The sequence below is a fragment of the Labrus mixtus genome, chromosome 15 (assembly GCF_963584025.1).
Source record: "Labrus mixtus chromosome 15, fLabMix1.1, whole genome shotgun sequence".
NCBI lineage: Eukaryota > Metazoa > Chordata > Actinopteri > Labriformes > Labridae > Labrus > Labrus mixtus.
Genome location: NC_083626.1, coordinates 17,641,931 through 17,930,288, shown reverse-complemented (window position 1 = coordinate 17,930,288; position 288,358 = coordinate 17,641,931). Strand labels below are relative to the sequence as shown.

Genomic DNA, 288,358 nt, shown 5'->3' with positions numbered 1-288,358 from the left:
AAATACATGAAAGAGAAAAGTACTAACAGTGTCAAGGACAGGCTGCAAACACAGAGGACTGACAAACCTTCAACACATAATTCTTTCAGTTTTCTGATGCTTGTGTGTGTAACAGCTTCCAAAAGACTTAGACAGGAAACATCTATCAAAGTACAACAACTCAATGACGGACTAAAAAAGTAGCAGTGTGTGTGTGTGTGTTTTCAAGAGAGCCAAAAGGAATGAGAAATGATGTTGAGGGGAAGCGAAAGCTGTGTTTTGGTCCTTGAGGAAGTGTGTGTATGTGAGAAAAGAGAGCTGCCGAGTGGAAAAACACACAGACGAACTTGAGAAAGTGTTGAAATGTTTTATGTCTTGAAGCACGGGAGGTTTAAACCTCTAGAGGTGAGGGCCAGAGCTGGAGGTTGGAGACTAAACATTGCAGAGCACCGCTGGGACAGTATGATAACAAACTAATTAAAAGTGTGAGGCCGGCGCTGATAATCAATACTGTTGGTCTAAGGAGGGTAGGGAGGGGAATCTGGTGTCAGATTGTGGGGCGTGCGGGACGGATTGTCAGACAGGGCCAGACATGGTGGTAGAGTTCGAGGTGAGGGGGACTTGTTTCACTCTGGAAGGATAAAGTTTCTCTGCACAGCTGCTTTGGGAGGAAAACATCTGTATTAGCCTTAGCACCATGAGCCCACTGTGTAGAGGAATGCAAGGAGGAATGAAGAGATAGATGGGGGGAGAGGGTATAAGAGATATGAGTATGTTTTAAGAAAAATAAAGAGAGATACTGGAGCCTAGATAATACAAATGTGGACCTCTGGGCTTCTCTTCTATCAGCTGTAAAACTAGCTCCGCGTGCCTCGAGCCTGACTGTAGACACAACTGCAGCGGTGAGCAGTGACACAATAATGTCCAAAAGCCAAACTGTCTTATAAATCCAAACTAATTGACCAGTTAGACATTTCTTCCCCTCTCTGCTCTCCATTACCTTCATATTAACACGGTCTATAAAGCAGAGAGAGCTGGCAGACAACTGTGTGGCGGGCAGCTCCTGTGGGAGCACGGGGAGGGCTGTGAATGGTGGGGGGCCAGGTGGTGCTCTGTCAGGTCACCACAGTAACACAAAGGATAATTACCTGCTAGCGCACTGACTCACCGTGCCAATTTTGCCAATCCCTCCTCTGATCACAGCCTCAACTCACCACTTCGATATGACTCAATAAAAACTGCTCACCGTTTGGCTTTGAGTTGGGTCAGACTATTCAAATGTTGTAAAAAAAAAAAAAAGAAAAAAAAGAAATGAGAGAGAGGAAAGGATTTTTGTTTGTTTACTGCATTTCAACTGTGTTTAGTGAAATGCTTCACATCTGGTGCAGATTAACAGCAGCAGAGCTCTGAGCTATTAAAGAAGCACTCGTAGCACTTTTGTTTTAAAGGCTTGGTATATTTGTGCACCTTTTAAATGCTTTCACTTTACAACAGTGTCCGCTCCACGTGTGCAGACAGAGAGGCGGACTTACAACATCAACGTTGCACAGGCACGGACCTGTGAACCAGGGTTTAGAAAAAGTCAAACGTTTAGGAACGTCTACAAAGAACAACATGTGAGCTAAGAAGTAAAATTATATTTTGATACTGATTTATATATGGCACATGTATGCACAATCACATGTAAATAATCCTAAACTTAATGCTAAAATGAGTAATGTCAAACACCTGACCAGCCGTAATTTGGGGAAAAAAGAAAAAAGGCTTGAAAAACCCATTGAGCATCTTTTGAGTATTTCAAGGAGGAGTCTGGTGCTATTCTTTCACTTCAAATGTATGTTTTCCTCTTCTCCTCACATTCACCTGAGGCTATGTTATTCCGAGCAGGCTTGAATGAGAAAAAAGGAAATGAGGAAGCCGTGACTAACACACCTCATGATAACGTTTTACAGTAACAGACTATAAACTCAAACAAACACAGGGGATGGTGTTGCTACTGTATCAGTCATCCAGGGTGAAAAATAGCGGACGGCAAAGTCACAGTCGCTTCCTGTTGGTCTGCAAGGTGTCGACTGGCATTTAACACTTGGGCATTATGAATGTTTGGGTTTGTGCATTGAGTGTCATCAAACCTGTGTGAATGTCTGACATGAACTGAATGAAATCTAAGCTGAGGAAAGGGATTAAGAAGTGGCTGAAAGTCCTGGAAGCTGTGGTTAGCTGGAGGGGAAATGCTTTAATTTGTGGTGGCTAAGGGCTAATGCTGCTAGAGACCGCTGGGACTACATAATTATTACAACAGTCTGTGTATGAGTTTACTTTGCATGTGGTTGCAGATGGACAACCAGATAGAGTTTTTATATCAATGTTGGCAGGTAATTAAAAAAAAAAACAGGTTGTTTTTTTTGCCACCTTCAAAACAGGGAATGTGAGTGTTGTTGAGTTCACTTGCTGGCGTGTTATCATGGCACGTCCGGCACACACCCAGTGCCTGGGTGACGTGTGTTACGTGTACATTCTGAATGTATGCTGTAAGCCATTTACACAGCTGGGCTTTTAAAGTGACTCAATGAGAGGACGTCCCTGACCTGGGGTCTGTCCCAAAGCCGACACCCGCCCGCGCTGGCTGGCTGACTGCACTCGAGCCTGCTACACTCACACCGGCTGACAAAAAAAAAGAGAGTGTGAGCTCCCCTGAGTGGCAATCAGGAAGGAAACTGAGAAAGAGCTGGTCAAATGTTGTCTACTGTGCATTTATTCACAGCTTTGTGGTGTAAATAATAGAATCGGATATGTTCTTGTCATGCCGTTAAGCTTTAAGCACATACCGGGAAAACAGGCCTCTCAGGAAGCAGCGACCAGTCGACAGAGTCTGACTAATGTACCTTGGCACGGTAGTTCTGGAGACATGCAGAGTTTTGACAGGGACCGTTTTGAAATAAAAGCCACACTCATACTGCTTGCAGACAACCTAAATAGGAAAACAAACCCACAATGAGCAAAATATGGAAAGGAAGGAATTTGAAGAGGAAATGGTCGATCCATTTGTTAGCCATCACTTAGTTCTCTGTTTCTCTGTCACTCTGTCTCACGTGAAGGGTAAGGAAGCAGCACATTATCTTCTGTTTTGAATTGCACTGCCTGGACACATATTCAATGGTTTAACATGAGACTGAGGGAGAAACCTACATGCAACATGTGGCAGATAGAAGACAAATGCAAATGTTGCTCTGTTATAAAACTGAAAGACAAACATGGAAACTCTGAACATGAGCCATGCGAGGAAGACTCAACCTGGTTAGATGCCATCAGTAATTTTATTATCCACAAGGCTGCAGGAAAGCAGTGTGACTTTCTTTTCCATGATCCGCCTAATGCATTACAAAACAATGTTCTCTCAGCTAATGTGACCCATCTTTGTTTAGATGCTGTCCCTTCTTTAGAAATCATCCTTGCAAAAATGGAGAGAGTCCCTATAATCAGTCATCTTTCTTTCCCCCTTTACAGCTCACTGCTTTCTTGTCAACCTACTTCATGCAGCCTTGGCCCTCGACTTCACGAGGCCCTCGACTTTGCAAGTCTCTGCGGTCAAATCCATCTGTGTCACACAGCCTGTCAGAAATAGTCACAATGCAGCAGCTTCCACAGTAATTACACAGTGCAGTGGAGGAGCCAGTGTCACCTCCCTCTCTCCTGCCAAGTCGTTCCGACAATGATCTTTCCAGGATTCAATGTAAACGTCCAACTTCTTGCAGAAATTCTCCAAATGATGTGGTGTCTTGCAAACACTATACAACTGCGATGCCAAATGATGTCAAAGGTTGATAAACCCAAATCGCACCACGTGAATATAAGCAGGGAAGTTGCTGTGACTGCATAACTTGTTAAACAAATGGAATTATAATGATGGTTTTATCGGCTATATGCACCGCCTGCAAGTGTTATGATTATTTGCACAACAACCTCTTAATGTCCCTGATGGCAATAAAATATTCCGGGACTGTTTGAATTCAGAAAACAGTCAGATAAGATAAAGCACAGCAGTCCGGAAACAACATTCAACAAGCACAGTAAAACTTTTCTATTGGAGGTAAGTAAAACCAAAAGCATACTGAATCACGATCAGCTGGAACTAACTAGGTTTTGGTCATCGTCGTTAGTGTGTACAGGGATGTCTCCAGATTAGAGTGAAGGGAGGACCCAGTGTACTTTGAACCCAGTCTGCTGTTGACTTACTCATTCTTTAGATAACACATGGCTGACATATTATCTGCTGGCTGCCTTCATCATCCACAGCGCAGCACCTGAACATTAGCTGGTTGCACAGCTGTTTAACAGAGAGGGACACAGGAATGTGACACTCATAGTGAGAACTGGACAACTGCACCGTTTTTTATGTTAACACGGGCTCAAAACAAACAGATACACATGCTGAAGTCCTCATGATAAAACATCACCACAACAGACCTATCACTTTCAAATAAAAAAAACCAGCAGTTAGTTGCATCAAATGTGGAGCAACATTTTTAAGAAACTTGTCAAATCTCTCCAAATCTCTAACAAAGCAAAGTTAGTGAATAACAACATATACAGTGTAAGAGTGTGCAAAGGATCACTTGTGAGTAAAGCTCCAGAAACGTATAAACAATAATGTCTGAAAACAATGAGTCATTTAAAGAAAAAAAACTTTTTCACGGGATCTCCAGTGTCTCTGTGACAACATTATCACTTTATATGAGGGTAAGCTAATTTCCCCACTACAAAGCAGATTAATAAAAGTTTGCCTCACTGAAATGTGACTGACTTAAGGTGCATGCTACACTTCAATTTTGACAGTAAATCTCTATGGGCTTTGCTGTGAAGAGTAGCTTGTAAACCAGTGTTTTCACTAGTGTCACCAGTGGTGAGAGAAGAGGCAGCTTACCTAAATTGACAAAGCTCATGACCATGTCTGCATCGTTCAAGAAGTTGTTGTCTTGCAGGCTGGCTATTGGAGGCCCCTGGGTGGTAAAGATGGGCTTGTACGGATAGGAGTATCTGTCCTCGTCTCCCTCGGTGGACATGGCGTTGTACAAGTCCAACATAAACATCGGCGCAGCGTTGTGCTTGCCGTGGAGGTGAGGTCGCGGCCGGTGCGGCAGCCCCAGGATCGACAGGATCTCTCGCTGCATCTCTCTGCGCTCCTGGCTCTTCAGACGACGGTGGATGAAGCTCGAGTGGAACTCGTTGTCCAAAGTAAAGTTCGTAAAAGCAGTATCAGCTAGTACACAGTAGCTCCAAACCAAGAGCAAAGCTGGAGTCCGTCTATCCAACATTGGTGCCATGATGCTCGCCGTGCGTAATTGCGCCCAGAAGATCTGATCGACGAAACTCTTGTGAAGGGATATTGCACTTTTTAGCAACAGCAAGCCTTGTTTCGTTAACCAAAGTCAAATGCGGACCCTCATTTTGAGGGAAGTGCTCCTAACCGAAACATCAACTTCCCTTCAGAGTCCTTAAAATGATGTGGAGTTTTTTTTTCTGGGAAGGTTGTGTTCGCGCGGACCTCCGTCCTCATCCACAACCTGTAGCCAACAACTTACAAGTGTAATGCAGCTTGTGTGGAGGCTGCGAGCAGAGCGGGAGGGACTCGAACAAGTTGTGAGGAGGCGCTGTATGCTGGGAGGAGCAGGAGGGAGGGAGGGAGGGAGAGAGAGAGAGAGAGAGAGAGAGAGAGGTAGGTAGGGCGAGAGAGAGAGAGAGAGAGAGAGAGAGAGAGAGAGAGTATGTTGTGGTTGTTCTAATGTAGATAGGGCAAAGTTGGCTTTTGTTAGCAGCTGGAGAAGGCTGAGTTTTGTATCTTGATGCTTCTTTAACTTTACAATAAAGTACATTTCGTCATTGCTTTGCTGTGTGCTTTTGGGGACTCAACTGTCAATGACATGTACAGATGGTGGCAATAGGCCTTCCAGCGTTCTCATGAAAATAAAATACTTAATATCAGATTAAGTATTTGCTTGTGTGAGTGAACACTTCAAGACTGTAGAAGTTGAAACATGCAGTTGCAATGTTCTTATAATTGCCACTGCTCTGCAGGTGCACCCTCCCAATACTTTTCTGCACATGGTTTTCAGACTTTAAAGCCAGTTGTCTTTTGATGTGGAGGAGGCAGCTTTACAGCCGCACAACGGCCATTTCATGCTGCATTTTTTGCAGATTTCCAAGCATTTTTATCCCCAAGGCTGCGGAGCAGGAAGTTTGTGACAAAGGCAGCAGTGCACACAGACAGAGCGCAGACTGCGAAGGAGGGGTGCAGATGTTTGGCAGCTGCTTCATCCCGCCATCTGCCCCCCTGGCCCCAGCACCTCTTAAACACCACACTTTAATGGAACGCCCGTAACCCTCTGGTGCGCTTTGCTCTCGTTGACGCGGGCAGATGGAGGGACCAGAAAACAGCCACTTTATCTCCACAGTCCTCCTAAAAGCAGAGAGAGGAGTTTTAAAGGCTCTGCAGTGGAGATGTTTTAGGGCTGCAGCTTGCCAGGTGATTTCTATGACAATAAAATTAGACTTCAATGGCACAGCAAGACAGGCTGCCAGACAACTTAAGCAATGATTGCAAACAGAAGACGGGAGGAAAGGAGGAGGCAGAGCATGTCTCGGGGTCTTCTACACTTAGCTCACCTTCCTGCCAATTTAATGTGGTTGTTCTTGTCTTCAAAGGCGTTCCACTCCTCTTTTTCCAATGACAATTCAACATGTCTTGAAGCCTGAGAGCCTACATAGCCCTGCCACTACTCATTCTGTATATCTAATCCTGTATTTGCTTTTATCTGGCCCTTCAGTAGTAGCCTGTACCATATAAACATTTCTATCCGGGGCCTCAGATAGAATCAGCTAATGGCCGCAGGTGTTTACATTACAGCAGTTTCCGACAGGGGACTTGAAAGGGTCTTGGTTCCAGCAGGAACTATACATCTTCCTCTCTTTATGTCCCTCACTTTCTACTCTCTCTCTCTCTCTCTCTCTCTCATTGACTTAGATTGGTTCTCTTGCTCTCTCACTCCTGCTGTAAAGGTTGGCAAGGTCAAACCCCCCTGTTGCTCCTGCATCCACCCCCCGGCCCTTGGCTCGGTTTGTGTCCAGAGAGGGGCTGACAATCCTGGGCAGGACAATAGGAACAGACCCCCCTTTGTTTGGGCCTCCATGGGCCTGATGACAGTCTCGGTAAACAGCGGGCACAGGCTGAGGCCCGGCTGGGTGAGCTGCACTGAGGGGCCTTTGACGAGGACAACTAAAGCAGAAAGCAGAACAAATAAGAGTTTCAACTTTCCGACACACAGAAAAGAAACTGCTGAAAGAATCAACACATCATTTCTCTAAAATATTTCACACTTAACTCAATTATTTTTCCCACAGGGATATTAAGCCACTTACAAATTTAGTGATGCACACTGTCAAGACAAATACTTAAACACATTGAAAAGAATGAACAATCAGAAGATCATTACACACACCAGTTATGTTCAACTTATTTTCTGTTTTATTTCTAAGACCTTTTGTGTGTTAAATTTTACATAGCTCATTTTCAGCTTCTGCATTGACAATTTCAGTGTGCGCACACACATGGACAAGCACTCCACTCAATACGCACATACACACCTCCCCACATTGTCATCTTGGAGCATGACACTAAGCTCCTAAGAAGACCACACAGCAGTGCGGTGAACCTTCCTGGAAATTCTTTTACACCCACATGAGACACACACAAAGAAAATAGATCTCTGCACAAAATATTTCTCCCTTTCTTTTCATTTTCATCTTCAGTAAGAGTCTGTGGTTTTTCAGTCGGCCTGCTTATCTCGGTTAAGGAGCTCAAAGTGTGAGGTCAGAGGTCAGATTAATATTTATTTCATGTGTTGCCTTAGAGAGCAGCAGGGAGCGAGCCTTTCAAGGCCTGTGCATGCAGGAAAGCGGATGAGGACGGCTAGAGGGGGGTCCGCCCGAGCCGACAGTAAGACTATACAGTAAAACTTTATTCAGGGTAAGCTGACCCTCAAATGAAGCAGTGTGGGGTCGGGGTGGAGGAACAGGAGAGGGTGGAGGCACACTTTTTTCCTCTCCCACCCTCTTCATCTGCCTGTCCTGTCCGCCCATGTCTACGTTTTTGGCGTAACCCCACTGTGTGCACTGCACAAACCGACGGCCTGTTAACACAGCCTAACCAGGTGGAGCTGAGCTATTGCAAATGTTCCCTTTCTGGTGTCTCACACTTCCAGGGGCCTCATGAACATATGAGACACAGCTGTGAGACAGACAGAAGAAAGAGAGGGGGCGGGTATGTGAAACAGCTTCAACATAGTTCACTTTGTACATCCGACTTTGGTTTTCAGTTTGTTGGCGTTAAAAAAAAAAATATCTGGATCCAGTTCTGAATTATTATAATGAAGTGCTTTCATACAGAAGACAAGAATAGCTTTAACATCATACACGTTTTACTGTGTAGCTAAACATATGTAGCTTAAGTTTATTGAATATATTAGTCAGGTCCTGCTTGTGTTTTTATCACAACTTTACCAAAAGCACAAGCAACAAGCCTCTTTTTCACGCAGCAGCGCAAGAAAACTGGTAACAAAGAAAAGTAAGTGGTACAAGCTCAAAGCAACTCGATCCAATACTCAGCTGTATCCAGAGAAGGGGCATCTAGTTTTGATTCCTACTGGGCGCTCTTCAATCTGCACATTTTTAGCATTACTAAAGTTGCTGTTGACGAGAAGCCATCTTTGCACTCTGACATAGCATGCCTGATCTCTTTGAAACACAACATAATTAGGTTAGAAAAACCTTTTCTGCATGTAAAAATGGGTTGATTATCTTGTTTCCCTGAGATGCAGATTGTTTTCTGAATAACCATTGAGAGATCGAGGCTACGACAGAAAAAAATAACTAGAACAGCAGATTTCTGCTTAAATAAAAAGGGACAACTTATTCTGTAATTGCTACAAAAAATGTCAAGAATTGTATTTAGAATTTGTTGGCGAAGGACAAGATCTAAAGTTTTGGATGCCTCTGTGGTTTCCATATGGACCTCCATGTAGTTTCGTCCAATGACATTTCAAAATTTGGTTGTCTTCAGGAAAAGAGTTGCAGGTGTTGAGAGCAAAACAAGGGAGAATGCATGGGCAGAAATGCAACCCAGTAACCTTTTAGCTAATTGTCTGACCATGATTTAGCATTTTTTAATTATTTGTTAACAAACATTAAGTAAGTCGGGGGAAAAGTCCAGTCTCAGACATTACCTTCAACTCTTCTCTCGCTTCTCAGGTTGCTAGTCAGATTGCATGATTAGTTGCAGTTACATCTCCAAATAATATGCAGATGTTCTGCTAAAGAATGCGTGGTTATCTTGTGTGAAATGCTGCACCTTGCAGTCCTCCCAGCCATCACTCATTGCCTTTTTTCACATTTATCTGGTAGGTCATGTCACTAATGAGTCTGTCTGCAGCCAGCTTTGCCACTCGGGAACACCAGAGAAGCTCCGATCTGATTTATAGCTCTCAGCAGTCCAGACAGACCCATCAGTTATAGCTGTTGTCATTGAGTCAGAGATACCGTTCTAGTTAAGCTTTCTGTAATGCCTGGCTTAGTGAGACTTATCCATTGCAGGATGTTATTACTCAAGAACTCTGTCACTTGTGTCATCGACGGAGTCCTTGCTCGACACTAAGCTGGTACCTTCACCCCGCCGCATACTTATCAGCATCCATTACTGGGGTGTGAGGGCCTGATAAAGGTCTATCCAGTTCCGTGCAGCTCTAGACGGAGGTCCAATTTAGATTGTTGTCTGTGTAGCGAGAGGCCTCGGCGCCTTTGACTCTTGCTCTCGTCACTCTGTGAAGCTGTGCTGGCCTGTCAATCACAGAGGACCCTGGGTGATCAGTCAGCTCCTCTTTAGGGGATGCTGGTCTGAGAAGCCATTAGAGAGCCAGACTGGCCCCGGCCACAAAAAGCTGATGAGAAACAGAGAAGAAGGAGAGCCTGAGGTAGAAAGTTAATGGGGGGCAGGAGGGGATGTGTTGAACTATGTGGATTGTGAAGGGAGGGCAGCTCTGTTTTCTATTTGTGAGGATTAGGTTGACAGATCTGTATTTAGTTTCTCTGGGCCTCTAGCTGCAGCTAATCCCCCTCACCTGCAGCGAGTGCCCTTGCTTTCTTTCCTTTGACCCTGCAGCCCCCTACTTCCCCAGTGTACCCCCCCCCCCTCCCCCCGCCCAGCACAAACACTCATCCCGAGACAAGCACATGACTCGTTGCACTCTGTCTCCTCAGGTTAGGGCCTCACACTCGACACAAATCTCTCCTGGGCCAAAGGAACAGCAGGGGTCTCAGCTTTTCTGGAACAGAGGAAAAAAAGGGCCCCCACAACCTGCCGTCTTCCACATGTTCAGATTTTTTTCAGCCTTGGTGAAGGGTTGTCCCTCATCACTTAGAGATAGCAATTACTCAGAAATTAAGAACCATTACTACGGAAGCAGCTTGTCAAAGCCACTCAGGGGAAAAGTGGGACCTTCGGTAAAGCTGCACATTAGGAAATATTCAGGGTCAGGTCAGGGTCTCAGACCTTTTCTCTTTAGATCCTGCTCCCACACACTCTGACCAGGCCTTCACACCGTGAAAGGAAGACCGTACTGCCTCCACAAACACACACAGCATGCCTGCCAGCAGTTCTTCTTGAAGGTGGGGACTCTGGATGACCTAATAGTTTTAGAATTTAAGCAAAGTCCTCTGTTTTAACAACAAACTGCAAGATGATGCAACAAGAAAACAAAGCCATTATCATTACCTTCACGTGATGGCTGACAGACATAATAAAGATATGGTGTCTCTGAGGCTCTAACCACAGCTTATTACCCCCCACCACCACCCTACTGATATCATCCACACAAACACACAAGACAGTATGCACACCTTAGGACAAGTAGCTGCAAGAAAGGGTCTCATTAAGTACTACAGAGGTTGCTAATGTTTGTTTGTTTTTAAAACCATATTAGGCCTCCTCTCTTTACACCAATAAGGTGCAAACTGGACCACACACATTCCTGGGTCTTATTTATGGGCCAAACTTGGAAATAGGCACTGACCTTAAAAGTGAAGATGGAGACTTCTTGCATTCATTTCAAAGCTGCTTTATTTTCAGATTGTGATTCCACAACGGTGTGACATAAGGAAGCTACGCCATTACGTCGTTTTACTTCCACATTGGTCGGTCAACATGACGCCGTTGGCTCCGATGAAGCAATTTTAAAGTACACAAGAGTAAATACGCTTTAAAATATCTTCAGCGCGAATGGTAAATAATTCTGTAAAGATCTGTAAAGTGTGAATCATAACATATCTACTTGAAATAAGTGACTTGGCTTCCTGTTGAGTTACATTTGACGTCTTAATTCAAAATAGGCATAACCAAAACGCGGTGATTAAATGTAATTAAATGTAGTCGCGTTAATCGCCAATCTCGCGCGATTTCCACAAAATCAATACGCGGGAACACCGGGATGTAATTTCTCAGCAGTCTATCGATTATTATTTACACGATGGGATCCCGAGTGGCAGAGCTGTTTTCCGAAATTGACAAGCTCCAAGCCAAACTGTTGGACAACGTCGAATTGATGAGAGACTGTCAACGTGTTGAAGAAGAAATAAAACAGTAAGCTCATTATCACCTGCTGAGAGATAAGTGGAGTTAAACAAGGTTAGCTTTCGCTCAAGATAGCGACGACTGCTCCAACCAGTATTTAGTTAATCCGGGTACTTTGCGATCATTTTAACTTTTCAAGCAGCTTTGCCAATTAAAAATGTAGCTGGTAACTCCCCAGTTATAGTGTCTGACACTATTAATACTACTATTACAGCCCCCCCATAGTATGTATTAAGTAAGGAAATAAAGAGGGGTCTTCAAATAATATAATAATAATAATACATTTAATTTGTAACGCACTTTACATTTTTGCAAAAGAATCTCAAAGTGCTACAGGAAGAAAAAAATAGAAATAAAAACAAATTTAATCAACTAAGCAACTAACGAAACTAAAAGCACAAGCAGAAGGCTTTGTTAAAAAGGTGGGTTTTTAGGGCCCTTTGAACCCACCACAGGCAGTAGATGAGTTACTGGATGATACATATGCATACACATATTTGTCTAAAATATGTCATAGATGTATTGTGTATTTGTATTTATTTGTAGTGCACACAAATGTCCCAGAAAACGATGGTGAATAAGAATATTTCTCTTGATTTTTTCATTCTAACCGTATATTCTTATCCAGCAGGGACATTTTGACACGCATTGAAAATGTAGTTCTTGGAATAGTGACAAGTCTGTCCAAAGATGAGGCCCCTGTCCTGGCTCTGCCAAACAGATCCAGCTGGGCCAATGTCAGGTAACTTGGCTTTAAACACGCTCTAACATGAAAGTTGTTTCTTTTGTACCCTGAAGACTGCAGTGGTTTCAAACACTGATTGTGTGTGTGTGTGTGTGTGTGTGTGTGTGTGTGTGTGTGTGTGTGTGTGTGTGTGTGTGTGTGTGTGTGTGTGTGTGTGTGTGTGTGTACCTATAAAAGAGAAACACAAGAAATAAATAAACCTTTATCTTTTTGGTGGTAGGTGAGGCCACACAAAATGATCAGCTTGCTGTTTAATTTTACATTTTAAAGAGGACATTCACGCTTCAACTTAAATATGTGAAGGGGGGTGGTTTAAAGCAGGCTGCAGCCAGCGACCAGGTGGTAGGAAAAATAATTATACTTCCAGATTTTGGGTCTGTGGGATTGAAGATGAAATAGCTTCCTCCTGCTTAAAGATGACAGAGTGATAAGGAATTGAAAAGACCTGGCCTGCAAACACACACACACACACACACACACACACACACACATGCACAGTTCCATAAACAAAAATGTCCAAAAGTCTTTAATGTGACTAGGCTGCAGAGACCAAATGCTCAGAACAAAGTCAACTGTCTGGTCTTGTTTGGCTCAAACCTTGCCGCAGCTTAAAGTGCATTCTAGCTCAGCTCCTTTCAAATGTGAAAATCCTGCAGATTTGAGCAGCACAGAGGAATCAGGGTGGCAAGGTATGAGGGAGGTCTTCTCACAGGTAGCCCTGGGGCTGTGGGGAATTTTAAATGGCTTAAAGGTAGGGGAGCAGATTTCAAAGCTTAAAAAAGTAATTGCAGCACACTCACTCACTGTGTAGATTTCTTTGATAATTTGATCATCTCATCTTTGCTCCCTTCTATTTGACTTCTGTTTGAATTTCTTTCATTGCTTCCCATTTAAGTTTCGACAGTGCCGTCGGGCTTCAGATGTGTTCAGAAAGTTCCGTCACCACCGTTAGGAGCGACTGTGCTTCGTCTGTCACTAAATTTGGTAAGGAGACACACGCGCGCGCACACACACACACACACACATCGGTTCTTATTTCCTCTCTTTTGCTTTATATGCAACTTTAATCTTCTTGACAATTGCCATTACTTTTTCTTTCCTTTTTTCCAAAACCTTCACAGATGTTGTGCCCTTCATGTGGCCTTCATTTACATTCATTGTGAACATATGCATACACTGCACAAACAGTAAAAGTCAGACTTAGATCGAGGTGACAAATAGGCACAGACTGAATATGCAGAAAGTGGCTTTAAGGGATACGTTGGGTATTGGATATCCTAATTAAGAACAGAGTATGTTTTTCCACTGCTGGTCTTTTAAACTATTGCTATTTCACTGATGATAATACGTCAGAGTTTAAAGTTTAGGATTTCATTATTATTATTGAATCTTTTTCTCTGTTTAAAGCACAAATTCTGAAGATTCTGATGGTCGTCTACAAACTTGTGCAGAGCAATTCCTATTCTACAAAAAGGTTATTTGTACTTTATTCACCTATTCATTGATCAGTGGAGCAGATTAATCTCACACTCTGTATCCTGCTGTCATTGTTCTTTTGAAGCAGATTTCTTTTACTTGGCTTTTGCAAAAAACAATTTTAATGTAAGGATTTACATTTCATTCCCCCAGAGACATCTATTACAACGACACACAGCTGTTTGGTTCACAGAAGACTGTAGACAGTATAGTGGATGATATTTCCTGCATGCTAAAGGTCCCTCGCAGAGCTCTACATGTGGTAAGTTGACTTCTTTCTGATGCAAAGTGGTCAAGTGGTGTGAAAGGGACAACAAACAGACCTCAGAGATGAAAGCATTGAGCCAAAATGTTTTGGGGTTTTTTTGTGCCTATTTTTGTAACAAGTTCCAGTCCCTCAGATGACATATGTCACTCTGTTATAGTCATTCCTTTCAAATATTTTAGGAAGCGCCTGTGGAAAAAATGTGGTTACACTTAAGAAACAGAAATTGAATTAAAGTGGAATTCACAAAGGCAGAAGCATACATGAGCATACATTAAGACCACTTGTGTGTGTGTCTTTTGTTTATGTTGAAAGTTGGCGACGTCCAAAGGATTGATCTCAGGCGATCTGTGTTATTTGGAGGAGGATGGTACAAGGATCGACTGCCGCTCTAGCTCCGCCGTAAGTCTCATTGAAAACACACGTCAGCATGCTCGCTGGTTCATAATGTGTGCCTCATGTTACTCCACTGAGAAACATTACATCAACGATGACTTCAGGGCCTCCTGTGGAGTTTCATCGTTAAAAAGAATATATAATTTTATTATGTTTCTAACCAAATACTCCTTGGATCCATGTTGATTACACCTAGCTGAAAAACGTGTTTTTGAGCCTGCTTTATTACCTTTTATGGCAAATTACTTGCGTCAGGTTCAATCTGTCTGCAATTGTCAGAAATTGTGTATCGTGTTACTCTGTAGCTCGTATCATCCATGTGTTGGTAAAATATGGGATTTATGGGGTGTTCACAGCTCAACGGGGTGACCAGTGATAGCACTACAAGACTTATAACAGAAGGAAATGCCAACATCTTTAATGAGTTTTAAGCCTTTTTTTTATTCTAGGCTGTTGCAGTTTCGTCAAATATTGGTGGAATAAGAAGTATCCTTTGTGATTTGTTTGCTTATTGAATGTAGATGCACATGCCTTTTCCTCTTTAGTCACTCACTGTCGTGTATAGTATGTATATCTGAGTGAGTGTGTGTGTGTGTGTAGAATCTGTATTCCTTGATCATGTCCAGATATTGTGTCATCTGCAAAGTTTGTCTTGATAGTGGAAAAGGACGCCACGTTTCAGAGACTACTGGACGATGACTTCTGCACAAAGCTCTCCCCCTGCATCATCATCACAGTGCGTTTTCAGTTTTTGCTCTCACTTCTTGAATGGAATTTAAAATTGTGTCGTGCATGTTCCAAGTCGACCTGTGTTTGTAGTTGGGGTTTTGTATGAAACCCAGATGTGTTTGTGTGGATCAGGGTAAAGGTGTGCCAGATGTGAACAGCAGGTTGATGGTGAGAAAGCTTTGGGACTCGCTGCTCGTCCCCATCTTCGCTCTGGTGGATGCTGACCCTCATGGTACATCTGCCTTCAACTGCAAACCAGTGTTACCTACCACACGTGCTCTGCATATTTCCAAACTATTTAACAACACTTGACTCACTTTTCATCTCCGCACACACACACACACACACACACACACACACACACACACACACACACACACACACACACACACACACACACACACACACACACACACACACACACACACACACACACACACACACAGTAGATTTGCATGTCTTTCTAAACCAGCAGATGTTAGCACCTGTCTGCTACGTCATGCTGCATAGTCTGGCTGTTATTTCCGTTTGCGTGATCTTGTCCAGGAAGGATGGCTCCGTTTCCTTCATTCACTGTACCTCTAACCTTTTTTCCCATTGCATGGCGAGACACATATGTAATGCTTTACTTTGTTCTGAGCTCCGCTACACATCTCTGCAGGATAATTGCTCTGGTATGTCAGTGATTGCGGTGTGTCTCTGTCTCTCCTGATTTTCCCAGGGATTGAGATCATGTGTATCTACAAGTACGGATCAGTGGTGAGTCTCGCCAGTTATTCATGTACTGTACATTATCCAGTGTGGCCTGTTCAGTGTCTATGTTAGCAAGATTTAATTATACCCTCTTTGAGTAGAAAAAAGGACCAATCATCCATTTCAGAATATTGACACTGACATGGGATGGAGTGAGAATGTGAAATGATTGTGTGTGTGTTCATTAGCCTCATTGTGAACATATGTTAGGCAGAACCACATTGTCTAGGTACAGTTGTGATTATGTGTGTTTATTGAAGATATACTCTGTGTATAAACATATTGTGTGTCTGACTGGGCGTGTGTTTGTGTATGTTTTTGTATTTTTTCTCCACAGTCCTTGTCGTTTGAGGCCCACAGCCTGACCGTCCCCAGTGTTATGTGGCTAGGCCTCCTCCCCTCTGACCTACAGAGGTTTGGACTCAACATTCGCTACTTCCGACTTCCTCCTCCTGCCTCTAATTGGGTTTATATTCTGGGGACATGGAGATTGTTTGTTTTGGTTTCTGTTGCTGTCGCTCTTGCTCTTGCTTTTTTTCTCCTTCAATGAACTGCTCCTGAGAGTATATTGAGTTTTAAGTATATGTCCCCTTGAACAAATTTAGAGGTTTGACATACATTTAATTGTAGAGTGCAGTTTGTCCTCTTATGTCGCACCCCCCTAAACGTACATACACTCTGACATGTGAGTTAGTGGAGAAGTGAGGGAATCACAGGGACCATATCTATCTACAAATCTGCTTGCTGTTTGCTGCCATTTGGGGGAAATTAATTAATTCATGTGTAGTAAAATTAACATTTGATTCCTCAGGCTGCGGGTTCCAGAGGATGCTCTGATCCCCCTCACAAAGAGAGATGAAAACAAACTCAACAGCCTCCTCAGAAGGCCGTACTTAACCAGCCAACCAGCCTGGCAGAAAGAGGTAAGTGAATAGAAAAGAGGGAAAACTGATACTGTAGGTTGGAGGAGTTGGGTTGCAATAAAGGAAGTATTTGAGTTTGAACTGTTATCATGTCAATTTGAACACTAAATAAGTCATATTAGTTGAGCATGTCATACACCCCTTTCCAACCACACTCAGCCCCTGTGAGCCTGCTTTGGAAAATGTTGCTTTGAATATCCTGCTCCTTTTTCTACCTCAAGGTTTACACAGTTTTAACATTTTGCTCATGTGACAAACCACCTAGGAATGTGTGTGTGTTTGCGAGGTCTCCTTGCTTGCTGGTTTTAAGTATACAGAACAGCCACTCTGTTTTGGAGTGTCTGCTAAATAAACACCTGATGATTAATGCCTGTTTGAAAAGCGTCTCTACAAATCTTTAGGATTGCTGGTTTGCTCTTGTTGTAGATGGAACTGATGCAGCAGAGTAAGGTCAAGGCTGAAATACAGTCCCTGGCCTCTATTGTGCCCGATTTCCTCACCAGCATCTACCTGCCAAATAAGCTGCGCTACGGCGGCTGGGTATGAGCACAACGCTGCCACTTAGTGGAATATTAGCAGAACTACTATGGCTGGTTGCAAAACTGAAGAAAGCTGTGTATGCAATTGTCCTGTCTGACCTTGTCTGACTGATTGAAATGTGAAATTGGTTTGGTTTTCAATGTTTTCATATTTGTGAGTGTTTTTGTGTTGTGGTTGCTAATTGGGTTTCAAACATGCCGCAACTTATAATTAAAACAATTCTTTTCCAGTGATCAGCCAGAACCCTTTAATCCAAGATGTTTGGACCTGCGGTTGCAAAGTATTGGAACAGACTATCAGTTTCATTTATGGATTTAATTATTTTAATATTGTTTCAGCAATGTCTGGCATGATTGACAACAACTGAACGCATTTGATTAAGCTCTTTTACATAATCAAAGCCAGCAGATGTGGATGATGATTAAGAGGTTTAGGCTTGTATCGATGAGATGTTTCATTCATTAATGCTTATAATAGTTAATAAAGGCACACCCTCATGTGCTTTATTCAATCTGTTCTCCAGCAGGTGGAGCCAGTGTTCATTAAATGCAAACAAAAAAACTACAAGGACCCACAATATTATACTTCTAATGAAGCCTAGTTATCATCACAGGCATGTTGCTGTGAAACTATTTTAGTGATAATTGATAAAATCGTATAGTGCTTTTCTAGTCTTCTAACATAGACATTATGGTTATCTTTATCTTTAAAGCACGTTTAATATGAGATCAAATGTTATGTAGGCTATACATTGATGTAGTCTCCTGATGGAAAGACCTGGTTTCAACTAGTCAGGTGTTATTTATGTATTCTCTTTTGAGAAGTGGCCATTCACTTTTTTTTTTATAACTTTATCTACGTAAATGACTTAAGCCATAACTTGAAAATGCTCTTTTTGGTCTCATGTGGGTCTGGAACCCTAATAAACATCTAAAGGCAGAGATGTCACATTAATACCTCGTAAAAAGATAGGTCTTCCCTCACGTTTGTCCATACTACATCCATCCCATCATTTAAGCAAAACACGAAAATAAATGTTTTTGTTATTTTACAATGACGACAAAAGGAATGTGTGGAAGAATTTTGAGCTAAGTAAACAGAAGTGGAGTGGTTATTTCGTGGAATAAACGATCTTCGACAGGGTTACGTGAACGTTGTCGGTGGGCGTGTCTCCATGCTTGTGCAACATGCCTCTGCTACGTCACCTCGCTGTTGTATCTTCTCCGGCTGAAGTTTTCGGAACGTGCAATGAAAGCTGTCTTCAGATAACTGGAGGAGCACAAGACTGAGCGCCGTTTCATTTCGAAAAATAAACCAGGTGAGTTAAAAATGTTTTAATTGCAAACCTGTATGAGGGAATACAGCAGGGAGAGTTTAAGCATATTGCTGTGCAGCTGTCAAATGAGTAAACTATATCGGTCTGACTCTTAGTTAAAACCATTATTTTCTTTAGTTAAAGTACAATTTTATGTAAATGTAAGTTTTCTTGTCTTCTGAAGTTTAAATATATATATTTTAGATGTATGGGCTTCCAACCAGTTTTCGGCTGTCTGACTTGGTGTTATGAAAAAGAAAATGCATGGTAAATAAAAGCTATATGAAGTCAGTATGAAATGAATTGTGTAGAAGAAAAAAAAAACAGTGGCAATTCCAAAAAGGAGATTCACTGCATAGGAACATGTTTGGCTTTGAAGATCTTATACCCTGCAAAGGAGACTAGGCCCCGTCTTTGTCTGGTTTACGACATGTTTTGTCTGAACTAAAACCAGATGGCTCTTTTTCTCCACTGTCTTAGGTAAGATCATGTACTACATCATGTAACAGGACAGGTCCTTGAAAAGCCTTCCCTTCTATACTTGTCAAGGACAGCTGACTAAAGAGCAGGGTGGATGAAGGTAGTCTCTTGGGCTTTAGCCATAACATCCTTTGTGGTCTCAGCGGTTATACATCAGTGTATCAGGGATGTTTCGCAAGGCTTTTTTTGTTTTTAACATCAAGGTGGACTGGGACTTTGTCAGGTGGAAAACAGTGATAGGCGTGTCAAATGGGCACATGTGACATTATGTGACCTCTTTGCGTATGGATTTGCAATGGGTGTCTGTCTATCCTGCTTTATCTTCACATATTTTGTTCTTCCTTCTCCTATTTTTTAGGTCAAGACTGCCTAATATGGACACAGTTTTTCGTCGGTGCCCTTTCCTCACTGTTGTGCCCAGTGTTTGCCTGCAGATGGCTGGGAAGTCGTCCCTGGTGAGCTATGCCCAAAAGTGCCCTGTGATGATGGATCTGGCCTCCAGACCTCTGGCCAGAGCTCTGTCCTCTTCAGCTTCTGCATCCAAAGGCACTCCAACAAAGAATGGTCAGTTGATTATATTGCATCCACTTACACATGATTGATTTACTGTAAGAAAAATACAACACAATGTGATTTACTTGTATGCGGTATTTAAGTTGTAAATTTGCACTTTAGATCTGAAGCATGAAGTCAAGTTGCCAGGCAATGTAAGGCCACCGGCTGGCCGGCCTGTGGGCTCAAAATGCCCTTTCCTGGCTGCAGAAATGGTGCAAAACAACAACAACAGGGTAGTGCGAGAGATCAGCCTAGAGCTACAGGAGGATGTACATGAGGTGCACTCTATACGCACAGGTAACATTTGCACAGACACACCTGTGATTTGATATTTATGGAAACTGTAAAAGGATGTTATTGGCATACAGACTAATGAATTTTAAAGTGTATATCATTTGAAAATTTGTTGTTGATGTATAGATCATTAACAGTGGGGATCTCTTTTGAACAGGGAAAACAGGTGTGGATATTTCTGTTGTTGACCTTATCAATGCAGACAAAGTCAGCATAAGAGCACCAAAAAACCTTATCAAACCCTTATCTTCACAAGTGTCTCACCTGCTAAAAGATCATCTGCCAGAGGGTAAGACACATTTCTTCTTCATTCATTTTTATTCTCATATCATATTATTCTCAAATCAAAACCTATATGCTCCTTAAACCTTCCATTTCCTCCAACAGAGGTTACCTTCCAGTATGACAAGTATTTTGAAAAGACGATTGAGACCAAAAAATCGGATCACACATACAGGGTTTTTAAAACTGTGAACCGGCGTGCCCTCTCGTTCCCAATGGCAGACAGCTACGCCGATTCTCTTCATGATAAGAGAGACGTGTCTGTGTGGTGCAGCAACGACTACCTCGGCATGAGCCGCCACCCCAAAGTCACCCAGGCAATCATGTAAGTGTGCTCACTGAGGAGTTATCAGCCATTGTAAGGTCCATTAATCAGAAATCATAACGGTATGCTGATGATAAAGAAAACAAGGATATGGATTGGACTTTTTACTAAATGTACTCTTTTTTTTTTTTCCACACCAAGGGACACTTTACAAATGCACGGTGCTGGTGCGGGAGGAACACGAAACATTTCAGGGACGAGCAAATTCCACGTGGAACTTGAACATGAGCTGGCTGACCTTCACAGAAAAGATGCTGCACTGCTGTTCACTTCTTGCTTCGTAGCCAATGACTCCACTTTGTTTACTTTGGCAAAAATGCTACCAGGTAAGTTCAATATAGCTACGATATATATATCACACAACCTACACAATTCTACTCCTCTGCTTAGATACAACATTTGTGATGTTGCACATTTTCTTCTTTCAGACTCAAATCCATAGTCAAGAATTGAAGAGTAAAACTTCCCTCCGTTTGTTTCCTTCATTAGGTTGTGAAATCTACTCTGACGCAGGCAACCATGCCTCAATGATTCAGGGTATACGGAACAGTGGGGTCAAGAAGTTTATCTTCCGTCACAATGACGTCAACCACCTCCGAGAACTTCTTGGAAAGTCCGACCCCTCCACTCCAAAGATTGTTGCTTTTGAGACAGTGCACTCTATGGATGGTAAGTACACATTCCTTGATATATAACAGGGCATTTTAAAGAAGGGAGAACCAGTATTGAACCAGTATAAATGTTTAATTTCAGTTATTATGAAATGAAACATACTACGTTGTATTTACATTTGTGTTATTTGAAAAGCCAAAATAATTTGAATAATTGTATTTCAATTTTCTCAAAATAAACAATTAAACCATTTTGTGTTTTTCATTGCATTTCATTAGATACTAAATAGATAAAAGAATGATTATGATATTATTGTGAAATCATCTAAAGAAATCCATGCTCTCTTCAGGCGCTGTGTGTCCACTAGAAGAGATGTGTGATATTGCCCATGAGTTTGGTGCCATTACCTTTGTGGATGAGGTCCATGCTGTGGGCTTGTACGGGCCCAGAGGAGGAGGGATTGGGGACAGGGACAGAGTCATGCACAAGATGGACATCATCTCTGGTACCCTTGGTATGTAGAACCCTTCCAAACGAGGGAAAACCCTCTTTCTACAATCTCACAACTTACTTACATGCCTCTCTGACTTGTGATGGGTTTTTTCTTTTTATTCCAGGCAAGGCATTTGGCTGTGTTGGAGGCTATATCGCCAGCACCAGTGCCCTGGTGGACACTGTGCGCTCCTACGCTGCAGGCTTCATCTTCACCACCTCCCTGCCCCCCATGCTTCTGGCAGGGGCCAGGGAGTCAATCAAAGTCCTGAAGTGTGAGGAAGGCCGGGTGCTCAGGAGGAAACATCAGAGGAGTGTTAAGCTGCTCAGACAGATGCTGATGGACTCTGGACTTCCTGTTGTCCAATGCCCAAGCCACATCATTCCAGTGCAGGTAAAAATAAAAAGTTAAGAATGTATCCAATTACCTGGTGCAGGGTTCCACTAATAGAAATGTCCCTAACCAAATGATGTAATTTTATTTTCACCTCTACGCTTAAGTACATCAGTGTTATAGCATATTTAGTCTCAGAAACTTTGAAACCTGAATTAAAGTATTGATGAATCTGTTTGGCAGGTGTCAGATGCAGAGAAGAACACTGAGATCTGTGACATCATGATGTCTCGTTACAACATCTACGTCCAGGCAATCAACTATCCCACTGTGGCCAAAGGAGAGGAGCTACTGCGCATTGCCCCCACTCCACACCACACCCCTCAAATGATGTACTACTTTGTCGGTATGCCCGTTTGTAGCATTGTTTTATAAGCTGAAAATGTGTCTTCACTAAAGAACCCTAGCCCCTTTGTTAGGAGATTTTGAGATGTTTGATACAAAGTGTAATATACTGTTTTTATTTTGAGGAAGAAAGATCGTTATCTTCAGCTGTTTGTTTTTGCTTCTGTCTCCATAGATCGACTGGTGAAGACTTGGAAAGAAGTGGGTTTGGAACTGAGGTCTCACTCCTCAGCCGAGTGTGACTTCTGCCAGCAGCCTCTTCACTTGGAGCTGATGAGTGAGAGAGAGAAGTCTTACTTCAGAGGCCTCAGCCACATGATATCAGCAGTAGCTTGATACTGCATTAAACACTACATTCTCATGTGGCCTTCCTCCTCCTATTTAAAGCTATTTATTTATTTAGTTAGTTAGCGATAAGTACTTTTATTGTATACTGTACATGTTCATTCTGATCAGTAAATGTGTAAGTAAGGTGCTACAAAGCTCACTATTAAATGCATGGAATTTGAATTTTTACATTGATGTGTATATTGAGTGCAAACCATCATCAGGAAAAATATTTAGTAAACATCTACCAAAGGCAACCAAGTATTCATTTTGTCAGCTTTGGTGGAATAAAAGCTTTCCATTTATTACTAAGTCATACAAAAATAGTTTTTTGTGAAGTATCCACCCTTTTTTTTGCAGGTGTGCATTTTATGTGTTCATCTCAATTACCTTTTTAAACTAGAGATGGTGAAAATCACAACTGATACCCATGTTCAAAATAACAATTTAGCCAATAGCAGGTTCCATCACTTCTTAGTAATTCTGTCTTTTTTAAAATAAGATTTGATTTATTACATTTTTTGCTAGTGGTCCCTCTTCTTGAAATGTCACTGGAACATGTCTTACCAACTGCATGTGTCTGATCTTTCTCAGAGAAGGTTTAAGACTTTCCCACTGCCAACATTTTCTTTCAGATTTGACCTTGAAACCAAATCAGATTTTGTCTATCTGGTGACTTTTTCTTCCCAAAAAAAACCCCCTCTTCTCTGAATCAGCAGTTGGATGGTATAGCTTGCGAGCATTACATTGTTGCAACACAACAGTTAAACATCACCATCTGACATTGGTGCATGTCACAATATTTGCATTTGAGCCTATGTCTGTCAACAAGGCCCACATCCGCAGATACCCATGTTCAACCACTACATAGGTGCATCACTAATCTTAACTTTTCATGCTAGAAGGATCTCCAAGTATGACATGAACAAGAAAGCAGTGTCAAATATCATACTCACTTAAACTAAGTCATACAGTTGACATGCTGTATCTCAAAGCCCTTATAAGGCACAACTTTGTCTTTCTGGCATCATACCAGTTTATCCTTTAACATTAATTGGGAAATTTACTGCACAACATTTACTGTACTTTAAAACTATTTCACAGGATTCAGTGCTGCATACGTGCATTGGAATGGAACATTGGTTGCACCTGTAGATATATTCCTGTGGTTCATGTCCTGGGTAGTGTAAGAAACATGTTATATACGTTTACAACACAGACGGGTGGAAGTGATTGGACTAAGCAGTTGGATCATAAATATTGTGAAACGTGTAGTTAAAAAGCTACTTCTTTCTGCTGGTTTGGCTAAAAGGCTGTGATCTTTCCAGTTGTGGTGGTCACGTATAATCAGCTTAAAGACAGATTTGCGGTCATCTGGTCATTCATTCATGAAATGCATGACATGATATTATTGGTTTCACCACATGGAGGCAGACTGGGCCCCCGGTTTGCAGCTGAGAGGCTGTTAACGTTCAGACGCCTCCCTCCTTTGCAGATGACTCATAGCGGTGCAGCAGCTTTCACCATGAACCACTAGATGGTATCAATAGAGGACAGGATATTGTGTTTCCCATCTGGACAACATGAGAGATCATATTGGTTGTAATAAAGTGCAGCAAATAGGCTTCAGTGTGCGTCACAGTATGTTTCAGTGAAGCACACATGCAGAATCTGAGATTATAGGGCATGTTTAATAAACTGTCAGATGAATCTGCTATTAATGTATTAGCCTGGTTAATTCAAAAAGCCCTTTCCTACTAGATAAAACCATAAAAAACATTGATTTTACACATTTTCCTTTGATCATCCCTTTTTTTTTTTTAAATGATCAAAAAACCCTTTACTCCCACACGCAGAGAAACATCAATGGAAAGGAAGCTCTCCTCCAATCTGTCTCATCTCTGAATGCATCCCACAGTACATCTGCACCTGACAGCAGTGTGATTATGTGCCTGTCGGGTGTGCGTGAAAGCCCCTCAACGAAGCTCTTCAGATGAAAAAACCTGGGATCCTGTGAATCAAGGACCAAAAATGAGCCTGTTATTGGAGCACATTATATAACCAAAGTGTTGGTGGAAGTGGAGCAGTCAGGTGACCACAACTGCGATGCTCAGATCATGAATCTTTGATATGTTCTATTCATTTTTTTTTTTTTTACTCTTTGTCATGGTGATTTGTTTTGATTTTGTTGATTTAAAAATTATACAGTAGGGTCCACATACAACAGCACCGTGTCAGTCTTGGATTATATGGACTAATCTTTGCTCTGTAAGGTCTTGACCTTATTGTTGCAAGTTATTTTTTTGATATATCACCATTTTTTTTGTTCCTTATCGTGAGAAGCCTTAGAGCAGGTCCAACACCTCAGCACCTACTGGAGGCTCCGTTTAATCGTATGTGTGAAGGGCCACGACTCTTGACATTCTGCTGGTTGGCTGTTTGAGTCAGGTGCTGCATTTGTGCTGTGATGTGCTGTGGCGATGATATTGTGCCAGTTGTTGTGTGTCTGACCAGTCCATGGTTAAGAGCAATTGTATATGTGTGTGTGTGTTTGTGCAGGTTTTAGCTCTATTCCTGTTTCTGTGTTAATCCTGATGCTCTGCACATCTGTGTCTCCCCCACTCACGTGCACAGACAGATGAGCTACAGAGGCTGGATTCCCAAGGCACGCATCCTTCTCTGTCTCTCTCCCTCTCTTCCACCATTTTAATTGTATTATTATGCACATCATTAGTGAACTATGGGCATGTTGTGGCTGCATTCTAAGAAAAGACACATGCACAGCAGCATGCTTCTATATCTCCCATTGAGTCACCATTTAATGTAGATATAAGAAAAGTGAAAAAAAGCCTCCCTCCATACACTTCACCTTAGAAACAGTTTGATTGAGCCATTGCATGGGTGTATCCAGTCCCATGATGAATATTATCTTGATGAAAGATTGCAACACACTTCCGTAATGAAATGTTCTGCTGCTGTCCTGCAGACAAATGCATCAGCAGTCAAAAGTATTGAGCAAGGTGAGAGAAGGAGATCAGTATCTGCTCTTCCAGGAAGACAATGAATAGTTTCTGACTAAGGTCTGTTTTCTATATGGAGGGTGTCATTTCAGTTAAAAAATATTTCTCATTTCATCTTGTGTAATAACCCATTACTTGTCATAATATCACTTGTATTGTTAGAAGAAGTTACATATTGTATATAGCTATGTACTCTAGGCCTCCCTAAGCACAAATACAGCATATTGTATAACTGTAGTCTGAAAGGATGTCAAATAAAGTTCAGTAAATGTTTCACATAGTCAGGTCAGGAAAAAGAGACAATAATAAAATGATAATGTATATTATATATTCTTTAATGAATAGTAAGCACTCCCTAAAGATGTTCATTCAAGTTGCAGTTATGGTCCTATAATGCAAGTTTAGTGTTATGCAAACAGACACCTATGAACCACTATACCTAGTTAATAAAATGTACCACTGTCAATGTAAGATCATTTGGTAGAATGTCTATATGGTGTCAATATGAAATAAGTAGAAATCATATTTTCATTTATTACATCCTCCAAAAACATTGCAAACAGTAAGAATTAGGTTGACTGTGATTGACAACATTATTTCATTGAGATCGTCTGAAACAAAACTTAAGTTATATATTTGCTATGGCTTTAAATCATAAGGAATAAACTCCTCCCTCTTAAGTTGTTCCTCTGTCAACTCGAGAGAGAGAGAAAAAAAAAGCCCTCCTCCTCCTCCCCGTGCATCGGAATGGTTAAACGAGAACATGCATGGAGGACCCTGATACGATGGGGGAGTAGCTGAAGTTGTCTCAGACAGTAATTCGCTGTGTAACAGTCTCATTGAAACTCGCACATAGTGAATTAAACTGTTAAATAAGTCTTCACGAGTGGCCGGTGATGGAAATAGGGAAGATGAAAAAAGGGGAAATCTCTTCGCTCAAGATGGAGCGCCGTGCACTGGCGGGGCAACAACATTTAACGCTTCTTTAATCGGATGTCATGTAGTTTTCTCGTCGTTTTGGTGGATCATGTAGTAAAGTGTTTGCGCTTGCATGTAGTATGATATTGAGTCCGATATGTCTAATGTGACGCCGAGTAAAAGCGTGGAGTGGCTGCAACTCGAGTTGGAGTCCGGAGGCACTTCTCTGCTCTTGTTGGACTGTCGTTCACATGAGCTTTTTGAGTCGTCCCACGTAGAGACCGCCATAAACCTGGCCATCCCGGGGCTGATGCTCAGGCGGTTCAAAAAGGGTAACATACCCATCCGGACTATCATCCCTAACCACGACGACAAAGAGAAGTTCAATAAACGGTGTAAGACGGACACCGTGGTCCTGTACGACGAGAGCACCGTGGACTGGCAGGACTGTGGAGCACAAGGGTCGGTGTTGGCTCTACTTCTTCAGAAACTATGGGAAGACGGCTGTAAAGCATTTTACTTGGAAGGTAAATCATTTCTCTGTCAAATTAACCACACGGTCCTTTAAATTACAGGTGAAAACATGTAAAGGGCAGGAAACATAACTTCTATCGTGTCCGCTCTTCAGTCTCATTCGTTAAAACGTCAAAAGTGACGTCGACTCAACTAAATGTTGTCATTAGTGAATATGTTCGTAGTTCAGCTGATAAATATTAATATAAACTATTTTTAATAAGGCTTGGAGGTCTTGTAAGTAGACACGGTCCCTGTCAAATGCAAATACAAATGTTTAAAACTTCCAAGTTTTCTACAGTGAACCTTTTTCACCACGAGCGTTATAGCCAGTTATTAACGTAATCTTACGTTACACACGTTCACGTTACTCCCACGTTGACGTTAACGTGTTGTGAGCTTAGGTTTTTTTGAAAGCTGTTTCAAAGTTTGTGTTTCGTGTGTCACTGAGATTCTCAATTAAAATTCCAAAATGGCCGCGCCATGTTTTGCTCCAGCAGGAACAGGCATGCATTTCATGAATGGTGTTTTTTGGGGGGAACTTGAGCTACTTTCTTGCTGCTTTCCTTTATTACCTATGAGCCTGATTGGCATTACTCATGATTAAAATAACCATTTCATATGAGATGCCCTTTTTTTTTTTATTAGGAAAAAAAATGTCATCCCTATTGATCTGAGTTGTTCATTTTTGATTTGGCTCTCATCCAGGTGGATTTGTAAAGTTCCACACAGAGTACCCAGAGCACTGCGAGACCCTCCTCGACAGCTCCTGTCCCAGCTCCTCGCCTCCACTGTCTGTTCTGGGTATTGGAAATCTCCGGATAAGCTCCGATTGTTCAGATGGGGAGTCTGATCGAGAGCCCAACAGTGCAACGGAGTCCGAGGAGAGCCCCGTCCCCAGCAACCAGCCTGCCTTTCCTGTACAGATCCTACCTTACCTTTACCTGGGCTGTGCCAAAGACTCCACTAACCTAGACGTGCTGGGCCAATACAACATCAAGTACATTCTGAACGTCACACCCAATCTCCCCAACATGTTTGAGCATGACGGCCACTTCAGGTACAAACAGATTCCAATTTCGGACCACTGGAGTCAAAACCTGTCACAGTTCTTCCCAGAGGCCATATCATTCATAGGTAAGTAGATCTATTACTGTTAGTTTGATCTTTACTCAAAACTAAGAGTCACACTCATGCTTCCCAGAATCTGAATTTGGTCCTAGAGTGTGTTTGTGTTGTTTGTTTTGCCACAGGCAGTATAGTAACCCAGTGTGTGTTGGGTTTAACAATAAAGGCATTGTTATTATGATTAATACTTATATACTTAGTTATACAAGTGCTTTATAGGCAGTCCGAAAACAGAGCACCATACATCGTACTCTCGAAACATGAAAAAGCGCCAAACGAGCCCAACAGAGGGGATAAGATGTATAAGATAACATGCAACAAACAGCTGAAACTCTAACAAAATACTAGTAATTAGTCAACTAGGAGATGACTAACTCAGTGTTGTTTATACATTTTATTACAACCATCTGATCGATCACCTGCTTGGTTAATCATTTGACTAAATACAAATCAAAGTAAGGCCTTCATTGGCTTAGCTTCATTGTCAAAAACTTGTCTGGCCAAGTAAGTAGGATAGGATAATACTTTATTGAATACTTGAGTGAGTGTTAGGGTCCCACAATTTTCTGATTCTTTGAGCTTAAAGTTTTTGGGCATGTTTCTGACATAGTTTTCCTCACTGTGCGTGCGACTTAATTAAGCTCTTTCTTTTGTTAAGGAAACTGGTGTGTGGAAGTGTTTGTGGAACTTGTGATAATTATGATTATCGGTGGTTAATACACACAAGTTCAACCCTTAAGCACTTGTGTCTGTTTCACTGTAGTAGTAGTAGTATTGTGGAAAACATCAACACACAACTCTGGAAAGTGAATCTATATTTTCCCGGTTTTAGATTGGCACCAAACCCTTTGTTTCACTTCAGTTTCTTTTCTGTTTGTGCCTTTTAGAATGAATGCACCTGACACCGCGGCTTACAACTTGTTTGTTTGGCGGTTGCAGAGCTGTTTATCGTCATGAACTAGTTTCCAAAAGGTTTCGAGGTAGAATGAGGAAGGAAGTGCTGTTTCCACTCTCTGGGGTTTGGTTTGATTGCAGTGCGACAACTTAGGCGTTGCGTTGTTTGGGTGACGGTTGTTTGTGTGACCTGTAACTATGTACTGCATACTAGGTACTCTGTTTTCAAGGTTTGAAGAGTTTTTTGAACGGAGGAGTTAAAGCTCTGTCAGCAGCAGTAGCACATGTTACTATCAGAAACTTTTGTTTCATTAGTCAATACAAAAAAAAGACTTCAAAATCGCACAGCAACGTACAAAGTTAGGATATTGTTATTTAGGAAAATCTAAAAACTATAAAAGTTGTGATGGTTTTACTAAAAGATGTCCTTGAAAAGCTTTTGCTGACCTCAGTTTCCCTTTCCTCTCACAGATGAGGCTCGGTCTCAGCAGTGTGGCATCCTGGTCCACTGCCTTGCTGGCATCAGCCGCTCGGTCACCGTCACTGTGGCCTACCTGATGCAGAGACTCAACCTCTCTCTCAATGATGCTTATGACTTTGTCAAGAGGAAAAAGTCAAACATTTCCCCCAACTTCAACTTCATGGGACAACTCCTGGACTTTGAGAGGACACTGGGGCTGCACAGCCCCTGTGATAACAGATCCACCAGCAAGGAGCAGCTCTACTTTACTACACCGACCAATCACAACGTCTTCCAGCTGGACACGCTGGAGTCGACATGAGGAACGATTGGACAACCTTTTTTTGTCCTGTCCTTTTGTGTCTTTGTCCTTTGGTGTCTTTGTGTGCTTTTTGATCGTGTGAGATGCCTAATTAGCCGACACAAGCAGTAAGTCAGTTACAGAGTTTGTGCACTGAAAGGAAATGCATTGAAAAGTTAGACGAACAAAGCATGAACGGAGAGACTCTCAGAGCCTGTCCAAACGCCTTAATATCTGATACAAGGGGAAATGTTGATGTCCATACATGGCGTTTTATCAAAAGTCATGTACAGCCATAACAGCAGGACATTTCATAGCTTTTCTATTAAACAAGGAATGTTGTTTGACTGTTATCTGTTGCTCACCAGCTGATGAGTGGATACTATGTTGTCGTATCAGTTATGAATATTGCCTTGATGGTCTCTAAGGAGTCTTTGGCCAATCAGAATGTTTTCTGGGGACCAATCCAAAAGAAGTTATGATGGTACTCCAGCTGAGGTAAATAAGCTACTACAGTGATCCGGCCTCAAATTATTGTCCAGTTTTTATCCTGCTATGACTGTTTGCAGCACTCTTAATTATAGCAGAACTGTTTTGCCACACAAAGCATCACTTTTCTTTTTTTTCTTTTAACAATATCAAGCGGCCACTTTAGGCCAAACATCACAGATAAAAACAAATATCCTCCTGTACATTCTGTTGCTTATAACTGCATTATCTGCATGTGATTACATTCTACCAATGCCCTTTGTTTTGTAACCTTTAGGTCATATTGCCTGTTGTTGTGGTTGAGGCCTTTGCCATACCTTAACACAATGTTTGTTAGTAACCAGGTCGAGGCATGGTGTATAGGACTGGCCTTTTGGAACAAATGTGTGAGTACCATAAAGGGTATAAAGGAATGGATGTGCACCTTAGTTTTTGAATCCCACAGTCTTCAGTCTGCAGCTACTCCCTCTGTGGCACAACAATGTTAAGGGAAACCTGATGTGTAATTAGCTGTTCTCCGTTGCCAGTCTCGTCGCTGAACAAACTCGAGAGTTCAGTGTACGAGAGGGAATGGAAGGACATGAGTTTTGAAAAAAAAAAAAAAATGTGTTCTTACCTCACAGAGAGACATTTTCAGGGATTTTTATACAAGGCATCTGTATCTCGTCATCATGGCCTCTAAGTGCATCCAAGGGCTGTTTTTGTTTGGTCTGTTTGTAAAGCTGTACAGAAAAATGTGGTTGTTACGGGGGACATTTTTTCAACAAACCATGAAGGATGCGAATGTGACCCCTTTTTTCCACCCTTATGTATAGTATATGTAAAGCTAAATGTCCAAGACATTCTGTACAAGTTTATACAACAAATATATTGTATATTTTTACTTGAATATCTTTTGTTTGTCCTTTTTTGCACTGATTTTCTTTGAACTGTTCTAAACCGAAGCAGTAATGTAGTGAATTCAGGAGCCCAGGGTGCTCAGTGAATGCTCAGCATTGCGATTAGGCTTAGGTGTGGTCAGTCAGATGTCCCTTTTCTGTCCGCTTTGATGCCTGGCTTCCTGTTTCCCACAGGCTTTTCTGACACATATACAAGTGACAGGGCCAGATCTGTCAATACCACAGTGCAGTCACGCCCACTGCCAGTCACTCAAAGAGCGCTCAAAGGAAGAGGAAGATGACACAGCATGTCCTCGACCACATAGACAAGACTTCCGCAGGTTCTCCTCTGCAGCTAGGGGAGTTACACAAGTGATAACAATGTCGTGCTGTAGCTACTTTAAAGTTAATAAGCCCCCGGTTCTACAAATCCTTTGTTGTTTCATATGAATTAAACATTTATTGGAAGAAATGCAATTTCCGGTAGGGTCATAAATGTATTATGTTGTTTTTAAAAGAGGAAATGAGAGTGTCCCCATATCTTCACATCTATGTTGCCATTTAGAAAGGGAAGTTTGCATCATTTGTGCTCTATTACAAGTGAGTATTTACACTTCACACTCAATTATTTCATTAAAAAGAGAGCAAATCTTTGAAAACAATGTAGGCCGGGTATTTTTAATACCAGGAATACAGGATCCAGCTATTCCCAAGCTGCATCAAAAAGAATTGATTACACAAGGCATGGGTATTTCCAGATTTTAGTTAGTAACGTTTCTGGGGTTATCTATGATTTGTGCTTCATTGCAGCTCTCCCAGAATGTTCCCTTTTTGTATTGTTTCGTCCCTGTCTGGGAGATTTATTCCTATGTTCTTTGCCAGATGACAGAAAGATGATGCAGTGAATTCCCTTCCCTGAAGAAATCATTTTAAGAGCAGAAGCCAAGCTTTCTAAGGCAGAGGGGGAAAAAAATAGTTACAGGGAAATGTTCTGTAGTTGCTCTGTGCGGCAGCTCATGGTCCAATAACTGTCACTCTGTGGGATTTAATGGCTTAAATACAGCGCTAAAACTGTTTTAGATCCAGCTTTGGGGGCTGACATGACTGAGATAATCATAGCAGGCCAAAAGTGAAATCTTGAACTTTTCCAGCAGCAGTATAGCACATGAAGAGACTTGCCTAGCAACACCACACAGTTGTGATTATAAAAGCTACTGATTGATGGGTTTTCCAGCGTGACTGAACCTGGCTGGCCACATACCTGCAGGGCAAACCTATGATTAAGTCAGAAAAGACACTTAGGATAAGACAGGTAATAGGTTGCTGCAGAGTATGAAAGATAGTATTACACTGCCTGAGGATGATGAGAGTGAGAATCATTAAGCACACGGGCCTTACCTGTAAGTGGATCTGTGCATTGAAAGCATATTGGCAGCAGTACATAAATGAGTAATGGTTTATGTATGAATACACACCTTTTGATAAGCTGTGTTTATTGCGTTGCATAGCAGAGGTTTCAAACGTCTTCTTTCACATATGACATGGAGTTGCTGTTCTTGTGTGGGATTCCCTCGCAGCACCTTTTACTACACGTTGGCTCCAACTTTACAAAACTGAGTCTCGCCTGAGAGCTACGAAGCCGCCTTCTGCTTTCTCTAATTATAAATCATTTTCTGCTGCCGACTTCAAAGCCTCGGTGTAGGGTCTGAACTGCTTGTGTAAAGTTTCTCCTGGTTACAAAGTTACACTAGAAATTAGGTATAAAGAAAGCATGCCAGTTCTTTAAGTGAAATTACAGATTTTAGACTTTTTTTAGTAAAAGCTTTGATGGGGAAAAATAATGTCCTCATATATATTTAAAGGAGGATGCCAGAGTGATTTTTTCTTCCTTTTTTTTTGTTCTGACAGCATGTGTGTATTTTAAAACTGTTCACGTAGCACATGCATGGAGTATTTTTGTCCTGTTTTGATCACCCATGAAGGGAAGCAGAGGCCGCTGCACTGCTTACTCAGCAGTAGTTGATGGGGAAGCAGATGTGCATGAGCCTGACATGATTTTTAGCTCGAGGTGGGGGCAGAGGGGGGTGGGGGTGTTTCTGTTAGCAAGCATGGTTGTATTGTGTGGTGTGTGTGTGTTTTGTAGGAGCTGAGCAGAAGCCAGTCGGAGCTGGTTCACACCTGCTGTGGTTGTATGAGCATACTTAGCATTCTGAATGACTGACAATCATTTCACAGCTGCTGCTACATCTGATGCACAATGACTGGAATAGTCCATTTATTTAGATAACCCACTCTGAATGAAGAGAGTCATTTTTAAATGAGGACCAATTCACCTTGTAGTCTGTGAAGATTAAATTAGTGTTTTGAAATTCGATAAAATGTTGCGAAAAGCCGCCTTTACTGCGGGGATTTTTACTCCCACTGGTCTCACTCTGCTTGTGTACAGCAGATGTTCAGGGCCAGGGAGAATAATCCTAATCTCAGTATTTTGCCGAATGCTGTCTCTGACATCATGCAACTGCAGAGGGGATGACATAGTGGATGCTGTGCTTGCTGCCCTCTCAGCCATGCTGTCTTTATTTTTGTGAGAGCATTTACTCAAAGCCTTATGAGAGGGATACAATGCATTCTCTTTTTTTTCAAGCTGGGATGACAACATGAAATTTCTGCATTCTTCCTAAACTGTATCCATTAGCGGTCATAGTGAAACAGGGAAATACCCTTTAGCCATGGTTTAATGGAGGCATGTATAACTGTATTCGAATGGCATGTTTCATCTGTGATTTCATCTGCTCTTGCTTAAGATTGCCATTCGATTCTCGGAAACCTTGAATCACATTGAAGCCCCATTTGCAATGCTTCCTTCTTCCCAATGTTTGTAATGGAAAAAAGAATAGATCCAATGTGAGACAGTCCTACACAGGCACAGAGAAGGACATTAAGAGGCTGAACAAGGCTCAACGCCCCCATATACAGTATGTAGTATATTGAAAACATGTTCCCATTACTACATTCCTTAAACAAGATACTCTAAATCTTTTGTTTATCTCATTGAAAATACTTTCAATCCATCTAATCCAACAGGTAGTATCCTAACCCTCCAGAAACCTACTGTAGATATAATATCTTCTCTAAACAGCCCTTATAACCCTCCCTACTAACTCTTGCGCAACATAAATATTAATATTAATATTATAAGAGACATGTATGTCGTCTGGAGAGCAGGAAAAAGTGTTAGTTTTGGCAGGAAGAATAGTGGGTCATGTGTAAAGTGGAGCCACATGGAATAATAGTGGCAGAGCGAGGCAGCCATCTGTTTACACCAGAAGTCTCCCATTTCGTGGCCAATTTCACCATCCGGTGATGTTCAGTAGCCTGCGCTCACCAAGCATGAGAACAAAGTGATATTTGTTCTCAGTTTAATCTGCAGCACAGAGACTAAGAGGGGAACATCCCTTGTGTCCTGCTAGACCCAACAAACACTAAAGGTCATCTGTCTATCATGTGTTCATGTTGGGACCTACTCAGGAGGCCACGCTGGGAACCGTCTTGCTGTCTGGTATGCCATTCACAGAAGGCCATATGTTGCTCACAGTACAGAATCTGCGAGTGAGCCAAAGAGCACGGCTGTGCCTCGGGATGTTCTAAAACATTAGTGACAAAATCAATGATGTCACAGTGAGGGCAGGGGTCTCCAAGCGTCTGTCACATCAACAAAATACTCATCAAGCCTGCTCCAGAACACGTCTCAAACTATGTTTAGTCATCCCTTATTTCTCTGGCCAGACATTCAATTGAATACAGCATTGGTAACAATATACATTTCCTATGTTCTGTCCTTACAGTGTCTATGGTTTACATTTGCATACTGACAATGAGTCAATTTCGTTTGTGAAATTTGTTTTGAAAAGGGTTTTCTATTGACAAACTTATAGTCTCTGTCCAGAAGTCTACTTACCACTATACTGTCTTTCAGCGTGTTGTTTTGGTATTCCTCCTCTTATCTATAATGTTTTAGCTGATTCTCACAGCTCTTATAGTGTTGTTTTTGTCTGCAGTTGACAGGTCTCGTAAACCCATTGTATGCTTCCTTCCCCAAGCCAAACAGTAAGCGCAGTTAGAAGCTAGTGGAGCATCTCTAGACTGAGACATTAACAACAGGAAGGAGTTGGTTGAGACCAAAAACAGAGCTAAAAACAACCCATGTGAATAATACCATCGCACAGTTCACAGTTTGTCACTGAATACTTGATTAATTCTACAATTCTACAATTCACTTAGCAGACGCTTTTATCCAACGCGACGTACATCAGGGACTTCAAGGATCTAGAAAAAGGGAACAATGTCAGTAAGAGCAAACGATCAGCTTTGAGTCTGATTGGACACACAAGTGCTGACAGGCATTGCACAGAGGCAAAGCACAACATTGACGGCAGTTCTCTAATCAGTATAGAAACCATCTTATAAGTCATCGTTATCAAACAAAAACAATCTTGACAACCATCATCATCATCACTGATATCGAAACCATCATCATTAAGTGCGTAGGTATTCATGAAAGAGCTGGGTCTTTAGCTTTTCCTTAAAGGTGCAGAGGGACTCTGCAGATCGAATGGAGTTTGGAAGTTAATTCCACCACCGGGGGGCGACAGAGGAGAACAGCGTAGTTAGAGATTTAGGACCCTGTTGTGAAGGTTGGATCAGACGCCTTTCATTGGCAGAGCGTAGTGGGCGGGAGCGAGTGTAGACCTGGATGAGAGAGTTAAAGTAAGGAGGAGCCGTTTTTGTCGCTGTTTTGTAAGCGAGCAGCAGAGTTTTAAATTTGATGCGAGCAGTAACTGGGAGCCAGTGTAAGGAGATGAACAGCGGAGTGACATGTGATTAATAAACCCAGAAACCAATACTACCAACAATTTAGTCAATAAAAACACAATGGCACAAAAATAACAAGCAGTTTCTGAAATGGTTCAAATTAGTTCAACTACGTTATCAAAACATTATGTAAGGGTTTAATAATTTCAATACATTCATATAAAGCTAAAACAAAGGTTTTCTCATATTGGCGGCAAAACTTTACATTACATTTTTGGTTAATAACTTTTTCCTTAATTGGAGTATTTTAACACCGTAGTGTGACATACAACTTTAATTTAAGTATATAATCTGTGTAATTCTTCCAGCCATTTTCAACGCTTCCAATTTTCCTTTTTTTTAAAGTGGTAAAAATAGACAAACCCTCCAGTGGTACATTAAAACAAAACAATCGCTGTTATTCATTGGAATCAATGAATAGTTATTGTGGAATTTGAGAATTCTTTGTCTTGTATGGTGCTGCTGTTCTGTGGGCCATTATGGCAGAAACAGTACTTCAGTGTTCTCAGAAGCAGAAGTGGGATGGAGCATCATGATACAATATTCTGTCTGTTCAACTTTGATTTGCAGTCCTTCCACTCTCTCTTTGTCTGAAGGGCATCACTTCCTCGTTGTATATTTAGGGCAACAAGCACAACCTACTTTCTGTCCTAAAACACAAACAACTATCAACGTCTTTGTGTTTTTTCAGATAAGATCAGTGATCATTTGTATTGGTGTCTTTTGTTTTCGAGAGCAGCATGTTGATTTACAAAGGGAGCATCAAATTTTCCTTTATCTCGCCTAAACGAGAAATCAATGTCAATCACATAATCACAAGCGTAATAGCTACATATGAGTTCTGAGATTTATATTCATGTATTTTATACCACTGTGAATGGGGAAGGAGAGATTTCCAGAAAGTAGTCTGTGACATTTTGCACTGGACAACTTCCAGGAGCACGTGATGTAGAGAAGCAAGAAAAACAGGAATCTTCTAAACCCAAAAGCCTGCTGGCTTCAGATGAGATCTGTGTGCGCGGGCGGCAAGAAATATGGTATGAGTAGTCCAAGCTCTAAACCTTGTCCGGGGTATTCCTTACTCTTCCGGGGATTTTCTACATCTATTAATCATACTAAGCTGAAAAAGGTTATGAAAACACACTGTTGGCAGAGATGAGTGGCACAGTTTTTGGAGGATATTCATGGAGGATCATGACTCTAATGTGATCTAATGTTTTCAATGGATGATTTACAAATCAATGAAAATGTGTGTGTGTGTGTGTGTGTGTGTGTGTGCGTGTGTGTGCGCGCACGCTCTGTATACAGCTCTATATCCGCCTGACTCACTCTTAGCCAATGGAATTACCCATTTTACCCACACACACACAAAGGAACATATGCTGGTAGAATAAAACTGAATGAAGCTAGTTACATAATATTTATCTCTTACTATTACATATGCAAATCCCCTTTATCTGAGTCCCATTCAAAGGTTGTTACAGGGGTGTGAACCATTCTCACAATGAGGAAACAGGTCTTAAGGTGGCTTATGTATGCCTGAAACGCACATAACTTAAGGTGGCTCATAACCGCAGTGTGTGTAAATAACAGGCAGGCATGAGTCATCAGGCCCGTCTTACGTAACTGCGTCACTTCTCCACCCAACTTGGAGCTAATGCACCACACCCCAGACTCATTCACACACTCGGCTCTGCTGCTGTCCAGCCTCCCATTGATGGCAGGGAGAGCACTACTCATCCGGCTCCATGTGGCAGACGGCGGCTCAGGAGCTTATAAAGAACTTGGCACAAAGGCAGTCTAATCTGTGCGAGGAAAAAAGTGACATGTCGACATCTTCTCACATTAAATGATCACTTGGTCTAAATGTAGTATTTTAAGTCAGTGGATAGTGCAGCTGATTTAGTGTGTTATATTTCTCAGAATGCTTAGATTGTTCCGGCAGAGCAGCTGTGCTTTTCTGCTCAGTGGGGTTTAAAATCCCATAAGTAACATGGACCATTAGGACTGAATGGAGCTAACAGGACCCTCAGGTAACCAGAGAGTGAAGGAGGGAGGCAGGGAGGCCTGTGGACAATGTAATCAGTCAGGACACTGACGTCACTCGCTCACACAAGTCAAAACCAATACTAATTCGGATAAAAGAAACTTAACAAACTACGGTGTGTGCATCTAGAATGTGGAAACATTCTGGAAATGGATGTACGTTTAATCTGATTAATCTTATTTGGTCACGATAATCGAACGGTTTTCTGTAAAATACTTTTTTCCAACAACTTAGGAGAAAAAATATTTTAGATATTAGACTTCAAATCATCAAACCCTTATCCTTCTTATTGATATATGTTTGATTTTTTGCTGCTTAAAAAGTTCATTATCTTTGGACAAAGTGTAGCTTTGTGCCATGAAATCTCTTCATCTTCCAGTCCCTGTAACTAAACCTTACAAACAGATAAGATCGTGCTTTCCTGCTGACATCAAGTGGCCACAGTGCTTACTGCACGACTCCACTTCTGATACTGCAAAGCAATACACCTCGGAGCAGTGCTTTACTCAGACCTCATTTCATATCACTTCAGAGAGAGTTAAATTCAATTCAGTACACTGTTATCCAAAATAACGGACAAAGACAATACATGTTTTATCCTATAATATGCTTTGTTAGTTTGATAGAATCTTTGAGCTCTAATGATCAAATACATGAACTGATTGCGTTCTAAAAGATGTAACAATAGTAGTGTTTCTTTTTGTAGTTGAAAAGCATTCTTTGTGGGAACAAAGGCATCTGATTGTCAACTGGTGTTGGTCAATCCAGATCCCCTAACATGGGCACTAACATGATTAGACATAAATAGCTCCTGTCTCGATAGACTGTGTAACCGGATACTTACACGGCAACTATGTGAATAGTTCACATGCCGCAGACAGGAGCCACTATAGAATTCAAATGACAAAGATGAGTCAAAATTGATAGATAGCACAGTTACACAAAAAAATGTCCAGTTCTGATTAGACAGCTGTCATATTTCAGGCCTTATATGCTTGTTGTTGTCGGTGTTGTTTTTTGCTGTGTAATCAGAAAACAGGGCAGAGATGCCAGCATGTGTAAAACCCAGAAGTCTGCAACGTGATTCACATAGTTAAATATTTGTTGTTTGCTTCAACTAAAACTGATTTAGTCTATGAGTGATCATGCAGAAGTAAAATAACAACAAAAAAAAGCTGACCTAAGGACAGAAAAATATGTTTGCAGGTCTATTGAAGATTCTCAAGTCTCTGCCTGTAAGGTGAATATAAGACATTTTGCATTTGATTATCTTAAATCATAGATAAATAAAGACTTGAACGCAGCACTGACAAATGCCTCCTGTTTATTACTTTCCAAGCAGACTTTTCATGTAGGAATAAAATGTCCCCAGGGACATAAGAGGGGAGCCGAGTCCTGAGAGGATTTTAAACACACACATGTATGCAGAACGTGTACAGTATGCTGTCTGGTTGCAGTGCATTCCATTAAAAGTATAATCCTATCAAAGCTTTACAGTTTTTAGATTCATGATTTTGTTGTGCTTTGTGTGCGCACACACACACACACACACACACACACACATTTTCTGCACAAACAATGTCAGCCTCTCAGGAGGCTTGTTGGAGTCTCTGGCTCCTCAGAGATAAGATTGAGTCTGAACACAAACATAAAGTTTCTTAACACCAGCAGGCAAACTGTTATACTATATGGCCTCTGAAGTATTTTGGATACATTTACACAAAATCAATATACATCGGGCACTAAAAGTAGTTACAAACTGTATTTACAACAATGCAAGAGTTGGTGGAAAAATACAGAAATATTCAGCTACAGTATTTGACTGAATCTTGCAAAGTCGCTCTAATGTTTTTATTCAAGTCTGCTTCTGGTTTTCCACAAAGAAATATAAAAATAACTCTGGATCTTCTTTCATTCAGGATTACTCCACTCCTTTCATGAACTCCAAGAACTCTGCAAAATGAAGGAAGACATATGAGCAGATGAAACTACAGGACGCTTTTACTGAGCACACATCTCCTATATGTATTTTTGATTGACTAAAAAGTAAGATAAAGGGCTCTAATATGTTTTTCATTGTGTCTCTTCTTCGTTAAGTTAAAAACCCCTCACCATCATAGTCAATTTTGCCGTCATTGTTCTTGTCTCCGTCCTTCATCAGCTCCTCGATGTCGTCCTCAGTTATCGCCTCTCCTGTAGACTCCAGCATTGTTTTCAGCTCCTCCAGGTCGATGTAACCATCTGCATTCCTGCACATCAAACAGGTAAAGGTACATCAATGCACATAACGAACCTAAGTTATGATCCCCAGATGGCAGCGGAGGAGAGGCTGTGTGATTAAGTGTGACATGTAACTGATCATGTTCTTTTTTTTCCCCCTCCTCTCACAGTAATGGTTCTCAAACACTTAAATGCAGAAGTATTGCGAGTTAGTTCTTTGATGCTGGGTACAAGGTGTCTGGCTTACATGGAGTGGGTGTTTGAAATATTCTGAGCTGTCAAAAAGGATTATGTAGCAAACTACATGAAGCACTCTGCAGAGCGACTTGGCATTTTGTCAGTTCGCATAATTGCACACGGGGAGCATGGCTTCCTTGGAACCACACTGCGAATAGCAATGTGATTATGAGTCCGAGGTGATTTCAGACGATAGCGTGCTCTTGATGTAGATGTTGTGTCACATGTTTTTTTGGTTGTATCTTTCTTATTACAAGTGTTCATCGGTGAACTGCTGAACTGCTCTCAGGGCATTAACTCTTTTAATCCAAACTAGCAAAAGAGTTTCGACATGAAACTCACTTGTCAAACATGCGAAACAGCTCCGCCAGTTCCTCCTCAGACTTTCCTTTGCTGTCGTCCTTCATGCACCTCACCATCATGACAAGGAACTCGTCAAAGTCCACCGTGCCGCTTCCTGCACACATACAATGCACTTTCACATATCCCTGCACTATATATACAAGATAGATTAATGATCCTTAAAAGAACAAAAGTTAATCAGCTCCCTAAAGGCCAACTCTAAGAACATAATGTATCAATAAACACAGAAATAAACCTTTTAACATGCCAAAAATATTATTTATGTTTTACAGCCAAATATACAGTTTAGCCCTTTACATTTCTTTGTTTGTAGCTATGCTTACTATTTGACTAAATGACATTAAAGTTAAAGCTTTATGAAACAAATCTAAGACGGCTATTTTCTTATTTCATGATGACATCACAATGGAAAATTAAAAATGACTTGTGCATCCTCTGATACGCCCCCTCTTTAATTCCTCCTGACACATCTTGTGTGTAAGATCCTTGACTATCATTTGACATTACGTTCGGGGACTTTGACCAATGATGGACCTGCCAGCCGCTTGAAGCTGAGATGAAGAGGTCAACAACAATCGACCAATGATTTACTTCCTCGTACTGTAGCGCTTGCAGTGCTTTTATATTTACCGTCCTCGTCCACCTCATCAATCATCTCTTGCAGCTCCTCGGGTGTGGGGTTCTGGCCCAGCATCCTCATCACCTTCCCCAGCTCCTTGGTGCTGATGCAGCCGTCCTCTGCGTCTTGTACGAAGATGTCGAAGGCGGCCTTGAACTCTGCAACACGACAGTTGCACATGAAAAAACGACTGTATCATTGACGAATGTGACAGGGGGAGTCTCACTTATTCATCAACCTGGCCACATCATGGAATATGTACAAAAAAAAAAGAACATTTTAATGACTTGCATTGCATGCTTGATGGAGGGACTATATCAATGCAGCAGAGAGGTTGTTTTTTTTACCAATGTACGTACCATTTTTCTGTTCATCTGTCAGCTGCTCAACCTGCAAAACAAACAAAAAACAATAACCAAGTAAAAAAATAATCCCAAATTGTAAATTTCAGTTGAACTGTGTCTTCCAAATTTGACACTCAGTACCCCTTTATTAGTATTAAATTGGGACCTCTGCTTAAAACATCATCTTTTTTTTTTCAGAAATATTTCTGTCATTGAAATGGGCTAAGCTGTCTTGATTTAGTGTGAAACCAGCCTCTGAAGCAGACTATCACCGTCTGTTTTGACAACTTCTGGGTCAAAGAAATTTAATATATTGGACCCACACACAGGGCCCATCCTTGAAAAAACACAGAGCCTATATGTCACATGCGGGAGCCAGTAAGAGGAGGAGTTAAAAATAAAGGGACAGGAGGATCAGGAACCACTGATAAAGGACACAATACACAATGTTTTAAATTAGCATAGCTGTGGATCGGGGCCCAACAATGGAGCAGTAATCCTGGAAAAGCTAGCACGAATGAGAGAGAGACAGCTGCTTATGTAAGAGTTATCGTCTGTCGTCCACTATAAATTAAACATACACACGCAGGCAGACACACTCATAAACACACAGACGCTAATGTGCTGATGATGTATGAAGAAACCCATCCAAACAAACATGTGTAATATACATTCCTGTGTGTTTTTTTTTTACTGTCTCAGCTGCACTGCTCACAGGGGACGTGAGTGGAGGGGACAGCCGGTTGAGTGTCGGTGTGGAGGTGGACTAACACGGCCACACAGCTCTCGGGCTCACAGATAATGCTGGAATTCAGCCGTGGGGGGTTTTATCTAAACCTGAAGCCCCTTCACTGGCACCAGAGAACTGCGGGCCCAGAAGAGTCTGAGAGACTGGCCAAAATTAGCCATGTGGAGTGGGACCGTTCCATTTGAAGTCATGAATGACGAGCAGGGGCCCGTCCTGTCAGTGACCTCCTGAGTGGCTCCTCTCAGCTCTGATAGGTATGAAGTGGGAGAGCATCTAAAGACGTATATGGTGTCAAAGATCTTTTGACATCGGCTGGTGATGGAGGCGATGAGCTGTGCGGGCCGCATCACCAGGGATTTGTCAAACATTTCAGTAATGTCAAAAGCCACATAAACAAATTGATCATAGGCATATTTCTACAACAAAAGACTACACAAGTGCCAGAATATTCAATTTAAAGGCCCCTTAAAGAGTAAAATATAAAGTGTTGTTAGGGATTATGGTCTGGATCCAAAACAAACATCAATCTCATACCAGATTAAATCCACACAGTTTTTGGCTACCATCCAACAAACTAAAATCACTTCATCATAGGAAGCAGGCTGCATACTTTCATGTGTTTGAGTTGTGAGAGGACGTACCGCTGCTTTGTAGATGTCGTTCATGTTGGAGGCTTGTCTGCTGCCGGTCCTGACGGCGTACTGGCACAGAGGAAGGAGTTTCAGTGCAGCTCAGGGCAGGACACCGGCCTTATCCTGGAAGGGTTTTATAGCCCCTAGCCCAGAGCTGTCTGGTCCCTCCCCGGGTGGACCGGCCTCCCCTCTGTTTGTGCCCACAAATGTGTGTCTGTGTATGTGTGTCATTTGGCCAATCTGTCACAATCACCCGGCTCAGATAAAAATGCAGCAGCTCTTAGGGGCATACTTTGGATTGGAATGAGGAGGAGAGGGGGGGGGGGGGCACGCATGGTGATGCCTAATCTCCAGGGAGGAGGCAACAGAGACACTCAACATTCCTCTAGACCTGGTCCAGAGACACAAAGGGGCTCAGGGGCGTTTGTGTGTGTGTGTGTGTGTGTGTGTGTGTGTGTGTGTGTGTGTGTGTGTGTGTGTGTGTGTGTGTGTGTGTGTGTGTGTGTGTGTGTGTGTGTGTGTGTGTGTGTGTGTGTGTGTGTGTGTGTGTGTGGGTGTGTGCGTGAACATGTGTGCTTGTGTGACAGACTCGGGGTGGTAGAGGTGGTAACAGGGTGAGGATCAGGATGTGGTTGCAGACGACCATCAATAGACCATGTAGGAGGGGGATAAAGGGGGATGGGTCGGTAGAGGAGGGATCAGAGATACACAGACAGGTATGTGTGTGCGTGTATGTGCTTTTTGATTGGTCAAAGCAAATCAAAGACCTCATAAAGTGGCCATAAAGTAAGCAAAAAAGCGCCCTAATCTTCTCACGTTGGGATCTGTAAAGAAAGGGACAAAAAAAAGCAAAGATTAAAGGATAAGTTCGCATCATTTTTCAGCGATAATTAGGTTTTTGCCTTCCCCTCAATATGATGGAATGAAATCAGATTTTATGTTTGACCTTACAGCATTATATACACCCTTTTTTTAAAATAAAACCAACAAAACCCATCTCTTTATGGAAACAATGGCCCTGATTGGACTATCCACATGCATCACAAATAACTCTTTCCTTTGAAGCTTATTACGAATGAATAGAAATGACATGTAAAAAATGAGTATTTTTAAATGATAAGATATCAGTGATGTTTTTTTACCAGAAATTGAATTCCATTTTGTGCTTCCACTGTAGAAGGATGAGGTTAAAAATCAGAGGAACACATATATAAAACCCCTATAAATGAAGCAATACAAATGACTAATGTGACACAATATGATGCTTGTACATACACATATTTAACCTCACAAAGCACACCTGCATAAAATGACATGCAATTCACAATGATACTGAAATAATACACAGGAGATGTAGCCTTTATAGAACCAACCTCAGGTAGTTCCCTGAACTCATGAGAGTTTAGTTTTCATGTGCAACAGAGATTCAGTCAGGAGAGGGCGCTGTTCACTATATATCCGCTAAATTGAATTGTTGCGCAAAGCTGCCTCCGGTTAACCAATTTATCAACAGTGGGGTAGGTGAGAAATCTGGGTCAAACAAACCAAACACTTGCAGACATATTCAAATTGAATAGAACACAGTGCAAGACTTTGCAGCATTTTTTTTTTCATGCTCCTTTGAAACAAGGCCATCTCAATCACTTAACTGTGTGAATCACACACGTTCACACACGTGCTCTCACAAAAGCTCCCTCTCTCTCTCTCTCTCTCTCTCTCTCTCTCTCTCTCTCCCTCTCTCTCTCGTTCTCTCTCTCGTTCTCTCTCACATACACACATGCACACACGCAGAGCATGCTGTGGCAGGCATTCTAAGTGACGAGTGATCATGCTGGTTTATAATGGGATGCTAATGGGGACTGGCACAGCTTACAAGCATCATACAGCCACTCAGAGAGAGAGAGAGAGAGGAGCTCAAACTGAACATCATACATGTCCTACTCTTACACAGGAACAGACTCACAGCACCTGACGAAGCCACATTCACATCAGCACATAAGTCGCATACAAAGGCGACAGGTGACTCCATCTCACCATGGAGATAGACAGGCATTGTGAGAGCGGGTGCATAAGGCAAAATGGGATTTTGTGCCAGTTTTCTTCCTGTGTTTTCCCTGTCATTTTTCAAAATTCCCTACTCTAAAGACATCGCTGCAGTGCATTCTGCAGAAATGAATCGTCATCGATGGCAGAGACTCCATCAGCTGAAACCAAAGCATACTGATGAGTCTACATGGTCAGCCAGACAGATTCATTTGGAGCGCTCAGTGCAGTCTGCTGGGTGCCAAGAGTGACGAGCAGCTCTGCAGGGGGCACTAGATTCAAATGTAAAGCTTTCAACAGCATGCACACACATACCCCCCTCCTACACACACACACACATACACACACACAGCCACATTAACACACATAGTGTAGTACCAAAGACTGGCACACGCATCAAAGAAAGCATATGGAGTGCTGTTTCATTGGAGCCCTCCACCAATTTCCTCTTACAGAGGAAGGCTGACGAAAGAGCCAGCCATCTCCTCCACACAGCGCAATCAGACAGCGCATCTCAAATCCACAATTCACCGCACACCGCTTTTTGAGGGGTTGCCATAGAAACTCTGCTGGGTAGAAGCGGGCAGAAAATGAGAGGAGATGAGCGGGGCTATTTCCCCCTCCACCTCCCTCTCTGCCTCCCTGCCACCACATTTTGTCCTCAGAGTGACTGTATTATTTTCTGTTCTTCGCTTCTGCTGCGCATACATGCACATACCAAATTGCATGCATATACGAGTGTCACAGTTAACCATTGCCATTTGTGCTGCAGAACTGATCGTGTAAATTGACTAAGCAGTTCAAATGATAACATTTAATGTCTCAGGATGAATACTGGAATACATTTATTTCAGTTAGGGCTATGTGAAATGTTTTAAAGTTTCAGAATCGTGCACATTTTGCTTAAAATTCCTTTTAAACATAGTAACAGTCATCTGACTGACTTTTAGTTTGAAAAGGCTGAATTTCCACCCCTTCTAACAAAATCTCTTCCTGCAGAAAACATTATAGATTCCAAGTGTGCAATATGTCAAAATGCCAGAGGCTTAACATCTCATGCTGTGAGTACTGAATCAGCTGGACTACATTTGTGGAGATCTACTACTATACACAGCATACATCACGTCCATTTAAATTCTAGTGTGATATAATGATTGGGCTGACGTGCAGCTGAGCTTGAAGCATAGGTCCTACGCTCTCTCCTCCTCTGTGTCCTCACCTCCTTGATTGCAGAGGGGAGGAGGGGAGCGGAGCCTGTCAGCCTCTCTTTCTTTCTCTCTATTCTTTCCTCCCGTCCCCTCTCTATCCATCGCTCTCTGTGCCTCCTTTCATTGATGACCAACCTGTCAGCAACTCCTGTTGTGGCAGGCGGTGAAAGCTCTGCATGTGACTGAGTGATACACACCATGAAAGCATCGCTTCCTGTCCACTGAGTGCTTTATTAGAGATCTCTGATCAGTGACAATGTCTAACCCAAATTGAGGGATTTGTCTTTAAAGAAGGCGGAGAGGGGAGTCTTGACTTTGCTTCAGTGCATTCAGTGGATCCTTTCCGAGGCTCTTTGCGTTGAGGCACTCGCTGTAACGCAGCGTTCCTTACATCAGAGCTCTAATGAGGCAGTGGCCACATTAGCTCCAGCGACGAAAGAGCCACTCACTAACTTTCTGCCAGCGGGCAGCGTTTTCCAGTCCACTGGACCACCAAGTCGCCTACCACCCTTTCTAGCCTGACCCACCTCCCCCCAACCCTTTCAACCTCTATAACAGTGAGACACCCAAAGAAGATATGGCCGATGAAGTTCCCTTCAAGCAAAAGAGAAAATGTGTTTCTTCTTCATGGCAGCGAAATGAGCGGTCAACATTCTGTCTCAAGATGTTTTATCAAATAAGAGTTGCAGGGTGAAGAGACAGATTTGTCAAGTACAATTAGAATATCCACTATAAAGGTTTCATTAATCGGCTCAGTATAATAAACGTTGCGCTATCGACTGCTACTGAATCAACTAGACATATCTAGAATGCGTTTTGATACTGTATCACCTGTATGTATTAAACAAAGAGGAAATGATTTACAGTTACTGTTTTTCACCTTTAAAACACTGTACTAGGGCCTGTGTGGGAAGACAAGCAAATATCAACAGACAAGGGGAAAAAAAGGAATATATAAGATTATTATTCACATTATTATTATTTTTTTTCCGTCTTACAAATGTAGACTGTGACAAGAGTTGCCTGTCTGGGTAGAATTTCTCCCTGCGTGCACACACCCATTTTGGATTTGTCAGAGTCTCTGCCTTCTCCTCTTCCCTTCAAATAGCAGCGCTCTGAAATGGAATCTGTGGACCCTCAGGGTTTCTGACAATGTCTGCGACATTTCTAAGTAAAGTGAACAGCGGTATAACTTCTGCATTATTACATTTTCAAAGTCAGCCCTGTTACAGTGTATTGAGAAAAAGCAGGTCACCATTTTCTCTCTCCCAAATTTAACAACGACACTTGCCATTCTGAGCTGTGTTGATTACATTTAATAAGGTAAAAATGAACATCCTGATTAAAATGAATGAAAAAAACAAATTGAAATACATGAAAATAATCAGCACGTGGCACATCCACATAGAAAGGCTCCTCTGGACAACTGGTTCTTTGTGTAATCAAAATGATGAACTCGGCTCATGTTTTTATCATTAGATGTGCAGGTAACTTAAAAGGTTTTAATGCTCTCCAGGTTTTCTGTTACAAATGTATGAAAGTTTCTTTATCCATGTCACTGCACAATCTTTGCAAGTATATGTTTGTTTCTTCCTTTTTTTTACGAGAGAGAGAGAGCTACCATGAGGCTGAGTTGTATTTACAGAATCTGCATAAAAATACAGAATCGGTAGGTGCAGGACTGGATTATGGTATTTGAAGTGTTCTGGTTTTTGTTTGTAATACAATTGGAGAGCAAAAGGAACCCTAAAGTTAGTTCCCTGATAGTGTTTTAGCTTTAATCATCTTCTTAAACAGATATCTGCACACAAGTGCAGTTAACAAACTGCCCAGATCCATTCTCGCTTCTCGGGTTGCTCGTCTGACTCTAAACAATGTGCAAGACAGGAAAATAAATGAATATCTCTACCTTTATCCCTAACTGTGAGCTACACCTGAAGCCCATGAAAGTGGACCTGTGCTTCCAGATTTTGTTGCAGACAGTGTGTTCTGAGATGCTATTAGACATTTTCAGCGAAATGTCTCTCCAACAAATCAGTGATGGATTTTCATCCAATTCAGTATTGTTGTCCACAATATTTTAAGAGGTTGAATCCTTGTGGCTTTAGTGAACCCCTGACATTTCCTCTGGCACCTCCATCAGGTCACATCTTTCACCTCTACAGTGAAAATGTATGTATACAAGATACGTTCAAGGTGGATCTTCACACACTTGGACACTGACATTCATGACAAAGGTATCCTTGTAGCCTAAGACCTAGACTTTTCATCTTGGCTCACCAGCAGGCAGATATTTGTAATTTTCTTGGCAATGTCTTGACAAACTTTGAATATAGTTGTGGAATTGTTACAGATCTTGAATTTTGCATAGATGTCCACAGAATAAAACATTATCCAACATTTGATTTTGACTAAAAAGCTGGAAAAACTTGACATTATATTTCATCTGTGCTTTACCATGTCTTTATTGCTGATGAGCATCGTCATTGCATCCTTGTTAGCATGGGCCCATCATTTATCGGCTTTGCATTTTCTCACAATACAAACTAACGCTGAAAGAGAAAGGTAAGGGTTTAGTTGGCAGTTGACTCTGCAAAGAAAGAAGAGGATATTGATCAGGATAAAAGACATTGAACATAAGGTCCTGGAAACACAGAGACACACATCTCATACTGACTTTAAGCTGAAAGCATCACTATGTCTAAGTGCCGCCTTATGGAGATGCTAGCAGGCTAAGCTAGGTGCTGTATTTCTGTCCTGGTTATTTGCTTTTGGCCCGTAATGATCCGATCTCTCTGAGTTTTGTCCAAGAAAAAAATGTTTTGAAATGGCTCGGTAACTGGGATACTGACTGAGCTTTGAACAGATTGGCAGCATTAAAGCTGCATTAGGCAAGTTTCTATGTCACTATACACCAATGCACTCAGCCAATAAGCCATGAGATGGAAATATTGAATAAGAAATAAGAGGAAGAGGTGTCATCCACCTCACCTTTGGAGACTTGGTCACCCTTGCTGGAGAAGAAAAATAACTTAAACCTATACTTTTTATACTCCTTGATACATTTTGGGCTACAAACATGAAAAACTTGAGGTTTGGCCCTGTTAGCGAGTAGAGACATGTCTGGATGTAAGACCTGTTTCAGCAGAAGATTCAAACATCTTTACACAAGGAGTCAATGTGGTGTATAGGGTGACTGACCAAAGCAGAATCTCATGTGTCAAATTTGATGATTTCTAGTATGCTTGGAAAAACGGGTACAGAATAACAGCCCCAGATCAAAACTTTCCAGCATTGCCCTCTGTGTGATGTAGCTCCAGAAGTACAGTTTTGTTTGTTATACAATTCGTAGAATTGTCTGGGGAATGATGCCCTCAAGAGACTCATTCATAAGACAAATTGGCCTGAAATTCATTGGTCCTGCAGACAGTGTGTCTCCCTTTGTATGTCTCACTCTCTCGCCTGCTTTAATGTGCAAACACACTCACATAAACAGCCACAAACACACATCAACATACACACATGTCCCTTCATGCCCCCGTGTTCCTTCGTGTTATTCAGTGTTGCAGTAGGCTATAAGAGGGAAAAAACACCTTTGCATCTGTCTGTGACGCTGAAGTCCGGCCTGAGGCCTACTAGGCTTCAGTGAAGTGTGCTGTGATTTGACAAGGCCAGTGACAGGAGGCACTGTACATATCTGGATGTCATGTGACGCACATGATGGCCTCAAGGAGCCAACGAAAGGTCAGTGTTTCCTGATGCCATTGCCAACAACTAAATTAAGTGACTTCATCTCTTGCTCATACATCTATCCCATTTTAGGAGATGGATACATTGGAGGTGTTGCACCACTTTGCTCAAAAACTGCAATGATGGTTTGCATTTATACCAGAACACATCAAGCATTACACAAACACTCAGACAAACACATTGCGTTTGTTACACAAGTCATCATCCACACCTCTAGATATAAGTACACTTACACAACAAACACACCTTCAGGCTTGCTTTGTGCACTCTCAACCTCTGGGTTTGTCGTCATGCATGTCATTTCTGACAGTAACAGCGATTTAATAACATGTATCCACAGCCTCCCTCATGAAGAAAATTGTGATCCTTGTTCTTTATTCCATCACAGTGCAAAGGTTAAATAGCTGCATTTAGCTCAGTCACTAGTTACATACAACAAAGAAAGTACACATGAATCAAAAGGGCAGTTTTTGCTGCAGCTGCAGCTCAGCTGTGAATGTGTGTCTCTGTACTAAAGTGGCTTTGGGGTCTTGTATTTATCTTGCATATTTGAATTTTTTTTCCACCTCTTAGTACTAATGCATTTGTACTTATGTGCAAAAGCACCAAAATGTTCTGCTCTAATGGAGAGCAGAAAAGTATTATGCAAAATGAGACCAAATTAGAACTGACAATCCTGTTAAGAAAATAATTTGCTTTACATGTAAAGAAGCACAGAACCTGAAGCATGTTCTGAAATAGATTTAGAGCAGTCAAATATAAGGTAATCCTTTGGAAGGACAAGTAAAGTAGGGGAAGGGAACAAGTGGGTGTTTCAGAGAAAAGAGAAATAGATGTTGACAGATGTTTAAAACCCCCAAAACTCAATAATGCTAGCAGAAGAAAAGTACCTGATGGAATAACTGCCCGTGTGCTACACATCTGGCTGTCAATTTTCCAGTCCACTGCTGGTCTTTGCCCATGAAAAATCTGAGGCTTACTAAATGTAATTGGGTTAACTTTGTTCAGTTTCCTGTGCCATCAGGAGACATTGAAGGTGGTCTGTTCTGTGGAGGATGAGGGTAATAAATCTAACCAGTCAGAGGGTCCACAGTGACTTTTTAGCCAACGGTTGTTGCTACAACATATATTATATAGCATATATTATAGCTTTCTTTGTGGGTGTATTTCCTTCTTTTCATATTGCAGTTAGTTTTTTGTCCATTACAGACTATGGCATACCCAGTAGGGGTGTTGAAATTAAAGGTTTACATGCTGCATCGCTATGTGGATGTGGAAGATTCTGCATCAATGAAATAACAGAGCGTAATCGAGTGTTGCGCATTAACGTTGCTTGAAGATTTTCCGACCGCGACTGGACCTATTTCATTCATTACTTTGGGTTTACAATTGAAAGACATTTATGTGGACATTGATTTCTAAGGCACTTTCTAACTCATTTGTATCTGTAATATAGAAAATTGAGGATGCCACACAACTCGTGAAGTATCGAATGGATCGTTGACAGGATATTCTTTATCGTAATGGAATCAAATCGAATTGTGAGACCAGTAAACATGTTCAGCTCTAATATCAAGGCATAAAATATTGTATCATGTTCGATTAAATTTAAAAAATAAAATCTTCACACTTTTCGCTTTCACACTTGCAGAAAGCTCCTGAAAAACTCCTGATATTTCCAGAAGGAGCTTTATTTGTGAACACAAACAGCCACATTTTTCGCTCGGACTTCACCTGGTGTTTCTCCTGCCAGACCCCTAGTATTTTTCCGCTGCAAGTCTGAGGAGGCTGATGTGAAAACTCAGCAGAATATTCTCCGGAGAATTTACCTCGAGCCAATGGGAAGGGGGGAGTGACGTTTATTTACTGTGACTGCTGCATGGTGCATAGAGTGTATGCACGCGACCACTATGATCTCCGTCCATGTCATTAAACTCCTGCACTATGTTTTCTGTTAGCCAGTATGTTGTTCTCCACACTTTTGTTGATAGTGTCATTCTGTTAAACTACACGTAGCATTGATATAAAGGTAAATATTCTCATTGTATAGCATCGTATAGTGGACTCTGTTGCTTCGTCCGCTACCTCCATGTCGTTTTTTTTTTTTTACGTCATGTCTTACCTCAGGAGACCCTCCGCCCAGTCTCCTGCCTGACAGGGATAGTCCCCCCTGTGAGGAGCATATGCGAAGAGCTAGGTCAGGAGAATATCCTAGGCGGTCCTCCTGAAATTATCCAGATATTTTCAGGAGTGCATATGTGAAAACGGCTATGCATGAAGTTCTACTAAAGCCACTTATTCCATACAAGATAACATGTAAGGCCCTCACTGTTCTACTGCCGGACTTGGGGGGATAAAAAGTAATCGTTCCCATAAGCGCAAAGTCTTTCTTTGTTTTTCTAGTTTTTTAATTTTGGTTAAATTTGACTAATTAAATCATTGCCTGTGCTATCAGTCACCATGATTCTCCATCTTACCCAGAATATTTTTCAAAAAATTCAGGGTGATAATGGGGTTACTGAACAGGACCCCGGTCACAGACTCAGAAACCAAAGGGTTCAGACATGACGCATGAGCGCATGTATGAAGTGACTAGTCATTAACATTTCTCGTTTGAAAGTCAAAGAACCAAGTGGAAAGTCAAGATATTGAGTTAACTTTATACACCTTTAAATGTTGTTCTTCAAGACTGACACAAAATCAACTCACAATAACTCAAGTAGCCTGATCTTTTTGTTACATTTTATCCTGCCTTCTCTTTACATTGGCATATTGAAGACATCATTTGAAAGCCTTTTCACCCACATAACAGTTCATGTCTTTTCCGTCCTTGGCTGACATGGGAAATTAATGTGTTTGCTCATTCCTAGCTCAATAATTGGAATGTGTGATTTCTGTCCTGCCATCTGACAAATGAAAATATGACATCTAAGCTTCCCTCGGTTTCTCTATCCATGTCATATAAGACATTAATGTGCTTCTCATGGCTTACAAAACTGTTAATGGGCTCTCCCCGTCATACCTTTCTGATCCCTCTAAACCTTCCGATCCATCACGAGTTATCTGCTCTCAGAATTCAGGATTTTTGTCTGTACCCAGCGTTAAAAAGACGTCAAGCGGCTGCTGGGCTTTCTCCTATCAAGCCACCTTCCTCCGATATAAGCCTCCTGCTGATTTCAGACATCCCACTCTGTTGAGGCCTTTAAAGCCAACCTTTAAAGGTATCATTTTGAATTAACTTTCATTTGAGTCTCAATTGAATTTCTACTACACTTTTCTTGTTCTCTTCTTCTCTGACCAATCAGTGGACTTTTTACTTGAACTTATAGTGTCAGCATGGCTTTCCTTGAACTTCAACTTCAACAAAACAAGTTCAAGGTACCATGTTCTATCAAAAAAAAAAGAAAAAAAAAAGAAAAAAGAAGAAATCCATCCAATGAAAACAAGGTATTAGTTGCTTGATTATTTAAAGCCATGTGCATGTTACAATCATACATCTGGCAGGTTGGTCTCAGTCTCACTGAATCTATCAAACCTAATGTTTTTAGTCGATGTTTGACTTGTCAACAAGAATAATAGGAAACATTGTTACATTTTTGTGCCATTTTTGCCTTTAATAGATAGGACTAACACACTTTTTATTAACATACACGCTTTAAAATTCAGAGATCTAGTAGATCTAAAAACTGCTCAGATAATGTACAAGGCACACAATCATTTGCTTCCGATCAGTATACAGAGGTTTTTTGAAACTAGAGAGAGCCGGTATGAACTAAGGGGAATAGGTGTGTATAAAAAAACCAAAGGTAAGGACAAACATAAAGAACAGGTGTATTTCGGTAAAAGGGGTTCATTTGTGGAATACTTGTACCATGGAATTAAGAATGTGTAGTTCACTTTCCAGATTTAAATTTTTGTTTAAAAAAATGGTGCTTAACAAATATAAAAGGTCGGTTTGATTATTTTTTGTTTGTTTCGTTTTTTGATTGTTTCATTTGTTTTGTTTTGAAAGAAATTCTTAGAACAAATTTTGTTCTGGTATGTTTTGTTTTTGTAACCAAACTAGTAGTGTCTTAAATAATAGGATTTATAATAAGGTGTAAGGTGTAATAAGCTAAAGCTTCAGCCTACACCTTTTCGGTCAAGATGTTTTTGTTTTTTCTTGTGACCGAAATAAATGATTACTACTAATTCTAAAAAGAGACATGAAATGTTAGGAGGAGAGAGTAGAGCAAAGGGCCGAGGTCTGATTCCAACCCCGATGCTGTGACGAGGACTGTAGCCTCTGTACATGGGGCGCGCGACAACCGCTAGGCTCTCCGGTGACCCTGAATACCAGAAAACAATTCAAATGTTTTGCATTTCGTTCTTCATCCTTTGTGAGATTCATCTCCCCCTTGTGTCTCTCCTTTTTGTTGATTTATCCGTGTCATGCTCTCCCTATAAGTTTGTTTCATTTCTTCATCCTGTGAAGTTGTTTTGCTTAAATTTTGCCTCTTGTGTTTGTAATTTGTGCTCCATGGGCTCCATGGTGGAGGTGATGACGCTGAGGTCTTCTTTGCTGGCAACCCTATGGATCCAAAAAGTCTTAACATGTTTCCATACTGTAATTCAGATCTAAACTCTTAACTCTAACCCTAACACTTAATAATTCCAGTGTTGTTTACAATGCTGTGTGTCTACACCATGAACATCATGAAGATTTGGTTCTAGTAATGTGTGTGGGACGTCAGCCTTCCCAACATGTTTCAAAGCTGAATGACTTAAAGAAGAATACACATTCTGCACGGTGTGTGTGTGTGTGTGTGTGTGTGTGTCTCTGCCTGGGGAAAACTTGTCCTTGCATAGAAGTTTCTCTTGCAGCTGCAAAAAGAATAAACTTTGCCAGAAATCATTTTCCAAAAAAAATGTTTCACTTGGCTGAACACATCAGTCCAGATGTGATTTTCGGCAGTGAGACAGAAAAATCACAGCCTGTCTCGACAAACTATGACTTGGCCCTTAAACACCCTCATAAATGTTGAAACACTGTTGATTGTTCAAAGGCTTAATGTGAATGTGTTGAACAAATTACTTGTTAATCATTTATGAAGGTCATCATTTATTTATTTCATGTTGGACTGTCTATTTGTGTTACTGGGTGACATGAAATCCCTTCTCATTTGGATATAAATAAACAGAAATAAAAAAACATGTTTTTATTTTTTTACAAACCTATTTAAGACTAGCAAAAAATGTGATTTGTGTTAGTCCATGCAGAGGTTTATTTGTGGATTGGTCCAAAAAAAACTTTTTTTTTCAACCAGCTTTTCCCAGTTTCGGGGGCATGACTGTAAAGATGTAGAAATGACAAGTGAATACACTCTTTTACTTAACATGAAGATATATTGTTTCTAAATGTGGTAATTTTCACAAATTACCACAATTACTTCAACCAAATTGGTTGAAGCTTTCTGTAATGGATGAGAAAACAAAAAGCAGTGTGAGGACTCCAATTTATGCTGCAGTAACATGCATTAACTTGTACGAGCTGTGTTATTGTGTATGACAGTGTATACTTTAAAGATTGATGTAATTAAACACATGATGGCACAGCTCAAAATTCAATGTGCATCATCTTTGGGACGAAAACTCACCCAGGCAGGTAATTCATGTCCCCAGCATGCTTTTGGCATTTTTGTGAAAAGATGCAAGATGACAGCAACAAGCCAAACAAATATGGCTGTGTTCATGTGCTCCTCCTGGTTTATTTTGGAAGGCTTCGTGTAGCACTGGCTTTTGTTTACGTTCTGTTTACCTGCAGGCTCTGCTCTCCAGCTGATTCCAGCTTATCTCATGCCATCCGTATTAGCGCTGACCAGGCTGATAGTGCTGGCGATTATTCCCATTTTTTTCCCCCACCCCTGTAATTAGCAATTACTGAAGCTCCTCTCCAAGATGTTGAGGGGGTTGAGGAAGTGGTTTTGGGGTGGATTATAAAGCTGACGTCAATGGCCAAATGCAAATTCTCTTCTCCAAGCTTTATGTAAAAGCTCTGAATTGGGAGCTTAGCAGGGGGAATTTCGTCCACATGCTCTCAACCCATTCTTGTCGGTGCTGGAAGGATTGCGTGGTCTCACTGATGGGTTGGAAGACCAGCTCCCTCAGCTTTGAAGCTGATAAACCTTTTAAAACCATGACAAAATGTTCTCCTGCAATTTTGCCAGAGGAAAGGCAAAGCAAGGAAATAGGTAGCAGGTCCAGGAATATGAAAATTAGCTCCATCCATCTCACACTCCCAACCATGAAGCCAAGTTTTTTTCTATTAATGCTTACGCCTGTGATGCTATAACCTCATACTTCAGTGATTGTCTCCTTACAGTTTTTAAAAACACACCTAACAGTCCCGCATCAATATCAGCCAATAATGTCACAGATTGGAGACGTGTGGTGTGTAGCAGCACCAACGTGATCAGGCAGCGTTTAACTGCACAACCTCCATGTCAGTGGACATGGCTGGATGGAACAAGTTAGGTGGCAAGGGTGAGACATCCAGTCAGTTTCCATAGTGATGTGGCTGAATGGAGGGGATTATAGCAGGGGTAGTGTGCTGAGAATGGATTGCAGGCTTCAGTCAAAGCTTGCATTTAAAGGCTCCCTCCTGTTTGGTGATTCTGATGATGGACCCGTCGTCTCCCTTCACTCCCCACACATCACCTGATGCAGACGTGCTTCATATTCACTCAAACTACTGTTTCCTTTTCTGTGCTGGTTTCTCAGGTGTATGATAATTGATGAGCCAGTCATTCACTGTAACATGTGACCCTGGCGCAAACCCTGCAGAAGCTTTCAGAAATAACTTGTTGGTTTTATGAATTGTAACCAGGCTAGATATCACAAAATGTGTGCTGTATGTGTGAGCGTTATGCCTGACACAGAACTTTTCTGTAATCCAGCTTTCAATCTCCACCATCACATCATGTACAACGTTTCTTCAGTACACTCTCAAACCTCCAGATTATACTGTGTGGACTAGCTCGCCTTTAAATCTGCAGAATGTGAAGTACAACACGACAGTTTTGCCATTTTATAGACAGTAATTTTAATATTATAATCCCTATTACTAAAATGAATCATTATGTCAAATTATCTTTGGGTGTAATCTCAGTTATTGGGCATGTCTCTTAAACAAAAAACAAATATAATGATTAGACAATGTCCCCAAAATGATCAGCAGACTAATTACTTTGGGCTTGTCATTGATCAGTGATCAAACTAATACTATTTTACTTTCCATTCACATCTGTGTAACCCTGGTTTCAATAAGGAAGAGGCGGTGTCAAGCAAAGAATGATGAAAATTCAAAACTCTTTTTGCAAGAAAGGCGGAACAAGAAGAAACCTGAATCTGGAGCATAGTTTAAATTCACTTTACATATACGCCTACATTTTATTTTTTCAGTTTACTTCTGATAAGGTAAATTCAGAATTGTTATTAGAGTTTGCAGATTATTTTCAAAGGAAAACAAGATCACTTTTTTAAAAAACATTTTTTTACAGCGTGAATATTGAACTTTAAGTCCAGGTTCTGCTGGTTAAGGTCAGTTAGTTGAGCAGGCGCCCTGTGTGCAGAGGCTGCTGATGCAATGGTCACAGGTATGACTCCGGATCCTGTCGCAGTTGGGCGCATACCCCGACCCCCGCTCTCCCCCCCCCCCCACTACATTTTCTGTCTCTCTAAAGGGGTCCTATCCGATAAAGGCCGACAAGCCAAAAATATTATGTTTGAAAATTGAAGTCCTTTAGGAATATGAAATACAGAAACCATACAGTCTAACAACAACCTTTAAATCAACACTAGACACTAAAAAGCACTGCAGCAGTGTTTTAAACACAGTTTCATAAGACATCTAAAATATAGCATCAGTCAAAGGTTCTACAAGAGCTTTAGCTCAAAACCAACACTGAGGTAAATCATTAACTTTCGTTGGAGGGAGTCAGAGGCTTCCTACTAATTAATGAACTGATGTGCAATTTGATACGTGAGTTTAATTAACAATAACACGCACACACACACACACACACACACACACACACACACACACACGCACACACACGCACAAAAATGTAAATGTTGATTCCACTTTCTATACATATCTTCCAAGTGTCTCTTAATATATTTCAGTTTGATATATTTAAAGAAGCTTTACATTTATGAAGGTTTGCTCCTTTTTGAATGGTTGTGTTGTAAAATACTTAGCAAAGTATATTTATCTGAGCTTCAGTAATATTTCTATTTATATCTGTGTTTAGTGTAAAAAAATGATGCTACAGTTGTGCATGTTTGCTTTCACACAGTCGAAAAACATAAATGTAGCCTTTTAGCGTGTGGCAGTAATGTGTCTTAACGCACACTTTCCTTACAGAGTATTATTTATTGTAACAGCTTTTGTAATTGCATTAAATTGTTTTCATCCCTCTGAGAATGAATCACAAGAGATTATCTCTACAAATTAGTTCATCAGCTGTGAAGCCAGTGAGTCCAATTTACCACAGAACCTTTTATTGTATTGAGAATGCTGTTTATTACAGTCATTACTGTAAAGCTGTTGTTGCTAAAATACAACCCGATGCATGCTACTATGATCTCTCTTATTTCTAGTGCTCCTTTAATCTTGAACGTGCATGTATGTTGGTCTATGTTTCTGTGCAGTCTGGATGTGCCTTTTAACCCTCTGAAGTCTAATCTGCACCATTAATGGACTTTCTGTAGAAGTTAATTAACCATTTTCAATGATAGCAGCACAGCAATCCCAGTAGAGAGCCATATAAGGAGGGAGAGACGGAGACCGATTATGCTGTTGCCTAGCAACACATGTACAAAATTTGAAGCGATTTAGTGCCCCCATACTGGTTATCATGGAGGTCATATGTTTACCAATTCCAAAGCGTGTGCTGGCTGTAACACAGGGATGTCAGCAGATCAACACACATACCTGTCCCCCGTCCTGCATGATGCATGTCGACATGTTGATGCCAAACATTTTAAACCTGCAGCCATCTCTTTTATATATCGTGGTTGTGTAGGGTTGGTGGGAACTGTGTTTCTTTTGAAACAGGTGCAAAAGCAACATCAGAATCCCAGCAGAGGAAGAAGCTATTCTTTTCTGCAGCTGTGGGATTTAACTTCTTTGCATAGTTGATCCCTTCAGGAAGGTAAAATCTGAAGGAGAAAAAAAAATACCCAAAGAAGAGAAACAGAGCATGCTCCACAAATTTGGTAGATGATTCACTCACTGAGTCCTGAAATATCATTGGCCATGCCCACCTCACTGATTCTTACATCCCACAATTCTTCACTACGCATGTAAATAAGATCTGGCAAAAGCTGTTTGTTATTAAAAAAAAAAAAACCTGTCCTCTCAGCTTGTTTGTAAATCATGTTTGTGTGTGCATGTAAGAGAGAGAGAGAGAGCGAGAGAGTGAAAGAGAGAAGGAGGCATACAAAGAGACAGGAAGACGTAGGGAAGGAAGAAGAGGGAGGCGAGACAGAGCTGCTGAGGCACTCACTTCACAGCAATTTAGGTCATGCTAAACAAATGCTACACTAAAGGAGCGCAGACAAATAAGAGCAGCTAGCCTCGAAGTGATTTTCCTGCATCTTCAGAGGCTTATACACAGCGGACATCACAATGCAGCGACTGAGAATAGAAGACGCTGTGTTTAATGCAGGGGATATCTCAGGTGTCTCTGTGCTGCACATGCCGGTGTGAGGTACATTTCATCAGTCATCCCTGTGAGGGGCAAGCCCAATATTATTGATGTTTTATATAGAAATATTGAGTGAGCAGTTATTCGGTTATGCCTTACTTCTGTTGGTGGAATACATGTATGATGAACACGCTATCATCAAGACACAAGCGATAGACCACAGTGATAAACAAACTGTGTGCTTACTAGTCAAGAAAAATGTGCAGCAGAAATTGGAGTAAGAGACAGGTGGGGGAAAAAAAGGCAAACAGAAAAGAGGCTTCATGTCAGGGCTTCTGACAGTCTAACTCTTGGTGGGATTACCTAATAAGACTTTTTTTTTATAAACTGATGTGAACTGCCTGGCTGTCAAAACAAGGGATTGCAAATATTTTCTATTTGTGTTTTTTTGCATGTGATTTAAATGTGGGTTTTTCTGCAGCACCTTTTCAGCAGCTAGATTGAAATACATTTTCTTCTGCAATCATTTAGCGATTTATACATACTCATATAGATATAGTGTGGGATAAGAATGTATGATTTCCTATTAATGGGGAAGCTAAATCCACCATGAATCTGGACTCATGTTCTTCTCTATATATTAAGTAGACTAAGTGCTTCTCATCCAGGTCCATTAGCTTTTGTATGTGCAAACACAATGTGACATTATGTTCAGCTAGGTGAAAATCATCATCAGCAGTCACAGGATTGACCTGCATGTTTACAATGAAAATAAAACGGGATGTGTACACAATTCCAGCAGCAGGAGAAAAACAAGTCTGCGACAATATGAATAAAATATGTGAATTGCTTATGATTAGCATACTAATGACTAATCATGCTAATCAGTTCATTTTTTTGTGGCCTCAAATTGCACACTGGAGCTGAGAAATGTGAATCCATGAAAATGCTTTCTGAAAACTGGGAAATGCTCAGAGAATTGCACAGAGATTAATGCAGATGTTTTAATGCATTTAAAGGTGGGTTTTTAAAAAAGTAAGAATGTTAGTAGAGGAAATGGAAATGTCATCATCCTAAAAAAAAATAAACAATGGATTATTTTTATTTTACATTTAATGATGTTATATTGTTCAATGTACTTCATCTTATTTCCAATATTGAATTTATTTAGAAAATATCTTTGATTTAATATTTTTAAGACAAACAATCATTCTTATTAGGTCAGTTTTATTTTAAAAGTTAAAGCCTAATTGTGTTTCTAATAATATCGTGTGAAAATGTGTGAGCTTTGTTATTGATCTTTATATAAATAGTTATTTTAACCTTCATAATAACCTTAACCTTCAGTATGGCGATAAACCAACAGAGGGGTTTTAAATGTTAAAAGCACGACTCGGCTGTGTCCTTCTCCCAACACCCCACACCCACCCACCCACACCCACCCCAACATTAAGATAATTTTACAGCCAGTGGGCCAGTAAAAAGGGGGCAACCCGAACCTCAATCTCAGTCACATACTCAAAAATCCATTACAAGGGACAAGCAATCCCAGCCTAATGACACGTGCAGCGTTCACAAGCAGCCCAAACACAGGCTTCAGACTGAAATTAAGAGTGTGTGTGTGGGGGGGGGGGGGGGGGGGGGGTCTGCTGGTGAAAAGGGCAGTGAGCTGAATCAAAGCAAAGCTGCGGTGTGAGGAGGTCAGCTGGCTGAGCGAACATGTCACCAGCCTATTGGACATGCCTGTGTGCTCCATCAGCAGGTGTATAAATATGTGTCATGTTTCACACTCCATGTCCGCAGGGACGCCAAACCAGATGGGATTTTAAATGCTGCATTTCATGTGCTATCATTTAGTAGGTTAGTTCACCCCTCATTGCTCTGCCATCTGGTGCCCTCTCCGCCTGTGATAGTGATAACATTCTCACCACAGTGTGCACGCCGCGTTTACACAAGTTTACACTGCAGCAAGTGGGCACGCTCCGCCAAAGTCAGATCAGTGGCATCAAAAGAGAAGCAAGTAAGTGATAGCAGGCGGCACACGTGGAGTCTCCAAACGAAAAAACTACCAAGCAGTACAAAAAAAAAAAACAGACAAAGAAGAAAAACGTGACATCACAGATCAAAACAGCTGAGTTGAGGAGAAACTTGCGCTAAATCTTCAACTAAATCAAACAAGTGGCCCCTTGACACACACACACAGTGAATCACTTACCTTTGAAGTTGAAATTGAAGACGTTCTCCTCAGAGTAATGTTTTTGCTCTTGTCTGTGACTTTCCGTGAGTTTTCTTTCTTTTTTTTATTTTTTATGTAAAACAAAATCCGCGACTGGATCCACTGGATATGCTCCCCATGTTTATATCGATACACTCCCCCCACCAATCTTTTTCTCTTTTCTTAACTATGAGCTTAAAGTCCACGAGTTTGTTCCTCGCATATCATCCCCTCATTTGTAGCAGACGTCGGGCTTTGGACGATTACAGGCAGAGTTAGACAAGCAGCTAGTGTTCCCTCCCTTTATTGACGGACTCCCTTTATCACAATTTGCCAGATTTGCAGAGAGCCGCTGACTGGCCTCAGACCCGATAATGCTGCTTGTATTACCCTCAATATGTTTCCATTTTACACCATTCCATTTTATCACTGGAAGGGAGGAGGGGGTGATCTTTTTAGGGGGTGGGTAGGGGGGCTAAAGGAGGTGGGTGGGTGGCTGTGGGCGGGGGTGAGGGGGGGGGGGTCACATTTTGTGCCGCTGGGGGATGAAATTACGTTTAAACCGATGATTTATAAAGCTGTTTGTGTGAAGAAATAATAAGGATTAAAGATTAGAAGAAACCCCCCCCCCCCCCCCCCCCCCCCCCCCCCAAACAGACAATATCCATCACTAGTCACTAGTAGTTATCCATCACTCACAAACTGGATTGTCTTCATTTCTTGTCAGTTTATGGGCATTAAAAATGTGTCGCTATAGGCCTATATTTGAGATAAATGTGAAAACATCAATATTTGTATTTATTAAAGTAGAGGGGGAAAGAGTGCAAATGAACTATTAAAAAAACAAACACTGCGAGTGCGATGTGAGTGCAGCCTATAGATGAAGAAGAGGATGATGAAGATGATGAGGAGGGGGGGGGGGGCGACTTTGAGATGACATTGAGGCTGTGTAGATGGGAGTTGAGTCTCTGGTTGTTGATGTTAGACAGTCGCACAAGGCGAAGCGGCTGCTGCCCGTGTTGATTCAGCCTCCTCCTCCTCCTCCTCTTCTTCTTCTTCCTTCTCTTCTTCCTCCTCCTGGTCTTCAGCACTGCTCCCCGCTGGACAGCTCCCGCTTGGACATCCTCTGTAACGCTGCATGGTTCCTCTAAGTCTTTTAATGGAAGTTAAATCTATTTATGTTCCAAGAAATACTGGGAGTTTACAACTTCATCCACAGGAGGAATCTACGGATACCTCGCTTCGAGATTTGTGGCAGGCAGCGGATCCTCGGCGGCACAGCTCCCACTTTCATTGTGAGTAAATTGGCTGCTGAATTTTTGCGTCTGTCTGAGCGTGTGTGCGTGTTTGAACCCTCGGTCAAACCAATCTGTCAAATGCACGGTTCTTCAATCATTTTGTCTTTATGAGTGTGATTCAATTGTGAATGAGACTGTCAATGTGTTGCTGGGGTCAATTTACTGACTGCACGATGAGCTCTGCACATACACGGTGCAGCCAAATAAGTGCAGAATTGATTACTGTTTGCCAGTCTATTGGACGCTGCAAAATGTGGAGATGCGTTCTGGTGCGTCTAATAACGCTTTTGGTTCTCAATTAATCGGGCAGAATGGGGAGGCTATTTGTGCAGCTTGATGCGTAAAGCTTTTACGCATTGGACATCCCTTTGTCTCCATTATGCGTTTTGTGTTCCAGTTTGTTTGAGACCTCTCTGTATCCCTGCTGCTTGAAAATCTGTTCGTTGATAACTGTTTGGAGAATCTGCAGGTGGTAATTGGTGGACTTGACTATGCTTAATTCTCATAGGCTATTTGCTTTTGCTACGGTGCGTCTTGCGCTTGAGGTGCATGTTTTGGATCCTGTGAATTTGTCATAAAGTTTTTCGTTGTTACTATGGCTCTCATTTCCCTTTTCTTTTCTTTTTTCTTATTTAATGCAGACTTTAACACGGCTACAGTGTGTGCTGATCTGTTTTTAATTTACGCGCATCTGTGGTATGTGTTTTAGTTCTGGGATCAGGTCCAGCATGACTTTGCCATCGATGCTTTTGGATGTTTTTGTTGAGTCAGATATGAATGAAAAATGTTGTCAGGAACCCAAATGTTTATGAGATGCTTAAATCTGCGATTTATAAATGCATAGGCTATTTCAGTTAAACTGTCAATGTTTGGAAAAATATATATTTGCTATTTGATATTGAACCTGCCGAGGGATAAATGAATGCTGTGCAAAATGTGTCCATATTTGCTTCACAAATAACCAACATTTTCAGCGCCTGCTGCACAAAACCGACCAAATGCTCTATTCACGCTTCCAGGTTAACGGCGACTGACGAGCCGTGTGTGCACAGGCTTCATCTCCAGACATTTGGTCCAAAGGTTAGGTCTAAAAACCGCGAAGCTGCTGTCTACGTGGACTGGTGCTGAAGCCTCCCGTCCGACTGCCAGGACCTCTGCCAAATCCAGAGACATGGCGACGAACGGCACCAAAACGGACGGACAAGTCACAGAACTGAACGAGGTGGCCACAAACAATGACAAACCCAAGTCACTGGACGTAAAGCCCGAAAAGCAGAAAAAGGATTTGCCTGATAGAGAAACATGGGGGGGGAGATTTGATTTTCTCCTTTCGTGCGTTGGTTATGCAATTGGACTGGGAAACGTGTGGAGATTTCCCTATCTTTGTGGAAAAAATGGAGGAGGTAAACAATATATTTTTTTCCCTGCTAATTTAAGCACATTGCATGGCCCATTCAGCTCCACGACGCACGCACATAGCCGAGCTCGCCTAATTGACCGTGTCGATAACGTGAAAAGAATAAATAACACCTACATTTGCAACCCTAATTAGTTTATGTAGTGCCATGTGATGTTTTGAAAAGTGCGTCAGTGTAGTTTAAGCCTCAGATTTGTGATTTTTTTTTTTTTAATGCATAATCTACTTTCGTCCATGCAGGAGCCTTTTTGATTCCATATTTTTTGACTCTGGTATTTGCTGGGGTCCCCTTGTTTCTACTGGAAACCTCTCTTGGTCAATACACCTCCATTGGAGGACTTGGTGTATGGAAACTTGCTCCTATGTTTAAAGGTATACCTACATTTTCTGAAAAAAACTGTTTCTTGATACCAGGCCTGTCTGAAAAGTATTCATCATCTTTGTTGCTTTCATAGAGATAATTTTGTCAGGATTTATGGAGGCCACAAATCCGTGACAAACTGCCTAATTCATCTCTGTATGATAGGTGTGGGCCTTGCAGCAGCTGTCCTGTCCTTCTGGCTTAACATTTACTACATTGTAATCATTGCTTGGGCCATTTACTACCTGTACAACTCCTTTACCACTGTAAGTATCTCACAGTGTGCTCATGTGACTCATAGAAAGCACCATAGGGTCAAGGTTGTTATAACAGATATTGAAAATTCCCTTGTGTGTCAAGAAGGGAAAAACACTGTGATTTTTGTTTTACAGGATCTTCCATGGAGCTCTTGTAACAATCCATGGAACACAGAGAAATGTTACACAAACCACTCAATTGCAGATACCACCAATCTCACCAGTTCAGTGCTAGAGTTTTGGGAGTAAGATATTGACTGCTTTCCTTTTGCTTTTCACAACAGCAGAGCTTTAAAGTGTCCTGCATGCATCCCAGCGCATAAAAGAAAGCCCCCTCTTTGATGCATGCTAATTTCTCTGTGTGGATAATGGTCATGTTGTTGCTCGCTCTGACTATAGGCGCAACATGCATGAAATGACTGATGGCTTGGAAAAACCAGGCCAGATTCGAGTGCCACTGGCTATAACGCTGGCCATCGCCTGGGTCCTCGTATACTTCTGCATCTGGAAAGGGGTTGGCTGGACAGGAAAGGTAAGACTTTGCCAGATTCGGGTATCCAAGACCTCTCATGCTACACCAGTTCCCAATAAGGAGTTTAAGTGACAGCTATGCAATATTAATCAGTGTAATATCACCTCATCAATCATTTAGATTGCCGTCAGCATTGTTCAGATTGATTTGAAAATAAGAGAACACACATCAAACACTCATGTTGACTAATCCTAGTCTCCCTCTTGGTAGCTCCTCTAATTCCAACCCTCCTGACACAGAGTCTACACTGAGTGTGGAGACACGATAGGAGGAGCAACAAACAGCCATACGCTTCAATCTGGTTTTGTCCTCCTCCCTCGACTTGGAGCAGCTTCCCTCCCCTGGGGTGCCACATTTCGAAAGTCTAACGCATCACGTGACCATTGCAAATAAAATTAGTTTTGGTCACAAAAAAACCCATCCCCCTGCACATTTTGTGCACAAATCGCTTGCAACAGAGCCATAAATGCACACAGGCACTCGAAAGGGAAGCAGGTGATATATTTGCTCTGTATTTAGCCCCTTTGTCCTTTATTTGTCTAGAATAGACTAAAGGATATACATCTAGAAAATCTTTAACGCCCTCATTACATTTCTAAAAAAAAATGTGTGAATTCAATATTAACAAATTCTGCACACATCATGAATTGAATTAAGATGCAGCCGTGTCCTCCAGCTGATTCCTGTCTCACACTATAGGTGGTGTACTTCTCTGCTACGTATCCCTACTTCATGCTGTTTATTCTCTTCTGCCGGGGAGTGACTCTGCCTGGAGCTAGAGAGGGAATTCTCTTCTATATCACCCCTAACTTTGAAAAACTCAAAGAATCTGAGGTAATGACATACTGTATAATAATGTGATTTGTACCTGTGTGCTGCATGCCTGAGTGAGCAGAGCTCGGCGTCACGCAGCTAAAATGCTTGTGTTCCTTTGTCAGGTATGGCTGGATGCAGCTACACAGATCTTCTTCTCTTACGGATTAGGATTGGGGTCACTTATAGCCCTGGGCAGCTATAACCCTTTCAATAACAATGTTTACAGGTAAGATTTATAATGATTTAGAAAGCAAGATTATCTATGAGACATAGGATTCAGCTGAATTTTAAAAAAAAATCAGAGCAGCTCAAGTAATTAAATTACTGCTTTTAAAGGCCTTATTCAAAGGGACTCAATACGAGCCCTTAAAGGGTCTTATTAATGTGAGTAGCTGGCATGAATACAATAACAATCAAAGGAGAAGGTTGTTTCTTATTCTCGGTGTGCACGCTGGAGGGGGGGAAAAAACAAACTCTGATGAGTGTTTTCTCCAGCAGCCCCATCATTCTAGGTCACATAAACAATCCAATACAAAAACATAGTTGCATTCATTTTGTGTCCTTGTTTCATACGGCTCTGACTTTCCACATATGTAGCTTAAAACATATATTTTTTTATGTTTCACAAGCTCAGAAATTAAATCTGTTCATGTCTGTCATGAACAAAAAGAAGGTGTTTTTTTCAGTACGTTCAAAAGGAATGAACAGAACGTGTGCTTTCTACAGCTCGTCTGTGAGCTCCGCCTCTCCTGTGTGGAATGTTTTAGAGAGAAGCTTGATACCAGAAAACAAAAAAAACAAAAAGAATGAAACTTAAATGTTTGACAATAATCCTATTTTATATTTCCTTCTCCCAGAGACTCCATCATTGTGTGCTTCATAAACTCCTGTACCAGCATGTTTGCTGGCTTCGTAATCTTCTCTATTGTTGGCTTCATGGCTCACGTGACAAAGAGAGACATTGCCGATTTAGCGGCTTCAGGTAACTACGGATTGAATATTTTGCTTTCCTGTGTATTGGTCTCAGCACCGAAATAAATCTGCGCTGTCATTGATCCTGACAAAATCTGTGTTACTATGTGTGTTTTCTGTATACTTTGCATTGAGAATAACCTAAATACCACGATTTTCCTTTTTGCTATCCAGGCCCTGGCTTAGCTTTTCTGGCCTATCCCGAGGCTGTAACCCAGTTGCCTGTGTCTCCTCTCTGGGCCATTCTGTTCTTCTCCATGCTGCTCATGCTGGGGATCGACAGCCAGGTAAGGCGCTTGGAAATGATCTGCTCACGGGCTGACCTAAATATTTAAAATGCAGGTACATATCATGCAGCTCGCCCCTGCTCCCTTCATGATAAGCGGGCAATTTTCTCCTTGTGGACAGATATGGCTGAGCTCTGACATTAACCGTCAGGTCTTTTTACTGCAACTTTATCACCTCTGTGTGCCCACAGGTTTCACTGTCAGGATTTCTCTCGTGTTTGATGTTTGGGTTCCCATAAGGCCACAGAGACAAAAAAAAAAAAAAGTATTCACACAGCTTTTTGTACAAATAGAACTTCAAACTAAAAGACATAAATTATAACCCTGTTCTTGATGTCACAGCAACTGAGCTTTTGCATAACAGAGTCATTACCAAAATGGCCTCAAAGAAGTGGATGCTTGGTCATTCAGAAGATTACGTTAGCGATTGTGTTCCATGGTTTGGTGCACTCTGCATTCACAATGTCATATCTCATCATCAGTTAGCCTAACTGCTAAAATAAAACTTCTTGAGTGAAGAATACAATTTGGAAAAAAATACTCACAAACCTTTACTGGATTTCGGTGACAAAGATTTTAAAAAAGCAGCGGCTGCAAAAAAAGTGCACGTGTTAACACTAATGCTAATGCGTTTTTTTCACGACTCTGTCCTTCAGTTCTGCACCGTGGAAGGCTTCATCACCGCTCTGGTGGATGAGTTTCCCCAAGCTCTGAGGGGACGACGAGAGATCTTCATCGCTGTAGTCTGTCTGGTGTCCTATTTGATCGGACTGTCAAACATCACACAGGTACAGCAGGGCGGCTCTCTTATGTACCCACTGACTGTTAAAGTCGCCAGATTAATCAATTGAGTTGGGGAGTTATGGAGATGTAATTAAAAGATAGAAAGTTCAATAAAAAGTCATGCCTCTATGTGGTGGGCAAGAAGCTACTTTATAGGTGCTCTCGTGATTGATTCATATGCAATGCCAGATTTTTTTAAGCTGTACCTGCAAAACAAATGTTTTTAATAACGACCTCGTCTATTTTTCTGCAACAAGGGAGGAATCTATGTTTTCAAACTGTTCGACTACTATTCTGCCAGTGGGATGTGTCTCCTGTTCCTGGTCTTCTTTGAGTGCATCTCCATATCTTGGGTCTACGGTGTGTATTTCATGCAAAACGTAATTATATTATTATTAAGAAATATGCATTTTCACTACAATAAAACAAAACAAGGTCATAAAATATCACATATTTAAGACACAGGGGTAAATACAGCGGTGGGAAGTGCCGCGCCTCTCTCCAAAATGATATTTGCGTGGCATCAAACGCTGTGAAGCCTCAAGGTCGTGAGCGCTCACGTGTTCCACCTCGCCATCCTCATCATTATGCATGGCAGACCGGCAGCAAATTGAAATAAATTGTATATGAATATTTTGATCATGGATTCATTTGTCTCGCAGGTGTGAACAAGTTCTACAACAACATCGAGGAGATGATTGGCTACAAGCCGTGTATATGGTGGAAGATGTGCTGGGTCGTGTTCACGCCTCTCATCGTCGGTGTGAGTGCTCTGAACTAATACAACCGTACATCTAAAGTCATGACATGAGGAATGAGACAATAAATAAAGTCAATATTACCTGCCTGCAGCCATGTCAGGCTCAGACAGAGCCGCCCAGAGTCATTGGTGTCAGGATGCATAAAGTGTCTCTTGTCTCCCACAGGGGGTGTTCTTGTTCAGCGCCATACAAATGGTTCCTCTCACTCTGGGAGACTACGTGTTCCCAGGCTGGGGTCAGGGAGTTGGCTGGCTCATGGCGCTGTCCTCAATGGTTCTTATACCAGGATACATGATCTACATGTTTATGGGACTCAAGGGCACCTACAAAGAGGTAGGAAGTGAATTATCAGTTGGGTGTTTTTAGGTTTAAAGAACCTGCTTTGCTAGCTTGTAATAATTTTAGCTAAAGATCTGTTGTCTCTCTATTCTAACCCCCTTCCCTCTGTTATGTAATCCATTTGTGTTTTCTTTCTGACATAGCGTCTTCGGATAATGCTGAAGCCTCCTGCAGTTGTCAGGCGACCTCAAGAGAACGGACCCGAGCAGCAGGTGGAAACCAACACTGCTAACCTATCCAGCCCCACTAATCCAGCCAATCCAGCTAGCCCTGCTAACCCAGCTCCGGCTAACCCCGCCAGCCCTACCAGTCCGGCACCTGTCAACTCCACAAGCCCCATAACCCCCGCTAACCCAGCTCCCCCTGCACCAGCTAATCCGACCACTGCCACTAGCCCGGTGAACCCAGCGACTAGTCCCACCGCCACTGTCACCACCACCGTCACCACTACGGCCACTCCGGCTAACCCAACAACCACTACCACAACTGTTAGCCCCACCAGCCCACCACCAAACCCAGTTAGCCCAACGGAGCCCGTTAACCCCCCCAACCCAACAAGCCCGACCCCCAACCTGACCAATGCAGAGGCCAACGTGTAGACAACAAAGAAACCCTCATGGAGCATGTAGAAAAAAGAGAACATTACAAAGGACTTCCAAGATTTCAATTGATTCACCTACCTCCAGGGGCAATATGTGATCAAAACCGATTTTCAAACCACGTTTAGTTTTTCTGCATTTGTAAAACCAAGCCAATGATGTCTTATTGTTGGTTTGCATTCTGAAAACAATATCAAAGACTGTTAGTGTTCACAAATACAAGCATAAATCGGAACAAAAAAGATGTAAACATACTGTGTAATACTGTGAGAAAAGAGAAAAAAATATAGAGATATAGATTAGAGATTTGTTGAATATCTTCATGAATCAAGTAAATACCGTGTGAATATAGTAGATGAAGTAGTGAACAAAATTGACATCATTGAAGAGTGCAAGAGATGGCGTCAATTTTATCGTGGATGTTTACTGAACCTCACACAGTTGTCTCTTTTAAAAACTTTGCACTCTGTGAGGTAAACTATAGGCCACAAGGCGAACAGGGAGCTCGACATAAGCACAATGCCAATAAGAAGTTCATGTTTAGGAGCTCTGGAGCAAACCAGTGTTTGTTGCAAAAGATTTTTGTGTGTGAGAGAGACTGTTATTTTTTTCCGTTCCTTTTTTTCAGTAAAAAAAAAAAAAAGGGAAAACTTGTATGTGATCGAGACATTTTTAGAGTTATTTTTAGGATGTTTTATACTATATGTGTTGTGATGGAGGACCAAAATCAATAGGCAGACAAAAGCAAAAACTATGCCATTTAGTGTTCGGTTGGCGAAGCACAGGGTACTAAGAAGTACGACAAAATAGAAGAAAAAAAAAAAAAGAACAAGCACAGGGTTAGAAAAGTGATTTACAAACATCGACTATCCCTTAATGCTGACAGTCAATCCTGTTTACGTTTTGCATGCTTTCCTCAGGAACATCAGTAAAAAAAAAAATTGCTGAAATGTCTCCTGACTAATAAAAGAAAAGAGAAGAAGAACAGAGACGGCCTTAAGCCAACGGACCAATTTCAGTCAAGCCATAGTCTGTTTACATGACTGGGCAGAATACAAAATATAACTTTGTATGCTAGCACAAAAACCTGGACCAACTCTGTGTTTTAGTACAGTCATTCTTTTTCTTTATGTGTAATGATCAATTATAGTTTGATCAATATGTATTCAGCAATACATATGTAGATGTATAAGTGCAGGCCAGTAAGCAGGTGGTCTGTTTCTCTTTTTGTTTCTGTTGTCTTTGCTTTACTAGTGAAAAGCACAAAGCTTTAATTTCCCCAGACTTTTGCCATGGCGTGTTAGGACAATGTTAGTTTGCTTCTATGGCAGCTACTGTGAAAGGCATCTGGTTGAACAGAACATGTTTACTCTGAAAAGCAAAACAACTGAGCGAAAATATGAAATGGCTACAGTTCATGTCCTGTGAATTTTGTATAAAGTTAACTCTACCACAGTTTTCTCTGGAACTTTGTTGTAAAACTGTACTGTGTAAAACATGTAACTGTGAATGTCTGTATTACATTGGAAGTTATTGTCTAAATGTTGAAAAAATGGAGTTGCTGTTTTCTGCAATAATATTTTGATCACAGAAGCTAAAGCACATATCTTACAGAAATATACGAAATGATGATGACAATGAAGATACTGATGATTATATTAAAAATAGAAACTATGTCTAGTAAAACAATATTGTTTTGTATATTTTTAACTGTCTCACTGCCTAATGTAAAACATAATATAAACATGATATGTATCTAAATGGTGTCAAATGATAAAGCACGATTGTTATGTTATACAAACAGAAAAAGACTGAAAAAATAAAGAGTTATAGAAAATATAAATACAATACACGCTTGGCATATGTCCCTTATAGTATGTGTTTAAAGTAGAGGCCCCCGTGCTTTTCAACCCCTCTTGTCAGGAAATTAGGTCAACCCCACTATCCTCTCAAAAGATGTACACGGCGCTGAATCCTCCTGTAGTAATTGGCTATTGTTCCCTCTAGTGTAGATAAACTGTGATGTTGCCTATGGAGTATTTCTAGTAAATAGAAAAAGATATATGCAAGATCAGTAAACGTACAAACAGGGATTAAGTGGTAAAAAAAAACAAAAAAACGATGCATAGCTGCATTTATTTTTCGTTTTGTTCGAATGAGGCCAGATGGGACGTGAGAAAATTAAACAAAAACCTCTCTTTGGTAGTTTTGAGCGAGGATGACATCCAGCTTAGCTCTCCCATGGGGGTAGAAAAAAAAAAGTGTAAACATTACTGTAAAAAAAAAAGAGAGAGAGAGAGAGAGAGAAAAGAAACATCAAAAGAGGATGAGAAAAAAAAGTGTCTGCGGCGCTTCCTTGAGGTTTATTGAGTGTCAGAAACACAAGCTGATAGAGAGGGGCCTCCTCGGCAAGAAAAAACATCACCACAGAACAGCTCTGGCCCCGGGGCCTGGCGTGCCCATCCAACCGCCCCATCTCCCCAACCTCTTATGCTTTGTGTGTATCTATGTGTGTGTTTCTATGTGTGTGTGTGTGTGTGTGTGTGTGTGAGTGCCTGCTTATTCTCCCCCACCTCCTGCAGTTGCTGCTTCCATTAGCTTCCAGTGTGATAAAGGAGACGGGACCAGCTGACACCACCACAATGACTCGCCACGGAAAAAAGAATGAGATGTCCCCTCTAGTAGCTTGTGGCAAACTGTGTCTGTGTGTGTAGATTAGTGTGTGTGTGTGTGTGTGTGTGTGTGTGTGTGTGTTTGTTAGAGAGGGAGAAAGAGAGGGAGGTTGGGGACACAAAGCTGTGTCTGAGCTGTCTGAGGTTTGAAAAATGCCCCTGATGTCAGCCCATATAAACTAGCCCCTGATGGATGACTTATTAGCATCATTTATTCCCAGTTGTGTAATTTAGCATCATTACCCATGAAAACCAGTCACCGCCAAGACAACCCAAACTGATGTCTTACGTCCAGCAGAGCCATAGATCATCATTTTGGGCAGGGGAGGACAGAGGGAGGAAGCTCTTGATTAGTTGGGAGAAATGCAGCAGAGCACAATTACTCTTCGGTAAGGGACAGCAATTTTCAGCAGCTTCAACAGTGATGGATTAATCTGTATTATAATATGTCTTCCAAAGAAATATTCACATCCTTTTGGGGTTTGGTTCAAAATTGTTGCTTGTATTGTTTTCTACCATTGAGGATGAAGATATATTTGTCCAATTCCTTAACTACCATTTTTTTCCCCAGGCGACCATGACCTGCTGACTTCAAAGCTGAATTCTGAGACCCATTTAATTTGTCACCTGATGGGAAATGTCTGCCTTTGTGCCACTCAAGCTTTCTACTTCTTAATCAAAGTAACATGCTGGGATTTGTAACACAGCTTCCATTCAATTTGGAAGGCAAATTTTAAGCCCATAGTTTCATCTCAACTTTCAATAGCTGTGGTGGAAGAAGTTGGGGTCGATGTCTGAGGCTGGACCCGCCCCTTTTTCTATTTGCACAATCGTTATAAGTAATAAACATGTTACCTCTGTTTTGTCTTTGACCTTTCTGCTCCCACTCCTTGCTTTTTAAGCAAAGATTCTAGGTCCATGTATTCCAAAATCCAAATGGTCACATCCAAGAGGTCAATATTGATTCCAGAATTGTTGGAGATGGGCCAACTCATCTGGAATAGCCAGATTTCCAGATTAATCCCGGGTCTGTCTCTGGAGAAAACCTCAACTGTCAATTATTTGGTCTGTTAATCAGCTCTTTTTTTTTTCTTTCTGATGCTGACCCTTCAACATCACTGAATTTAACATGACCTCAGCGACAGCAGTGCTAATAGCCAAGACATAAATGATTTCAGAGCAGCTTGGATCCTTACCAAGACAGTCTATGTGCTTTTTATTATTCATTTTGTGGGATTCAGACTCTCTTTTGTGCCTTTATGAGCCGATGAAGGGAACACCTCTCAAAGAGTGTGGGGAGGGTCTTTTTCATCTCCTGTCTCATTATGTAGATAGTATGAAACCTATTGTCTCTGTTGCCATGATAAACCTGACCATAAAACCACACTCTATATTAGCTGTTTGGTTATATCAGTGCTGTACACAGTAATTGATATAGATAGCATTAATTAATTTGAACGTGACACTGTTTTTTCATGCAGAGTTTCTGGGCTTATCAGCTCCATTTTGTGGGCAGATCTGAGCGAGGGGACAGTGTTTGGTGTTTAGCATTTCTTGGCACTCTCTGTCGCAAGCCTATTTTTAAAGTTAAAAAGTGCTCGCAGTGTGGCCGCGAGAGAGGACACTGAAGAAGCAAACTGGTGATCCATGATGCTTTTATGAAGGGATGACAGAACGCTTCAGCTTATAAAGTCACACAGGCTGCAATGATTAATCCTCACTCCACATTTAGAGCAAGAAAAGCTAATTCTACTGTGAAGATGAAAAGACGGATAATTATGTTTACAATTTCTCTGTTTTTAACCTCGGTGCCAAAGGACTTCCTTAATCGTAACGCCCTATTGGGTTCATATTGTCATGGGTCAGCGAACCTGCATATTTTTGATATGGATTTTGTGTGATCATTTGTGACATTTTTTCTCTGGTGCGTTTTATTTGCCCCAGACTTCTGTCTGAGGTACGCTCACACGAGAATTCAAAGCAAATACATTAATGAATAACTAATCTTTGCAGATGCATGAATCTACATATCAATGTAATCAGAGGATGTTGTGTGCATGGCTATTTCCAGCAGAGGGGCTGAGAGGATGTCAAGCATGCAAAGCACACTCTGCATATATGCTAATTGGTCTCCATTTCCAGTCTGAATACGGACCTTGCTGTAATGAACTTGTTGGGTGGTTCATTTTTAAGGGACCAAAGTGTGTTTTTTTTTGCCGGCACACACACTGCATTGCTGCTTACATATCACGCATTTATGCAGCGCAGCTGGGTAAGATCTAAGATTAATGGGTGCAGTCTGGGACATGTCAAATTGTAGATTCCCAATGATTTTGCTGTTGGATTCAGCGTTCTCATGACACAGCAAATATTGCCATTACTATTTCATTTAGAGAAGCTCAGAGGCAAGCAGAGCATTCCATTTCTCTACAGATATTATTATATTAGATTCTGAAGCTGAAGCATCAAAGAGCTGCAAAAATATCTATTGGTTTGATCTAACAAATCCCCATCTTGTGGAAATTGTACACTTCAAAAGGGGCTTAGTTTCACATTACATTGCCCTCCCTCCATTTAGCCTCTTTACAGTACCACTTGCAAAAACCTGTCTGTCTGCTCCCTAATGTAAATATTTTACCATGTGAATTTCTCCTAAATAAAACTATGCATTTATCCTGATAATCGGAAAAAGGGGCTAGCATTTTACATCAAGAAATACTGCAGAAAAAACAGCTGTTGTTAAAATGACTGGGTGTAAGTGAGAGTGAATTTTAAGTCCCAATAAAGAGGAACATTTCAGCTAATCAGGAGACTTTCCCCTGCTACTTTCAGTTGGCTGTGGCGCTTCTTGTCTTTTGTCACAGCTTATAACATCTCCCCAATGTGCCAGAGGCTTATGGGGGAGTCATTGTAGATTACTGCCTGGGTCAGACACTGAATGCAAATCAGGCCGAGGAACAGTTGAAGTGAAACACAGAAAAAAGAAGCAGCAAGTATGTAGAAAAGAAACTGCAACATTTTTCCTATTCTACAAAAGTGTTACATATTTTACATTTTAGCTGTTTACTGTGTGTATACCGTCGGGGATGTATTGAGATAAAGAAAAGAAGAATATCTGAACCAATGTATCCTAAAATTAATTTACTGTTTCAGAGCCGGCTTATATACAGGACTACATCGCTCACGCCAAACGTAAGCCAAGGGGAGAAATTCCACATGGTGAGCAAGACATGTTACTCTGCCTGGATGTCACGCACAGTGGGCGCTCTGGATGATCTTGTGCCCTGATGAGAAGCTAGTTGGAATCAGGGCGAGCTCTCTAGTGAAGCTCCTCTAATGGCTTCCTCCTGGATTTCCTGCCCAAAGGATGTCAGGCCCTTTGCTGCACCCTGGGCCTCTTAAGGCTGTGGGATTTTGACAATAGCTGACAAATGAAAATCTCTGCCAACTATTAAAGGAGTTACTTCTTTCCCTGCTTGTACATGACTACACAGGAAACATACTCTGGGTTCCTCTGAATGTCATTACTCTCTGCAGCTAATCTCCTGGAACGTAACCCACAACGACTGGCAAAGCTGCCCCTGAGAGCACCTGTGTGCATGTGACGTGTATTTGTGCTGACATGAAGCATGCTTCATTTGCATAAACTGATGCATTCACATGTAATGCACGTATTGTGAGTGTGTGGGAATGGATTTGCTGTATGTACAAATACTCTAGTTAAGTGTAAAGACGTGAGCAGGCAGAAGCTTCAGGCACAGCTTTAGTAAAGACCCTTTTTCTAAATAAATAGTGTCAGATTACGCCAGCACACACTTAACACTTCAGTCCTTAGGACACAAGCGGAATCTCCTCCGTTTATTACAGCCGGGGACTGAGAGCGCTGTGGAAGGTGTGGAGCAGGTGGTAGCAAAAGTTCATGACCTGAAAATAAAGTCATCTTATTTTACTGTATTTTCTTCTCATTAAATTGGAGTAATGTTTTAACCTGAGTATAGGCTCACAAAGCTTTTTTCCCCTTGTGATAAACTTTTTACTGATCATGTTTTTCACATTTTTTTTACTTTTTTGTTGTTTTCACTGTTCAAAATTGTGACTACTGTCAATATTTGTATTTATTTTCTTTCTGTTAGTGTCTCTAAGTGGAGCACTTTCGGCACCATGTTTGTGTGAAAGGTGCTGTATTTAAATAAAATTGGGATGAGTCATTTAAAATCAAATGACTGTACATTTTAAACTCACGGTAATGGAGTGCATCAGGGTTTTCTTTGTTCAGGCAATGACTCGTAAATATTGAAGTTACGAATAGTAGTTTCTGTGTGTTTGTGCGTCCAAACAAATTTGTTTTTTGGCACATCGTTTTATGCAAATGTGACCAAGTAACCTCCACACGTGCTTTGCATGCGTTATCCTGTATCTGACATTTTCACTCATATAGTTATGCCCTTGACTGCACATTATTACTGCACAAAATAAAACACACATTTTTAAGGCCGACCTGCATGCATAAAGACCCCCTCCGTGAAATGAAAGGGCCAGAAACTGAGACTAACACACAAGGCATGTACTTTGCTAAGCCTTGCGAGACATTGTGAGGCCTGTTTGGGTGCGTTTTACTCTTTCTGACACATAGAAAACTTTTATGGAAGCAATGTAGTATGCAAACAAGCTCATTCATTCTCTTGTCTCTCACTCTCTTAAAAAAAACCCAACATCCACACACACACTTACACAGGCACACATGATGATTAAGAGGTCGGAGGGCCTTCAGGCCGTGCTTGGACTTGGGACTGCAGTGAATCATAGCTATGATGTGCTGCATGCTTTCTATTCTGATCTGTCACAGAGATTTTGGAACTGTGCTTACTGATGAGTGAGTCTGACCAGGCAGGGGGCCACGGCAGCCAGCCCGGTCTGTCCTTCCTCCTCCTCCGGCACCTCAGCTCTGCTCCCTCTCTCCCCGAGCTGAAAAGTGACAGGTAAGACGCCACGAGATGAGCCTGCGCACTGCCGGGCCGAGAGACACAGCAGGGGTCAATGAGGTCAAGACAGAGGCAAACAGTGACGCAAACGGGGCACAACCACTGACGTAACTTTACCAACACACATATGGAAGATAGAACTAAATTTTATTCTTCTGACATAAAACACATGACATTTGAAAATGGGGAATTTTCAATGAATGCCAAAAAAGTAAAAATTGAGATTTGATATTAAAACATTTCAGAATAAATGGACTTTCCCTTATGATCCCTTTAGTGCGTATTTTGATCAGATGTTTCAATTTGAAACTATATAACCTCTGCATTGATTCAAAATCAATCCAAATAAAGCGTGTGAGTATTAACTATTATTAGTATTAAATCATCCACACAGGTTTTTACATTTTAACAAATCAACAAATTTAGGTTGTCAAGCGTATGAACAAGATGGAGACAACATAGAGCATGTAGTGTATTTTGATGTTTTGAAACTTTTGATAAAGTTCCATTTGAGAACAAATCAAGTCGAATTCTGATCCAGGAAAACTTGTACTGAACTTAAAAAATCTAACAGTGTTCAAGTTTTTTTAATAACAACCAAATTCAACAAACTAAAAAGTGGGCATGATTAACATTTGAATAATGTTAATCATGCCCACAATTTAGTGTCCTATTTATCTTTGACTTCATTCATACAAAGCACGCAGAGAGCTCATTTTACAATGTGTTTTCAGTGCAGCAGCTAAAGTGTCGACATACAAAATGTCCCATCCAAAACTGGGATTCTTTTTTTTTCCTGAACATTAACCCTTGCACCAAATTAAAAGATGTATTTATACCACATGCTCCAGTCTTCCTCTCCCTTATGTCTGATCATCATTCAAAGTACTGGATCTTTGCTGCAAGTCAGTGGGTGCTGGGATATCGCCCAACTTTGTCCCACTTACAATTTATTTTTAGGGGAAGAAATGCACAATTAAATTAAGAGTTTATGCATTATTTACAACAATTAACTATTCAGTATGTTATTCATTTAGTGTACATCATTGTCTGCATATAGATTTCATTTAGGAGGGTCAGAGATGGCAGTGAAGTCAATTTAAAAAAAAAAAAGACACAAGATGAGAACTTGGATCCATCAAGAAGCTCTGATAATATGAGCGGAGGCAAAGCGCTGTGTGCTGGAGTAAAGTTCCTGTGGTCTGTCAAACACATCCTCTGGCAGGGCTTAATGTGGCGTGTGACACGTCACACCCTATCACTCTGCCTTACAGATGACCAGCCGCTTACGTATGCCGCGTGCACCACTGGATCCCAAACCAGACACTGTCAGGTGTGATAACAGTTTGAGCGCCAAACCCACTCTGAAGCCTTGCCCTCTCCCATTCCCCCACGATTAGTTTGATGCTGCGGCCGCCCAGCTTGTAGGCTGCTATTCACTTCTGCATGCGTGTGCTGTGCCCTAAAGATGCTTTTATTCTTGGCTCACCTGCACATCCCCCCCCCCCCAAGGGCTGAGGGCCAGAGATAACCCCGCCGCTCTGTTCCTTCAGACCAGTGAACCACCCTTTATCACTGGGGGGTTTAGAGAGATAAGGAGTGCTGCTGATCCTGGCTCTGTAGAGGGAATCAAATACTCAGCTGAGGTTCAGATACATAGACTGTCATAGAAAAAGATACAAGCTGTACATATAACCTGTTTCCAAAATGTTGTTTATTTATTGCAAGCCACTGTAGCACACTTTTTCCCTAATTCAGAGGATCTACTCTTTGAATCCACTCTAAAGGCTGACATTTTTCCATTCTTTATTTTGTCATCCATGTCCCATGGTCCAAAAATGTGCCGCCTACATTTGGCATTGGAGGTAAATGTTCCCCAAGCACACACTCATTATTTCAATCCTCACAAGGCTGTGGAAAGGCACGGCCTCTCTGACAGCGTTTGATGCTCTATTGCTCTCTCTCTCTTTCTCTGTGTCACCATTTCTTCCACTAGATATAGAGAGGGGTGGCGGGGGGGCGGTTGTTCTTTTTTATTTTCTATAAATTACATTGGATTAAGGTTTTGTGTGGTGACATATTAAGGTTTCATCGTGACAGTCATTGTGATCATTCACACAAAGGAGAATTTTGCAAAGTGTTGAGAGGAAACCCTTTAACAATCATGATTGCATCATAATTTCATCAGTTTTTTTCAGGATGTTTTTTCCTAATTTAAATGAGACAGGCCCACAGGGATTAAATGTGGAAGCCACAATGAATTAAATATTGTTGTACTCTTCATTAGGGGACTCAATTGGGTTCTTTAATAATCAACCTCTTGTCTCGTTGATTTTTTCTGACAGGGTAAACGTTGAATTACATGCCCATAGGTGTAACAAAATAAATAAATGGGAGCGCATCAAAAAAGTAAAAACTTTAAGCGTCTCTGTATGCCTTTCCCACTCTAACCTCCTTTTCTTTTTCCCCAGTTAACCTCTGATCATCTTCCATTTGCTCAGTGTGATTTTCAACATGAAGAGGAATACTGAAGCAGATAACGCAGTCACACTGTACAGTCTGCGGGTAGTTGAGGTCTGATAAAACAATGTGATGGTGGAAGAGAGGAAAAAAAATCAGCAAGGAGCATTTTTTTTTTTCTGTGCTGGATTGTTCTCTTTGATCTGGAGTGCAGTGAAAGGAGGGCATTATGTAACATCTTCAGCACACACATGGCCGACTGTGTGACTGCCAAACGCAGGGGGGGGGGGGGGGGGGGGGAGTGGTAATGGTGGTGATGGTGGTGCTGGGGGTTTGGAGGTGGGGCGGCAATGTGGCAAAGATGGGGAGAGGCAGACAGTAAAGGGGGAAAGAGATGGGGCCATGTAGGAGCGTTGTAGACATATGTGAGAGGAGAAACATAACTGCTCATATTGGTGTTGGGTCATTTTCCTTATTAAGGCTGCTCAGCCAAGCAGCTGTAATGTAGGCCCTAATAAGTCTCATAATGAGACATGAGATTGCCCTTTCGTGATAGTAAGAGCATTTATCGGCTGCTCAGTGTCCAAACCTACTATCTCAATTCTACGTCTGTAGTAAAAAGATGAAATTTGGGTAATTATCCAGGGTCCTGATCTGATGTAGGGAAAAAATGTTCTATCAAGGAATACTACTCTATCATTTGTACATCCTAATTGGTAGCAATTAATTATCTTGAAGGAGCAAACCAAGTGGCTGCGCAGTCATGGTATTGTGCAGCAGATGGCCCTTAAAATCAATCATTTACAAATCAATCCATTATATATAAATGAGTCAAGCCAACTCAAACAGTAGGGAATCACTGGCTGTGTCAAGCACCATACGGCCAAGAGGCAGGCCAAAAAGAGCAACGAAACGGGTCAAAAACTGAGCAAGGGAAAGCAGGCGACATAAAAGGGGACGCATGGAGAAATGTTCACATAGGATTCTGCCAAATGAAAGCATTGTGGACATTACATACAAGGGCCACATCTAAAAAGGTGCTGTCTTAACTGATGGAAAGTAAGAAGGAAGTAAGGGTAAGGCAAAGAGCGATTGGTAGAGTGTGTTGGTGGTTGTATGCAGCTGAAAACTGACACTGAGGTGGCCTGACAGGTTCTGTTTCTGTTCATTGCAAGACTGTTATCCAGAGTGACCGTGTTGTCTTCCTTTCCCTCCACAAAGGTTATGCCATTGCCAGCAGTCTACATGACAGAATGAATGAGCTACAACCACTGGAGCCAGAGACGCTCATCAGTTTGGTCTTTAAGTATGATAACCCTGCACTTAATCCATACCACGTTCAAGAGTCATTTATGGGTAAATCGGCGCTTGATCTCTACATTTCCCCCCTTGTTTGCGACCTATACTGTGGCTGCATTTTAGAAATGACGTGCTTGGTAATCGGGTGTGTTGGGCTGTCAGCTCAGGGTGCATGATCTTGCCAGCATGACTCAAGTCTGCCCGTGAGCTGCTTCCTGTGCCTGTGCATCTACTCCAGTTTGCTTGTATGATCTATTTTAGATTCTTCTGCCCTAGGATGTGTGTGCATCCTCACAGCAGAGAGCCACAGAAAGAAGAAAAATAGGAGGGGGGAATAGATAATGTTCAAATAATCTACAGGCAATCATGCAAATTCCCCAGACGTTGTGCACTCTGGGATGCTGTAGATAGGGGTGCAGCCATGCATCCTATTAAGGCACAACAAATTTGGAATTAAGCAAACCGTTGAAGGAGATCTCAATCTATACGAGCTTAAATCCAGGCATGATGTGAGCCAATGAGTGTAACACTGCAAGGGCCACTTTTCTAAACGAGTGTGTAGTAAAATCATGAATTTATCCAACTGGATTAATTGAAAATCCATACCATGTCATGGGTGCACTGTGTTTGACTGCTTTTCATTGGTTCTATCCTTTAACACAAGAGATTCCAAATGGAGAGAACAATGCTCTACATGTGTGTCTTGACCATATCTGAAGGAAGCACAGTCCATCCTGTTACAGCAATAACAGGAGGCAGCAACTGTTGGACTGGACCGTCATCGCAACCGCAGATGTCATGCTCCTTGTGGCCTTCACACATTGAAGGGTTATGTTTGCCACCCTGCATCACTCACACATTGAAGGGGCCAAGCCAAATTTGGCATGACCCTGATGTGTCATCTTGATTTAGACACTAGTTTTATGATATCGAATGCGTGCAGTACTGCGATTGGTTTTTTTTTCCGGCCAAGCAGGGAAATGTGGATCTTCTCTCCATAATCCCACAAGAGCAGGCTTCCTTGGAAGGCTTGTTGCGGCAGAAGCAGGGGCATTGTGATTGGTGAAAGGCTGGGTCTAATCTCGTTGAGGCAGTGGTCTGTTTGGAGGGCCTTTTTAAGGAGATTTGGGCCCAAGGGGTGGAAGCAACAACAACCAAAAACCTATTTTTTTTGCCAGTTGAAAGATTTGAGTAATGAATGGCGCTCGGCGAATTCAAATTAGCCAAAATGAAATGGAGGTAGACTCATTTACATTTTCATTCAATCTTCAAAGATTCCTATTTATAGCTTTAAAATTAACTAGATATGCTAAACCAAAACAATTCTTCCAAAACATAAATACATCGCCAATAAAATTTCAAGAACCGATCCCCTACAACTCGAGTCTGGGATCTGGAGCCATGTTGAGTAACATCTACTATCCATTCAGTCCTCAGCGTGAAAGTGCTGTATTGACATCCATTAACCAGTTTTACATTTAAAGTACATTTTCACATTACTAACAGACAGGGGGAGGAAATGCAACGGTCATATTTATCCCCCCAGAGTGATGATGCTCATCTCTTTGTTTGATCTCCAGGGATTGAGAGAATAAGGGGCTTCGTGTAAAGCGGTTAAACACCGCCATCTGCTGGTTTGAAGAGATAACAGGCAATCTCTGAAATCAAATACAGCCCGGTTTCTCAAGAATGATCAGTTTTATCATCTTGTTTCCATTATATAACCCAAATTCCTATTAAGTTGGGACGTTGTGTTAAAATAGTTAGACATGAACATACATTTCATTGTTTTTGCAATACTACACACCTATTTTGAATTTGATGCCAGCACCATGTTTCAAAAAAAATTGGACAGGGTTATGTTTGCCACCCTGCATCACTTTTTTTTTTTTTTTTTTAACACTCTTGGTTCAAGTTAGCAGGAAGTTTATCACTGGACTCTTTTACTACAGAGCCAAGCAGTTTTAATATGTCCACAATATGGTTTGGCACTGTCTTGTAAAGTAAGCAAGGCCTTCCCTGAAAAAGTCAATTTGGCAGCATATGTGCAGGTTACCCATGCCATGTGCACCAATGCACCCCAAAACCCATCTATGCTGACTTTTGAACTGTGCACAGATAAAGGTGGTCGACCTCCTCTTTATGCCCAGAGAATGGGGTATCCAACATTTCCAGATAGAAAGTCAAATGTTTCCCTGTCCGACCTCAGCATACTTTTACACTTCGCCTCAGTTCATTTAAAATAAGGCGGCGGCAGCATTTCTGAATCTGTTGTTAATAACTTTCTTTTTTGCATGATAGAGTTCCAGCTAGTATTTGTGAATGAAGTAATGAACTGTGTCCACAGCCAATGGTTTTTGGAAGAGTTCCTGAGAATATGCAGTGACGTCCACTAAAGAATTGTGTCTGTTTTTACTGCAGTTATTTCACAGGATATTCGTTTTTTGGGGCATACAGAGTTAACTTCAGATTCTTTGAATCTTTTTTAGAAACACAACATTTACTGTGATATGTTTCATCTGGTGTTTTTTTAAGCATTTCAAAAAATTTACTGTTCCAACTTTTTTTAAACATCTGTCAGCAACTTTTCAGGAATTGGGGTTGTAATATAATAATGAGAAGTCTAAAGTCTTTCTGGGTCAGTCTGCTTCTTATTCTTCCCATTCTCATTCTTAAAGAAACATTTTTTTCCAGCTGTAATTATCCACATTAGTTACCATGAGACCAAATCAACCAAACAATATTTTAAGCCAACAGAGTCAGAAGTGTTTTCATATGCTGTTTTTGGGGGTTGATGTCAGCCACTTAACAAAAACATGATGACACTATACTAAACCTACCCACACCGCTAAGAAGAAATTGAACTACATTGAACATTGATGTGTTCAAGTGTCAACAGTCTTTTTGTCCACTTGAAAAATAGAATACAAAAACACTCAAAGTGGGACAACAATTTAAGAACAGAGACTTAAAGCATTAATGCTGAAATCTAAACAAAACCTGAGCGACTCAATATTGAAATTTACTATCATCACGTCCCCCCCACCTCCATTACTTCATGCGCACCTTTACATGACTTTGTTGCCGAAGTTAATCTCTGAAAGCAGGAAACAAACATTCATTTTCAAAGGGGGCAGATCGCATTAGAGTACCATTTGACCAAAATGTAATGCAAACATTTTTTAAATTGTTGTATCAAATATATTACACATTTTCAACTTCAGTATGGGACATTTAATTTTGTAAAAAGGATGACAGGTACTATTAAAATGTTTGCATCTGTATGTTTATTTGAAAGAATTGGAGTACAAAACAGTGGCATTTTCTTCCAGAGAAATTAAGAGAAAATTGAACACGTTCCTTTTATTCTAATTTTGTGAACACCTTAAACATGACCTTTTCACTAACAGTCTTTGAGATACAGGTAGTATTAATATAAAAATTAAATAAAACGGAAAAATACCCTTAACATTAAATTGATTCGACTTGTGTCAAACGAGCCGATTTCATGACAATCCCTAAATTCCACTACAGTATGATACAAACAGAACGCTAAACAAACTCGTTAAAGTGTTAATACAGAAGCCTTTCTGAAACTCAAAAGATCAAAAGACTGTTGTGTTCCTGCACTTTATTCATCAGCTGACAATTGAAGGAAGATAAGTCACGTTGAATTAAAACCATGGCTGAAGAAAATGAACATCCACGCTGTATACCAAAGCACTTCTCTGTCAAGAAACATAATATTTGAGATCATTCCGCGCGGCGCAATGATAGTCTTACGAGTAGAATAAAATATACAGAGAAGAGAGTGAATTTAACTAGTCAAAAAAAAAAATAGATTAATAAAATGTTTATGTTTTCACATACCGTTAAGTGACAAAAAGAAATTAATTTACAATACTGTAACTTAATCAGTGTTGACAAACAGGTTAACTACTACTACTGTATCTAGATCATTTTAGAAGGGTGAGAATCATTCAAACTAAATTAATCTGCACAAAATAAACTGTGACACACTAACACTGTTTCTCTGTGAAAAGGAGGATGTCTGCAGGTCACATCAGGGCATCGACTTGATTAAAAATGTGACTGAGGTGACTGATAAGTGTCAGGCAGTCATTGATTGTGTAAAGAGAATTAAGGACAATTAAGCATGTGCTTAAAATCTTAGCTTAGGGGAAGACGTCTGCTCTGTTATTAAAGCAATGTAGACCAACTCTGTCGATCTCACTGGGAAAATAACAATCCAAGAACATTGTTTTCGCCATGATTTTTCAAAAACCAAACTATTAACTTGTTCAGTATAAATAAAGCCGCTGCTAACAAGACTGTGCTACAGAAGGTCAAATTAAGTTATTTCAGACATGTGAAAAGTCGTAGCATCCAGCTCCACAGAGTAACAAAGCAAAAAGCCTTTTAAACTGCATTCTCACAGCCTTGCCAGAGGCTGCGATTTATAGATGGCTGCCAAGATGCACACCTACATACAGTAATGAAAACCGGATACAAAAAATATATTGAGTACAACTGTACCAGCAGTGAATATTTTGAAAATGTTACGGATAAAAAATAAATTCTGAGTAAATATATAGTATAGAATAAGGTTTGTAATAGAACCCAGCTATTTGAAACATGCTTTCTGGTTAGACAAATCTACTATGATTGATATTAGTTTACTAAGTAATCACCCACAGTGAGCACACAAACGAGACACTCAACGTTTTTGGTTAACAGTGAATGAGTCCAGTTCAGTATCATACAAAAAGACAGATTAGTGTAGTGTCTTTAGAAAGCAGGGGGACCATTCGACACTTTCATTTGTTCTAATTAAGGCAGGTAACCTGCTACCCTAAATTGTCAGAAACTTAAAAAAAAAAGAAAGAAAAAAAAAACACAAATAAGACCCAGCCGTCCTCTTCTGAAGAAATAGGAAAGAGGTGTGAGTTAGCATGGGAACAATGAAGACCAGATTATGGCTTTTATGTGCATGCGAAAGGGAGCGTATTTCTTTGGATATCAAGAAAGGTAAAACAAAAACATGTGCTCCAAACAACCAACCACTTTGTTGATTTCATTATCAAAACAAAATAAAATCTGTGATTGTACTGATCCCACACGTAACATTGTGAAACCAACTCATAACAGTTTTTACTACCCTCCATCAAATTTTAGAGTACGAATCTGAGCTGATTGTTCAAATAGAAGGTGCACCTCGAGGTCCAAGAGGGAGCAGCCAATGCGAGCACCGTATTTCTTCTGTTGTTTATGGCAAAGGGAAGTTGATGCTTGGCAAGAGTTGCAGTGGATAATCTCCACGCTCATATGCAAATACTAAGGAAGTGATTGTAACATTGACTCCTCATGGATCCGCCTCTGGGGTTTGATGGCCCCCACCTTTAGACTTGAGTTGAAGCCAGGCATCTCCGAGCGCCTTGGCGAAGTGGTCATCCACTGAACCTGTGATGGACACCGAGTTGGAAACAGGCTCTGCTTCTTTATAGTTTTTTCCAAGGCTGCGGCGGAAGTGCTCCTCAATCACAGGATCGTTTATGGTGTTTGCTAAAATATTATTGTTAGTAGCGGAGGAAAAACAGATACCAGTTATTTCCAAGCATTTTCATAGACGAGAGAAGATATCGATGATGACTCAATCAAGTCAAGAGAAAAATTAGTGTCAGAATTATTATTATTTATTTTTTTTTAACTCTCTCCAACTTATTTTGGAGTAATTTAAAATGTTTTGGATAAGATACAAACAAATAAGAAAAAAATGTGAAGGGATAAGAGCACAAATGATGCTTTCCTCATCAAGACTCACTTTCAGAATTAGGTTTAGAACACTTAAGGAAAATGTAGTGAAAGTTTCGAGTGACATGAGATAAAATCTTATGCATATAACTTTCACTTTGTCAACCAGGTAGATTTAACAACATCTCTACCTCACCGGAGCAAAACATAATATATAGTGCCAACATCAGAACTATGAATATTTTTGTCATTGTTGGATGTAAATCAACCTCTAAGAAGCAGACAGCCAAATAACATCTTAGAACATTTCAGTGACCATTAATGAAACAATACACAAAGAGGGATATACTGTATATTACTATATACAAGTATTACTTTACAGATTGACTGTTGTTAAGACATTTAAAAGGCTTACCATTGCCCTTCTTCTGGTCTGTAGGGGGGCTGGGAGAGCAGCCATTCATGTGGCAGTGTGATAGGTTACAATTCCGGTTGCTTGCAGGGGCACAGGTGATAACAGAGGGACGATTCTATAAGTGGAAAAAATACATAACGTCAGCTTGTGTCTCAGAGAAACGGAAACAACCGAATTTCCCCCTAAGATTAATAAAGTTTTTCTGACTCTGATTCTTACATAGACAATCCTATGGCGTCGTTAGTCCCCAACTTATGAATTTCCTCTGGTCAGACATGACATGTAAAGATACTCTGTACTAATAGATTGTCTAATATATAGAGCTGTTTCCCACAGGATTTAATGAGACTATGGTGGGGGGACACTGAACCCTCTAGGGGGGTCCGGGGGCATGCACCCCCGGGAGAAAAATGTGTACATTTTAAAGTATGATGCATCAATTTTGAGCAAAATTAAGAGGTTAAATGTATTTTAAGGTGTTTTAGGTGTTTAAAACCTTCGAAACCTGCGCAGTGATTGAAAAGCTGTGAGTTGTAACACTATGCAGGAGGTATTATAAACAAGGTAACGGACCGTTTTAGGGAACGGACAAACAATCACACATTCCGGTGTGCACATCACATTTGACAGGGTAAACTGTACTTAAAATGTTCTTAGGAAAAAGAAATTTTTTTTTAATGTTCTTATAGTTGATAATAACTCCCTGACGCTAGCGGGGCAAATTAGACTATGGCGGGCCGCCACAGTCTAGTTAATTAATGGGAAACACTGTGTTGAATAACTGAAAAAGTCCTAAATGTACATTTGCTATTTAATTTTAGAGAACTCTACAGTGTACAAATACAGAGAATTAACTTCTGAAACAGTAAATGCATAGAGGCGTTCCCCTTCAGCTGGAAAGTGAAAAAAAGTATCCATATTTACTTTTAGGTCTAACACACCCCAAGAGGAACAAAGGACCTTCAGCCTTGGCAGGAGTAGTAACTCTACATATGACAATGATTCTAATATTTGTTTTGGGTTAGGCAAATCAAAATCAGGTATTTTTTAATGTCTCTTTTAAGGTTATGTGCTTTCCTTCTCGTCACAACATTAGATAGCCCTTACGTAAGTGTTACAAGTTGATCTACCTGCTGGCGCTCTGAAGTCCCACTACTGATGACGGACCTCTCTCTGCTCCCACCTCCAAGATCATGGCTGCTTTTGGTCAGAGCAAGAGGCTGATCAACAGCATAGCCAGAAATGGAAGCATACAGGTGGTTTCCATGGAGACCATTGGAGGAGGAAGTAATGTGCTCCACAGGAGTGTGACTGAGGCTCCAGTGTTCATTACGGTTGTCTCCAGCTGAGGGGCGAGCCCTTAATATAGAGAGGACAAAATGAACATGTACCACACAGCTTCTACTTTATGAGACATATTATACATCAACATAGTGGTGGGCGATATGGAAAAGATATATCACAATATTTCTGCAACACTTTAAAATGATAATCAAGCATTGTGTCCTCTTTTGTGTCTTTAAATCTATTCTAGTGTTCATCAGGTACATTTTAATAGTGATGCATTCATTTAAAAACTTGTGGACTTAAAACATAATACAGAATGTGAGTATTCTCTGACACATGGCCAAAGTAAGTTTTACAGAAATTAAGAGTTTTATTCATAGAGGGGGCGGGACATTGTTGATTGATAGACAGTCACCATGGTTACTCACTCTCCCCTGCCTGCTACACACTGAACGAGAGGAGAAAGAGCTGCTGACTGACATTACTTCAAGCAGCATGCATGCTGTTCAAAAACATTTTTATAACAACCGAGCTCCGGACTTCGCAGATATGATCGGCTCCCTCCTTTTCATAGTGTAGTTCAATTTGTATTTCCGTTATCACAACAGGTGAGTTTAGGGTGGAGAGGCTTGTTAGTAACTTGTAAAAACTGAGAGAGCAGGAAACACCGGCAGCATCAGTTTAGATCTCTCATCAATGACTGTCTGAGCCCCGCTCTGTCTGACGCTCAGCAGACTGTCAACGTCTCTCAGGCTCGGTGAAAGAGTTTGTTGTGTCGCCATCCAAAGTAGGCTACAAACCTTAATTGTGCAAACTCTGTAAAATAACTGCTTCTTGCAATCTTTTTACAGACTAATTTTATAAGAGTTTAGTTTTCATTTTCAGCAATCATCCCGCTCCGCTGCGGAGAATGAGACGCGTCTGTGTGGGAGCATAAACTGCAGCATGGTAGAAAGAACACTGTAACCAGATTCTACGATCTCTCTGCTAAGATCGTCAACACATTCTAATCTTTCACAATCTGAGATCGTTAGCGTAGCTCAGAGTCAGCATGATTTCTTAGACTTTGTTTTCAGGCTCAAATGTTTCTTGAAATGTAAAAACTTAAAGCATAGTGGTCTAAACGTTTACGCTATTGTTCAGATCATGATCAGGCCTTTTTTTCATAATATTGGACCAGACAATGTAATGCTTTTTTAGTTTGACTGTTCTTAGAGTTGTTAAATAAATACAATTCCTTGTGTATTATGCATAGAGCGATACTCTGATAACGACAGGACAGGCTCAGTATGACATTTGTGTTAGAATTGTTGAAAGGAACTTACAGCTGTGTGGCAAACAATCTGCTCATTTTTGTCATGTGGTCATCATCGCAGTTGATCCGATCGTCCATTTGTTCTTCCCCATACTTCCGTTTGCTTGGGCAGTGTGTAGGAGGCCCAGTTATGTTGGACATGGCAGTGGGAAGAGACGGGGTCCTGGATTCATCTTCAGAAAGTCATAAAAACTTTTTAATTACCATTGTTTTAATGCAAATACATTTATTATATTATGGACATTAATACAAATTGTATCTATGTCAATGTACCACATCTACAGTATACAATGGAGTAATAAAGATGAGTCTGTTGTCTTCATAAATATGTAGATCAGTATTCAGAGATGGAATTGATATTCAAGGTAACTTTTGAAAGGCTCAATTAACAATGGGGTAGTCCAAGTCAGATGTGTACAATCACACTGTAGACGCTCAGGAAATATGTCTGGCAAGGTCCCTGCACTCACATTCACTTCATGTGTCTGTCTACTCGCCGTTATATTTTATAGTTTCTGCTTATTATATGTCTACACTCGTGCACTTTAACTTATGTCAATACTGTCCATTTACAACTCTGTTTTTGCACATTTAATCTTTCATATTTAATCTTCCTATTTAAGACTAGTAATGCTTAGTTAAATCCTGGTTGTATATATATTCACATTCTTAGTTTTTATATTTTTAGTACTTATTTACTTTGTATTTAATATTATATTATGTTTAGATTTGCTAACATTGTGTTTTTTACTCATATTGTGTGTTGGATAACCTGCTGCTGTAACGCCACAATTTCCCATTTTGGGATCAATAAAGTAATTCTATTCTATTCATCGATCAGCATCTACATGTATTGATTTATGTGTTTCGAATCATGTTTTAAGAAATTAAACGCTACCAAGTTTTATTTTTGTACACCCTGTTACGTGCCGTAGTTTTGTGTGTTCTCTCTCTCCTGTGTGTGCTCCCCAGGTGTTGCTCCTCAGCCTCGAGTGCCCAGCCACACCTGTGGCTAATTACTAATCAGGAGCAAACTATAAAGAGCAGGAGAGAGGAGGTTGCCGGTTGCCAGTTGGTCGTTGGACTGCGTGTGTCTTTGACGAGAACTTTAGTGTGATCCTTCTGTGGAAGCTTTGTGTTCTGATTAAGGCCTTATTGTTCATATCTTGAGTGTTAGTTTTGAATTGGCTTCTCTTTTGTTTTGTGTTTCACATTTTGATTTAGTTTGTTAATAAATCATTTTAAACTTTCCTTATATTTAGTTCCTATTTCTTTTCCCTGGGTTTTAATTTATTGTTACTCCCCTCATCCCCTAGCCATCTTGGGCAACGTAACAATGTAAATGTAAAACAACAACACACCCGTTTTAAGTATGCCTCACTATAAAATTAAACCATTGTCAACTTAACACTCAGCTGAAGGTATTAATTGTTTAAATCGAACCATTCAACCAATTAACAATGTTGTGTACGTCACTCTAGATGTTGTGTACGTCACTCTAGATGTTGCGCACGTCACTCAAGTGGTTGCGTACGTCACTCTAGATGTTGCGCACGTCACTCTAGATGTTGCGCACGTCAGTCTAGATGTTGTGTACGTCACTCTACATGTTGCGTACGTCACTCTAGATGTCTCTCTAGATGTTGCGCACGTCACTCTAGATGTTGCGTACGTCACTCTAGATGTCTCTCTAGATGTTGTGTACGTCACTCTAGATGTTGCGTACGTCACTCTACATGTCTCTCTAGATGTTGTACATGTCACTCTAGATGTTGCGCACGTCAGTCTAGATGTTGTGTACGTCACTCTACATGTTGCGTACGTCACTCTAGATGTCTCTCTAGATCTTGTGTACATCACTCTACATGTTGCGTACGTCACTCTAGATGTCTCTCTAGATGTTGCGCACGTCACTCTAGATGTTGCGTACGTCACTCTACATGTTGCGTACGTCACTCTAGATGTCTCTCTAGATGTTGTGTACGTCACTCTAGATGTTGCGTACGTCACTCTAGATGTCTCTCTAGATGTTGTACACGTCACTCTAGATGTTGCGTACGTCACTCTAGATGTCTCTCTAGATGTTGTACACGTCACTCTAGATGTTGTGCACGTCACTCTAGATGTTGTGTACGTCACTCTAGCCATAAGAAAAGTTGTGAAAAAGTAAACATCAGACCTAAACCAAATCCTTCCTGACATATTTATGTGAACAAACTTCACATGTTACTTTCACAAAGAAGTCAAACTCAAATGTTATAAAAGACAGAACCATGTTAAACTAACCTTCGTAGTGCAGTCTCCCGATGTTATTGTTCATCTTGTCCAGGAACTGAGAGTTCAACAGGTCCATGCTAGTGAATCGCATTTACACGCACAAGCCTGTTGCTAACATCGATGTTAGCAGGATCTACAAGCAGGGCACCAGAAATCTTCAAAGAAAAGACACATTCGTGAAATAAGTCAGTAAACATGGGTGGAATCTCGTGGAAATAACCATTGTTATCTTGGCGTTGGTGTAGCAAGCGAAGGATGCTGACGTGAACGATTACAAAGTTAGCAGCACCACTAGCTAAACATGTAGCGTTAGCTGGGCTCAGATTAGCGCTACAAAGTTAAGACTATCTTAACCTCACATTTACTTTAACGTAGGTTTACAGACACGGTGTTTCTAACGTTCATTAAAACAGAGATACACGTTTGTATAACTTTACAAACTTCATAATTAAAATACTTCTACCTTCGTGGCAGGAGCGGGCGCAGCTAACGTTAGCTACTCCTCAACTTTGTTGTTAGAAGTTTCCCGATAAAGTTATCAAAAGCAAAGAAACGGTCCGCCACACCCAGTAAGTCAAAAAAGTACAGTTGAGTTATTTTCAGTCTTTTAACAACGAAGTTCCCAAAGTAACGATAACAATAACTCTTACTTACTTAACGATAAAATTAGGTTTTTTGCCACAACATCACCACGGCTAGCCCAGCTTGCCTTTATCCACGCACTTTCCCACCAGTGTTGCCAGATCTCGCGAGAGAAACAAGCAACCAGCTCTATGGAAACAAGCCCAAAACAAGCGACCTGGCTCCTCAAATAAATAAAATGAAGCCAAACAGGTTACCTAACCTACCACATAGATAGCAGTTGATAGCACACATATATATACGATATATATATATATATGTGTGTTTGTGTGTGTTTGTCTTGTCTCATTGTGGACGGATCCTGGAAATGGACAAACTATCGCGATCGTGTTCAGGCTTTATTGTGGAGAGTTGGGATTGAATCAGTAGGGGTTCATCATATAGGGAGCCACTGCACTTTAGAAAACAAGCCCAAAAAACCCACAACACCCGATATTTGCAAGCGACCTTACATAAAAACAAGCCCAAATTCGCTTATAACAAGCGGACCTGGCAACACTGTTTCCCACCGTGCTTGTCCTCGAACAAAAAAAAAAGGGTCGAGAGCGATCCTGGTGGAAACAGAGGGGGAAAGGGCGATGGATGTTAAAGCGTTTGGGAAATGCTCAACACCTAAGAGTTTAATGATTTTCAGCTACAATGTGAGTTTATTCCATTTAAACACGTGAATTTTCTTAAACTGTGATGTTGACGTTTTCCTATCGACCAAACCTCAAACAAAATGTACAATTAATTACTAGTAGCTGCAGAAGTTTAAAAATAAATCATACCTGTGCAAGATCCCTCTGCTCTGAGGATTGCAACAATAACTTAGCCTAATAGTTATATTAGTTAACCACTAACGACTATTGTTTTGATTTTTGTAATGGCATTTGAGGGCGGCCCCCTTATGATGAACTGTCTTTCATAAGTCTATTGAACTTAAACATTACAATAACCATAAGTCTGACCTTGCTCTCCAAACAAAACAAAAAAAAAATCACTAATAGGACTATATGTGTCATTACATGGACATACAATTTCTTGCAATAATCTCATAACATTGTGTAGGCTACACTCCAACAACGCGATGCAAGTAGCCCAGACATTTCCTGAAGCACATATATAATGGGTCACCCTCTCTGTACCATATACAGTCAATGCTCAGGACTGTTTGACTTTCTTATTTTTAGAGAGGTCTGATAAGTTCAATGGTTGGTTTTGATGATCAGTACACTACTACCACCAGCTGATGGCACTCTTTTACCAATGCAGAAGATTCAGTGCATTGTGGAGCTTTCTTAAGCCAACAGAAAAGTACACTTTCATCACAGTCTCTTTGGATGTGTTGGAAGAATTGCATCCTTTCTTTATCCGATTATATCATGCATCTTATTCTGTAAATGATTATTACAGAGAATTAAACATGTAGGATGCATAACCTTTATTTATAGGCTATATTCAAAAACATGAAAAATGGCCTCTGAGGGATTTACAATCCATTGAGCAAAAACAGCCATAACAAGACCCTAGATATCATAAAAGAATAACACCCTTTAACAGAAATAAATCATGTAATTTCCTTGACATGTATATTTTTCAAGTATAGGCACAATGACTGTACAAATTACAGTTTAGTCAAAGAAAATGACAGTATTTAAAAGAGTACACAATACTGTAAAATCCTGCATCGTCACTCAAACGCTAACCTCCACAATTCAGCATTGCAGCATTCCTGGCATTGTGAATATTGTGTTCTCATGCTGATTTTGTTGTTGTTGGAATGCTTAAAGCTAGTGCATGTTTTGTTGTTGCAACATGCTCAGGTTTAGAAAATACTTGCACGATCATATTTGTATTTTAACCCAAACTGCTGTACACATAAAAAGATCAAACATTTCAATCCCTTGAAGAGCCTATGATGGATATAAAAAAATGTTGCCATCTTTTTCAAGTATCTACCAATGTTGTGCAGATTGTGCACTCAAGTTTTGAGAGTGTTTATGTGCAAGTATATGTTGTATTGTGCAATGTTACATTTAAAGTATTTTATCTAATCACTTAGTGCAGCACTAAAAAAAAAGGGGCCTCTCCGGGCCTGTCAGTGCAGTTTCAATCTCCCAGTGGCCGAGCGAGTGTTCCCAGAGATCAGCCTCTAACCAGTCGAGCAGATATAAATAGCACAATGACAACAGTCATCAAGCATTTTAAACCCTCAGGATGTTCTGTGATAAAATATATACGTACTGAGAAATTAGTATTTCAATGACTCCGTCATAAAATGTATGTATCCTTAGATCAGTCGATTCAAACTGTGCAGCTCATTGGCCAGATTTGTTATGGCCTCTGAGCACGGCAAGTTATTGATTTATTGATATGTTTCCCGACTCATTTCTAAAATATTGGTTTTGTCACCTGCATGGAAATGGAGGTCTGCAATGGTTTCATCATGCAACCTCTGTTCCTTCTTTATTCTGTTCATACAACAATTAAGACATGTAAGGGCAACCTATGGTACTGTAATGAAGAGCACCACTGACCCTTTTTTTCTAAATATTTCAACATCAGTGGGGAATTAATAACAAGTGCTTTGAAAATATATGTCAGCTTTTTAGATATGTAAATACAAAGTTTTTCCAGTACAGAAAAACAATATAATACATCTTTGTGCAGTCATGAGCATGTGGATTTGATATGTGTAGATGTAAATGTTTATGTGAAAATGTAAAAGTGCATTGGTGAACTGTGCCACACAAGGTGGACATTTGTACAATTTTGTCTCAAAATAGCAGTAAGGTAAAGCATATATCATAGGCACCCATATATTATGTTAAATAATCATTAATGAGGAGATTGATAAATAATTAAGAGAAGTGGTTTACTGCATGCATTTGTGGCTCAAGGGACCGCTGCTGACGCCTTTCCCTCCATACAACATTGCCCACCAGTCGTAACAGCCATTTTAGATTTCATGGCTGCATCTTACTGGCACATCACTGCTCTGTATGGACAGTTGAAACAGAAGGAACATGGGGAACAGGAGTCAGGCAGTTATGATGTAGCACTCAGCATCCCCTCTTACACTTACACTGGAAACCCCTCTATTTTAAATGCTGTGGTTCAAAAAGCGTGACGCCTGTGAGGAAGGGAAGAAAATGGGGGAGGGGAAGAGAAGGCAAACACACGAGTGAGAGAATAGAGAGAGGAGAGGACGTGAGGAGGAAGGAGAGGCACAGGCAGAGGATCATTGAAATGGTTGAGGAGAGCACAGTGATTGGCTGAAGGGGAGTGAAGCGTCATGACTAGTGAGGGGGAGCTCTGAGGATGCTCCGCTGAACTGGGAGGGAATACATTCGCTTGGAGTTTGCATTGAGAGCTCAGCCATTACCAGCTGTAGAACAGGGACTCCTCTGCAGAATCATTTTCCACACCCAGTGCTTGTTGACTCTTCTGCTCTCTCGCCGCTGCAGCCATGAATTATCTACGCCGGCGTCTCTCGGACAGCACTTTCATCTCCAACCTGCCCAATGGCTACATGACAGACCTCCAGAGGCCCGAGCAAGCTCAGCCTCCTCCACCTGCCACCACCACCCCTGCCAAGTCTCCAACAACTGGACCCTCATCTCCCGCCACGTCCCCTGCACCAGAGAAAAAACCCCAGCCAGCTCAGTCCACTGGAGCTGGTTTCTTTAGCTCCATCACCAACGTTGTGAAGCAGACAGCTGCCTCAGCAGGGCTGGTGGAGCAGACCCAAGTCACGACACCTAAGAAGTTCAAGATTCTCCTGGTAATTGACGAGCCACAACAGGAGTGGTAAGACAATATGTTGCCTTCCTTAGTTTTAAAGTGAATCTTGAAAAATCCTTAGTCTATCTATTGATCTTTAGCTCACGTTTTTTACTTATCTCTCCTCGTGGTTTTGTTTGAATGTTGGAGTTAGAGGGAAAGATCCACAGACACTACATCTGTATCCAGCACCCTGCAGATGTGAATGGGAACTGCTGCTGTGATTTGATGGTACAGCATGCCAGTCTTACGATAAAACATACTGGTAGCAAGTACTTAGAGAAATACGGTCTATTGATTCCCAGCAGTAACACCATTACATGAATAAGAAAGGGTTTTTTATTGCCCTCTATTTTATCTGCTTGTCTGTAGTTTTCTTTTTGTAATACCTTTCACAGCAAAAGAAGGTTTAGAGCTACCTGTTAAAACATGGTGAATTAATGACCACCACTGATAGTATTGTCCATAAATGTGGCATTGCACTTTCTAAAAACCAGGTGGGGTAGAAATAGGAAAATGCACATGGATGTATACTGCAGTGCTTTCCTTTCATCAATGGGGTTTCCCCCCGCTCAGTGATCACATGACCAGCCCTGCGCTAACATAGGGCATCATTTATGTTACTAACCGCAGCCCATGTTGCATGGAGCTCCATTAGTGGTGATGTGGATTGGTAAGTAAAAACACAAGAGACAAGATAACATCAGCTGCATTTGCTGTTTGTCTCCTCGTGCTGGGTGAAAGCACCATTGTGTCATGAATATGAAGTGAGGGCTTATGTTGAAGTGCCGTGACACTGACAGTCAGTGTCCCTGGGGAATGTTACTCAGAGGTAGCAACAAGAATCTTTGTCAGTCAAGTCTTGAAAAGAATTATTTTGCGCTGAATAAGTATGCACAATGATTTGTAGGACACATCAGTTGTTTACACCGCTGAATTATTTGCACAGCAATGTGCACCGTAATAGAAAATATTGATATTTCATAAGTAGACAGCAACATCTTTCTAAAAAGAACTCTGTGATGTCTGTAGAGTAGAAAGCAAACTACTTTCACCTCAGATGACATGCAAATCTTTTGAGCTTCCTAAGGTCTGGTGGAAATATCACAGTTAAAGTTTGGGGTCGGTCATTTTCTTCAGATACACTTTATAAGTATATATATACTGTCTCAATATACTGTCTAAATTATCAATTCCCCCCAGTTAACTTCATCATTCATTTTGTACTGTATATACCCCCTGTTTTTATTCATTTATTTATTTATTTATTTATTTATTTATTTATTTATTTATTATTTATCTTATCTGTTCTGTTTAATGTGTATTTTTGAGCTTTCTTGTCTGTGCTGCTGTAACGCCCGAATTTCCCCTCTGGGGATCAATAAAGTACTATCCTATCCTAAGAATTTGGTTGAAACTGAAACAGAAATTAATAATTCATGTGTTGAGAAAAAGGAACGAAGAAAATCCATCATCTGTAGCAGTTGTAAGCATGTAAAAATTTCTACAAATTTGATGAAGGTAATTTGTTGCTTGTTTTGAGAATAAGCCAGTGTAATGAGAGGGCCAATGTAGTGAGAGTTAATTGTACACTGTTAAAAATACATATCTGAATCTTCTGAGGAAATAACCATCAACACACAGATTAATACAAATATTGTGACAATATGTGCCCATTCCAGGTAGCCCTGCAGTGTACTCTTAGCATGTGTGCAGGACTGGCATTTATATAATAGAGGCCTGGATCAATGTTAATAAGATCAGACCCTATCAGAGGGATGGATGCCAGCCTTGTTCCACATTTGTTGTGAGTGGAAAGGAAGCAGCTTGTTTAGGGATAAATATTACAGTCTTATGTACCACTATACAGACACTGCTGGCAGACAAAGACCATTTTAAGCATTAAACTAAAACCCTGACATTCATCAAAAGGTCATGCTAATCGAGAATATTGAGCATGTTGGGCTTGGAGTACGATAATGTCCACACTCCACAATTCTCACTGCTGGCATTTAACGAGATAATGATATGAAGTCGTTTCCCTGCGTTTGATAAAAACGTCAAGTGAGCTCCTGCTTTGAAATGATTACTATTGCCACATGCGGATTTATTCAATATAATGTGTGTTATTATGAACTCCACAGACTGATGGTGCTCTCGTTGCATGCTTTCTACATGGATCTGGGAGATGTTTACTATCAGTCGGGAGCTTTAACACCTCTTCAAAGGCCTTAGTCTCGCTAAGTGCTGCATCTATTTTTCATGGCTGCTCAATACCGCTGAGCAGGGAGGCGTTCATGTCTGTTGACAAGGTTTGGTTTCCGTTGGTTACTTCAATGAGACCTTTCACCCGGTTGTTGTTCATCACTATGGCAGTAGTAATCCTCCTTGGTGTGGTGCATGTCTCCCTCAGTCAGCGCCCTGTAGCTTTAACCTGTAGATGTTAATGTGGTGATAATGTTTGAAATGGTACTGTTTGGACTTTTAACTACGATATAGAGGAATAAATACCATTTTAAAGGTTAGGTAGAGAGGACTGTGCCTTGAATGTACTGTGCAATACTGAATGCTTTGTATTCAGCTCTCGCAGCAGCAGCAGGATGAAAACCACAGAGAAATAATTGGCCAGCTTTAAGAAGATGAAAAATGTCTTCATCATCTTACAGGTTTTGCCAATTCCTAATATTATTTATAATGTTGGCACACCTTCTACAGTCTATGGATATTATTGTGCATCACTGGTGGCTGTTTCAGGACTTATTTCTGAAAGCTTCACTGTCAGAGTAAGCAGACATGGTGGCCTCAAGATACTCATACTCAGAATGAAATCAGGTCTAGAGTCCTTGAGACTAATTGCATCTGGCAGAAGGTTCGCCCATCAACATCTATTTATCAGCCCTAATTTCAGAAGATTTCTGTACATACAGACTGCATGATTGTGTGTGTGTGTGTGTGTGTGTGTGTGTGTGTGTGTGTGTGTGTGTGTGTGTGTGTGTGTGTGTGTGTATGTTCACATTAATGTTGTGTACAGTTCTGTCCTCATACTCAAAAAAATGACATTTCCTGTAATCATTCAGATATTTTTAGAACCTTGAATACTACAACAAAAACTAATGCTTTGATTTTGTAAAATTATCTCAGAAGTCAGAACAAACATTTATCTTACTTTTACTTTTTAATTAACTATTTCACATAATAGGACACACGACAGACTATAACACATATTGAGATTCAGAAGCATTCATCAACAAGACATTTGTCAAGAAATCCTTTATCGCGTTGCTGCAATCGCCCATGCTAACAAGATAATCTAGTGTAGGGTGACCGTGCAGCTCAGAGCAAGAAGAGGCAGAGAAAATCTAACAATAAAATCACTCTAGAAAAAGCGGGTTTGAGTCTTCTTAAAAGTGTGCATAAAGAAGACAAAAGTAAATAGTAGTAGTAGAGATTGATTTGAATGAGGCCATTGTTGTGCAACAGGTTGTTTTAGGCAGAATCATTCACTGTACATGATGAAATATGTGCTGATGAAATCACAGTAACTGCCAGGCTTAGATCAAATATAGAGACAGAAGCTCCCTACACCCCATGTGTTTTCCTGATAGATGAAGCTGCCAGACATCCATAGAGGTTAGTTTTGTTCCAGGAACGCCATGCTATATATATATATATATATATATATATATATATATATATATATATATATTACTCCTATATGACAGGAGGAGCAGATGTTCCACAGTCTTACTTATCAGACTGCTTACTCATCTTCTCTGTCTAGATTTCAAGCAAAGAGGCTCAGACTGCCTTTTATTCTGCCTATTAATGTTCAAAATTACAAAAGAAAATACATAGGGGACTGTTTAAACTGGAGCCAGACTAGGAATATTTGCACTGTGAGCTTAACCTTGATCAAACATTACCCCTATGTGAGAGTGAATGTTAAGCAGGCTAAGTGATGAGACATTAAAATTCAGCAAGGGCTCCCGCTTACCAAGCTTGGGGGTGAATCATCTAAATGAAAAAGTTCTTTCACAGCGATGTGTAATTTGGCAGTAGTTTGTCTTTACAAGCATTAATGAAGTCTCTTAATCATTCAGTGGCTGTGTTTGCATACTATTTCTTTAAAATTCCACGAAGAAACAGTCTTATATGTTTTTTTTTATTACCTTGTTTGTCATTCAACTCAGAGGACCCATATTGATTTCTACAAATGAAAGATTATAAGGAAACATCTAGCTATCATGCTCCTGGCTCTCTCTCTCTCTCTCTCTCTCTCTCTCTCTCAGTGAGCGGCTGCAGGCTCTGTGCCCAGTCTGAAGGCCAGTCTGTAAGTCAAGGGCAGAATTATCTCCCTTATAAAGCAATCACTCACTTAAACACAAGTACAGGTAAAGTTAAAGGTAGAGTCAGGAGCAGCTTGTAAACACAAGATTCATATTGGGGCCCCTCCTCCTGGGCTCACCGCCTCCAGAAGCGCACGCCCACTGCAGGTTTAATGTGTACGTATATACTGCTGCTTGTACCTACACTTCCAGCTACCTGACACTATATGCTTACTACATTTGTTGTTATGGAAAAGTCGATAATTTAGCGAGCTGGAAAAAGCTAACCGCCGGTGTTTGGCACTTGCCTGTCAGACAGAAAGCAGGCCAACTCCGTGTCTGAGGGTGAACGCCAACCCAAGGTTCGCCCTCATTTTGGAACAAGCTTTATCTGCTAGGCGTTTCACCTTACTATGATTATACATTTTCTTCTCTCCCACTACGTCCACATTATTTGCCTGTTTGAATGGCGTCCAATCGCTGAATTGTATCCACTCCAAAACGCACCTATGAGCTGTCATTGGCTACGGGAAATACACCTGCTCCCCGTCAAGAAACGTCCCAAGTCAACCCAAACTTTAAAATTCAGGTAGAGGACAGGGTCTCTGCAGACACACTCACCACCACACATGTATGAGTCATGAGTGATGACTGAGAGGCATTACTTTTGAAACCACTGACTCTATCTTAAACACAGCACGAGCCTTGATTTTAACCAGAGGAGCGTCTAAAAATTGCATTTTAATGTATTGTGATGAAAGTTCATCTTTCAATATGTGGCTCAGGGATCATTTCACGGATTAAACACGAGCATTATAGTTTGCATTGCTCCACGCAGCCTTTCAATGCTGACATAAAAAAACAAAATGAAATCAGAGGCTTGTCTTTTTCACGCCTCGTCTCTGTTTTCATGTCTAGGGCCCTGTTTTGAAAACACTCTCGATCTACAGTATGTATTGGCAACGAGCATTTATCACAGCACGCAGACGGCTTTTCATTCTCCCAGATATGAGCTGGGATTAATTTTTTACTGCTTGTTTTTCTTGTCAACCAAATAGAACCCCGTGCTCTTATTAGATTAGGGGTGAATTGTTCAGCTTTACCTTCTCACATGATATTGCAGGGAGTGAAGGGTACATGACAGCAGGGAGATAGAAACGAAGTAGAAGAGAAAGTGAATCCTACAAAACATGAGATCAAAATACAAGAACTGAAACGCAGATATCCATCAATCCCTATGTGAAAACTTGTCATTTTATTTTCCCACTGTTTGACTGCAGTACATATCTCCTTTCAGCATGGAGAATAAAAACCTCCAGAACGCTAATTTATGGAGAAAGAAGGAAGAGGTTCTGCTCTGGGCCCCCATGAGTATTGATTTACTGGAGATCTCCCCTCTCTACTGTCAAAGCTTAAGTTGTCAGGTCCAGTGTCTGCACATCAGTTTAGGGAAGATTATAGATATCAAACACTCAGTTAAAACGCTGTGTTGCTTCTGCAGGTTTCAGGTCTGCGTGCTGTCAGATCCATATTGACCTTAAATACTGTGGGGATCCAAGACCAGCCGGTGTGGTTTTGATTTGAGCTTGGGAACAAAGTGTCTTAAAAAATGTTGAATCACTATTCATTTCAGGTGTAGCTTTGTTCCCCATTAAAGTGGATTCAGTTGTGGTGCTGGTGGGGCAGTGGTTGGTGCGCACGCCCCATGTATGGAGGCCTCCAAGCGGGCGGCCCGGGTTCGCATCCCACCTGTGGCTCCTTTCCCGCATGTCATTCCCCACTCTCTCTCTCTCCCTGATTTCCAGCTCTACCCACTGTCACTATCTCTACATTAAAGGCACAAAATGCCCAAAAATAAATCTGTGGATTCAGTCGGTGCGTTAAACATGCTACCTCGCTGTGTTACCCCAATAAGGTGCTACCGCGAGCAGACCGGGATGAAGGTACTGCTAAATTGCACTATTTGTGTGGTGTGGTTGGTTGCCATAAGAATAGACAGCCTTCAAAGTGTTGCTATGCTTTATCTCTACCCTGGTTGCCAGATTGACATGAATAAGTGTTATGTGGCTGTGTTTCAGCATTTAGAAAAGCCTGAAAGGGAACGTTTGTCTACTCTGTGCTTCCAACATTCAACAAAGAGTGTATTGAATATTTCTCATAATTTTGGTGTTGATTGTTTTTACATGCTGGAATTCCACTGATATTATTCTCTGATAGGAAATATTCATACTTTTACATTTAAAGTTAAAAAAAAAAATTGTGTTTCTGTTTCATCAGGGCAAAATTATTCCGTGGAAAGAAGGTTCTTGGAGATTATGACATTAAAGTGGAACAGGTATGTTGATTGTTCACTTCAAGTTCTTGTGTAAAAAAAAACAGAGATGTTGAAGCACTCTGTCCTCATGTGATTTTTTTTTTTTTTTTTGATCTCCTCAGGCTGAATTCAATGAGATCAACGTTGTGGCTCACGCCAATGGGTCCTGCAACGTTAACATGCAAGTTCTCAGAAATGGCACCAAGGTGATGAGGTGAGACACACACACATACACACACATCAATGAAGACAGGAAAGCAGAGACACCTCATGGCTGCCTGACGCATGTGCATTTCTGTCAACACTTTTAGTGTTACAATTGTTTTAGTTTTCTGTGCAGATTTTTGTCACATTTCTGCTGTATTTTTATCTTCTAGGTCGTTCAAGCCAGACTTTGTCCTCATTCGCCAACATGCATTCAGTATGACCCAGAACGAGGATTTTCGCAACCTGATCATTGGTCTGCAGTATGGAGGTGTCCCGAGCATCAACTCTCTCGAGTCCATCTACAACCTGTGTGACAAGCCTTGGGCGGTAAGCACTCAGCGGCAGGGGAGATCTGTAAAGCACGGAAGAGAAGAAAATATTGATATTTTCTCAGTAATCTACTCAGTGAATGAATCTATAAATTGTATCTAATTAGTTTAACTTCTTGTGTGCCCAGTTTGCCCAGCTAATCAATACCCACAGGAAGCTTGGTGCTGAGAAGTTCCCTCTGATTGAGCAGACATTTTACCCGAACTACAAGGAGATGGTGAATATCTGCCACCAACCACTTTCTACTACAACAAAAATAACTTCAGAATTTCATTGGCACTAAGCAAATAACTCTGAACTTTATTATTTTAGGTAAGCATGCCATCGTTCCCCGTTGTCGTGAAGATCGGACATGCCCACTCTGGCATCGGGAAGGTATGAAAAGTCCATCATTTTGTTCAAAATTCAACTTTAGACCATTTGAAACAAACAGAGTGTTTTAAAAATATCATGTTGCTGCAAGCATCAATGAAGTATAACATCCCATTTGAAATCCTATGCCTGGTCCTGCCTCACCTGTCTGTTGTTCTGTACAGGTGAAGGTGGACAATCACAGTAAGTTCCAGGACATAGCCAGTGTTGTGGCTCTCACGCAGACGTACACCACCACAGAACCTCTTATTGACTCCAAATACGACATCAGAATCCAGAAGATTGGCAATGACTATAAGGCTTACATGTATGTATAAAAACACTTTATCACTCCAACTTAACAAGCGGATGAGAAAAGAAACTGAAATTGAAATGTGTGTGGATTTCACATTTCAGGAGAACATCTATATCCGGCAACTGGAAGACCAATACTGGCTCAGCTATGCTCGAACAGGTGGCTATGACTGAAAGGTATGTGTTCACTACTAATCATATTAGTCCTCAATACAAAATCATATATTTCATTTTCTGTATCAATAGCAAAGAATGATGGTGTTTTAATCAGTTTGATCATAATATCTACATGTGTATTTAGTACCTTGTTCAGTAGAAGTGAACAAAAGTGATCATCGGAGTTGGGTGCAGCTATTTGCTTCTGCTTGTGAGTCATATTTTTATTGTTTTGTTCAGGTACAAGCTGTGGGTGGACACTTGCTCAGAGATTTTTGGGGGTCTGCTCATTTGTGCAGTCAAAGCTATCCATGGGAAAGATGGCAAAGATTACATCACAGAGGTAGGAAACGAGGATAATCAGATTTGAAAGTTTCATTTAATAATTATAATGTCTGTAACATACCAAACGGCAATGATGTAAAGTAAAAGTACAAATGCTGGCTGGTCCTTCAGGGGTAGTGCGTATCATCCATCTTAAATGGGGCATATAGAAAGGTTCACATGAGGCTGTTGACACCCTCTCTCTCTCTCTCTCTCTCTCTTTGCTGTCGTCCATGTGCCGTAGGTGGTGGGCTCTGCTATGCCCTTGGTAGGGGAGCACCAGGCCGAGGACAGGCAGCTCATCGCTGACATGGTGCTGGCAGAGATGAACCAATCAGCAGAGAAGGACACAAATGCTCCCCAGAGACCCACCACTATACAGCCGTCCCAGGTGAAGGAACTCGCCAGAGGCTTTTATTAAGTCTAAATCATGATGGATATAATGTTGATATCCTATTTGTGTTTTTGCAAGTTATGTACACCATTGTATTTAAGTGATCTACCACTTTTAGACCTCACTCACCACAATAAAAAAGCATCAGATTTGATCTTGCTGAATTGGTTGTTTCTTTGTTCTTACAGGGAGCTGGCCAGAAGGGAGAGGTTGTCGGTGAACTGACTAAAAACGGCGCCGGACGCCCGCCTCAAGGTTGTCTGCAGTACATTCTCGACTGTAATGGCGTCGCAGTGGGTCCAAAACCAGTCCAGGCCAACTGAGTCACCCAGGAGAAAAGGGGGGAGGTCTCAGAGTCAAGGAAACAAAGGTGTACCTTAGCTGAACACAAGCGCAGACAAGTGTATGGATGCCAACAGCTAGAATCAGATCTGGGTGACGTGAGCTTGGTACAGCTGAGTGCTGGCCTGGACTGTGTTTTTAACTCTATGCAGTGTCAAAATGTACTGTCTACTTGTTGACCTGTTGATTTGTGTGCTTGTATTGGTCACCTAAGTTTCAGTAGTAGCTGTGTTTTTTTTAATTCTTTGGGGCTGTTGTTGATGATGTAAAAGCAGATCGTGCCTACACTGAGTCCAGTGCTGCTCTGTGCTACCTGTTTGACCCAACTATGACTCCTTTTTTTTTTTTGGCCCCCTACCCTCTTTCTGTTTTCTATTTTGGTGTGTACCTTATAGATATTGTTCAAACTGTGGACTATTGTGCAGTTTGAAGTTTGTGTATATCTCGATAGGTATTCAGTGTGTGAGTGTGTATGGCTGTAGTGGTGTTTATTTTCATACTTATACTAATAGATATATTTATTTTTGTTTGCATGATTGATACAAAGGCAGGTGTAAGTCAGTTGTTAATGTCTGATTAGTGGGGATGTTCATGTGACGTCCCTGTTTTACTCAAGCTGTGTTCCCTGTGATCCATGCATTGTGAATGTGTCATAAGAAATGCATATAATATAGGCTCCTAAGGTTACATTAACTTATACATTCATAACCATACATAACCTGCAAACACACATAGTACACACATTCAGTTTGTGGCCTTTCTTAAAGTTATTTTTCTCTTAAATGTTGCCGTGTCACAAGAAACGAGATTATTTAGAGTGGTCTTTAGCAAATAGAGATATAATAAATAAAATAAGATTTAACTAAGATTTTATCATATAGAATGCTGTTCAGGTGTGCAAACACAACTTAAATATATATGTATCATTTTTAACCAAAGAATAAATCTACTTTGAATCTGTCTTTGCACTCCAGTAACCCGCATTGTAAATATCAACAGGGGAGCTGCAGTAGTCACATGTGTGTGATTTCTTCAGAGAACAGCGCTCCAAGGCGGTACTTATGTTTTCAAACAGCCTGTCGTAAATTACACACCAGAGAAAGGACGCTGTATTCCAAATGTTGTCTTTTTGGGTTTGGTTGTTTGGAAGCAGGCTGGTAGTGAAAAGGTGTATAATATATCATTATTTATTATCATGCCAGATATAAAGTCCCCCCCCATTCCGCCATGCTGCCCTCACATTGGATATCAGCTACCGGTGGTGTTGCCATGACAACAATACAAGTGCTCTGAGTTTTTAGTGTGGACTGTGATACTGCCATACAAAGATTCAACACGTTTACCCAGATCCCACTCTTCCAGTGAGCTGATGGAAAGTGCAATATTTAAGTCATTGTTTTGTTTTTTTTAGCTTACTAATAATGTACTTTATTTTTCAAATCAGATCTTCCATCAAATTCATTCAAAAAGTTATAGTCATCTGCACATTGAACTGTTTAAAAATGTTGTCACACTAACGTCACAATCACTTTGTTGTCATCAAGCCGCTTTTGTGAAGGGAACATTCCCTTTTATCCCAAAACCCCAAAAAATAGCGTCAAGATTTTTTCAGCAAGCTCTGTGAATCGTTCTTTCCCATCTTGTACAAAGTGCCATTTTATCTGTGAGTGTATCCTTGTTAAAGCCATGCCTGCGGCTATATGGATGTGTTGTTCTGTTTCATAGGAAACACGCCAAGATACTTTATTTCCCAAAGCGAGGGACATGCAGAGGTACCCCAGTCTGTAATATCTGCATGATGTGGTTCAGTGATGGTGATTGAATATTTGACAAATTGCAATGTTTGTTTGCCCATTGTATTGAGGTATAAAGTATATGTTCAGACCAACAGGACTGTAACCATTAAGGGCCATGATAACTTATATATATGTACTTTAAAACCGGTGTTAGACTGTTTAAATTATGATCAGAATACAATATCATGTGGAAAAAAATCTATTATGGATATTTCCCCTCTGTCACTGGCAATAAAGCTTCCTTTGCAATATAAGTTTGGTCTGAGTGTCCTCATGTGTATGTTGTGATAATCACTGTTAAAAAAACAACACTCACACTCAATTATGTCACATATCAGAGAGCAGGCCATACCACAGAGCACACACACTCTCTCCTGCACACACTCCATGGCTTCCAATGCATGAAGTGTTTACTGAACTGTGTTAGAGGGGATTGTATTGTGTTCATGTTTTCATTTAGCTTTTTTGTGACTTTATTTTGCCGTGTCTGTTTTACACGTTCAGTTGATCAATAAAATAGGGCTTTAAGAAAATGCTAATCCATGTCTAAACAAACAAACAAAAAAACATAACTCTTGACACTGTGTGTCATCATCCTGTCTTTAAATCTAAGCTGTCTGAGTTTTATAAATGATGTCACAATGTGGACTTAAGGATAACATTTTTGTAAAGGTGAAGAAACACTGGGACAGCTGGAATCCATAGCATTGCTTTAAGGACTGTATTTGAATAAGTTAAGAAGAGTATGATGAACACAATTTGGAACTTACATATACCATCCATACACCTGTCAAGTCCAATGGTTACATCAGCTCTATGTGTGTAAATAAAAATGTAAATAAACAGCATACTTATAATTGAGGGTACTGTTAAAGATAAAAGGTGGTAGCTACATTATACTGAGCGCTTTATGAACATTACAATTATGAAAATATAAACATGCAGTACAATGTAAGTTACAACAGCTGTATTAGTTGGAGAACAAGCTGTATATGATAACTTTACACACACACACACACACAGTCAACATTCTCTTTTCTTCCAGCAACTTCCAGGCCCTGATCAGTGCTTTTCTCGGAAAGACACCTTTTACCACACTGCCAGAGAAGACACAGAGAAGACACAGAGAAGACTGGGACCATCTGCAGTTTGAAGCCCCTAAAAAATATCTGAATAAATGCACTGAATAAAGAAGCTTTATAGTCTGATTCCCAGAGCCCACTTGTTTGCTGATGGTGTATATATACCATCAGCAAACAAGTGGGCTCTTGATATGTGCATATCATTGCATTGATAAGGTGCTTTATCAATGCAATGATATGCACCAAGATGTAAAGTGAAAGAGATGTCTGCCTACTGAAAGCACAATTAGTATTCAGTTAATTTACTGCTTCTACAAACGTGTGTCTTTTAGTCGTTTGCTTTCTGTCATTCATGTAAAACCATCCAAGGCCGAGACAATCAATAATAATAATAATAATCATTGTAATGTGTGCTGTGTGCTGTGTGATTATCTTTAGTAAATACTGTCTAAAAAGTAGTGGTTGTTTGGGTTATTCTTTCTTTTATTCCTGTAACTTACAACAATATTTCTGAGTATAGATTATAAATCCATGAAGTCCATGCGTTTCAAACCAAAAAGCTCAGGATTCTGTCAGAACCGTCCTGTACAAGTGCAGGAGGTTAAATTGGACTAACATTTTGATCCAACACTTTCATCAGGAGGAACACATTTTATTCATTAACTTTTGATTTCTTACACAGAAAATACATTAATTCTATGGGTTTGCTTAATTTGGCACATGTATTCTTAAACAAGATCAGAAGTCAGTTCTGTTGTTCAGTGATCGATGAGTAAGTGACATAGCTGGCGCTCTATGCTCTGTTGCGAGCAAACATTGTTGTAATGTCTGATGTACAGGAATCAGACGACAGCAGTTAAGACCGTCACATCTTTTATTTGTCTTCGAGAAGGCAAAGCGAGGCAGCTTTATTTACATAGCACATATCAAACACCTTTCCAAGTCTTAGACCAATCCTACAGCTGATTCATGTTGCCTGCCTAAACAAACATTAACAAACATCCTTCTCTGGACAAAAAAAAAAGCTCAACATTATGCATCTGTTTGGCTTCCAGATGGGGCTGATGCTTTTGCCCTATAACAAGCAGCCTGGCCTGGCCTGGTCAAAGTAAAAGCCACTGAAACACGAATTGGAATAACTCTTGGGCCCCCGAAGCTCCAGCTGAGGAGCTTCCGTATAGACTCATTCCAGCTGTCTGCCAATCTGCTGCACAACATGAACTACTTGTGCCCTATATGGGGTCACTCTGCACGGAACCATCTGCTGAAAAACACTGTGCAAGATGATCCATCTCATGATTAAGGAAGATTTAAGGTGCAGGCAGATAAACATAGGGATCCTTGATTGGCATGTAAAGCAGTTTTTAAACAATATAACAAACTAACAAAGCTTTTTTTCTTACATCATTAAAGACATGTCATACAGAGCTTTGTGGTGCCATCTAGTGGTGGAGCAGTGACAAAAAAAAGACCTAAACACTACAGAGCTAAATACATAATTAGCTCTGTATGCTGCTTAAGTTTGCTCTTAACTGTCACACAATTAAAACAAGCATTTTGAAAAAGGGTCATGAAACGTATTGTTTTCAGGATTTGTTTCATGCGAAATTGTAGTTAAGGCGCCATAGATAAAAATGTGACCTTATATAGTAGGCCCATGAGAAAATAGCACGCATACAATAGTCAAATTGATGGGGTTTTAATCACCAGATGGAGGCTATACCAGAGAGAGGCTAGCAGCCTTCTGGAGAACACTATTACACAGAGAGAAGCTTTGCTAGTTTTACTGGAGACAATCAGTTAGTTTGGCTATGAAGAAAAAAAAGTATCTTTCCTTTAAGTGTGTTTTGTCAGAGGGGTTTCTTGTTGTCCAGTCCAGTGTCCTGAGAAAGACATTGGATAGCTACGTTTTTCTCATTTGCTGACCTGTATGATTTTTTTTGGGGGGCGTTTTGTGCAATTCATTGAAGAGACAGGACAGTGGATAGAGTCAGAAATCAGGGAGAGAGAGAGAGAGAGTGTGGAATGACATGCAGGAAAGGAGCCACAGGTCGGATTTGAACCTAGGTCACCCGCTTGGAGGACCACAGCCTCCATACATGGGGCACCCTAACCACTGAGCCACCAGCGCCCAACTGACCTTCATAATTAAAAAAAACTTTGGATTTGATACTCCTGAGAGTTAGATTGAATCATATAATCTAATAATAAAATGTAATGGTGTTTAAACTGGGTTTTTCTTTTACTTTCTAAATGTACTCCCCTACCTTTAACATGTCACATGTTCACTCAGCTACATTTAACAGTACAGTCATTCACTTTAAGAACAATTTGCATCATAAACAAGTCAAGCTTCTGGAACAGCCACACATTATTAGCTTGTGGCTGCTTTAAAAAAACAACAAATGTATACCAAATCAATACATAGTGGAAGTGAAATATAAGTGTTAAATACATAAATATGACACGTTAAAGATAACAATAAACAATATAGAATTAATTAGAAAAAAATGAAACATGGACCATTGTATCTGTCTGTTGTCTCAGTGTTTGCTGTATCATTTTGGATTTATTTTACTTTCCCAGCCCAATGATCCTCTCATGAACCCTCAGAGACATCATTTGTCGTTTTACTTTTGATACTGTTTACTGATAATACAAACACTATAACTAATACAAAATTGACATTCAAAGTGCGGGGACACTCACTAGGTGGAGCTACAGTAGGGTGTGGACGTAGTAGGGTGTTTGGGTTCTTGTTGGTTTCACTTTGGCCAGCCTGTGTGGCTTGTCAGAAATAGAACACATAAACACATGAAGCGAAACGGCTGTAAAAATAGACGTCTCGTGGTCAGCCAATGGTTAAGCTCTTATTGTCTTGCTCCTTTTGTAAAGACATCAGACCTATTCTTTCCCTCTGATGAGGCATGTGATTTAAAAAGATGGATTCCTACAGAATCGTCCGTCGTCTTTCTTGCTCTTGAGCTCAATTCAAAAACATGAGGAAAATCTACACTCAATATTTAGGTCACAACAAATATTCATTTATTTACTATAAACCTGCTCTAAGGAGTGAACAAGTAAAGCAGCCCGGCTCAGCAGGATTTACACGTTGGATGTTTACACTTAAACAAAATAGAACTGTCCTCTCTTTCCATCACGTCCTCCCTTGCTGAATGACTTCTGTTCCACTGATACTGCCAGTGGCTCTGCAGTGCACATCAGCCAATGCTGGAATACCCCATTGACGTGTCTCGACTGGCTCCCCTGTGAGGTTACACCACGTTGCCACTGCTACAGCAAACATTACACCGTGCCACAAAGTCTTGCACATGTGTGGGATTTTACCATGTTTGTGAACGAGGAGAAAAGCAGTTAATTTGGTGTCAACTGCTCGCCTCACCTGCTTCTATTTCTGCTCTAAAATCAAGCCGAGGTGATGTACAGTAGGAGGCCACACAAAGTTTTAAACTGTTGTTGGATGTGACAAAAGAAGTAGAAAAAAAGAAACACTTTTTTTTGGCAAAGGAATTTAACTTAATTTTATTAAAATATTGAATAAACAACTCTCTCACCAAGTTCACAATAAAACGTTTAACCTCCTGAAAGAGACATGATAAACAAATACAAATTAGTTTCCAAATCATTTTAAATATTTAAGACAACCACCAAATATCCAGCTCCTGGTAACCTTCTTCCCGTAGTGAGGACAGATGAGAATGTGTGGTAATCTACAGATACGTTTACTCGCGCAGTGAGCAGTGAAGCCAATGTGAGGAGACCGTTGGAATAAAACTTTTGCTAAACTGTGCAAATCCAGTTTTCTTCCAATCACCACTCATGCTCGCTGTCTGACCGGCTAGAATTCCTGCAGAATGACCCAAAGAATAAAGACTATTAAAAGAACAACATAACAAAAAGACAATAATTTCCCATATCTACTCCATTATCATTTAAGACAATGCAAAAAAACCAAAAACATTACTGTGCAACAAAACGGACTACATCCAACGACTCTGTTTGTGATGAGGAGGTGGTGAATTGTGCGGGATCTAAGTCCAGGCTTTGTTTCCTCTTAAGGCATTTAAGCTTCAAAGGTCCTCTTCATCAGAAACCAGGACGGCAACATAGAAGGGTGTTCTTCACATCGTAGAACCAGAGTCAAGAGAAAAATACAGTATCTGTCTTTCTCTTTAACTTCCTTCAGTGTTCATTTATTGTTGTATTAGGTAGGTGTGCGTGCATGTATTTACAAAACCGAATGCATTTTACATTACCAAATGCATTGGCACCATGGAGCCTTTGCAAACTTCTTTATAATTGCAGCGATAAGCAAGGGACCTCCTCGAGGTATCTCCTGCCAGCCTGCACTCCCTTCCGCTGTAAATCTCAGGTGGACCTCCTCCTCTCTTAATTTTTTTTTACATATTTCATTGATTAGCATGGGTTTATGTATGATTGCTTGTACAATTGTAGGTCTAAATTGGCATCTGTAGGTAGAGAAGTCAGCCGATTTTGGATAATTCAAAGATGGAGAAGAGGAGGGGCAGTGCAGTCCGAGCCTCTAGAAAACAGGCAGTCTGGTGGAGGTCAGAGTGCAGGCATTGATATCCTCAGTGTGAGAGGCTCTGTGCAGGGACGGTTCTGAGGCACTGCGGTTTATCTTAGGGAGGGCATGCTGGAGAAGCTCAATGGATGACAAGATCTGAAAAAAAGAAGAAAAAAGAGAATTAATAAGGACTAGCTAAAGAAAACACTCACTTGACTATAACTATTGAGAGAGGGACTCACCTGCGGGAAAAGCGGCCTTTCATCCTTGGACTTCTTGATGCAGTCGGCCACCAACCTTTTCATGGCTTTGGGGCAGTTCTTGTAGAGTTTACTGAGGTCTGGTGACAAGTAGCCTCTTCCCACCATGAAGATAATCTGCAAGGAGCATAGCCACAGACAGTGGAACGTTGATCATCTAAAATGTTGATAATTTAACTAATGGTCCAAGTTGAAGTTAGCTGAAGAGACAGTCGATCAATGCTAAATTAATCTACTTTGGCACCATACGTCTAGTATGCTGAAGGTGACACAGGTCCAAAGCACTGATGCTCATGCTGATACTGTGAAGACATAAGTGCATGATGCTGCAGAGTAAAAAGATAACAGGAGTACTTTTTGTGCTCCCAGGTCAGCTCAGTACAAAGTCACTCTACAGTATCAAGGACAGTTGGGGAACAAGAGCGGATCAAACTTTTCGGAACACTTTGTACAGCAACTCCATCCAAATCTGAATACAGATACAGTAGAGCTGACTGAACAAGGAGCCAGGCATGATCCAGACCACGTCCTCTGGCCTGTGGGTGGACAAAAAACCACAGACATGCATATACTCATGCACCCCTTTTCTCATACATGAACAGGGTTGTGTTACTGGGTCTAAAATTAGGCCAGTGGCTCCACTGTGCCCGCCTATGTTCCATGCTGGGCCTAAGGCCAGCTCCACTACCCCCTTCAGACAGCAACCTAGTGTCTTTGCACTGGCTGAGGTCTTTCACCATGACACTGGGGTTCTAGATGAGCACTTGACGTCTGAATGTTGTCCCAAAACCCTGTTTTACATGAAGGAGGCACAAAACCTGCATCTCCAAGGCTCCTTCAAATTGCATCCACATTGTGGCACGTTGATGCTTCCAAGAATTCAGTGTTGTTCCATTTCACCTGACATACAGTAAGCATGTGTAAATAATGAGACATTACCTGGTCTCTGTTTGCTGTGTGGGAGTACGGGAGCTCTCCCGTCAAGAGCTCAAAGAGAACAATTCCATAGGAATAGACATCGGACTGGAAGCTGTAGGGATTGTTATCCTGCATCCGGATAACTTCAGGAGCCTGTGGACACACAGACAAGAAATAAACTGAAGGGATGACATTCACTGTTTGACCATCTTTAATTGATGTGTTTACTGACAAGCAGCGTTTCAAGATAGTTCAGACAGAGCTGTGTTACTGACCATCCAGAGAATAGATCCAGACGGCTGCTCCACCTGAAGGGAGCCGCTCCATCTGGCCTTCACCGTAGCGAGACCGAAGTCACCGATTTTCACGGTTAGCCCTTCATGCAAAAAGATGTCTACACTGCTGTCAAGGAATCACAGCTAAAAAAAACACAGTAAACACAGACCTGACCAGTATGAGAGGGTTAACTGCATTAACTTGCAAAGAAAGCTCATAGTGAAAACCTCAAAAGAAAGGATACTGTTGGACTTCATGTCTCGATGAATGATGTTCTTTGCATGCAGATAGCTAAAAATGAGAGGAGAATTTAGATTCATGTTAAAAAACAATAAAAAAAAGTGGTTTAGCTCTGTTCTTCAGAACTTACTCCATGCCCTGAGCTGTCTGCCTGGCAATGTCCATGAGCTGGATGATCTTAAAGTTAGTCTCCAGAACATGAATGTGTTTGTAGAGACTGCTGCCCTCACACCACTGGGTCACAATGGCCAGGTTGTCTTTCGTCATGTAGCCCATGAACAACAGGATGTTGACGTGTCGTGTTTTTCTGTGACCAGAGGCATGGGGAGGGGGAGAGAAGGAAATGACCAAAAACAAAGGTAAGATAAAAGTTAACAATGAAGATGATTCACCAAGAAGACAGACAAAACTCATATTTTAGCTTAAAAAAACAACACTGCATTCCTCACCTCAGGACTGCCACTTCATTTCTGAATGCCTGTAGCTGCTCTGGTGTGGGGTCAGTCACCTTTAAGATCTTCACTGCTACATCACCTGCAACACAAAAACTCTGCTTACACACCCTGTCATGTAAAATCCACTTTAAGCTCACATTAGAAGTATCCCATGCACATGGGTAACTTTCAAACCATTATATGTGTCCGGTAACTGTAACGTTAATGGAAGTGAAAGTGCTAAAAGCTACACCCAAAGGTGCCCTGCCCCGTCAGAAACACATTCCTACCATGCCATTTCCCTTTGTATACAGTTCCAAAGGAGCCTGAACCGATGCGGGAGTTCAGATACACCTCGCTGGCCTCGATCTCCCAGTAGTAGCTCGAGTCCCTCTTGTCCCGAGGCCTCTGGATGAACAGAAACCAAAAAAAAAGGTGCAACTCATGTGAGATAGGTGAACCAGGTGATCACGTGATTAAGGGGTTGTGAAATTAAATAATCAAAATAGCAAAATAGGGATGCAGATGTTGTTGTGCAATGTTGTGGTTGTGTCCATGATTAATCACTTTGCATACAAACCAGGTTGTGCACTAAATCTCTGTTTATTAAAAGGTGCATGCATGTATTTTCCAACAGTTGTCAAACTGAAAGGACCTGCCCAATTAAAGCCAAACCACTGCATCCCGTCCCACTATTAAGACTTCACATTTTGTTTCTTTTTCACAAGGTTTATCAGGACTATTCACTTGTCCTTTTATCAACTCTGTATGTATGAAACCTTCCATGTAGCTAAATAGATTAAATACTGAAAAAGTACACACACATTTTTTTTATTATTCTATTCATTTGGGTTACTTCTGTTGCTGAATACAACAAGACGTAAAACTTACGATTTTATTTTTCTCCTGAGTGTTGAAGGATGTGGCCCTCTCTCTCTGGGCAGGTGCAGGGGCTTTAGAATGAGACTGGGACCAGCCAGTAGGGCTCTGGTTAGGGGAACTGCCAGCTTCAAGGAGAGAAGGGAAAAAGCTGTTCAGGATAAAAGACTCAACGTTTATCAAAACGATTTACCAGAGATGTACAAATGGTATTCTATGTAGAGGACTATTTAGTGTGGCCGGTTGGAAAAATGTTTAGGGTCTAATAAAAAAGTTTTAAAGGAATTCTGTCCAGTTAGTCGGTCATTGCAGACTGCATAGAAAATACTAGATAGATTTGGGACACAGCAATGACTTCCAAACTGCAAACTTCCTCTTTCAGGCCTTTCTTTCCAACAGCCTCTAACATATAGATGAATGTTGCTACTCTCTACTGACTATCAATATTTAATATTTTAAAGTCTGACTTTCAGTCCATTACCTAATTGCTGCTGTGATTAGACATTTCCATTTTGGAAGAAAAACAGGGATGGCTACACAGTCGTTTCACAGAGAATGAAGCCAGCAGGTGTGACAAAGCACTTCGGTACACAACAATATGCCAACACAATACAGAGTGAGCACTTACCGGAGTCATGATCACGCATCGCATCCTACAGAGACATAAAAAAAAAGAAAAGGACAAAGTTCTGTCAGCAGGTTCAAACAGCGCAGCATGTGGTTTTCTATTGCTCATGGTTTGACTTCAGTTCTAAAAGATGTGAATAACCTGTGTGCAATGCATGCCATCCACACAAACACTGCTTTCTAACCTTTTCTGGACTCTCAGGTGAGGCCTCAACATAAGACTGGGGGAAGTGCACAATACCTACTTTCCTCTTCAGCCAGAATCTATGGCACCACGAGCTGGGGAAGGTATTCAGGCAGTCTAGCTACTCCCCAGCAGGGTATAATACAAGAGGCCAGTCAGGACAGGGGGGGAAAAGGACACAGTAAAGGAAAGTGAGGAGGGGAAAATAACAAGAGAGATGCCCAGGTTTATACCTGGACAGAATATAGGAAAAGAAAATGTAAAAGAGAGCATGCAAAACCAGTGTGCTGATTATGCAAGAACATTGGCAGTGAAAAGCAGAAACTAGACGTGAACAGGGGGAAGTTTAGTTGCACATTTTAAAAGTGCTAAAATAAGATGCTATCAGGGGAATTGCACAAAACAGGTTCCACCATGTCCAGGTGGATTACTTCATGTAGAGATAGATAAGAGGCAGAAAAAAAAAAGGCAAGATGAAGATAGGTGAAATGACTGAGATGTACGTAGGAGGGAAAGATCAATGTCAGTCGGGAGATATTTTAGGAGTGGCTTGAACCTGCAGGAGTACCCAAGGGGTCCAACATGGTGTGTAGTTACCTCGATCATACTGCTGTCTACAGGCAAGGTGGTGCTGACCATGTGGACATTTGGCGTGGAGGTGGAGCGCTGCCTCTGGGAGAGACCGCCGCCTGTGGGTGGGTAGGGCGTGGTGTAGTTGAAGGCATGAGGGGTGGAATATCGGTGGGCAGAGCTGTAAAGGTGCACAAGGATCGTTTGTAAGAACTTAGCAGTAAATGTCTGTCTGCAGCATTTTGTGTCACTGCTTCAAAGCCACACACACACACACACAGCTGACACCTATAGGAGCAAATACTGAATTCTCAGACTTCTGAGAAATTGAACTGTGGTGGGTGTGATTGTAGTTGGGACTGGGACTTTTTCTGTACTTGAAGCATCGGCTGTTATCTGTTTTTGTTATCTGTGGATCTGCAAACAATCCAAATGTTAGCCTGATTTGAGGCTTTTGCAAACATAGACTCTCAATTTCACAAACATACTACAACATATAAAGAACAGTATTGCCTTGTCTATAAATAAACCTCAGTATTCTATTGAACTAAAGGTCCTGGTGCAGCTCCTGTTACTAATCGGTTAACTGTACAGTACTGTGGCTGCTGGTTAAAATGGGGACAGTGAAACTCCAGCTGTGTGACGTATACAAACAGAGATCATATGAAATCACACTTGTGCTAATGGAGTGCACTCCTCGAGAACAAACCCCTTCTAGCAAAACAAAAACTTTGTTTCAAAAGAGGGTTTGAGATCGCTCTGCATGGAACAACTTAATACTTGGCGAGTTCAAATTTGGCAGCCAAGAGCGATATTTAACCGTTTTAAGCGGTCCTGAAACAACAGGCTCTTTTGACGCCTCTCATTACATCAGTACTTGGACTTGTAAGCCTCCATAAAGCCGAGGACGTCATTAAAAAACGGGATTTAATTAAGGTTCTTTACAAATCAGAACATTACTACAACTGTGCTGCGGTCAAACATGGCAAATCAGAGAAAACAGTCTGCTGAAACATCTCCACTCCTTTTTAGAATGTAGTGACCCAACACCTCAATTTCAGTTTCCAGTCATTAGCTGAGATTTAATATATATATATTCTCTCTGCAAATCTAGGTGCTTGCAATCAAAAGTCACTGTCACTGCCTCTCCTGTCATAGCCTAATCCTGGTCCTATAACGATGCGTTTAAGGACATGCAGTGGGTGTCAACACAGAATCCTTCATACTTCCATCACTCTGGTTTAAGTAAGCTTTAAACGACACAACATGGTTACTTTCAAATGCAGAAATCAAAGACTCTCAGCCTGTCTAAACTTAAAGTTCTGACCGCCTGTAGCAGTAGAGCTGATTGGTGTGAGTAGGTCCTCCTGTTATCTCATCAAACTCACAAGAATGACATTGTCATACTAATCTTCTGATCTATGGGTTGCCAAAGATCGGCAGACAAAGACTTATAACGAGCACAAAAGAATGTCAACAAAGTAAAAGACATCTATCACATTGGTTAGAGTCAAGTATACACACGTATGCACTACATTGAAATATTTTAGCTTTATTATTTTAATTCTTTTAAGGAATTGATTTAACTAAATAGTTATCTTTACACCAAGGCAAAACAACAGCATGTGTCTACGATGAACACTTTTTTTGTTTTGTTTTCTTTGGAGTGGGAAGAATTCCATTTAGAAGACAATACCCAACTGGGTGTTGTATCCCATCTCATAATATCAATATCAGGAGGATGATTGGATGTGGATTAATCATGCGCAAAAAAAGCTGCCTCACCTTGGAAACCGAGTTAAGGACTCTCTCATTCGACGGGACGTCAGCGAGGGCAGTGACGGGCCGGAGCTCTCACCAGGTGTTGGACACAGCCTGAAGATGGAGGGTGACAAAGAGTGAATATCTCACAGAATACAGTGAGTGGGACAGTCTGTATGCTTACTCAAATATCAGATAACTGAATGAGATCACAATGGTCAGCAGGTTAAAATTTAGATCTCATAATGATGACTGCCTGCATGCAGAAGAACACTAAGATGCCTTTATTGTCAGTGTGAGATTGGAAAACAATGTTGACATCTAATAAGGTGTAAGCTTGTCTACATTATATATGACCTCAGATGTGTTTGGGTGAAGATGAAGTTAAGTACATCTATATGTTCAATTTCTTTTAATATTCCTGAATTTATCTTCAGAAACTAGTGTTACACAACATACTGACATTATATCCCCATGTCAGGGTGAAGACACTTACAGAAGTTGTCGGATATTGCTCCAGTCCACACACATCGTGGGTACTTTGGTGCTACAATGCTCATGGAACTTGTAGCCGCAGGTTTGGCAACGGAAACCGTTCAAAAGAAACTTCTGGCAAATATCACAGAATGCAAGTTTCAGGTATGTTTTCCGAACCTGAAAAAGACACAAGAAACATGTTTTTATTAAGCAGTGGCACTTTGTCGGGGATGAGGATAAAATCATAAATGCTTCAGGTACTCACAAAATTATGTGTTGTCAAGGGAACGTGATCCAAAACCTCCACCAGCAGCTCTTCTCCAATAAGCGAGGTGGAGTCAGTGTTCCAATCCATCCGGAGCTTTTTACTGTGACAGAAAATGTGAGAAAATCTTCAGGAAATAATATAAGAAGGAAATATAACTGCTGCTGGTAAACAGGGTTGTTTGTCAAATCTCTGACAACTACAACAAGCCGAGCTCACCTCCTCTGCCCTGGATGCAGCCTGAAGACAGCGCAGCACTGAGGCTGCAGACCTCGCACCTTTAATGCTTTTATCAAGCAGCTGTACAGAGTCAGACCTGGTCGCACATTTACCTGGGGGGAGGGGGAGGGGGGGGGGGGGGGGGGGGGGGGAGAAAAAAAAATGCACTGATGACTTTCTTGATTGCATGGATTTCAACAGCTTAACATTTTACATCAATTATCATTATTACAAATGTTAAAGTGAGTCTATGAGCTGCTCATCAACTGCTATAATTACCATTATCAGTCACCCCGCATTTCATTTTTATTATAGTTGCTAATGTTAACATTAGAATGATCTGCCTATTATCATACTTATTTCTGCTAATACCACACATACTGTTACCAACTGGTTTCTACCAGTTAACAGGCAGTTTTCCCTTGCTGCTGTAACTTGGCTTAAGTTATATTGGCAAGGAAAATCTACAAAATGCATCAGAAGCGTGTTGTAAAGTGTCTTGAGAAAACATTTAATAGGAATTGGTGCTTAACATATACAGACTGATTGATGCTGATAGGTAACTACAACTACAGTATTCCATCAGCCTAACAAGAAGCCTGAAAGTCCATATGCTACCAGTATGCCAGATTCAACTCACCACAGTGCGCTGCTGGTTTGGGAGGTAGACACGGATAGTGCTGCTAGTCTTGGAGTCTGGCATCTTGCTGTCATCTGAGGAGCGTCGCTGGCAGGGAAAACCCTGGACCATGGTTGGCGAGAGGCACGGGCCCTCAAACGAAGAGTCCTTCATTCCGAAGCCGTTGCTCAGGGTCTTCCACGCTCCCTGGAGGTGCTCCATTAGTTAAGTCAAATACTCGCAATGGTCTGACAAGAGCACAAAAACACATGCACAAACTATATTAGTAGTCCACAGCATCAATTGATTACTTCATTAATATCACAATAGTTTTCCATCTTCTTTGCAGGGGAATTTGTTGCATCCAATCCTCCATCAAATGAAACTGGAAATCTATCATTAGAATCTCAGGCTTGAATGAAAGTCAGTCAAAACAAAAGATTCCACAGGTAAGAAAAACAGAGCAACTCAAACCTGGATTTAAATTGTGCATCATTAACTTGTTTGTTGTAATCCACAAACATAATCTCACCAAGTGAAACAACCCCTCTTGGGCTTTTGGTCCATTTGAGGTTATGTCAGTCAATACACTAGCATGGAGCCTTTTAGAAGTGTGACATGAGAAGAGAAGACAACCTGTGTATGCTGGTCTGTTATTTGCCCTATATGCTTCGCAAACTCTAACTACTAATTTAGTAGGAGTACAGAGAATACCACGTTGTTGTTGTAGTTTTTTTTTTAAAAAGGTAAAAATAGCATTTCTCCTTTCCTTTTGATTTGAGAGGCAGCAGCAGAGCAATGTAGACAAACTAATCCACTCAGACCCGGAGAATCCCAGCAGGCCGCCGCAAAGGTCACCTGTGTTATTAACTACGTGTGCTTCCAAAAGATCCTTTTTCTTCTGCATAGTCAGGGCATCAGACAACTGCAACTGAACATCTTGTAACGTGCAGTTTAAGATTAAAAACACAATCTAATAATACAGAAAAAAAAAACAAGATGTAGAGGTTGAAAAACTAAACAAAACATTTGTGCTCCAACAAAAAGAAACCTTTTGAAACTCTAAAGTGGCTGGTTATCAACCCTTATCACAAACACATAAGCTGTTTTTTTTTGCTGCCAAAAATGCGTGGCAAGTTCCACTGATTCTTGTTTTGTCATTTTCAATGTGTATACTTTCTCCCAGCTAAACTGCTCATTATCTCTGGTTCACCTTCTACAAAGACATGTTAACAGGGAAGAGATGATTTACTGCAGTTAGTGGTTAGCTGTCAGTCACAGCACACATGACCGGTATGTCAGCGGCAGAGAGAAGCAGGAACTTTGTTGTAAGAAATACACCCGTTTCACCATGCTGGGGGAATTCAAACAAGGGCTGTGATGCCTTCAGAAAGAAGTGGTATCTACAGAAAAGTAGCCTTTACTCCCGTTTGCTTGGATCTGTTCTACAAAACAGGCCAGTCTGCATAACTTACCACAGTCAACTTTACAGGCATGCACTAAGTGCTGCATCCACTTTCTATCAGCCTACTGGATTGAAATATCCAAAGTCATAGATGTAGACTAGGTGAGATCAATGTCAGCAGCAGGTTAGCATAAGTTTGATAAGAAGGTCTAACTAAACCGACTTTTGAACGTCTTCAATAAGAGTCCCTATTAAATCCAACTTCTTCGCAAACTGAGTAAAATAAGCCTACTGAAATGTGTGCACGGTTTGCACGACGAAAGAAGCCACTGGTAGCTACGTGTATTTTTTTTAAAAGGCCTCGTAGATCCAGTTATTGCTGTGAAATTGCCCGTAGGCCCTCAAGAGGCGAACTAGCTATGTCGTTAAACTTCACTGCACAGCTAAATTCACAGTCCATTCAAATGTTACTAGTTCAAAAACGATGCATGTTTCGGTCGTGTGCCGTGTGGAGTAGCTCTTTCACAGTTAACGTTAGCATTTAAGACACCGTTTAAGTCGTAGCGATGCTAGGAGCCTGTAGCCTGTGTATGCTTACCAAGAGAAGTTAGAAAAGTTGCGCTCCGCCATAACTTCAGGAAAAAGTGGCGTCGGTGACATCATCATATTTGCAACGCATTCAAAGAAAAAGGAAAAAAGTTGGAAAGGACCCCTGAAGTTGAAGCAAATTATCTGGTATTCGCTTAATGTACCGTTGAAGAAAGCAGCGAAGGTCACAGGGCTGGTCTATTTTATGAGATGGTCTTTGATATAACAGAGGGAAAAGTTATATCTCCAAATGTCGGCAAGTAAAAGCGAGAAGAAAAAAAAATCCGTCGGAACCCTCAAAGTGACATGGCGAAGGATTTCCTTAAGTCCCGCGGAGGACTTTCAACGTGAAGCAGCCTGAAGCAGCTCGGTAATGCTCCGCGTTTCAATCAATATTTACGTTGTAGAAGAGAAGGTGAAAAAGGTTTGACTCGGTGTCGAGCGTCCGTCTGACGCCAGTGACTGAAACAGGACCTCGCAGTCACAACAAGAGTTGCAAGCATCACTTGCGCTACTTTAGCACACTTAAGCCCTCCCACTTGAATGATGAAACAGTGCTTTTACTTTTAAGAAATCAATGGGCCTAAATGTTTATAGTTTTCCTTTATGTTGAGCTCTAAACAAATGACGTTAGGTTTGAATTGATATTATATTCATCGTCAAATGTTGATCTCGTATTGGTAAATTGTCACTTTTCGGGGCTAAAGCATGCATAAAGATTAGGCCTTTATCATTTACATTGCATATTCGTTTAGAAAAATGTTGCATTAAGAAATCCACAAAAATCATCAGCCCCCTATCCAGGTTGGAGTAGGCTAGGCTAATACTTGTATTACCGACTACAAGTGCACCATCATCTGGAGATTTGGGGAAGATGCATTTTGAAAGTATTATGCAGCCTTCTTATATTTCACGAATGCATTGATACTTTTATCTGGTTATAAAAATACACGAGATTAAACTGTATGTCTGGCCAGAAAAGGGAGTTCCACCTGGCGTTAAGAGTGGGGGGCTGTTTTAAATAGACAGAGATGCATTTGTCTTTAGATAAAAAAAATGTTTAGTGGTTTCAAATGTAAAAAAAGAGACCACGGTTTATTATTTTCCAAACTGGCTCTCAAACAGAACAATTGTGAAACCTTACCCTCCACACTCACCATGTGTTCACCATCTCTGTAGCATCACCGTTTGGGTCCCCTGAGGTGCCCTGATCATCACAGATGGCTCACAGGTCCTTTCAGCAGGCTGGAGTTGACCTGGTCTAAGTAAACAGCTTCATCACCATCCTGGACAGTATGTCTTGATGGGATCAGCATCAGGCTACAATGTTTCCACAGAGGAGGAGCAGACACTTTCAGCAAGAAAACAATGCCTTAGCCTATTACTGGCTTGCAACAGATCTGACTGTGATCCCACTCATCTGGGTTAACTTTCTAGTCTGGTTTTACTGAATGTTGTCCTTTCTGAAGGATATTCCATGAAACAAATCACAGAAATGCCAAACACTGGTTTCTGTGAGGATGACGGCAGGGCTTTGTCATTGTGGAAGCGTTTTAAGGTACTCCACACCACATGCTAAAGTGCCATTGTATTTCAGTCCGTGAGGGCAAATATGATGACAAATCTGTGTGTGTGTGTGTTAAATAGGACGCACCTTAGGTTATGACAACATCCCCCATGCTTTGTATGAATGGTTGCGAGTTGACGAATGAAGATCACATGAACAATATATCAGAGCCACCTTAAGACTGAGATGAATGCATCTTTCCCCACTTATTGATCTCACAGAGCACTTACAGGCCAGTTAGCTGAGACGCTTGCAGCTCTCTAGATATTGTCTCTATCAGCTCTCTTGTACTCAAAACATGATGCAATCAGGAATATTCGAACAAGGAGGGTCTGCATCAGAGTTATACGACAACATGTCTTTGAAATCCTCCGTTTGAAACTCACCCACACCACGTTTTGATTGTTTCAACCCTATTCAGGCTTTTTTTAATCAAAGTTTTGATTTAGCCTACTTGTGAAACTAAGTGGCCTATTCTTTAAATGGTCATTGAATATGCTAGGTTTTTAAGAGGTGAAAATTTTGTTTAAAATATCAATTATTTTGTAATTAACTTAAATTAGCCTATAAAGCAAAGGGGTTGGGTTAGGCTACATGTAAACAATTACCACATCGTATAACATTCTCATGTTTCTGTTCCTGTACATCACACCCTACAAATGCAGCTTTGACTAAAGCTAAAATAACCTCATCTTTTGTCTCTTATTGGTAGGCTTATTTAAACCCGCAACCATGAAAGGACCAGATATCTCTGAGTAAAATGAGACTGGAATATATACACTATATTATCAAATAGAACTGTAAAGGATCAGAGAAGTAATATGGCTATTTTCTTTTTTAGAGATTTGATAAGTCACTGCACCTCTAATGTCAAATGGGTGGTGTCCATAGACTGTATATAAAAGACAGTCTCTCTGTAGACAGAAAATCCTAATTTAATAAATAAATTATGGATAACGAATACAATTCTAATGTTAACACCAGGCGATTTTCTTGCCTGCGAGTAAATTGAATATTAACTATTCATGCATCTGTTTGTTGACACAATAGGCTACTATTTAATCATAAACTTTGTATCATTATTTTCTGAGGAACGGACGAGGAAGGAAAAGACGACCAGTCCGATTTATGGAGAAAGGACTAGTCTATGTTTCTGATTGGCTGGTTCGTAGAGGCGGTGTCCCCACATCCTCGCTTTTGATTGGTGGCTTGCGGAGTATGTGGCCAATGGGTGTGCAGGTTTTTGCTGGATACCGTGAATGACAATTCAGGAACTCCTGCTCCTCACACCGCATGCAGCGCAAAGAAGGAGGCGTAAACACTGACACAGCTAGGTAGCCAGCGAGGTAAGCAATGAAACTGCACTGAAATGTATGCATTAAGTAGCGATTGACTCTTTGTGAACGTTGAAACTAAAACATGTTAAAACTACCTAGAATGAAACATTTGCGTGTGGTCGGGTTTGTTTAATTAAAACGGAAGAACTGCGGTGTGCATCTGCTAAAAGGAGCACTGGGTAGGCCTACTCAGCACGGCCCGCTAACGTTAGCTCGTCACAACGACTTTGGGGTGTCTGCGCCCTGCGCGGGAAATTTTGTTCTTACGTTTTTAATCTACTTGCAGACCCGGCAGAAACAATCCACGATAAACAAGAATCCCCATTAGAGTCGGATCGCGAGTCTCTCGTCTGGGAGAGAAGATCGATCGTCGACTGAACGGTGCTTCTTCGGCCGTGGTCGTGAGGTGGTCTTAGCATTGTGCTAGCCCAGCGGCAGCACAAGTATCTCGCGAGTGCGCAGGAAAATCAACGTGACTAGGCCAACGTTAGCGTGGCTCCAACCTTTGGCATTGGGATTGTGTTTGGCAAAAAAGCACCCCTTGATCACGTCGTCTGGTCAACGTGGTCGAAATTGACCAGCATGTGTAACGTGTAAAGGAAGCGAGAAAGCTAACGCGTTCTTAATATGACTTAGTTATTCTCTTTTGAGCAGCTATTTATCACAACACGGTGCAATGTGCCTCCCCCCCCCCCCAACCCACCCTCCTGAAGCTAGCTCACAAGTTAGCACACAAACCACGGCATGGTTTCATGGCACGCTTCTACAGCAGTCTGTGGCGTGTCGCATAATGTTAAATTAAATACGGGATTTGATTTAAACAAAAAAAAATCCTCTTGTTTGTGCTGTGTGGGATCGAGCTCTCGCGCACTGCTTGATAAATTCACATTTTCATCAGTAATTTAACGGGCCGCTGTTATGTAAGTATGAAGTTAAGGCCCGACAAGACTCGGGTTAACTCTCCAAGAGAAACTGAAGAAACCGGGTTGATACATTTTATTACGATCCACCCGCGTCAGTTTTCTTATCTTGCCCTATTCTTCTGGAACTTGTTGCGAGAAGCTTGATTACTCATTAACTCACATTCTCCCTGGGTTGATGTCTTTAGCGCTGTCGGCAAGCAGAAGTTTGGCCTATGGCGAACACAGCATGTTTCCATTGACGAGATCGTGTAAGTTAGCTGTGTAGTTAGTTGTAGTCTGTTGATCAATTATGATAGAATCCGCAGCTACGAGATGTGTTCCCCCCCCCCCCTTCTTTGATCGTAGATTTAGACCCCCCCGGTAGTCGTTAGTTATCTTACAATTAAAAAAAAGCAAGGGCTGTATAGAAGATGCATTGAAATATCAGTGTTTGTATTGTTTTTTCACAAACCTTGAGAAAGCATGCTTATTTCATGTCTAAGTTTTTGTTTGAAGAATTTGTGAAGCATGTGGTCACTGGTTTCATTGAAAGCAACAGCTGCTCTGTCACTGTCTCACAGCTCCATTTGTTAATAAATTAGATTCATAGGTGAGCCACACATACAGCTGAAACAGGTTTTGTTTTTTTTTGTTAATGAAAGCTAGAGTGGTTGAATCGAAACATGTCTGTAGTTCAAAATGATTCAGCTATTAATGTTTCATGTCAATGTTTCAGCCTTTAACATCATCCTGAGCAACCTGGTTGTTTGATATGAACCAGTTTTCCAAGAAACCTACATACATACACACACACACACACACACACACACACACACATCCTCTTATTTATTGTTTTCCTCTCGACAGGAGAAAAAAGTAGGAAATCAATATGGTTCATGGCGAAGTGTTACAAGTGCTCCTCTTAACGTGTTAAAATACACCCATGTGTAGATGATGTTTAGCAGTGAAAATGGGGATATGACTCTAATTGACTTTGTTCATTTATGTGTTTTTTTGTTTAGGTCATGGAGATGAACAGCAACAGTGAGTGCTTTGGATGTGGCCGCTCCGGTCATTGGATCAAGCATTGTCCTAATGCCGGTAGTTCACGTGGACGCGGCAGGGGAGGCCGGGGACGTGGCAAGGGTAATTCATATTATTGTTACTATTATTATTAGTTACACGTGGGTCTTGCAAAAACAATTTCAGAAAACCCAAAGTTAAGGGGAAATGTTTGAGGTGAAGTCAGTCGTTTAAACTGTTCTGTTTGACCTGTCATTGTAGAGCTGTTCTGTTACCGGTGTGGAGACCAAGGACACATGGCCAGGGACTGTGACCAGACTGAAGATGGTGTGTATTGCATTTCTATTTCAGTTCTAATAAGTTGGTTTTGAAGATTGAATTGATAAAAGACATAAGTTAATATCCATGGTCCACATAGCAGAAGTAGACAGACATTTAGAAACTCTAATAACTAACCTTTAGTCAAACTTCTGGTAATGTGTTTTGTCACTGTTCTCGGTTTAGCATGCTACAACTGCCACAGGAGTGGCCACATTTCACGGGACTGCAAGGAGCCCAAAAAGGAGAGGGAGCAGCTGTGCTACACCTGCGGCAAAGCTGGCCACATGGCCCGGGACTGTGACCATGCTAACGAGCAGAAGTGCTACACCTGCGGTGGGTTTGGTCACATCCAGAAGCTTTGCACTCAGGTGAAATGTTACAGGTGAGTGTGTTTATTTTCTTTTCTTGTTTTGATCAGGACTGTAGTTCTCATCGATATCCATTTCTGAACGGCGGCCTGTAACATCAAAGGGTTTATGTGACTGGTTACGTTTGCTTTGTGGTTCTTACATGTGTTTCTCTCTCGCAGGTGTGGCGACATTGGTCACGTTGCTGTGCATTGCAGTAAAAACAGTGAGACTAACTGCTACAACTGTGGAAAGGCAGGCCACCTGGCAAAAGAGTGCACCATCGACACCACCGCATAATCAGTGCCCTCTGTTGCCCCTCCTTTTTTCAGATTGATGGTTGGTTGTATTATTTTCTCTGAATCCTCTTCACTGGCCAAAGGTTGGCTAACAGAGGCTAGTCCCAGGCCAGTGAGCCTCTCGACATGTAATACAAAGAAAGGGGTGAAAAAAATATCTTTCTGCATTCAATACAAAAATGTTTTAGTTTGGTAGCGGTGTTATGTATAATGCTTTGTTAAAGAACCCCCCTTTCCAAGCCACTGGTGATCAGAGATGAATAAGTGGGACTAAACATATGGGAATCTATAGGACCTCTGAGCTTGTGGACGTGAGCCTCAGTAAAATGAGAGAAGGGAGTAAATGGAAACCAAACTTCCATGTGTGGTTATTTTGGTTTGTTTTAGTGGGAAATGAGTTGGCCAAGAGGGTATGACATGGAAACAGCTCATAACATGATGCATTTCAGCCCTACAAGCAGCTAAGCGAGGGTTTAACAAACTACATGTTATATTGCTAAGATATATGAAATTTTGGACGTATTAAAAGAAAACATGTTCTTTTATAGAATTCTGTTTACAATTTAAATATCACTTGGCAGTCCAAGGTAGACATTTCCTTTCAAAAAATGGCTTTGGAAATTTGTTTTCTTTATGTTGTTGTTTTTTTACCTTGGCAAAATTTAACATCGAGAACAGTCGTCAGAACAGCAGAATTAGGAGTTATTTGGGAATGAAAAATGTTTTCACAGAAATCAAAATGTTATTTTTGTACAATATCACTTAGACTACTGTATAAATACCATTTGCTTGTACTCAGTTTTTAAGTCGGAAGGAAAGTGCAACTGAAGTCCTAGAAAATAGAAATGTAATTTTAAACTATCAATAAAGCTGGAGGAGCACGGGGAGGACCTTTGTCTTGTACTTCTTTACATGTTTGAATGCTTTCACAGATGATATACTATTCCAAAGTGAGCTGTGTGTTAAAAAGAAATGTCATCTACTGATGCTTACTACAACCTTTTGATATTGTATTCAACTTTGCGCAAATAAAAAGTTATCTGCATGATAAACTACATTATCTGAGAGATGGCTACACAAAGCAGACCTTTTGTACTCTGGGACCCGTGCGGTCTGATCCATTGAATTCAACCACGTGTGCACTGATCTTTGTCAACCTCTGAGCTAAGGCTAATTTTATTTGAAAGTAAGCAGACAGCACTGCATGTTGGTCAAAACTGGGAAAATGACTGCTGTCCCCCGACCGAAAGGCTCAGATTTCCCTCCTGGTGCCCAAAATTAGCCTCCACTGACGCACGTCTGAAACACGGGGGCAGACTGCTGCATGTGACAGGAGCCGGGGATAGTAGGCTACCCTTAAGGTAAAATGGAGAATGGATATCCTAGGATCGTGGGTATCCATGTTGTACCTCATTCTAGGGGCGGGGAATTACCCGACATCAACGTGTGGATCAGAAAAACAGACTGGTCTGAAACAAAGCAAATCGGGGTAATGGTGTTCAGGGGAGCTCGTTTGGCTGTGCAGTTTTCTCCGAGGACCCACGGAGCTGCTTCTGCGTGCAAAAACAACAGCTCCACCTAAGTGTCTAAAATGGCAGCGGGGGTTGCAGCAGTGCAGATGCAGCCCTACAGCTCCCTCCGCCCGATATGCACCAAGAGACCCTCCTCCTCCTCCTCACATGACGTCGTCGCGTCTCGCCCAGTCATATTATAGGCGAGAAAAATAACAGAAAAAAAAAAAAAACACAAGCCGAACAAGCAAGCCAGCACGGCCGGAGCGAGCCGGCTTTACACGATATATGCGGGGGGAATTCTTTTATTATTATTTTTATTGGTTTCTCTTTCAAAGCGGCGATAAACAAAGGAGATGAAGGGACTCCTGCCGTTTTGCCGGGGCCTTTACTGCCTGAGTAAACGTCAAGCTGTTCGAAAAGCTTGGACTGTCGGTTCTCGGTGCGGCTTTTGCGGAACTCAGTCTGGCAAGGTACGATTCGGCTCGGCTCAGGCGTTTGTTGAAACGGCGATACTTTTAGGTGGAGCACAGTGTGTGCATACATACAATGTTGCATGCAACTTTGTCAGCTTTAGATTGCGCAGTCGGGAACAAAGAGATATTTAAAATGAGAAGTATATAACAGCAGATGTAGCTATATAGCCCACTGTTATTTTTCCTCACAGGAGAAACAAAACATAGTGTTCCTATTCTGTTGTCTTCCGGCCCAGTAGAAGAGAAAGCAATAAAGGTTCTTTAACATGTGTAAAACTGCAAGATGTGTTGCCAACAACGCCAAAATACCCCATATGCCGGCTACTGCTGTGTCACTATAGGTGTCCCCCTATGTATTCTCTCTGTAAGCCCCGTATGTTGCCAATAATGAAGGGCCAATATGATGTCATACTGTTGTCAGCCCCATTCACTGTTATAAGAAATACACTAACCAGACAATATTCATACAACATGGTTTTAAAAGTAATTTAAAATGGAAAGCAGTCCCTTGGGTCGTGATCACAATTCCTTCGTCTCAAGTTTTCAAAATTTTCCAAATAAAATACCCATTAAGTAAAGTGAATCATCATATCAACCTCCACATTTGCCACAATCTATCTTTCTGGAACTTGTGATTCATTGTCTCCTCCTGTGCTTCTAAGCTGTGTTTTGTCTCTTCCATCCAGCAGACGCAGCCAAACTTCGGGCTGCTTTTCGACATAGATGGCGTCCTTGTCCGGGGAAGGATGCTAATCCCTGCAGCAAAAATGGCGTTTGAGAAGTTGGTTGACTCTCAGGGACAGTTTGTGGTGCCAGTTGTTTTTGTTACAAATGCAGGGAACTGCCTCCGACAAACAAAAGCAGACCAGCTCTCTCACATCCTGGGAGTACCCGTGAGTTCTCAGACTGCTGAAACAAAACATTAAACTTTATTTAAAAAAAAAAAAAAAAAAACTCTAGTGACCCATTGTCCCCTACTTTCAACCCTCTCCTGACACTTTTATCATTTTCCAGATTACACTAGATCAAGTCATCATGTCACACAGTCCTCTGAGGATGTTTAAGAAGTTTCACGACATGTGTGTGCTGGTGTCAGGACAGGGGCCAGTCCTGGAAATTGCTAAAAAGTATACTTAAATCTTAATATTGGTTATGTTCTCTGTTTATAACCCTTCCATTCAGCAATAATATTCTATAATCCATTTCAAGTAGGATGCAATGTACTTATTGTCCTTAATACTCTGTCTGTAGTGTGGGCTTCAAGAATGTTGTCAGTATTGATATGCTGAGGGAATCATTCCCACTGCTCGACATGGTGGATCACAACAGAAGACCCAAACTGCCGGTGAGATGTCACATTTGGTGAAGAAATTAGATTGTAGTCGTACACAATAGCACATGTTGAATCTCTTCTCTTCTCTTCTTTCATTTTAGTCTAATCCTCTTGGAAACCTGCCAAAAGTTGACGGTAAGAATTTGCACCCCTCATTTCATCTCAAATGTTGTCATATTTTATCTTCTACCTATTTAAAAAAAAACTTTTATATCACATACAGCTGTGGTTCTGTTTGGTGAGCCGATTCGATGGGAGACCAACCTGCAGCTGATAATAGATGTTCTGTTGACCAACGGCAGTCTCGGCAGTGTTCACCAAACCCAGAAAAGGCCTCACCTCCCCCTGCTGGCCTGCAACATGGACCTCATGTGGATGGCTGAGGCGCATTCTCCACGGTAACCTATAAAACAGTGCTGTCTGTGCATATTTGTTTGGTTTTATTTTATTAAATAGAAACACCTAATGCGGTCTTTGAAGTTGTCTTACCTTTTTTTTTTTTTTTTTGTCTCAGGTTTGGCCACGGGACATTTCTTGTGTGCCTGGAGAACATCTTTAAGAAGATAACAGGTCAAGACCTGAAGTACGATGCGCTCATGGGGAAACCCAGCGAGCTGACATATCACTTCGCAGAGTACCTCATCAGAAGTCAGGCCATGCAGAGGCAGTGGAAACTTCCCATCACTTCCCTGTATGCAATCGGGTAAGGCAACAAGATTTTTGTCCAGATTTTTTTAAACAACTAAAACAAGGAAGCGACAAGACTTGTACGGTTGTTAAATGAGCTTGGATTAAGTGTGATGACAGTTGACGTGTAAGAAATGTGGGAGCGAGTACATGTTCAAGTTAACCATACCTGTCTCTTAACATTTATGGGTTTAAGAGCATGAGTGCTTACTCAAATACATTTCCAAAAAACTTTATGATAATGAGGAATTCTTGCCTTTTAACCGCCCCAAAGTTTGTGATGTCACACCGGCCTTTAAGAACAGGCATATTTTATTTCAACTCACCATTGATGTGTTTCGCTTGTGAAGCTGTTTCGCAAGAAGCAGATAATAAACATATTCTAGCACTTATCAGCATTTAAGATGAATATACATGCTAGCTGAGATGTAACCGATTTCCCTTCTGGACTCTCAGGGATAACCTTATGACTGACATCTATGGCGCCAACCTATACAACCGCTACCTGGAAGAGAGAGTTTCTAGAAAGAACCCCAAAGCCGTTGCAAAGATGGCTGCTACCACAGGCTCCACCACTGCTGTGCCCCAGGAGGACGACATGGACAATATGTGGGAGAGTGAGCTGGCACTGCCCTCTGCAACTTCCTGTAAGTCTGTGCTTGTCTGCACGGGGGTCTACAACCCCAACGCAGAGGTGCCGTCTGACGCAAATCGCTGCATCAAAGAGACTGTGTTCCATGGGCACCGGGACTTCAGATTCGACCCCGCGCTGGTGGAGCCAGGCCACATTGTGAAGGATGTGGCAGAAGCTGTTGACCTCATTTTTGAGCAGGAAAAGTTTGTGCCTAAGTAAAAGTTTTGAGCCATCATGGGGTTTTTTTTTTTCTTCCTCTGAGTTCACTCTCTGGGTGGGAAGATCACATGCTACTGCTGTCTTAAGGTTGTATTTCAGGTGAGACATTTAAATATAGGAACAAGTACAAAGTGTTGGCCTATCATTTAAGTGCTTATCAATGAATTGAATACTGAGAGACTATAGACAGAGAAAATTTCATAACCCATTTATTAGCCGCTGTTGGAAAATGGCTAACAATAGCATTCAGTTACTCTCTGGCTATTTTTTCCATTTGCTAGTATTTTGTTCTTCTTCTCCTGTTGTATCATTATCAAACGGTTATGTTAGTAGTTATCTTATTCCTAGTGAACTTAAGCAAACTTTAGTATTAAACTACTTCCTGGCTAACTTGACCTAATTTTACCATTCCAACACTTCCAAGCTAACTTTAGCTAATCTTTGTATTCCACCACTTCCTTTCTCTAGCTTGAATGGATCTAAATGCCAGGATAAGTCATTGTCTGAATTAAGCTCATGGGTTGACAGATACGTTATTTTACCTAGAAATATGGCAGCATGTGAGCTTCCCTACCCTTAGCTTGACATCAGTGGAAAATGGCCGCCTTGTGCATAAGGTCAATGGAGGTCCTACGAAATAGGTGAGTGGAGCGTAGAACTGCGTATGCCACTTCATGGATAAACTGGGAAGAGCCTTACACTGTGGACTATTGATTCAACACCTGATAGGGCATTGAAAAAAAAATGGGGGTCATAGTTTCTACTTTTAACTTTGTGACAAACCTTACAGAAATGATTCATGTTACTGTTACTTTAAAAATCTCTTTTATATTGTTTTTGTCGTAGTCGATTTCCTGTTAATCATTGAGAAAAAGTGTAAAACCGCCTTATTTGACCCTGCTAAGTATTTTTTTAGACAATAGTGATGTTTTAGGTAACTACAAGTCCTGAAATCATCTTATATTTATTACAAGATTTTACCAGTGTTTTTAAGAGGCATATACATATAACATTGGACCTTAAGTATCACATTTCTATTATTACATAATACATTTATATTCATTTGTTTACCCATTTATTCAAGAAAAGACTATGCATGAATATGAGAGTAATACTGTACTTAAAAAATGGTTTGATGTGCAATATTGTCGTCTAATAGTACTGTCTGTCTGCATTTCGTCTAGCTGTGAGAGCCTTGATCAGTATTTGCACAGATCAGACTTTCATCTTTGTTAAATGTTACCATATCCTCCTGCCATCATCTGTCCATGATTACTTTCCATGATGTAGAAATGCATTTTTTATGTTGTAAAGTTTTGTTACAGAAAAAATGACTAGACAATTTTAAAGACTTGTGTTCAAAGCCAATCAAAAGATTTTGCAACCACTGTTGCCATATTTGACCATTTGTTATAGTTCCCTCATTGTACAGTGAATACATTAAGAAAATACAAGGAATAGTTGCACAAATTTCGCAATTGTCTGTGTGATTTCTCTTAAACCCGAAACCATCCTAAAATTACAAAAACTGAACTATATATTAACCACTATAATAAAGAGACTTGCAACAGACATCTTTATGAAGATCTTTTTTAGATACAACACGTGCTCATTTAGGTCACTCGTCCTTTCTGGTTACATCTTTTGTTAACATCCGTCCTGGGCGATCTGATAACAAGTGGATAAACTCAATGAGGTGAGAACTCACCCCAAGCCTTCCTGACAGCATAGACATCACATGGATGTGGTCTTGCACACATTTGTCCACAAAAAAGAAAAAAAGGCACGTGCGTCCTGGGCAAAATTAAGGACCGCCCCCTCAACTGTGCTGCCGCCCCCCCCCCCCCCCCCCCCCCCAACTGTAAAAATAGACACATGCAGTCAAACTGAAATGATGCACAGGCGCTTATTTGCATAAGAAGTGAGTTCACATCTTAAGGACTCAGCAGAGTCACATTGTTAATGCAGGTATTAACGTCGTATTAACTTAAGTGCTGTCCACTTGTCATCCGATCACATAGGACGGATGTGAATGCAATGTGTAGACAGCCTCATAGATAAATCAGGTTCAAGACATGTGTTGATGAGTAATTTCTTATACAGGTATAAGATGAAATAATTCTTATTGCTCTTATATTGTTCTATGTTCAAGAAACTATCATGTATTTTTGTTAGTTTACATTTTTAGACCTGAGAAAGAAAACTGTGGGATCAGAACCTGTCAATCATTTTCAGCAGTGTTATTGGCTTACCTTTTTTGTTGATGCTGTTGTTGCACCATTTTCATGATGTTACGCTTCCTTGTGTATTTGTAATGAACAAATTATTCCATGGGCTTTTACCAAAGACAGTTTTTAAACAAATTAGATTTAATGCATTTCTTGCGCATATCATGCCCAAACGAGCCAAGTAGCATCACTGGACAACAAATGAGAGTACCCGTAAAACGTCTCAGGAGGCATATTAGAGGTGGTTTTGCATTTAAATCAACTTTAATTCCAAAAACTAGAAGGCAAGTGCAACCTGTAGTTTTTTTTTTAAATCCACTGTAGTAGAATATGAGGTCCTTCAGGTAGCTTTTATCTTGATGTTGTGCTTTTTGTGCAATATATCCAGTACTTGTGGCAGTAACTCCATGTTTAGAGGTGGCTCTAGATCCATGGTGTAAGTATCAGTGTGCATTCTCCGCCTGTGTTTGGGCTTTAGTGAGTGTAGCGATTCAGCTGCAAATCCCGATTGTCTCTCATCTATGTACAGAGTGAAGGTGGACATTTTGGCAAGTCTTAAACTCCACAGAAGAAGGACAATGAGGCAGCACAGCATCACTCCCACCAGGGTGTTAGAAGTTCCATTGGAGCAGCTTGCAGGGGTACAGGATGAAAAAAAGTCATCACTGAGTTCAGAGACGGCTTTCTGAGACACCAAACTCGGACTGCTACAGGTGGGCTCCTCGGAGACAATAGCCTTGTTCCTAAGCAACCAGTTCCTCAGGTATTGTATCCTACAGCCACAGTGGAAAGGGTTCCCAGACAGTGAGGCCTTTTTCAGACCAACCAGACTGTCAAACATGCCTGGAGACACAGAGGTGAGCTGGTTGTCCTGTATATAGAGCTCTGTTGTGTCTGCAGGCAGGTGAGGTAGCTCATTGAGGTTTAAAGAGCTGCAGTTGACTTGCAGGCCAGCAGGCAGGAGGGCTGAACATGTGCAGGGTTTACCGGCAGTGTGTGCACTTGTTACAGCCAAGTGAAGGAGGACAGCTAAGCTTAAACCGAAGAGCATCCTGCAGGATCAGAAAAAAAGTAATTCCCTGTAATCTTTAGTTTGCATAATAACAAGGATATTGAGACTGCTTATAGTGCAGCAATAAGCAAGCATTTCAAATATAGAAATCTTAAAGCAGCGATACATAAAGCTAGTGTGGGGCAAAATTAGCACACAGAGAAAAATAAAACATCAACATTCCATAACTTGATCTAACCGTTATTGACTTTTAGAGAATCTTTGAGCTTAAAAAAGTATTCTAATACAGCCAAATAACAAAGTCAAACTAAAATCCAGAAAATGTTTACGTTTGAAGAGAACAAACCTTTAAGAGCCAAACCAAATTCCAAGGCGTTCCTTGGGGTGCCGGTCATCTTTAAAATATAATTTTATAGGCCACATATGGTCAGTCCTGGTCCAAATGTTTCATCTTGATTTAGGCGCAATTCAAAAGTCCAAGGTTTCCTCCTTTTGTAACTGACGTGTTATTTAAGGTTTAAGTAACGGTACGTCAAATACAGAGCAACGTCAGTTTGAGGAACACACCAATAACACATTCCACACCAAAGAAAACCCATCTGCTTGCAGGAGATAAGTTTATCTTTTAATAGCAGAGGCAGAGGCTAGCTGGAGCTCTTTCACACTGTGTTCATTCCTGACATCCACTGCAGAGCTGAGGCAGAGGGGCCACTCTACTGCAAAACAAGGTTGGGCCTTTTCAAGCTTTATGTGTGTTTGAATTTAACCCAGAGATATTTAGAAAGCTGAATGAGCTCGAGGCTGAGAGAAAATGTTTGTTAATGGAAATTGAGCTGGAAAGCAGAGTGGACGCATTGCTGCTGAATGATCCAAGAGAATCTAAGAGAAGCCGTGCTATTATCATTGAACCCATGAAGAGAAGAGCTGTGTGGCAGGATCACTAACTCACCCATAGGTGGTGTCATGCCACATATTTTCCACCTCATTTTAATAGCACTTTAATGTATGCCCTCTAGTGGAAATGCTGCAACACTAGTGGGAAGTATTGTTGAAAGTAAAGATAAAAGAGCCTGAAGGTAAGGCTCTAATGTGAAGTGCTTTATACCAGAAACAAATGGTTTCTCTTCGATTCCCGCTGAAAGCTTCCAAGTACGATAAAGTATTTTTCTTCTGAATCGAAAAGTTTCTGGAGAGCAAGAACAACACGTGCATACCATAAGTCATATATTTGTTTATTTTGCGTTCTCAACATTGTCACAGTTGAAGTTTTACAATAACTGGGGTCTTACTGACTCACTACTCACTGTACAAACAGAATGCACATAGAAATGAGGCCATTCTTGTCTTTTCATGTTTGTTTTTTTCCAAATGTGTCTCACACCAGACTGAACAGCTTGCAGCAGGATGTGTGTAGGTTTGTGTACAGTATGTGTGCGTGTGTGTAGGGTGGGGGCTGTATGAAAAGAGAGCTGGATGTAAAATGGCAGCAAACTTTCTAACAGTCTGTGTTTGATTTCCACAGCAAATGTCACTTCATGACAACTGGAGGCAGAGACAATCGATATGTTTCATGTGTCACCCCTCTGATCCATCTATGAGGTGATGTATATACATCCTGATCTGAAGTGCAGGTATCAGAATAGGGCACTGGTCATATACACATTATGTACAGTTCCTTTTGAAACCCCCGTCTTGGTCCCTTTACAGCTTCACAGAGATAAAGCCTCACTTTTTTCCGAGCAGTTTGCACATCATAATCCCATATTTACACCATGACAGCCCTCAGCAACAGAAGTGCAATGTTCTTTATGTTTGTATTTTACACAATGGCTTTGATAATGAAATGCATGCCGAGCTTCGATATCTACCAGTCAAACATGGAACAACAAGAACAACATCAGGGAAATTCAAGAAGAATTAAAAAACAAACAAACTGAGAAGTCAAAATCTATACGCTGATTTTTTTTTTTTTTTCCTGTCCGTCAGCTCACAGTGAAGAGGACACATGATGAACCATGCAGTGCATTGTTGGGGTAATTTCTCACAAACAATGACTGGAGACGTTTGAAACACTACAACACACACGAAAAAATAAACACAATTCTTTCGGTTTTACATCATCCCAAGATTTCAGAATCATATCAAAAATATGAAATCAATGGAAAGACACATTCAACTGATCATTAATGTCCCCTGTGTGATATGTCTGTCATCTCAGCTTCCCTTGTTAATTCACATGAGGTGAGGATAAGCCTGACTTATGGCAATGCTTTTATTTGTGAATGTTAAAATACATTTACAACCTGAATATCGGGACAAACAGTTCACTGTCACTAATTTACACACTAGAATAGATTCTTATTTGTAGAATGTAGAAAGTTCTCTTTACATATACCCAGATCTTTTGTTCAGTTTGCATTTTGTATATTAGAATTGCATTTCCTGAAAAAAATGAAAGTTTTCTCTTCCATATGTGCTTATCCAGCAAAATATTTCTGTTCAGCCCAAAGAGAAGAATTTTCCTTTTATTAAAATATATACACACATTCCTCTTCCCACCATGAACCGTGTAAGTAACTATCTATATATTCCTTAATGAAAAAAAAAAAAAAAAAAAAAAATTTTTTTCACCTGAATCTCGTCCTGGACAACAAGAGAACAGACTTCCACTCTCAGTACAAGTCTGCATTTTCTGAACATGATTGCACTTTTTACTTGCTATGGTAACACTGATTTGTTATACAATGTGCAGAGGATAGCCTCACATTAATAACATTACATGCAAAAATCACTCACTAGACATTCCACTGAACTCCAAGTCTGTACCTCTTGGATGAGCAGGAGGACAGCCGCACATTAATTTATAGAGAAAAAGACTCTGACATGGGATCAAAAACAAATATTAATAAATAATGACGCAACATGGAAAAACGCACAGATTGGGAAGGGTCATCTTGTTATGAATGCACAAAATCAGTACAAAGATATTGCACATTGGATAGAAGAAAAAAATGATGAAAAAAACATTACTATGTAAGAACTGATTTTATCCACTCATTAAACCTAGATGCTGAATAAAAAAAAAAAAACTTAATGCAAATTAAGATTTTATGGGTATTTCTGCTTTTATTTTGAAGGGTCAAGAGGGCAGCAGTCACATATTTTTAAAGGCAAAAAAATTCAGATGTCCGACCCATGCTGTGGGTCTATGTGTAGCAGGAACGTAGCTTTGGAGTTATTTGTATACTTTCTATCTTCTAGCAGCCACATGAGGCAAAAACTGAGATTAAAACAACCAACCTTGTGAGAATTTACATGAAAAGTCTGCTTCGGGGCCTCAGCTGTGATATGACACATTTTTGAAGCCCATATGCAACAGCTGCCACCTAGAGGCTCCTTCAGATCTATTCAAAAGGCAAAAAGTTCTAGAAAAGATTAAAGGCCAGTCTGAATGGGCTTCACTCCTTCGGATCTTCATCCTGTTTCCACAGAGCCAGTATAATACTGATAGAATTCATCTTTGCTGATAATAATAGTTGTAAGTATAATCTTACAAATTACTTTACGCACAATATACTGTACATGAAGTCTTGACTAAATAGATTATGCATTAATAATTGGCACATTTATTTATGAGAGCTAGGAGACAACACATATAGCTGTCATCTACAGTAAATACAGCACTAGAACTACAATGACTGAGAGGGTTGACTCAGCTCTTTACCTGTCCTTTGATTTAGTGTGAAATGATTATATCTAGGTTCTTCACTACACATGAACTCTACAGGAGGCAACAACAAATTGCATTCATAGGATGGAAAGATCTGCAAACCAAAGAGTTGAAATCTGACTTCTGTGCACGAGGAATTACGCCATCATCGTGACGGAGAAAACAGTCAGCCATGTTCTGTTCTTGTCTCCATCGCCTTTTCCTCCTGATTATGTGAAGGTAAGACGGGTAGTTGAGGGATGAGACGGTTGGGGAGCGGCTCAGTGGGGAAACACTTCCTTCCACAGCCGTCACAGCCAGGCGATGTTCGGAAAACATAGAGCTTTTTTACTGTTTGCATCCCCAGAAAACCCTGATGGGGCCTGGCCTGGGATCAGGCGAACTAGTAAAAGGCCCCTGGTGGAAGATTTGAGTCTGATTTCCATCCTGCATATAAGTTGGAACTGGAGGTGAGAGAGTTGGCTGCTTGTGACTCGTCCCCATCACAGCAGCAGTTAAACACAGTGGACAGGCCATAGAGTTATGCGGTCAGTCCCTTTGGTGTAAGCAAAAGTCCCTCCTTCATTAAGTCCCGCCTCTTCTCAGCATCACACTACGGTGCTGATGCCACTGTGTTTGGGTTTCGGTCCGCCGGGAGCCGAAATCGCCTGCTGACTGTGGTGGTGAGGGGCATGCTGGGAGTGCGAGGAGTGATGGGAATGCTGGCTGTAGTGGCTGTGCTGCGAGTGGCTGTGTTGGTGTGTGTGTGAGGCGTACGCCGGGTGCTGGTGGTGGTGCGTGTGGGGAGGAGGGTGGTAATGGTGGTGGTGGTGGTAAGGCGGCGGGTTCTGTGGGACTTGGCAGTACTGGGAATGGTGGCCGTGATGTTGTACTGTGTGCACGACCTGTGCTGTGTGGTGCAGGTTGGTCGGGTGGGGTTTGTGGGATATTAGAGTGGGGTGACCCGGTGTAGGTAAAGACGGATGGCCCTGGGATGACGGTTTGCCTCGCTTGCTGCCAAAGAGCGTCCCGAGGATGGAAGTAGACGCCGAGTTAGGGATGGAGGAGTGGCCGCGGGGCACGCCCTCACGTGGCGCGGTGGCTCTTCGGCGTGTGTGTGGGCTGCTAATGATGGACCCCTGCAGGTAGGAAAAAAGGTAACAGCATGCCCGTCAGATTCTATGCAAGAGCTACTGAACAACAGCTGCTAAACTACAGCTACAAGGCACCAGCAGGATGAATTCACAGTTTTCTTTTTCTTTTTTTTTTTTAGATAAACAAGTAGCAAAATGTTTTAGGGCATGCAAATGAGAAACTTAAAATGTTTTCATGGTAGGCAGCAGCAACACTAGGAATATTTCAGCTTCAAGATGAAGGGAGCCTTTTTTTTTTTAAAAAGGAGCTAACTAGCTTGAAACAATAAATCTGTAACAAGCGTGATAACATAAATACCATTTGGAGCATAACTTATGACATAAACAGGGGTAGAAAAGACAACATTTCACCCTTTTTGCAGTCAGTGTGCCAAACCCTCTACAAGTCACACATGCAACTTGTTATAATCAATAGAGGCAGAGTTTCCACATGCAGAGGATGTGACAGGCAAACTCGTCATCCACACATTAGCATTCAACTACAAGTCAGAAGGCAGGAGGAACTAAGCTCTTGTGTGCAGACTTCACAACAGGCCTGGACCCCACCCCCCTTTGCCGGGTCCAACAGTGCTCACTATTGCAGGTAGGAATTCTCCAAAAACAAAGAAAAGCTTTTCCTTTGGCACATGCTTCATCTCAGACTGGAGAAATCCCATATGACGTCTTTGAAAGAGGAATGAAATTTTCAGGGTCCCAACGCATGAACTCATGGACACATGAAATGAGGGAAAGATGAATGAGTGAAATCCACATCTTTACTGGGGCACGAGAAGCCCCTCAGTAGACTCTAAACGCTACGTTCCTCCCTAAACCTTTAGGCATGTAAGAGAAGTTGTGGATTAAAGGGGGGGGGGGGAAAGAAAGACTCTGACAGGGAGAGAGCTCACAAGTGGTGTACAGTTTCCTAGTGTCTCACAGAGCTACCACCTTTCCACAGAGAAGAAGAAGAAGAAGAAGAACCAAATGAAAACCGCTTGTGATGTGATTGAATGAGAGACAGAGACAAGCAACAAGGGGAGGGATCAAAGGAAGGATTAGTAGAGTCATGCTTGTTTGAAGATAAAGTGTATATTGGTCATATAACATGACCAAATCAAATAGATCTCTGGCTTCCACAGAGGGGCAGGATCAGAGGCAGGCAACCCAATGCATGCACACTAACTGAGGCAAGCAGGTTATAAGGCATCCCAGGAAGGAAAAGAAATGATCCAAACAAATGGACTGAGTCTATGAAGCAAAGAAGGTGTAAGACCAAAAAAATAAATGGTGTGTTTTCACAGTGCACATCATCACATAGAGAGTAGCTTGGATACCAGCTGCTTCCAACTTACTTCCATATTGCTGTCTAGTGATCCTGCACTGCTGCGACGCCCACGCTTGCCTGCCCGAGACATGCAATACCACAGATTAGAGAACGACAGCACTCCTGGATCGACTACACACGTTTAGGCCGCCCACCAGTCCCGTAGGGGGCAGTGCAGTGGATTTGTGACTGTGAGTAAGGTCCAAATATGGGCGGGAGGAGGGGGAGAGAACGCGGTCAGGGCTGGGTAGGGAGGTGGGTGACAGGTTTACTGTGGCTGTTTAGCAAAAATATATCTTCCTTTTAATCTGCTACAGCTGCATTAAACTTTCATTATATGATAAAAAAAAAGTTTTGAAACGCACTTCAAACTAGAGGTTTAGGGTTAATAATTCTGATCCTTAAATTTAAGATGAGAACTCCTTAAGCATCAAGTCTGATTGAAAGACGTTTAACTAGAAGCTTGCTGACTTTTTTTTTTATACTTGAATAGTTTTAATGCTTAAACTAACTTTTCTCAGGTTTTTGGCCTCGTTAAAATATGACAACTCGTTCATAATGTTGTCACAAGATGCAGATTTTCAGAGGGTCCTATGGTGGCATAAAGCCAGTCTCAGTGACAGTCACAAAGGAGGAGACACATCAAAAGCATTACAGTGGTTGTTGCACATGGGATGTACAGGCATATACAGGTTTGAGGGCGAACAGAGCACTCTTGCCATTGTTAGGCTCACACTCAGCCAATGATACATGACCAATATTCACACATATACAGGAAAATACCTGATGTGTATGGAAATAACACAGTAAATACACATGGAATGGAGTATGGCAGGAGAAAGAAAAAAGAAAACACTCAACAAAAATGGCCCCGCTAACATGCCGCATCCTGCATCAAAAAAAACCACACAGACAGGAGGGATTTCTTCACTGACTGACCTATCAAAGCGGATCATATTACCAAACTTGAGGCAGACCCCTGACTGGACTTCAGTTTGTTATCAAGTTAATGTCCCAATGACTTCACACGGTTGTTATCTGGAATGAATGAAATGCATTTTCTGTTTCAGAGACACAGCGGCTCGTTTAAAAACACTGATATTCAGGGACGTGAAATGAATGACTGTCAACTCCAGGATTTAGTCTCGCTCTTGTTGCTGCTTACAAACCAGCTCGGATTTGTTTGGTTCACAGGTACACATGAGAGGAAATGGTACATGGTGTTTGAATCGAAAAGAACAGAAGATTATCATGAAATGCTCTTGGATCAAACCAACTGTGAAAGTGCAGAAGTGTGAAATCAAAAAAGAAGTGACGATAAAACCGTGAATGGAAACGCTGAGAAATAAAAGTCATCCAAATGGTCGGGGATGAGAACTGCCCGTCAATTTCATTCACCACTGAGAGAGCGTCTTTTCTAAACAATTAACCTTTTTTCTCAAATGGGTCTGTATTCAGTCTATGTACTGAAAAAATCCCTCTAAAACAAACAAAGTACGCTGAGTCTTACAAAGTTAAACAGACAAAGTTAAACTGTCCAGACCAAACTATCGAATGAGTGACTTGAGTAGTGCATTTAAAGAGGAGGACTTAAAAAAACAAAAAAACAAAGTATGGTGCAGTGAAACAACATTTTGCTATTTTTATCCCCTTGATATCATCACAGAGATGACAGAAGGAGTTTACTTCTCCTTTCAACACCTGGCTGGTTAAAAAAAAACAAAAAACAGAACAAGATTTCTCGGGTGTACCTGCTTCTGAGAGGTCTCTCAGGGAGCTACTGAGCGCGCTCCTCTTCAGGCCCTCTCCCATGGCGTAGGTGTCGTCCAGACTGGCGCGGTTCATGCTCCCGTTGCCAGCCTCCTTCTTCAGGCCGGAGCTCTGCGACATGCTGGGCCTCACCACACCCTTCTGCTTCTCCAGCTCAGCTGTGGAGAGGAGCCAAGGAAAGACTGAGGTAAGTGGCAGTGGTTTGACATCACACTCTGGGACTTGTTTTTGACTCTATTCAGACACGTTTCACTGTTTGAAACTCATGAAAGTCCACTATTGATCTACATAATGTCAAACTTCCTGTTTTTCATAAGGTAACAGCCTTTTGAACGTCCAGAAAAAAAAAAAGCTCTTTTCTGTTAGTCATTCTGTGAACTCTGTAAAAAGTCTTCCTCGTAAATTGCCGTAGTTGAGTAATGAGGACCATGCCCTGTTTCCACTTTACACAGCCTGAGGTAGACAGAGTAAGAGGGGGGGAAGGGAGAGGGGAAAAACAGGCAGCTCACACTCTATTCTGTATTTCTCCATTTCCTGGACCTCGGCAATGGACTCTCGCAGGTCATCTGTGAACTTCTTGCGGTCCTGGGGGTTGGGCGCATTAAAGTTGATGAGGACTTTGATGTCCGCACCTGGTATGGCTGATGTTAGTCGGATTCCATTTGGGTAATCTGGGGGAAATGGCAAACAGAGAGGGACAGACATTTACGCAAGGGGCCATTGATCAAATCCAAGTAGAAAGGCATTGGAGCAATCTGTGTGAAGTTTGGACTATAAACAATGTCACAGGCCGTTAGTCGGACTTCTCACTTTTGTTGTGCTAAATCAAACTGTGTGATGTAAACACTGTCAGGGAACACGGCGAAGTGATGAAAAATAAAAGGAAATGCCACTTACACTGGTTTTCAAACAGCATGACTTGCATCCCGTAAAGTGAAAAAGACTGTCTGAAACTGTACGTCACAGAGTTCTTCTTTTTCTGGAAAATCTTGGTTACCTGAAATCATGCAAAGGGGAATATTTGAAAAGGTTGTACTTTAAAAAACAAAGATATGGGGAGAGGATGGGAGAGCAAAAAGGAGAGGGTTTTTTATTTTTTACCACTAGGAGGTCGTTGAACAGGAAGATCTCCCGCTGATGCAGGCCCAGCTTCTGGAGCTTGTTGGGATCGGGCACTTCAAACAGACGGCAGTAACACACCAGTCGACGATGAGGAAGCGACAGAACCTACAAGACGGGAAGAGAAAGAGCAAAGACACAAACGCATCATAGGTCAATTTCAGCCCCAGTCTCGTCTTCGTCATAATAAAAAGGAAGACTGTTCTTTACAGCTCAAATGTTTCTGCATCGAGTGCTGCTTTATATCTTCATAGCTATGTGTGGGGAGATATGAACACTACTATTTATGGCTGCAACTAACAACACACCCATCACTGTTGAATCTTTCGACTACTTGATTTGACTTTTTTTTTTAAAAACTGTTCGAAAATGCTCGTCAAATGTTTCTACAGATCAAGTCGATGATTTTAAAAAGCCTTTTCTGTGCAAAAAAAGTCAAATGTTCAACAAGACAAAGACAAAGAAAAGCTGCAGATTCAAAAATGTATAAGACATTTAAGGCTGTACTCAGAGACTGTTGAGAACTTTAGATTAAAAAATGATTTGAGCTATTCCGTTTTGTTCATCTAAAAATGGTCTACTTAATAAATGTGTAATTTCAGCCTCACATCTGTTGACTCATTCACTGTGTCCCATTTGAGTTAAATTCACATATATTCATTAAGTCTCCAGATGAACTATAAAATAAATATTGATGTTTGTAGCCATTTTAACACCCTTTAAGTCAGTTTCACCAGTGAGTAAATGTTAACTTGTAATGCAGTATTAAGCAAAATAATTGTTGCGATTGTGACTTAAATTTTATTTAGGCTCCCTAATGTGCTGTTGTAGGCTTCAAAGAAAATAGAATATAAACCTCTATTGTTCCCACAACAGGGAATTTTCAGCGTTGAACATCAGCAAAGAAACAAAGAAAAGAAAAGGAAAAAGAAACTCTCGGTGCACACACTGCACAAATAATCAGAGTGAAGAGAGAATTGTAATTGCTGCAGATGTGGTCGCACATCCAAAGAAAAACACAGCACACACCGTGCACTAAATAGTTACTCGTATTGCAAAACTGATAAGTTGAATTCTGACGCTAAATCAAGAAGAAAAGTAAGTCTAAGATCATTATTTTCGTAAGGCACTGGTGCCATTATATAATATATTGCATACATTTATCACTAATGCAAAATCAGTGCAAAGCTCCTCCCATCACAGTAATGAGAAGTAATAATATCCACACAACGATGATGTATTGTGTTTCTGGGAGGCACCCGCATGATGTACACCCCGCTGAGGGCAGAATCTGTAAACACTGCAGCTCAATGCCAACCCAAGGATTTATGTGTGTTGATTCGGTTTCCAGGGTAGAGCTAAGACCGCTCATCTCTCAGTAACAGATGTGATGCTTCAGGCGGCAAAAGTTCCTCCGTCTTTAGGTAATCTAAAAACTCTTAAACGTATCCGACTGATGTACATGAACAGCTCAAGACAGGAAGCTGTGCACGCAGAGTGAATTAACGACAAATGACCAAATAAAGTGGGATTTATGTTTTGTTTTTTTGTTATACTTACACATCCCAGGCCGTGGTGGAGGGATCCAATCTAAAAAGAGAGGACAAAGAAGATGTTTAATGTCACTTTTATGTAATCATTATTTACGCCACCGCTTTGATATCATGAAAATGAAATGTCTTCTCCTTATTAATGAGTCTAGAGAGAGGATTTGCCCTTGAAGACTCTGAAGCTTTAGCTGATTAAGCGGCCACATGCACCTCTGAGTAAAGGGTAGTGGTCTTTCTCTGTGCTGGACTCCGGGGGTTCTGTAATGATGTTGGAATGAAAACAGAGCCTCCCCTAGAAACCCACTCCACAACAGCACAAGTGGACCAGATTATTAGGATGAGGAACATCAATGTGGTTTTTATGCTGAAGTGTTTTTTTCCACGTGTCCAACTGGGCTTTTAATTCTGCAGCTAAATGGTGACCAGGGAGCTTTTTTCAATACATTAACTGATCACTGGGAAAGAAACTCATCCATCCCACTGGAAACCAACTGAAACAAAGCCCTCTCTCTCTCCCTGCGGCAGCATAGGTTAATCACTCTTTTAACCTTCACACATGAGAGAGACATCATTGCCAGCAGAATAATGCTGAAATGCTGCTCATGATGAGGGCCTGGAGCACGGTGTGATCACAGCTCTTGATCAAAAAATCAGCAGCAGAAATAAACTTCCTACTGATTGTGCATCAACTGACACTTCAAATGTAACTTAATTACCAACATATTACACACTGGAGTCAACTACTTCTCCCTCTAAAACTAAGAGAGGACAAAAGGACACACGGGGGATCCGTTTTTCATCAGAATGCTGCACTGGCTGACATCTCTTAAGGGCTTCCCAGTGTGTTAAAATCACCAGCGTGAAGGTCTAAACTCAGGAACGAGCCCCCTTTCACACAACAATACCCATCAGTGGAAAAGGACATACGGTTTTGTTAAGTTTCCCTGGTCCGACTTAAGCTCTGTATATTTTCACGTTTATCAATCAAAAGAAAACCACATTTTTATTTCATCAAAAGTCGTTCTAGAGAGATACTATAAGCGTCTCACTGATGTGTTTGTTGGCCAGAAATGTCGGGTCCATACAGGTTTATCACAGATATATCGTATATGTGTCTATTTTTTGGGGTATGTGCTTAAAGGAAAACTTTCTTTTACACATTTCTATTCCTTGCACAATACTCTCAGCACTGTCTGCAGCAAGTGCAGCAAAATATCACAGCTGAGCAGGAGACGGTCCACACTAGAATTGAATGATTGTGGAAATGATTGTTTAAGACCCTTAAAAGTGGCTATATGTGTAAGATGACAGCCTCTTTGTACTCTTGCAGGGTCACATTGTACTATCCAGTTGTATCTTCATTTTAACTCAAAAATTCAAATTATAAGGCGTTATATCGTATTAATAATTCCGCTCTATTGAAAACAGTATCCGTCTGAAAATTCCCGCGTGGGTCGAGCCTTATTTATCACAGAACAACACATTGTTGTTAAAGATACAATACTTGTATCTCAAAGGCCAAAGATGAAGTTAAAGTTATGCTTTTAATTCTGTTATGTTTAAATGAACTTAGTATCATGATGATGAGATAATGAACATTACTCACTGGCTTCTTCCCCACGATGAGCTTCTCAACCTTCTGCACCTGTGAGACATGGTCTTCATTGGTCTTAAGCTCGCGCTTACGGATCCTCTCATAGATGCCGACCAGAGTCTCCCTGGGAATATCCTCCCCATCATCCACACCTTGAAAACATGGAGGAGCCGAAGTTAGTTATGTTAATCTGTAGTGTTCATCTGATATTGTTTGTCCTATTGAAATAACCTCATTTAGACTTTTATCTGTGTCCACGGCTGTATTAAGCCTGTGGCACTTTTTAAATATTAGTAAGAAAAATCAGTTTGTAGGTCCTTGCATAATCACTTCAGTTACCTCTTAAATTTTTGATGAAATCCTCCATCTTCATCTTCCTCTCTGGCTTGACGTTGGGGCTGTACATGTCGGTGTTCAGGAGGATGATGGCAAACGCCAGGATGAAGATTGTGTCAGGGTTCCTGAACTGCCGCACCACTGTGGGGTTACAGATGCAGTAGCGCTGGCTAGAAACAAGTACAGGAGAACAATAAGATCCAAGAACCAAACCTTGATTACAAAACACACACAAAAAAAAAAAAAAAATGTGCTCAGGCTGAGGAAACATTTTCAGCATTTTCAGTAGAAAGCAGAACTAATGCAGGAACCTGCTCTCTTTGTGTGCCAAGACTTATCTAGATAACGCAGCTGTGAGGAAACCCAGCAGAAAGGACTTTTCAATAGTCACTGAAAGCTTACATCAAGTACTTTTTGTATTATGGCTCAAAAACTGAATATATGTGCGTCAATGATTTCTACATTCGACATAGTTTTCCTCACAGCTCCATGGTCTTCAATCTCTCTCTTCCAAAGCACTCAGACATTGTAATTCATGGACACATTTATGTTTTCTCTCCTTTCATTCCTCAAACACATGCATCCATAATCTGTAGCTAAGAGGGGCTTTTCCCCTCGGTTTTCTCAGTTCAAATATGGGGTCTGTTTCAGTGTGTCATCTAACCTGAAGGCTTCAATAAGTCGCTCCACCTTCTGGGCCTCACCCTGAACACGGATGTGGTTCTGAAATTTCCGGAGAGCCTCGTCAAGCTCCATGCTCTGGAAGTCCATTTCATCAACCACGCAGCTGATGAAAAAAAGGGACAGATGGAGACAGACAAATTAAAACCAGATATGAGATTGTTGTTGTTGTTTTTGTGCTCATCGATTTGTTCAGGGCCTTAAATGTCTCTGTTTTCTGAAAGGGGATGTTACAAGAGATATCTGGTTACATCTGTGCCGCTGTCAAATGTTTCTCATTTTATTTGATTAAACTTGATATATCAATGTCCCGGATATTTTGATGTATACAATCTTTCTTTGTTATTTTGCAGGTGGACAGGGGTCCTGGGTTTTCATTATGTTAACACACATTTACATTCACACATTTTGATCCTTCCTTAAGTTGCATGTATCAAAATGTTTTTCTTAGGTTTCGAGGAGATGATGAGAATGAAATCTGACTTACTCCAAGACGTCTCTGTTGAACTGTTTCTGTCGATTTCCGAGAAATTCTCCGATCATCTGCCTGCTCAGTCCCTTCCTCTGCAGCAGGAAGTGAGCCACGCCAACCGGTGTGTCAGGGATGAATCCCCTCTCAGTCAGGTACTGGATGCCTTTCTCTGGCTTCCTGATAAATCAAACGTATAGTTGCAGGTTTATAAAAAAAAAAAAAAAAAAAAACGGTAGAGAATCTCCAACTGCCAAATCAGCATTTGCAAATAAACAAAAGCATCGATGTAAATATCGATGCTTTTTTAAATTATGATTTCTTTTTTGTTTACTTGTTACTTATATTAAATTCCAAATCACATTATGATCAGTGTCACATATATATTGCATCAAAGATTCCTATATAGAGAAAACAGATTTTTGTGATAAACGTTTTAATATATATATATTTTTTTTTTGAGGAGCATCATTTCAGCTTCATCAGTCAAGATATGTGTTACTCTCAAAATACCTTTACATTCCATATTAATGTAGCTGAATGGAGTTTACAGGGAAACAAACAGTTAGTGAATGATTCTTGTCAATCGTCACCTCCATTATTCTCTCGGCACCTATTCACAGCAAACACTGGTCAAGATGCTGCTCCGGCACAGCTGAGTACCTACTTGTTGAAGAGATTCAGGCCGATGCGGTAGTGCCTCTTGCGAATAACGTCATTGCTGAAGATGGGCGAGTCCCAGCTGTTACGAGTCTCTTTGTGGTACGTCTGCTTGCTGAGCGTCTGCTCCCGTAGGCTGTCTCTGGAGGACGACTCGGAGCTGCAGTTGATGGTGTCATTGGAGTTGGATGTGCTGTTGATGCTGTCGTTGTCCCCGTCAGAGTAGTCGGATTCTGACTTGCTCTGTCTGTTGGCAGAGCCGTTGATGGCCAAGTGGCTCTCCAGCTGGCGATGACGGTGCCGCAGAGGTGCATCATCATCACGGGAAGGGGCTCTAGGCGGGGGTCCATGGGATATGTGTTTTGGGCTTGCTTGGGATGATGTTACAATGTGGCCATGTGGTTCATACCCAGGCGGCCGTTTGACAGAGCTGCGCTCGGACCGGTCGCTGAGCTCTGCAGAGCTGTCACTAGGAGGTTCTATGGTCAACAAAGGAAGATGGTCCATTCTGAGACGCTGCTCTTGGCACTCTAGAGAAGGAGTGCTGCGGCAGCTCGTGTCTGTGTCACGGCCCTCATCTTTGGGGTCAATAGGCCAGTACTCCTGAGAGGAATTGACTGACCGCAACCTCAAGTCTGATTCTGTGCTAGAGGGCTGGTCCCCTGACCTCGACAGGGCCATAGAGGGGGACATGTCCTCCTCATCGATGAATAGAGTAACATCGCTATAGGACGCCATGGTTTCATCGTGCATGCGTCCAGCTGCCCTGCGGTGGGACTTCACCTGATAGGGCACCTCCCTCTCCACCTGAGAGCAGCCCATGGCCTCTGGGTCAGGACCCTCATCCCCCTGCAGGCTGCGACAGTTCAGTGCATCATCTATCGACTCGGCCAGGGATTTCACCTGCCTGGAGAAGGCGTCCTCCAGCTCCGTGATGGCATCTGTTAGATCACCCTGTTGGGCTGGGTGAGACGCCATGTTGGCCTGTTGGTGGACCTCTATATCTCCACATTCAGACTGCACCATAGACAGCGGGGTGCCATCCTCTGTCATGGACACCTGCCTCCCTTCAAAGTAGGAGCTGTGCACTTTCTCAGGGCCCTCAAACGAGAGCTGCATCCTCATGTTGGACAGAACGATTCGCCTGGACATACGGTTCTCAGACATAGAGCTCCTGAGGCGTTCAAAGTTTTTGTTCATCTGATACTGGCGGAAGGCCGTCTGGATGGTGCGAGCTGCATGCCGAGTTATGAACCGTCCACCATATTTACGCTCCAGCATCTCCACCTAGAGAGAAGACAGAGTTCATTTACTGTGCCAACCTTGGAATATTTCATGGTTTTCTTTGGTGTATACTGTTTATAAAGTCAGCCTCTTCAATCTCACTGTTTATTTGCTTCTTCCAGTTGTTGGAGGGTCAGTCACAGTCCCATTATAGACTTCCTGCTTTATTAAAATTAGAACACTCTCTCACTGCTGGTTTTTCAATGAGTAACCCCCAAACAAGTCATTTTAAAAGAGTTACATGCATGTGACACTTATCTTGCAAGAATGTCAGAAAACTTCATCCGAATCATTTGCAAACTATTCAGCCCGGCACTCTGGAGTACCTGTTTGTCCTGGAGGTCTGCAGAGAGCTCATAGCTCTCAGAGAGCGAGCGGGACCGCTTGATGGCCTCCTCTTCAGCCTGCTTCCGGAGGATGGACTGCGAGTGCTGGAGCTTGGGCCTACGGGGTCTCTGAGGCCCAGGCTGGACCCCGTGGCTGTAAAGCGGACTCTCAAATCGGTCGGGGCTGATGGCCGAGCCGTGAGTCACCGGGCCTGGACCATAGCCGGCTCCACCGTCCAGGGAAGGCCCACTGTCATTGGGCCGTCCATCCCCTTCCACACTGCAAAAAGAAGAGCAAAGGGATGGTTATAACATTTCTTCTTCCAGCTTTTACAATAAGAATGACATTTTTTGAGTCAGATTTAGACTGAAGTATTATGGGGTGAATGGCAGCTTTTCTTCTCATCTCATGAAATGTCAAAGCAAAAAATAGCTTAACTTCAGGGACTTAAGGAATTATGCTCTGAGATGAACAAGACTTAAATGAGAAGTCAAGTCTCTGTGAGGGTATACTATACATGTCTGGGATTACAGCAGTGAACTGCAGTGCATGTGTAAATGAATGAAGCTGTACCTGGAATGTGCTGACTCTACAGCTTTATGATAATATAAAACACATTATTATACTGTAAGTTGTCTTAAACTGGCACTTTTCTTTTAAGAATATCAACAGCAAATTAATCCAACATTGTTTTTTTGGAGATACATTCAGAAGATATAAATGCCACATAAACACTCGCAATTATAAACACAACCGGTTATACAATGTCCTCATTGGATTACCTCTTACACAAAAATGAAATAAAAAGAAGAACAAGAGGTTACTCACTCACTCTTACTTTCAGCCACACTACAAGACGACTGCTTATTGCGAAAAGACCTTCTATTTTCTATAAATTGCCAACTCTTCCTCCATATCTTGTCCACCATTTTTTCAGTCAAGTGAGGTCCAGAGTACACAGGCTCCTCCAGGAAACTAAAGTTTATGCCTCCTTCAGGGCCAATCAGTGACCATCGGGAGTTACATCATGTTTGCCGGAGCGACGACACACTGTTCCAATACATGTTACAAAGTCCAGTTGAGAGTAGAATGACAGAGCAAACACAACTTCAGCAGTCCTTCAGAAAAAAAGCTCAGTCGGTGGTGATGTGGTGCCCACCTGCTCAATAAGTAGTATTACACTGACTATCCGGTCTTCTCCTCTATGGCTCAGTAAGTGCTCTCAATGTTCGCTGGCAGACTAATGTGTTTGAACTGTGACTGAACACACCCATACAGTGTACACAACCCACTTCCTACATTAGACAGCTTCAAATCAACATTCAGTAAGACCATTTTGACAGCAAACGGCCACAAAATGTGAGTGACTAAGTGGAACTCAAATGTTTCAAAGTTCAGAGAGCAGATGTAATTGCTAAAACATTTTTGTGAAATAGTATCATTTATGCTTTGTTTACAGCAGAAGATCACTTACATATCAAGTTCAAGTTCAATATGTAATTTCACTAATTCTCATGGAACAGGAAGATTACTGAAACATACAGTAAGTGATAACAAGATAGATAGATAGATAGATACTTTATTGATCCCGAGGGAAATTCAAATAAACAACTTACAACTGAGCTGATTTGCATTTCAGCAAGCCTTTGTATGCTTCAGTTGTCTAGAGTAGACCAAAGTAATGCTTTCAGAATAACTTATTTTCCAAAAGGAAGACACTTCTGCTTTTAAGCCAGGCACTTGAGAGTATACAATTACAACATGTTGGGCTGCTATGGCTGCAGAACTACCACCAATACAAAAAATATATAATAGGTTTTATTCAAATGGTTAGGATTGTGTTTGGATGCAACTAAAACTATCCTTATGTCCCCAAATAGAGCATAATGCTATCTTTAACCAAAGCAGGTTTGCCTCTGTCAGTAGACCCATTCAGGGTTAGCCAAGGACACTGTGACACAGGAACTTCATGGTAAGGTAATGCAAATGTGCTCCCTCTTAACCATTGGTGCATACAGCTTTCAGGTGTGGAACAACACATGGGTCAACATTCAAATTCAAATTCAAATTCAAAAAACTTCATTTGTCCCCCGGGGGCAATTCAAAGGCACAACATTAAATCGTTATACAATATCATAAAAACATACTTTATTGCATTTTTGTCATTGACAAAATATTGCCAAACCTTCTACCATGGCAAAATCTGATGATGTAATCCTGGAGTCTGGAGCAGAGAGTTACACCTTGTATACTATTAAAGCACAACAGTACAGCAGGAGGTCATTTTTAGTCTATAGATTTATACAGTAGTATTTTGATATCTAACATGGTTTAACTCATTATGAAAGTATGCATTTGTGTATAGAAGGTATATTCAGTTTAGGGACTACATTTAGATCAATGTGAAAAAAAAACCTAAAATGTGAAGCACACTTTGGAAATTTAAAAATGTTTAAAGAACTCAGGAAAAAAGCTATGACAATATGATCAAAATACTTTCAGCCTTTTGTAAAGTAGCCTAAACATGTGTGATGCTCAATAGGTTGTATGTTTCCAGTCTGTAAACACATTTTAGGGATGTTAGCTGTACCTCAACAGCTGCAAGATGCACTGCCTTTGAATTGGTGCACAATATTATGTTCTTAGAATGAACTGGACTATTTTTAAGAATCCCCAAATGTTTCAACTAGCACCATTACCTTTGGATTTTGTTTATGACCTGATATCTTAAAACAATTACAATCTCATTGGCTGTAGCCTACTTTTTGTTTATGGATAATAGGCAAATGCTAGCATGCTAAAATGCAGTGGTACATAATGGAGCTACTTAACATCAGGTTGGCATGTGAGCAAGCTAACACTGACATTTAACTTTAAGCACTGCTATATAGGCTACACCGTGGGGCTGCATGGCTAACAGCAGACTTTAAGTTTCACAAGTTTCACATTTTTATGTTTTATTTGTTTCCTTTGCACAATATCTTTGAGCGTAATCGTGTAACTTTTTTTTAAAACGTCATTGTAGAATTGCTTATGAACCCAAATAAGTTACAATTTCAAATGTATGTTATAGTCGGCTACACGATAAACTGTAGGAATAAGGGTTGAGTCTACATTAAACAAATGAAAACAAAGTAAACTACAAGCTTCTTTTAATAGCTACTACAGTGCTCCTTTGAGGTTTTCTCTCCCACCCACTCACCTGCAAAACACTGAAAACAGAAAGCATAAAACTACAGCTAGCACTGCTTTTCCTTTCCCCAATGGGTCCTTGTGTTTTTTTCTGCTTCACTGTCTGCCAAGCAAGCATCCAGATGGTGCATGACTATTGGTGTGTAGAAGAAACAGAGTGAGTCTATAAGTGCTGCAGTATTTTTTGCTCTGAGGTCACTGAAATCTCCTCCGAGTGAGGTCAGCCGCTCATGAAGGCGGGAAAAGAGGGGAGTGGGCTAAGTAGCTAAGGTTTAAGCTGTAATGGATTTCTGAAGGGATACTAGGACTAAAGGAGAGCAGAAAGTTTCAAAATGTCTTTATGCTTCAGGCACAGAAATCAGAAGTGAAATTAACCTTTTTTATCAACATGTATCAAATGTTACATTTCAAGATGGCATTTGTATTCTTCTGCTCCGCCGATCTGACAGAACTGAGAAAGTTAGGTTCAAATTTGTATCAACATGTTGTATCGAAAGTATGTGGAAGTTTTAAAAAAAGGTAGAAGTTTAAACGATGGGAAAAAGCTTACAATAAAAACAATCCAGACCTAACACTCACCTTAAAGGCACCTTGCTAGCTAGTCAGCTGGACAACACAGCTAACAACAGAACTTGACAAGTACAGATAGCATGAAAGCTGTGAAGTCCCTCAAAACTGAACATTTTGCACCAAGAAATGTGGAACCAATGCTAAGAGGTGAAGAATGAAGCAACTATATTTTAACAAAACAACTTCCTGTAAGTCACGCCATACTTTTTAAATTGCTATTTCACTACTTTGGCAACAACCACTGAGTGGTGTCTGTTGCTCAGTCTGGTTTTTTATCCACCAATGGCCCCTGTTAGTTCTGATGTCAGCATGGATAAGCATGTCAGCTCAGCTGGCAGTGATTTTCAGTCTTGGGATCCAGGGATTTTTTTTTTTTTTTTTTTGGGGGGGGGGGGGGGGGGGTAAGTTTTGGGGGGGTCGACCATCTCTCTTTCTCCCTTCCTTTACATCCTGAACAAACAGGCCCAGACCCTCGCCCAGGCCTCAAACCATTTCATCAGTCGGACCTGAGGGAGAAACATTCCTCCATCCCGGAAAAGAGGAGTCACATCTACAGGAGTTCTGGGAATAGAAGAGGGCTAATGAAGTGCAGGCTGAAGCTACAGAGGAAGAGCGAGCCACAGTGTGGAACTAATAAACTGAAGCGGTTTGTTGACTGCTCAATTGTCTCAGAGATTTACTCTGTCAATTAGTCTTTTAAGATTTGTTTTGCATTCTCTTCTTGGTATGAGAAAATACAATTCAATTCCAAATCCAATTGTGAAAGTAAAAGTGATTGAAATGTGAACTGTTAAATATTTATAGAACCCGTTTTCAGACTAAATGCATCCACAAGCAAACATTAACTTTATTTCTCCTGTTTAGACTAGTCTTTTTTTAATTTCTATTTATGGTGTTTTATTTATCTTCCATTTGAAGCCTGTTGCTTATTTTTTACGATGGAGAAACTCCAAATGTATGCTCTTGAAATGTGCCATATAAACAAATGTTCTCCTCATTTTCGGCAGTCATCTCAATGTGATCGAGGAAATATTGAGGTTTTCCTCGGTTATTGCAGCAACATTTCTGATGGAAAAGCAGATATTTTTTGGGCCAAATTTACAGAATATGGTTTCTTGAAGTATAAACTTGTGAAAACAGACCCCACTTATGTTAAGTATCCTCATGTATGTTACAGAGAAGTGTTGCTGGATGAAAATTTTCTACCATCTTGCATTGGCAACCTTCCATTACAACACCAACATGGTTGCCAAAGAAGTCTGATCACGCTTTGGTTTATTCTTGTTCACAATGGTACGAACATAAAACAAACAAAAGGCAGATGGAGATATGGTTGCTTTCCAAACTCAGACATTTTTTCAAAACAATATATGTATTGACGATGATGCAACACATGTAAATGAAAAATCTGATTCCCTGACTTAAAATGACAACACTCTTTTGATGAGTAACTGTGAAAACCCTTCCAATGATAATAAAATTGCCCTTTTGTATCTCACTTCTCATTCAACATGTGGTCCGGCCACAACAAAAGCAGATGTTTACCCTCCCTTCATAGTAACTCACAGAGCTCATAAATACAAATGCATGCAGCAGCCTTCCAAACACAGATGTGAGGAAATAGATTTTTTTTTTCCAGGTAGACCACACAGTAACATCATAATGAAGTCCAGCATTTGAGGGTTAACCGTCCAGTAAACACTTAATACATCAGTCATTTCAGCACAGACAACAAAACTAATGAATGACTTTGTGATAGCTAGAAAAAAGACTAAAAGAAAGCAGGTCAGGGATTTATAGTTTGAAACAGCTGGAGAGCTGCATGGGCCAGCAGACTGACAGTATCACTCTTGAGAGTTTCCAGCAGACAGTATATTATCGACTGGAGCCTGATAAGACGCGTGGTTGATAACTACTGTAAGTTGTATACTCCAGTTTTACATCTTTAGGGCTCTGGTTTCTCTACAAATCAGAAACTGAGATGTGGTGTCAAATCCATCTAGAAAGCAGCAGTCTTGAGTGTACTTGAAAATATCCACAAATGACTGCTCAATGGCTTACATGTGCCAAACATTTGCCGTTATAACTACATCCCCAAGTTTTGTGCGAGATGTTTTAATTTGCCTGCATAGCTCCATTCACAACTTATTGAGGATAATTGTCATAACATATTGACAATTTGTGAAGAGACCAGATTTTCACTTCATAAAGCCAGCTGATTATATATTGGTAAGTTAAGAGCGTTCATCAAGATGCATGATGCCTCACAACACAACTCTATATAAATGCTTTTTACTAGCACAGTAAAGCAAAGGCTCCGCAAATTATAACACACTCCACTGCAAGTGCAATGAGTGGCTTAGTGATTTGTTAATGCCATGCCTGTTACTGTACTTAGAGTAATCACAAATCAATATGTCCCCTTGTTAAATGCCGGGTCTTGTTATGTCACAATCAAGACGTCACTTCTTCTTCAACGACAACAATAACAACATCAGCAGAGTAGCAGAGGGACTGTCATTATGTTTCAGTAATTAATAATTAAGATGTCTTCCACACCACACTCAGCACCTGCCCTTGAAGATCCAGCTATGAAAAAGCACACAGTCACGGCCGGTAAGCGGGAGGGCCGAGACTCACCACAGGAATGCCCTTCAGCCCAGCAGGAGAAGGGAAGGTGGGGGGACAATCCAACTCACAGATGGATTCTGTACAGTGAGACTGAACACATCATGATATCACACGTCTCACATGGTGACTCAGAGAGGGGACATGATCTGTTTTCCATTGTGCTGGAGTCAAAAATTGAAATGGCAGATCCCCTCTTTAAAATTCATGATCTTCATGACTTAGCTTCCCAGCACCACTCCTGTCGTTTTCTGGTGTCGATTATGTGAGAAAACAACAACAACATCAACAACGAAAGGCTCCGTTGAATCTGGCATGTGATCCAAGCTTTTCTACTATTTATTATAAACAAAGCATTATGAGCTTTAGCAGCCTGGTGTAACCTCATTCAATGACAAAGCACACACACTCACATGCATACACACACACACTCACTAAAAACAAACACAACATCTCACACTCTCCTATTACTCTTACCAGCCTTTCAGCTCCAGCTCCAGCAGTGACTGGTTCTTCTCTGAATTACACTGCAAACACCACATGCTGTATGATGGACTCCAAACATTAGTAGTCCCCCTCACAGGTCCCCATTACCGCCTAAAGGGTTTCTCTAACAGAGAAACGCATTTCAAAACTGCCTTTAGCTTCAGCGTCTATATCGCTTCTTCTTCCAGACGTTCCCATGTCTGGGAAAAGCAGCTTCCTATGTGTGGTAGGCGTGCATGGTCAGTGCTAAGTGGCAGTCTGTAATCTGTGACAGACAAATGGAGCGCTCTCTTTTTCTCTTTCTTCCTCTCTGTACTCCGTGCGCTGTGCTGGTATGAGTATGGGGGGGGGGGGAGGCTGGGAGACAGGCGTGTGTTGGTTTCTGCCAGGGCCTGAGCCGTATGGAAGGGGGCGGGGTGCAGGGGAGAGGGTGTGTGGCTCTGTAGCTGGGTAGAAACAGAAAGAGAAGGGGATGAAATACTTCCTCATTTTTCCTGAAAGGGACATGCAAATGCCTTGGGAGTAGTGGAAAAGAAACTCACAATTTTTTCGGCACGTCGAATGCGAAAATGCAGCATATCGAATGAGAGCAAGCGATATAGTAAAGGGCTATAAGCACAGGCAGAGGAGAGGGGAGTGACAGCTAGATCCAGTTAGGTGCATTCAGGTACATTAGCAATGGGATGGAATTTGGGATGAAACAGCTGAAAAGCCAATGAATGAGTAGACGGTGACATAAAGAATGAAAGATACATAGGTTGAGAGGAAAACGGGTTTGGTAGTGTTTAAAATGTTAGATGTACCTTGGACTTTTTTTTTTTTCGCTGCACAAAGGAAAAGTGACTTAGTGAGAAGAGTCGGAAAAAATAAGAGATCACTACTATTAATAGAGCCTTTCAGCGTTGAGAAGTGACTGCTAAGAGTGCACTCAGCAAAGAAACGGAGAGGATTCAATGTCCTTCTGCTGTCGAAAATCACAGTCGAGAAGAAGTTTTCCAACTAAAGCCACCCCCGTATTCCAACTTAATTAAAATTGCATTGTTTCAGATAATGACAAACTGCTAAAAAGAGAAAAGAGCACACATCATTATAGCACCTTCATCGCAAAGCTCACAATAATTTCCATCTAGGTTTCCATTCCCAGACCCCAAACTGGCTGTTCCTCGTCTCTGGACTCCACTCTGTTGTTAAGACAAGCCAGAGACTAATCACCCCTCTGAGAGTGGGGGGTGGGGGTAAACTACCCCCAAGTCAAAGGTATTTTCTATCTAATGACAACAGGCACAGGAAACAGCGGAGAATGGCTCCCACATGGAGCCGGTTTACAGGGACACCAATCATCTACGTACACACACAGCCGTCTCTGGAGGGAGATGTTGATGTCCTCTAATTACAGACCTGAACCCCTGAAATGATCACCTTCTCTCCACTGTTTTCATCTGAAACTTCAAAAAAGAAAAGCAGGGGATATGCACTGATTCACTTGCAGTGTTTGACTCAGGCAGAGGGATTATGTGCAGAAGGCGAACAGACTAACCGGTTGACTGATCTATTTCAGTGTGAGACCTTGGCCTTGTATTCTGAGGACTACAGCTGCCTTTTGGAGCCACAGATACTCAATTTACAGATCTGACCAATCATGCTAGCTCAAACTCGGTCTGATATCCATTTTATTCCTGAGTGCCAGTAAACAGAACACAAGTGGAAAGAGAGAAAAAGCCAAATGAACATCCCTGTAATAAAAGTCTTAATAAGTGGATTATTTGTTTTTTGTGTGATCACCAAAGAGGCACATGAGGAGGCAGCCACATTTAGGTTTCAAAATGCATGCATGATATTTGATATTAGCCCTAACTGCAGGCTTTGTTTTGCTGAACCAACCACAGGGAGTGGCTAACTAGAATTTATTTGTTTGGGAATGAGATATGAAGCAATATCATAGACTCATTTTAGAAGGCAGGCATGTGATGTTTGCATGCCCCAAGTGTGATGTGATTGTTTAAGATCAGGCTCATGGGTATCGTCAGTTTGTGTTGAAATTATCTTAAAAGATAAATTCCTGGTAAACTGGGCCGTAAAAGTTTGCACAAATAGCAAATGGATCAAATGGATTATTTTTGATACAGTGTGAAATGCTGACGGACTAACATAAACGTCAAGACCTGTACACTCCCTTCTTTGATAATGGACTTCTAAAACCAAGGTTGCTTTATTCCGGTCTTATGTTGATTTGATCATCTTTTTGTTTTTCTTTACTTGCTTTTACAACTTTCACAAGTTTACATGTATAGTATATTCTTGTATGTACAAATGAAAGTAGTTAAAAAAAACAGTTTTCACAAACTTCAGGACACTTGTTGAATCTGTGTAATTCTCTCTGTCTGCCTCTATGTCTCTCTCTTCTCCTCAACTGTTATGATCCAGTCTAGTCGTTCTGTCTGGAGAAGGCCCACTCCATCTCCTGAGTCCTGGCTGCACGGTGCTCTGCTCAAGAATGATGTCATTGAGAATTCCAAGCAAGAGGCCCACTCTCCGCTCATAAAACGGCATTTCTTCAACTCAATACATATGGTCTCTCTCTGCATTTCAGCTCCTACTCCATCTACCCCCCCCCCCCTCCTTTCAGTTTCTCTGCCCTCCCTTATTTTCCCTCTTCATGTTTTTTTTTAATATATAAGGAAATTTACATTGCACACAGTATGGGACAAGGCCGTAGAGGCATCAAGAGGTCAGATTAACACACACTTCTTTATCAGGTGGATTCCCACAGATGTAGTACCTGAATACTATCAGACAAACACAAATAGAGAATGAAAAAAGACAGAGCAGAGGAAGAGACAGCAAAGGAAATGGCAGGGGAAAGTGATTACATCCTGGAAACTTGGTCACAAGATTTTGGCGCTCCATGATCCGTCTACATGACATCATGCACCGTTTCTCATTATCTGAATATTGCTAGATGCTGGGCGCTTCAGACCCGCGCTAAGAAATTGAAAAATAAGAATAAAACTCAGCCCCTGCCTGGTCTGGAAACAATTAGAACGGGCTGATGTCATAGGTTGATGCAACAGCATACTAAATGAGATGTAGCTTTGTGAACACAAAGGACTTTGTATTGGAGGGAAAAAGAAACACATTTCTTGGGAACAAAGATTTTTTGTGCACAAGAAGGATCTGGCAGCAAACATATAAATAGACCTGAAATGAAAGAAATTAAAGGATATGCTGCCTTTGCTCATCACATCCTGGCAGCAAAGCTACAGCAGATGTGTTGCCTTTGGGATCCAGAGGCAATGATCAAAGATTATCAGTGACAAGTGATGCCTGCAAGGCTTTTTTTCCATCCTACTGTTCAAACACCATTTAGTAATTTTGATGGAAACTATCTGTAGTCAGGACACAAACTGGAAGAGTAACTAACTTTAAATAAAACTTTATTTTACTGCAACTAAATTTTTTTGTAGGCTACCTAAGTGTGAGCATCCATAAAATATTCTGTGCCTAACGACCTCAAATGTTTTTATATTACTGACTTTAAAGTAATGAAGTTTCAGAAACTTGCTTTGAATATTTAACTATTGGTCAGGACTGAAGGCTTTTTATGTCTGTAAATGAACCTGTTTAACCTCGTTGTGGAGACTTAGATGAAATTATATTTACCATTCTAATGCCCACACTCTTGAGGAAACGTTTAGCTAATGTTAGCACAAACACTTGACGGCTACAGTAGTTAAAGGTCCCCATCAAAACAGTCAGACAAGAGGTGGTCAAGCTCACAACTCCTACTCAAAAACATAAGTACTCTATTAAATTGTAGTATGTAAAACTTGGGTTGTGAAAGGGGCTTTTGTCACCTTTAAGAGCAAAGCTAACTGTACTCCTCTGTTTCCAGTCTTTAGCTGCTTTAAGCTAACCGTCTGTTGGCTGCAGATTTAAATACGAAGCAGAGAAAAGTAGTCATGGTATAAGTTGAAGCTATGGATATTTAGAGATCTAAGTCTCTGTTTGTGTCATTTGAGACTGATTTTATTTAGTAAATATGCGTATAAGACAGCTTTTGTTGAAACAAAATCAAACATTTGGAAGGTATAGGCTTTATAATTCTATATTTTTAAACATTTCTAAACATGAATTGTTTAAGTGACTAGGCCATAGCTAACACACAGTTTTCTGTCTTTTCCAGGAGGAGTTTTGTCATCTTTAAATGTTTGCGTGGGTTTACTTTGGTTTCCTCTCATATAACACAGACAAACACAAGTCAGGTTTGGACTTGGAGTGGGCAGAATAAATGCATCGATAAAATGGCACCCTTACACTGGATATCAAGCTAACCTTTACTTTACAACTCAACCACATGTCTATGCACTTCTTTCTGTCTAGGCAGTTTGGCAAAACATATACATTTGATGCAACTCAACGATGGCAAATACAGGCCTTTCAAGCTGTACTTTTCTTGATTGCAAGCATATGCTCTCTCTCTTTCTCTCTTCTCATTATACGTTGGATAGAGGTCACCTATTGTGTGTTGTTAGTATAGACAGCCATATTAGTCAATATATATAACATTTTCCTTTCAGTCTCCATTAGCCAAAAACCTAGCTCTTCTTGATCGCCCCACCCCAGCACAGAAACACTGTACAGCACAATTCTCCTCCTGCTAAAAATAGACCCATGTGAGGCGACACACTCTGGTAAACACTGTGCCAGGGAGACGAACAATGCTGAGAGGAACAAGAGGAAGAATGCACATGAATACAAGAACTGCCACTGAATGCACTGCTGATTTCTTATCATTATCTGCTCCATTGTGGCATATCAATGTATGGTGCAGCGCTTTTCAATGACACAGTGACATTTCGAGGTCAGTTTAAAGACAGTGTAAGACTGGTGTCTGCAGAAGTTAGTGCTAAAAGCAGACTTTGACTGTAAATGTGATAAAGGCCACTGTGAGTATGAATACCCATGGTTGGCTTGGCATGATTGACACAGAAACCAACAAAACAGACCTGAGACCACTTCCAGTGTGCTGTCAGAGTGACAGTGCCACCTGCTGGTTAGAAATGACACTACATGCTCACTTAAATAAGTATGCCCTGGGGGAAGACGTGGCACTGATGTCATTAGGACGGTTGAAGTAAGATGTGTTTGTCACGGTTGCCACTCAGAAGGGTGGCTGAGGCACCAGGGTTCAAAAAAGACCAGCCTTTTCTAGTTGAGAGATGATGGCAGAGACACGTTTGGGGTTAGTGGTGCAGTAATCTATTTAAGGCATGGACAGACTCACACCTGTCAAGTCACACACAGAGAGTCATACGGTGATACATATACATAAGTGTGGAGGCTATGGCACAGGAAAGATAAATGATCATCCTGTACTCCCAACTGTAACTCAAAGTACATATAAAAATGTGTTTTCATGACATATGCTGTATATATTTTTTGTTTAACATTTGTCATTATATATTTAATGCAACAAAAACACTTATTTTTATTTTTCACATGACAAACAGTAGTTTTGGTCAAAATTAGCAAAATGTTAGCAAACACAGTCTTTGCACTGGTGTATCTGGATATTCACTATCAGGCAATTTAATAATACTGTAAGTGCAATTTCAGTGTGCATTGCAAGAGAATGTACATTTACTCTTACAATTTTTCTAATCACTGAACCGATAAATTAAACATATTTTTTCAAAAACACTAAAGTGCTACAAAATATAAATTTTTCTCTGTTTTTAAAGCGACACAACCCTCCTATAGAGTTTTCTTCCCTGTCTAACAGCACATCATTTACAATCAATCATCAGAGAGACTCCCGAGCTGTGTCACATCAGCCAAAAACATTTAAGATCACGTCTCTCTGCTGTCCTGTCTCCAAAGCTGGTTTCCAGGAGCCATCCATCAGTTTAAGCTCAGAGAATATAAAAAAAATATATATTTTTCCTTGACATAAACCAGACATAGTCCTAAAAAAATACTTATCTGTGCTTGGGTTGTGTGTGTGTGTGTGTGTGTGTGTGTGTGTTTGCGTGTTTGTTTGCACATGTGTGTTTGTGTATCTGGCAAAGCTATCAATTTGGAGCCGTGAGCTTAATGACATCACTGAACTGGGTAAATTGACTGCAGGGTTTACAATGATAATTGCTGTTTCAATCAAATGTCATTAATTGGCGCCTGTATCAGTGATCAGATAAACAGCTGATGCTCATGCTGTGTTGCTCCATCATTTAAATCACTCACACGATTTCATTAGCAGTCAAGCATGAAATAAGTGTATGCTTTAGAGGGCTGATTGTGGTCTGAATAGGTGTGTGGTAGTACACAAACTGACACGCACAGGGGTTTTGAACTGATGTTTGCTCATTTAAAGTTGTGATTCTGAATCAACTAATGATGCATACTTTTCAGTACAACAAAGGTGCATCCTGCTACATGATTGCTGACACAGATAAAAGTTCAACATTACAAAAAGAAAACAACTAAGGAGGATACACAGATGAAAAAGTCTACATTCCTTTAATACTCAGACTGCAAGGGTTTATATTGCACTACTTTTTACCTCTCCACATACAGCTGTCTGATCACTTCAGCAGAGTTTGTCTCATGTTCAGCTCTTAAGTCCACAGCCAGGACTTCACATGCCCGCTGTCTCGCTCTGTCACCCTTCCCTGGCAAAGCCCACTCTGCCACTGTGGCATCCGAGGCCCACGGCACAAACACTGCGGCTATTGAGCCCTGAGCAGCTCCTCCCGGCCCGGCCATCTACGCTGGCACAGCCTATTGTTTGTGTTGGCAATTCTTATAAAGACAGCCTTTCTCATTTCTGTTCCATCACGCTTTTCCAGCCTTTGATGAGGGGGAAACACAGTCACTGAACAACAGGGCTGACCCTGTGACCGATGGTGTGTCAGTATGTCACATTCTGCCAAAGTATATTTGTTGTTTTCTTGTTGGGACCCGCAAACCAAAGTCATAACCTTAAAGCTTCATAAAAAGTGTTCTTTCAAATTCTCCGCTTGGAGCTGAAAGAATAAAACGTATTTTATTTTAATGGCCCTCATTAGGCTGACAAGGACTAAAACATTCAGGAAACATTGTGTTATTTTAGGAGAAAGTGCCTGAAAATTGCGGAGTGAATGGAGATGGAGATGGGGAAAAGCTGCTATAAGTATCAGTATGCTTTGCCATTAGTTTTAATTCACCTTGAAGTATAGGACACAGAAATTTAAGTAATGTAATAAAGGAGCCCTAAGATAAGATAAAAATAATTTAAAGCCATGTAAAAAAAACTTATGTTAAAGTAAACCATGCAGGCTATACAGATTATACCACAAATACTGAACAGCCTGAAGTATGAGAATTTTTACTATTCATTTTAAGTACGGTAACCAAAAGACAAAGGGTTCTTAAATGACTAAAGTCACTATTCTAGAGAAACTGCTGTGTCAGGATCCCATGTGTCAAAGGAAATCCTGAAAGTTTTTTTTCTCTTATCTTTGTCAAAAAAAAACTCTGCACATCCAAGCACAAAACAAGCTCCACACCAGAGCAGGCCTTTAAAAATAAACGTGAGAAAACTCAGAGGATCAGTTTACATGTAATGAGAGCACTGTCCAGCCGCAAAAAAAACAAAAACAAACACCTGATCAGACATATTGAAATATTCATTGACTGCCAGAGCTGAAGGCACGTCAACAATGAAAGCCGAATTAAAAAAGAAATAATTAATGAATCCATCGCTCTTGATTATGTCTGCGCTTGACATGCATGTCAGAGTGTTGGCAAGGATGTAAATGAGCCAAAGGCAGCGCAAAGAAATAAGAAAATGATGGGAAAGAAAGATTAGCTATTGGTTATTCTTTTTTTTTTTCTACAACCAGGAAGCAATCAATCACAGAACAAATGCTCTGAGATAAAGCAGCCAGATCTGTGTTCCTTTTTTGCTCAGGAATGTAAAAAAAAAAGAAAAAAAAAAGGGAAGCAGAGGAAACCTTTTGTGCTGAGAAGTGGATTCATGTTGACATATTCCAGTGGAACAAGATATCCTGCGTGTGCAAGTTCCATTCATACCACGTTTCCACAAGACCTGGTGGGTGCAAGTCAGCAAGTCTTTCATTTCAACATTCATGCAGGCCGGTATACGGAATGAAACATGGCTTCACAGAGCGACAGAGATGTTCTGAGAATAACAAGCAGACTCAAATTCATGATAAAAAAACCCCTGGAGGACGGTTACACAGAAGCAAGTTTATTGTTTCATTTCTCTCAATACCTCTGTGACCTCTACTTGGAACAGTGAGGGCCATGTAGATTAATTCACCATCTCCATGACAAACTACCTGACAGTGGCTAATGTTGTTTATTCACACACAACCAGAGCTCATTGGACGCGTTCTAGCACCACATGGGAACTCGGTAACGACACAATATCTTCAGAGACGAGCGCATTTCATACATCAACATTAAAACAAAGCCTGCAGCACTCCCGGCCTGCATGAGGGAATAAAAAAATAAAAATAAAGACAAATTCCTGTCATTACAGAAGAATGGATTTCAAATGTGGAGTAAATCTATCTGCTACCTTGGCTGCATCCTTGGAGGTTTGATGTACGCTCCATAAAGCTCACAGATTTATTGACTGAAAGAGAGGCCCTGGTCTCTGCAGGCTGCAGGGTGAAATCGATCTGCAGACCCTCAATTACTTATAAGAGGCCCTCGTCTCTGCCCAAAGGATCTGGTTAACATACTGGTCTTTCATGCAAATAATTATTTTTTTTATAATCTGTAAGAATATGTTTGATTTTATTGAACATTTTAGCAAAGATACAAAAAGTACTGAACATTTATACTTCTGGTTTTTGTCTTATAAGCCTGACTTATTCTTTGTTTTCCATGATTCACTCACCTAAATAAACTGGCTTGGACTTGTTCATGGAAATGGAAGGCACAGAGTGTTTTTCTGCCTCCTTATTTTCTGTAATTCTACAAAATGGTGCAGACTAGAGACTGATGTGTTTTTCCTAGTTGGTTTGGTGCTCTCTTGATTGAACGTGGACGGTCCTAATCCTGTCACTTTAATCAACTGAACTTCCTGACAGCCTCGGGTGTCAATCAAACTCAGTGGGCTGCATCAGTGGGGAAAAATTCTCACACCCTCATGGTAATCTATGACTGACATTAAAATCAACTTGGCCACATGAGAATGTTTTCTCTTTTGGTGGAGTCGATTTCCTGAAGGTGTTTCTATACCGTTACAGTTTGAATTCTGGGAGTTTTGTGAATATTTTGTCCATGAGAAAGACTGCTGTTAATGTGGACTATTTCAGATTATAGCTTTATTCCCACATCTTCAGTTTTTAGTTTAGTGACCCAAATCTTGAATTGGGTGTAGGAAAGGGTTAGGGTAATAAGATACTAAAAAACATCAACACTAGGAAGCAGCCAAATTATTATTTTTATTTAATTTCATGGTATGATTTGACATATTATTTTTGAATGCATTAGCTAATAGATAACCATGATCTCAATCCAGTAGCTGGTTCCATTGTCAATGCTGTTGAGATTGTAAAATAAACAGATTTGTTAAACTCAGACATCAAATCATTTCTTGAAACTTCAAGCTTTTGCCCTTTTTTTTCAAACATTCAGAAGACCTCCTAGTCAACCAGCATGCAGGAATGACCAAATGTAACATATCTCTGCATTGAGGATTTAAACACAATCTTTGACTTGAAGTTTTTTGGATAACAAACTGTAACTAACTGGATTGTCTTAAGCTGCTTGTCTGTGTTCATCAACTAGTCACCAGCTTTACCTGTCTGGAGTGTAATGCTTGGCTGATGGCGAGTGGGGTTGTATAACTAAAACGATGCTGAGAAGAACAAGGAAAGTAACCAAATACATTTTCAGGCTGTAAAAACCATCCATAGAGCTGTTCTCTTCATAACTTCAGGCAAACCCTCTCACACTAAAGTAGTTAATGCATCTATTGTCAACGTGAAATGGAAGCAGTTATTCGCAGTTTTGTTGCTTACAGAATGAAAAAATCAATAATTTGCCTTCATAGATTTGAAACCTTAAAGCTTTGTAAAGGGTGTTCGACAACTGTTTATCAGATCCAGATCTACTGAAACAGTTTGGCCCTATGACCTACCAGTTACCTACAGAGAACCTGTCCATAAAAGCAGACCTCGAGTCTATATGTATATTGAATGGACAGAAACCAGTTGGGTTTTGTCAGCCATCCAGATAAATTCCGATCCCTGTTGTCCCCTCTGTCAACAAGGTAAATTAAGCCTGACTTAAACCTTTAACAACTTAATTGTACAGCGCACTTGAAAGTATTTGGAGTGACAGCTGGGAGGAGCAGTTTAAGTGATAGGAACATGCTGAGTCAGCAACCCGGCGACGTCCTCAAACCAAACCCTGATAACAGGATGAGATCCGTGTCCTTGTATAATCCCTTCCATGCCTTTTTTTTTCTCTCACTTTTTCCACAGAATAATAAGCACACCAAAATAAGCTGGTTCACCGTTTTTACGATTACTTTGCATCTAATGATGAAACTCCAAGGATTTCTGTGTAATAAAAAACCTATTGAGATGGGAAGCTGCTGCCAATGGGCCTAATTATCCCTGAGGGGAATTCTGCCTTTCATATGCTGAAGCGCAAAATGTATCGGAGCAACTTTCTGCTCCGGCAACAACGCGCTAACAACACATGTGACTGGACGGAGAGTAAACACAGCAGAGGGGAAGAGGAGGTGGGATGGTGGTGATAGAAATGGACCAAGAGGAAGGGGTGAGTCGCACGTGATGAGGAGGGGAGGTGAAGAAGCGCAGCATGCATGCATGGAGTACAGTGCAGCTCTGTATTCATGTATTGCATGACTGATGAGGGAGAAACAGCCTCACGCTCTTTGCATCTAACAGGCTTTAATGATGTCCTCGCTAAGCCATCTCTTCTGTTAACAGGTCTAATGAGAGCAGGTCCGGATGGAGAGCTCTGTCTTCGAGAACAATTGGAGAAAAACAGACCAGCAGAGGTCCTGCTATAGGTTTTATTGGAAAGATGTCAACAGGATGCTTGACGTGAGCAGGACAATCAGAAGGAATGCGAGTCGGAAAGATGATTGGATGGAAATGGGGGGGGGGGGGGGGGGGGGGGGGGGGGGGAAGCTGAGGGCTACAGGGCCAGAGAAACCACGTGTTGGATTTTTGTGGTTTATACTTTTAGATAAAGACGTGTTTTGACTGTAAAAAAAATAAAAATAAACACAAACAACTCTCCCTCCCTCCCGCACTGTGCAGCAGTGTGAGTGTGACATCAGGCATTGGCACCCCTGAGTACGAGCATCAACTGCTCTAATGGCCCACACATTGCTGATCTTTTAATCGACAGATCCCTTGCATGGAGCTGCAACTTCCTATTTCTCTCATCGTCGGCTAATTAGTTATTCATTTGCAAGATCAATTCAGTCATAGTTTAGTCAAAATGGCAAAAAAAAAAAGTTTTAAAAAAGGCCAATTACTATTCCCAAGAGCCCAAGATGACATCTTACAGGGTTCGTTATATCTAAACCAAATGTCTAAAAGTCAAAAAGTGTTCATTCAACAGTGATATAATATAGAGAAAAAAGAAAATCAACACATTTATTGCGCTAGAAACAAAACTGTTTGAAATGTAACCGTTACAAATTACATATAGAATTACAGATAATCACCTGCAGCGTCTGACAACGAATACAGCTGCTTTCTCTGCAACAAAATCTATATGCACCTGCACCTCACAGCCGGAGAGATCACACACACACATACACACACACCTATAGAGTCGAGCCCACCTACCTCCACACATCTGTCTCCTCGTTGTTCTTACAGTATGAAACAAGAACTGAGGCTGTGATGACGAATTGCTGCTTCTCCTCACACAGAGGTAAGGTGGCCGAGCTTAGCGGAAATCTACGCAAACTCTGGCAGGCAGCTCAGACCGGGAACCCTCCACCTGACTGATTTACTCTCCTCTAATCAGCACATTCTCCTAAACGTCAATGAAAAGAGGAGGATCTCGTCACACGGAGCTCCCTCCCCCTTGCCTCCCTCAGCTGTGTGCTTCACAGCCCGCACTCTTTCTTTGAATCTCTCCCTTTTCTTCTGTCTGTCCAAGTCTCTCGTTGTCCACCATCAGCTGTCCTCTCACACCCCCTCAAACATGCCTCCACTCCAGTCTGTGTTCATTTATTCAGCTGCTGTGTTGATGTCTGGGGTTCAGTGGGGACACGTTTGTAGTCTGCATGTTACAGCTCTGCAAGGTCACAGATTTATGTTCCCCCCCCTCTCTCTCTCTCTCTCTCGCTCTCTCTGTCCCTCTCTCTCTTTTCAGGACACATGGTGGTGCCAAAGGGGAAATCTGAGCTCTCTTGCAGAACACCTCATCAGACAGGCAGAGCAAAAATCCAAAAATGTGGTTAGATAACAAATCATCTAACAATCTCTATGTATCTAAAGAGGAATTATTTTACAAAGTCTGGTTCAGATTTTATGGAATTGTCAAACGTAAATGTTTGTCAGTGGAAAATGAGAAACAGGTCAGTCGCATTTTTTTTATGGAATAAGAACAAAATACCTTTGTGCTCTGCTGACTAGCAAAAGAAAACAAGTAGAAATTCTCAGACACAACACCAATTTTGTAGCGTGTAGTTCAATTATTTTAAATAAAAATATGATACAAGTCGTATATTATTTATAGCCATTGGTAATCTAGGACCGTTATTGCAGATATGCAAGTCATTCTATTAACTAATCTGCCCTTCTCTGTATTATCATTATTATATCAGAAATGTTAAGTCAAACTTGGCAATCTCAGTAGCATCTATCTGGGAGAGCAGCCAGAGAAACAGACTACAAGGCTGCAGCAGCCTCTGTGGGACTCCAGACACGGCGAGAGCCCCCATCTGCCTCCATTTGTCTTCTCTCCACTCACCGAGGTGCTCACAGCTCAGATTAAGGACTGCTCATTTATCCGACTGAAAAAAACAGCTCCCATTGTTTCATTACTTAGCTCTCTGCCCTTGACTTCTCCGCAGCAGAAATCCTGAATCGCTCTAATGTGTAGACATAACTTTGCTGGGTAACTTTGTCTGTTTCTTTCTGATAAAAGCAGTCAAAGGCAGAGACTATCCACACAGTGGGAGGGAGATTAACATAAAACCAATATCAAGTAGTCACAGGAGATTTTCTCAGACCTTGAGGCTGTTCTCCGTCCTGACGTGTCTCCACCAACAGATGGAGCTAGTGTACAGTGAACTCTGCACGGAGGCTTATGGAGGGTTTAGAGATATATGAATGATCAAAACACTCCCACCCTTCTTTATCAAGAGGGGGGGGGATCAAGCTGACATAAAGTGGAGCAGCAGTGGGAGGGTTACTTAAAAAAGGGCGAAAGCTTGCAGGGAAAAGGAGGTAAAGAAGGCCTATGGATAGATGGAGTTCTGTGGTCCCAATGGGAGCTCATTTAGGCGGCAGGCGGAGATCTATGTGTCCGTATGACGAGACAGATTTCATCTAGTCGTCTCATTTGACAGAATTGACTCTTTCATTCGAGGCTTGAGTGGTCCTTATCTTAACAGTAACTAGCAGTCTGCATTACAAGCTCTGTCACCTACAGCAAGTTTGATCACACACACATTCCCACTATAATAGTATTACTTAATGATGATACTGATTAATATTAGTAATTCAACTGCTGTATACCACTGATTTATGTGGAGAGATTAATGCATTCATGAGAAAAAAAAAATAGAGAAACAATGAATTAAACATACATCTGTGCGGAATGAATGAACTCTAAGGTCACGTGACTGCAGAAACCTGAGTGGTACACACACTCACTGCGTCTCTGCGGACACTGCCTCATAGATTGAAAACAGGATTCATCACAATTGCATGCACGTGCACAGATCTATGAGGCCAGTTGTCAAGGCAACAGCGAAGGGTGACAGGATTTTTGGGTGTCCGATGAATCGTCTCAAAGGACATAGATGTCTGTGTTTGTGTGTGTGTGTGTGTGTGTGTGTGTGTGTGTGTGTGTGCGCGCGTGCGTTTAGTGTGTGGATGCATGCAGAGAGACACACACAGCTCAAAGCAATTAGTCCAATCAGGATAATCATTTAACTTTAATGATTGTTTACATTCCTAGCCTCTCTGACAGCCTGTTTATTTCACTCTCATGCAGATACATGTGCTAATTCATCAAATCCCAGTCCCACACAATGCATGTGAAACGACTCTGATCATGATCAAATATTGGTTTATGGGGTTTTCTGCTTTTAATCCAGCTTCATTTATATAACTACAGATAATTCAGAGGATGTATATCCCCTTTCCCAGCTGTGCTACAACTGATTCACGTGCTTATGATACTAATATTGAGAGTCTTGGACAGTAATGTTCTAACATTTAGTCTTCCGCCCAGAGCTGTGTTTATCCTTTTATACTCATGTTCACAGCAGACTGAGGCAGAGCCTCAAAGGTACCACTCCGTTTTACACAGTAAATGCTGTTGTGCCATTACCAACTCCCCCCTCCCCCACGACGCTCATTTGTGACAGAAATCAAAACACACAGTGGATAATGAGGCTCTGCTTTATCACAGAAAGAAGATGGTGGATTAGCAGCAATAACACCGACATGCTGTGCAGGCTCATTTTATTCACTCTTTCCATTCAGTTCATTGTGTCTACAGAGGTGCAGGTAAAGGACAGAGTGCACGCACTGCACACGTTCTTAACCAAGCACTGAGAGAGGGGTGAACGGTAAAGATATGAAGACCGTGCATGCAAGCTTTCTGACTCTGCAGCAGAACTCTAAACTTTGTTCTATTTTTGACATCATCGGCTATTCAGTCTGCATACGCTTAAATGCTTGTCAGTCAATCATTGCACAAACTAGATCACATGCATGCATTTATACATGTGCAAGAGTGTGCACATGGCATGAAGTCCACAAGGTGCAGAGCAGAGCTGCAGTGCAGCAGCATGAGCTCATCACTCTTTCCTCTTCTCCCCCTCCTCCTTCACTGCCCCCCCCCCTTCATCCCTTCCCCTCCTCTCCTCCCGCTCGCCATTACATAAGTTAATTCAGCACACACCCTCATTATTCTCCAGGCAGGCGCTGTGAAGCGATTCAAAGGGATATGTCATCAAAAGTAGAACAACAGTGAAAAAAGGACAGAAAGAGACACCATCAGTGTTTCTCTCTGAGCTTGTGAAGTCCAGCTCTGGTCACAAAGCAGAGTGGAGCGGAGGCGACACATTATTTGGCCCCGGCTGTTTTAATCTTATAACTTGTGCAAGAGGGCAGACATTACAGAAACATGAAAATCTTTCTTAATGTATGCATCTTTATTTGTACTGTTTGCATGCATTCTTCAGACAACTCAGTAAACAGCCTGAACATGAAAAGCGCTCTCTCTAGAGGATGGCATTCTTCTGCACTACAGTAAACAAACTGGCTTCCTCAGATGATTACCATTTCAAAAGTTGTACAGCTTAACAGGAGCAGTTTAGAGCAGCAGAAGCAATGTTCTCAAACACGTTCTCCTATGATGTTTCAACCTTGCAGCGATAATAAATAAAGACACACTGAGACATATTCTCAGGCTTTTCTCTTATGACCAAATCACATTAGTCCATTTATTACTGTCACAATCAAATGTCTTTTTAGCAAACAAAGATATTATAGAAAAGTATTATATTAAAGGTAATGTGACAAGGTGAAAAAGTCTGCGCTCCCATACAGTGCTGATGTCCCTGGGAGAGACACAGGAGTAAATTATTCAGTGGCGTGGACACTGACTGCAACTTAAGCATGGATCAGAAAAAGCCTGCGCATATAGGGAGCTTTTGAATCCAAATAAACCTCAGGACAAATGCATATCACGCTTGTTTTCTGGTCATAGGCACTGAAAAAAACCCACATTCATAATGATGCATCCCACTGTGGCTGCATGGCAGCAGCCTGAGGATACAGGTTGTTGGACTGTAAACCTATTTTCCACTGGATAAGCAAGGATGAGTACAGAAATACTATTTCAAACAGGTGGGCAGAAATATGCTGAATTAGCGATGAATGCCTATATTGCTCGGCTTAAGTTCATGGATCTGGTCACCCTCAAATACCATGATTTGAACTTTTCTATGAATTTCATCTGCTCAGAACCAAATCTGCAAGGAAAGAAAACTAGTCGTCTTTTCTGTTCCGGCTATAGCTGCATCTTAAGATGAACTGTAACAACCTCTATATGTTTCCTTCATGCTGACATTTCTAACCAGAAAACGGCTTCCATCCTAGACACGTCTAAGCTTTTCCACCCTGGAGAGTATTTTCTCTCTCACCACAGTGGAACTGCAAGTTCGCTTTGGCAGGTTGCTTCTTTTCCATTTTCCATTACATTACAGTTCCTTTAACCTCCTCCCCCCCACCCCCTCATTCCCCCCCCCCCCCAAAAAAAAGAGTTCACTTGTCATAAAGCCAGCGTAGCAAAGCAGGGATCCGACACAGGGGTCACAAACTCCTCTCACTAAATGTATAGTCATGAAAATTGGTATAATGTAGATTTAGGTTAAACTCTGCTGGAACCATTTACCTCTTATGAAGCAGTGCAGTCCTGGCAGGAGCTGTTTAACATCCCAGTTCATCCAAATGAGACTTGAGCTTCCACCTCTACTCTATCCCATAGATATCCACTATGGATAAAGAGGCACTAGCTCCACAACGACACACATTAAATAAGTAATGCACTCAGCCTACTCCCTTACACAGAACAGGAGTCAGATCAGATGTACACTGGTGTCTACGGTGTCACTGCTGCAGGATTCATGTCTCAGCCAGGAATCACCTCACTTAAGGTAACTATGGATAGGCTCACACATTTAACAGCTGAGCTTACCAATGACCAATTCTTGATGTTTGCCCGAATTGGCTAGAGAGGCGTGTTACTTTGGTGGTTAAAGTTTTGTTTTTTTAAAGTAACCCAATCTAGGTCTAAAGTTCTGGCACAAATATGACTAAGCCTAATGTTGAAATCCCACTGAGGAAAGATATTTTTGGATTTTATTGCCTGCATGATTTTGTTTTATCAGCATAACAAGGAAAAACCAAAACCATGGTTCCAATCAGGGAAGGCACTGAACATGTAGAAACAAGAAATAGAATAAATAGGTAATAACGTAATATCAAATAAGTCTTTCACATAGAAATAACTTGGAAATCATTTGATGGCATCCTGACGTGTACGAGTGATTGTTTACACTGTGCTCTGAACTCCTGTTGTTGCATATGTATCATGGGATGAGTGAGTACACTCTGATAGGAGAACAGACATAAAGGACAAATAACAGAACATCACAGACGAGCGTATAGTCATTGAACTGCATGCTGAAACTGCATTGGCCCAGATTTGCAAAAATACAATTTGCTTTTCAAGTAGAAGTTATCCTATTTTTGGGCAGAATACTTTATGTCACTTATTAAAAAGATATGACAGGATGTGTGGTGGTTGTGAACTTAAACAGCTTGATATTAGGGCTCATTAATTGTCAGTCATTGGGCGAGTGGAGCTGAGTCTATTGATCTCAGTGCCCTGCAGACTCAATCTTATTTGGTATCAATCACAGTAATGGGATGAGAGAGAGAAGGGGGCCGTCTTTGGAATATACAGTAGCCCAATTTTTTCTCAAAGGCCAAAATAACAGCAAACCTTCCTAAAGCTTTAAACCACTCAGTTCACATAAACCTCCTTAACCTGCATTCCTGGTTCAATCTGTGTAAGGGCAAACATGAACTGAGGTAAAGGAATGGGTTTCAAAAGAAGAATACACAGATTGGTGATAATGTCAATTATTAAAAATTAAAAAATTGTTTTCATCAGTTTTACCAACTCAAAGATTTTTTGGTTACAGCCTTTCCTTTAAAGGTTTACATTAAGAAAATAGCAATAAAACTTCTTATAAACATATTTACCTTTTCACTCAAGAACATTTGATCTTTTTAAGATTTTATGTTGGTTTTAACAATGTTTTAAAATGATCTCTGTGTCCTGTTGCTAGTTGATGTATTTGTGTATTTATGTATTTAAATGTTCTTTATATCTGAGTCTATGTGCCTCTGTTGTTTCTACATTTCCCCTGGGGTACGATAAAGTGACGTTGAAGTTCAAGCATGTTTGGGAGGAAAACCAAACTTTATTTTGCAGTGCCTTCGATTAGAAATCAAATAAATCCAATCTATGAACATTAACACCCTGATGGGCCAACCCAGATAAAAAATTATCTATAACACAAACAACTATGAAAGAATACAAAAAAGTTCAGAGATCAAATGTTGGAATCATATTAAATGGATGCCCTGCATGTTTGGAAAGCAGTGCATTCCCTTGCAGGCTATGAATGATTATAGGTTGAAAGTAAAACATTGGTATATAAATCACTTTCATTAATGTAAATGGAATATAAAGCAGAAGAAAGAAAAGAAAGAGGAGGGGATTTAAACAGCCTCTTTCATCAAAGAGAGTTTTTACATATTCACGCTCCAGGAGTTCAACACCTATAAGGGCCTTAATTAAGAGAATATATTCAACAGTTTCTCTTAAAACATTTTAATAGTGATTATTACTGAAACTTACTTGACATTAAGTTTTCTTGTAGCCTATAAATCGTTATTTCTCAGCAAGCGAGCAGTGTTTGACCACGCTCCTCTCTAGAAGGGGTTGTGGCTCTGGCTTTCTCGCTCCATGCCCTGTTGTTTACAGTGAGGAGGCAGTCTCAGAGAGCAGAACAAGCACCTAGCTGTGGGAGTGTCACCCACCAGGGGGAGGGGTTACTTCCCTTTGTGATGTCATGAAGGAACCTCTCCTAACGGCCTGTTTGAGCACACATTTTCTAAAAAGTGAAGCAGGCAAAAGATGATAATTGGAGGGTTTGTAGACAGGCTAAGGACACATATTAGTGTAAGAACAACATGGTAAAGTGTATTTTGCATAATATGTGACCTTTAATGTTTTGGGATTTGATGTTGATGTTTAAAAGTTTGTTTAATGATGGTTAAATAATTGCACCCCAATATTTTTGTGTAGTTTTTCCTTTGCATGTTGTATTAAAAAAATATTATGATAAAGACGTGTTTCACCTACCATACATGACCTCACCTACCATCATAGTGCATATCAGCCTATTAATGTGCAAATCTATTTATATGGGTGTGGCCCCTATTTCCACCCCACAAAAAAATCACCTGAAGAAGACCATATGGCCGGAACTTTGTGATTAAATAAAAGTTTTTTGTGAAATTAATGATGATCTTCTTTTTTTCCTTGCTGCTTTCTCTGGATGGCCCTGCACCTACATGATGTCCATGTAACCAGCCTTTTTCAGTGCTAATCTTCAGGTTCCTGCGCTTTTACAGAAATAGATTTGTATCTTATATGTCAGAGGACATTTGTGCTGTTCACTTCTATGGTAGAACAAAGTTATGTGATAATACAGCTTAAGAGAAGAAAAGAATTGCCAGATTATTCTTAAGTCTTCATAATCAAAGACATGTCCTTGATAAGTAGGCTGCTCTGAAAGACCTTGAAAATGTCTTTGCTATTCACTTTCTGCCCTTTTTTTCAGCTGTGATAATATATTTCCGTGGTTCTGCGAAGGAAACCACCAGGCTGGGGCATATAGACAGGAATGTTATTTGATCAGAAATATCTGCTGCGGTCAGTCGAAAAGGCAACCACCACTTACACTGCAGGCCACTCTGGGCTCCGCCAGACGCTCTCCTACCTTATAGTTCGGCTGGAAATGCAGTACTTCCACATCGCATTCCATACAGCAGTGACATCACCGGAGGCTTCGGACATGCCAGAAAAAAATGCACATGGCACCTACAGTAGAGGAAGTTTCAACGAAGTCAAAAAAAAAGAAAAGAAATGCAGCGACTCTCCTTAAAAGAGTACAGTCTGTGCTCACTCCCTGCTTGACCACAAATTACACCCCACATCCTTCACTTTCCAGAGCAAAGCCGCAGAGAAGTTCATTCTTTTCGCTGCTAAAAGTGACTTAGTCTGTGCCTTTTCCTGAAGTTCTCCCAGCCCTGGTGTATGTTGGGCTCAGAGTTGCTGCTCTAGCAGGCTGCCTTGATGACCAAGTAAGGTAAAGGCTGCGTACATATAGCAGAAGAAAATCATCCCTCTTCTTAACAAAAGCTCTCCACCCACAATGCTCTGTCTCCTCTCCGCTGACACCCCCTTCATTTGTCCTTTGCAATCACTCACTTTTCTGCTGCTCCCCAATGGTGATGGGCCGGGCCTGTGTTTTTTAAGATTGTGTGTTTATGTGGAAGTAAGAGAGAGATAGAGAGAGATAGATGGAGAGATAGAAAGACCATGAGAAAGCTTTCAGTGTGTATGGTAATACTTGGGCTCGTGTCCAACAATCACACTGGTCTCAATGGGAAGGCCACGCAGGAGGGAGGGTAAACCCCAGTTCAGCAGCTGGGAGAGGCTGTTTTGAGTTACGACACTGCCTGACCTCGCTTGAACAACACAGTCTCAGTCCTGGACACAATCTGACTATGTTACACTGAAGGCTAAGCAATGTAATGAGTTACACCCAATGACCGGGATGTTCCAGTAACTCAGCGGGTTTAGACTCATAATGGGTTATTCACGATGTTTGGAAAAAATCAACAATATTCCTGAATAGTCCTGAAGACCACTGACTCACACACGGAGATCAGCCTTTAAGCACAGCTGGAGGGGGGTTCCCCTGCATCCTACGTCCAAAGCAGAGCTGCCAGCTTAAATCAGTGATGCATTATTAATGTATCACGGACATACTGTATCCTCACCTTCAGAATACTAATAATCATGACAAACGGTGCGTTTAGATAGGTGAAAGAAATTAGCGTACAGAGGTGTGACAGAAAAGCAGGTGTTTCTGAATCTCACAGAGTCTGGATCAGTGCCATCACACCGCAGCGGGCTTCTGATTCAGACATCGAACATCTGCACGAAGGAAACCTCTGCAGACATCGAGAATATCGTTGCAAAGAGAGAAAACTGGACCGAAAAAATTGCAGAATCTGTCTGCGCACTCTGCAACACCTGGGATTTATTTACATGAAATGACATGACTTGAAGACGCGCGATCATTCGAAGCACAAACTGCAGCCTGACGTGGGATTAAAGAGCATTTTGACATTTGGAAGATCGAGCTGAAAGTGAAGTAAACGACCACCCACGATCCCATCCATGTCTGTCTTTTCTTTAGCTCCTCAGCGCATAGTGGCTGTTTCGTGCAAACGACAGAACTGTGCATCTCAATTTGAGGCTTGTAAATGTATGGAATGTGGAGCGTCTCATATGCGTGTGTGTATGTGTGTCGTGATAAAAAAACATGAGAGCTGTTTCCTTTTAATGTCTCCACAGAGCAGCAGGGGGATGGGGTGAGTAATTCATACAGTGTGGGAGAAGAGTGTGCACCTTTTTAACATACCTGGAAGCTGTGAAAAAAACATACTTCAGTGATAAAACCTCTGATCTGGCATTCAAAGACAGGAAATTATTATTTTAAAGCTATTAGCCTCGTGCAACCTTTGATTGAACGCAGTGATTCTAACATTTTTTTTTAACCCAAAAGACATTAAATCAAAATAATGACACAGTTGACATGTTGTGGTGAAAGGAGAATCAATCCCCAAACACATTATAGAGTCATTAAAAATGGATTTCTTTGCTTCAGTACGGAGCTAAAGATGATGCAGTGGGTGAAAGGTGAATGAGGAGAGGTCCCAGTGGGACACGGGGGGATGAATGAATTCAGTGAGAGCCAGCTCCTCTCGTTCTCCGATGCAGTGCCAACGCTAAACAGACAACCGACACAAACAAGATCACTCCAAGCGCCAAGTTACTTAACCAAGTGCTTCTACAAAATCACAGTCGTAACCTGGTTCGCCCAGAGAAATCGATAACGGTTCAGCCTGAGTAATGTCTCCCTGAGTCAGCCTGTGTGTCAGCGTGCAGAGCAACAGTTTCTCTGTCAATAAGACGAGCTCGATCGAGTGCATTTACAGACTGTCTAAAACAAAACACTGATACTTTTACGGAGCTTTTCACACAGGAGGGCAACATCGACAAGCTTGCAGATCTGTGGTTACTGTGCAAAAACACGCAGCGCAAGAAATGATCCAAGCCAAACACTGCGAAAGCGGCCATTTTTAAACCTACCTTTTATAAAAGTTGTTGTGCGGGTGCAAACACAGCACATGCCAGTAATCCAGGCAAAACGCTTTGAACTTCCACATCCTCACTTCAGATGGTCAACAGGGTGAGATAGCCGCGTTGGATGCGAGAACATCAAAAGGCACCATGGCACCAAACGCACAGGACCCTGCTTATTTCAGCAACACAGACAGAGATGTTGAATCCGTCCTGAGTGGCTTTAAACGGCCCCAGAACAACCTCAGTCATCACTAACCGGTCCCTTAAGGAACTCTCTACGAGCTGGATCTGGACCCAGTACTACAGCCAAAGGATCCACATGCGAAAACAAGCTTGATATAGCTTCAGCTGTGCGCTTTAGCTCCTATCCAGGTCAGTCCGTCTGTCCTCTGTGCTGGTCTCTGAACACAGTGCGTCAGCCCGGGATCCTCTGAGACATCATGGCTATACAGCCGGAGCTCTGCACCGCTCCAGCAGGCACAGGTACAGGAATGTGTGGGAGCACAAATAAGAGGGGGAATCCTCCCGAACTCCCTCACTGAGGATCATCAACAGTCTCCTCTTCTGCCTCCTCCTCTATACCGTTGTCTCTCCTCCTCTGCTGCAACACCAAACTTTCTAACGAGACAAGGCAGCGTGGCTCCTTCCTTTGCCATCCCTCTCCTCCTTTTCTCCCCTCCTTCTCTCTCCTCCTCCTCCTATCTCTGTCCCCTTCTCCTTCTCCTCTCGTCTCCTCTCTGTCTCCCTCTCCCTCCTACAGCTGCTGCCATCCACACAGGACCTCCCAGAAATGTGCTGATTCTGGTTGCCGGGCAACACTACCGTACTACTGAAGCTTCAAACGGGAGCCCTGCAGTGTGGCCTGTGATTGGTCAGTTTTACAGCAAGGGAAGGTACTGCTGCAATCTTGTATGGCCACATGAGTTTACACACAAGCTCTGTTTAAATAAATATGAGCTTCGAGTGCTCTCACATTTTTTTTTCCGCGTCTCTTAAAGGGAAAGACATTTTTGCTTTATTTGACTCATCAAGATCAGGGAGGCGGAACTGAAAACACAATTGCTGCTAGATTGCTTGAGCAAATGTTCAGTTATGGTCAATGGAGTGATTCATGAAGTGGATTAAATTGTAAGCCTGAGAGATGAATGTTGCAATAGCAGAATAAATGTGGATGAAGTTGCATTTCTGTGGGAGCCAGTGTGTTAAAAATGGATCAAAGAAGTTTGTGTCTTCATTAGAAGTATGTGTGAATGTGCAGCAGTGATCAAGAGGGCTATAATAAGACTGAGACACCATAAAGAGTTGCTCTCTTTTTTCTTGCCAGAGGGTTTTTTTTTTTTGTTCTTTGCATTTAAACACAAGCACAGTGCTGTTCTTTTTCTCTGCCTGAGATGGAGTGCCATGCTGCAGTGCCACCCGGTCCTCCTGACAGTCATGGGAAAGGGGTGTGGAGGGGCCTCTCATCAATATTCAGCCACTGTCAGCGTCCTCACACACACAAACAAACAAACTGGAGAGATAACACACATTTCTGAAGACTAATACAGGGGCAAGTCCAAAAACAAACACACAAATAATGAAGATATTTTAATGTGTGTGAATATTTAACGAATATCAATTGAATTTCTGTTGTTAGATCTGTTCTGTCTGTTCAGCGATCTCACGACTCTTTTCACACACACACTCACACTCACACACACACACACACACCTCCTGGCACAATATGGGCTTTCTCTGTTTTCCCAAGGCGATGCATAGGGTGACCAGAGCTGGACAAAGGCTATACTGAGAGCCTGTGAGAAGACGCAGATCGAGACACAGATCGAGGAATTAATTAATCTACACACCATTCCTCAGCCTTTTGTCACAATTCAAGTCTCCTTATTTACATACATGTCACAGAAAATGACCACACACTGATGGAGTCCTCTATCTGTGCTAGTTATCTTAATCTGCCCCAATTGAAACAGCCTTCAGTGGGTGAACAGCCCACATTCTCTCTACATACCAAGTGTGATTTTCTTCCTGTTATATTCTGCACTTGAACTTAAAATAGATTGTAATAGATGTTTATTGGCATATTGCCACAGCTACAGGACAGTGAGGGTACTTTAGAATATGTGTATGTTGCTCTAATAGTTGGCTTTATGAAATATAAAGACAGTGGGACAAATACATTAATTAAATTAAATTGTAGTCACACACATACACAAGGAGTATGCACGAAATAAAATGTTGGATTTTGAAGAATAAAAGGAGAATAAAACCACAGAAAATTCATGTTCTCTTAACCTTAGAAGATCTATTATTGCAATAGGTAATAGTGTAGCTAAAGGCACCAAATCACAGCTAGGTGAGTGGGATGTGATGCAAAATAATGTCTAAACATTTTCGCATCCCTCATAAAGGCCTTAAAAAACCCTTTAAAAAAATATTTTCAGCAACTTCAAAACACAATTTGTGATGATGCACCCACAATTTAAAAAAAATATATACAAAAACCTCTTTATCATGTTTACTTGGCTGTATGCACCTTTAAAATTGAATAAAAGTGAAAAATAACTACAGTTTGTTTGTATGTAACGTAGAGCCCTTGGGCTTACATTAAACACGTAGGCACACTCATCTTTCTACAGGACAAACTAATCTCTATATCGTGTTGTAAAAATGTCCATTTGTTTAACTTCAGCATCACCAACTTCCAAAGTTAGAAAGAATATTTCTGCACTAATCCATTATAGTGTACGAGTAGCAGAAGTTAAAAGCTTGGGGTCTGCACTTAAAGATATTTAAGCGAAAGCACATTAAGGCTGTGGCTCATCCTGATGATTAACTCATGTGGTTCAGACGTAGAACCCTTTTAGCTCTCCGTTTCTGATTCATGTGAAGTTTCCTCTGGTGGTGGATGTGGGGAGAACCCCCCGCTGTTTCTGTAAGCAGAACATACCAGAGTCTGTCAGAGGCAAAGAAGAGCAATTACTGCAGCACTAACTAAAACACAACACACATGGTTTAGATCCGAGCTCACATGATAGGATTTTATTTGTTTTTTGGAGGATGAAGAGCTGAGAGAGAATTTGCATTGCCTCTATCTACAGCTAAGTTTTGCTAGCTGTGTGTTTTACCATATGAAAGCAATGCAGGAAGTGCATCCCATGAGCAATTACAACCATGTTTTTTCATAGAAAAAGTAAGTTTAGAGTGAATGGAAAGGTTTGCTGGAAAAAATGGAACATACATACTTTATTGATTAAAATCTACTGGAACTTTGAGCAACATTTATACAAGAGTTTTGTTGCTCTTTTCCACTTTGTGATCCTTTATAACATTTAAAGACAAAGTAAGTGGCTTTCTGTAGAGGTCAGACTCAAGGTCGATCACTAAACAAATGTCACAAAAAGCTTACAAAGCATGTAAGCATGTGCAAAATGTAAAGCCAGGAAGTTGACAGATTTTTCATTCCTTCCTGATTTTAAACAATCCCCATTTGACTTCTGGAGGATCAATCAAAAAAAAATGCACACAGTTTCAGGGTTCAAAACACAATAAAGACAGACAATTATATCTGCTCAGCCATCAATCCTGATAAATGGCTTCATGTTAAAAGCAGTGTCACAGGCTCTTATTGTCTCCTGTTTGCTGCTGCGTGATCCTGCAGTGCACTGATGAAGGCTGATAGTTCAGTGCAGTTACTGTGCAGAGGCCCCTCATCTCCCTGTGACTGACCCAGTCAATCACTGATAAGCTGCTCTGAGCAGGAGATATGCAGTCTACAATAGAAAATCCTCAGGTCAACGATACATGAGAAAGGGATAAAAAAATATATATAATAAGGAGGGTCTGAATGAAAAGTGGTGTTCATAAAATGGAGAAACGGTGCAGTGTTGGAATTTTGGGAGCATGGATTTTAAAAGGACATAAAGACATGAAAGAAGGTAAAAATGGCGGCATCATTTTTACATGTGCAACCTGCATGACTGGGCCTGTCCTCGGCCCTAACCCTGATTCTTTATCCCCCTTACAAGGCCTTTCTGTCAAATGTATCCATTCAAGAAGGACTCAAAGAACATAGATGGAGATAGCATAAGATAAATAACAATTAAATATCCTGGAATTAAATAATAGCACAAAATAAAAGGCATATTGCACTCAAATGTCCAGATAGATTCATCATAATAACTGGGATTCACATTTTAAAGAGGAGCCTGAGCTCATGAATTTCTGTGTGAAGGACTGTCTGTCTGAAAGGATGTGTTAGAAAAGTTTGCCCCCTGGTGGCAGGCTGTAGTCGCTTCCATGCATTCAAAGGTAACAAGCCAATGAGCTGATGTGATGGGGGGGGGGGGGTGATGAGGAGCCGGACAGAGACACTGATTCACTGAGAGAACATCAACAAAATACAACGTGGGAATGATTTCATTCATCATAGATCTGAGAAGAAATAACAAATATATGGCACTAATGGGAGAAAACAAACATCTAATGGGGAGCTTGAACATTTTGACACAACAATGATATGAAGTTGCAGATCAGTGAACTTGATTTCATTTTAACCCTCCATAATGTGTCACAGTTATGTTTTATCTCCTAACTGGGATTAAAAACACGATTCTTGGAGTCAGTATGGACTGGGTGAGAGGGAGGGCTGGAGGCTCAATCATATCTTACAAGCATGTTATTTTATACGCAGCAGATGATATCAGTTCATATCAATGTTGCATGAAAGTTAAAGCACAGTTTGCATGAGCAGAAGCTCTTGCGTCACACAGATTGTACAGTACACATGTTCAGCCTGCGGTCGGGAAGAATCCCTGCACAAGACATGTGGAGATGGGGGGAAAAGGACAGACCTTAAGTATGGCGGAGGAGGATGAGGAGGAAAGAAATCCATAATAAGAGCAGACTCTCTCCTCCAGCTTTTGGCTTTAAATTAAAGCAGAAAGCACAGGCACAGAAAAGTGAAGGAAAAGAGAAAAAAAATTGGAAGAAAATCCTCTTTAGCTGGTTGGAGGTGGTCCCAACACCCTCAGTACCAGCTATTCTGAAGGCCTTACATAAACTGATGAAGGGCAACATAGCTGAGGAAGAGCCCTGAGGGAACAAACACGCATACATGTCCAACTCTGAAGGCTGTATATGACCAAAAAGGGGCTACTGTAATAAGCAGCAACAATTAGCCTTATTTAGAACTCAGCAATTATGATATAGGCTAAAAAATCCCTGATAGGATTAGCAGGTCTTGACGAAAGCAAAATAAATGTCTGAGTCATGAGAGGGAGAAACAAGTATATAAAGAACATACTGTTTATGAGTCAGTCTGTGTGCGGAAACAGCCTATAGCATATATGCAGCATCTTCTTTCAAACAGCGAACACAACACCATGGAAAAAGAATCAATACGCAAGAGGAAATGCTCAGTGATATCTCTGTGTTGTGCTTCTTATATAACATTGTTGCTGATAAACATATCCTCATATCTGCTTTTATTTTTGCCAGAGGAACAAAATGTTCTGGAGATGCGTCCTCTTTTTCTGATGCACCCATCTCTTTCTCGGCTGCTGTCGCCCCTGACGTTGCTATTGGCAAAGGCAGGGGCTTATTATCGGCTGTTTCAAACCACTGACTACTACTCCCTCGAGGAAACTTCGACTCACTGCGATGTGCCCCTAAGAGCCCAGCAGCGTTGGTTTGATAATCCTCATGCAGGGCTGGCACAGGCTGCAGACTCAGCCAATGAAAACTCTGCGCCAGCCTTACAGATGTCCAGCTGCTGATGTTTTTTTGAGTGTGTGTGCAAATGACCAAGTGAGCGACTGAGCCATGATTGTGCTATTCTACCATATGCTGAATTTGGCTGCTTCAGCATACTGAAGGTACAGTAGGCTGCTTGGCTTGACTGATTGATCACGGGCTGGAGCTTTCGCAATGCCTCAAACACAGCAGTTCTTGACCCTTCTAATGTCCGCTCTCTTCATGATATTTTGAGTCTAATGTTCACAACTGTGGTCAGAACATTATTGATTAAGTAGAAGAGTAAAGGTTAAAGTTTAGATTTCCTAGTTTCCGTTAAATCCACTAAGACAGGATCAAAGCGTTAATCAATATATAAACCACACTGTCGTCGGCATAATGACCAAACTATTACTGTTGGTGCTTTAATGGCTATAATCATGTCCACTATACAGAATGATGACTGTAGTCAATAAAGGCAGCGAACAGCCATTGCAGCAATCAGACAAGTGAAATATCATTATGATGGTTATACAGGCAGGCTTGTGCATACAGCATGTATCGTTGCTGCCAGCTCACTGCCAGCTCTAAGGCTATACGACCTGACAGCCCGCTCTGTGCAACACATTGTATGCAGTTGTTGTCTCGTGCATCCTACAGCTGCTGTCTCTAGTGCATCCAGAGCTACGCTGGCAGTTATCTGTGTGCGCTCTCTCAGTCAGCAGACCCAGCACACTCTGCTGTCAAAGACTCCACAGTGGAGGAATCTGCCGTCACAGCCTCACAGCTCTGGTGACGCACTCCGTTTTTCATCAGTGCTGGCGTCACTCGGACAGGGGCATCGCATTAACAATCTTTCATAATAATGGGAAGTGGGCATTTTTCTGCTGTAGTTGCTTTTATGGCACGAATGCCCTCTGAGAATGTGTGACATTATGTCAATGACGGATAAAGCTCATTGATGTTTATTACGTTGCCTTTGAAATGGTATGCATTCAGTGTGCTGGGTACAGTAATGTGTTTAGGAATGCACAGACATAATCCAGGTACACAAATCTAACCTGCTAGAAGCCCACAGTCATGGACAATAGGATTACTAAGACTTTCAGTTTTTAATCGCCACATAAATCAAGTTCTGACATCATACACATTTGCATATTATTAGAAGGTTACTCTTCTTTTTGCTTGCACAAGTGATGTTAACAACTACCAAGCTGGCTAGCAATATCCATGTCTAAAAACTGGGGACAGAACAAAGTCAAGGGTTGAGAATTTAAGCAATAACATTATGATTTATTTGCAATGTTATACCGAAAATAACATGCAGTGTGAACGTACAGCATCTCTTCTTCCTGTGGGATCCAGCTGAACAGTTCTTTGCACCACTAAACTGTTTGACAATCACTTTTGTACAGTAAATTCCTCGCCAAATGGCTTCACACATGGCAGATTACTTCTTGTCTTTTTCCAACTTGCCTGTGCATGCAAAGAATGCAGCTTCATGGCATAAACACTTTTGTTTCTCTGTGTCAAACTGAAAAAGAAAAATGCATTTCTTGTCCTATATTAGGCGTACTCTACCCAGGGCAACCTCTGTCTCCCTGCGGGCCAGAGTAGTGAAGTGTAGTATCCTAAAAGGCCAAGAAAGCCGTCGGCTGAGATCAGGATATCTTCCTTTTGGGCTCCAAGTGTTTAAGACACAGCATTTAAATTCCAGTGGGAGTGAGGCCTGGCAGCCATGATGAGATGACATTTACAACAGAACAGACTCATCCCACTCCAGCTCCTCATTAAGGGAGAATTGGACTCAGTGTGACAGACAGTCAAACCAAAACATTAGTGTCAATCAGCAGAACAACTACTCTGTCTCCAAACAACAACCATGAATGTCTCTCAAAGTCATCGATTTGCAGCACACTTTCACTGCGCCCTCAGCTCAGTCATGTGACTCTATGTGGTCAAACCTCTTTTTCTTTCGTGGCCCAGTGCTGTAAAGAAAAAGGGAGGAAAGAAATCAGCCACTATCTCTGAACCACAGGCAGACGGGAATGTTTAATCTGCACTTATGCAACTAAAAACAGAGAGAAGCATGTAATTAAATTATACTCACACATTCACTGCAGGAACATGAGAATCTGATGCATGTGTTCCTACTTAATGTGTGCTGAGTATGAAAACAAGACAGAGATTTAAGCCATGAAAAGCAGGGGCAGATTGTCTGTGAAGGACTCAGCGGGTACCCGTGAAGGTCTCATATTCATTAAGATGACTGATCCCCATGTATGGCATTAGATCACGACATGACAGGGTAATTCAGCTCAACGTTATGCACCAGCTGGTAAGAACATGCGTGAAAAAATTCAAGTGGTTACACTTACAGGGTTGTAAAGAAATGAGAGGGTCCAAAGGGACCGCACACTACACAAACTTTGATGTGCCTCTGCAGAGAAACTAGGCAGAAGAACGCTTATTCAGCTAAATACTGGAGGTGATAAGAACTAGGAGAGAGTAGCAGGACATACCAAAAAAAATAAAAAATTCAAACCCTAACCTGACTCCCAAATGAGACACAGTTTAATATATCTTTAACCTTTATCTCAGCAGAACAGACACATGATTTACTAGAGGTTCAAGAAGTCTTCCACACACCATCTCTAGGACTCATCGCCATCCCAAAAATAACAGCTCGGACTAAGCCGCATTCTACTCACACACACATACACGTACGCACCCTGGCAATGCCGCGCGCGCACACACACACACACACAATTGTACAAATCCCACACGGGAACACATTCACACCCAAAAATGCGGGGCAGAAGCTGCAAGGAACTCGTGCATCCAGCGAGAGCTGTCACAGCATCTTCCAGAAATGAGTCATTTCTCTCAGCATCCTGAGGGTCTGAAACCGTTGCTCACATGACTCTGTTGTGGTATTAGTCCCAATGGTGGACTCAGAGAAATACTCAGCTATCACCACTCTGCGTGAGGACACATGGTTTTCTTATCAATCCAGGTGACAATTTGGCACCTCATTCACACAAAAAACAAACACATGTTCCAGCTGGCTGCCCCTCCCCAGGAGAGAGGTTGTTTACTAAGAGCACAGAGAGGGTACACGAGAGGACACAGCAAGGTCTGGATGCCATAAGTGACTCAGCAGAGACACCGGAGAGGTAGACACACCGTGTTTTCCAACATCCACCCACACAACCGCTGTCTCCATGAATGGGAGCCCCACCACTGGCGTCCTAGTAGGACTACAATTCACGCTAAACATGCTACTCACATGTCGTAGAGCCGGTAGCCCATGGCAGAGCCGGGTCTGCTGGCGTGGGACCCGGGGTCTCGCGTTCTCCTGGGGTCCGTGCTGCTCACCACGGCGCGCCACACGCTCGGCTTGTCCATCCTGTTTGCTGGTCAATGTGGACTCAATGGTGGTGGGGATGGCGTGCGCACACGGGGGCTCACTCACATTCACTCTCTCTCCTCTCTCTCTCTCTCTCTCTCTCTCTCTCCCAGTCACAAACACGGGCTGCCAGAGAGCAGTGTGAGTGATGTAACGAGGAGCGTCCAAGAGGCTGGCGGCTGCTGGGGAGGCGGGGGGGGGGGGGGGGCACAGGAGATGCAGAGGGAGGAGGAGGCAGGAGGAGGGAGGAGCAGGAGGAACAGGGCTAGGGGGGGGGGTCATAGAGCCTAGAAGCTAAATAAGCTGTAGCACTGATGAGAAGACTCTGTTTAAAGCATGATGGGTGATTCTTTTCAGGTGCCCGTGCACAGGAGGATGCATCTCCTCAATACAAAGCATCCAAGAGTGGAGCAACAAGGAGGTTTTTAAAGCCTCTCATGAACACTGAGAATCATTTGCGAGTGATTCTCTCCACCCTCTTATCTGCTCTGAGTAGTACAGTCCTCAGCAGTGCCACATGATTGGCTCCTTGGTCTCCATAGAAACAGGAGGATGTGTCAGAGGTAGGGCTCATTATCATGCCTTCTCCCCTCCCTCCCATTTTGTTTTCCCTTGCTCTCTCTCTCCTTCTCTCTTTTCCTATTTCACTTCTTCTCACATACTCCCCCCCCACCCTTCCTCTCCATCTTTCTCTCTCTTCTGGAATCAATGCACATTTCTCAGGAGTGTCTTTTAAAACAGATGGGACTTTCCAGTCTAATGAGGGATGGTGCAAACAGGTAAGATGTTGCTGTAGGTCTGGTTCAAGCAGTCTGTATATAAAAAACAAAGGGAAACACTGCAGAGCTGAGGCTGATATTAGATGAAAGCACAGGAAAATACCAGAAATAATAAGGGAAAGAAAAAACATTCTGTAGAGGACTTGTAGTACAGTTCTGGACTTAAGATTTTGTTAGAAACACAAAGTCAGAAAGAGAAGAGGCTTGCACTGATATTGCATCATGTACAAGTGATAAAAAAAAGAGAAAGAAACGTGTTAAATATTAAGCTGAAATAGGGCAACATTACTGGAGATGTAACGTTAATTCAGGCACATAAAAGGAAGACTGTGTTAAAATTTGGCCTCTTTCAGCAAAAAAATTCCTGCGCCGCTATTACTGTAGGAAACATATGGCACCGTTGTTGACACCTTCACCAGGTAATAAGGGAGGCAGTCGGCAGGGTGTCTATGGAGACAAGCTCTCATCAGGACCTAATAAAGCCACACACACACACACACACACACACACACACACACACACACACACACACACACAGTAGACAGTCACACAAACACACAAATACTGTACACACACAAACACACAGTAGACTAGTTGGACACACACACACAGGATATAGACAGACACACATACACAGTTGATTATACACACACACACACACACACACACACACACACACAGACACACACAGACACACACACACAGACACACACACACACACACACAGTTGGCTATATACAGGAACCCTGGGCTGAGGCTCACACAGTCTCGAGGGGAGGATGTGTTTCATCCCGTGTAGACTCAATGGCACACAGCGCGTCAACGTATCAAGTGTTGAACAGCAGGATGAAAGGCTCTGTCAGACCTTGTTTTTTTTTGTTAATGAACTTGTGTCGTGGCTAATTGTGTGTGTGCATCATGTGACGCTAATTGAACTGGCTTTGTAACATGTACCTTCTAATTATCAAGCCCATGTGCTGCGCTCTCCAAATTTGGTTCTCCTTCCCTGTGACTCAGTTGGTGGAGTCAGTCGTCTCTCAACCGGAAGGTCGGGGGGTTCGATCCCCAGCTCCTGCAGCAACATGTCCGATGTGTCCGTGGGCAAGACACTTAACCCCAAGTTGCTCCCGCTGCTTTGTCAGTGGCGTATTAATGTGTAGGAATGGGATACTTCAGATGGTCACTTGACATAGCAGCTTCTACCATAAGCGCTAAACAAGCTCAAGTCCTTTTACCATTTAAAATAATATAAATTTGATCAATGTTTTTAAGTTTAATACTCTGTGATCTCAAGTTCTTTTTAACACTATGGATTCCTGAAAATCGCAGCCTTTGAATAACAGACGTTTGCACTAAAACACCAGGTGAATTGTCATGCTGTCAGGACTAGTGAGTTTTATCTACAACAGCCCTATATCGTGATTAGCACATTTTCCTCAAGGGGCTCGTGCACGGTTCTACCAAATCTTCTTCTTCTACTGTAGACCAATTTCTGTCCTTTATTCGCTGTGTGGGTCTGTAAACATACTTGTGTATGAATGTTGAAAGGTTATGGGGGGAGGGGCTCTGACAGGGTGCAGCGGTGAGCAAGTGTGTGTCTCTGAACTGCACAGCGTTAGTAGTCGGGGCACACACACAGACAGGAGGAGCAGAGCTGTGGGCAAGACGCTCTATCAAATTGACAAATAACCTTAAATTCATGGTTTGAGGAGCAGAACGCATTTCAACACAAAAGCTCTAAAGCCTGCACACAAAACATACACTGACGTACAGAAGCACCAACACAATTACAAGCCCTGGAGTTAATGCTTTAAGTGCCATTTTGTTTTTCTGACACAGCATGGCCCTACACATAACAAGACATGCTGCGTGTGGCCTTTATGATGTACAAATATTGCACACGTTGGTCCTCTGGTGCCACCTTCCCGCTGTCCTCTGTCACCATATGGCCCCTTTTTTTTTTAAATCCAGCTGGCCTCCGTGTTTGATGTGAGCTGCTGGACTAAACTAGAAGCAGGATTCTGCACGAGTGTTTGCAGAAGGCTTCCAATAAACACTTTCATAAATGATATGCACACAAGAAAAACATGCATGAACACACACTGTAGAAGACTTTACTGTAAGAGGTAAATGCAGTCCTTATGTACTGATGCACAAAAAGTTTACTCATCTACATATTACATCAGCATTTGAAACAATATAAGTCGTAAGTTTTTGTAGAAATTGGAAATTAAAGTCGACCTATACCTTGTTGTGGATTAACACTTCTGCTTTGGTTGATGGGAGGGCAAAGGCCTTTAAAAAGTATTATTGGAAAATACGGCCCTAAATGGAGGAGGATGACTGATGAGCAGAAATCTTCATTTAGCTTTTATGAATAATAAATAAAGCACCTTAATGTAATAGAAAATAATAATAATACATCTACTGTCAGAACTGGAGCTGGCTGAGATTGACCATTCTTACACAAAAGCTTGTACAATCATAAAATCAGTAAAAGGATCATCAGCTATACTTGTGGTAATTGATTCAAGAGGTTTTCGAAGCAAATGAATCAACATTTTATTTTCTTGACTCTCACCATTTTAAATGTTTTATAATACTAAACTGATTGCTTTGCAGGATGTTTTTTTCCCGCAACAACTTTTGAGGACTGCCAGTAATATGCTCTCTAGTAACCTAAGATATTCATAGGAAACATAAATAGCCGATTAATAAATATTGAAAAGAATCCTCAAATGCAGCAGCACGGTTATTCTGACACTGAGAAGAGAAAGAAAAACCTTCAGATCAGCTCAACTGGAAGCGAAAAATCAAAGTCTTTCCTGACATGGCTGCTTTCTAGCTGAACAGGCTGTCAGTCTCTGCTGAGTTGTCTTTGCAGATATAAAGACGGATAACTGCGATAAACAAGTGCTGCAGGTCACAAAACAGCACATCCTGTACACTCAAACTACTCAAAGACTGATGCAGCACTTCACTCCCATCAAAGTGCATTCTGGTTTTCTCTTCCTGGCCTCTTTGGGTCCTACCTATCCTTTAACAACAGAAACGGTGTGTTCTCTCCGTTGTGTTTTTTTTTTTAATGTGTCTGCACAATAGATCGGACAAACATTGCTGGTGGAACTGTGTGTGCCAAACAGTAGGAAGCATTACGTTAACCCCCAGAGGAGCAGCTCTGCAGGGATGCCGTCTCCTCTACTTCAGCCCACTTCAAACACATCAGAGAGAGAGAGAGAGAGAGAGAGAGAGAGAGAAGAGAGGCACTTAGATCTACCGACCACAAGATGGCAGTGCTTCACCTCGTCTGCATGAATGACGGCAGCCTGACGTGATCGATGCCATTACTGATGATGAGAAATGATTCCCCGCAGGAGGTTTATTGTTAGTCCACAGACCAACTGAGGAAAAGCACACGTTGAATGCTTAATTAAGCCACTTTAATCAAACATACTATGTGGATTTAATACATTATTCAGAAAGAAACATGTCACTGAATCTGAAGAAATCATGTGAATACGTGCTGTCTGTCACATATCCAAGCCAATGTTATCTTTGCCATTTCAGCTGTGATGTGTTTAGTTTTCTGATACAATTCCGCAGAAAAAACTGTTTGCTAAGCACTCAAGTTGTTCTTAACAGCTGGAAAAACGGAGCTCCCCCTGGGCCACTGACCTCTCCACCCATTGCTTTAGATGAGGGGGTTTATTCTTTCTCGCTGTTTTTCCGTGTAATAAACGAGCACAAAGTCTCTGCAGCTCTCTGGCAGAGGGCACAGCGCTGTGCGAAGGCTCCTCCTGTCACTGACTTGGCCTCCAGCCTGAGAGCATCGGCGGCAGAAGACAGACGAGCTTTTCATCGCAGGCCAAACAAAGAGCTGTCTCTCTCTGCCGCCGACTGAGAAGTTCAGACTGAGCCGTTTCTTGACCCCCACAGGCCTCACACTTCATGATCCGCAGGTGTCGGTAATACTGATGGGTGGCAATGGATGCACTCAGACACACACCTGATGTCTGCAGATAATCAGACCTTTTGGCTGAGTCAGAGTAAATACTAGATGATATTCCACCACAGAAAAGTCCTGCTGTTAAATGAGTATCAGAAACAGGGGCTCTGCTTGTCAACAGGCAAGGCAGGCAACTGCTTTGGGGCCCCAGACCAGTGAGGGGCCCCAAAGCAGCAGCCTCAAGTGTGCAAATTTAGCAATGACGGTAGGAAACCTCCCTAAGGGGGGGCTGTCCGACAGCACTCATTCTTGTTGCCCTGCTGAACGTGAACGTTGATTTTCTCCTATAGGGCCCCAACAAGCTCTAGAATCACCACTGAACAGAAAAGTATATGTATTGTTATGCCGAAAAAAGCTTCCATGTGTCTAATACATACAACAGAATTAGATTCTTAAAACTGATGTAAAAGTCAGCATGTTACCTGTATTATATTGAATATCGAGATAGATAGTGCCACTCAGTATATAGGAGTTTCGATTGAGACATTCTGACATTAAAGGAAGAGTGTGTGACTTTTTGATCCAGTAGATGTCGCCCTTGAGCACCAGCATGAAACCAAAACAAACTGCTGTTTGGAGACACCTCCGCCACACTGAATCCTCCGCTCTCCTACAGCGCCACACCTCCAACCCCTCTCCCCTCGCGTTTGCACAAAGTAAGTTATCAAAGTGGAACGCACCGTAATTAAGCACTACGCCCAAGCGGTCTTGAGCTGCATTGTTGTGTTTGCGGGCTAACGGTAGCGCTCTTTAGTTTGCGCGTAGCTTCACAGTGTATGTGGATTTACACAGAATGATTTGAAAACGCTTCCGCGACATTCAAATAAGCAGTGAGAAAAGTATGTTATTCTTCTTTTCTAGTCCCTCAATCAAACAGCTTTCATACTCAAGGGGACGAGTCGGCCGGCTGTGCATGCAAACACGATGTAAATACAGCTCAGACAACACCACAGACAGCTGGACTCGTGAGTCACCCTCATATAGACAGTAATGACTCAGAGATATTTACAGAGGATATACTGGATTTCTGCTATATTTATGTGTAAAATGTTGCACATTCTTCCTTTAATCAAGCTGAATTATGAAGTAGAACATATTAGAAATAGTCTAATAACTGTACTTTACTATAGTACTGCCTATAGTTGGATAAGTATCCATAAAACTATACATACTCATTATTATTATTCATGATACCTCTGTATCCTACGTGTTTATTATCACTGTTTTAATGTGTATTTTAGCCAACTTCCGTTGCCATGACTACCTCTATCAGGGGTTACAGAATGTCTTCAGATTCAAGATCTATCACCTTGTCTTATCACTCATTTAAAGTAGAGTAAATATTTCTATTTTTAAACATCATAGTATATTTACAGTGTATTTATTTTCTGATACTAAACTTGTTTTTTTGCTAAGCTTCTGTAACACCTTGATTGTAGTTTGGGATCAACAGAGTAAATCCATCCCTCCATGCTGTTAATAATAATAAATGCATTCAATTTATTCATTCTCTTTATTATCCCCCTTGACTGATGTGTTAAAGAGGTGTGTAGATATCTTCTGAAATACTGCACGTAAATCTTAAATCAGCAGCCAAAGAGAGAAAGTTGATTTCATGTTTATTTTGCCATCAATATATAATGTCACACAAACAGGCACAAAGTCAGCCCAGACCTCCCTGATCGGGCCGAGCTGTTTTTGCATGTCTCATTCATGCTTGATACAGACCCTTTTCATTCTCACAGACTAATCCCTCTTTCATCTGCACTTTCTGCAGGAGATTTCACCCATCCAGCAGCGGCGGCATCTTGATTATGTCTTCTCGCATATACACAGACAAAATCCCTGAAAAAGCAGCTGCGATCAAGTGATCATGCTGCTCTCCAATCTTATTTTCTGGAGGAATAGTCTTTGCTCCTTTACCTCCTCCCTGTAAGCCCCCCCCCCCCCCCCCCCCCCCCCCCCCCCCCCCCCCATTGCAAACGCCTCCAATCAGACTGGGAGATGGATCTAAAGCGCCCAGTGGCCCTCTGCCTGATATTACTTTGGCATGGAGGAGCTGATGAAAAGATAAGCTACGCGAGGGAGAATTTCTAATCTCTGCCTATATCTACTTCAGCAGGGAAAGTGACAATGGGTGTTAGAATGCAGCCATAACACTACTCAAACAAAAGATATTGTGATGTGTTTTTTAGGAGCTTGAGGTGCATTGGTTAGATTGGCTGATTTTTCATCACCCAAAAGCCTCAAAAATCACACTGTTGTCAGGCATGGTTTTGTCACAGTGGACACCTGGGTGTCTTTCCATTACTGCAGCATGCAGGGACACATTTATTCCAGACACAATGCACGTTACACCAACTCCTCCTGTCTTTCTGAAGAGCAGCACAAAAACACACATTTCCTGTTATCAAGCTGCTATTTGATTCTTTTCCATCAGCTGACAATATATACAAACATAAGTGCACCATGTCTTTAGCAAAGACCATATTAGCTGGATATTAACTGCTAGCTGGATGTTTGCCCAATGGATGATGGCATTATGTGTTAAAAGGACATCGTGTTTATTAAGACGTGATACCAACTCAAGGAAATCTTGTACCTCCACACAGATTAACGGCTTCCGTCTATCAATGAGAGTTAAGCAGTAAATTGTCAAATGTGAGAACTTGGAACTTGGACCATTATTAGTGTCTCCCTCTAAAACTGCCTGAAATGTGGCCCAGCTGTAAGTGGTTAGAAAGTTAACTTACCCATCAGATATCGTCATTTATCAACAACCCCTTAAATCAATCAGTGTCATGAAAATGATCACCTGCAGTGATATTCAACGTATCAGAATTAAGTGTGTTTCCACCAATAAGATGATCTCTTTTTTTAAATGTGTTAGGGAAATACAGTACATCACATAGGCCAAAACACAGATATTGATACTGGCTTTAGGATGTCAATGATTAAAAGGCATTGGAACATTTGTACAGTGATCATTAAAATTGTCTGGAAAATTCATCACCTGCCAGTCATTAATGATCGATCGACGAAGTGTTTCACTACTCAAAGCTCCTGTGATGAGTTTTTCAAGTTGAGTGTTGGAACAGACTGAAAAGAATAACGATGCCTCTATACAACACACACTAACAAGACCATTAGGGACAAGAAGGATTATTGCTTTACGGTTATTTCTAATTCCTGAAATCACTGCTACACGGTCAGACAAGATGATAACAAGCTGCGGAAACAGCATTTTCATTCCCCAGCAATAATTCTCAATGAGTGATATGTTTAATGTTAAAAGAAAGTCTGACAAGGTTTTTTTTGTCATTAATCCTGACTCACACAGTAGAGGACATCATGAGCAAAGATAGAAGAGGTACCACTTTGTCAACAGGGGGCGCCAAAAACAACATGGACCAAATGTTCCTTATAGGAGCTTTTGAAGTTCTAGCAATTTTGAATAAAAAAATATAAAACATTGTGTAGTTGTTGTTGATAGTATGAAGTCAGAATTACTGGAAAAAAAATGTGCAAATAAAAATGAGAAAAGTTAGTGTTTTAATATGTGTGAAAAATGGTGTAATATGCAAACATCCCTTTAAGTCTCTGCAGAGTATTTCAATAGCACAGGGACTCAAAGAACACATGAACGACTGTGACTACTCTGACAACTGAACACTGGCCAGACTTTTTTTTTACATTCTGTTGTGATCCTTGAAACCGTTTTATGTGCGACGTGGCTGTCTGAATGCAAAACAACGCAGGCAAGTAACAAAACAGCAACACATTTAAACACACACTCTCAGGCTCCTCTTCCTTGGCCAAAGGATCAACAGCAAAAAGGCACAAAGAGAGACACACATTTCTCCTTTCGTTAACTTAAGAGTTAAAGAATCTTATCATAGGCCACATGGCTGCATGCACTCCAGAATCAAAAGTGTGTGTTTTCCAATTGATGGGGCTCCACAGCGCAGCACGGAGCCTGTAATTAACTCTGAGAGAATGCGATGACGAAACAGAAGCTGCAAACTTCAAAAGACAAACCGGGAGCTTTTTCCCAGGAGTTCAAAGACATCATGGAAGTGGGCACTCGGTTTCATGGGGCTGTTAAATCATTGTGCAGTTGTGATTTCCATCTGCTGGAATCAAACTTTACAATACTAACAGCAGTAAATAAAAAAGAGCTCCCAATAAAGAAAGAATTCATTCAGCTGGGTGGGTTTTATAGGAGGCGGAAGGCACTTTCATTACCGCCTTTTTGAAACCGACAGCAACTCTGGAACACAGAAACCGCTCCTTCATTTAGCCAGGACTGTTAGCTGCCACGTGCGATAAATGTTTACTATGTCGTTAAGGCCTTTTTCCAAATGACCTCAGATACAGCCAAGGCCTTACAGAGAGGTGTGTGTGTATGGGAGTGGGCAGGGGGGGCTTCAGCAGAGGGGAACACAAAATGACATACAATGCAGGGCTCATGCACCCATTTGGTAATATTTCTCAATTTCTTCTGCATATGACACTCATGCCGCATTCACCCCCGTGGCTACATCACAGCAGCCTCCAGCTATCAGCTGTTCCAGGCAATCATGCCAGGAGAAGGGGGGGGGGGGGGGGGGGGCTGTGATCAGGCCATTCCCGAGGATCAATAGTCTCTGCAGGGGTATTCTTAGAGGGGCCTGCAGATAATCACAGGTTCTGTTCGGAAATAGTCATTCCCTATAATGAACACCATTAAGCACCTGAATTATTTAGACCTGAAAATGGAGCTCCTGGTTCAGATCAGCTCAAACAGCCGTATACGCCAAATCACAACCAAGAACACAAATAAACGGAGCAGCTCTACAACCTTCTGGTGATCCAGCGGGAGCTTGAAAGAGGGATGTAAATGTTTGCAGAAAGTTTTACACCTCGACATGACCGCCCAACCTTCCCCTAAGCCTGCTAAAGACCCTGATTTGATCTGTCCGTCAAAGCGGACGTCATTCATTAATCGAACAGGAAAAAAAAGGCGCTGCTAAGACAAACAGATTCAGAAAGGGGGGAAAGGATACAGAGAAGCAGATGTTGTTTCTTTGATAAATGGATTCTGACAGAGAACCTTTTTTGAGAAGACAGGATCAAAAGAGAGGGGAGTAGGAGCAGGAGAGCATCTTCGGTATTTAAAAGCCTTCATTCAGCCTTGAGCTGGGCTTTGTGGCTGCACAGAAGTCTTATAGCTCCGGACAGGACTGAACTAGACTGCAGCTGCAGGCGATGAATACACCAGCTACTGCACATGCTAAAACCTCTGATCAGTTCACATCAGAAGTATCTTTTCCCCCCTGTTGATGGCGTCATCTGTATTCATACGTCAGATCTGATCACGTAATTTTTTTTTTTAACTCTGCAGCATTTGTGCCATTTCCTTTCAAGTAACAGCCACATGCCTTAAGATAAATTCAGATTCTTCTCTCTTCGGTAGACCGTACAGAGCAATTATCCCATCTCACAATAATCTATAATCCTGCATCCTCATTGGTGGGGCTGAATGCTCCACTTTTACTTTCTTAACCCCACATAAAACACACTTCCTGATTTTAACTCGCACTTCGAGAACTTTGCACACCACAGTCATGGGAAGATAACACACGTTGGGGAAAAGCAGCAGAAACCAACACAACACATTACAATAGAAACTAGCCACAACAATGCAGACATTTTGACTCAGTAGGCTTCCTTTTATGATGGACCCACACAGCAGTATGGGAGGAGGAAATTAAAAAAAAAAGAAATAGAGAAGCTCACAATCTTCATAATCAGTTGTATACTGACGTCAGGCAGCTGGGTAATTTTAAAGCCAAGCTTACACTGGACATTAGAGTCCCTGCAACCCGTTAAAGATATAATAATTCTGTGTAATTCTTGTGTTTCAGTCTCCCCTAATATTGAACAAGTATCTAAGAGCCTAAGAACAACTGAGTGATTATGTAGCCTGGGCGATATTTGAAAAGGACGACATTTTAGAGTTGAAAAAACCCCTAATAAAGATCACAGCTTATCGCCGCCAACTTTAAAGTTAGACAAAGGACCCACGAAGTGTAAAAAGTTGCAAAAGAACTTTACAAAAAGAGTACACTTAAAACAGCTGAGTAACAGTAACACATCCCTCCTCTCTGCGCTATCAAGGCTGAAGACTTTTTCCTCATTCTTTTTCAGAATGAGTCACAAAAGAATACATTGAATGCATGTTTTTAAAGTGTTTAGCTGATCAATGAAACATCAAACCATATTGTTTCTGTATGTACAGCCCTTAATAAAGTTGCTCTTTGGGAGCTAAACAGTGTGTGGATCTTTCTCTTTTTTTCTGCAGTGTATACTTGTTTTGTCCTGCACCTGTGTGAAGTCTGCTTGGATGTGCGCCGAGTCTTTTTTTTAACGGTATTTCAGAGGAAATTTTGTAAATGCGTCCTGATGGTTCAGCCAATGAAAAGCAAAGATTGATAATATAAAGGAAGAAATAGACTATACTCACGCTTTAGTGCTGTCGCCAAGTTCAAATTGAGTTTAATAATGCCCATTCAGATTGCAGCAAATCAAGGAGCCATTTTCGCCTTACTTTTATTGTCAGTTCAGCCATCTCTGTAGTTAAAGGCAACTATTTAAGTATCCAATTTATTATTCATGTCTTAAAGAAAACCCCACCTCTTTCATTTAATGTATTTCCATTTCAGTGTTTTAACATTTCGCTCTTTTATGCTTGGCGTTTCATTTTTACTGTGATTTCCTCTCCTCTGCTGCAGGCTCTACATGCTCAGGTTTACTGCTGCTGCTGCTGCTGCTGCTGATTGAAGCAGCCAGCAGGGTGGACAAGTCAGGAATGGAAAGACATTAAACACCTTCAGAAACATGTTCGTTGATTGGATGCTGGTGACTCTGATAGAGGTCAGGTAATCTAAAACCTCTGTTCTGGTTCAGATATTCTATTGCACTGAAGGCATCTTCATCGACACCCACACCCACACACCCACACCCACACCCACACCCACACACACACACACACACACACACACACACACACACACACACACACACACACACACACACACACACACACACACACACACACACACACACACACACACACACACACACACCACATCACTACAGCCCTGTAATTAAACTGGGTAATGGCAACAGTGCGCGTTACGTCACATTAACAGAAACATTCTCCTGTCCTGTGTCCCACAAATAATGAATACTTTAATGAATGTTTGAGAGAGAAACACAATTAAATGAAACGATGAGTCAGTGAATACATTAGTAGTATCATTAAAAATCATTCAATTATTTATGTTGTTTAACCAAGAGAAAGTCATCAAGTCATATTTGTTTTGGCTCTGAGTGCAGCTTTTCAAATGCAAAGATTTGTTGGTGTTCTGAGCATTTTAAATCTAATGCTAATGGCATTTCATTGTAGGAAAAAAATAGTTTAAAATGTTATGAATGAAATTCATTCATTGCTAATAATAAATGTTGAAGGTTTAAGTGACAGTGAAATAATATTTAGTAGTGATTAATCGAATCATCCTCGAGGCGGGTGACACTGGTTCAGATACGGCACGCGGCTCCTTTCCTGCATGTCATTCCTCTCTCCCTCTCTATCTCCCTATTTTCTGACTCTATCCACTTTCCTCTCAATAAAGATATACAACTGTACAACTACACAAGAACAACTAAGAAGTTGCAGCCCTTTGAAACTTGAAAAAATTGAAATGGTGTATTCAAAGGTGCAATTCAATCTTGTGTTCTAAAAAGGAAAGAGAAACATGTTACATAAAACATGACACCATTCAACTTTTTTTCTTCGTTTACGTTTGTCAATAACAAAAACAACATGCTGGTGTCTATCCAAACAAAACATGTCCACACAACATTTGGTGAGTTTCACTGTGTGCTCGTTGAATCCGGATGAGCTGGTTCTGAGACGCTGCTCAGTCATTTTACAATCAATTTGTGCACTTTGTGAGCTTGTTCTTGAACCTCTGAGCTCATTTACTCAACACTTCCTCTGATGATCATTTTTGCACACTTAGTGGCAGAAACATCATATACCCAGCGTTTCAACAGCAACATCATTAGTTAACTGTATTGACTCCAATATGCACAGTCAAGCTATTTCGTTGGCCGTGTATTCCTAAAGCTGATGCTTTAGGAATACAAGTAGCAAATGCTACTTCTGCAAGTGATTGCTTTGTTGCAAAGCAGGAGGGAGAGAAAAGAGAAGTAAACAGGAGAAAAAAAAGAAAAACGCAGAGAGCAGAGTAATACGAGAGGAGGGCGAACAAAGAGAGAGAGGTAAAGAATAAAATGTGGGGTAGAGGCAACAATCTAAGAAGGCCTCTGGGGTTTGTGTCTGCTTTACACTCCAGCAGCGTCTCTGCTCGCTCTGAATGCTCATCCCAAGAGATCGCCCAAACGCGGCTATTACGCACATATAGCAGGTCACTCACGCTGCTTCTTCAACACCAAAAGTTTCCCCATTAATTCCTATTACTCTCTTAAACTCACCCACCAAAGTCTGTGAGCTTCAAGGGGAACTTTCAGAGAACAACAGCCTTCCACAGATGTCAGAGAGTAACACATGCTCAAAATGAACTATAGGCTGAGATAACTTTTGCTTTTTTTTTTTTGGAAGAAGACGTTCCTGCAGAATTAACTACTTAAAACTACAGACACTTTCTTTAATGAAAGTTTTCTTTAAAATGTCCCCAATATGCTCACTGAAAACATCTGAAACAAGTGGCGTGATTCAGCAGACTGCAGGGAAAGTGAAGAACTGCTTCACAAACGGCACACAAATTAATATTTCACTTCCTCCCATTCCTTCTAAGACGTTCACAAAGACCAATCCCACACTGAGAGCCAAAATGCTTCAATGGAGAATGATTACCCAATTTATTCACATTACTCTGCAGAAATGAAGTGACATTTTCTTTTGTTTTTTTTGGGGGGGGGGGGGGGGGGGGGGGCTGAGTGGTCTTCAGTGAAGCATACAGTATCACTGGAACATCCTGGGTTCAGATCTGGACCATTGATACTTCAGGTTAAGCTACTTTCCTGTCAAGGATGTGGAAGTAAAAAGGGTAAATAAATGCTCATCATTTGGGTGCACACAAACTTCAAATCAACCCTGCATAAGTCAGGGCCATAAGTTGGGTCAACCCTATCAAAATCAATTTTACATTTCTTGTGCATGTCAGTAGGTGTGTGTGTAAAGCCTTTCTAGCACACACTCACTGTTAATGCCCCCTAATCACATAGATTGACACCGACCTAATAAAACAAATCTCAAGAGGCTTCTTGATTAATGAAGGTTACACAGATGAAATTAAAAAAACATAATAGTCAATATTCAGCACAAACTCTCTTTCAATCCAATGCTCACCTCCGTGAAAAGGTAACAAAGCAAACAACAGAAATAATTCAGCAAAGACAAAAGGATTCTAAAAATGAAATGGGGGTATGTTCTCTTGCATTGTCATCATTAATACATTTAGTGGTTAGTTACAGCATGACAGTGAGAAACGACTTGAGCCTAAGCAGAGGCAAAAAAAAAAGAAAATGCTACTGAGCCAGAGAGGAAAACAATCAACCTCCAATCACAGCCATCATCTTGTTTACAGTCATGATCCATTTAACCTATTAGCACTCAGCTGTGCTTCACAATTACAAACAGTGCAATAATCACACGGGGACAATCAGACAGAAATGGCAAATTCTTCTCTTTTTACTGCAGTTTAAGGGAAGTCTAAAAAAAGCCCACAGATGTTCCTGCTCATCAGAAACTTCTGAACGCTGCTCTTTAAAAATAGGACATTACCACTATGCTCTGGGATTTATTTTTGGGCTGTGCACGAGCCAAAAGTGGGCTATGGATTACTCTTCTTTTTGATGATCAAGCACACGGCACTACAGTAGGAGGCGTCTTTTGAAACTCTCTGCAGCCTTTGAAGCCCCCCCCCCCCCCCCCCCCCCCCCAAGTCTGTCCCAACGATGCAACTGTCTGCGCCCGTCTCCCCCTTGTGTTTTCCTTTTCTGTGAAGCTCTCTCCAGCTCCAAGCTCAGCACAGGCTAATGGGTGAGCAGTTTCTACGCACGGATCATATTTCATTAAGTCTTAGGCTTAATGACCTCGTCCTCCGGTGCATTTGGCAACTGGAGTTCGTTGGACACATCAGGAAATCAACGTTGCAGCACTGAAAATGCTGTGTCATAAAAAGCCGCTGATTTTGAACTCAGCTGCAAAGACTCAAATATTGCATCACAGCATCGTCTGTGGCCGTCAAGCTGTCACGGTCCATACATCTGCAAAAGACAGCCTAATAACCAGGGCGTCCATATCCACTCTGACAACTGTTAGACACTGACAAGAGTAAGACAAGAAAATGAGTGTTGTGCCACCGTGCTGGAAACACTGTTGTACTTGCGGGACAAACATTGAGTGTGTAATCAGAAAAACAACATCTTACTGTACCCAAAGGACGCAGACTTCCATTTACGGCAGGGGACGACTCGTCTGTGGCCCGCAGACACCAATCTCCCGGGATTCTCTGGAACTTCCACAGGTAGAGAGGCATGTCTCCTACAGGAGGACAAACAGTGTTACAATAAAAACCCATTTTCAGACTGTCGGCATAGAGGGGGCAGGTGTCAAATAAAAATGTATGTGTTGTGTGAATATTCTGTATTAAAGTCAAAGTCAAGGATCCCCCAGAGGAATTTCTCTGGGGGGGGGGGGGGTTGTCAAATGGAGGGTTTTTTTTTTTATCTCAGTACTGTATCATATTTCTGTTTGATCACAAATAGAGCACAGCTGATGAAACTTACATTTAGTATTGTAACCATCCTCTAGTATCATTTAAATAAGTTTAAATGGAATATTTAATCAAAGTATCCGCAATGAGAATTGTTTCAAAGTATGAAAAAAATCTCACACACACAAATAAAGATTCATTTATGTGTTCTTTGTCCCACTGCACTGCATTCAACTCATAAGCAGTTGTTTCCTAAACTGTTAGCAGCTTCTACGAAGACAATAAGTTGAAGTCTGTTCTGAAAACTTGCAAGGACATTAGAAAATGTTGAAATATAACAATTTTTACATGACGTGTTGTACAGATGACACACCAGATAATGTTTCAAATTCAGCATGTTTGAAGTAGTGTCAGCAAATTAAAGTTAAATTCTAACCTTGAATACGTCAAATTAAGCATTTCTCTTTCACTTCCAACGATATTTACAGTAACAACCCTTTTATTATTTTAGTACTTGTGCAAGTCGGTGTGTGGTATAGCAGTTGTGACCTCGACTGATCACTGCTCCAACACTTCATCTGGCATCTGGGGACCAATTTCCACAGAGACAAATCTCGTTCATCTCTTGTTTGTGAAGGGTTTCACAGAGCACTGCCACCTCTGGGCTGGTTGTCTCAGACAATCTGGGACATTTCTTAGGCTGACACCTAACACATGTCGTCTCTCTCGGGGGGGATATGGTCTTCATATACAAAGAGTAACATCTGGCACGGTCACAAAAAGCCATCAAAAGTAAAACACAACCAGTAAAACACGACCAACATCCAAAAAAGCATTTAGTAAGAATTGAATCCCTCCAAAGAGTTGCAGACGTGCACACTGATGCTATGTGTGAATAATCCTCTGAGTAATCTCGATGGCTAATTGAGTCATGGCTGCTGCCATTTGCTTCTGTTTCGGCGTTATGAATTATTAATTTAAAAATGCTAATGTCTCTGCTCAGGCTGAGCTTGGAGCTGTGAACCGTTGCAATATTCTGAATTGTTCTTCCTGTGCTCACCAGTTAGAAACTCTGAAAACTCTGCAGTCTAACATGTAGATCTTGTCATGTCTGATGCTCAAGTACCTACAGGTTTTACAAAAAAAGGCTGTGTTTTCTTTAATTCCTGTGGAGAGAACTGTTTTCAGAACAGTGCCTGATTAAGAGCTGAAATCCACTTTGCAAACTAGAAAGGAGTCGGACTCACACAAGGACAAAGACGGCAGCGGGCTCAGTTTCCTACAATATATCCAAGTAGAGCATCTAACTCCATGGCAACAAGGGACAGCTAGGGAGTCGAGGAAGACGATATGTTTGTGTGATCCCTGCAGAGAGAGCCTGCTGAGGGTGAGAGGCAGCACCAGAAACACAGCTCTGCCACCTCTCGTCCCTGCAGATAAATATAAGATCCAGCTGTCCTGACATGTTGTGTCGCTGTGCTGGGGTTCCGACCGGCTCTTTTTTTTTTTTTTTTTTTTGGTTCGATTTCTGTTTGAATTAAGAACAGCTCAGTCCACACACATTGTTTGGTCTCAGAACAGTGTCCTGCCTGCAGATTTAAAACAGCTGCTACATCACTATGTCAGTGAACGCCTCATTTATAACGAGCAAAAGAAGCTGCAACAGTGCAGTGTCTTTGCTTCTATTTTGAAATGCATGTTTTACACAAAATACAACAACTTTGCGATAATGAATCTTTAAATTAACTGGGAACACTTTGTTTACTGGTGTTGTTTTGACTTCCACAACAGCCCAGCAAAGCTCTTTTCTCTTCATTGTCTTCTCTACAATAAAGGGGAGGTTTATAATCCCTGTCTCTCTGTTTCTCCAAAATCCTCTGAGGAGAATTACAGGCGAATAAAAACCACAGACCCCGCAGAGGCTCTCCAGAATACCTCCAGTCACCCACCACTGAAATTCTCTGACAAGCTTTTTGGCCTTCATACACTAAACATGCACATAAAGACAGACAGAATGTGCACCGCTCAGCAGCCTTTCTGTAGGACTGTTTGGTGATCATTATTTTTTCTTCATGAAAAGGATTTTTCATACCTGAATTTCCTTAATGACCAATACCAGACAGAACTAAAAAGAACTGCTCTACACTGTAGTACCCTGGATGTTATAATATTACTATCATGTTTGTGTTGCCAGGCAAAGATAATATATGACAGGACACTTTCTTTTATTATGTAGTTTGACAGTTGGCCATATAAAAAAAGGACACAATAAAGTCAGTAATCGGGCTGGAGAGACACTGGTTTCTAGCTGTGTCATTGAATGTTTTTGCTCCTTTTGTTAACCAGTACAGTATGATTAGAGAGGAGGAGGTCTCAGCAGATAATTCAGCTACCATTTAAATCTTAGGAACGACAACCAGTAAAGGAATCCTAACCTAACAACCAGAAGAAAGCCTACAAACAAGCTCAGATAATGTTAGCAGCAGCTCGGCTTGCAGCCCCCTCGGGATATCCCTCTACCAAAAGCATCGGAGAAACTCTCATTTCTAAACAACACTGCATGAATTAATGTAGCTCTGACTAACGTTACATTCTAGTTGATCTTATCCTGGGTTAATTAATTAAAGAATCAGATGGCTGCAAGGACTAGAAAGGATTTGATGTGCCTCCCACCAATAAGAGCATACATGGATGACGTGACACTGGTGACTATGACAGAGCCAAGTACAAAAAGGTTACTTGAGACTTTGAATCAGAATCTTAATTGGGCTCAGATGAAGATAAGGCCTAGGTAAATGTAGAAGCATCTCAGTGTCCAGAGGGATGAGAATTGAGAGGAAGTTTTTTTTGTAAATGAGGAAGAAATTTCATCCATAAGGGAAAAGTCAGAGAAGAGCTTGGGTAGGTGGTATAATGTGGACCTGGCAGGTAACAGATAGAACAACATTGGAAAGATGTGGCAGCAGGCATAGGAAGGACAGATACATGTGTTTAGGTGTTATCAATTTTTTTTTAAAATACTGGTAAAAGTGTTAAAAAAAACCTAAAGAAAGACATGTAAACGAGTATAAATATAAAGGAGCACAAGTGGATTTTTTTTTTTTACAAACTGTTCAGCAGCTCTCATCCTGCTCCATCTTTGCTCTCATTGAGATAAAGGCCTTTGTCGTGTTCTAGTGCAGCGAGGAGCAGGAGAACATCGATTCATCAGACGTTCAGTGAAGAACAATCAGATAGATAGAAGCAGGTCAGGGAGGCTGTCTATCTCAGCCGGGTTCTAATCACATTTGAATGAAGCCATCCATCGTGATTACAGGACAGCAGACCAATTAAACACTGCCGTGTTGTTATGCCTCTCTCATTAGCCGTACAGTGTGTATGAGAATAATCCTCCAATCAAATACAGGGCCAATCTCCTACACTCCACGCACACGCACACACACACACACACACACACACACACACACACACACACACACACACACACACACACACACACACACACACACACACACACACACACACACACACACACACACACACACACACACACACACACACTATAAAACACTCGAACCTCTTCTAACCAGTACGACGCAATCCACAGGGAGCAGACTTATTTATTGATAGCCTGTGCCAAGTTCACTGGCTTTTCTATTATTAATGTTAATGAAACCTACCAAGCCATGTAACACACTAAATTTTAAACAGCCAGGTTCACTTGTGTCACAGTGTGGTGTATTAACAGGCTGAGAGATGTAAGTGACTGTGAGTGTGCTGTGTGTTGTCAGCCGAGTGCTGTGTTGGCACTAGTAGTGTTACATTGTGTTGAGCTCGACTACAATGGCAGCACAGAGCCAAAATGAAACGTGGGACTGATGGAGGAAGTCCAAAGAAACAGTCACAGCCAATCAAATCCAGAGCTGTTTCATTGAAACGAGATCACACTGAATAACTACACTGAGATACTTATGATACATCTATATGGGAAGTATGAGACCGATTAGCAAAAGAAGTGTTCACAGAGGCTCTCCTGGTCTACTGTCCACATGGAGGAGTGTGATGGAGCTCAGTACTTACACTATGGGGAATTTATGCTTTAACATGTTAGCCCTATACCAAGAAAATATCAATCAATGTTTAACTGTAAAGCGCCAATTCATTTTTTTTTATTATCTCAAGCCACTTTACAAAAGAGCAGGTAAAAGACCTAACGCTTTGTTTTATCATCTACAAAGAGGCAACATTATTCCACCATAAGAACAGTAGCCTACTAATCAACACTTAGCAAAGTCACAGGAAGGGGACAACTTCCTTTAAGAGGCAAAACCTCAAGTAGAACCAGATTCATGATGAACAGCCATCTGCTGAAACTGTGCTGGGCTTGGAAAATGAAGCTGCAATGTCATTAATATTGGTAGAAGTATGTGTAGTATTAACAAACAGCTAAGTATGATAAAAAAAAACAAAAAAACAATCAGTCTAATATTAATGTTGGCAAATGCTTTGATGATGGAACAGGGAGGACGGATTATCTTTAATAGAGGTTAAAGTTGGGCAGCTCTAAGATTCATTTGAATATGTCACTGATAATAGATGTCAGGCTGATATTAATAGTTGCAGCTATTACAGCTACTGTCAAGTTTTGTAATTTGTATAATTCAATTGTGCAGTCTTTCCTTTCAGATAAATACATATCTTTCTTAGATGACTGCCCAAACTGATAGAAAATATGTCTGATGAGATATTTCTTTAGTTGAACTGCTCTCAGGCTGTTCATTGATTCATTGAAGAGCTGAGCAGGAGTCACGTTTGCATCCAGCACATGTATGCAGCTGCCAACAAGTCACATGATCTTAAAATCGGCTGGCAGATCTGTACATGTTAAGACGAAATGTTATAAAGAAGCAACACAATAGAAGTCTTGGCATGCCAACACTTCACATTAATGAAGGGAGGAACTGTGGCCAAAATTCACAACCACATATCTAAAGGACACTTCTGTCGGGACAGAGATACAGTGATGATATGATCAAAGATGACAGAAAGAAATGTCAATTATTCTTAATCTTCTTTTTTTTTGCATGGTACTTAACACTATATCAGTTTCAGCCAAACTATAGAGCTGAAGAGAGCTTTTATTAAACGAGATCATGTTTTCTTTACATTTTTTCAGCTTTTTTTATTCACTCATCTCAATGAGTGCTGAGATCTGTGGAGGAAGGCTGATGCCAGAGATGATGGAAGTGAAACAGAGGATCAGGTTACAGTATTTGTACTTGCAGGTAGATGTTTTTCACAGTAAACAAGGCATCCATTTTTATTATGCTATCTAAATATTTACAGAGCTGTGTGCTTGAACCTGAAAAAACCTACCATGGTAAAAAAAAACACACCATATGATTATCCTTATTAAATATAGCTTGTTTATTATTCCAGATATATCACTCTTTTTTTCAGAAGCACTTTGAACCCAAGGCAAAGATGTGTAACAGAAAATAATCTTAAACTTCTAAACTTTTGAATTAAATTCATTATTGCAGGGCTTTTTCTTTTCTTTGGAACATTATAGTCGGAGGGGATGCTTCTGAATGGCAGACACACTTCACATGCACGACTCCCGCTCTAACGGACACTTTTACTGTGACAGTCTAAAGACAAAGACTGGCACACATCTCCCGGCTGTGCCCCTCTGGATTTGCTTGAAATTTGTAATGGGACATTTGGAGCAGAAGAAAGACCGGCTTGAAGAAGCCCAGACAGTCAAGCACTGTAGGAGAGAAACAGACATGGCCTGGAAAATTTTGACTAAAGCACAGGACAGGCTCCACTACGCTCAGCTCATCTAGAAACAGACGGGTCCTTAATACACAGAGGCAGAGGAAGAGGCTGTTTGGATCCCACAGTGAAGCATCCCTAAAGAGAGGAGCTGCAGATAAAGAGTGTGTTTACCGGCGAGAGAAGCCCATTTACTCCCTACATGTGAGCCATATTTCTAGATAGTGCTCACAGCAGTGATGGATTCACATTACAGTTTAAATCAGCCCACATCTTTACTCTGCAGAGACACCCCTACAAATCTCCAGCCACTAAAGTACAGCAAGCCAACAAGCCAACAACAGGGGAATGGGACTTTGTGCTGCACTTGACATAAAATCTCATCATTTTCTGCTCACTGTAATATCCACAAACATCATAAAGCACCATATCATGCCCGCCTCAATGCTTCAGACAGAGGCAAAAAACACTTATTCCGGCTATAGCTCCATGTTTCTGCTTTATACGTTATATACTGGAGTACACTTAAATCAAAAGACATACATAATATGTCTTCATGAAAGTGCCGGGTGAAGTGCCTTCAAAAGAAAGAAAGATTTAGAAGTTTGTAAAGAGAATATAGTGTGTGTGTGTGTGGGGGGGGGGGGGGGGGGCAGGAAAATGTGCAGTGAAGGTTTAGAGTACATTGTTTTAAAGTTGTACAGTTGGACGTACCTGACCATCTTGTGAGAGTCAAACTCAGCCCTGAAACACAGGGGAAAAAAAGGTAGGTAGAAACAAGAGTGCTGCAGTGTGAAAGTAAAGCAGATAATGACATGCAGAGTCACAAAACGCCTCGCTGACCACCATCACTTGATTCAGCATTACAGCAGCCAGGTTTAGAGAACTGGCAGACAGGGTGGTGCTTTGACTAGATCAATCTGGCGTCCTAAGAAGCGGTCACACTTTCAACTGCAGCTGCAACATGAGTGTAATATACCAGTGAGGATGCTGAAAATGTCACATACTGTATGGCACTGTGGTGCCCATTAGAAATACAGCATTGTGTTTGAACTGCAGGACCCAAAGCTTTTAGTTTGTACTTCATGTTGAAGAACTGAATGGTAATTTTGAGGAATTGTTGGTTGTATAAAAGTTTATATCCCATAATACAACAGAGTTAATAAAAATCAGGAAACATCCCATGGTCTGAAACATTACTCTTGAAAATGCCTTTTTCTTAGACAACATAAAATTAAAATCACAGAGGTTTAATTACCAAAATGAATCTGAGTTCCCTTTTACTAATTCAGTTTGAGAGTCACAGACTGTATAAATCACACACTGCACTATGTAGAGCTTACACCATTTTGTAGTGTTGTTAAAATCTGAGTGAGCACCATCATGTACACACACAGTATATGTTGGACTCATTGTGCACAATGCATTGTGAAAGTAGTGTACAAACAACAGGTCACGAACCAAGCAGTAGCAGCAGCATTGCAGTTCAAAGCTTTGACGAGCGGAACGTGACGTTTGACCACTCTCATTGGTGGCAGACAGACGAGAGGAGTGACGAGTGTGAACACGGTCACACAAGAAAAGTGAATATTTGGGGGAATTTTTTAAAAAATCTAGGAGGATGTACAAACGAGAAACATTAGTTTTGTACTGATGATGACAACACGATAAGACGAGAACTATATGAACACATAAATGAGATGTGGTGTGAAGATATGTGTTATTATTTATTGAAGAATCATTACTTTATATTTATTTATTACTTTGAATTGTTTTATTGAAAAGGGATCAGTATTATATTAGTTATCAGTGAAGTTCATACTGTTTTATACTGTTGATCCTTGGTCGGTGTTAAGCCGCATGTTTAAGTTGTGCGTCAGCAATGATGTCATTGATGGAGAGAGATGAGAGAGATGGAGTAGTGTTCAAAAAGTGTTTTCTTTTACACCGAATGAGTGCACTATGTAGTCCACTACAGAGAACTCCCTATGTAGGCAGTAGAGAAGGAGTGTGTGATTTCAGACACAACCAATTTAAGATGAGTCAAAGATAAGTAAGAGTTCTTCTTCAGCTTGAAAACTCTCCTGCTTGAATCATTGGTATAAAACACGACCAAATGTAAATACCTGGTACAAGAGAAGCCTGTGTGCATATACTATAAAATTAGAACATTCACCTACGACTCCCAGAGGTGCAAATCTGCAAGAACAATACAATTTATGAAACTCAAATTTCTGGTTCATTACATTTAGATCTGTATATACCATGCAAACCATAACCAACACACCTTAGAAAGGACAAGACACTTGGATGGTCAACAATGTCATTCATTTTCCCCTCACTAATTAATATTGCAAATAAGAACGTTCAAGGAATTTATAGTCAAATTTAATCAGACCTTGAAAGATGGGCCTATCTACCAAACTCTTTACGAGCTCGTGTATCAATAATTAAGATGGATATACTACCACGGATAAATTTATTTTCGTCCATAATTCCTTGGTCGCCCCCAGCTGATTATTGGGATAGAATTCATACCTTGGTAACCAAATTTATTTGGAGAGGGAAACGACCACGCATAAAGTTAACAACTCTTCAGCGCCATAAATCGGAAGGTGGTCTTTCAGTCCCTAATTTGAAACATTATTTTTGGTCATTTATTCTGAGACCAATATCAGTTTGGCTTAATCCCGACTCGGCTGCCTGTTGGAAACCGATAGAGAGCAATTTAGCATCCCCTCATAAACTAGAAGATCTGATTTACTCTGCTGTCCCTTTGAAACGAACAAAACTGCGTCTTGGACCCATAATGAGTTTCCTATTATCAATACGGCACCTTGCTGAGAAAGAATCCAATACTACGTGTGGATGGCATCTTAACACCCCAATTTTTTATAATTACTCTCTTCACACTGGGGGGGGTACCATTCTCATACCCATCTTGGAGAACCAAAGGGGTACATACGTTTGCTGACACTCATAACGACAGTGGGCTTCGGAATTTTGATGATTTAAGACTGTCGTTTAATTTACCAAGCTCATCGTTTTTCTTTTACCTCCAACTGCGTGCATCCATGAAAGCATACGGAGTACCTTGGAACTCTCCACTTACCAGGCATCCTTTGCATTCCTTCTTTGCCCCAAATGGGCAGAATAAAAGGTGTGGTTTCTCAGACATACTCACTCTTCCGGACAACTTCCTATAAAGAGTTGCCTATTGCACGGGGATGGGCTGGCGACTTGAAACAATATGCTGGAGAGATTAAGCCTGACTGGAAGAGGATATGGTCCTCGATTGTGATTGCCTCGAGGAACCCTGATCACCAACTGATTCATTTCAATTACACTCATAGGACGTATCTAACTCCAAGAAAGGCTTATCTCATGAAACGACTGTCATCCCCAAACTGCACATTGTGCACAGAAGGACTCACAGGTTCCTACATGCACATGTATTGGGAATGCAGGGATGTTAAAACATTTTGGGGTGAGGTTTGTGATATTCTATCTGATCATGCTCTCCCGCTCTGCTGCTCCTGAATGATACAACCTCATTAAAACTAACATGTATAAATACACGTATTCTTTTAACAGGCATCACTGCAGCCAAAAAGATGTTGGCTTTACGCTGGAAACCCCCACACGCAGTCACAAAAAAACAGTGGATTAACACATATATTGTTATCACTGGTGTGGAGCTGTCAGTGGCAAGAGTGCATGGTGCTGCAGCTGTCACCATCTCAGCATGGGAATCGATGCTAGAAAGAATTAACAAACTGCTGTAAGCGCTATATTATTATTTTATTTTTTATCTATGTTCTGGAATCTGTTTTCCCTGCACACAGTATTTATTTTATAATAGAGACCTATGGGGTGGGGAGGGAGGGAACGCCACAGGGTTTATGTTTAACTCTGTCTGTTATAAAAGGAAATTAAAAAGTTGATCACAAAAAAACAATGTCATTCATTGCGTAAATAATTGTATTAATATATAAGGTACTATTACATGCAGGTAAGAACCGAGTTGTTCCAAATAACATCATTCATGTAATTATTAACAGCTGTGCTTTTGTTTTAATGAAATGTCAAATCTGCCAACTTAGAAAAAGAACAATTACTAACACTGACAGTTCTTAGTTGATTTCACAGTTTGGTTTGAGACATTGGTATGTATCAATATTTTGCAGCCATACATCTTTCTCCAAGTGTTCTAACAATGACTTTCTTTTCTCCATGCATAACGTCTTTCTGTTACTCAGTCTGTAGTCTCCATTTTGGTCATGAAATTTCATAGGTACTTTGAGAAATACATGCGGTAAATGGCAAACAGAAAATATACTCTTTTACCGCGGAAATAAAAATGTAGCCTGGTCAGTGAACCACAGCATTAAGGGGGCAATAAATTGACTGCTGGGATGCATGGGGGAAGATTTATGAGCCCCCATGTTGGCGGCTCATAAACTCATTTCATATAGAAAACAATAAGGCATTCATGGTTAAATTCCAGTAGCGACTGACATTACGGTACCATAAGGAAGTGTAGCTGTAGAGGGGATTCTTAGAAAAGGTTGTACTGTTCACTTTTTGTGGAGCTTCCTTGGAGAAATAACGATGCTGATTCTACTTTAATAGCTGACAACCTCTTCCTTCCTGCCGAACCCCTTCTATTACTTAAACATCTGCTTCAGATGGTCCGCTATATCGGCAAAGACATCCCAGCATCCTTTAATTATTCCATAAAACACAGAGCAAGCTTGAGACCACTGCTGTTTTCATTAGCGCAAACCCCATTATGAGTGTGGAATAAAGCTGGGTCAATACAAAGCAGTGAAGGGATGAGATTCATTGACACACATACCGCAGTCAAAGATCCAGTGGCAATTACTGCGGCTATCGATTGCTGTGTTTATAATGCATCGCTGGGAGAAATATGCGAACAAAACCATATTTTACAGAGATTTTTGCTGAATTATCTTTCTGTCGTATAAACTGCTGCAACCAACCGCGCAGGCAGAACATCTTCAGAGCGAATCGGAGGGAGGAAGAAGTGGTCAGAACCCTGGACAGCTCCTGTGACATGCAGAAAAACCACAACAACATACTTCTTCAAATGCTACACATGCAACTACTACTCCTATCATTAGATACTTCCTTTATTACTCCTGACTACTCCGCCTCCTACTACTACTAGTGCTTCAACTCATACTTCTACCTCTACTCCCACTGCTACTGCTACTCCAACTACTTCTATCACTCCTGCAACTTCTACCCCTACACTCCTACTTCTAATACTGTTTCTACTGCTACAACTAATACTAGTACAACTCCTACCACCACTACTGTTACTACTGCTTTTCTACTACTACTACTACTTCTCTCCATACTTCTTCCTCCATTACTACCACTGGACCCTAAGAAGAATAGCTGAGCTCTCGGGTACGGCTAATGGGGATCCTGACAAATAAACAAAGAAACAGTGCTACTCCTACTTCTTTTACGACTCTTACTACAAATGCTCCTCTTTATCAGTTGTTGCACAACTCTGAATTTGCACAGCTCTGGATTGGCACAGTTCTCTAGAACGTTACTGAACATTTACAACTTTCATCACTGTTTTTGCAGATTTACATCTCTTACCTCAAGCTTATTCTTATTTTTTAAAATATTTTTAGGGCTTATATATTTTGTATCTATATGTGTGTGTGTGTGTGTGTGTGTATATATATTATATTGTTTTATTTGCTTTGATAACCTGCTGCTGTAACAGCACAATTTCTCAGTTTGGGATCATCTATCTATCTATCCATCCATCCATCCATCCACCAAACATTAATCTCCTACTCTTATGTACTCTTACTAGTACTCCTACAACTCCTCCTTCCTCTACTCCTATAACTACATGTACTGTACTACTACCCCACTACTTCTATATTCCTATGCACTACTTACATTACACTTCTACATCTCCTACTTCTACACACATTTTAAGATAACTACTACTACTCCTCCACAAACGATCCTTATCCATGTCGTGCCTGATATTGTAGTACTTTCTGTGAGCCTCTCAACCATTTGGTGCATTTACACAGTGTGAGGAGGAGTGATCAATCATTATTATTCAAGCTGAACTTCACCACTTCGTGCCCTCAATTTAGGAGCCACTGGCTTGTTAAGTTAAAGCTGCAACAGAAGCGCACTTAACTTTTATTATTTTCTCCTTGTCATGAAATTGTAATGCCTTCACACTGCAATTTGCCCGACCTTCCTCTTAGTGTGAAACCGAATAGAGAGAGCAGAGGAACACTGGGAGTTGTGCTGATCTGATTCGAGGTACTGCGACACTAATGATGTAACTTTGGTACGGACAAAGAGAAATTGCTCTTTCGGAATGTGGACAAACAAAACAGGTACATTGATTTGTGATAACTTCATTTCACTTGCAGTCTAGACAAAAAGAAAAATATTGACTGCCAGTTCTGCTCAATTTGTTTCTTGCAGTCTGGACAAAGGCTTTATTTGACTATGATGTGAAAGAATTCCACATTTTATGACCTCACCTTAGCAGTAGATCTTAAATAGAAAGCAAGTTAATCAGTTTTTCTTCTGCACTGAAACACAGGCTACTGAGGTTAATTCAGGTGCATTCGCAAAGACGTTTCAATAATGCATGAAACGCCAAATCCCACGGGAGGTTTCATTCCACAGGACGGCCAACACAAGCAGGGAGATTGGTTTCTCCCACGGTGGCCCATGTAAAGAGAAGTGAAATCTCTGGTGGCAGAATTAAGACATCACCCCATCTGATACTTCAATTTAAGCTAACACTGCTGTCTGTATTGTCATGTCACAGTCTTTAACCTGTCCTTTAACTCAGTGCAGCTATGCTTGTGTGTGTTTCCTGCGAGTGTGTGTGTGTGTGTGTGTGTGTGTGTGTGTGTGTGTGTGTGTGTTTCCTGCGAGTGTGTGTGTGTGTGTGTGTGTGTGTGTGTGTGTGTGTGTGTGTGTGTGTGTGTGTGTGTGGTATAGCCTACACGTTTGCCCTTTTTTTCCCTTTGGCTCAGAGTGTAGCAACAAGGAGGACAGTCTGTTTCCTGTTGTGATGGAGGATATGGACAGAGGGCACAGCCCAGCGAGAAAAAAAAAAAAAATGCTGACTCAGTTTATCAATCTAGCTTTCTGCAAGAGTAAGTGCAACTGGACACGACTGAAGAAATGCACAAGTCTGCTCATTTAATCTTTGCTCCCTGCCTAGATTTTTTCACAAACGGTATAGGCCACACAGCTCCACAGATCCAAACATCTAACTCTCATTGTTGTGTTTTTAGCTCTAAAAGATAAATCAATTCCTGTACTTTCAAATACAGCACCACCGTGTATCATAAAGTCTTCTTGGGCACTATTCCCCAAAGACGTTTTTTTTTTTTTTTCCGAGCCTCTTTCCAAAAGGCACTGCTCAATGTAATTACAAACCCATTATTTTTTTTTTTTTTATGCTGTAACATATTGAGTAGGGTTAAGTCTTGAAGAAAAGCCTTCCAGCACTTCATCTCTTTGCCACTCTTATTACACCTGTAGGAAAAAGAAACAGTGTAAGGCATTGAAGAAAATGGCTATTTCCTCCAGAAGAAATTCAGAGGTAATTAGAAGGTGGTCCAAGGTGTGTGATTGATGGCATGTTTTCAAGTGTTTAAAGGTGTGTGTACTTGAGATTACACTCCATGAAAAGCCTTACAGTATTGTATTCTTCTTTTCTCATTTGGCTCCCGTTCTCCCTTTTTTTTTTTCTAAACCCATCCCTCAACTTAAAGAATCAGGACATGCACCCCTAACTTCATCTTCAAACATGCTTGAGGAAGCTAACAGCAGGAATTCCATTATGAACTTCACAGAGTCCTTAACTGAACCGCTTAGACCGGAGTTATTCCCCAAGTTACCCCAACAGTTATTGGCTTTGCTGAATACTGTGTCATTCTAATGAAACCGTGACAGCCGTGAAATGCTGCTAGCTTTAGTGAGGGGAAAAATACACCCCTTCAAGCTGTGAGGAAAAAGGGTAACTTACATCTGAAGTAACACCGAATTAACAAAACTTTCTCCAGAAAACAGAATATCACTTTTGCAACGTTGTGATCTCCATTCACGACATTGTCACCTCGTGATCAATGACTTGAACCTGTGCTCGGCTGTACCAGATCATTCACACTGACAGGCTCCTTACAGGGGCACTGAGAAGCTTGCCATTCTTGTACGTTATTTCCCAGTTAATGTTAGTATTTTACAAGATGACTTTTCCTTAGAGAGAACTCTGCACTCTAGATGAAGCATGCTGCAGCGTTTCTCAGTTTCATGTTGATTTTTTCTCTTCCTTGTCCAATATAAGTTGCATGCATGGTTTCGGCCTTTTCCTCAGTCCAGTGAATAAATGAAGGGCATTCATCACGGGTTCAGCCCTCAAAGCGCTACATACTTGTGGCGTTCCTATTACTGAGATCTAAATGATCTGTATTAATCAGCGACTAATTACAGGCAGAAATGTGTCTGGCTAAGCAGATCTAATGAGTCAGTCCAGTCTTCTGTAGTGGTTTGCTTCTCCTGCTGCTGTCAAATTATGTTTCTCTAAGGAGCTGCTGGTGTGTGACCCCCACAGGCTGTCTGCCCCTTCATAAATGGAGGGTTACAGTACTTTAAACACACATTTACACACATTGCTGAAAGCTGCTACAAAAACAGTCCACCTCCTTCCTTCTCTCGCTTTCATTTTTCACCATCTACCGACCTGACATTGCTCTTATAGTCAATATATTATTCAGAGAAAATGACAAAGAGCATGAAATGCAGCGGCAGAGGTGCTGGTTCTGTTAAACTTGATGTACTGTCTCTGTCACTCGTCAGTGTTGTTGTCAAGCTGGGAGCGGTGCCTTTATTGATGAGCCTTTGGAAGACAAGTCATCCGTCTTAGAGCTCACGGATCTGAAATATAATGATAAAGTTTTGGCAGAGATCTAAAAACAAGGTGAAGTTATTTCTTGCCAATGCCTCACTAGGAATGCAAAGCTTTATTTTATGCAGCCTTCGTGTTTCAAATGTATAGTTTGACATTTAAGTCGAGTCCAGTTTAATCAAATCTGACAGAAATATACAAGATCTCTGACAGGCCTTTTTGCATAAAAGGTGGAGTGCCCTTTTCCTCCAACCCTGATTCTCCTAAGCACCTGACCCGAGCAAAGACGGAGCTGGATAAAAAGCAAATCTCACTTTCACCCTGGCTGCATTCCTGAACATATTGCATGGATTTAGATCAGCCCTCTGAATCTCCAGGGTTACTCGAAACACAAGCAGAAGCACATACCATCAGCCAGAGTGGAAACACAAAGATTAGAGTTCAACACCTTTGAGCAGACGCAATGGAAAGAACTGACACTCTCTGACTATTAATAGTAGACAGTGATATCAAATATGTTTAAAAAAAAAAAACAAATCCGCACAAAAACTACAGAGGTGTTGTTTTGAGCTACTAATACAGATATTGTTTACATGACTCCAAACTACTTCCAACTGAATTTTCAGCCAGAATGTCGGTTGTCACAGGCGCAGCCATCTGTAAGGAGTACATGTTTGACATCTAGCTGATAACTAAAAAGATGCGTTAGCAGGAGCTCCTCATCTGTGTTTAGCTGTTGACTCAGCCTCCACCTCGTCAGGGGTCCGCACACACACACACACACACCGCACGCGCACGCGCACACACACACACACACACACACACACACACACACACACACACACACACACACACACACACACACACACACACACACACACACACACACACACACACACACACACACACACACACACACACACACACACACACACACACACACACACACACACACACACACACACACACACACACACAGCGTTCCCACTTGGCAGAAAACCAGTGGCAGCCTTTCAAACAGCTCTCCACAGGTACGAGGCTACAAATTGCCTTCGATTCAGCTGCTGCATCAGCTGGTTTTGACAGCTGTGAGACGGATAATTGGTTCAACTGTGAAGAAGATAAAGAATGAACAAGAGACTGTACTTTAGCCTCTGCAAGTGTGCTACTTTAGTGTTGATCACATTCTGGAAAGATGAAAGAGGGCAAATCTGAAGGCTTAGCTAGCTTGAAGCTAAAGGGTGGAAACTTAATACTAAGTGCATCAGGTTGCAAAGCACATACCGTATTCGAGAAAGACTATTTTTTCCCAACTAACATAACAATGAAGAGTTTTTTGCTTTTAATGTGCTTTTAAATGTCTCAATTGTTTTGTATTTTTTACAAAGTAATTTATAACAGTCCCAATAACACTCTGGGCAGGCTGAGGCAGGTGAAGGTATCTCCTCGCCTCCTCCACCTATAGAGCATGAAACCAGCTAGCTTTACTTAATAACATTGAACATAGAGGGAAATAGTTGGCCTAGCTTTGTCAAAGGGTAACCTAATCTGCTGATTCTGATCCGATTTTTGAGTCACACGGCTGACATGAACACAATTGCGAGTCCTTTGACGTGTACAGGGGGGCAAGACATGACGGCCCACTCTGCTGCGAGCCATGAGTCCCATCAGCGCCTTGACTACGGCGCCGTTCGCTCCCACTCTCTTCAAGGATTTTGTTTCCATAGCAGTCTGTTGTTGGAGAGTGCGCCAATTGTTAATGGGTGTCAATGGGTTGTTGTGACATGCATTGTAAAAACGCTTTCTGTAGTCAGAAGACTAGAAAAGCGCTATACAAGCTCAAGTCCACTTAAGATTTACCATTTAATGCGTAGGACCCTAACCTGCAAACATATATTCATAAGAGCAGTCAAAAACAGGGACCAATTAAAAAATGGCTCAAACTAGTGTTCAAAACACCACAGGGTATCTTTCAGTTCATTTAGGTGCAAACCAGAATGAAGAGCATGTAAATTCAATATGTTGGCTTCACACTGTAGGCAGATAGAGGCTTTAGTTAAATCTATACATGTTTAGTAAAACACCCTATGTTAACAAAGATATGTTTTTATCTGCAGATAGAACCTAAGGGGACACAAAGGTCAACTTTCAGATTTCAGATGTGTCTTCGTACAAATTCAGAATGTATGGGTTTTGAAAAAGAAGCCTAAAGAAAGCAGATTCTTCTGAACATGCAAACAAATTGTAATCATTCAGCAGTATTAGCCTAGCAAATGTCACAGCATTTAAAAGCAGGACTTTTTTTTTTTTTTTTTGCTCTTTTGCTCTTTAAAAGTTAAATCAAACAGCGGCGGCAGTGTAGAGTAGTACAGTCTGGTGGTCGAAACCCAATCTGGTTGCTTGACTCTCACTCGGCTGGGCCCTCTCTCCTTGGCGTGGCCTTTCCCTGTATCTAAAAAAGCCAACAGTATGCATTAAAGCCATCATTAGCTGTTCTTGCAGGGCAACCAGCTACATCAAAGGACACAGTCCAACCTTTACTCTGTCCTAATAGACCTGATTAAGGGAACCTGAGGTCAGCAGTTACCTGGCTTCCTGCAGCCACACAGAGAAACAAGGAGGAACAGTCCATTTCAGAGGAAAGCAGCCTGAAGTTGACTTTGAATGCAAGTTGAAAACAGTCTTTGGCCGATGGTGGAGATTTATAGGTGGGTTTGAACGCAAATCATCCCTGCGTAGACATTAATCTAGCAGGGGTATTTCATTAGAGGGGGCTTAGCTGGAGAGATGGAGTTCATGTGCTCGTAAATTCAGTTTGGCACACTGATTGTTCAGCAGATCCATGGGTAAATGAGTGGACGCCGGCAGCCACAAGCCTTCTCCATCATGCTATTATTTCCTCCTGAGGGGTCCAAAAACACATGCTAAAGCTGATACACTGGCTTGGGATGACCCATTTATGAACTTGCCAATCTGCAGTCTTCAGGCTCCATCCAGGGGACTCAGCAAAGGCAGCTGAGGTTTTCCAAGGCTGCAAATTACAATAAAAAGAAGCCAAGACACAGTCACTGCCACTAAAACAGAAGTCATTATATAAACCACCAGGGAGTTCAGAGAGAGAATAAGGGGAAAGCTAAAATCAAGAACCTAAAAGTACCTCCTCTGATTGACAGGATTACAAACTGACCAGAGATGTAACCTTACTGTATACTGTGTAAAAGACTACATTTGTTTGTTATTAAATACTAATGTATACTGAAACCCTGATAATATAAACTAAAGTACAGGAAATAACAATGTGTGACCCTATGTAAAATCACAATGCACTTTAAAGCTCTCAACTCGTTATTTCAAATAAAAGAGACGTGTGTTTATTTCAGAGTTTAGACCTGATGCCTGATCGGTTCAAACAAACTGTCTCAAATTTAAAGTTGATGAGTGCACCGACAAGAAAAAGCAACAAATCCTCATAACGCTACCATCAAATGTTTATCGTTTTATTTTCAAAAATCAGTCAATCCAAATAACTGATTCATTTCCTGTTTGTAGGGAAATCATTACAGCAATAGTTCAAACACTGACATCCTACATGAGAGTGAAGTTGAGATCCTGTAACACTACATCAGACATTCTGGTTACAGATTATTATTCCTCGATTCAATTTAGATTTTAGACCAGATGAAAGCCACAAATCAAAAATAAATAAGTCAAACACACAATCAGAAAAGTGTTCTCAAAACTAAACATCTGTTTTTCTACAGATGAAATTCCATCATAAACTCTTATTACCAATCTGTGGATACTCTAACTTGTAAAATAGAAGTGCAGATCTTCAGCACCAGAGGCTTTTCAGTCAATAGCAGCTGAACATGTGCGATGATTGTGAACCACACAAAGTATGGTTGTACTCTATACATACAGCCTGCACATCTAATTCAAATGTTGTTGTTTTTTGTTTCTGGCACACATCCTGGCTGAGGTCTGGCACAGAAGCGACAACTTGAGAGCTTTGCTTTTCATTCATCACCATTCTAACATTCATATTAGCTCCATTAGAGCATTAACAGGGGGAGAGTTTGAATTTGCAATGATTTGTCATGTTATTCATCAATATTTGATCACTGAAGATTACTTATGCTTCTGCACCAAATGGGAATCGTACAGAATGTAAATGACTGTCTGAAAAGAATATCTGAGTCCACAAACACTGCAGGCAGCACACTCAAATCTAGCACCTATTTGAGATGTGACGCTCCTTTGAATATCGTTTTCTGTGGTAATGGCTGAGGTGTTCAAGCAAACAAATAAAGGTCCAGCTCTCTGTTGTGGGGAAATGGGTAGGAAACTCCCAACGTGCTTTGAGTGTAAAGAAACAATACGTTTAAATAAAGCTTTGAAACATGGCAGAGCATAAAATGACAAGTTATCTCTCCTGCCAAGACGGCAGCATCCTTAATATTTGTTCCACTCTGTTGACTATCTGGCCCTGGGACGGTATTGGAATGTTAAATGTGGGTGAGTAAATACATCCAGCATTGAAAATAATAAAGAAGATTACAGAGCCAGAGAGGCACTGTTACATAACAAGTCACAACAGATTCACAGAATCACAGTGGATCCACCCTGATCAACATGTCCTCCATCATGCATAATGAACATCTCAACTCGACTTCTGTTTCTCACTACTTGTGGTGGAAGAAGTTTTTTTTTCATTTTTAAAAATCATCACTCATATAGAAGTATTTTCTGCCAATGTTACTCAAAACAAAAAGTGTAAAAGAACTCATCATTATGCAGAAATGAGATCCCTCTCAGTGTTATACTGTTATATAAAAGGGTTTTGGAGTTATATATTACTGCTGCCTTGATGTGCATGTTTCATGTTCGTTGTCTTGGGTTGCTTTGTTGTTCACTTCTTTGTGTACTGTTGTAGTTTAATCTCCAGCAATTCATCACATTCTATAAACTCATCATATGTTTCATACTTCACAAAGTTTGGAGACGTGTGATTTTCCCTGCTATAAAATACTGTAAACGTTATAGTTACTATTTACTATTTACTAAGGCTGGCAGATGAATGCAGTAAAATGGGGTCAAACTGAACTGTATCAAACAATCATTCTTTATTCAATCAACCAATCTTTATTTGTGTAGCTATTCATAACAAATGTTATCTCAGGACCCTTTAGAAGAGCAGGAGTAGATCTTACTCTTTGTTATATTATCTACAAAGACCCAACATGAATCCATCTTGAGCACAGCACTTAGCAAAGTTACAGTGGCAAGATAAAAACTGCAAGAGGCAGAAACCTCGAGCAGAACCAGATTCATGTTTAACAGCCATCTGCTGAAACTGTGTGGAGGCAGTAGAGAAGTAAGTGTACTCTTTGAGTAATTGTATACTGTATGGTTGCTTTCCATCACTGCTACTAAAATTTACTACTAACAGCCAGACGGACCAGGTGTGCACTCGAAAGTCTGCAAAAGCATTTACTGAAGTCAGACTTAACTGCCCATGAAAAGTCATTATTAAGGATTTTTTTCAAAAGCGTGCAACTCAATCGTTTGTTATGGCTGCCATTTAATTCCTAAGTGAGCACAGGGGATACAAGTTACAGTATACTGCTGTTTAAAAACACACACCATTAGCAGAGAGAACTGCATGGGGTCAGCATGAATACTGCTGGACTAAAGGGCTGACACAGCAGGCATCTCCGTAACCATGAGCAGGAGAAACCTGATCTGTGTGTGATTGCTTATTCTTAGGGTGCTTCGACCATCTGTTTACCTATTCTTAAACCTGAACTTCAAAATCTGTGAAGCTCCTCCTCTGATGAATCGGCCCATCCAATAGCTCAGGTGGGCGAGTTTATGGATGGACATCGGGGTCAGTGCACATCGAAAGGATTTCCAATACAAGTGAAAAAAGCCGCACGTCATGGCATACTGACGGACACCGTGCGTGGAAGCAGGTTCAGCAGAATTTACAGAGAAATCTGTTGACATGGCAGACCAGGATCCACTATCAGTGATGCATCACATTTCCTGCTCTCTGAGTTGTGTTTTTAAAAAGGAGTGTGCAAGGGAAAAATGTTCAAACAACACACGGGCTGGCGGGTTAACCCAAGATAACAGAAAACAATCTTGTGTTTCATTCCGCAGAGGACGGTCTATACATAACTAGTTTTTAAACATAATTGACTGTAACACAGTTTTCTTACATTCTAAATTTAAAAAAAATGACTTAATTATGACACCTTAAATAACTGAGTAACTGACAGAACAGCTGATAACTAATTGGAAACGGATAGAAATAACTACAAAAGGAGATAAATCTAACAACTGACAGGTATGTCTACATTGAGATGAGAGTAAATTGGACTAAGAATTCCATGTGATGTGTCAACCTGCACTAGTGCATTACACAAGCAGTATGTCGATTTAAACAAGCAAAAGAGAAAAGAAGTAAGAACTACAAAAGCAGGAAAATAACATAGGTGTAAGGCATGGTCACTGAAGGCTGAGAATAACATGCAAAGAAAAATATCAACTTCCCATGACCCACCTCATGTTTATTTTCCATCCTCATAAAAGCTTTACAACCAGCATGAGCTCAACAGTTAGCTTGCCACAGCAAGATGATTCATGACTCAGCATATAAGAAAAATCAATTGGCATTATGTACGTAAGTTTTTTTTCCCTCCCGGTTCTCTGACACAATATAATGTGTTACTTGTTGATCTTCAGAGGTGCTGGTAGGATTTTGTAACTTTTGGACTCACCTAGATTAGCTGTTTCCAGTCTTTGTGCTATGCTATGCTATGCTATGCTATGCAAAACATCTCTCATGCAGCTGTAGATTCATAATCAGCGTCCGACACATGAAAATGTTATATCCCTCTTTTCAACTAAGTTTTACAGCAGCAAGAAAACAAGCATATTTCCCAAAGTTTTCAACAAAGAAGAACCCTTTCAGAGACACTTGAGGGCTTCAGGGACTTTGGTAAACCCATAAGAATATTATGTGGATACTGAATACTGGACAAAAGATGTATGTAATGTAAATCATACAGCACACAAAACAGGACTGGTATTCTTACTTCTATTTAAAATACACAAAATATATTTGTGCCCTAATGAATAGGATTGGTGCAGGTGAGGTAAGTGAACTGTTCCAGTTATTCCCTTATGCACTACTGATAAGTTACATAAACTACCACAGGGCTCTTATAGGCCTCGCAACCCAAACAGCATCACCACCCTTCAACAGACCTAAGCTCCGTTTATGTGAGCTCGCCAGGTAGTGACAACGCCATAAAACCTATATTTACCACATGGCGCTGAGCGGCGGCTACTGAACTCAAACTAAATACCGGTAGCTTAAAAAACTGCAGGTATTTTACTAAACTCCTCCTTACGGCTTATTTAGCGGGGTACATCAGTTCCTGGTTGCATAGTTAGAATGACAACCACCAGTGAGAGAGGGGAAAAGACAGACAGGCCTTACAGCACAAAGACAGTGTGTCTACATTCTTGGCATACTGTCAAACAAACGTGTCACCCTTAATCAAAGATTATCATGTCACTGGTAGCTGGGTGTGCCTCTCCTCTGCTAATGGAAGGGATATTCTAATGGAGGACAGGTCTTTAGTGTGCCCTGTAAAAGTAATTATACTCTCTCCTGTTTGCTGATAATGTTGTGCAGACTTGCTCTGATGCTTTTGATGATTTCTCAGCTGTTTTCTTATGTGTCCAAAGTGAACACCAGCTTATACACATTTGAGTAGCTGGCTGCCACACTCAGAGGAAGTAGATCTGTTAGGGGTGTCAAGAAGTATTTCAAAATGTGTAAATGATGGGGTTAAGGGTCTCCTCTCTGTCTATGCAATAAACTAATAAATCAATAATTGTCACCATAAAGGGACAAAAGACAAAAAAGAAGGTATAGGCAGTCAGTAAGCTACTCAGGTGACTAACTAAGGTCTACTGAAAGTAATATTATTTTCACACATTACACATTTTTTTTGTTGTTGCAGAATTTAGTCTCACAAACATCAACAAGATTGACAGTCTACTGCCAACATAACAACACTGTGAGGCTGTGTTTAGGCAGAGCAGTGCTTTCAGATAAATGCTAAAAAAATAAGTTCTAATGTTTGACCAACCCAAAGCTGTGACTGATGGTGTGTCATTAGTTAAGTCCTGAAGTAAAGTCTTAGACAAATTAAGATATTTTCTAGGCATTTAAGCTAGGGGGGGAAGCAATGGGTAGACCAACCAACAGACAGCTATTGCTAATAGAGCCCTGCTGCTAGCATAGCTTGAAATAAAAAGTATCCAACAACAAGTCTGCAAAGCCTGAGACAATGTTTTAAAATGCATTCAAGGGGTGCTGGTAGCCTGGTGGTACCCATGTAGAGAGGCTGTAGACCTCAGGTTCCATGCCAACCTGTGGCTCCTTTCCCGCATGTCACTCCCCTCTCTCTCCCTCCCTGATTTCTGACTCTATTCACTGTCTTATCTCTAAAACAAAAGGCATAAAAAGCCCAAAAATAAACCTTTTAAAAATGTGTTTAAGCATTCAAGCAGATGCCTGTACCTCCCTTTGGAAGATTGCATTCAAAGGACGATTAAGAGAAGACACTCAGCCTTGGGATTCCTCGAAATCCCTTGGGAAAACCAGGAGTCTGGATGGAAAGTCTTAGAGAAGGGTATCTGAAGTGTTCTGGTTGGCATTGTCTCACTGACCATGGCCGGTGGAAAGAAGTTGAAGGAAGAATTGAATTGAAGAACACATTTTAAATGCTATTTCTCTGTTTCACAATGACCTTTTGTAAATCTTTGAATCAGTCGTGCTTTAGATCCCCGCTATATTTTAACTGCTCACAACATTTAAATGACATTTTAAATCCTGTATCCTCCATAAACCACACTTTGCATCATTAACAGCTATCATTGTCCGTCAGGTTCACCAGGGTGACCACAGGCTATGCCCTAAGCTCTGTGCCGGTCTACCAGGGTTGGGCTGAAATAGTGCTCAGATATTGTGACAGTACGGAATGAGCGATGGAGACGGACTGATTTTCCAGGGAAATCAGAACAAATACTGCCATAGAGCCTGAGAGAGATTTATGCAGGGAGCGAGCTAAAGGTCAGTGTTACAGTGCGTCCTAATCTCATGAGTCGGGTTTTATCAGCCAGCAAAGACATACAGTCCGTGAGTCATCAGTATTGATTTGCTGCCACTGATCTTCGTGACATGGAGACATCGCCTGGACACAAAGGTCAAGTATGATCACATGATCCTGCTGCCTGTCAAACGCTGAGTTAAATGTCTGCGTGCAGAGGTGTTCTGGAGATATAGGCAACGGAGTGTGAACTTCAAAACAAAAATGTGCATGGAGCGTAATCCTGACAGCGGGTCTGACCATCAAGGTTTTAAAAGCTCTGCTGATATAACGCTCCTCTACATCTGCCCTAAACCTGCTCTGCTCTGCGAGGCTTAACCCACTGCCTGCAGGAAGGGCCAAGATGAATACATAATTGCATAATGAATCCATCCCAAGAGCTTGCCTTTGCAACCCCGAGGTTGTGGCTATTGCACTCCGTGTCCTGGATTAATGTGCTTCTCCGTGCACATGAAATCCTCTTTTGACACAACTGGGAGCTCTAAGATGCACACACAGTTTGGACTCTAGAGTGTAATATCTAGGAAAATTAGACACTGACAGAAATAGGGATGACAAAGCAGAATCATCAGAGACAATTAACAATTTAGTTTGCTCTGGCAATAGAATATGAATACGGTTTAGTATGAGAGGAATGGAGCTGGATTTGCTAAACATTTCAACTGTTCCCACACAATGGAAGTTGTAGACATCAAATGAAAAAAGACACAACACAACTGGGCAGGAAATAATCTATCGAAGAAAAATACTAATTTGTCAACCAACACTTTGGTCATGCTGGGTGCTATCAGCAAATGCTTTCTTGCACATTGCCAAATATGGTCAGGAAAACTCCCTCTATAACTGTGCGGTGCTTAATTCAAGGATCTATTTTCTAAACATCAGAGGGCTACAGTAAAGGGAAAGCATCTAATGACAATGTAGTCATGTTGCAACTGCAGATCACTGTGTGGCAGTGTTGAACTATTTGTTAATAATTACTCTAACACTAGTGCAATTTGTAACTTTAAATATTTATGATTTGTGATTTTACTAAACAGTGAAAGAATGAGATTATCTAACTTTGATAAATACAACTAGGAATTGATGTTTTGTCTTACTTTTCCTGTGTGATGTGCTCATTTATGGCTCCCAGTGTGACCAGGCTGTTGCTGCCCTGCAGCAGCCTGCAGGTTGCCAGGTGCCGCTGGTACTCCTCCTTCAGACAGACGTTCTCTGTGCACAAGTCGGACACTTGCTGCTCCAGCTCCTCTATCCTTCCCCTCTGCCTCTCCAGCAACTCCTGCTGGGTCTCGATGATCTTGTTGAGCTCCTTCAAATATTCCACAGCCCTGGTAGGGTTCTCGGTCGGGCTTTCCATAACGCCCCGAGTACCTTTTTCCCCTTTCCCCACTTGTATTGCAGAAGCCCGGAAGATGTTTCTGTGTAGTCCAGTCTTGGCTTAAGCGCAGCAAATCTGTAGGTTGCGCCTTTTACGCCTCGCCATTGTTTTAAGTCGGTGTGGCTGATTATTCAGTGAGAAATACTCCCTTTAAGCACGTTAAGCAGCCCCACTGCACAAGAAGCTCCACGTTCAAATGCAGATGTCAGAAAGCATCCAAATTTGGCTCAAACAAACGTGACGGACTACATTGTGACGGTCGCAGTTGGCTTTCCGCAAAGTCTAGTTGTTCCCCCTGTTGGCAGCACGGAATGACATTTTCTGCTGTGCACCTTTCTCTCCATGCTGTTCCCGTGACTTTTCGTAAACAGACGCCTGCTGTCAAGTGGGCGGGGCTTTCAAGTTTTATGAATCTGCAGGTCGCATTCAGCGCAGTACTTTCTGTGCAGCTGCTGTGGGAGAAAGGGGAGGCGGATATGGAGTTTGCCGGTGCATGTTTTTCCATCTTTTCTCACACCAACTCAGAATGTCTGGATTCATTATTTGTAGGGTGTTCAAGCAGCTTTTTCTCTATTAAAAAACTGTGCACAAATTGCATATTATGAAAAACAACTTTGTCTCTGTGATTGTTGCTGTAGCACAGGCTGGTGCTGCTGCGTCTTGCCTGCAGAGTTGTTTACCATGCTGGCTGTGTGTTGCCATTTCATCCACAAGCTTCACTGTTACTCCCTCTAGTGATGCTCATGATAGATGGGAACAGCGTTTTTACGATTTTTAATCCAAATGACGAACAACTTCAGAGCTCTGTGCCAGGATTGGTGCAGCAGATTTGCACAGGCAGTGTCCTATGGGTGTCTTATAACAAACTGCTCTGTGATATAAAGAGGCTGATGTTTGAGTTTCATGGGTGACCATCTAATTCCCATCTGGCCTGCCCTCGGTCTGATGCTGCTATAAAAGATGTTCCAATAAAAGTGAACTTAGTTTGACTACTGAGCTTGTTACAGGATTTTTTTTATTGACATTTAAAAATTGGAAATGAAAAAAGAAAAGTAGCCTATTAAAGGAAATATAAACTGTTTAAGTTATATAAAAAAACTATCTGTTTGCCATTTAACAAAAATCCTGTGCAGGATGAAGACATCTGCTTTGGAAGTAAGAGGTGAACCACTGACTGTGTCTGAGAAAGGGCAGTTTGAAGAGTCTCGTGATTTCTCCAATTTTGCTGGCTTTGTCATCAAAGAAACATACACTATCACACTTCAGAGTAGTTGTCAAAAACGATAGCTCCAAAACATTTTCACATCCACTACTCCATTTCTTTTGATCATTTTTTCAAAGCTAAATTGGGTTTGTGCACTCCTATGCTATCCCAGTGAAAAGAGAGAGCATGAATGCTTTTATTTAAAGGTTTAGAGAAGCCACAAGAGATGGGCTCGGACAATCTAACAATCTGATTTGACTAGTTTTAAGGTGGAGGCACAGCTGTGACAGTGGGAGGCAGTCTAAGGACAGGCAGTAGCCTTTACAGAATGTATTAGTTTCTTTATTCTGAGGCTCCCTAATCCATATGGCAGGAGGTCAACAAAAGAAGAGCGACTAGAGCCATGACGTACCATCCAGAAGGATATATGCACTTAGCTGGTTTTACTCTTATCTTTTAGAAAGAACCTTTGCGGTCACCATCGGTAACTACTCCTCCTCTACCTCTAACATTACCTGTGGTGTACCGCAAGGTTCGGTTTTAGGTCCCATTTTATTCTCCATTGACATGCTGCCTCTTGGCCAAATAATTGAACGCCACAAAGTCTCCTTTCACTGCTATGCAGACGACACACAGATATACCTTCCTTTGAGACCTGAGGACGCTAGGAGCCTATCTGCTGTCAGAAACTGTCTAAACGATATCAACTGCTGGATGGCACAAAACTTTCTCCAACTGAACAATTCTATATCTGAAATCATAGTATTCTTTTCAGTCAGGGCCCCTCGACTTTGGAACGACCTCCCTGAGGAGCTACGACTCGCAGATTCCCTCAATTCTTTTAAATCCCTTCTTAAAACGTACTTTTGACTTGCTTTTATGTGATGTCGTCTTCTTGGTGTCTTTTCTTACTGGTTTTACCATTTTTATATTCTTTTACTTCTTACTTTTAACTATTAACTATTTATGCTCTTATCTTAACTCCTCTTATGTTTTAACTTGGTAATTTCTTATCTTACTTACTTTGTCTATTTATGTCTTATATTTATCTTTACTTTTTGTTTTTATTAATATTATAGTTTTTGGTCTTTTTGATCCTTTAACCACTTGTTTCTATTTCTTTTACTGCTCTTACCTTCTTATTGCTGTTTTCTTTTCTCTACCCATTCTTTTCTCTCTCTTTTAGTTTCTTACATCTTTTTAAATCTTTGGTCCTCTTGGTCTCAGCTCGTGTTGTTGGGTTCTTGTTTTGCCTGGGTTCTTATAATGGTTCTTGTGATGGTCGGGTTATATATGTCTGTTGGGTATCGTTCACTATGGGTTCTTTTCTGTTGAATTGTATTTAATTATTTTTAGTATTTTGCATTTGTTATGCTCTTGCTGTTGTTTATGTTCTTCTGTGTTTGGTTTTGCTTGCTTTGTTCTTGTTTTTGCTGTTTGTCAAAGCAGTAAACCTGTGTTTTTAAAAGGTGCTATATAAATAAAGTTATTATTATTATTATTGTTATATAGTAGAGAGGATGGGTGGAGTTTTTACCAGGGTCTGTGAATTATTCAATTCTGATGTAAATGGACAGAACTATAGATGTGATAGGGAAGGCAATTGTAACCAATCTTACAGGGCACTGGTGCCCTAGTGGTTGGTTCAGGGTTCAGGTACGACCTGTGGCTCCTTTCTTGCATATCCTTCCCCACTCTGTCTCTCCCCAATTTCTGACTCTGTCCACTGTCCTGTCTCTCCAATAAGTGCGCAAGAAATCTAAAAATAAACCTTTAAAAAAAAAAAAAAAAAAAGGGCTGTGCTAACTGAATGTTCATTTTGGGACCTGGCTGTGGGTAGCTATGCATTATCAAATGTAATTTTGAAATTGTCTTATTTTCACAAACCATTGTCTCTTCAGTTGCTTATCAGTAAAAACCCAAAATGATCAAAATATGTCAAATAAATCTATTGTTTCATTTTGAAATATGGACCAGTTTAAGTTCATCATTGCCTTTTGGTTGCTGTTTAATCCAGAAGGAGTGAAGTTATAAAAGTTTGTAAAATTCTCTGTTTTGTAAGGATTTGTAGATCTTGAACAGCACGGTACAATGTCAAGGGGCATTTAAGCCTCCCACACTGAGCATGACGTCAGAGGGAAATGGCCGCTGTGTGGCTATGGTAAATAAATATAATAAGTGACAGGTGTTGATACCTAAAACCTGATATACAACGCTAAAAATCTCAGTTGGGATGTATTCTTCTCAGAAAACATTGTCTTTGGGAGAGGCAGTGTTATACTCCCCCAAGAAACAGAAGTTTTACTCTTCAAAAAGTCTGTTTTTGACCTTCCAATCAACTACACTGCCACGTAATACAAGCATTAGAGTTAAACAAGACTTAGCTGGAAGGTGCACATTTATATCTATGTGTCACTGCACATAATAGACCGGTTTGAGTGTCGTTCAGTGAGACATTGAATCCCCTCCAGCTCTGGTGCTGCTGTTCCTCAACTGACCCTGTGTTTGATAGGAAATTAAACAGGAAACCACAAAAAAAAACAATGAAACCAAAAAAAGTCACAAAAAATTCCCAGTTCTTTAAAAACATAATCTGTTATTTTCATATTTTCTAGTCAACAATAATAATATAATAATACTATGCAGATCCGTCAGCCACACATTCCTTCACATTATAGTAGTTCTTGAAAACTCTGGAACCCATGACTTGTGGATGAAGAGTGCCAGCTACCACAGGATATCAACCACTTGAAAAACGTACTGCCTGTCTTTATTACACTCTTGGGCTCGCTCCCTCCTTCCTTTGGCTGACCAGTCATACACTGGTGCCAGTTTGGGTGCCAGGCAGCCTGGCAGATTTATTTAGTGAAATCGCTCATATATTTGAACTGAGGCAAAGCCACACGGAGGCACTCTGAGTTCAGACCTACAAAACATTTGCCAGCTGTGATTGAAGAAAGGCCCCAATCATTTAACCAGCCCAGTGGAAATGTTTTTACTTTTTTTGCTGTTTTCCAGAGAATGCCAAATAGGCTCTGCTGAGTCAAACAGCCTTATATGGATGAACATTTGTGTGATGGATTTGGACGAGCACACAAGAGGGAACACTGCAGGTTAATTTACACACTTTGATATTCATATAATACATAATTAAAGTTCTAAATATCAAAAACAAATAGGTTAGGGAGTTTCCTCAGGGGTAGCTGCTGCAAGAATCAAAAGAGCACAATTACAGAGGGAGTTCGATTTGGTTTGCAGTGACATTTGTGTCATTATTTATTTGAGTTCTGCACCAAATACAACCCTTCTCTCTTCCTACGACCACATTTGTTTTTTTCCTGAGGTAATCTTTACATCAACTGGGGAAAATTCTTGAATGTCAAAAATCCTCCACTGGGCTCAGAGCAGCAACCCGCAGACCTCACACCATCCTGACCATCCTGTGGGAGCAGCCCCCTTTACCATTCCTGTCAGGTCCCTCGCAGTGCCCACCTCATTGATCCCCTCCACTGACATCACGGTAAGCCATCTGGAACAGCCACGGTTTCCATTCACACAGGTCGCGGCGAGATGGCTCTCAGCTCGACAGGCTGACAGGTGGGGTTTACGCAACCAGTGTGCCTTAATGGAGAGAATAAATTGAGTGTCATTTTAGCTTAACACGGATGACTGCCTTAATGAGCTATAGATATACTGTATGGTCACGTTCAAAATCCACGCCGTGTTATCATTTGATGGTGGTAATTTAAAAACAGTCATCTACACTTTTGAATTTCATCTATTTTTTAACTGAAGCTGACAGGAAATCAAAACGAGTTTGCTGCTGCCGTCTCCTCGGAGCAGCCAATCAGCTGCTTTGTTAAAACACCATTTAATGTTTCCTCTTCCTCAGCCAACCAACATCTTAAAAATACCCATGAGCCCGTGTTGTGGTCGTAGCCTGAGCTAAACAGCTGCCTTTCCTCATAAACACCTCTCAGGCACAAGGCTCTATCTCCTAACCTTCCCCCCCCCCGAGAAATAAAGAGCATGTAGGAAGTAATGCAGCTGCTAGAGCATGGTGCTCTATATGTCCCACTACAGATTATGTTCCATATGCATCAGTGTGGATTGGGTTTTCTCTCTGTAAATATAATTTACACAGACTCCCGAGTTTTGCCCTCAGAAAGTGTAGCACCAGGGCTGAATTTATAGGGCGATAAGATGATTGATAGTAAACTAAGATGTAGAAGAGTTATTTTTTAATTAAAAGGTCAAATATTCCCTAGTTTTAGACCCTTCTTTGTGATGATTATCATCCTGTCTTTATAGTTTATTGCCCAAATCAATAAAGTAAATCTTAAACATGTTTTGTTCAACTGACCAACAGATTGAACCCTCCACCTTAGACCCTAGTTGGTACCTAGACATTCAAAAGGGAGTATTTCACGATTTGTTGATATAAATACACAATCCATTCTTATGGTTGCAGCTCAGATGTTTGGCTGCTTAACAAATAACTATGGCGCGCATGACACTGTCGCTCTTGAGGTTGTGTTGTGGTTGCTGACATGCAGGTGGCTGCTAATGGCGTACAAAGGAACGGGTGACAGCCCACCACCGCAGACCGGAGTCCCAGACAGATGGGGGGGGGATATTTGATCAGTGATTGCAGACTCTTGCACATCCTCCTAATCCTCCTGGTGAGTGTGTGTAATATACAGGAGTGTGATGAATCTAATGGTTTGGGGGAAAACAGAAAATTGTTATTGTCATTGTTAAATTGCCATGGTTAAAAGACAAAAGTACTTTAGATTTACAAACAGAACTTCCCTTAGATAAATAGACTCATCCCTTGCCATACTGTTAACTTTACTGTGCCGCAATGAATTCATTTGCTACATTTTCATGTTGCCTTTACCGACAGCCTTTTTTCCAAAACAAATAGTGGCATCAAACCATGACAATATCAAAGATTTGACAAACCTAATGACATATGACACTGAATAGGATAAAACACATTAGATATCAACTAAATGGAAAGCAAGGTGTAATAAAGAGCAGGAGTGATGAGCATTGATGCAGAAAATGAATTTCTGAGGATGTTTATGTAGATAATGAAAATTTGAGTGTATGATGGAACCCATGTTGCCAATGGAAAACCAGCCGCTATATTTTTTTTAGACTGGATCTAAATCTGTATTGGTTTTAGTCACAGAAGAAAATGTGCTCTGTTCTTCTGCTTATGTGACAGTATTTGAGGAGTTGATGTTAAAGACATTTCCTAACGTACAAAACGAACACTGAACGTGAAAAGTAAAAACTTTTATTAGCAAAAGCAACAGCGTTATTCACAAACGTGTGTCTGTGTTATGTGCCAAAAGCTGTACAGATATGATTGTGGGGCAGAACCATGAATCTTCAAACACAAAAAAAAACACTGACGCCTGATACAGTAAATATGAATTTCACTAGCTAACATAAATACGAGTCCTCATCAACATATATTCTCAAATACAAAAATACCTCATTTAAAACAAAGTCACACTTTGATGCTCTTGCATTTCCACAGCGCTTCAGTAAGATCACATTTGATTGATTCTGAAGAAACACTTGAATAACTGAAAATGTTCACATTCCTTAACCGTTTCACATTGATGAAATAGACGGGCGCTACATGCATTTGTGGCTCATAAACTCGGTTAAATAACGGAGAAGTTAAAAATCTCCCCAAAAAATGCCCAAAACTAAACTGATTTCTGCATTTTCCCAGTGAGGATTCAGCACATTAGAAGGGTTCCTCAAGAGGAGAGGACGGACTCAGTGGACAGCATTTTCACACAATGTATGAGCTACAACATAACAAATGAAATGCACCTTTTGTAAAAAGAAATATGTTAACATTTCCTTTTCCATCATGGAACAAGAACAAGGTTTCTCCTGAGATATTAGTTTTCACATGTGAAATATGATAGCACACACGTGAAGGGCAAACAAACACAAGAAGCAGACGTATTCAAACACAAACTAGTTATTTGGTTTTTAAGCACTCTGAAAACCCATTGAAATACTTAACTGAGTGGTTTTGTTTGTTTAAAAACTTTTTCAAAGGCAAACCTCAAACACACGTAGATAAACCTGTTTCACACACATAAGATAGCCCTGTAAGCGTCTTACAGCTCTCCACTGATCTGTGTTACAAAAAAAAAAAAACGCCTGTGTACCGACAGAATCACATTCAATATGCATTAATGGCCTGTGGTGGTCTTTCTTTTTTTTTTTTTTAAGAGCAGAAGACCTGCCTGAGAGCTTTATCAGGACCTGTAGTCTGGAGAATAGAGACGAGACCTGGGGCTGCTGTTTGGGTCCGCTCTTGGTATTCTGCGGAAACAAGTCCCGTCTGGAGTGCCTAAACCTGAGGGCGAGCCAAATACAGCAATGAGTAAATACAGCATGTAGACACTATCAGGACAAAATGTATAAGAAACATGAAATGATATCTGAAGATCAGTGACTTGCAGGAAATATAACTTGGTTTAAGGGCACAAATGGGACGCCTTATTTTGATTGGTCATGCTTAAATCTCTCACAAACATACTATGGCAGCCAGAACGGGTTAGTAATGGTAACATCAAACACTGCGAAAGGAAGCAGCATCATTCTCAATAAGTTGGTGCCTTCACCACTCGTACAAGTTTGTTTGGCTCTGTTTGTGTTCAAAAAGTGATAAGGCAACAAATCTATTCTGACACAAGAAACGATACTGATAGCTGTCAGAATACTTTCTGATCTGTTCTCAGTGGAGCTTTAATGGCTAGTTGCGTCACAACTATATAATATAGGCATTGAACAAACATCTAACTTATGACTGAATTAAGAAACAGCTCAGGCATTAAAAACCATGCCGTGGCATTTAGAGATGTATCCCCTGGGATGTGTCACAGTGTCCTACCCGAGTCTGCAGGAGGTGTCCTGGCGATGAAAACAGGATGATACGCTTTTTCCCTGGGAGAGAACACCGTGTGGAGGACTGGAGGGAATCAAACAAATTAAAAAACACATCATTACAAAGTTTGAAGAGGTCGGTATTAAAATATCCCCTGGGACTCTGTTATTTCTTGTAGACTTTAAGTGCTCACACCGGTGTTGATGTTGAGAAGTAGAGAGATTGCAATGTTGTGACAGTACTTCATTTTTTGAAGGAACTTGTTACATTCTTTTTGTCATAACAGATAAGCTGACCCAGCGGTGCTCGAAATGCTGAAGGTGTTACGAGATTACAGCATTCGTTTTGTGGCCTTGTTCTAACAAAAGAGAAAACAAAATGTTTTTTTTTTTTTTTTTTTAAATAACTGACAAAAGTGAAACCCAAGTCACACAAAAATATAACACGATTATTCAAAACATGACAAGGTGACAATGTGAAAACAAACACCACTGACCAGACATACCTAATTATCATACAAAACAATCAAGGAATTCTATTTGAAGCAGGACATTTTCTTGAGACCCACCGATGATGATGATAGCTGTGCCGGCCAGCAGAGAGAACAGGGAGAAGAATATCATCTGGTAGCTGTCTATCAGGTTCTGCAGGGAGTGGCCCCCCGGCTGGTTACCCACAAGAGGAGCTGCTGCTGAGAGAGAGAGAGACAAGAGGCTGTGAAAATCTCTTCAAAGTTCAGAGACCAGATAAGAAACCCACAGATATCATCTACAGTACTGAGGCATAACTCGGTTTATCAAAGTGGAGAAGAGGAAATCTGGAATCACTGATCGACTCAGGGAACAATACACCACCTTTAGACAGAATGTGGAAAAATAGATATATTCTACAATTATAGACATTTATAATTTGACCCCAGAGTTGACAGCACTGAATGTATATACCGTAAAATCCGGTGTATAAGTCGCACCCTGTTTTTAAGGTCTCTTTGAGAGAAAAAAAAACGTTAAACTGTTTTCCTGCGTGACGATTTATATTGTGTTCAGAGATTTCTACAACGTGCAGTTTCTGTACAGCTGTGTCATTCTTTTAGTTCTGTCTGTTTTCTCTTTCGGGAGTTTGCGCTCCTACTAGCTACAGTACGGTAGTTGAGCTCTCAGCCTGCTGCAGGGAAAGTTGTGAGGCACAGACCTGCTAGCGTGCAAGTCGCGCTGCCCGACTCCGCTGGTCACTCTTTAACTTTAATATAGGACTCTTTCAACCAAAAGAGAACTCCACAAGGTTTATTTACGGAACAATGTACCACTGTTTCTGTAAATGCATAATTATGACCTCGTGAGGGAGAAAAGATGTGAAAAAAGTCGCGCAGCCAGCCTGGTCTGTGTCGCCGTCTTTCCCAGCACAGCGTGCAACCAGCATTCAATACACAATGAATGGGGATGGGTTTTTAATCACGTCAGGTCACAGTGATAGGGGCTGCTGCACCCGCGGTAATGACGGCGCGTGTTTCAGTATTTTATACCGGTATATTGGTCGCACCGGTGTATAAGACGCAGCCAACTTTTAAGACAAAAAAATAGGTATTAAAAGTGCGTCTTATACACCAGATTTTACGGTATTCAGTATTGCACAGAGAAGTTAAGATATGTTGCTATAAAAGCCTCACAACTACTTTAAGTTGTCACTCAATGAGGCTTGAAGGCAACAGGAAGGAATAGAACGGTCATAACTTTATGACATATTTTAGAAATAGGCTTCGGGCATCGATGAAAATAAACAGACTCTTTTCTTTTTTTAAAGTGGCAGCCCTGCTACCGTCCTGTGGCTTTACACGTTAAACCTAAGGCAACCTGACCTTGTATCTGGAGGCACAGTGAATTTTTATCTGTGCTGAAAGGACATCTTACCTTCCGTTGCAATGTAAGCATCAGCCACTGGAATGAAAGTGACTGGGATGACGAGACTCTGGCCGTAGGAAGTGCTGCTAACGGAAACAGAAGCAGAGACAGCTGCCTTAGGGTCCACAGCACTGACGGTGTACTTTGAGAAACTGGGGAAGTCATGGTGCACCTCCTTCTCTTGGACGGCAATGTTTGCAGAAGTGGAAACCACCTTAAGACGGGAAAAGAGCAACATATTGTTTTTTTTAGAAGGAGTTCATCTGAAAAATGATTTATCATCATATCATATTGTAAAAAATGTAACAATGGCAGACTTCATTAGAGGTTCTACTAGAAACAAGTTTTGGCCTGACCTCCATGTTGGACAGGGCGGCAGTGGTGCCGTAGATAGTGAGCTCTGCTGACGGCCGCAGACTTGAGAGCAGCAGCTCAGTGGAGTCAGAGTAGAGGCCCAGATCTATGGGCAGAATGGCGCTGACTTGTTCCCCTGAGAAGGCACTGCCCTCCAGGCCGGCCTTCACCAGCAGGTTGCTCATGGACATTTTGTTCATGCGGGTCTGCTGCTCTGTCCCTGGCAGCTGGCTTATGGAACATGTGTAGAGGCCTGAAGAGGGGAAATCAGAGAGGAAGAAGTGATAGGTCCAGAAAAATCACAGATAGGGGGGGTGGGGTCTCACAATCACATCCTTCAATTTGAACCTGAGTGGGATTCGGCTGAATGAACACAGCCTTGTGGATCCCCTCAGAGATAAGTTAACAACCGGGGTGAAGTCCCCAAACCCCCAACATAATTAGACCAGAGCTTTCAAGTAACCAAGACTTTCCTCAGCTCAATACATCACACAGACACCTTTTATAGTCACTGCTAAATTCATTCCAAGAGCACTGCAGGTATTGATTATGCCATTGTAAACAGTATTTTCCTGCCACGCATGCAGGGCATACAAATAAACATTAGGCCTAGGTTAGATGCAGGCCTTCTCTCAAGCGCTGACTGTCGGACCAAACAGACGACTACTCACGACTACACAGCCGTGTACTTTTTCCGAGTGTTGATTTTGATAAAAAAGTTTGACTTACAAGCTGCTTTTCACGCTCCCTGTACATTTAAGAAGCACTGCCCTCCGCTAACAACATAACAAGTGAGTAGGATGCCTGTCTGTTTGTGTCAAACTCACACCCCTCACTCCTCATTTCCACATACTCCGTGCACGCCATGGTACGTCAGCGCCACGGTTTTGCGCCATTGGACGTCGTGCGCCCTGCCCAACTGAGTACATATACGGAACTTGAGCTAGTCAGAGCGCAGCCATGAGCAGCTTTACACATATCACAGGAGAACTCACACGGGGATAAAGAGAAAAATGTGCAAACATAAAGTATAGATAAAACATAAAGATGAAGTGATGGAAAATACGATCGTTTGTCTGTATATTTAGTTTTATTTTGAAATTGATGGAAATCGCATGTTTGGACGCTCCGCATGTTTCTTCGTCCGACTTCCAGTCCGGGTCGTTCTATTCTGTCCAACTTGACGTGCGCTTAGAGCGAGCTCCGTCGAGATATTTAATGACAAACTTCAAACTTTGACTTTAAAAGATACAATCTGATACTTTTATTAAAAAGAGAGTAAATACCGTAAAGACCTGGTGAGTCATATCAGAACAAAATGAAATGATTCTCTAGGACCAGGAACATGATACCTGGTAGGAATTCAGAGCAAACTCACCAGTGCTGGTGTCAAAGCTGGTGTGCTTTGTGAAGACATCATTAGCAGGGAAGTCCACAGCATCACTGGTGAAGCTGAGATGGCAGCTGACGGAGGTTTGTGGCTGCAGCTGAGAAATAGCTTCAGTCTGGGCAGAGGAACAGCTTCCTGCAGGGCAAAGCACACTGTCATAAGATACAAGGCCGTTGTGCTTCATGATACACTTTGTTGTTGAATTTAAAACTCAAAATATATGAATAAGTCTGATTATGTATTTATCAATTAAGTCCTTTAGTAGGGCATTTACACATTAAATAAGGGGGGGGGGGCTGATTCTCACTTCCATATCTGTTTGAAGCTACAATCAGCAGCATGTTTGCTAAATTTAGCTCAAAGATGAGAAACAAAGGGAAACTGCTAGCACTGCACTCTCCAAAGGTAACAGAATCCTGGACCACCTCTGAACACACTGAGGATCTCTTTACATCCTGCTCGTTAGATCTGCACAGAATCCAGACTGCAAAACCCAAATCAGGTTTTTTTTTTAATGGGGTTTATGTGCTGGACTTTTGTTTGGCTCTGAGCATGTACTGAAGCAGTCAACCAGAAGAAACTCTCGAAAATGATAGTCTGCAGTTGAAAAAAAAAAAAGACCAAAATGCCATTTTCCCACATGGGCGCTGTAGATATTGTATAAATATTAGAGGAAAATGTTCATTAAAAAATGTGCTTTTCGTTGGGACAAAGAAGCAAGCTAAGCTAACAGGATGCTTCCTGTTTACAATACAAATGTAAGAGTGGTGTAAATCAACTCTTCTATACCTGGGAAAGAAAGTGATTCCCATGATTACCAATTATTCTTTCAACTTGTGCTGCATTACATACCAATGAGGTGGGTTCCTCTCTCTCTGGTAGTGAGCAGGACTTTTGTTTCCTGTCCGATTCTGACAGGTGTAGGCTGCGCCATAGCCGCTGTCCTTGTGGGTGCATTCACCACCACCTACAGAACCCGGCAGGGAAAGAAAACAACAAATAAATCCTGAACAGATTCAAGTGTGTGCTTGGGTTAATCACAGCACAATTAACATCCATAACTAATTGCTTACATCAATCACACCACACTGTCAGTGGAACAATAATAACAACAGAAATGAGTCTTTAATACACCGTTACTGCTACCTCTTTCAAGTCTCTTCTCACACATCCGTTCATTTCTTTGAATGCCTGTGAACACCTTTCTGTTAGAGATAAAAATGACTCTCTCCAAATCTCATCAATTCTTACTTTGCTAATATAAAACTGCTGGTTACATTCAGCTCACGGACACAAAGGAGGGACACTGGGTAGAGTATGATGACACTCAGGAAGACCAATTAATCTCTCCACACTCCATCATGTATGAGGAGCTCGACAGAGTTAAAGTCATGCACACACATCAGACAGAGACTATTAGTTACTGAAAGGTGACGGAGAAGCTCAACATACTTCTTACTTTTATTCTTGTGATATATTGCAGAGGCATTGATACACTGTGCTGCACTTGAAGAGACAATGAAATTCTCTGGAGAATTGGGATGTCAGAGTAAAATTAAAGAAACCCGAGGCGTATGCTGTTTGCATAGTAACACTCACAACCTGTTTCTTGAAGCTCATTCATCACAGCCATGACTTAAAGGGAAACAATATATCACGCAGTGAGTCGGTGGAGCAGCTTAGATAGTTACAATGTTCAGATAACATACCTCTATGTATGTTTTCAAAAAGCCAGCTATCTCATAGTAAACGGCGGCCGTCCCAGCACTTCTCGCCACAGCTGCACCACTGTTAGGATCCACCTGAAGAACAGCATCAGCTGAGGAGCTCCAAGCACCATCACCACCTGTGGAGAAGAATCTTAAGAAATGTCCTGTTTTGACAGATTGGCTCATTTAAACTACACTGTAAAAAGAATAGATCTTCGCCTTAAGGAGAGCCATGATTGCCTCTAATTTAAGATAGGTACTTTGTCCTCAACAGTAAATCAATCAAATGCAGGCCATGGCCATAAAGATAAACTAAGATATAATTTAAACAAGTCCTAAGGGCGAAATCGCTACTACTTATTGTACCTTGTTCTTTCAGTTGAAAAATGTTCACTTCTGATCGATTCCACATAAACACAGCACATATATGTATAACTGTTGCTAAAAGAACATAAAGATGTCTTACCATCAAGGCCAGTCAAAAGGACATTAAAGCAGATGACGTCCCCAACCACAAGTCCATGGATCTCATCAGCACCATGTGGGTGGATAGCATGCTCGACAGGTATTGGAACATAGTCCGCCACAGCCATGTTTCCACTGTCCCACACTGCAAGGAGAGTGAGGCCTACGTTGATGGTCCTCACAGTCAGAGTGTTGTTACCAGGCCCCATCCCCACCTGCACAAGGTCGTCTCTGCAGGACAAAACAAGAGCACAGGTTGATTAATAACTATTTATAATTCATCAGCTAAACATAGGCAGTTTGTAAGTTATTCTACCATATTTATATACTTCAGAGTTTGTGTGATTGTTTTTTTCAAATCACTATTTCAAAATGAGAATAAACAGAACAAAATGTGTTAATCTTAAAAGTACAAGAAAAAAATACACATATTAAACTATACATTATCAGAAAATGAGACTTTTTTATGTTTGAAAACTGGGAACACATTTTCCTAAATCTCTCATTAACAAAATTAAAATACTCATCAATATGAAGATAGAGACTATACCTAATGTATTTTTCTCCATTCAGATATTCTGTCATTATGATAAACATAATTGCAAACTTAAATGTCAGTCTTTGTAAACAAACGACTTTAACAATCTTTTAAAAGACTATTTTTTCGGCATTCAGTTGTAATTTCTTCTAAAAAAATCTAAACATTGTGCTTTATTGATATTTATTCCACTAAAAAATGTTTTAATTTTTCCTCCAACCTTGAGGCATGTGTTCTGAACAAATACAGCATAACTGTTTCCACCTGCACATTCAAGCTGCTCCTTGGAGAAGCAATAAGATTTAATCCAAGGCCAGCAATACTCCCAAGAATAGAAGCCCTGCACCTCTCTGACTTTGATACGTTTCCACTAAAATTGTCTGTCAGCATCTGGATAAAACGGTAATAGAATCAATTTATTGAGCAGACAGATGAGGGAGTCCCTCATTGGGAGAGCAGCTACCCTTCTTCCAGCCCAACACATCCCATTAATTTAGCTCACTCACTCAGGTGAAAACAACTCCCTCTGAAATGAGGTTGAAAGAAACAGCCACGTAAATTCATTTTGTGCACTTCACATAAAGCTTGCTGCTGAACCCTGCCATGACCTCAAACACTATGCTTGTACCCTTCAGATATTAATACACACAGTCCAAGCAAAGGAGAATATTTTGGTGGATCATAGTCCTGGTCCTGTTCACGTGTGGCTCAATATTATAAAACAATTTGTGAAATACATTTATTTTCAAATAAACCATGTTTGCCATATTTTACATTTTGTCCAGCTGGCAGTGGCTGAGTGGTTTGTGAGCTGACATGACATGACTTGTCCGGCAGAATTTGAAATAAGAGAAGACATACCGGTAAGTCAAATGGGGACGGGTGAGGCTGCGTAACAGACCACTCTAAAGAGGCCTTGATACTCGACTATAAATAGCCCTGGACAGCAGAATAATAGCCTTTCAACCTTGGGGCACTAAGGGAACTGCAAAACATACCCTACTCCTTCCTCTGCTTGTCTAAAAGTCATGTTTCACTCAGAGCCCCACAGCTCATAGACACATGAATTATTGCAGCAAATGAGAGCATTCCCTGCAACATGAGGAACCTTCATGAACAGACGGCGTGATCGTTGACCTGTTTGTGGCAAACGTAAGCTGTGTGTTGGAGCTGTGCAGGGTCTCTCCAGCGCTGGCATGAAAGTGGACAGTGAAGGTGAGCACTATTCCAAGGGGCAAGGCTTTCAGGCTCTCTTTGGTGTGTGTGTAGAAGACTGGACTGGTACTGAAGCGCACATAGGACACAGGCAACACCTGAGGAAATAAAGACGAGAACCAGTGTAGCACTCAGTAACTGCAGGGACAATGTCATGTATTATTGAAATGGTCCGTACTATTGATTGTTCTTTTATCAGAAAGTGACCGTAACAGTGAGAATCTTTTCACAAAGATACTATTACAAAGCTTTGACATTAGAATACCTTGAATTTTGTTTTTATACTAGAATGCATACAAGGAAATACAAGGCTGTCATGTAAACATTTTCTTTCAATTAAAAAAATATATTTAGCTAATTGTTTTTGTAACTTGGAGGGTAAAGCAGAATGTCTCGTCTAAACGCCAATGCTTTTACTTTTCAAAATAAAATAAATAAATACATAACAAGCTGTAGAAGTAAATGTTGATAATATTAATTGAAATGGTTGCATTAATAGCTTTCATACTGTTATCCTTTGGAGAACAACATAAGCGTAAAAACAATCACAAACGGCTGGTTAGTAGTTTAGTGTACACCATGAAATGAACCGAGTTGTTTAGGATGTAAAAAGTGTCAAAGTTTCAGCACACTGACACACACACACATCTTCTATTATAAGGAAGAAGATACTGCTTTCACAGCCAAATATTAGAAACACTTCACCAGCTCTCAAACTGACCTTCACAGCGAGGATGAGAGTTTGATTGACACCAAATGTCTCATGCGAAGAGATCAGCAGAGAGGAGATGCCGGTGAGAGATCCAGAAAAGAGAAAGCCCTTATCATCCACTTGAGCGATAACAACCTGGTCAGGGCAGTCCAGCATGCGGTAAGAGACTGTACCTACACCGCCCCTGTTGGACAGAGAGAAACGCAACCACAGCAAATGTATTCAACCTTTGTACACACTTCTGTTTCCTCCTGGATGCTGGTGGTGTATATAGTCACAATCTACTGTGCGGGCACTTGTTACTCACCTGTTTGTCTGCAGTTTGAGGGCTGAGTTTGGAGCCATCAGTAACTCCCCAGCCTCTACTTCAGGATTTAGCATTTGCAGCTTGTCATAGACCTTGATCAAAGCGAAATGTTGAAAGTCCAATTATTTGTGAGCTCTAATATTCTTTGATGTTTATGCACAAGTGACATGACATAGTTTAATGCAGTTTGAAGCCGGATGCATTCAGTTCAAACTAATCTGTAGTCTTATCACATTAAAAAGTTAACAGCGTCAGATGTTCCAAAGCTCAGCGTTGTCTGTGCTCTGCTGCCCAAATTGTCATCTTTTCTATTATGAGGGAGCAGTGGGGGGAGAGGCCATGATAAGCCATGCCATCCATAGAGTGGGTGTTTACATTAGAGATAATTTAAAGGCGTGTTGCCACATTGCTTTACCTGGATCTGAATCTCATCAGTGAGCTCCTGCAGATTCCCCAATAGCTGCCCAGCCTTAGAGTCTGTAACCCTAAGCACCACCTTAAGCCCCGTCCGCCCTCTGGTTCTTCCAGTCACCCTCATACCAAAGTTGTGCTCTGACTGGAGCTCCACGTTAGCCTGCAGCAGGCAGACGGCATTATGGGAAAGGCAAAAAACAGCAGCCACAAATCAAATAAAAAAAGGCAACAGTGATGAGAGAGCAGGGATAAGGCAGAGGCTGACAAAGAAGCAGAGACAAGGCAGCTGCAGTTCTTTAATTCAGTCTGTCATACAGAGACAGCACATCACAAGTCAATCTGATAAAGAGATCAGGAGAAGGGACAACAGTGGACAAAAATAGAAATGGTTCAGTGGCAGAAAATGAAATATCAATTGCAAGCAGAAAAAATCCTGAGTGCATAGTACCTCGATGTGTCTCGGCTCAACATCCAGAATGTCTCTTTTGGTGGTGGACCAGTGGAAGGTGAGGCTGGGGAAAGCGTTGCCAAAGGAGAAGGGTGTTTGGCTATTGGTCAGACCCATCACATACACGGGCATCTAAAAAAAGAAAGGAGATGAATACTTGTTCCACCTAATCTAAGGGCTTTTTTCTAGCTTTCCTTAAGCTTCATTTTAAACAGTTATACCTGTGCTCCTGTCTTCATTCTTGTGATAGGTGCTCTGATTCGAATGGCAGCCAATTGCACAACCTCAACTCCTACTTGATCCTACGGACACAAAAAGGAACAATCTTTTCATCTGCAAGATCCCAGTGAACCATAACTAAGACCACACAGACCACATATAAATCTACCTGAGACACGACGACCAGCTCTCCACTCTCTGCATCAACAGCTTGGACCAATCCAGTCACAGTGACATTACCAATGGCCACACCCCTGACATGACCCATGCCGTTAACAGACGCTATCTCCTCGTTGGAAATGGAGAAAAGGATATTGGACTGAGGCTGGGGGCCACCTTCTGATGTGATCTGTTAATGACAGCAGGAATGAGAAGGGGAGGGAGAGTTTGAAGGAGAGAAAAGAGGGGCAGATGAAAAAACATGAGTGATCTTGACAACACTGACAGTTTAGTCAATAGCACTGATCAATGCAAGGTCTGATGATTTGCAGAAAGCTATTATCCTTAGTGTATTAAACTACTCAGGATTAGAAAAATATGAGCTCCAACACAAATAATGTGCAGTGCATGTGTATTATTAAGTTTAAGGTTGAGCAATTAGGAGGCCTCTTGGATTGATGGTAAAGGCTTTCTAATTAAAGCTCAAGCAGAGGAAAATGAAGGGCAAGCTAGATGCTGAAACCAAGAGCAATTAGGGTTAAAGTCATCTTCCAGAAAAGTCTTTGACAGAAGGCTCTTTTGGAAGACAAACTGAGGACCAGATGATCTCCTTTGGCAAGATAAATAAAGGCCAACTGTTTCTAAACATATGTTAAGCATCAATATAATACAAACCTGCATCATTGCCCCGATTAATAGAGTCACTTTCCTTGGGATGAGCTTAAATGGTGGAAATACCTAGAGGTCCAAAAATAAAGAAAATGTTTCAATATGTGTAAAATATTTAGGAGTTAGACAATTTAGGGAATTACCGAAGTTGTACCTCAATTTGCTGTGGTAGAGATGCAATTTTCTTCCCACTTTTATCAACGACAAAAGCTGTTACAGTAGTCTGACCAATAGCAAGACCTTTGACCAGGAACACAGCTGTATCTTTTTCTGTTAAATCTGCCAAGGATCTGCAAACAAGGAAATACACATGAAGCCATGGAAGTTATAACACCCTGAAACAAACAACGACAACAACAATAAAAACTACAAACTTACTTTAAAGAGACTATAGATGAAGAAGCTTTGAGTTTAAGATTCATAAAAGTGAAATAGCTGGCTGGGAAGGGCTTCTTATTATCATCCAAGACTCTGACATAAGCCGTCACAGATTTGCCTATTTCCACCTGAAATGCAGATAAAAAGACATCCATCATCAGAGAAATAATTATTTTGGTCCACAGGCAGGGCGAACCTTGTTGGGTTTATTCACAACAGGCTGACTTTCATGAAAGCTGGATGGGAACGTGCAAGAAAAAGACAACCATATGTGGTGCTTAGACATCATTGAGGCATTTAAGGAATGTGTGATACTGACAACAGGGATCATCTAGTCAAGCAAGAGTCCAGACCCTCCAAGATGAGGGGATTAAGAGTCTACAAACTGACCTTATCCACGACTCTCACATAAACCTCCAGGATGCCAGAAACATGGACTGTGGCCTTGGCCGGGGCTGGAAATGCCAGACAGAGGTCATGAACCATCACCTTGACCTCCCCTGGTTGAACGGGAGACACCTGGGCACATGATGAGTCAAAGAGATGCTGTCATTGTAAAAACTTGAATTCTCTACATCTAATGGCAACATTTGTTCAGTATGATTACTTATAAATGACACTGTAAGTTGGTAAATAACACAATTGTGCATATCCCTGATCTTATCCCACCATGGTTCACATTTCTTCTTACCTGAGCACTTCTCTGGGCCTCCTGGAATACAACATCCACAGTCCCTTTTGCACTGGTATTGATGAAAAAATATCCCGAGCCTTCTTGCAGAGCCAAGTTTGCCTGCAACGTAAAACACAAACAATGCTTGTGACTGTGCTGAAAAAGACTTAGGGCACACTCACACTAGCAAAGTTGTCCCGTACCGTGCCCCCCCTCCCCCATTCCCCCACTGGCCTGCACTCACACTGCTCCAGGACTAACCGGGCCTGAGCACGGTTACCTGGCCGAAGCACACCTCTTCGAAGCGTGCCAGGGGCCAAGGAAGTGTACCGTGCCTGAGCACGGATCGGAGCACTCACACTAGTCAAACGAACTGGACTTAAGGGGTGAAGCATGCTTGGGCATGGTACGGATTGCCTAGTGTGAGTGCGCCCTAAAATGATTATTATACAGTGTGATGATTCAGAAAACCATGCCAGCTCACAGTCGTGTTTTTCTGACATCATGCTGGCCTTGCATGTGACTCCAAGGAAACCTCTGACCACACTCACTTTTTTAAATCCTCTTACACAGGTCACTAGTTGTTATTTAACCCCAACACCTGCCAAACACTGCTCTTACATCAAACAGGATTAGGAGAGGGGGGCCCAGTGAGGGATATAAGTTTCCACTGTGCCTAGAGCAACAACTGTTTTTGTCTGAATTCCTTCTGTTTGATGACATTCATTTGGATTCTTGTTCTGCATCGAGGAAAGACTGAATAACTTCAATACCAACAGAAGATCTAACTACATTTTTCTTTATTTGAAAAACATGAAAAGCCAATCTGTCTGTAGAACACTGACAGATGTGTCACGTGCGTGAATAACCAGTCACTTACCCGCACATCTGGGTGGTTGTAAATGGTGACTGTGTCAGGAGACACCTTCACATCTTCAACCAACAGGAGTTCCACAGTGGCTGAGACAGGGGTCAGGGGCTCATACTGTCAAGATAAAGAAATGTTAAAAAAAACCGAATTGGTCTCATTGTGAAACATACAAAAACATCATACCAACAAACAATCTTATACCACATGTAGGGTTTTTAATGCTGCTTTGAAGTGGAAACTTTGCAGTTATCGTATTCACTTACTGGACTTGGAACATCGGCTGCTGTAAGATGGGAAACCTGGTAACCCACAGCAGTCACTGTGATGGCTGCCATGCCTGTCTGATGATGGACAAGAACCGTGCGACGTCCTGCCAAAGATGATGAAAACAAAAGGACAAGAGACAAAATAGTAATTACAGAAACAACAATCCAAAGTATTTGTCATGACTAATCTATAGAAGCAGACAGCAAAGAGACAATGAAAAATCTATTGTCAGTGATAAATGGATGCGCAATCCTCCTCTGCATCTGCTGTCTTCAAATTAATTCCTGCCAGAGCGCTTTCTCCTGCTTCTCCCTCATTACTTTCAAAATGTCTCTACAAAAGAGAAAAGTTTATGCAGACATCCCACACAACAAAGCACAAACAAAAAACAAAAAAAGAAAAGTTTTTACCGTGAAGTTTCATCTGTTTGTTGCCATCCTTCAACTGCAGCAGCTCCATGGGCATAGTGGGTTCAATACTGGCCACAGACACCATGGTTGATTCCCACATCATGCTCAGAGAGCTGAAGTTGTCAAACTTTCTTCCTTGTTGATCGAAAGCGGCTAAATCCAATATGGGGTTGCGGTAATTTGAAACGGGTACCTAAAAAAAAAAAAAGAGATTTCTGGTCAATATTTGTCATCATGTGTGGGGTCTCTCACATTTTTAAAACCGTTTAAGATGTTAAAAAATATTTTAGAGTGTGCCAGGCTCTAGACACAGCAATGAGACATTTCTTAAGTACCATCAGTGTGAACAGCCATTTACAAAGGTATGCAATAAATAACAGCTAGGTAAAACTTGTGAAGGGGCCACAGACATACCACTTGTTTGTTCTGTTGCAGCAGTGGGCAGGTCAGGTCCAGCTGTGGGTTGGTATACACCGGGACCAGGGTGAAGCGAGACGGAGGGGCACAAACAAACTTGACCACGGCCGGCTCCACAGCAGGAAAAGGATTGGTCACACTGGCCAAATTTCCCACCATCACCTCCAGCACCTTCAAGTAACATGTTTAAGAATGCTCCAATTGTATTTCTGTAACTGTCGAGTGTCATTCAAGTATTACAGCGAGGACACGTGTATACAAAATGGTAATATTAAGCTATAAATTCTATAGAAATAAAATGATTTCAGTAGATCCCACCTGCTCTCCCAGGATCTGGCAGGTTGCTCTGACCCAGTGCTGATTGAAGTTGTGTGATGACGGACTTGTCTGAGTGAGGCTCACACTTGACTCATCCTCAGCACGCAAGTTGCAGAAGAACTTTGAAGGCTCTAAAACCCAAGGCCGAGGGCCGCCCTCAAACAGCATGTCTTTAGATGATCCCAGAGTCACCACAGCCACAGATACAGGGTCAACGGCCTGGCAAACAGTGAATTATAAAATGAATGTTCACACAGTTGCACAAGGAGACCTTCGGCAAGAAACAATTCAATTAATGTAAATAAAGTTTTGAAGGAAAATAAAATGGAGAAATAAAGAAAGTACACCTGCAAAATGTCACAGAGGGATATTTAAAAAAAAGAATAGAGATTCCTCAATTTATGCAATGCAGACATTTATCTGTCTCAGTTAGGTCTTTCACTGTAAAAAGGAATTTTGCTGGGGAAGTGTTGAGCTGATATACACAAATTTCACTGCAAACAATCTAAATTGGGTCAATCTTTAGCTGCCAGGGAAAAAGAAGTGAAGAAACTTTATAAACATTTTGAAGAACACAAATCAATCCAATTAAAAAAAAATGCATGGTCTCAAAAGTATTTCATCAAACAGCATGTTACTGTACTGATAAGTTAAATGTGATTGCAGAACAAAAATCACAACTTGATAAGGCTTCATAAGTGGAGATGTGTTCACGTTAACAGAGTGCATGTCATACTGTAATATTAAGTTCTACCACAGCAGCTGAAGTCAGTTTCATTCGTTCTGAGTACCAGAGCTCAGACATGGAACACAAATCAGAGTAGCAAGTGCATAATGCATTATTAAAATGCACAGGGCATAGAGAGAACCCAGGAGGAGAACATTTTAACACTTGCTGATCATCACAACTCTGCCTCGATTCTACGGAGAAACGATGTGTATGAATATGCATGAGTGTGTGTGTGCACGAGTCGTCTCCTTAGAAGACGAAAGCTTATTGGTGTTTTGATGTGGTGATGAAAGCAAATCATAACAAAGAATTTTTTTAAATAGGTTAAGAATATTACACCCTGCAGATGCCCGAGCATATTCTAAAGATAAAGTGTGAGACATACATTTAAATAAATAATCCAACCCCAAAGGAAATAAGCAGTTTGAAATTAATTTAGAGAAATATCCTTTGAGAAGGCAAACTTAAACATTTGAAAGTTCATGATGAGCAAGGAGCTGAAGGGATGAAACTTTTGGTCTCACTTTGAGAGGAAGATATGCAGCAATGGTGATCTTGGCACTGAGGTGAATGTTGCCGTGGGTGTAGCTGACAGTCAGCATGGTGTAGCCAGAAGCCAGGGCTCGGGCTCTCACCCCACTGCAGTGATCCTGGCCTGGAGCCAGCCCCTCTGAAGCAGGACAAAGAGAGGGGGAGGAAGCCAAAGTGTTAGGGAGGATGCAATATGACAATGTACAAATAACCACAATGGTTCTCACAGGTACTCATTTATCTTCCTACTGAAAACTACAACAGAGTACAGAGGTCTTGTTATTTGTCCCAGCCCACGTTTGTGATTAATAATACAAGGTTAGAAAATGAAAAAGTGTAGATACTGCAAACAGAGGAACTTTCAAAGAGACAAATGTTGTAATGACAGTGTGAAAGCCATTAAATATAAAAAATACTTCAGTGTAACAAAGGATTGCACCCTTACAGTTTGTCAGACACTACTCTTCTTCACATTTGATCCATTCTGTTGGATGACGAATACAAATTCATGTTTACAGGAAAAAAATCAGATTTCTGTGCTCATTTTGTCTAAACTCTGTAAGTTAAAGTGTGTATTGAAAAAATAATTGTTTTCCTGCATTAGAGATTAAAAGGGAAATTAAACATATTCTGAAATGACTTATGGTTGCTTCAGCATGCTCCATAATGAATACGCACAATTCAATTTCAACTGACTCAGGTTTAATAAGCCGCCACATGGCTGAGAGTCATGGTCACTCATAACACACAAGATGAATGATTGAGTCCCATAACTAAGCATCCAATGATCGGTGGCCTTCAGTTTCAATGAGTGAACTCACCACCAGGATGTGGTTACAGCAAACCAGCGATTAAACAACAGGATAAATCTTAATGCATCACATATGACACGCTCAGATCGCCGGACTCACCGTCTAGTAGTTGGAAGACACCATGGTTGTCCTCTTCAACCTGCAGGTCAAAGTGGGAGCAGTCGCTCAACATGGCCCGCTCTTTCTCCGCCTCGTCCAGCAGGCCAAAGATTCTGAGTGGAAGATCCAGAACCAGGCCCACCCTTGCTTCTACTGGGCATGGAGCAAAGTCCATTGCCACCGGCTCAACCACATACACCTGAGGGGAAAAACGGGATCAAAGACAGAAACTAGCACGTTAATGAAAAACATTCGTATACAACTTCTAAGATTAATAAATATGTATACATTACACTTAAAATAAAGAAAACAGATTAAATGACTTTTAACATAATGAAAAATTGAACCTCAATTGGCCACAAGATGCGAGAAAATAGACAATAGTTTAAAAATTTAATTCAGAAACTTGTTTGATATCTTTGTTCAATCTTTGTTTTCACTTCAAGTGTAACTTATCTAGTTGCTAACTAGTGAACATCTGAATTGGTATGTTGCTAGTTAAGAGTGACACACCATATCAGACACAACACAGCATGTTAGAGTTAAAAACAACAAACAATCACCCTGACTATAAGAATCTTAATACCAACAACTAGGATTTGTATCTGTGCCATAACTTCTGAAGAATGAAATCAACCCACCTTCATCTGGCCAAAGTGTAGCGGGTTGCGGAGATCGTGAGCTTTAACTACACTAAGGCCGATGTCACTGACTGTTGTCATCACTCCTTTCACAGTCACCGTGGCAACTGCTGTATTGGAGGCAGACCAGCTGAAATTCCCACTCCCTCCTGTTGCCTGTCACAAGCACCAGAATATAGTTTCACATTGTATGAGTTTCATGACAAAGATGAAATAATAATAGTTATTAATAAAACACAGCGTCAAACAAAAGGTGTTACACATTCAACCTTTGTGCTCTATGAAGGATAGAAAAACATTCAATTACTATGTTTGCAGGATAATTACCTTTATTGTGTACTGATAGGCTCCAACCTTGGGCTGCCATGGAAACGTGAGTATACTGGGGCGAAGAACTATAGGGTTATAGATTTCCACGTCCTGTTCACTGTGGACGGGGTTGGTGAGCATGTGAGTCGTTCCACTCTGAAACAGAACAGAGGTCACAGGCGGTTATCAAGTGCTCTTTAATGACGGTGCTCTCTAAAGAGACCGAAGGTGAATGCATAGCAACGCTTTAGCTAAAATACAGGCTGATGAGGATCAAGGATGAAATTCTACTTACAGCATCCACGACAGCTGTCAGGGTAGCATCAATGACAGCGAGGCCTTCTTTCAGAGCTTTGACACGATGATATGATCCATTGACAGAGGAATGCTGCAGGTCAAAGTACTCCACAGGGAAACCAGTGCTAATACGGACATTCTGCAAAACCACAAAAAAACAACACGTACATTTTAAATGTTAAGTTTTTGTTTTACTCATTCATAATTTTATGATTTTTTAATTCATTTTAAGTGTGAATTATTGGAAAATAAAACTCAATCACAAGCAAAGAAAGGCATTTCTGTATTTATTCTGAGTTGTGTTTCAGGCTGTGTGTAATTAAAGATTACCAAACCTATTTTTATACGTATACTATGAATATTCAGTGAATGACAGATGTCCTGATAAAGACTCAAGTGTCGGGTAGTCCTGAAAAAAAAACCCAAGAAAGGCTCAATTGTAGACGGTTTGAAAAGGTACAGCTATTGCATCCTCAATGATAAAATGTGAAATGTTTGATTATGAACTTAATAGAAACACAACTTTACATTGATCGCAGGGTGTTAGGAATGTATTTTAGAAGAATACTGATATTTTACAGATAACACAGATAGTAAAAGGATTAAATAGTGAAACTTGATTTTCCTGAAGCAAACTCACATCTGAAAGGTAAATTTTGTGGCCGGATTTATCAAATACTTCAATGAGGATATCATACACTCGTCCTGTTTCCAGGACCCAGCTATCTCCTGGATGGATTTTAAAACCTAAACAAATCAAAAGGAAAATTGAAATTAGAAACATCTTTTGAGAACATGAAATATTTCACAGTGTGTTTGAACGGTAAGAGCAGGAGACAAACCTAGGTAGCCTGGTTCCACCACGTACAGAGTGTTGTTCGGGAGGTGAGACATTCCTTGCATTCGAGGGCCTAGGTAGAAGTCATTAAGGAAATAAAACCAAATAAAGACAGCTCTAGATTTCACTGCTTTATGCATGCCTCATTTACAGTCTACTCCTAATTTATAATCATGCTCTTCTACAGAAACAAATACTAAAATATTGTGTGCTAAAAAAGTGAATTGCTGCAACAAGTTAAAAGACATTTTGGTAAATGGACTTGAGCTTGTATCGTGCTTTTCTAGTCTTCTGAATCCTCAAAGAGCTTTTAAACTGCAGGTCACACCTACACATTCACACACTGATGGAAGAGGATGCTATGTAAAGTATTCATCAGTATTAACTAATCCCATCATACACATTCACACAATTCATTATCAGCTGAAGAAGTTAAGGGATACGTGGTATTATTATAAGCACTACTGAGTCAAAGTATGATTAGTCAGAAGGATACTCTTATGATCAAGCACAACGTTTATGTGTCCCATTTGATTGGCTGTGGCTGTGGAGGTGCTTTGATCGAGACTGGCCACAGCAACGTCTGGGTTTCCATCAGGGCCGACCACGCTGTTCTGAAGGTGCAGCTCATAATTATCAGAAGGCATAGGAAGCTCTGAGAACAAAACAAACAAACAAATTAGGTCAGGAGCTGGCATTCTGTACTTAAAATATCTGAAACTGAACAAAAGGCAAAGCTGCACCACTTACTGGTCACGCCAGGTGACATCATTGATTAACACATTACTCATTCATACTTTTTTTTTTTTAGATTTAACTGATGAATCAAACATTATTAGCTGTGATTTTGCTCAATAAAGGTAAAAGAAAAGAAAAAAAGAAGCAGCAAAGTAACGAAAAACAATATAAGTAAAATATTAGACTTCACTAAACCTGTAATCATGCCCTGTCTAATCTTCAGGACTCGGTACCGGATGGAAGTTCCCGCCATTAAGTAGACGTCATGTTCGGGGCTCAGCAGGATGTTCTCTAAAATCAGCAGTCTCACCTCAGCAGCACCCACATCCTGTGTGGCACAGACACCATAGTTACAGGACAACACTGCTTAAGCGTCACGCCTCAACAAACCACAACACACATTTTTTGGAAGTGTTAAAAAAAAAGGCTATAATTCAAACAGATATAGTTTATGTGCACATGCACATGACTCTTGTTTATTCTTGTAATATTTACCTAAAACAACAGCTTTGTTGGATTTATGATAAGAAATGCAGGCTACAGATTATTGTAACTGTGACATCATTAATAGAGCAGATAGGATGCTCTCCCCAAGTTATTAAAATACAAAATATTCCTTTTGTTGTGATGTCTGATTTACACTAAATAAGCTAAGTCACAAAGGGAAAAACTTGACATTAAGTGGACTATTTCAACAGCCAATTAACGATTTCTTTAGTACCACCTTACAGCTTACCTTATACAATGGCTCTTGAATTTTGGCTTTCAACTTAGCATGTCCTGTTTTCAGTCCAGACACCAGTATAACATCACCCTGTTTCCCAACACGCTCCATCTCCGATATGTATGCAAGCGGCGTGTATGTGGATTCAGAGAATTTAAGTACCCTTGAAGAGAGGGAAGGTACAGGTTAGGAGAAAATAAAAAATAACATTGCAGACTTACTCTGTGAGGCTCCTCACAGTAGCCCTCACTTATCAAACGTACATACGGCAGAAAAATGGGTGTACGGTCATTACCACGCAAAGTTCGGCACTTATCAATTTGGACGTGAGCGGAGGGTACGCTCAAATCTCACGCCAGGTCTCAGTTCGTGTACGCACGTTTTCAACTCAGTGTGGACTTGCGCTGCAGCAAATCTGTCTGTGTCGGAGAATAATTAGATCATACTATAACAGTGCTTGTTAAGACGGATGGATAGAGATTCACAGATTCACTGTTAGATAAGATATCTAAAATGTATTTTATATTATGCTCCACCTCTAACGATCTCTGTAGGCTACATTGCTTTTTAAATGACGTGGAGCAGCGCGAGCTGTCGGGTGATTTCTTTAGTTGTGTGTTTTATTTGATTAATTTTTGTTTGTTTAATCGATTTACTTTAAAGATTAAAGATTAGAGAGGCTGCTTTCGGTTATTACATGTTAAACGTTCATGCTGCAGATATCTCTGCAGATAATACTGAAAAAACTAAAAACAGTTACTTTAAAAGGACAGAAAATCTGCCAGAGGATAGTAAATACAACTGTTAGCCTCTGAAATATGAAATATTTAGGAATACAGAACATCAACATTAGATCATAATTAATCGGTATGTCCGGAGATTAAAATAATAAATACGCTGATGTGCCACGTGCGTAATTGCGCACAGCAGACGCACATGGAGCCAGACGCACAGGCCAGAGACTACGTGACATAATAACGAATAAAGAAATCCGGGGGGCTCTAAGACGGAGTCAGGACCTTCTTTTATGTAAGTGTTAAATTCTTATGTTTGGAAAGAAGGCTAATCGGATGAGAAGTGCACATTACACAGCGTTTGATCAAACACTTTATTCATGCGATGCAGGACGTTTCAGGTTTTCATTCATCTCTTTTAAAGTCTCATTAATGGCGAGCACGGAGCCCGTTGGTGCAGCCGAAGTTATCCGACACAGATGCAGGTTCACCTGCACCACTTGTGCCTGATACTGAGGCTGAACCGATGAAAGAAGCCACTCGCTCCACGATCTGGGATTATTTCAGGTGGGGTCCGGCTGGCGTCCTCCGCTCCGGGAGCTGCTTCTTTTAAGACACAACACTAGGCTACATTGTAGCGATCGTATGGTCTGACCAGGTTTTTTAAACTAAAAGTATTTTTTTTTAAATTGTTTATAGCCTATATTATGTACGTTACATATCACGGATGTTCTATATTTTTTACATTTAAAAACAACGTTGTTGAGATTCCATGCAGGCGCATTTCTTCTGAAGCTCTTTAATCCTACATTTCAGGCTGCCAAACAACACAATGTTATTCCTCTTTACTTTTCTGTTATGGTGTCACTCAGGTCATATCTCGTTTCTCTTCTTTGCCGTATTACGTATCTCCATGCCGTAAACTCTGGGGGCGAGGACAGCTGAGCCGTGAATAAATAGGGGCGTGGTATTTAAATGACGATCGTTTCCAGCCGCCACACTTATCAACACCCGGTCTTGCGTACGCCGTGATCAACCAGATACTCACGTTTCATAGGTCCCACGTGGACTCTGTCGTACGATGATTTCTACACCCAAATCTGCGCTGGTTTCTACACCAGATTGATAAGTGAGGGCCAATGTGTTTGAGTGGAGTGTTAAACAGCGGAAGCTTACCGTAATGCGTTGTAAGAATCAGAGAATCCATTTGCATCTACATCTTTCACCAAGGTCCAGTCAAAAACTAGACCTGACAGGGTGGTGAAGGTGTTTCCTGCATTGTTAAAAAGGACAAGAGTCAGACGTTGTAGAAATCACATTCAGGGAACATGTACACGTTTGACTTGATGGGAAGAGGGGATCTTCTTTGTAATAAAAGCTGAGGTCACTACACTACTCGATTGTATAATGGATGCTGAGCACGGTCTGAAAGCTCCTGGCAGCTGAATTAGCTAAACCGAAACCAATAGGCATTTCATCACAGGATGCTCCGTGTCCTCCTGCTATCCACTCCATCTGAAGAACCGCTTTTGGACCAGAGCAAACAAAAACAAAGTATCAGGCCCTAGAGCCATCATCAGAAAGAATCAGGCTGTAGCTATAGCTCATTAAACTAAGTGTGTCTGCCCTAAATGGAGCCAGTCGAACAGAATAAACAGCCACCTCACAGTAACAGCCTGAGGGGAAAGCAAATGCTGCCTAAAGCCAGCACAGTCATTACTCCGAGAAGTCTTATGAATAGCAAAACAAAACAAAGCAGCATGGAGTAGTTACAACAGGACAATGGAGTATGAGTATTGAAGCAAGTCAGTGGATGTCAAATCCATCAGTTTTTCATTATCAGGAACACCAGGAGCCTGATGAGAGTCGTCTCTTTTAAAAGTAAGCATGTTTTACCTTCAGAGTCCAGTGCATGAATCTTGAGCTCCAGTGGTGAGTCCTCCAGATGAAGCTCTCTGGTGGTTGACACGATCTGGATCGCATTAATGATGTCAACAATGGCGTCGCAACGCAGCACATGTCCTGTAACTGAAATAAGAAGAGGGGACAAAACATCACGCACACACTACATACTGCACAGTACTACAATCTTGACCAAATAAGGAAACACTTAGAGATGGTTTGAAGTGATGAGTAAAGTTGATTAACACAAACAGTTGTTCTTATTAAAGTACAGAGTCTACCTCCTGCCCTGATAACAAAGTTTATACTATTTGTCCAAAGGCAATAAAGAGTTAAATCTGTAAAGCGTCCCTAGCGTCTGGAAAATGATTCACTGTTACCTATCCAGGCAAATGTTGTGGCTTTTCTGGTTTAGAAAGAGTGCTGCTACACGAGCAATAGATTATATCAGATTATTTTTTGGGTAAACCAAAAACAGCTGCAGCCAGTTAGTAGACATTGAAACTGCGTCCCTGTGGTCGGAACAGTTAGTCTAACTTTGTTTCTTGGTTTTTAAAAGAAAACTTGAGATGCTCGTGTAAGCGCAAACGAGTCTGGTTTTCAGATTACAAAGCAAATGCTCCCAACTGCCGTTCAGGACTTGCCAGCAGTGCCACAGGACACAGATGACAAAAAAGCATTTCACAATAGCAGAAAAGGAAGACTACTAAAGAAACCTGTTACGCAACAGAATGACAGAATGACAGAATGTCCATTAGTGTTGCTGCTCTGTGTCCATTGCAGTTGAGAACATTTGCATAGCTTACAGTTCACAAAAACCAGAAAGGCCGTAAAAATTGAACACCAAGCTGAAAATGTCCTCTTTTTATAGTTAAAGAAAAATAGAAAAGTGTTTGTACTGTAAACTTTAGTTTACATTACAGTCATTTGCAATTCTACATATTATCATTTTTTTTTAACCTGACCTTCAAACAAACAAGATTCTCTGAGATGACACAGAAGTTGAGAACAACTGGAGCTGCCTACATTCTTGTCTGTTTCTTCACCAACTCATATTCACACAGTTAAAGAAATTTAGTAAACTGAACCATTCCTGCACACTTTTTTCCTCACAGTCACCCATAAAATCGACCCCATCCACTGAATGAACAATGACACGTGTTTATTTGCTGCAGGTTAATGTCATTATCATGTATTTACCAACATCTTCAGCCAGAATGATGCTGGTCAGTCTGGACGGCTGGGTGGAGAGAGCCTGGAGAACAGCTCTCCGTGAGCAGCCTGTACCATCTTCTTCTTCTACAGCCTGGATGCTGGCTACCTCAGGTCTTGAGGATGACCTTAAAGAATGAAAGAACCGAAAGATCAGCTCGTGTACACGACGCTGCAAATGTTGGTTATTAAACATTCTACCAAAATAAGTTTAATTTCCAGCTATTGTGACCATTTATTTATCATCCAAGTCAGTTTGTGTTTCATTCATTCAAGCAGTAATGTCTTCCAGCTTCTAAAAAAGTAAAATATTTTTACGCTTTAATCAAAATATAAAATGAAGACTGTTTAGATTTTGGAGTGTTGGATGGACAAAACATGTCATCTAAATTATGTGCTTTAGAAATTGATCAATCTGGAAAATAAATAATCAGCAGACTTAATTATAACAACACAATAATTTCTTCAGGCACAAAGTCATGACCAGCAACCATAAGCTCTTCATTAGTCACAATAATGATAAACACTGACAATCCGAAAATGTACATCCAAAAAATAATTGGTGGATAATTCAATAACAAATAATTATTTTTTGTGTTCACTTGGATGGTTTTAAATATGAACACAAGAAAATTTGATCCTGGACAACCATCAAAGAAAGGCACATTACTAAGAAGTGTAGAGTGCATACAGTGAAGTCAGCCATGTGGCCTCACATGCCCCACTGCAATCTGACACCCAGTTTATTTTACTCACCATCTGTAGCAACCCCCGTTGTTTATTTCCAATGTGTAGGAAATTCTTGTACTTCTGGCGAGCGGTAGCAACACTTTTGGGATATTGAGTTTTGCGGTGCCGTTAACTAGAATGCCGGTCACTGATATTATCAATACAACCAGTGATGATTTGAAAGAAACCATTTCCGCTTCATGAGATTTATTGGCAGCGAAACGAGCGGTCGAATGAATGAAGGGCTGAGTTCCTGTACTAGCTAAACTTCCACCGTCCTATTAAGTTAGTTAGCTCTTTTGACAACTGTTTTGTAGTATTGTTCTGAGACAGGCATTAAGATGAGCTAGCATCTCCAAGTGAAGCTTCTTTCTCAAGTCAAACGCGCAACCTTCCTGCTCAGTTTCTGTTTGAGTCGATAGTGAACGGATGGCTGCCACATGATAACAGTCACAATATACAATATAGTCCTGTTATTGAGCTCCTTTGCTTTCTTTATCCTCGAAAATTATTCACCGCAGGTGCTTATTTGAAATCCGTAATTTTATGTGAATGCACACAGTTAGAAAACTATAGCTTAAATGTTGTATATTTCGTAAAAAGACCCGCCATTAGCAATAATTACACTTCCAGTGTGCATGCCGGGAGCGAGTAAACGTCACTGACAGGGGCAGGCGTTTGGAGGATGACGCTGTTTCTTAAAGGCACAGTTTGTTTTTATTTTCAACACTTTGAAATAAATTTAATTCACTTGCATCCCAAACTTTAAGCTACATATTTGCTGCTTCCTTTGTCTTTGAAACACTCTTCTTCACACCGTGCTCTTTTACCTTAGTAGCATGCAATTTTCTATAGCCTACACTTATTGCCTACTGTATAAATTGACACAGGCTGAAATAAGGCTGTATGATCTTAATTTTTTTTAATTTTATGAATTATATAGTTATTTTTTAAAACATTTTGTCGATCTAATGTAGTGTACTGCACATAATGGTAGCAAAACATTGAGAACATTAATGCCATCCAGTATGAAACCATAATTAAAGAGTGGATCAGTAATAACCATGAAGTTATAGAACTTGATAACTTTGTACTTTGTGCAGTAAGTGGTTTCCTAATCCTTGACACTCGTGTCCAGCCTTAGTCTGTGTGCCCCTGGCCATGTTAGATAAAATAAAGCCATACACACAAACAAATGTATGCCTATCCTAAAACACAAGATATGAATGGTGAATACATTTGATGTGCATTGCATTGAGAGGACGGCTGTCCCAAGTAACTGATCAATATGTATGCAGTATTTTGCATTGCTCTTCTATATTCAACCTAAAGCCCATGTAAAATGGAATACAGTGACTGTCTGTTTGCCAGTCATTTTTGCATTGCATCTCTTCAGTGAATCCAGAGTTTAACTTTCGTGCAGTGCATGACTTCTCACCCCTAGGTGTCACTGACTGCTCCCTGTATATTAATTTGACTCAAGCATGGGCAACAGCAACAACTAGGGGTTAATTATATCATATAATGTAAGAGTAAAAAGGGAAAGTATTGCCCTTTAACAAAGCAGAGTGATTGAGACTAAATAGAAGCTCCATGTCAACATGTTCTAAAGTATAATGATGCAAACTCATCAAATATCTCTAACTTCAAGAAGATTGAAAACTAGATTCCCCGTTGTTTATGTGTGTGAGGGAATATATCAAGGGATTAAAATTGGTTCTGTTAAAAAAAATTGTTTGTCCAAAGCATTTTGCTTGTATAGTCTCTGTTGATTGGCTGCATTATTTCGTACCAGTCCTCTCATTGGCTTTGAAATTATAGCAGCAATGCTCCTCCTGGTTTTCTACCCATAGCTGTAAAGTTTGATGAGTTACACTCTGGTTTTTGAAGCACTGTATTTTACATAAAGCTGCTTTTTGCCAAATGTGACACATTGTTTTAGTCAGTGTGCATTAGCATTGAATGACCTGCACTGTTTCGGTGCTGTGATTTGGAATATAGGCTTCAATGACAAACATAGTTGCAGCTTACACAAGGCTACAGTATATACAAAAGCGTTGTTTGAAGTGATAGCTGCTCCAACTGTTTAAACATTTGACATTTCGACTTTAACATTTTAAAGTTATTTCAGCTTTAATTTACCTATATTCGTCAAAACACAGAGATCTAAAAGGGAAACTTGAAAAACCTATGCACTACATTTTGACAAAGCCGCTCTGGGCTTCAGTTCCTTCATTCCGTTTCATCGTTACAACCTCTATTCATGGGCATTACATGTTCAATATTAGTAGTGGATGATGTAATGTCTGAGAACATGGAAAATAACACCTGAGTGTCACACTGTGTCTGCAGCACTTCACATGTAGGCTCATGTCTAGACAACACAAAGTGCAGTACCAGACAGATCTCTTTAAAAGAAAAAAGTGCTTGAAACATCGAGCTGTTATTAGGCCTGAGATAGTGTTTTATGTATAATCTGTTAGAGGAACAAGAAATGAGCCACAAGTCCAGTGTTTTGAAATATCCTTCTTTATTTTTGCTTGTGTTGTTGTTCTGTTCATTTAGCATATTTTTAAAAGCTGCTGTCTGCAGAACATAAATATTCTGTTATTTCCTAAAGTTTAGCATTTCAAATTATACTGTGTTGTACAATCCCTTCCGACTTTTATGTTGGAAAATATTTTTGCATTATACACCACACCTTAATAAAACCATGTGACCCTTGACATAGACTAAATTAATGCAGCACCACACAGATGCTGCACATAAAATACATTCCTCTGCCACAAATGGCAGCAGCTCCACTCTGCAATACGAGTCTGGTGTCTCCTCATCTGGCATGCATCAGCAGTCACATCCTTCCTGGTGTGAAGTTGAGAACTTTTCTTGGCCACCATGCTTGGCTTGTTGCAAACAAGTGGGTGCAGAAGGCCATAGCATTTACTTTAAACGCTTACTCAATGGCAATTCTCTCAAGCTACGGCTTAGTTTTCTCCAGAGATGTAACAGGCTTTGTAGAGGTCCCTGCTCCAAATAGTTTGAGAAGTACGCAGCTTAAAGGTCCCCGAGGTGTGAGGCTCAGTAAAAAAAACTGCTGTAGGTAGGCATAATAAAAGGTGTTACTATCCAGTGAAATCAGTAGTTGCCTCAGGGAGCTATCTTGACTGCTTTAAGGAGATTCAAAAAAGAACAAGATAGTGGGCTTAGCTCATCTGATTGTACAACTGTTTGTGTGTGTGTGTGAGTGTGCGCGCATGTGTGTGTGTCCGTATGTTTGCGCGTCTAGTAACACAGGGCAGGCTGATATATAAGTATTAACACAATATATATCTTATATATTCATGAGTTGAATGGAGCTGAGAGGCTTTGTATTTGCAGCTTTGTGCTGTGATGTTTATGGACAAAAGAGGTGTATTCTTGCTGAAATGCCGCGATGTGTCCTGCATTTGAAGTCAAAAAACTGTTCACATTTAAAATTGAATTCTTTTTAAATTACATTAACATCCAGTAAAATGCTGCTTGCTGTTTTTAAACTAGTTTCTGACTTTAGGTAATGTTTAACTATACCTCTGGAGTATAGTATTAACATCATATCACATTAAATTAAGTATAAATATTCAACGCAGAAGGGAAGCCAATTTAAACATTTCTTTATTGTACAGCTCAGCCAAAAGCTGTTGTACCGTGAGCCTACAGCCCCAAAGCAGACCTGCTTTTTTACTACACCCTGGAAAGTCTTTACAAGACACAGGTGGGGAGTCACTTTCACCACATTTGGGTCCTAATTTCCCATGGTGTAGCCCCCTGCAGAGCCTCAGTGGCCTGTCTTTGCTGGTTTACTTTAAAGACTTCCTCTCTTTACTTCTGTTGTTTATAGGAAACATATTTGGCTTCTAAGGTCAAATATTTTTTGGACAATGCACATCACTGATTGGTCATTAAACAAATGCTAATAAACTATTTGTTTTTCTTTTTTTATGATCATACGGCTCATATGTATACTTGTTAGTGATATTTTTTTTATAGTTTTAATGTAAAGTAGTGAAGTCTGAGGATGATTCCACGTGCCAGTTTTTGTAAAATAATAACTGAGGTGCACTTTACATGAATTAAGACCACCCCCCTACACCACCTCTCTGTTTTTACAAAGGGTTATAACAAACACCATGAGGTTCCATCCACCTGTTTAAACAAAAGCCGAAGATCAGGATGATGGTATTAATGTATGACATTAATGGCTGCTGAACTAACAGGGCCCAAATAGACAATGATGTAACCTTCACTGGCATAATGAAAATCCTGGAGAATATCAAGGCTATGCTATCATCAAAAGAACTGAGGCAAGAATGACTTCACTCAGCAGGGAGAACAAATAATAAACACCATGCGTTCAACTTTCAACTTTAATTCAGTATTCCCAGTGTGAAACTGAGAAAGTGCCCATTAGAGACGTTACTCTGAGGCAGGGGTTGCAGTCAGTGGACTTTGGCAATTAGTAGTGGCATAAGTCACCACTCAAACATGCATGAATGAGAAATTACAACTGTGTGGGGTGCAATTACCTCTCCCAAATCAGTGCGTGTCAGATGACATTATCTGGCAGGCGGAAAGCCATTACTGAACTGAGGGGTTTCTGGCCCCAGCAGAGTGAGGAGAGGTCAACTACTGTGGGGGAAACAGACCATGTGGTCCCTCCCTGTGACATGAGGACATCTCTCTGGGGTCAGAGGGCTGCAATTAATCCAAAGCTTCAGTGCATGCGTTTTTATTACTGCATTTATTATTTATTGTTGGAAACTGTTGAAAATTACAGTTGTAAGAATAAAAACAGTTAATTGCAACAGACATGTCGCGGAAGGTGGTTACAAGAAGTCCGTGTTGTGTAATGTTTGACATTTGTAGAGCATCTGTGGAAGAAACACGTGTTTAATTTGGCTTCCTTTCATGTCTTCTTTTTTATTTGCGTTCTATTCTGAGGGTCAGCGGCGTATGGGTGTTGCTGGGTTGTGTTTTTGGCTCAATGGCAGCAGGGCAGGGCTCCTCGGAAGAGCGACATCAGGCTCCCTGCGGGGTTAGCCAGCCCCAGAGCCACTTAACTTATGTATCAAGGTTATAATGATCTTGTGAGTGGCTTAATTGCGAGTTAAACTTGCATCATGCACAGACCATAATAGTGTCATGGGTCTCCTGTAGGGGTATTATGCAGTTTGAGTACAGGGCAGAGTGACATCAAATGAACACTGGACGAGTAAAATCAATACAGCTGCTAAGAGGTTATTTCACATTTGTGGATGTAGATATGCTTAAAGGATAATTGTTCTGCCATTAAGTACATGGACAGTCATGGATGTCCATATTGATTTGCAAGTTATTTTAAGTGTTGGTCCATATACTGCACACAAGTTGCACATAATGCTATTTTGAGAGTATTTTTAAGCCAAATTGTGTACTAAAATAGAATTCAAGATTACCTTTAAACGTCAAATCATCTGGGAGAACTCAATAGCATGTGACTGGTGCAGCTGTCCATGCATTTGATCATAATGACCAGAGAAAACTAATAATAGGGCCACTGACTCATCTCTGTCATTGATTAGTCAAGGGACACCCCCTGAAACAAAGTGACAAATGGCCCCTGTGCCCCGTCTATTCTTACCCTGCAGCAGCTTTGTCTCTATTTTTCTCACTAGACTTGGCGACTCTAAAAATCACACACAAATCAAAACTGGAGAAATGTCCAAATAATAAATGTCTCTGTAATCTGTGCATGACCGATCTTTTTGTCATATTTACAGCAATAATAATAATGAACCCCTCCAAACAACTCCTGGATGCCCTTTGATGTATTTAATGGTGCCTGTTGCTATACATTGAGCTTGTTGTCATCTCAAGGAGTAAACAGAACATCATTGAATAATAGAGCATCTAATTAAAGCCATAGCCTAGTAGTTAATAAGTGAGGTAAAACAGACTTTCTCAGTACAAGTGAAAATGCAGTGATTTTTAAGCTATGGTGACATTCTTGGAAAATGAGGATGACCAGATGCTTTACTATTAGTTTGATATGATCATTAGGCTTTATTAGGCTATTTAACAAAATCTCAACGTATCACAGATAGTTTACATAAGCATGGCACTGACAGCTCATATATCTCCGGAAATCGCCACATGTTTAGTCATTTCTCGTATTCTGAGTATTCGAGCCAAAATACTACAGAAAAGAGAACATAACTCATTTCGAAAGAGTTGGAAACAATTCTATGGAAGTCTTTGTCCCGCCCTCCCCAAACAAGGGGAGCGAGGACGCTGAATTCCAGCCTCCACAGCCGGAGACAGGGCACAAACTTTACACGCCTTCAGGAGCAGACCAACGCTGCGAGGTCAGAGACGCAAGGTAGGCAAGAGTTTTTTTTAATGGATGAAAATAGACGATGTCATTGATGACCCGCTAGTTTTCATTGAACTATTCCCAATGCGCAACAAGTGCGTGCAGATCTGCTCACCTCGATGATTGAACTCAGATACAATACTGTCACGTTTTAAGCTTTGTATGATTGACATGTTGGTCTAAATCTACAGGTTCTGGTCGTAAATCGTTGATAAGTTACCGTTTTAATGCTAAAAAAAAAATCTAATTCTGAAGTTATTTTTATTTTTGTTCAACTCGAAAACAACAATAACTTAGTGGAAATTATCCCTGCAAATCCTGCTATCATTCTCAATGGGACAGCGAAGTGTATAGGCTACTGTTTAGTCAACTACCAAAACTCTTAAATTATTCCGATGTAATTGAAAAATTGCGTGAATGAAGTTTTAGTGTCCGCTTGTGATTCGAGTAGCCTAATTATTAATGATAATAATAATAATGATAATAATAACAATAATAATAATTAATAGTTGAGGGAAAGCGGTAGTTGTGCGTGACAATGTGCACGCGCGCATGCAGGTCACAGTAAGCAAAAGGATAAAGGTCATTTTTTGGCCACTGGCACTTATTTGCTGTTTGATATGATTTGTAGGACATTGCATAACAAACGATGCAGCAGATTAACAGACAGAAGCTCCATAAGGACTATGGTGAGTTTCAGGCTCAGTTAATCAATGCTTTTTGTATTTTCAATATTTAGCTTGATTTAAAAAAAAAAAAGTTGTTTAAACACACAGTATTGAGTTTTGGTGCATTTAGTGTTGAGTTGAACACGCCAAACCAGAGGGCCATGTGCCTGTTAGGCTGGAAGATCTGGTTAAAAGATTTGGTACCAGCTGAAGATTTTTTTGAATGACAATTTGAAATGCTCATATATTTAATATATAGATAGAATTATGCAAATATATTAGCGCAGCGCATAGGCTGCAATAAGTTATCAAACAGTGCACTGGCAGTCAGACAGATAGACTTTAGCTAAACAAAAAGCAGGTTCCCACGTCTCTTTATTTTCTCACACAATCCAGTGCAAGTTATGTATGTTTCTGCTGAAGAAAAAAAGTAATCTGTAAATGTCTGCTATCATTTGCTACCCCTACTTTGCTGGGAATTTACTCCAAGGACATGCAGTTTGGGAAAATGTGATAAGAAAACAAGCAGTGGAAGGGCACCACTGAAAATGCTTCAGCAAGAAATGTCTCAAACTAGTTCATTATGCAGAACAATTTTAGATTCAGTCTCTCATTTTGAACAGGATTCTTCTTGCAGTTGAGCTTGGCAAAACTGCAAGAAGGGAGGAATAACAGGAAAAGTGAAATAGAAAACACCTGGTTTTCAATATGTTCTCTGATTTGGAGTCACATCACTTACTCACAGGATCAAGTTGGTCATATTCCGATTTCATGGTATCACGCTGCCTCTGAAGAATATCAAATTTTGATCCACACTTCACATTCAGGACAATAGGTCATCTTTTCTCTTCTGCTATAGTTTGCACAGTTGCAGTTGTGTGTCATCCCTTCAAAAGCATGGTTCATGCTCCAACAGCTAAAGGCAAGAATTAACTATGGGCTAAAATAAGCACACAGTATTTGCACGAAATGTCCATCATACAACAGCTTTTTTTATGATAACTCAGAGAAAAATCAAGGCAATGTTTTATTTTTATTCATTTTTGCCCCAAGCTGTAACATTGTCATAAAAGCTTATCTTTGTTATTTCAACAAGAACTGATAATTTCTCTGAGACTATTATTGCGCCTATTTCTAAAGTCAACCTTCCTGTTGCCCATATTTCCATTTGCAATCAAATATAAACCACAGCTTTCATCTCCTGTGGTGGCAAAAGAATGGGGATGGAAAAATATACATTCTACATGTTGTCACATTAAAGCAGACAGGTTTTTTTTAAAGATTTATTTTTGGGCTTTTTGGGCCTTTATTTGAGAGACAGGACAGTGGACAGAGTTGGAAATCAGGGAGACAGAGAGTGGGGAATGACATGTGGGAAAGGTGCCACAGGTTGGATTTGAACCTGAGCCGCCCGCTCGGAAGACTACAGCCTCCATAAATGGGGCGCGCGCACTAGCCACTGCGCCACCAGCGCCCCAGCAGGCAGGTTTTTAAGTGGAAAACAGGCGACTATAACTGCACAAGTTACCCAAAATAACAGTTGTGCTGAATGCTGGACAACTTTTGCACTGTGAAATATTAAATTAACCACTGTTTACCTTCACAGGCCCAAAGACATCTGTATTTTTTTTCTCATCTGGAATACAATTTTGCCTGAAGAGAGAGTTAATTGAAGATTGCATTTGAGATTACACTTTTCCTTTTCATGCAAAAATGGACCTTCAGAGGGTTATATTATTTTTATGCTGGATGACTCTGTGCATGGATACCTGTTTGAGCCAGAAAGACTGCACGGGTGTGGACTGTCCTACTCAGCATGACTGCATTGAAACTGTCCTAAATGAAGGTGCCTGCTGTCCCACCTGTACACGAAAGGGCTGCACCTGTGAAGGTTACCAGTACTACGACTGTGTCCAAGCAGGCTTCCGGAGAGGGAAAGTCCCAGAGGGGGAATCTTACTTTGTGGATTTCGGAAGCACCGAATGCTCCTGTCCGCAGGGAGGGGGGAAGATAAGCTGCCATTTTATCCCATGTCCTGAAATTTCCCCCAACTGCATTGATATTTCACAACCTGCAGATGGATGTCCTCAGTGTATACGGATTGGCTGCACCCATGGCAACAAGAAGTATGAGGCAGGACACTCCTTTAACATAAATAAATGCCAGGTTTGCCACTGTCCAAATGAAGGTGGAAGGTTAATGTGTTCACCGATCCCGGGCTGCGACCTTCGCAGTTCTAATAAGCCTGCACGAGTGACCACCACCGGGAACAACAACCCTTTGAGAGACATTAACAGTCGTCATGACAGGCAACAAACGACTCCAGTTGGACCATTTTCCAAGCTGGTACTGGGAAACACTCTCCCACTGTACAAGCAGGACCCACCCAGTTTTGGCAGAGGAGATCATGACTACACTCTGGCAAGACCAACGTCTTCCACTATCCAAGATTTGGCTCAACCGCTGGAATCTACTACAGCACCACCAGCTTACCCAGAGTCAAGCTCCACTTCCTTCGGCTCCCCTGATTACAGAAGACAGGAGCTAAGAGGTACATGGAAAAGCCTTCATCCAGAGAGGAGCAGTGAGGCTGAGGTCACACATGACATGGATCCAACCACTACAGGGGCTCAGAGCGAAACATCAACGTCGCTAACAACGACAACCACACAGAGAGAGACCACAGAGAACCAACAGGATGTTAGTGAAAGGACCATAAGGCATAATGGTGACAGGCGCAAAGCTGCTCCAAACAATCTAAAAGACACAGCTTACACTGCCCGTACAAACAAGGGGGCCAGACACTCCGGCAATCACAAACATAGGAGTCACACAGGAGGTCATGGAGGCACTCATGCTACTGGCCTTAAGGAGCAAGAAAAAGTGACATTGGAACAGAGGCAGTCGCCGAGTGCAGAGGAGAAAGGAACATACCCGACAATACAGTTCAGTCCCACCAGCAGAGCTCCAGTCAGGATGAAGGAGGATAGGGAGCAGCCTCAAAGACAACCTCAAACCCTCCACAACTACCACTCCCGAGAGGCAGAGGAAGACACTGAATGTAAGTAAGAATATTAAAAGGGTTTCAGGCTATTCTGATGTCTTATTATCAACCATATCCTAATCCTTTTGGGTGGAATTAACTGTCAAAAAACAGTTGAATATAATAGAATTTTGATGCATGAGATGTTTTGTATTATTCAGTGGCTACACAAAAATTAATCCTGGTGTGAAGATTTATTGTTGACCCAGTTGACACGGAATGTGCTGCATTTTACACATAAATATAGCATAAATCCAGTATATCCTCTTTAAATATCCTCTCTGAGTCATGACTGTCTTCAATGAGTGAGAAGCTTGAGTCCCGCTGTCTGTGATGTTGTCTGAGCCATAGTTACATCGTGTTTACATGGACGGTCCGGCCGGCTCATTCCCTTGAGTATAAAAGCTTTTTAAGTGAGGGACTAGAGAAAAGAAGAATAACATACTGTGTAAATTTACACGCAATTTGAAGCTACGAGCAAACGTAAGAGCGCTATACCATTAGCCTGCTAACACAACAATGCAGCTCAAGACAATGACAATTTTGCCCGCTGCTTGCGGTTAGTGCTTAATTATGGTGCATTCCACTTTGATAACTCCTTGGTGCAAACGCGAGGGAGAGGGGTTGGAGGTGTGTCGCTGTAGGAGAGCGTAGGATTCAGTGTTGCGGAGGTGTCTCCAAACAGCAGTTTGTTTTGGTTTCATGCTGGTGCTCAAGGGCGACATCTACTGGATCACACATTCTTCCTTTAAATATTCCTAACCTGACAATAACTATACCATCCTTATTAATCAGCCACTGGAAAAAAAAAAATCGGATGGTTAAAATCCAGCAGGAAATTGCCCCACATTCAGCCATTTCTGAGTTAAATTGAAGGTTAGCTTGAAAGTTTGGCTGAAGGCTAACATTGCTGTTTGATAGTTTTATTTAAGAGGCTTAGAAAGGCAGAAATATGTGAGAGTTATGCAAGCTAGCTAGCGGATAAATGCAAAGATAAAACTTTCTAGGTGACGGTATGTTAACCCGGAGGTGGCTCAATGCTAACATTAGCGTTTGATATTTTAGTTGAGAGGCGTTAAATTAGCTTTAGGTAATGCTAGCTAGGAAGTGGTTGAATTCTAATGGTAGCTGTTTTATGATGGTAGCTAATGGATTACCATTACATCAAGCAGCACTTCAGCGTGTCAACCTGCTTGTATTATCAAAGGGAAAAGGCCACCATTTGACTAGCCATATGTTAGGCCCTTTCTCTTTCAGAAGATTGTTTCCTTTTCTCACATCCTGCCTTTTGAGGAATTCATAATCACTTCATTCAGACTGGCAGTGGTCCTGAAAAAAACAATTGGAAAGTGGAAAGTTTGTTTTCCCATGATAGCATTATCCACCTTTGTCAGAAGACAAAAGAACCATACTTAGTATGTACTCATTGTCATGCATTTAGATTGAGAGATTCCTATATTTATTTCTCTAGAGGTTTGTAAATAGCGTGTAATACAAAGCCAGGTGCCACATTTACATTATTATGCTTCCAATATATCTGATAAATCTTGTAAGAGCAGCTCAATATTGCAATTTCTCTCCCTACATCCTCCTGTGAGAAATGCCTCCCGCCTGTATCCTTCATGAGATTATCAGTATGTACTGAAACAGGTCAGATCCCCTTCAGGGCAAACAGGCCAATCTGCTGTTGGAGAGAGAGAGAGAGCAGATGATGAAGTGATAACAAGGATGTCTACAAGATGAGAAACACTGCAATGGAAACTATGAGAAAAACACCATGTCTTATTCCAAAATGTGAAGTAAGGTTACATACAGTAAATTCAATTAAAAGTTAATATATTTTTAATCAAATACAATGTTGTAAAATAACCATGTTCTGCATTGCTGTATAGCTTTAAGGAATAATGGGATTTTATGCAGTCCCATAACTGTTAATGATTAAAAAAAACTTGCGGCCTAGGGAAGAGTAATTAGATCATAACCTCCCCACACATTATGACTTTATTGCTCAGGGTTGTCTCACTATATTCCATTTTCCCTATTAATCTAAATTATAGATGAGTGAAGTGTATTAGCCTTGTCATTCCATCCTTATAACCACCTCAGTGAATTCATTACTAGAAAAACTTTGATCAGGATCCTGAGATATTCTCAGTGTTTTGTCCAACCAACCACAGTCTGAAGGTGTGTGGTTAACCTACTTAACAACACTATGGTTTTTGTTGAGACCTGTCAGGACTTTTCTTTCCTTTCAGCACCGGGCCCCCATAGGTATGTATACTACACGCTGAGTGGATGTGTGAGGTGCTTCTGTGCGAGCTGCAGGAGTACCTGCCAGGTTCATTGGTCAGCATAAAGATGGAAAATATTGGTCAGAAATAGACATTTTGTTCTTTCTGTGTCAAATTTTGTTAAGAAAGGTTACATATATAAGGTCAAGTTTTGGTAAATGTGATGCTGTTTGTGAACACCATTATTAAAAACTTTCAAATTCACTCAGGGAAAAAGTTATATTTTCTTTTACTGACTAGCTCAAAGGTTTTCCAATCAGTCTGTAAGTGCATTAGGATGAAGTTCAGCTTTTCAGTTGTGAACGGGAGAGAGTTAAAGTTGAATTAAGAGTGTTTTTGTCCTGGGTTAAGGAGCTTAGACTAGCTGGCCTGGTTTGTAGGATGGAATGAAACTGTGAGGGTTCACTGGCGGAGGTCATCGGACTGAGGGAAGATATCCAGAGCGGTGACATGTTGAAGCACACACAGGAAAAAACAGCAGATAAGAGTCTTTACTAATGCTTGTTGTCAATGCCATTATCAGAGGATGACAGAGTTATTTGGAGAGAAAAAACAAAGCATGCACAACAAGAGCACAAGAATTTTAACATAAACAGGCTTCCATTTGTAGTGGAACACAGCCCAAGATTTTTTTCTCTTTCAGTCAATAACTCTTGCTCGTTTGCCCCCTCTGTTTCCAACCAAACGCTGTGTGCTCAGAGGGGGGATGGGATTGTTTGGGCTTTTTTGATGCCGGGCTGGACCTGGTATAGGATTTCTTTGGGGGTTGTACCTGTGAGCAGCATAATACCCATGTGATGAATGAAAGCACTGTTGTGGCTTGATTGCCAGACGCTGCTCACTGTTCCCACATGAGCCGCCGTGATTACCCTTCTCCTGTTGGTTTTCCAATCCTCCCAGTAATCACTTCATCTAAAGCACACCTCCACATGTTCTCCTCTCAGTTCCTTCGCTTCCTACTTTACCAAACACCAACTACAATGTTGAACTGAACTGGAAGAGTTTTTGTTTTTAATCAACAGTACTGTCACAACATGCTGCATATAGGAGTGGGTTGAGCAGATGTATAATTTTCCTCAGGATGAGAGAGACGGTGGATTCCATAGCTGGCCATGTGAGAGGAGTACCACTATCACCAGTGTCATGCTCAGTGTGAAGAAGATAGCTCATCCTAGCCAATCAAGGGTGCCTTCCGGGTCATTTCCTGGAATTTTTGGCGTATCTCCCACTCCTAAACATGTCCTTACTGAAAAACCACCTCATCCACTTGTTACCCATGCTTACAAATTAAAGTAAACATATGTTCCAAATGCAGGAAACCACTCATAAAAGAAACCCACTGTTCTGTGATGAATGTAACCAAATAACAGATCTACAGCTTGTGCACATCTGCAATTCTGGCAATGCACAGCTATCAACAGATGTTTTTTTATGTTAATTTGTTCTCCTCCTAATATGAATACAGTGAATAAAACGCTTACAAGATCTTTTTCACAATGACATGATATTTTATTGCTTTAAAGACTCAAGTTTATTAATTCATTAATGCAACAACCTCTTTAAATGAAAACAATATTATAGTTATTATCTAATAATGAGAAACTTTTACGGTGTAATGGTACGTTTCTTATTTTTACCATTTTGACTCTGTGGTGAGCCTTTAGTATAACGTGTTAAATGCCTAATAATGTCTTGTGAATATAAAGGTTTCTATTGCAGAAAAACTGGTACTGGTACTGTTAATGAGATTTTGAACCAGCCAATTAGAGTGTTATTTTTGTCCATCAGTTCCAAAATCAGGATTTGGATGGATTTCCTCTGGCAAGAAATTAGCAGATTTCCTGTGTTCTGCTCCATGAACATATCTTTGAATATATAAGACATAGTATGGCAACAAGAAAGTGGTTCAAATTACAGGACTGTGGAGGCTATTTGGTCAGAGGCATGCTTAACCAATTTAATATGCAGAAAGAAAAAGAGGATCGCTAAAGATGATGTTGCATTTCTGAAACAATTCACTGAATATCACTGGTGTGTGTTTGTTCGGGTGTGTCAAAGACATGTGTGCTACTTTTAGGAAACACAAACTTCAAGTCACAATAATTCAGTGGGTCCCAGTGGTGTGTACTTAAGTGTTCCAGCAGGTTATTTAACGACAAGGAGGTATAATTGGATTAGAGGTTCCTTTATGAAGCCATAGACTGAGGCAAGCCCTATGAGCTCACATCAACTAACTTTAACCCTGCTTAACACTACAAAAAGATGCCTCACATGACATTTGGCTCACAGTCTCAGAGAGATTAAGTTGTCAATAATTGAAACCTGAATTGGCCGTTTTTGAAGATGAAGTCATGGTGACAGTAGGGGGGACCCTCCCTGTTATGTCACAGCCAGCTGTTCTCGGACACTGATTATGTGTTTCAACAGACACGATATCGCATGTTGTAGGTGAGAAGAACGCTGTCACGCCCTCCTCAGCTTCACACAGGTCGGCATGCACGCATATAGACACACACAAATACATGCTTAAAGCTTTAATCATCAATCATCTGACATGTTCATGTTTGTATGTCATGGACCCTTAGCGTGTGCTGTTATTCACATTGTTGGTCCTGTTCTTCCCAGCCCACCTGCGTTGTAAATCACTGCCAAGTCCACGAGCGTAAAGACACATGAGCCTTGGTTGGTGGCAGCTCACTGCTTTATGACACCTTCAGACATGTTCAGAGTTGCCCTTTTTGGTTGTTATTCTGGCTCCATATTTTGGGGAGTGTGATATCACCAGTTTTGGCTTTAGACAAAAGCAAAGCATCTGGTGTCAATACTTCAAATGACCAGATATGATTACAGACCTGGAACAGAGAGATGCTCCAACTTTCAAGTGTATTTTTTTTTTTTACATCTCCATTGTGCAAGCAACAAATCAACTTGACTAATTACTGAATGCAACAAGTTGTGATCCTGGTTTAATTAGAAGGTCTGTCACAGAGACAGGAAGAGGCCGGGTTTGACTCTGATATTGCTCAGCTAAAGCATAAAGCAATGAACCACCAGAGTCATTCATCCACGTATGCGTTTGGGTGGGTGGGTGGGGGGGGGGGGGGGGGGGGTGTGTGGGGGGGGGGGGGGGGGGGGGGTTGAACTGATTCCACCTGAAGAAAATGAATGGAGTGAATAATTATACCTCTGTCTTTTAATATACATTCAGTAAAGTTCAAAGGGACTGGTTTAGCTGCATGGCTGGCACAGATTCTGTAGGGATGTATCAAAGCGTTGTTGTGCCTGCAAGGTTTTGATTTTCTCATTTCTAAACCTTTAAATCATGCACACTGCGGCAGTAGCTGGTTCCATCCTGAGTAATTGCCTTGGTCTTGTTATGTATAGGAAAGTCAAGGAGAGATATTTGGACAAAATAAAGTGGATGTAGAAGTTTAGATGCTAGATTGACCTTGTGAACTCTCAGATATCTGTGCAGAGCTTGATCTGTTTAGAATTGCAATAAGATTGCTGCTTGGTCATTCCTTTGTGTGACCTCCACATTTAAGGTTTTTAACACACTGGAACACACCATGCTATGAGAGGCTAATCAACTTTAAAAGATTATTTGTGTGATTTTAGCTGCACTAGTAGTGTGGTTCATGAATGTCCCTCTGTGGGATAGTAAGTTGGCCAATAACTCTTGGCCAGACTGAAAGTTCTGTTTCTGTTTAATTTCACTTAACTTGATTAAACCGAAATACATTTTCAGACAATTGTCTAGTCTAAAGGTCACAATACAAAAAGCTCAGAAAACTGTCAAAAGTGAGCTCACTTTATTAAACACATAGCACTGTCCAAAACCATATTGTCTGTAGCCTATTCAATTGCTGTTTGAAAGAATGGGACGTGCACTCTTCAATTAATTGATGTCAGATTGGTTTGCTTAGTGTGGCTAACGTCAGTGCTAGCACCATGAGCCAGGTTTTACGCAACATGCATGTGGTTTTGCATTCTTCTTGTCACTACTTGTGCTATCAGCTTTCTGTCCACTGCAGGTTTACTTCCAGGCATAAAGCGAGAAGAGCACGGCCATTAACTGTCGCTACAGCCACGGCTAATGGCGGGTGGCTTCATTACCGTTTCGACACATTTTAAGGTTCAAGGTTGTCTTTGTTATCCCAGCAGTAAAACATACATACATACATCCAACCACCAATCAACATACAACATAAAAAGACAGTAAGAAGTAAAAGTCCAATGGACAATACTTACCACTGATACAAATAAAAGGCTTAATAGCAAACACCATTAGTCATTTAAAAAGGCAATAGCAGCAGGGACATATGAGTTACTGTCATCGTTACTGACATTTATCAAAAATATTGAGCATTAGTTAAACCAACCAATAATTCTGGTTCCCACTAGCGAGAGGCAATGTTTTGTCTGTTGATTATTAAGTCAACTAATCCACACATCCATAATCACAACCAGCAGATTCATTATTTTATGTTGTAGTGAAATGGCTTATTAAATACTGTATGCTTAGACACATCATTTGCCCAATACTTTGGTTTATAAATACAACATTTTCCTCCACTTCAGCTGTACTTGTGTTCAGAGCCAATGTGCATAATTATGTTATGCTAACATGCTTAACTCAATAAGTGAACATGGAGAAAATATCTGCAGAACATTAATACTCACATTTTCATTATTTGCATGTTTGCAAGCTCAGAGTAGCTGCTAGCATAGTTTTAGGCTCCCCTTAACATGTTTTTCATTATTTGTATGATATTTCTCCTGAGCCAAAGTTGGAAATGAAACATCTCCTTTGCAACAAATCTACAGTATCAACCAATCTAGGAAAACAATATACTTTATATAGTTTGTTCTTTTACTCTATTTTAACAATTCTGTAAAACATTATCATGATTAACTTTAATTCAGTAGTCTAGATCTGAAATCAGATTTTATTAAGTTGAAATAGAAACATTCAACTTATTTCCTGCTGTAAACACTTTCAATAGCAAAAATATACCAATTTGTTTTGTGTTCTTCGTACAAAATAAGCCATATTCTGACCTGTGTGTTTTTCCTGACGGAGGTGAAGGCATGAATGTCACGAGTTTTTCCTTCTACAGTAATGTAGGGGCCACAAATCAAAGCAGGAATGCACTGCCTTGTTATTGAAGGAACACATGTACATTTTCCCAGTAAAATGGATAATGTGTTTTTTTACCCTGTCTGCTCCCTGACCCAGTTTAAAATGAAGTGCTAATTTGTCACTTGTTCACTCTGCCCTTACTCTGATTCGCCAGGATGTAACTATTTTACTCTGAGGCTGATGTTTTAAAGAGGTTTGAATTTCATACTGGTCCCTGCCAATGAAAGTGAGAGCAGAGTCAAAGAGTCTGATATAAAAAAAAAAAAAAACACACAACTTGTAATCGCTATTTTCAGCATGTAGTCACTAAAAGCAGCTGAATTGACATTGTGGCTGTTGCTTCATGTGATCTCTGTGAAACACTGTCTGTACAGAGCGGGATAACTCTGGAACTGGGTGTTGATGTTTCATTATAGTGTCTGCTGAGGAGCTAGTGACGTCCTGCTGTGAGACAGGAGAGAAATGGGCTTCAGCTAATGGTCACTGCAACAACATGGAGCCACCCACAAGAGATAGGCTCTTCATCTGCTGGTAAGGCCATTGTTAAACGTCCAGTCATGTCTTTTAGCTCTGCAGACTCTAAATCATCTTGATGTGTAAATGAAGGCTGTTTCACTGCGTCATTGGACTTACTAACAAGGTTATCCTAAGATGACTTAGTAAAATGACAGTATGATGAAGAAATGTTGTTGTAATGGGATATTTTCTTTCAAGATTAATCATTTCGGTTCCTGCTTTTTGGAAACACTGACCGGCAAATTACTTTGATCTCATTTTTCCCTTTAATTGGACTTAGGGTTAGGAAAATTCAAAAGCACAGCACTGTTGGGAAAACAGCCAGCCCACTTGTTGTTGCTGTAGGGCCACGGTTGCAGTCCAAAAACACTTGTGCAGACCTCTCCCCTGTGTGCTTTTCTCTGCCAGGACTGCCCAACAACAGTGCTGCCTCGGGTCCCTGAGAGAAAGTCGGTGTTTGACCGGAATAAATGAAGCCAGAGCGGGAAACACGTGTCGCGATGCCAACGATAAATGTGGGATTGATTCCTACAAGGCAAGTATTTGTGACCAGACAGAAAAGGGCAAGCATAGTTCACTAGATTCACAGTCACATTTAATGACATTGTAAACTTCCAATTAAGCCTAATACAGGCTAAATTAGTCATTGATAAATGAATTTGTTACAGCAGGATTGAAAACTCGTGTGCAAGGCCCTAGTCTGTAGCCAGAGTCTCCCTGAAGCATTTAAGTGCCTTTATTACAGATATCTCCTGTAAGTTTTACTGCTGTAGTGCAAATTCCCTGTCATTCAATTATTTAATTAAGACAAAGTGAATTATGGCTAATTACATCTGAAGTTTACATTTCTGTCTTCAAAGTATCAGTAAATGGAATAGTTAGATGTCATTTGTGTGGCCTCTCTGAAATTGTGTAACCACCGGGTGATAATTGATGTGGTAAAGCAGAAGCAGCGGCACACACAAGACTCGTATTGCGGCTAATGAGGGTCAAGTTCTGGGGGTTGTGAATCTCCACCCTGTTGGTCGAGATTCTCAAAGCCATTTATTTGCCTTCTGACCTCTGTGTAGAAGGATACTTACCTACCTGCCCGGAGGCCCCCAAACAGCATGGGGCCATTATCGACTGTATGCTGCAGTTCTGCTGTTAAATATCGCCTTTCACCACCTTTCTGGAAGACCCCTGTAGATTTAGTGATATTAGGCCATCTACAGCCACTGCACATCACAGTGGCCATTACTGTAGTTTAATGTTTCACTCTGCCCCCACTGCACTCTTAAGTGGTGATTTTTTTTTTTAGATATAGAGGGAAACAGAGGGAAAGGTGGTGAGCAAAGGCTGAGTGGCTCCAAATACATGCTTTTAAGTATCGTAGTAAAATTTGACGGGACTTCGAGTCTATCAGCCAGCTAGCAGCTTTGTGAGCAAGTTATTCTCTGTAGACCTAGTCCTTTGAGCTAAGTGCTAATGTGCTTATTTTTTTGGTGGTGATAGTTTCCTTTTCTCAAATCTCAGTTTTATCATGCTCATTTTTTCATTGAGCACTGAATTCAGAGTACCTCCAATGGTAATCTCATTACTTGTAGATGTATTATGTTGTTTTTTCAGTCTCATTGTGTCACAAAGGATCAGAAAAGTAACCTAGTGCATTTACTCAACTCATTTTACTTCAACTTCAGTGTCCTTAAAAGGCTAAATGAAGCATTTACACAACAATGCTTTTAGATAACTTTATCAAAAAGATAATAGCAATCCATCCAATACACAGTTAAAATGAATTGTGGGTTCAATCAACACATTTTATATATAGATTATGAGTCAATAAAAAATGTAATGTGAATGTTATATTTCTCATGAAATTCATTTGGAATTGTTTTCAAAGTACAGCAGCTACTCTAAAAAAACAACATGATACATGACTGCCTTTGTAAAGACTGATTGCATGACCTTGCAGGAGTGCTGTGACTGCTGCTCTCTGGGGCTGCAGTTCCGCAGAGAGGGGCACAACTGTGAAGCCCACCAGTACATGGGCTTCCACTGCAGACACGTCTTTCTAACCTGCTGCGAGGGGGAGGGGAGCAGGGCTGGGAGTCAAGATGGTTGGCACACTGTTAGAGAGAGGACCGCTGTCAACCCCACTGCGCCGCCAAAAAAAGGTACTGTCAACAAATATCTGCACACACAGATACACAAGCAGAATAATGTGAAGGGGGAGGGCGGGGGTGGTTGGGTTGGGGACATGTTATACACACAATTTCAAATGCCAGGGGAAAAGTCCAGACTTCAACATCAATTTTCTTTTTTACTTGCTGTTAAAAGGAAGCATGGTAGTAAGTTCCCTCGACCCCGATGAGAAATGGTTCCCCTCATTGGCCTCCCAGGCCAAAGTATAACGGCCCAGATCACCCTGTACTGCAATTCTAAGAGATCTAGAGCCTGTCTGACTCTGTCTCTCTGGCACTGAATTAAATCTTTTTGTGATAGTAGGTGATACTTGTTTTACACTGGTTGGTTTGGATATTAAAAGCTTGAAGATTTATTGTTGTTTTCCTCTTTTATGTACTCTATTTTTATCTCATGTCATGAAAACATCTTTTCCAATCCATCTTCAGCATATTATTATATTATAAATAAACCAAGGGATCCTCCTTTAAAGCAAATGCCATGTAATACAAAAACAAAGAAACACAGACTGACATCAAGATACCTTAAAATACTGTGACTTATTTTATTGTAACTGGGATTGAAGCAATGTTTGAATCTTGTTTTGCTGTATTTGTGTTTTTAAAAGCCCAGCCATGGGGCAGCAATCCAGTCCTGTTAATAATGTTATAATAATATTATTATATGATAATAATGTGATTAATTGGCATGGGTCTCTGGCTGTATAATTATAATTAAAAGAGAGAACAACAGCTCCACTCTCTGTGTGTCGTAGTATCTGACAGTCCCTACCCTAAAGAGGCATTCTCCATCGGTGGGGAGCAGGACGGGGAGAATGCGGTGGAGGTGGAGGACATGGACGAGTGCCTGATATATGAGGGCAACATCTGCCACCAGAGATGTATCAACACGCCAGGCTCTTTCCGGTGCGAGTGCTTCCCTGGATACGTGTTGCAGGAGGATGCTTTCACTTGTGCCCAAGGTAAAGTGAAGACCACCAGTGTTGTTTTGTCAGCACACATTTCCACGCGTGATGCCAGAGCACAGGAAGAGTGTGCCATTTGCTCTTTGATATAAGGTTTATGGCTTGCGTTCCTGTCAGGAAGACCCCGTTTGATATAATTTGTCTACACATCCACAGTGTATTATTTTCCTGCTCTGTGCGGGCTTCTTCCTGTCTGCAAGGCCTGATACTGCCTAATAATAGTTATTGTAATCACACACCAACATCCCTTTCCTGGACAGCAATGCTAAGGTAATCACATCTCTGCTCTTGTCAAAAAAGCTGTCAACGTTTTCACAGTCTGAAAAAAACCACGCTTTCTGGGTAAACTAATTGTCTGCTCAGTTAAAAAATATTTCCATGTAATGCTGTGGACGTTTCTGCAGTGCACCAGCCTTGAATCAGCAGTTGCTTTTGCCTACATGAGCCTGTCCCAACAGGATTCTAATGCCAGAGCGCCCCGCAAATTACAGTGAAGGATGGGGCTCACTAATAAAACCGAACGTTTGTCTGCGGGCAGTGTTTTTTCCTGTCTCACAGTCATAGCTGTCACAACTTTCATCTGTAGCCACAGGCCTCATATCCTTGAATAAAGATGGAGGAACTGCACAAGGTTAAAGCCTCTAACCAAGGCCGCAGTTGATGGGGAGGAGGATTTCTTGATTACAGTGTCATTTATCGCTCCTGTGATGTGATTTTTTTCACGTTCCCTGCAGAGACGACGGACGAGGACAACAGACTCAAGGAGGACGACAGAGCGGCAGTGGGACCCACTTCAACGCCTCCGCCTTCCACCCAGCCTCCTGTCCCACTCAACCCCTGTGAAGGTTAGAAACATACCACATAATGAGGGAAAGAGGAGCTACAACCAGCACTTTCAGTCTGTCTTACATCTTAGCTGAGACCGGAACATGCATCTTAATGTAGTCGGATGTGTTCAGAGGAGAAGCCAGCGCAGTCGACTAGAGATTGGCATGTTTTTATTTCCGATCTCACCCCTTGCACGAAATGTAATTGTGCTTCAAATTTCAAACACAGGCAGTGAGATGGTATCAAAGGTTAGTTTGTTTTCAGCATCGGCCACTCATTCTCACCAGTTCCCAATGTCATAATTCTTTCAGGGTCACATTTGTGTCTTGTTTGGTTTCCATGACACAGGGTGGAGGTCTACCACATTGTGGGCCAAAAGTAGGAAATACAATATGACCAGGTCAGGGATCAACCTGGAAACAGGAAATGAGCAAAGACAAATACAGTAAATAAAGTTTTTGTCTCCTATCCAGAGCCACACATAGCTCCTCTGTTTCACCCTGAATGCTGTTCTTGGGAGTTAAAGTACAGTACTTTTCATTAGACCTGACTGTAAAAATGTTATTTCCAGGCAACAACCCATGTGAGCAACACTGCACCTCAGTGGGGAGAAGGCCACAGTGCTCCTGTTACCCAGGATTCTCCCTGATGGCTGACGGACACTCCTGTGAGGGTAAGGGAACCTACGTCACAAGCGAAGAAGTGCTAACATTTTAAAGACTTTCAAAATTTCTGCTTCTACATATCGGGTTAATTTCCCAGTCAGACGAGTTTGGTTCCAGTTGAGGTGAGTTTCTTGGCAGTATTTTTTCTCTGATGAAGTTGTTGTTGATATTCATTGGAGATGCAGCCCTAATCCCTTTACTCTCAGCAGCACTCTGTGACGCTGACAAAATATAAAGGTAGACATTCTTCTCATTTTGTCCTTGAACTGAGCCGCAACCAAGAGGGATTATCTCCACCGTCCTTGCATTATCACAGTATATCTTACTAAACGCATGTCATATATTCCTTCTTTTTCCTCCCAGAAGTCTGGTGGACTTTGTGTTTTATCACGAGGCTGATCGGCTCCTGCCCTAAGTTTCTAAGCCGCCTCTC

The 288,358-nt window shown here is 41.1% G+C and overlaps 15 protein-coding genes across 29 annotated transcripts in view; 8 read left to right on the top strand and 7 right to left on the bottom strand.

The window, feature by feature from the left end:
• bmp7b (bone morphogenetic protein 7b) overlaps window positions 1-5,615 on the bottom strand; it is a 22,222-nt gene extending 16,607 nt beyond the window's left edge. The window contains exons 1-2 of one of the 2 annotated variants that reach the window (XM_061056960.1): window positions 5,525-5,551; window positions 4,904-5,351 (exon numbers count right to left, since the gene is read on the bottom strand). In XM_061056960.1, the coding sequence (XP_060912943.1) occupies window positions 4,904-5,351; window positions 5,525-5,536 (460 nt within the window). In that variant the 5' untranslated portion in view covers window positions 5,537-5,551. Of the gene's footprint in view, window positions 1-4,903 lie in introns of both variants that reach the window. The other variant, XM_061056959.1, reaches the window with a different exon arrangement.
• A 5,828-nt stretch (window positions 5,616-11,443) lies between these two features.
• On the top strand, window positions 11,444-17,922 carry spo11 (SPO11 initiator of meiotic double stranded breaks). The gene is made up of 13 exons (XM_061056962.1): window positions 11,444-11,665; window positions 12,285-12,398; window positions 13,297-13,385; window positions 13,809-13,875; window positions 14,031-14,139; window positions 14,458-14,544; window positions 14,988-15,024; window positions 15,165-15,274; window positions 15,400-15,499; window positions 15,989-16,026; window positions 16,358-16,434; window positions 16,832-16,943; window positions 17,370-17,922. The coding sequence occupies exons 1-13, from the start codon at window positions 11,553-11,555 to the stop codon at window positions 17,487-17,489; spliced, it is 1,173 nt and encodes a 390-aa protein (XP_060912945.1). The 5' UTR covers window positions 11,444-11,552; the 3' UTR covers window positions 17,490-17,922.
• A 739-nt stretch (window positions 17,923-18,661) lies between these two features.
• Window positions 18,662-22,974, top strand: LOC132990042 (5-aminolevulinate synthase, non-specific, mitochondrial-like). Of its 2 annotated transcripts, none has more exons than XM_061058068.1 (11): window positions 18,662-18,801; window positions 19,637-19,842; window positions 19,954-20,130; window positions 20,285-20,416; window positions 20,515-20,734; window positions 20,876-21,060; window positions 21,224-21,403; window positions 21,696-21,860; window positions 21,964-22,232; window positions 22,416-22,578; window positions 22,753-22,974. In XM_061058068.1, exons 2-11 carry the CDS (start codon window positions 19,653-19,655, stop codon window positions 22,911-22,913), a joined length of 1,842 nt encoding a protein of 613 aa, XP_060914051.1. In that variant the 5' UTR covers window positions 18,662-18,801; window positions 19,637-19,652; the 3' UTR covers window positions 22,914-22,974. The 2 variants fall into 2 exon arrangements, with proteins under 2 accessions (XP_060914051.1, XP_060914050.1); XM_061058067.1 differs by lacking the exon at window positions 18,662-18,801 and adding an exon at window positions 19,389-19,501.
• A 3,683-nt stretch (window positions 22,975-26,657) lies between these two features.
• LOC132989358 (dual specificity protein phosphatase 7-like) lies at window positions 26,658-31,516 on the top strand. The gene is made up of 3 exons (XM_061056947.1): window positions 26,658-27,369; window positions 28,064-28,492; window positions 29,849-31,516. Exons 1-3 carry the CDS (start codon window positions 27,000-27,002, stop codon window positions 30,157-30,159), a joined length of 1,110 nt encoding a protein of 369 aa, XP_060912930.1. The 5' UTR covers window positions 26,658-26,999; the 3' UTR covers window positions 30,160-31,516.
• An 8,215-nt stretch (window positions 31,517-39,731) lies between these two features.
• tnnc1a (troponin C type 1a (slow)) lies at window positions 39,732-44,307 on the bottom strand. The gene is made up of 6 exons (XM_061056948.1): window positions 43,597-44,307; window positions 42,223-42,253; window positions 41,875-42,021; window positions 41,224-41,338; window positions 40,537-40,673; window positions 39,732-40,377 (listed from the first exon to the last, which is right to left on the bottom strand). The coding sequence occupies exons 1-6, from the start codon at window positions 43,618-43,620 to the stop codon at window positions 40,346-40,348; spliced, it is 486 nt and encodes a 161-aa protein (XP_060912931.1). The 5' UTR covers window positions 43,621-44,307; the 3' UTR covers window positions 39,732-40,345.
• Window positions 44,308-63,458: 19,151 nt separating this feature from the next.
• LOC132989502 (sodium- and chloride-dependent GABA transporter 1-like) lies at window positions 63,459-72,762 on the top strand. Its single transcript, XM_061057188.1, has 15 exons — window positions 63,459-63,787; window positions 64,810-65,193; window positions 65,448-65,579; window positions 65,734-65,834; window positions 65,961-66,070; window positions 66,225-66,357; window positions 67,057-67,191; window positions 67,296-67,399; window positions 68,031-68,155; window positions 68,320-68,432; window positions 69,089-69,220; window positions 69,473-69,575; window positions 69,878-69,978; window positions 70,142-70,309; window positions 70,459-72,762. Exons 2-15 carry the CDS (start codon window positions 64,962-64,964, stop codon window positions 70,912-70,914), a joined length of 2,145 nt encoding a protein of 714 aa, XP_060913171.1. The 5' UTR covers window positions 63,459-63,787; window positions 64,810-64,961; the 3' UTR covers window positions 70,915-72,762.
• A 12,834-nt stretch (window positions 72,763-85,596) lies between these two features.
• On the bottom strand, window positions 85,597-94,132 carry LOC132989399 (transcription cofactor vestigial-like protein 4). Its single transcript, XM_061057009.1, has 6 exons — window positions 94,027-94,132; window positions 93,382-93,527; window positions 91,106-91,268; window positions 89,624-89,852; window positions 88,494-88,608; window positions 85,597-87,889 (listed from the first exon to the last, which is right to left on the bottom strand). The coding sequence occupies exons 2-6, from the start codon at window positions 93,461-93,463 to the stop codon at window positions 87,690-87,692; spliced, it is 789 nt and encodes a 262-aa protein (XP_060912992.1). The 5' UTR covers window positions 93,464-93,527; window positions 94,027-94,132; the 3' UTR covers window positions 85,597-87,689.
• A 3,127-nt stretch (window positions 94,133-97,259) lies between these two features.
• syn2a (synapsin IIa) lies at window positions 97,260-108,887 on the top strand. The gene is made up of 11 exons (XM_061057456.1): window positions 97,260-97,806; window positions 104,382-104,439; window positions 104,541-104,632; window positions 104,796-104,952; window positions 105,083-105,172; window positions 105,268-105,330; window positions 105,492-105,634; window positions 105,724-105,798; window positions 106,018-106,120; window positions 106,346-106,492; window positions 106,684-108,887. The coding sequence occupies exons 1-11, from the start codon at window positions 97,466-97,468 to the stop codon at window positions 106,816-106,818; spliced, it is 1,404 nt and encodes a 467-aa protein (XP_060913439.1). The 5' UTR covers window positions 97,260-97,465; the 3' UTR covers window positions 106,819-108,887.
• Window positions 108,888-111,646: 2,759 nt separating this feature from the next.
• Window positions 111,647-125,444, bottom strand: raf1a (Raf-1 proto-oncogene, serine/threonine kinase a). 5 transcript variants are annotated; one of them, XM_061056936.1, is made up of 18 exons: window positions 125,144-125,444; window positions 122,015-122,241; window positions 121,375-121,487; window positions 121,156-121,258; window positions 120,910-121,067; window positions 120,438-120,527; window positions 118,680-118,833; window positions 118,084-118,203; window positions 117,900-117,924; window positions 117,284-117,399; window positions 116,683-116,800; window positions 116,408-116,492; window positions 116,089-116,265; window positions 115,963-116,009; window positions 115,718-115,836; window positions 115,464-115,595; window positions 114,507-114,641; window positions 111,647-114,420 (listed from the first exon to the last, which is right to left on the bottom strand). In XM_061056936.1, the coding sequence occupies exons 2-18, from the start codon at window positions 122,213-122,215 to the stop codon at window positions 114,280-114,282; spliced, it is 2,034 nt and encodes a 677-aa protein (XP_060912919.1). In that variant the 5' UTR covers window positions 122,216-122,241; window positions 125,144-125,444; the 3' UTR covers window positions 111,647-114,279. The 5 variants fall into 5 exon arrangements, with proteins under 5 accessions (XP_060912919.1, XP_060912918.1, XP_060912921.1 ...); XM_061056935.1 differs by lacking the exon at window positions 125,144-125,444 and adding an exon at window positions 123,997-124,489; XM_061056938.1 differs by lacking the exon at window positions 125,144-125,444 and adding an exon at window positions 123,997-124,488 and having other exon boundaries at window positions 118,144-118,203.
• Window positions 125,445-126,743: 1,299 nt separating this feature from the next.
• On the top strand, window positions 126,744-130,669 carry cnbpa (CCHC-type zinc finger, nucleic acid binding protein a). The gene is made up of 5 exons (XM_061056940.1): window positions 126,744-126,899; window positions 128,815-128,938; window positions 129,077-129,142; window positions 129,320-129,518; window positions 129,666-130,669. Exons 2-5 carry the CDS (start codon window positions 128,818-128,820, stop codon window positions 129,781-129,783), a joined length of 504 nt encoding a protein of 167 aa, XP_060912923.1. The 5' UTR covers window positions 126,744-126,899; window positions 128,815-128,817; the 3' UTR covers window positions 129,784-130,669.
• An 857-nt stretch (window positions 130,670-131,526) lies between these two features.
• On the top strand, window positions 131,527-136,214 carry LOC132989800 (haloacid dehalogenase-like hydrolase domain-containing 5). Its single transcript, XM_061057648.1, has 8 exons — window positions 131,527-131,766; window positions 132,456-132,662; window positions 132,784-132,896; window positions 133,021-133,114; window positions 133,204-133,237; window positions 133,326-133,500; window positions 133,617-133,805; window positions 134,246-136,214. The coding sequence occupies exons 1-8, from the start codon at window positions 131,650-131,652 to the stop codon at window positions 134,640-134,642; spliced, it is 1,326 nt and encodes a 441-aa protein (XP_060913631.1). The 5' UTR covers window positions 131,527-131,649; the 3' UTR covers window positions 134,643-136,214.
• Window positions 136,215-136,753: 539 nt separating this feature from the next.
• On the bottom strand, window positions 136,754-139,028 carry gp9 (glycoprotein IX platelet). The gene is made up of 2 exons (XM_061056934.1): window positions 138,229-139,028; window positions 136,754-137,922 (listed from the first exon to the last, which is right to left on the bottom strand). The coding sequence occupies exon 2, from the start codon at window positions 137,919-137,921 to the stop codon at window positions 137,211-137,213; it is 711 nt and encodes a 236-aa protein (XP_060912917.1). The 5' UTR covers window position 137,922; window positions 138,229-139,028; the 3' UTR covers window positions 136,754-137,210.
• A 65-nt stretch (window positions 139,029-139,093) lies between these two features.
• On the bottom strand, window positions 139,094-233,328 carry LOC132989349 (IQ motif and SEC7 domain-containing protein 1-like). Of its 8 annotated transcripts, XM_061056925.1 has the most exons (16): window positions 232,699-233,325; window positions 214,184-214,213; window positions 207,412-207,519; window positions 153,838-154,117; window positions 152,235-153,514; window positions 151,586-151,747; window positions 151,082-151,204; window positions 150,421-150,587; window positions 150,094-150,233; window positions 148,498-148,527; window positions 146,920-147,045; window positions 146,716-146,815; window positions 146,328-146,489; window positions 145,800-145,976; window positions 144,077-144,126; window positions 139,094-142,730 (listed from the first exon to the last, which is right to left on the bottom strand). In XM_061056925.1, the coding sequence occupies exons 1-16, from the start codon at window positions 232,956-232,958 to the stop codon at window positions 142,200-142,202; spliced, it is 3,726 nt and encodes a 1,241-aa protein (XP_060912908.1). In that variant the 5' UTR covers window positions 232,959-233,325; the 3' UTR covers window positions 139,094-142,199. The 8 variants fall into 8 exon arrangements, with proteins under 8 accessions (XP_060912908.1, XP_060912909.1, XP_060912910.1 ...); XM_061056926.1 differs by lacking the exon at window positions 214,184-214,213; XM_061056933.1 differs by lacking the exon at window positions 144,077-144,126 and having other exon boundaries at window positions 142,577-142,730; window positions 232,699-233,328.
• Window positions 233,329-239,472: 6,144 nt separating this feature from the next.
• nup210 (nucleoporin 210) lies at window positions 239,473-265,523 on the bottom strand. Of its 2 annotated transcripts, none has more exons than XM_061056923.1 (40): window positions 265,263-265,523; window positions 264,495-264,634; window positions 263,289-263,420; window positions 262,569-262,665; window positions 260,671-260,821; window positions 260,130-260,262; window positions 259,693-259,851; window positions 259,201-259,269; window positions 258,999-259,105; window positions 258,357-258,497; window positions 258,080-258,217; window positions 257,753-257,908; window positions 257,112-257,310; window positions 256,194-256,339; window positions 254,940-255,158; window positions 254,619-254,792; window positions 254,205-254,397; window positions 253,791-253,897; window positions 253,537-253,641; window positions 252,675-252,776; window positions 252,374-252,502; window positions 251,984-252,111; window positions 251,760-251,895; window positions 251,612-251,674; window positions 250,947-251,126; window positions 250,780-250,860; window positions 250,559-250,690; window positions 250,112-250,270; window positions 249,697-249,788; window positions 249,399-249,573; window positions 248,600-248,775; window positions 246,926-247,155; window positions 246,460-246,596; window positions 245,603-245,717; window positions 244,739-244,885; window positions 243,363-243,613; window positions 243,016-243,220; window positions 241,677-241,799; window positions 241,115-241,192; window positions 239,473-240,577 (listed from the first exon to the last, which is right to left on the bottom strand). In XM_061056923.1, exons 1-40 carry the CDS (start codon window positions 265,424-265,426, stop codon window positions 240,477-240,479), a joined length of 5,670 nt encoding a protein of 1,889 aa, XP_060912906.1. In that variant the 5' UTR covers window positions 265,427-265,523; the 3' UTR covers window positions 239,473-240,476. The 2 variants fall into 2 exon arrangements, with proteins under 2 accessions (XP_060912906.1, XP_060912907.1); XM_061056924.1 differs by having other exon boundaries at window positions 241,677-241,796.
• Window positions 265,524-273,901: 8,378 nt separating this feature from the next.
• Window positions 273,902-288,358, top strand: part of LOC132989631 (fibulin-2-like) — a 23,628-nt gene continuing 9,171 nt past the window's right edge. The window contains exons 1-7 of the mRNA XM_061057353.1: window positions 273,902-275,352; window positions 283,185-283,299; window positions 283,693-283,812; window positions 285,232-285,440; window positions 286,223-286,429; window positions 287,167-287,277; window positions 287,832-287,933. Of these exons, the coding sequence (XP_060913336.1) occupies window positions 274,005-275,352; window positions 283,185-283,299; window positions 283,693-283,812; window positions 285,232-285,440; window positions 286,223-286,429; window positions 287,167-287,277; window positions 287,832-287,933 (2,212 nt within the window). The 5' untranslated portion in view covers window positions 273,902-274,004. The remainder of the gene's footprint in view (window positions 275,353-283,184; window positions 283,300-283,692; window positions 283,813-285,231; window positions 285,441-286,222; window positions 286,430-287,166; window positions 287,278-287,831; window positions 287,934-288,358) is intronic.

Bases quoted from the DNA above. Each gene is read 5' to 3' on its own strand.
- spo11 (XM_061056962.1), top strand. From the start codon at position 11,553: ATGGGATCCCGAGTGGCAGAGCTGTTTTCCGAAATTGACAAGCTCCAA. The intron at 16,027-16,357 runs GTGAGTCTCGCC...TTTTCTCCACAG, and splicing joins TCTACAAGTACGGATCAGTG to TCCTTGTCGTTTGAGGCCCA. The intron at 16,944-17,369 runs GTAAGTGAATAG...CTCTTGTTGTAG, and splicing joins AACCAGCCTGGCAGAAAGAG to ATGGAACTGATGCAGCAGAG.
- LOC132990042 (XM_061058067.1), top strand. From the start codon at position 19,446: ATGTTTCGCAAGGCTTTTTTTGTTTTTAACATCAAGGTGGACTGGGAC. The intron at 19,502-19,636 runs GTGGAAAACAGT...CCTATTTTTTAG, and splicing joins GTGGACTGGGACTTTGTCAG to GTCAAGACTGCCTAATATGG. The intron at 20,131-20,284 runs GTAACATTTGCA...TCTTTTGAACAG, and splicing joins GGTGCACTCTATACGCACAG to GGAAAACAGGTGTGGATATT.
- LOC132989358 (XM_061056947.1), top strand. From the start codon at position 27,000: ATGTCTAATGTGACGCCGAGTAAAAGCGTGGAGTGGCTGCAACTCGAG. The intron at 27,370-28,063 runs GTAAATCATTTC...GCTCTCATCCAG, and splicing joins TAAAGCATTTTACTTGGAAG to GTGGATTTGTAAAGTTCCAC. The intron at 28,493-29,848 runs GTAAGTAGATCT...TTCCTCTCACAG, and splicing joins AGAGGCCATATCATTCATAG to ATGAGGCTCGGTCTCAGCAG.
- tnnc1a (XM_061056948.1), bottom strand. From the start codon at position 43,620: ATGAACGACATCTACAAAGCAGCG. The intron at 42,254-43,596 runs GTACGTCCTCTC...TTTGTTTTGCAG, and splicing joins ACGACATCTACAAAGCAGCG to GTTGAGCAGCTGACAGATGA. The intron at 42,022-42,222 runs GTACGTACATTG...GTCGTGTTGCAG, and splicing joins GACAGATGAACAGAAAAATG to AGTTCAAGGCCGCCTTCGAC.
- LOC132989502 (XM_061057188.1), top strand. From the start codon at position 64,962: ATGGCGACGAACGGCACCAAAACGGACGGACAAGTCACAGAACTGAAC. The intron at 67,192-67,295 runs GTAATGACATAC...TTCCTTTGTCAG, and splicing joins AAAAACTCAAAGAATCTGAG to GTATGGCTGGATGCAGCTAC. The intron at 69,576-69,877 runs GTGTGTATTTCA...TTTGTCTCGCAG, and splicing joins CTCCATATCTTGGGTCTACG to GTGTGAACAAGTTCTACAAC.
- LOC132989399 (XM_061057009.1), bottom strand. From the start codon at position 93,463: ATGCGATTCACTAGCATGGACCTGTTGAACTCTCAGTTCCTGGACAAG. The intron at 89,853-91,105 runs GTAAGTTCCTTT...CTCTATATTAAG, and splicing joins AGATTGTTTGCCACACAGCT to GGCTCGCCCCTCAGCTGGAG. The intron at 88,609-89,623 runs GTAGATCAACTT...TTCCACTTATAG, and splicing joins GGACTTCAGAGCGCCAGCAG to AATCGTCCCTCTGTTATCAC.
- syn2a (XM_061057456.1), top strand. From the start codon at position 97,466: ATGAATTATCTACGCCGGCGTCTCTCGGACAGCACTTTCATCTCCAAC. The intron at 105,635-105,723 runs GTATGTATAAAA...TTCACATTTCAG, and splicing joins AATGACTATAAGGCTTACAT to GAGAACATCTATATCCGGCA. The intron at 105,799-106,017 runs GTATGTGTTCAC...TGTTTTGTTCAG, and splicing joins CAGGTGGCTATGACTGAAAG to GTACAAGCTGTGGGTGGACA.
- raf1a (XM_061056936.1), bottom strand. From the start codon at position 122,215: ATGGAGCACCTCCAGGGAGCGTGGAAGACCCTGAGCAACGGCTTCGGA. The intron at 118,834-120,437 runs GTGAGGCAGCTT...GCACCTTTACAG, and splicing joins TCCTTAACTCGGTTTCCAAG to CTCTGCCCACCGATATTCCA. The intron at 114,421-114,506 runs GTGAGTCCCTCT...TCTTTTTTTCAG, and splicing joins AAAGGCCGCTTTTCCCGCAG to ATCTTGTCATCCATTGAGCT.
- cnbpa (XM_061056940.1), top strand. From the start codon at position 128,818: ATGGAGATGAACAGCAACAGTGAGTGCTTTGGATGTGGCCGCTCCGGT. The intron at 128,939-129,076 runs GTAATTCATATT...CTGTCATTGTAG, and splicing joins AGGCCGGGGACGTGGCAAGG to AGCTGTTCTGTTACCGGTGT. The intron at 129,519-129,665 runs GTGAGTGTGTTT...TCTCTCTCGCAG, and splicing joins ACTCAGGTGAAATGTTACAG to GTGTGGCGACATTGGTCACG.
- LOC132989800 (XM_061057648.1), top strand. From the start codon at position 131,650: ATGAAGGGACTCCTGCCGTTTTGCCGGGGCCTTTACTGCCTGAGTAAA. The intron at 133,501-133,616 runs GTAACCTATAAA...TTTTTGTCTCAG, and splicing joins GCTGAGGCGCATTCTCCACG to GTTTGGCCACGGGACATTTC. The intron at 133,806-134,245 runs GTAAGGCAACAA...CTGGACTCTCAG, and splicing joins ACTTCCCTGTATGCAATCGG to GGATAACCTTATGACTGACA.
- gp9 (XM_061056934.1), bottom strand. From the start codon at position 137,921: ATGCTCTTCGGTTTAAGCTTAGCTGTCCTCCTTCACTTGGCTGTAACA.
- LOC132989349 (XM_061056925.1), bottom strand. From the start codon at position 232,958: ATGGAAAGCCCGACCGAGAACCCTACCAGGGCTGTGGAATATTTGAAG. The intron at 150,588-151,081 runs GTTAGATGACAC...ACTTGTTTCTAG, and splicing joins CGACTTATTGAAGCCTTCAG to CCAGCGCTACTGCATCTGTA. The intron at 146,816-146,919 runs GTAAAAAATAAA...GCATGATTTCAG, and splicing joins TGTTCAACGACCTCCTAGTG to GTAACCAAGATTTTCCAGAA.
- nup210 (XM_061056923.1), bottom strand. From the start codon at position 265,426: ATGGTTTCTTTCAAATCATCACTGGTTGTATTGATAATATCAGTGACC. The intron at 263,421-264,494 runs GTAAATACATGA...TTCTTATTTCAG, and splicing joins CATTCTGGCTGAAGATGTTG to TTACAGGACATGTGCTGCGT. The intron at 248,776-249,398 runs GTCAGTTTGAGA...TTATTTCCTCAG, and splicing joins CTCTCATCCTCGCTGTGAAG to GTGTTGCCTGTGTCCTATGT.